At 39.3% G+C, this 288,358-nt stretch overlaps 5 protein-coding genes and 2 long non-coding RNA genes across 11 annotated transcripts; 5 read left to right on the top strand and 2 right to left on the bottom strand.

Annotated features, from left to right (window-relative positions):
* Positions 1 to 15,492: 15,492 nt before the first annotated feature.
* LOC147829224 (uncharacterized) lies at positions 15,493 to 147,975 on the bottom strand. 2 transcript variants are annotated; one of them, XR_015449338.1, is made up of 3 exons: positions 147,876 to 147,975; positions 23,935 to 24,091; positions 15,493 to 16,767 (listed from the first exon to the last, which is right to left on the bottom strand). It is a non-coding gene; the product is annotated as an uncharacterized LOC147829224 (long non-coding RNA). The 2 variants fall into 2 exon arrangements; XR_015449339.1 differs by lacking the exon at positions 147,876 to 147,975 and adding an exon at positions 78,550 to 86,589.
* On the top strand, positions 135,162 to 137,386 carry Npvf (neuropeptide VF precursor). Its single transcript, XM_021254043.2, has 2 exons — positions 135,162 to 135,667; positions 136,974 to 137,386. The coding sequence occupies exons 1-2, from the start codon at positions 135,473 to 135,475 to the stop codon at positions 137,352 to 137,354; spliced, it is 576 nt and encodes a 191-aa protein (XP_021109702.2). The 5' UTR covers positions 135,162 to 135,472; the 3' UTR covers positions 137,355 to 137,386.
* Positions 147,976 to 148,065: 90 nt separating the features above from the next.
* On the top strand, positions 148,066 to 182,296 carry LOC101718167 (sperm microtubule inner protein 4). Of its 3 annotated transcripts, none has more exons than XM_087206639.1 (8): positions 148,066 to 148,418; positions 148,971 to 149,129; positions 154,845 to 154,952; positions 156,943 to 157,119; positions 160,004 to 160,075; positions 162,203 to 162,232; positions 165,681 to 165,862; positions 166,317 to 182,296. In XM_087206639.1, the coding sequence occupies exons 4-8, from the start codon at positions 157,070 to 157,072 to the stop codon at positions 166,400 to 166,402; spliced, it is 420 nt and encodes a 139-aa protein (XP_087062765.1). In that variant the 5' UTR covers positions 148,066 to 148,418; positions 148,971 to 149,129; positions 154,845 to 154,952; positions 156,943 to 157,069; the 3' UTR covers positions 166,403 to 182,296. The 3 variants fall into 3 exon arrangements, with proteins under 3 accessions (XP_087062765.1, XP_087062766.1, XP_087062764.1); XM_087206640.1 differs by having other exon boundaries at positions 148,971 to 149,000; XM_087206638.1 differs by lacking the exons at positions 148,066 to 148,418; positions 148,971 to 149,129; positions 154,845 to 154,952; positions 156,943 to 157,119; positions 165,681 to 165,862 and having other exon boundaries at positions 174,954 to 182,296.
* On the bottom strand, positions 149,254 to 205,740 carry LOC147829225 (uncharacterized). 2 transcript variants are annotated; one of them, XR_015449337.1, is made up of 3 exons: positions 205,490 to 205,740; positions 158,770 to 158,835; positions 149,254 to 150,985 (listed from the first exon to the last, which is right to left on the bottom strand). It is a non-coding gene; the product is annotated as an uncharacterized LOC147829225 (long non-coding RNA). The 2 variants fall into 2 exon arrangements; XR_015449336.1 differs by having other exon boundaries at positions 205,269 to 205,740.
* LOC147829226 (uncharacterized) lies at positions 165,869 to 182,296 on the top strand. Its single transcript, XM_087206637.1, has 2 exons — positions 165,869 to 166,450; positions 168,344 to 182,296. Exon 2 carries the CDS (start codon positions 174,546 to 174,548, stop codon positions 176,211 to 176,213), a length of 1,668 nt encoding a protein of 555 aa, XP_087062763.1. The 5' UTR covers positions 165,869 to 166,450; positions 168,344 to 174,545; the 3' UTR covers positions 176,214 to 182,296.
* On the top strand, positions 178,180 to 198,397 carry Spmip4 (sperm microtubule inner protein 4). The gene is given in 6 exon segments (XM_087206552.1): positions 178,180 to 178,189; positions 179,469 to 179,605; positions 184,628 to 184,802; positions 185,074 to 185,165; positions 189,664 to 190,415; positions 190,417 to 198,397. Coding segments are annotated over 6 exon segments (1,233 nt in total). The 3' UTR covers positions 190,484 to 198,397.
* A 134-nt stretch (positions 205,741 to 205,874) lies between the features above and the next one.
* Positions 205,875 to 208,675, top strand: Cycs (cytochrome c, somatic). Its single transcript, XM_004839538.4, has 3 exons — positions 205,875 to 206,061; positions 207,107 to 207,283; positions 207,550 to 208,675. Exons 2-3 carry the CDS (start codon positions 207,115 to 207,117, stop codon positions 207,696 to 207,698), a joined length of 318 nt encoding a protein of 105 aa, XP_004839595.1. The 5' UTR covers positions 205,875 to 206,061; positions 207,107 to 207,114; the 3' UTR covers positions 207,699 to 208,675.
* The last annotated feature ends 79,683 nt before the right edge of the window (positions 208,676 to 288,358 follow it).

A 288,358-nucleotide genomic window follows, 5' to 3' on the forward strand; every position in this document is an offset into this window, starting at 1 on the left:
TTTCCACAGTGCTTGCACCAGTCTACACTCTCACCAGCAGTGGAGCAGGGTTCCTCTTTCCCCACAGCCCCACCAGCATTTGCTATTGGTTGATTTCATGATAGCAGCCATTCTTTCTGGAGCGAAGTGGAATCTCAGTGTTGTTTTCATTTGCATCTCTCGAATGACCAGTGATGTTGAACATTTTTTCATGTATTTATTTGCTATTTCTACTTCTTTGTCAGAGAAATGTCTGTTCATTTCAGATGCCCATTTTTGGATTGGGTCTTTAAATTTGGGAGGTCTGATCTTTTGAAGTTCTTTATAGATTCGAGATAGTAGACCTTTGTCTGAGGAAGAGCAGATGAAGATTTTTTCCCACATTGTGGGTTGTCTCTTCACACTGCTGGTGGTTTCTCTTGCTGTGCAGAAGCCTTTTAATAAGAAGAGATCCCACTTGTTGATTGTTTGTGTTAGTTCACGGGCAACTGATGTTTTGTTCATAAAATCTTTTCCTACACCAATGTCTTCAAGGGTTCTACCTAACTTCTGTTCCAAATGGTTCAGAGTTTCTATTTTAATATTTAGATCTTTAATCCATTTTGATTTTAGTTTAGTGCATGGTGAGAGATACAGGTCTAGTTTTAATCTTTGGCAAGTTGAAGCCCAAGTTTTCCAGCACCATTTATGAAAGAGGCTATCTTTCCTCCAGTGAGGGTGTTTGGCTCCTTTATTGAAGATGAGATGGCTGAGTGTGTCTGGCATTGTTTCTGCATCTTCTAATCTGTTCCACTGGTCCTCAGGTCTGTTTCTTTGCCAGTACCATGCTGTTTTTATCACAGTATATTTGTAGTATAGTTGCAGGTTGGGGATTGTGATACCCCCTGCCATGTCTCTGTTACCTAGAATTGCTTTTGCCATTCTGGGTCTCTTCTTGTTCCAAATGAATTTTTGGATTGTTTTCTCGAGGTCTATGAAGTATGCTGCTGGGATCTCAATTGGAATTGCATTAAATCTATATAGCAGTATTGGAAGTATGGCTATTTTCACTATATTAATCCTTCCTACCCAGGAGCAGGGGATGTCTGTCCATTTTCTGATATCATCTTCAATCTCTCTTTTCAGAGTGCCATAGTTTTCAGAGAAGAGCTCTTTGATTTCTTTCATTAGGATGATTCCTAGGTATTTCAGTTTTTTGGATGCTATTATGAAAGGAATTATTTGCCCTATTTCTCTCTCACTGAGTCTGTCATTGGTGTAGAGGAAAGCTATTGATTTTTGTGTGTTGACCTTGTAACCAGCTACTTGACTGAATTTGGTTATTAAGTCTAGAAGACTTTTGGTGGAGTTCTTGGGGTCTTCTACATAGAGTATCATGTCATCTGCAAATAATGACAATTTGACTTCTTCATTTCCTATCTTTATTCCTTTTATTTCGTTCTCTTGTCTAATTGCCGTGGCTAATGTTTCCAGAACTATATTGAACAAGAGTGGTGACGGTGGACATCCTTGTCTTGTTCCTGATTTTAGTGTGAAGGATTTCAGTTTTTGACCATTTAGTATGATATTGGCTGTTGGTTTTTCATAGATGGCTTCTATCAGTTTGAGGTAGAGACCATCTATTCCAATTTTTTGTAGGGTCTTTATCACAAATGCATGTTGGATTTTGTCAAATGCTTTTTCTGTGTCTCTGGAGATAATCATATGGTTTTTGTCCTTGGCTCTATTGATATAGTGTATTACATTGATTGATTTGTGTATATTGAACTATCTCTGCATCCCTGGGATGAATCCCACTTGATCAGGGTGTATGATCTTCTTGGTGATCTTCTGCATTCTGTTTGCCAGTATCTTATTAAGGATTTTTGCATCTATGTTCATTAGTGAGATTGGCCTACAGTTCTCTTTTTCAGTTGGGTCTTTCTCTGCTTTGGGGATCAAGGTGATGTTTGCTTCCAGGAATGAATTTGGGAGTATTGCTTCCCTTTCAATTTCATTGAAGAGTTTAAACAGTAGTGGCAGCAGTTCCTCTCTAAATGTCTTATAGAATTCAGCAGTGAAGCCATCAGGGCCCGGGCTTTTCTTAGCTGATAAGTTTTTAATTACATTTTCAATTTCATTGGTTGACATTGGGTTGTTCAGAATTTTTAGGTCTTCTTCGTTCAACTTTGGTAATTCGTATGTATCTAGAAATCTGTCCATTTCTTCTGTGTTTTCCATCTTATTGGCGTATAGGTTCTGGAAGTAGGTATTGATGATCCTCTGGATTTCTGCTGGGTCTGTTGTCATTTCACCCTTTTCATTCCTAATTGCATGGATTTGGGCCTTTTCTTTCCTTTTTCTGACAAGGTTGGCCAAAGGTTTGTCAATTTTGTTGATTCTTTTGAAGAACCAACTCTTGGCTTCATTGATTTTTTGTATCATTCTCTTAGTCTCCATTGCATTGATTTCTCCTCTGATCTTGATAATTTCCTCCCTTGTATGAGTTTTGGGGTTGTCCTACTCTTCTTTTTCTAGAAGCTTGAGATTCAGCATCAGGTTTTTTAATTGGGCTCATTCTGTTTTCCTAATATGCATATTCACTGCTATGAATTTCCCTCATAAGACTGCTTTCATTGTGTCCCACAGATTCCGATATGTTGTACTGTCATTGTCATTTAATTGAAGGAACTGTCTGATTTCTTCTTTAATTTCCTCTGTGACCCATTGGTTATTCAGAAGTGTGTTGTTCAATTTCCATGTGTTTATGAAATTTTTTGAGTTTCTTTTGCTATGGATCTCCAATTTCATTGCACTATGGTCTGATAATATACAGGGGATAATTTCAATTCCTTTGCACTTCCTTAAACATGTTCTATGTGTGAGTATGTGGTCTATGTTGGAGAATGACCCATGTGCAGCTGAGAAGAATGTGTATTCTGATTTTGTGGGGTGGAAGACTCTGTAAACATCTGTTAAGTTCATTTGTTCAAGAGTTCGATTGAGTTCTAGTATTTCATTACTTATTTTGTGTCTAGTTGATCTATCTATTTGTGACAGTGGGGTGTTGAGGTCCCCCACTACAATTGTATTAGTGCATAGATGACTTTTCATGTCTGTTAGTATTTGTTTTATATAGTTGGGTGCACTAGTGTTTGTTGCATAGATATTTATGATTGTCATCTCTTCCTCTTGGATGCTTCCGTTTACAAGGATGTAGTGTCCTTCTTCATCTCTCTTAATCAGTGTTGGTTTGAAATCTACTTGATCTGCAAAGAGGATAGCTACTCCTGCTTTTTTCCGAGTTCCTGTCACATGGAGTATTGTTTTCCACCCTTTAACTTTCAATCTATGAGTTTCCTTTTGAATGAAGTGTGTTTCTTGTATGCAGCATATTGTTGGATTTTGCTTCTTGACCCATTCTGCCAGTCTATTTCTTTGGATTGGTGAATTGAGACTATTAACATTGATGGTTATAGCTGAAACATATTGACTTGTCATTGCCATGACTTTTTCTTTTTGTGGGGTTCTCCCCCTTTACATTTAATTTCTTGTCATGCCAGATGGGTTCATTCTGCTTTGGTTCCTGGGGCTGTGATCCTCAATGTCTGTTCCTAGGATATTGTGTAAAATTCTTTGGAGTGCTGGTTTGGTATTTACGAAGTTCCTAAGGTGCTCTTTGTCATGAAAGTATCTTATGTCTCCATCCATTTTGAAAGATAGTTTTGCAGGGTACATCAATCTGGGTTGGAGGCAGTTTTCTTTTAGGGCTTGGAATATGTCACTCCAAGCTCTTCTTGCCTTGATGGTTTGTGTTGAGAAGTCTGCTGTGATTCTGATGGGCTTTCCTTTGTATGGGATTTGTTTCTTGTCTCTGACTGCTTGGAGAACTTTGTTCTTCTGTTGAGTTTCTGGAATCTTAACAATTATATGTCTATGTGTAGATTTTTTTTTGATCAAGGCTATTTGGAGTCCTATATGCCTCACTTATCTGTATGTCAAGCTCTTTTCCCCTGCTTGGGAAGTTTTCTGCCATTATTTCTGTGAAGAGATTTTTTTATGTCATCTCTACTCTCTCCTGTTTCTTCATTGAGCCCAATCAGTCCTATGTTATTCTTCTTTGCATCATCTAGCAGCTGCTGGATTGACTTCTCATGTTCCCTTAGAATTTTGAAGCAATTTTTCTTTTCCTGGTCACTAATTGCAATCTTATCTTCTATATCTGAAATTCTGTCCTCACATTGGCTCATTCTGTTCTGTAGACTTTCAATGGAGTTTTTAATCTCCTGGAAATCTATTTGCATCTGTTTTATGGATTCCATTTGTTTCTTATGTTGGGATTCCATCATGTTCCTGAGCTCCTCTCTAGATTTATTAATCATGTCTTGCACTAGGGGCACAATTTCTGCTGTTATCTGAGAAATTATTTCTGATTTCATTTTTTCCAGATCCCCTTTTGTTGCCAGTTCAGTGGGTCCAGGTGGTTGAGTATCAGAGTGTTCCATCTCATTTCCCTTTGGGGTTGCTGTAGGTGATCTGGAAGTCTGGTTTTGAGACTTATTTACGTGTTTTCTCATTTGGACTGGGGCGGGGGGCTGTTAGCGCCTGCATGGATTACCTCCTGTGAGCTGGGAGAAGTGGGACAGGGGCCAGGAGCAGCAGTAGGGATGGTGAGCCCCAAAGCCCTTTCCTGTGGGCTGGAGCAGCGGGAGGGATGGTGGCCTGGCAGCCCCTTCCTCTGGGCCAGGAACAGCGGGACTCAGTACCTTGGTCTGGTGGTCTAGTGTCCTCTGCGTCTTTGTGGTGTGGAACCAGGTGGCTGCCTGTCTGCAGCAGGGTGATTCGGCGTGTTCCGGGAGACTGGGAACCTGGGTAGGGCATGGGCAGACCTGCCTGTCTGCAGCAGCGTGATTCGGCATCTTCCGTGTGACTCGGGACCTCGGTAGGGCGCACACAGACCTGCCTGTCTGCAGCAGGCTGATTTGGCATGTTCTGTGCAACTCAGGACCTCGGTAGGGCACGGGAAGACCTCTATATTGGTATATTGATACTGTATAATACAATGTGTCAACATTTGGAAGAGCTGTATAACTCAATGGGGCAATATTTTTTAAATGACCAATAAATGATCTTACAAAATTCATGCATGGTAAAAGATTTAGCATAAATCAACAGATTTTAACATAATAGAGCATAAAATATTCATTGATATGATTTCAGAGTCAACATTGCAAGTAATATTTAAGAAATTATCATTTGTTGATAATGTGAAGTAGGAAGAAAAGGGGGAAGAGGAAGTGGGAGGGGTAACGGAAAGGAAAGAAGGGAATGGAATTAATATGAGCAAATTAAAAAATGAAAACAAAGTCTTTGTAAATAGGGAGGGGTAAAGGGGTTGAAGGGAGGACAGAGGAATGGGAAAAAAAAAAATAAGAACCAAGATAGATTATGTAAAGGCACAAATTTCCAATGATGAATGTCATTATATTGTACACCTAAAATGTACCAATAAAATTAATTTTTAACATTTTTTAAATTAAAAAAGAAATTATCATTTGTTTTGTGTCTTATCAAAGAATAATATCCATAATTACCTGAAAAGTCTATTATATATTACTTTTTCCAACTATTTCTCTATGTAAAATTGGATTTTCAAATATTTCTAGGAAAATATATCACAACAAATTAAATACAGAAGTAGATATATGAGAATTCTGTTGTCTTCAATTATAACAGGAATTACAGAAATTGCCAAAAAATGTAAAAGTAACACTACTCATCAAATTATCTTTTGTTTTAGACAATGTAGTTATTTTTAATAAAAATTTTATTTTAACTTGTAACAGAATTTTTAAATACATAATAAATATTCTTAAAATTTTGAGTTTTAATTTTTACTATGGTACATATCAATATAACCAGTATTATTGGTACTAGTACTATGTACGATTGGTACATATCAATATAAACCAAATACACAAATGCTTTTCAAGGTCCTCAATACCTTTTATTAAGAGTGTAAAAGGGTGGGCTAGGGATTTAGCTCAGTGGTTTTGCCACCTGCTGCGCAAGCACAAGGACCCGAGTTTGATCCCCGGTACCAAAAAGAGTGTAAAAGGGTACTGAAATTAAAATGTTGGGGAAATTTTTCCTGATACAGGAACTTAAAACCTAACTATATTTTATATAAATACAAAAAATATTTTTATATGTCCTAGTGTACACCACCTTCCAGGAATTCAACTTCATGTAAGGCAATGGTAGATATAATGTTCCTTGGTTTAAAATTTGATTAAGAACTGTTGATTTCATCATTAAATCACACCACCAATGGCAAACACTAGTTACAACATTAAAGTTGCTGCTATAGTCCTACTTTTGTAGCTGTCCCAGTCTTGTGATTTTTTTGATAAGGTGCAAACATCTGACACTTTTGTTGTCATTGTTCCCAAGGATTTGCATACTGAAATACACACTGTATTATTTTATTTCTTTTTATACTATAATTAAGGCATTTTATTTTAATTATGTGTATCCATAATTTGTATTATTTATGAATTTTATGATAAAAAGACATAAAATACAAGGTCTGCTCAAAAAAATGTATATATACTTCAGCAGTTTGTCATACTAATAAATGTCTGGAAGCTAATGGCCACCACTTTGAGCACCTCTTGTAATTGTAGAGGCCAAAGGTAACTTGTATAAATCTTATTATGTCTCAATAAATTTAGTATTAAAATATTTATGCAAGTTTTTGTTTTCCTGACATATACATTTTTTTGGTGGACTCTGTATTTGTTACAAAGGAGGCATCCATCCAGTCTGCTCTAGGAGGAGGTGGAGGCTGAGACAAAAGATACCTGCCTAGAGGTAATATCTGTAGCTAGAGTGAGGAATCAGCTTGTGAGGTGGCTGGCATGCCAAGTCCTGAAAAATGATGGAAAAATGTGTATTTATAAGGCAGAAGCACAGCCCCAAGTAAAATCTGCTCATGAAAATTTATCCAAAGCTCTCCCCACTTAATCTACAGTCACAAAATGCTCTTTCCTTGTCATCTTTGGGCTCCTGTTTGCCCACCAACTCTGGATCATCTGCTTTTTCTCCCTAGACTTGTCTTACCTGCTTTCTTGAACCAATAGATACCTCATTCCATCTCCAAAACCCATTTTAGTAGCTATACTTTCTTAGATAACTGACCAAAGTCCACTCTTAGTTTAAGGTTCTGATACTTCTTTTTGACTGGGACTTTGACGACTCCAGAAAAACCATTTGAGATCTGAGCACAGGAAGGATAGAGATCAAAACGAGCAAGGACAAAAAGAGGAATGTAAAAATAGATCTTGCTTCCCTTGGATTCTCTCAGTCTCAGCTAGTCTTTGTTCCCTCCCTCCCACAAATTCTTAAATTCATTTAACTTCACATTTTTAAATAAAATATAGCTAAATGTCGCACTCTCTTCACCCATGATTAAAATCCAGTTGTTTATTTATAGGGCCATTTGTTGCTGAAACCTCTTCTTAAAAAAAAATAATTGCTTCTTCAGATGGTTCTCTTCTATCTGCCAAAAGATGTCATTTTGGGATGAGGCCATTCAAACTTGCTCAAATCTGAGCGATAACTCAACTAAAATGAGGTCAATGTAAATGACTACCCACAACGGGGGAAAACCTGTTAAATTAAATCTAGAGTAAGTAGCAACATATCATGTAGTGAGAGTTACATGTGTCAAATGAAGGAGTGTTATGAGGATTAATGAGTCTGTTATTAAAAAACGCTTTGGGATTCTTGGATGAATGGCATTGTTGAAAGTGGGGGAAGGGTTGGCACTTACAGATTGCAGTTCTATCAAGGCCTTCTAACAGACTCTGGGGAAATATAGAGAAAGAAATGGAAGAACTTAAAACATATCTTCTTTATTGATTGTTGTATCTTATACTACATTTAGCAATTTGAATACTCAATTCAGCAAAATGGTGTGGCACATACCAATGTCTATGCAAAAGTTCTACAGAGAATAGTGTAAGCTCATATGAGAATTTCTATATGGTGTTGTATCCTGTGACAGAAACACTAAGGAATAGCAAGAAGCAATTCAGAACAAATGCATTCTTATTCCCATCAATGGTTTGTGTAATAGCCAGATGTCAACTTCAAAGAATGTCAGGACATTTTCTGTTGGATGAAGTAGAAATCTAGCCAAAGGCATAACATGATTCCAGGCTGTTTCCCTACCCAAGCATGATGCTGTCATGGATAGTAGAAAATGCAGTTGATTGCCTGGATATTTCTAAATGCCCATGGGTTTTGAACAAGCTTCTGGATGATTGAATTTTCCTTTTCTTTTTCACCTGGAAGTTTGCACATTGTAAGATTATCTTGCCTTTTGAGGTTTATATAAAATTGTGGTGCAGCTCCCATCATCTCTCTTCCAACACTCTCCACAGCCATCTCTGACTTTCCAGGAGTTGGGTCTTCATGGCCCCTTCTGGCGATGGTTCCCTGTTGCCGCCAGACCCTCTTCCATAATTCCCTCTTGCCTGCTTAGCCATCCCATCCTCACCAATCTGGCTGTGGCACCCAGTGCCTTTCTTAGCTTGCCCCAAAGCTTGCTGACACAAGGCATTTACTGTGGAGTAATACATTTTACTAAATATTTGAGGCAGTAATTGGCATTTATCTCCCAGAAATAAAAACAATCTAAAATATAGTAACAGATATTGCTGTTCTCAAGAGTGTTCCCATCACCCCAACACCAAGAACTTTTCATTGGCTGCTTCTCTCTTTATGCTGCAGCCTCCTGCCTTGCCACTTAGCTCCAGGATTCCTCAGTTCCTCCTCTACCTTCCTTCTCTATTTTTTCCTACTTCTAAATTTCCATTCAATCTCTATGCAGAACTACAGTATGTAGCCATTTGTGATTTCTCTTCAATCCATGTTCTCAGAGCATTCTCTTCCACCTTTGATGCAATTTACCAAGGTGTTTTCCTGACTAAAAACTCTTTGCTTTCAAAAGGTGTAACAACAGTTCTTTCTCCAAAGACTAGTTCTATTGCCTCCCATGCAGAAGCCTAGGTCACAATGAAAAAAGAGAGTCCCAGGCACCAATTGTGCTAAGCAATCCTATTAGCTGCCCTCTCTGCTATTTCTTAGGGTCATGGAACAAAATTTCAACAGATTGAGTTTTAAGGCCTAATTGGATTTTTTTTTTTGTTGCTTAAATTCTTTTATTGGTATACAGTACGTTTACATTTATCATTGGATGCTTGTACCTGTACACGATGTATCTTGGTTCTTATTTTTTTCCCCATTACCTGTGTGCCCTTCACCCCCTCCACCCCTCCCTATTTACACAGACTTTGTTACCATTTTTTCTTTTCTCATAATTTTTCCTTTCCCTTCTTTCCTTTCCCCTTCCCCTCCCACTTCCCCTACCCCTTTGAACCTTTTCTTCCTATTTCAAATTATCAATTATTCATTTTAATCCTTATTTACACTTTCAGTTTCTCACACCAAAGAAACTATTTGGTACCTATGTATCCTATTTGTTTCACTTAAGAGTATGGCCTCAATATGCATCCATTTAGCTATAAGTGTCTCTAGTTTCTCGTTCTTTATGGCTGAGTAGTACTCCATTCTATAAAAAACCCACACCTTCTTTATCCAGTTTCCAGTTGATGGGTACTTGGGCTGCTTCCAAGCTTTAGCTATTACTGTACCTCTATAAACATGGGTGCACATATATCGCTGTGGTATGATTCTTTTAATTCTTTTGGGAAGATACCCAGCAGGGGAATAGCTGGGACAATCTACAACCATGCACTAAACTAAGATCAAAGTGGATTAAAGATCTAAATATTAAAACAGAAACACTAAACTTGCTGGAAGATAAGTTAGGTAGAACTCTTGAAGACACTGGCATAGGAAAAGAGTTTATGAGCAAAACCTCAGTAGCATGGGAACTAGCACAAAGAATCAATGACTGGGATCTCATCTTATTAAAAAGCTTCTGCACTGCAAGAGAAATCACCAACAGAGCTAAGTGACAACCTACAATGTGGGAAAAATTTTTAGGAGCTATACCTCAGACAAAAGACTACTATCTAGAATATATAGAGAGCTGAAAAAAATCAGACCCCCAAAATTTAAAGACCCAATCCAAAAATGGGCATCTGAAATGAACAGACATTTCTCAGAAAAAGAAGTAGAGATAGCAAATAAATACATGAAAAAATGCTCAACATCACTGGTCATTTGAGAGATGCAAATGAAAACAATGCTGAGATTCCACTTCACTCCAGAAAGAATGGCTGCTATCATGAAATCAACCAATAACAAATGATGGCAGGGCTGTGGGGAAAGAGGAACACTGCTCCACTGCTGGTGGGAGTGTAGACTGCTGCAAGCACTGTGGAAATCAGTATGGAGATACCTCAAAGAACTAAGGGTAGAGGTCCCATTTGACCCTGCTATTCCCCTGCTGGGGATCTTCCCCAAAGAATTAAAAGAATCATACCACAGTGAAATATGTGCACCCATGTGTATAGCAGCACAGTTTGTGATAGCTAAAACTTGGAAACAACCCAAATGCCCATCAACTGGAGACTGGATAAAGAAAATGTGGGTTTTTAATAAAATGGAGTACTACTCAGCCATAAAAAATGAGTAATTAGAGACATTTATAGCTAAATGGATGCACATTGAGCCAATACTCTTAAGTGAAATAAATAGGACACACATGTGTAAATACCGAATAGTTTCTCTGGTGTGAGAAACTGAAAGTGTAAATAAGGACTAAAATGTATAATAGGTAATGTGAAATAGGAAGAAAAGGGGCAAAGGGGAAGGAAGTGGGAGGGGTAGGGGAAAGAAAAGAAGGGAATGGAATTAAAATGAGAAAATAGAAAAATGGAAACAAAGTCTTTGTAAATAGGGAGGAATGGAGGGGTTGAAGGGAGGGCTGGGCAAGGGTGAAAAATAAGAACCAAGAGAGAATATGTAAAGGTGCAAATTTCCAATGATGAATGTCATTATATTGTATGCCTAAAAGGTACCAATAATTAGAATGAATAATCAATAATGCAAAAGAGGAAGAAAAGGTCCAAAGGGGTAGAGGTAGTGGGAGGGGCAGGGGAAAGGAAAGAAGGGAAATGAAAAATGCTGAGAAATGGAAAAAATGGAAATAAAGTCTTTGTAAATAGGGAAGGGTGGAGGGGGTGAAGGGAGGGCTAGGAATGGGGAAAAAATAAGAACCAAGATGCATCATGTAAAGGTACAAGTTCCCAATGAGAAATGTAAATGTGTTGCATACCTAAAATGTACCAATAAAAGAATTTAAGAAAACAAAACAAAAAATAAATAAATAAACATATGAAAAAATGTTCAGCATCACTGGTCATTCAAGAGATGCAAATGAAAACAACACTGATATTCCACCTCACCCCAGAAAGAATGGCTGCTATCAAGAAATCAACCAATCACAAATGCTGGTGGGTGTGTGAGGAGAAAGGAACCCTTCTCCATTGTTGGCGGGAGTGCAGACTGATGCAACCACTGTGGAAATCAGTATGGAGATACCTCAAAGAACTAATTGAGTTTTATTAATGATTTATGAACCAGGCAGTCTCTGGGATGAACAGGAGCTCTTCTGAGTTTGGCCAACTGTTTTTACATTTGATCTTAGCCAAAAGGCCGAGAAGCAATGGCCAACTGTTTTTATATAGCTTAAGCAGGACCAAAGAAATAGCATAGTGCACACGGCGGACTGGTTAATATCAGATGACTTCAGCTTACTTTACTTGTGTGGGTGAAAGCAGAGGAAAATTACTTATCCAGCTTGGAAAAGGTTGCTCAAACCTTTAGTTCTTCAGAAAACTGGCCTCTTTGGGGATTTGGCTGTCATCTCCCTCCTGATTTCTCAGAAGTCAGATCTTACAAGTAAATAGCTTGGGTTTTGTTTTGGTGATATGGAACTTCAAGATGAATAATTCCATTTCAGGTTGGTCTGCTGCACCTGAAGCCTAGTACCAAAATTCAATCCAAATCAGTGGCCTCCCGTAAATTTAATTTCACACTAAAAAGGACCTTTACCATGTTATCCATGGATGTTCCAGCAGAAAAGACATTGTGTGAACCTTTGCTTAATATGAGCATATTTAGGATTTTTAATGTTTCCAGTATGAGATAGCTCATGACAGGACATGATTGTAATACAAATAACCACTATGCCTGCTATGAATGGAAGGAAGAGATTCCTAGAGTAAAGATATCAAAAGGGTCATTTGTACTTTTTGAATCAGAACCTTTTACAATTAAACTGAATTTATTGTTTTGAATAGATAACATATGAACAAGATGTAAAATTGAAAAGGCTACAATGATTTAGAGTGAAGTCACTTTTCTTCCGTCTCTTGTCCCTTAATTGCCCAAACTGTCTTCCCAGAGGCAACCACCATTAGCAGCCTTTTCTAGATCCTCCCCAAGATTTTCTTGCTTTTGCAAACATAGATATTTTATTTTCCTTGAAGAGCTTGGCCTCATTCTATATATCCTATTGTAGTTTTGGTTTCTTCTCATTTAACAATATATCTTGAGATCATCCCTTATCAATAAATATAGACACTCCTCATTATTTAGATTGGCCCCATAATTTTTTGTGGTATATATAGTCCATAATTAATTCAACCATTGATAGATATTTAGATTATTTTTAATACCTTATTAGGAAAATCTTATCATGAATGTTCTTATGAATATATTTTACAATATGCCATATATTCATAAGACAAATACTTTAAAATAAAACCTTTATGTTAAATGGTATGTATATTTGATTTTATTAGATACTGTTTCATTGTGTTCCATATTTACCCCCCTATTCATATGGGATATGAATAAGAATTCATGCATACTTTAAGAGATAGAAAAGGCATAAAAGAGGGTAGCAGAATTCTGTTAAGGGGAAATGGCTCACCCTTAAAATGTAAGCACCTCCAAGACAGTGACTCAACCCCTGGAACAATGCCTGGAACGTATAAATATATAGATATTTGTTGATAGTAAACAGCAGCGTAACAGTTCTGAACTAAGAACTAAACCTACACTGACTATGGGAGAGAGAGTAGTGCCAGTAGCCTAGAGCAGGGGTGGCAAACCTATGGCACCTGTGCCACAGCGTGCTGTTTGTTACCATTGAAGTCTCTAAAAGGTTCACCACCACTGGCCGAGGGTATTATGTATGACAGAGGGTAAGTGGTGAAAGAAAAGTTGAAAATGCAAATTCCTTTTCTTCTGTCATCACCTAAAAAAACATTTGTGCCCTAGCTGTTGGTATTGTCATAATAAATAGAGAAAATGTGTTGAAATGTAGTTTAGATATCACAGTCTTCCACAGGAAAATGTTGATCATATCATCCAAGAAAGAACATTAACTTCTGCTCTTTTTCCAAGCACTGGCCATTAGTTTTGCAAATACATAACCACTGAATGGAAATGTTCTAAATACAAATTAATGGTCTTGGCTGTCCTTAAAGTCAGGCTAATTGCTGGAGCTGCCTCACTGTCCAGCAGTCATTCCTGATCACTATGTTGGGAGAAATGATCACATGGGCCTTTCAGCATCCAGTCCATTTTGAATGTGTGAAGCCAACCCAGGACAGTCAAAAAAAATGGAATACATGAGTTCAATTACTAGTTTAGTAATCCATGGAAATTGAGTAATTATTAGGAGGTAGGTAAATTGATGATCTAAAGATTATATAATAATTATACATGCAAAATGTGTGTAAGCATACACACATATATATATGTATACACACACTTTCATACACATACATACACACATAGACATACTTCATTAAATGCTACTTCTCACTAGACATGGTCCCTGTATTATTACTAGACTTCAGTTCTTGTCATAGGCATTATTGTCCCCACTTTACAGACAAAGAAACTAAAGTCTAAGGTGTCTCTGACATGATTACTCAGCTAATAAAGTGATGAAGTAAGCATTCCAAGCCAGGTATATAAGACTCTAAATCCATTTTTCAACTATGTTGTGAGCTCAGATTGCAAGTAGGAACTGATGCCATGGTTCATTCACCATTCGTGCCATTATCACATATTTCTTTCTTCAAGCTGTCTCACTAAGTCAGTGAGATGGCAGTGTTTATGACATGCAATTAAATCTCAGTCTCACATGCAGGCCAACTCCTCTAAATAACGTGTGATTCCCTTTCCACAAAGAATGGATTAGGCTTCAGATGTAGTAATGGCACATTTGTAGTGTATGACTTTCCAGAACACATCTAATAACCCTGGACATCGGGGATATTTCAACATTTAGGCTCTACATTTATCACTGTTTTTGTTGCCTGTAACACTTTTTTTTTGTACCTGGCTCATTAGAGAGACTGCTAGACATTTTAAACTCAAATTAAGTTTAAATACATTTCCTTGACGCATCTGTTTTGTTAAATGTAGCCCATGAAGCTGACATTAAAAGCAATGCCATTAAGAGGGCATAAGGTAAGCTCATTTAGTTGACCAAATTGTATAACACAATGAATTAATATGGTAATATGTCTTTGGAGACCAGCAGCAGATAATAGAGGTGAACAGAGGAGCTTGAGCCTAGTTTTAGAAAAGCAAAGCAATTCATCATTATGCTGTAACAATATAGGAGAACATTTCTCATTTCCCACTCGCCTGCCCCCAATTCTGAAAACCTTTGGTTATATTTTTTGAATACCAACTTTGACCAGTAAGACTTTGTTCTCACATATTGCTGCATTCTTGTTACCCTGAGAGCTCTCTTGTTTTTGTGGTTTGAAGCAATGGTGGAGTAAATGGAATTTCAGTAGTAAGTCAATGGGGCATAAACCTCCTCCTCTCACCCTACAGAAAAACTGGCAAAACTCTCTTCACATAAACAGCAAGGGAGGGAATAGACAAGAGCAGGTAAAATAGATATACCATAAAAGATTCTAGATGTCTTTCCTTGGAGTCAAGCATTAGAAATTCTGTGCTATGCAAATTGTCTGTCATTTCTTGAGCTCAGTCCTTCTCTCGGTGGCTTGGGTTCTGCTTTTATCCTGCTAGAAAAAAAAAAACTAATGAAAGCCTATTGCCTGGACATCAAGAATGGACTACCCCAAGGTATTTAGCTCAGTGGTTCCTCTGTCTTCCCCGAAAGCACAAGGATCCAAGTTTGATCTCCAGTACCAAAAAGAATGGACTCCCTAGCCTTTTTAAGAAAAAAAGAAAATGTTATCTAAATAATGCCCCAACTATAGAAGTAGATATGCTCATTATAGAAAATTTTAGAAAATACAAGCAAGCATACAGAAGAAAATGCAAAATTATTTAAAATTTCAACTCTCAGAAATACTATTAATATTTTAGTGTATTTATTTCTATTCTAAAATACTTTTCAAAAGCAGGATTTTAGTTGCTATGCTGAAAAGATTTTTAAAAGCTTCTGAAGTTTGAATATTTGGCTTTCAATTAATAATATTATTATTAATGCTGTTTACAGTGAAGAAGCAAAGCAAAAACAAACACTTTGACATAAACTTTTCACACCAGTTTTTTTGTTTGTTTGTTTGGTTGGTTGGTTGGTTGGTTGGCTGGTTGGTTGGTTGGTTGTTTGGTTGGCTGGTTGGTTGGTTGGTTGGTTGGTTGGTTGGTTATGGACATTCCTGGACCAGTAAGCATGGATAGTGCTGGAGATCTGATGTTAAATCCACTAGACACTTTCCAATCCTCATCTTTCTTCAGTTCTCAGTGATTTCTGACACTCTTGGGTGCTACACTTTCCTGGAAGCCCTTTTCCTTTGCTCTGTGATAACAAGTGTTCCTGCTTCCTGCCTACCTCTCTGCCTGTTTTCAAAGTCCCTTGATGATTTCCTCCTCTAATTATAGATGTTGACATTAGGCTTCCATTCTATGCTCTCTTCTCATCTATGCTCAGGGTTTCCTTTACATTTCTGTGTCTACAGTTCCCAGCTCTCATCTCTTCCCAGATCTCTTTTACAGGCTCCAGCATGTAAATCCTAGACTGATGGACTTCTCCCATATCAGTGTCTTACAGACATTTCAAATCCATGATCTTACCACAACACTTCTACACTTCTTATTTCCTCATTTAGAAGAAGAATAAATATTATGATGGTAATGTGCATCACTCTTTTGCTCCTAATTTTAATAGGAATGACTCCTTGTTGTGTATTAAGCAAGATACTGCCTGCTGGCCTGAGAATAATTTTAATTGTGTAAAACTGTACAAAGGAAGACTTTTCCCTCCATATATTTAGACCAGACCATTTGTTTGTGATGTGTTAATCCTACCATGTGGCCTAAACCTGTACCTTTGTCTACCAATGATCTTTGCTTTGGGTGCTAAAATTATCCAACTTATAATAAATATTTAAAGCTAACAAAGGCCAAAGCTACATAGTTAAATAGACAAAAATATTCAATAAAGGACCACAGCTTGTTAAAGACACCAAAATTTGATAAATTAAAGGTAAAAAGACTTTTTAGAAACAAAACCAAGCTCTCAAATAAAGAGCATACCAAATGTTTCAGCAATTCCACTAGTAGGTATATATCCAAAAGAACTGAAGTCAGGATCTTAAAGAGATATCTGTACTCCCATGTTTATTGCAGCATTATTCACAATAGCCAAGATATGGAAACAACCCAAGTATCCATCAACAGATGAATGGATAAAGAATATGTGAAGGGCCAGGGATTTAGCTCAGTGGTTCTGCAGCCTGCCTCTCAAGTGCAAGGTCCCAAGTTTCATCCCTGGTACCAAAAAAAAAAAAAAAAGAATATGTGATACATGCATACAATCAATTATTATTCAACCTCCAAAAATGAAGGAAACTCTATCATTTGGGACAACACAGATGAATTTGACTCTATGCTAAGTGAAATAGATTTGTCACAAATGGACAAATATTGATGAACTCCACTTATTTTAGGTGTCTATAATGTCAAACTAATAGAAGCAGATAATATAATAGTGGCTTCCAGGAGCTAGGTGCTGGGAGAATTCAGAAGTTGTTACTTAAAGGGCATAAAATTTGAGTTATGCTAGATGAATACACTGTACAGATCTGCTGTACAACATACTACCTGTAGATAATATGTTATTGTGCAGTTCAAAATTTGTTAAGAGGGTGAGGAGAGCTCATATTTAGTGTTATTATCAAACACACAACAACAACAAAAATACACGGTAACTTTGGGAAGTGTTGTCTAGTATCTTGATTGGGTGATGGTATTACATGTTTTATATATGTCCAGACTCATTAAATGATACACATTAAGGGTATTCAGTTCTCTTCATACAAATTATGTCTCAGGAAAGCTGTTATCAATTTAAAAAGCAAGAACTTAAAGTTTACATGTATGAACTGGGTGGATTTAAACTGGTGAAAGAAATAATTTTCCTCCTCAAAATTAGGATCTACAAAATTTGAGCCACAAAATTAGACTTGGCAAAAATAATAGCCATAATAGCCAACTCACAAAGGCAGAAGCTGTTATCTGTATAAGATCTGATGTGGGCCACAGAGAGGACAAAATAAGCAAAAGCAATGAATCAGCTTTCTTCAGCTCAAGGAAAATAATTTCAGAATAATATAAACAGGAGGAAATGGGATCAATTTAACTGTGCTATGAACATTTGATTGAGGAATTATTTTAGGGGATTCCCCTCAACACAGGATATGTCCCCTGATGAGGTTTTATATATCAAGTTTGATGGCTTCTCCTCCTCTTGCTCTTCCTCCCCACACTCTGCATAGAATGAGGCAACAGATTCTGGATCCAAAGGCTCATAGCAAGGCTGGAGAACAAAGCCACTCCTATGTGTGACTTTTGTAGGGGCAGAGCCAACCTGAACATTATTCAGGCCTTTGCATGGCTTTCCTACACTCTTTCCTGTGTATCTCACCTAAGATTTCTATGAGGAGGCTATCAAAACACTTTTACATCATCAAAGCCTCTTAGAAAACATCTGCTGCAGTTGTTCCCAACCTTGGGCCATAAGTCTTGGGCTACCTAACATTATCTGCAGAGTGAATAAATAATAGATGTTCTACTGCTTATTTAAAAGTGCTACTAAATTAATTTTTGTGCTTTCTCATTCTGTGTCTTTCAAATCAACAGATTCTAAAAGCCCAATTATTATCATAGGGAAGTTCTTCCTAAGGTTAAATGAGGTCTTTAAAGCCAAAGTTGATCAATGTAATGCCTTCATTTTGTATGTGAGGAACAGGTAAGCAAAGAGAGTCACCTAGGGTCACTTACTAAATTAATAACCGTGCTGGATCTTTAGTCTTTTTCTTAGTTGCAACAAAAGACTCTTTTTACCAGATTCCTTTTTAAGGAAGATCAAACTTGACCATGGCTTTATGATTTCAAATTTGTTCTTTTAAGGTTTGTTTTGTGTTGTTATAATCAGTGGTAGCTAAATCTAATTATCCTAGAGACAGTGAAAAAACAGATCACCCTGACCCTCAGAGAATAATTATAAAATAATTACACCTGAGTTAATTGCAATTTTATTATTAACACAGAAAAATATCATTTTTTTTCCTAAGCCATCTACCATTGAGGACAATGACTACAAAGTTTCAAAACTTGTAACACTTCCTGAGACCACAATCCCCCTGCGGAGGCTACATTTACCAACCTTCTCTGCACCAGATGTACCTGCCCGACTAAAGAGACTAAATACTCACCAACAAAACATGACCCATACAATGAGTATCTCATTGCTTAGAAGAAATTTTCATGCCTGGGATTTTCATTTTTTGTCTTTGCTTTTTTTCATTAGCTGGAATATGAACACATCCATGACCTAACTTTGATTTAGTGGACACAGTTAATGCCCCCATGGTGGTGTATCAACTAGAACAGCAGGCACTGAAGTCTCTAAGTGAACACAAGGAGCAATACTACCCAGTGTGGACACTTTGGCTCAAGTCACTCATTCTTTTTTAAGACACTGTCCCTTGGGGCTCTGTCATGGTCTTTCTGTCTTTCCCATCATTTGCACCGTGAGCAAACATTTTCTTGGCCTTTGGGAGCATTGAGAGACAAAACTAAAGTTGTTAGTTTGCCACACTGTCCAAAATATATTTAATTCTAGAATGGTCTATACAATGTGTGAGTGGGAGGTGTTGGGGAGGGAATAGCAAATCTGTTTTAGGATCAAAAGGGTGTTGTTCATGTTATAAAAGAAAGCCATAGATGTTTGCTGCATATTTTACCTCAAAGAAAACTTTTTAAACCCCTCCTGTTCTCATAATTCCTACTGAAAAAAATTATAGGAGTAGACAGAGAAAAACACTGAAAAAAATACTCATACCTCTGAACTCTGAGGGTGGACATTAATTCAAATTGTATTTGACATTATTAAAATATTTTTATGTTGATCTTTAAACTAATCCTTCCATTTTCCCCTTTGTACTAAGGTGACATTATAGTGGACTTTTTGACATGTAAGGGGAGAAAGGGAATTCAAAGTTGCTTTCTCTTTTTGCCGCATTTTTGTTGGGCTCCCAGCCTAACATTACATTTGGAACCAAATCCAGCAGCAACTGAGCTGGAAGAGGAGAGCCTAAGTCTGGGTGTGTGGTTCCTCCTGAGAAACAGATGTGCCCTAGGGACTCCTCCTGTCTAGGTACCCAGAGCCTGAGGACAGCCCTGCTAAAGCTCCTGCCAGCCCCCAAAATCAAGGAGCTGCCACAGAACTGATGTGGACATGGGAGGCTCTGTGGTGGCCACACACAGGCTGAGAAGGGATATTCCCTTCTCCCTTTGTCTTCTTTCCCATCCAGTTTCCTCTTGTCTTGGAAAATACTGCCCCTTCCCCTCCAGGGCATCTGCAGGGAGCAACGGATTAAGTGATGTCTTCTATTCTCTTCTGGTTTAAAATATCCTAATTCCGTTATTTAGATAGGCATAGGTGGTGCGCTTCTATAATCCCAGCACCAGGGAGGCTGAGACAGGAGGATTGCTGCAAGTCTAAAGCCAGCCTGGGCTTCAGAGGGAGTTCAGGGCCAGCCTGAACTACATAGTGAGAAAAACACAAAAAACCAAATGAAACAAAAAAACCCCATAATTCTGTTACTTATAATTGGACTATCTCTGCTTTCCAATGCAAAAATAAAGCCCTTTTCCATCTGTTCTGCCTCCTTAAAACTTTCTCTGTTGATTTGTAACTTTCAGAGTCTCCAACACAATCAAAGGTGTCTGGCTCCTCACTTCAATATGAGGTAATTTATTTTTCTTATCTACAATACAAGTCAAGTAATATCCTTTTTTAAAGTTAGTTATTGATTGATCTGAACTCATCATCTTTGTTGTTTTCAAAATATTTGTTATAATAAATATATAACCTCATCACTTGAACATGTGAAAAAGACTGAATTGGGTTCATGGTATCTCCCCAACTCCAGAAAAATGGAACAGGAAAGGACTTCTCTCAGTTTGTGTACTTTGATCCAATAATGGTCAGAGACTTTTCAATCACTATCTTAGGAATTTAAATTCCTTTACAAAGTAACATTTTCCAACCACTACTTCTGGCTCAGTGTTCACAGATAATCTCTATTTCTGTGTTTTCAAGATGAGATAATATTTAATTTTTCTAAAGGCTATGTTGTAATGGGTAATAAATGCTTAATAATTTAAATTATACTGCTTATTAAAAATTTGTTCATATTAACTTAAAGGTTGAACTGATCTAGCATATCTTTTTTTAAAAACTCAGCAATTCAAAATACAATTATTTTATCACTTTGTAAAAAAGGCTGCGAAAAACTTTTCTCTACCACCTCTGTCTGTCATAAAACCTTTCCTTATCTAGAGACATTATCTTTGGCAGGCTTTAATTATGATAATTATCTTCTAAAAATTTAATTATTGACCCTAAATACTATAAGAAACTAACAATCTAGGGCTAGGGGTGTAGCTCAGGGGCACTTCGCCTGTCTGGCAAGTGCAAAGTCCTGAGTTCGATCCCTGGTACTAAAAAAATAAATAAATAACAATATAAATATCACATTATCAACTAACATCATAACATTGGGCAAATAAACAACATTTGAATTTTTGATAGCACATTGGGTTGATGGTATCAAAACTCATGTAAATACAGAGTTTCAGTTCATTTACTTTTAAGATCATCTTCTCCATCTGCTAAAGTTTGGATCTTAATAGTCCCTCAAAGGCCCATGCGTGGAACAAAGGCTTTCTCTCCAGCTTGGTGCTATTGGAGGTGGTACAAACTTGAAGACATGAGGCTTAGCAGGAGGTTTTAGGCCATTGGTCACAAGCCCTTGAAAGGAATAGTCAAACCCCAGCCCATTCCTCTCTTTGTTTGATAGCCACCCATGAAGTGAACAGCTTTGCTCTATGATATGCTCCATGCCATGATGTGCTGCCTTGCAACAGTCCCCAAAACAATGGGGCAAACTAACCTCCAAGTGAAAACTCCAAAACTGTAAGCCAAAATGTACCTTCTTTCTTTATAAGTTAATTATCTCAGGTATTTGTTAAAATAATGGAAAGGTGACTAACACACAACCTAATCTAAACACACTTTAGATCAGAGAAATCTCTTCTTTTTTCTGTCAGAGGCAAAAGTTAACACAGCTGTAAAATACTCAGAGAAACCAATGTATTTTTAGAGACCATATTCAATGATAGTCAAACACTGATTATAAATAGCTCAGTAATTCATTTGCCATCCATGTCTGACCCCAAAATGCTATGTATGAATATGTGATGCTCCTTCTGGATAAATGAGATTTCAGAAAGCAAAATTGTTTTATGATCAAGCTAAAATCTATTTAATAAAAAGTCTTTAACAAAGCCGTGGTTTCAAACCAATCCACAGCAGTGACATATGATAAATGTCCTGCTGCTAACATGAACATTATAATTAAATCATAAGGATAACTCAACCCAATGCTAACCATTGTTTTTATGTTCACCATTTACATGCTGAAAGTCTGTGTCAAGACTAAGAGCTGAAAAAGAATCAATACATAAAAACAAAAGCATCCATTTTGCTTTCCTGGCTTCAGATGGAAGGAAGGTTGGCTGATTCCACTTATATTGTACATATATGTACAGAGAGAGAGAGAGAGAGAGAGAGAGAAATTTTAAATGACTCTAGGAACTTATTTTTAAATGAGAACTTAGAAAAGATATATTAAGTATTTTATCAACTCTTCAGGTAAAATCCCTCAACCTCAATTTTTAATGCCTAAAAGACTCATTTCTGAGGTCAACTGTATTTTTGCAAGCTTTAAGTTAGTTTAAAAGGGCAACATTTGCTAATTTATGGTCACAGCACAAAACAAGTTGAGACCCATCTTGATTATTTGAAATCACTTAAATGAATTTTGCTTAAAGGCCACAGGTTGGGCCAGGTATTGTTCCCAAATTTCTGATAATAGTCAGAATTCTAACTGAGAAATATGAATTTCTAGAAATTCTAGAGAATTCCCCAGATCATAAACTATTCTTAAAATATTTTCAATATTCCTCATATCTTTTACTCATTATCATAGCTATCTAAAAAACTTGTTCACTTAATAAAAAATATTAACTTGAACGACATTTACAAAGAACTGTAGCTATAAAAAATATTTGAAATTGGAAAACACTGGCAAATATTATTGGGTAATATTACAATAACACTCAGCTCTCCCAGCAGAGTTAACAACACCACACAGAATCAAAATTTAAATTGCCAATGTAAGATCTTACGTTGCCTCCCAAACACATTATTTTTTGGAGTACTAGTCATAGACTTGTCAAAAGGACACTGCATACAAATTATTAATATTTGTTTTATTTGTAAGAATGAGTTACCATTAGCAGCAGAAGGGACCATAATCACATCCTTATAATGGCCTTGGCTACAAGTTGAGTTATTAGATTATGATATTTCCCTCCTCCGGGCTTCTAACCAGGTTCCTAGAAATGCTGACCTTGACCTCAGGATCCACCCATTAATGTTTCCTACTCTCACTTGCCATCTGATGTCAGTGGATTCCTTCTAATCACTTGTGTCTCTGTATTGCTTATTAAAGCTTTTATTCTCACAGGAGAAATACATTTTTCTTTGATCCTAATTTCCTGACAGTTTTCTGAGAATCCAGAATAGTAGATGTGTTCTGGGAGATCTCAAGGAAGAATTCCCACACGGAAACAGTAAGTTTGACTGAAGACATAGGTCAGTGAAATAACAGTTTCATGATAGCATTTTGCTGTATTTTCAAAGGGTACCCAGGAAAAATACTAAGAGCATAGAAAATGGCTCCTCAGTCTTTTCTTTTATTTAGCTCACCTCAACCCTGGTGGCAACACTGCTTCTGGCAAGGCTGGTCCTAGAGCAAGGTATTCAATCTATATTCTGAGGAACACTCCAGGCTCAGAGAACCCTGAAAGACTCCTGGGGATAGGGCTAATGAATCCCATCTCTACTTTCAACCACAGTAGCCCTATACCTATCAGTTTAATATATCTTGCCTTTTCCAAAAATAAATTTTTAGTTTTTTAAAGGGTCAATTCTACTGCTGACTTAGCTTACTGACCTCCAGTGGAGCTGATCTCTGGAAGACTGAGTCAATTTTAGGTCAGGGTCTTAAAATCCAGTGCAGATAGGGTCATAGGAAAGGAGTTCCCAGGACTCTGGAACCTGGTCAGGGTGACTTCACCTCTGCTCAGACCTGGGAGATCAACACCGGATGACTCAGCCTTTAGAAGTCCAACTACAGCCTGAGCCAGACCTTCCTAGTCTCTCTGACTGTACATAACCTGTCAGAAACTCTCCAGGAGACTGGGAGCAAAGTCAGAACTGGAAAGGCCTGCAAACTCTCAACTGCTTTATAAGCACTTCTCTGTATTTCCTCCCAACCGAGTTTGCTGTGACACTGAAAATACCTCCATGGAGATTGCAAACTGGGCCAAACTTTTCTATTTTTTCTTCTTTTTTTCTTTTCTCTTCTTCTCCCTCCTCTTCGTTCTCTTTCCCTTCCTTTTCATCTTTTCTTTCTTCAACTCTTCCTCCCTTCTTCCTTCTTCTGTTTTTCTTCTTTTCCTGAAGAAGAGAATCATTTCATTTCTGTTCACAACTTTTTGTTTCTCCCCATTTTTTTCCAGAACAAAGTCCCTGCACAGTCATGCAGAATGTAGTGTACTTGGCCAGCTGATCAGTTTATACTCTCTCCCTTCTCCTCAGGCCCCTGTCCCCAGAGGTCCGAGTCTGCCACACTCTTCCCTGGGCCCATTGTACTTGCCCTTCCCTATGCCTTTGCTCACATCAGGCTCTCAGAAAGTGTGTCCATCCATACAATGTCTTTGTCCATCAAAGTCAAGGCTCTGCTCATACATGCCTGAGCCACCAGTGTTGGCTGAAGTCATCGTCAATCTCCTTGAACATGGGATGATCCACCACAGCACATAACACTCTGCCTTACATTAAAATATTCTTAATAAAAAAAAGAATTAAACTGAACCCCTCACTATCAAAACACACGTTTTATATAGCAAGCTTTAAGATAGGTTATCAACTAGCTAACTAAGTAAGAGAAGACTAAAGAAATATCTCTAAATATTTGTGTTGCCTTATGATTTTAATTCTAAGGGATGAATGTTCTCATAAGAATTTTTTTAAATCCAGGATCTTATTTAATTGGAAAATGTTTCCAGATTTTTAATATAATTTCACATAAGCTCATTTTATAAATTTTTTGTATTTTATATTTAGCAATATCAGAACAAATCTCAACAAAAAACATTATAGCCCTGCAAAGTAGCAAGTTCATAGAGAATGTTAGCAACAAACAAATACAAATGTATCATCCGGCCCATATTCCCTTGTTTATGTATCTTACCAAACTGTCTCAGTAACTTAGAATGTTGGATAGCCATGGTAATGCAAGATTCACAGAAAATAAATTAGAATTCAGAGTCGTATGCACTGAATAACTCAAAACAAAAACCATCTTGTTGAACAACCTGCAACTTTGGTGATAAAGATGGAGAGAATGGGTCAATGTCTCAGATCAAGGGCTTTGAAATCAGATAAACTTATGTGAATATTGGCTCCACCACCAGCTATCTGTGTCATCACTTGCTGACTCAATTTTCTCCTCAGTGAAATGGAATGTGTGGGGCTGTCATATGATGATTAGATATCTTATAAGTTCTGTGAGAACAGAGATCATCTCTTGTTTACAATCTTTGCCTCAGTGCCTAGCAACATGTCCGACATAATAGTAGCACTCAAATAAATTTCTGTGGATTCAAAAAAATAAGTAAGTATTCCAAACAATGTCAGGAAGGAATTTCCACATAGAAATATTAGATTTGAGAGATCAATTAACTAATGCAGTTTCCTAACAGCATTTTGCTATATTTTTCAAATGAAACCTTGAGAATGTACTAAGGTAGAAAATACATGAATAAAAAAAATGAATGATTCCTCAGAGTAATGTTTGTTATATATTAGGAACTTTATGAATATATCAAAAACTGTACTTTGATTTAGTATACTATAATTGTCTTCTGTGTTTTACATGATTTTTGGCCTATTAGTCTGTATACATGATAATTGACTTTATAATGACTTACAAGATAAATAAATGAATTTGATGCTGGCAAAATAAAAGGGGGATGGAAGATAAGGGGAAAAAAGAATTGAAATGTGGATTATATATGTACCAATTTCTTACAATGAATTTAATCATTATGTACTGCAAACATGTACTAATAAAAATTTAGATTTTTTTAATTAAAAAAAGAACTCTGAGTGGAAGCCCCAAAGTATCTTTATAAAGAAAACTGTCCCAGCAATCGGCAGAGAATGTGCTGTATAGCTCACACTGCATTTTAACATGATGTTAGGCTGACACTTGTACTTATGGTCTTGTGTCAGGTGAAAGGATCTGACCTTTAAATCTATGTGATCATATCTGCAGGATGCTTCATGAACATTCACCAAATTTAACCACTGCATTTGAAGAGCTTCAAGGACTTTTCTTTTAATCAGTAGAGATCTGGGACATTCTGAAGAATCTTGGAGCCATTTACACTTAAATTTAAAATTTTACACTTTAAAATTGCAGAGGCCTGTGTTTCGATTTATTGCTGTCCTACTACCACTTTCTCTAGTTCTGCTCACTCCTCTTCTTAGCACCTGCATCTTCCCAAGGGGTCACAAACAGAAAATGGGCAAAAGAGAATCAGAGAACTGCCTTTTCTTCAATCTTGGGTGATTTACTTTGTCCTCTCTCCAAGTATTAACTGAGCATCAAAGTGCTGAAGACTAGAAGTAAATAGTAAACAAGATCCAGTTGCTGCTTCCCACAGAAAGGTGACAATCCTGTTGAAGTAGAATTTGGGGACAGGTGAGGCAGGAGCCCATAGTGGGAACTAAAAAGGCAGCTCTTTATGTTGCTCCCTAACTGGTCCTGTTGGGGAGGGATTTGGGTTTAGTCATTGGTGTTAGGACAGGAACATGGGTGTGCATTTGCCCCTCACAAACCTCCCTTGTGTGCCAGACATCTGAAATAGCATCATTTCATTACAAAAGAGCTGCTGAGGTCACCAAGCTTGACCCTCCCTCTTTTAACAGATGTGGCACTAAAGTCCACAGGGATTCAATGACCTACTCACCATTGTGAAGCTAATTCTGGGCAACACTAGACATCAGGGCAAACACAAAACCAGACACAAGGCCTTTGGCTTCTTGACAGCCTTAACCATCAGCATTCTCCTCTTTGGATGGGAATAGCCTCCAGAAGAGAAGGGGTTGGGAAGAAACACACCCCTTTATTACGGAACCGTCACTGTACAAATCCTGGCAATTCCACACAAGAAGTCAGTTCTCAGGAATATCTATCCATTGTGTTAGGCTTCAGGCCCTACCAGAAAACCCCAACTTCCCTCTGCTAGGGCTGGGTAGCTGAGCTGATCTCATTGGGAATCTGAGTTGAGAAGCTGGGCCACTAACATCTAGTGCATGCGATATGCTAGGGGCAGTTCTAAGAGCATTTACATGTAATCTCCTCCTCCGGTGTTCACAACCACTATTTTCCCTTAGCAGTCACTGAAACTGAGGTGTAGAGAGTTAAATAACTTATTCAAGGCCACAGGGCAAGTTAGAGAGGTAGGGTGAGAGCAGATAGTGAGGCTCCACGCTCTAAACCACATCGTTTATATCAACTCCTGCCTATCATCCACTGATATATAAAAATCAATCCATACAATAGGAATCATATCTTTTCACAGTTCTTTGAGTGAGAAATTGGAGCAGGAAATTATAGAGACACCTCATCAGTGTTCCACAACATCATTTTAAATGAGCTGATTAATGATTCTCTGAGATACTTGATAAAGAGTTGAGAAAAATGACCCAAGGATCCCTTCTGGCTCAGATAACAACAAATCATCAAGAAATGTTGGTCTTGTGAGTTCTGATCCTACTTCCATTCCTATATGACACTGATAAATCACTTATTTTTCTACTGCTTTGCTTCTTCAGTTTTAAGTAATCACTGATTGTGAAGAAAAAAAAATACAAGTTTTAATTCCAAAGCAGTTTTTGGCCCAATTGCTCACCTAAACCCATGATTAGACATATTGTTGCAGATAATTTAATTATTATCATAATTATAGGTATATTTTTATCATTGCTAGAAGTACTATTTTACCATATGAAGTAATATGTATGAATCTTTCTTTATTGTGTACTTAAGAGTATGGACTTGCATGTATTCTATTCTGAAGTGCAACTAAAGTTGCATGAAGTAATGTGAAGCAAAGATATAAACCAGGACGCAGAATGAACTCTGTGTGTTTATAACTCACTTGTTCCAATACCACAATCATACAGAGATAAAAGTACACTCCCTTCAAAATATGGAACAGTTAAGTTTAATTATGTTTACTCCCAGCCAGTTAATTAGACAAAGTTCACTTTTGATATCATTATGTCACACTTGGGACTAAATACATCAGAGGGATCAGACAAAACATGGCAGCCAAAAGTTCTGGGGCTGAAGGCAGATGCAATGGTATTTTCAGAAAGCATTTCCAGCTCAATGTGGAGAAACTCTCCAAGCCACTTTCAACCACTAATTCTTCTAATGTGAAAGCTGATCATTAACAAGTTCACAGAAAGTCATTCTCCACCAAGAGTTCCCTTCAGAAGCTGAGTGATCTGTTACAATTTAAGACTCAAAATACAAAAGAAATGTGTCATTTGTGTAAAACCGCCAGACTCTGTATTTCTAGAAGTGGAGATGCATCTAAGTTTACCATGCCAATTTCTACAGTTCATAAGAGGTGCCGAAAGTATGCACAGGATGAGGGAATACTTAAGGATTCTAATGCTTCTATATGTTCCTAGACACAGAATTTTGTCAAGGTCTAACTCCACTGGAGAGAGAACTTTAAGTCATTTTCTTAGACAATGTGAAGAGCCTTGCTCTATTGGAGCAACATGTTTTACAAACGGCTTCAATGAAGACACCTCATCTGATTCTCAGGCCCAGGCTTGAAAGAAGACATTAGAATCCCTCATTCTGAAGTGAAGAACACAGGATTGAAGGGTTTTATGTGATTATCTAAGGTCATATAGTAGTGATAACAGTGCTACAACTCCATCCTGAGCACCCTTGGCAGATGATGGCCTTCCCATCAGAAACAGCACCTCCCGCACCATCTTTTCTGTCTCCTATTGACCCTTAAAAGTGTTCTCAAAACAGCATCCTCATTTTTGAAAACTTTTCAATCTCATATCAACTCTTCATATCCATGGAGTTAGGATAAGCATATTTGGAAAACTGGTATCAGCTGAAATAAGAAGTTAGCACAGTATGTTCTACAGAATCATTTAAGCATGTTGAGTTAGAGTGACTACTCAAATCTTTTAAAGCTTTAAGATCCAGAATTCCGGGCCTCTTTAGATCAAGGTTTTCCCATTAATACTAAAGGTGTCAACTAGAAGATCTCTTAGGCCCATTCTGAGCCTAGTAGTCTAGAATTTTAGATGATTAAAATCCCTAAATCTTTTTTGTATTATGTTGGCTAAGAGTTGTCACCTCTACTCTAGCCAAAAATAATTACTCTCAAGGTGTTTTCCCTCTTAAGAAAGGGTACCTAAAAGAGGGGTTCACAAAAAGAAAGGAAAAGGAACTGAGGTTGCATTCATAGCCTATGAACAGACAAGCTCAAGATAAGGAATACAAACAAAATAAAACACTAGCTCCTAAATAGTAGAAAAAGTAGCACAGAAAGGTGAAATCCTCAGTAGAGTATAGGATTACCCCCATTTTACAGATAAGAAAACCAAAGCACATAAAAGTGATTGGCTTCCCAAAGGCCACTTGGCATGTGGCACAGCTGGGATGCAAACCCTAGGAGTGTGATTCCATTGTCCAAACATTTAGCTATCATGCTTAGGATATAAATACACATCTATGTTGCTGGACAAATATTTTAAAATGCAAGGTGATATATATGCTAATTATTCTGACTTGATCATTGTACATTGTGTACATTGTATACATGTATCAATATACCACAGTATACCCCATAAATATCCACAATGATGTTATGTCTATTAAATTTTTGATTAAAAAAAGAGGAAAAAGTGCGAACCCAAAATGCTGATGAGGAGAAAGATTCTCCTAATGAAACACCAAATTCCCTCACCCTGGAGAAACTCCTGTATACTATCATTATAGTCCCATTCAACTTTCATCAAGAACTGGTTCCTCTGGGCATGGTACTTGGGTATCTGATGTGGCTCAGTATGAAAGCCCTGGGTTCAATTTCTAATAACCCCCACCCCCCCGCCGTGCAAAGAAATAGAGTATTGCTTTCATTCTCTTGCCTGAAAGGATACTGCACTTTCCTACTCTGTCCAATATAGAGTCACTAGACACATGTAGATACCTAATTATTTAAGTGAAATTGAGTCCAAAATGCAGCTCCTCTGTTACATTCACCACATCTTACATGCTCACTAGCCACATAGAACTAGTGCCCATTCTCTTGGCCAGAGCCAACACAGCACATGTCCATCATCCCAGAAAGCTTTATCAAATGGTGCTGCTATAGACATCACATCCACAAGCCTGGCAGGAAGATAAGGAAGGAGAGAAAAAAACATATTTTCAACTGAGACTGTTTCTTTTTAAGAAGAAAACAATAAATATTATGATACACTCATCCAGTAGAATTTTGCTTCAATCTCATTGGTCAGAATTATACCACTGATCACATCTACATACAAGACAGTTTGGTTTATTGGGTCTTCTGCCACCTGAACCAAAGTGAGGTCTTTGGGCAAGGCAGAGAGAATATCTAATCAGCTAGTAACCAGCTGTCTTTGCCAGCATGAACGTTACACGACCTATGTTTTAAATTATGGTTGAGTTTACCAGAGAGGAAAAGTCAGGCAGTAAACACCTATTGTGTGCAGATGCAGGGCCCAGGACATACACAGGCACTAAGTAAATGATCCTACCAACTGCCTGCTCCTTTCAGAGTGAGAGGACAATGAAGCAGGAGGAAAAAAATGGAAAAAAGAAGACTTTAGTGTCTAGGCTTGTCCAAAAAAAGCCTTGCTCTTGAGCCCCTGGGACCTTGACCATTTGGCTTTCCAAGGCTACAGACTGCAGTAGGCATAGGGAGGGGTCGTCATGTGAGGAAGGGCAGCCTGTAGTCTTCCCCACTGAACAAGCACAGTGGACAGGGCTGCCCCGGGCAGACTCAGCTAACAGCCAAATGGGAAACAGCCAGCTTCTCTGATGGTATCATGCTTATGGGCTTTAAGGAGATGGGAACTTTAAGTGAGCTTTGGCTGCATGAGACATGGGAGGATCTGCCTAATGAATCCAATAACAGGGAGACGGCTGAAGCTCACTTTCAGACTCCCAACTGGCAAAGTCTTAAACCCTTATGGTAGTGAATATGAGTTTGAATGGTATAAAAAGGAGGTAAGAAGAGCTAGCTGCCTGTATAAGCACAAAGAAAGAGTCCTCTGATGATGGTGACCAAGAGCTGAGGACTGTGGTTGGGAAACTACAAAAAAACTTTGCTCCACATTTTGTCTTTGGCAAGTCCTACAGAAAAATAGAAAATAATTGCACATAAATACATACTGACAAAGGCTGATGAGCTTACATCTTTCCCATTATTGCCACTACCCCTTCATCTGACTCCAATTTTTGACAAAATGCTTGTTTTTGTTGTTGAAAGAACAAAAGGATGTCGGAGTGTGATTTGCATCAGAAGACAAAGAAAACAATTTGTTTATCCCTACATAATTTTCTATGAGGAAAAATAATAATGATACTTTATACTTCATGTCTCCCAGATATAAACCCATCCCCAAAACATCTGGAAGTTAGAACACCAAAATGACACCTAGTATCAATGGTCACGATGGTGGCTATTTTCAGATAAGGAGATGGCAAAGAGAAGTTTGAGGGAAAAAAATCACTTGGAAAATAAAGTCTAGTGCTACCTAGCACTTCCAGGAAATAAATATCCAATTCCAAAAGTATGGTTCAGCGTGGGATGTCATGGGGTAGGATGAGGGTCTATCTGAAATGTGTTGCAAACTTCTGAAACTTGGAGAATGTGAAACATGTAACTATCCTTGAATAGAGAAGAGCCCCATTACTAAAGCTTAAGACTCATTGCCAGGGTTATATTTGCTGAAGGAAGCAGAGATTGATTTAGTTACCCAGATGGATTTGTTTCCTGGGACTGCCATAATAAATGTCACATATTATTGGCTTTATTGTCTCACAGTTCTGGAGCCTGGAAGTTCATATTGTTAACCAAGGTGTCAGCAAAATTGGGTCCTCCTGAGGGATGTAAGAATCTGTTCCATGCCTTTCTCTCTGGCTTTTGGTAGTTTACTGGCAGTCTTCGGCTTTCCTTGACTGTAGCAGAATCACCTCAATCTTCACATGGCAATTTCCCTGTTTCTCTCTGGGTCTAAATTGCCCTTTCTATAACTGCTGCCCTAATAACCCTATCTGCACTTGTTCCAAATAAAGCCACCTTCATAGGTATTGGCAGTTAGGGCTTCAACATATTTTGGACACTATTCAACCTATAACAACAGATGGCCCTACGTAAAGAATCATTCCACTTCTCTACCTTGTCAATGTAGGGCTATGTAAACTTGATAGCATCACTTTTGTTCCTTAGGAACTACAGTACACAGAAAAACAACTCCCCTGGCTTTCTGGGTATTTGCAGGCAACAATTCTTTATAAAGCTGAAACAAATTGTTTCAATGTAAGACTCTGTATTAGAAATTTTCCACAGTTTTCTCTACCTCCACAACTTTCTACTTATGCCAGAAAGTCAAGGGTTTGCATTTAAGATCTACTCTTAGAAGTGTACTTCCTCAAAAGTTTAGTATCTTCCTTAATCCCATTCAAAAATTGGAAAGAGTGGATACTCAGTCAAATTCCACCAACCTTTCTGCAGAAATCCCTCTAGGTCAGGTGCTGTGCTGGGGTTTGGATACTCACGCCATGGTCTTGCCATGTGCATCACGCCAAATAGAAAGCCCAGAATGGCTGCTCATTCCTGGCCCGATCACTCCCAGGTCTCACCATTGGAATGAAAGGGGGACAAGAGGAGGAGCTCTGTTTTTTAAAAAGCTCCTGGATTTTAGGGGAAGCAATAAAAGAAATTAGGTGATTCTGAGGGTTCAGAAATTCCATATACTCAGCCCCAACTCCACATTAATAACATGTTTTTCCTTTCCTACTCAAGGTTTGCTCCCCAGGGTTCTAGAATACAAAATGGAATTATTTTCCCTTACCTCATTCTCTTCATTTGCCACACTCCTCATCTCCAAGGTAAATGAATAAATATCAGAAAAATATCAGAATCCTTTCTTGTAAAAAAAAAAAAAGAAAGAAAGAAAGAAAGAAAGAAAGAAAGAAAGAAAGAAAGAAAGAAAGAAAGAAAGAAAGAAAGAAAGAAAGAAAAAAAGCCAGGGGCTGCAAGTCAAATGTGTGTTTTAGGAGCTGATGATTTTGCTTTTTTTTTTTAGAATAACCACTCAGAAAACAGCTCTTAGAAATTCCATTGAGTACTATTAAGACACCTGTTATTATTCTCTTTTTAAAAGTAAATAATCTAGGGCCGGGGATTTAGCTCAGTGGTGCCGCCACCTGCTTCGCAAAGGAAATAATCTCAATTTCTTCAACCTGTTCTCCTTGGCCTTATTTTTACAACTTCCCGATTATTTGTTTCTTCTAGGCCCTACGTTCTTTAAGTTTTAGAGTCAAAAGCTGTATGCTATAATAGAATATGCATTAATACGTGTGAAAGATGCCACAGAGTAATCCTGGCCCTCTAAGGAGTTCCTGGGAGCAGGGCCAGGGAGATGGTGAAGCGGATGTGGAATCAAAACTGTATAGGACCATAAAATACTTAAAAAATAAAATGTATGCCACGGATGACAACTAGCACTGCCACTAATTGGACAGTCGTCCTCCCTGAAACAGCGGCTTGTGATGTGAAGTGCAGGAAGCGCCAGGACTGGTAGGAACAGTCTCCTGTCTGCCGGGTTTGGCCAGCTTACCAGAAGGACGTGGGCCACATGTCAGGTTCGCTCTTAGGCCTCTACTTACAACATAATCACGTCTGCTGTGTGACAGCCACTCGGCTATGTGGTTCATGGGGAGATTTGTCAGCCTTGTTGAAGGCTCTCCACAAGCCACTTGGAAATGAGGGGTGGGGAGGAGGTTCGGCTCTGATGATGGCTTGCCACAAGCTCCCTCAGCTCTGGGACTATCATTGTCTTGGATTATGCCCCATTTGACAAGAGTTCTGCAACCTTCTGCCTGCTACTTGCTATGGTAGGAAACTCACTGCACCCCAGCTCGCCGCACCTGCACCCTCCAAGCCCAGTGGTGGCCTTTTTTCCTTCCTCACCGAACCAAAGAGCCTAACTCCCTCTCCACTCCCCGGCCCTCGACTGTCGGCTCAACCTGTCCTGACAATCTGCTGAAGACTCTGCTTGTTTTCATTGACAATTCCTTCCTTAACTATTTCCCAACAAATCTTTTCCTCCAGCAAGTCTTATCCTAATTTCCTCCTGTCCTCCGTATGAAAGAAGTCATGATAAAAATATTCTGTTACCACTAATTTATTACCAAAATTTCTTCCTCTCTCCCATCAGCATCTCACTCCCACACCCCCATCTCCCATCTTTGAGCATAAGCATGTACACACACACACACACACAGCCTCTCTTCAGAGGAGATAAACAAAATCTATCTTTTTAATCTCCTGTTGTGGCTAAACCATTCAAATTTCATCCCTGGGCATCCAGGATTTATTTTGTCATTGTGATCAGACTTGAAGAATAGATTATCCAAACACATGCACACTCCTCTTTTCAGGCATTCTAATTCACAGGCTTCAGTAAATAGGGTGGACAGGGGAGATGGAATCTTGAGTAATAAGAGAAAATTTTATGGACATCCCCAGACATTGAGGGAGCATATACTAAAAATAATCAACTAAAGCAACAAATACAGAATTTGCTATGAGAACAAAGGTTATGAAAGAGGCTGCACTTATTTTTCATGATACAAACAATTCTATTGACTCTAAGTTTTCATTCCAAGACCTTACAATATCATTCAGTATTTGATGAAGATGAAATGGAACAGGGTCACGTGTCATGTCACTTATGATAACTTAGCATTATGGTCGGTTGGGAAATAAGACCAGGCATATGTGACTTACAAATTTGCTTGCTATAAATTCCCAGCACCTGTTTATAATGCACCTTTACTGAGAAAACAGCTCCGATAACATTACACAGCCTGGCTCAAGAATGCTATTAACCATCTCTGTGGCATGTTACAAATTTAAAAGGTTTTTAACTTTACAGACAATCCATAGGTTTATGAATTGAAAGCCACTAAAATAAATCATCCTTGGTAATGAAGAGGAAAAGAAGGGCCTGATATAATTTCTATTTGTCAAGGTATAATGATGTCATCGTCCATTTATCCTCTGCACTTAAAGGTTGGAGCTACTCAACAAATCTCTCCTCCTCAGCCAAATACATCTGGTGCCTTAATGGAGGCCACAGCACAGGTTCCTGATTAGTTCACACACCACTCACCAATTAGAACAGAAGATAAAACTTGTTTTTTTCTTATCCTAAGCAACCCATTAGAACAATAACTTTTAATATAATGACTAGCAGTAGGATCTTAAATTTTTTTTAAATGTATGACTCTAAGATGATCTCTTAGTAGTTTGTAAACCTAACGTCTTTACTTCTAGAGGTGCTACTTTTATCCCAATTATTGTTTTGACTCATTGTTCCTGTAACCAATAATTCCTTTCAGCACTAAAGATACCAAGTGTGGGAAAAGGAGCTCCTTGTCAAATTTTATCCCTAAGACAACACAGACTTATAGGGCTGCCATGAACAGCTGAGGAGATTGTTTGCTGTTCAAGGAGCCCAGTCGAGGAGCCAACATTGAATTACAGCCTTCGGTCCAGTTGACAATCCTTTTGCCATGGGATGGGCTGCATTTTCCAGGATCCATATTATTATACAGACTAGTGGCAGCCTTTGTACTTACGGGGTACTAGTAATAGGGTGGTCTTAGGAAAAGCTATCTAACTTCTGCCTTCATGGCTGATGACTATCACAGCAGGATGAGTGTCCATGTGCTGGGGAACTGTACAGTCCCCACACATTGTTACCAGATATCACCTAGGGTTCAGTGCTGGTTACATTTGAATCATACATACCAATGGGCTCAGTGAAGCATCTCCCTCCTCTGAAATCTGAGCCTCCCTAACAGAACATCTCCCTAGGAGAGCCACTCATTCTTGGTGAGGAAAATGTTTTGAAAAGCGGTAGGGGTAGAAGTGGAATCCTAAAACATGATGCTCAGAGAAAGGGGGCATACTCTGGAAATGAGGAGGGGTGGGAGGGGGACAGGAGAGTACAAGAAGAAGAAGGAGAAGCTTTATAGGAAAAGACTAGAAAGAGAAAAGAAGCCAACATCACCAGTGCTTCATACTGTGCAGTGTCACCCTCTCCTGAAAACACCCCCAATCATCAGTAAAGCCCAGGACAATCATGTGGCACTTGATACAATTAGGTTTCTGGCAACAACAACAACAACAAAAAGCAGTAAAATTACTGATCTCTGTTTCCATGTCAAACTAGATCCAGCAATGTGGATGCAAGGGCAAATATAAAAACAAAAAAACCCAGAGGGGAGTCTTTGATTTCTTTCAGCCATGAAAAGACAGTGTCTCTTAGAAGAGAGGCCCCCACCTCAACATGTACACTACATTCTTTCACTGGCTATAAAGAATAATGTTTGTAGCATGAAAATAATCACTAAACACTGTAGCCCATACACCAACTCATATAATCTTCACAGTAATTTCACCAAGGAGATGAAAGTATGTGTCTTAGCTTGCAGCTGAAGAAACTGAGGCTTTGACATTTTGACATTGCCCAAAGTGACATAGCTCATAAGGAATAGAGTTGGAAATGGCACCCAGCACCTTCTAGATGCAGAAACCCTATTCTTTGTTCTTAATTGTCGTAAAATCCACATAACATAAAATTCATGATTTTAACCATTTAGAGTATATAACTCAGTGTCATTTAGTACATTCACAAAGTTGTGTGCCCATAACTACTGCCTGGATCCAGAACATTTTCATCATCCCAACAGGAAACCTTGTGCCTTTTAAGTAGCTACTCCCCTGTTCTGGACTCAGGCCTGGTGGCTTGTGGGGCTCTGGATGCGCCCACCCCAGGCTCGGCTCTTCCCAGGCTGACCCACACAGGGCCATAAAAAAAAAACGTAGCTACTCCCCGCCACCACTTACCCCCTAGTGACCACCAATATGCTTTCTATCCCTAAGAACTGCAGAAACCCACTCGCTGCCTACTCTTCCCCACTGGTGAAACGTGGAGGAGGCCTCTGAGTCTGTCACAGCCCCAAACGAAATCAGAGGGACTAAGAGCCAGAGCTGAGCAGAAGAAAAAGAAACATGATATTGTTTGGAGAAAGGCTCTTTTGGAAGTTTTTCTTATAAAACTACATTTTCCATTCCTGCGTCTCCTCACAGTGTGCAGGTAATTTAAGGATGTGAGAGAAGTAGAATCCTGAAAGAGTAAGGCAGGGAAAAGGATAAGATCCAGTGGATCCAGTTTGGCAAAAAAGCCATGAGGAAAAAAAAAAAAAATAGAAGCAATCATTAAGTGAATGTAAATACATTTACACAGGCTTCTGAGGGAAGAGAGTTGCTCCAGGTCCTGAGAAATTATGCATGAAAATAAGAGCTTTCAAGGAACAAAGATGATTTTCTTTAAACTTTTCAAACGTTATTTCAGTTTTCATACTGTTTGGCTGTCTTAACAATGGGAATCCAGTGGCCTTTTAGCTGTGGGAAGAGGTACAGACTGCATGCTTGGTGGATGAGCAATGATGAGTGGCTCGCATCCAATGGTCCACCAGCTAAACAGAACAAGATGAGAAGGAGGAGCAGCCAGGGGTTCATAATTTGCAATACTGAAATTTAGAAAGTGAACATAAATGCATAGAACTCTCTCTGCATAAATTGGTCTCAGTCTTCCTCAGTTCCTAGAAGGCTTTTGGAGTGGCCATCCTCACTAGGACCACTATTCAGGGTATTCTGAAACAGGAATTACTGAATAAAAGTTTGTGTGAAGGTGAAACGTAATGGGCCCAAGTGAAAAAGCTCTTCTAAGGTTTATTTGATTCCCAAAGAATCTTGTCCCCTCATTTCCCTAGGAGCTACACTCAACTCAAGTGAAACTACATTTTTTTAAAATTTAATTTTATTGGTACAATTTAGGTATACAAAATGATCACATTCATCATAAGGAATTTGTACTTGTACATGATGTATCCTGATTCCTCTTTTTTCCCATTACCCTCCCCTCCCTTCAATCCCTCTTCCCCTCCTTATTTACAAAAGCTTTTCCTTCTTTCCTCATTCTTTCTTTTTCCTTCTTTCCTTTTCTGCTTCCATCTCTCTACTTCCCCCTTCCTTTTGAACAATTTTTTTTTTGATACTAGGAACCGAACTCAGGACTTTGCACTTGCCAGGCAAGTGTGGTGCCACTGAGCTGCATCCACGGCCCCAACAATTTTTTCTTATTTCACATTGTCTATTATACATTTTGGCCCCCATTTACACTTTCAGTGTCTTACACCAGAGAGACAATGTGATATTTACATATGTGTGCCCGATTTATTTCACTTAAGAGTATAGCTTCAAGGTGCATCCATTTAGCTATAAATGTTTCATTTATCCTTCTTTTTGGCTGAGTAATATCCCCATTGTATAGAAAGACCACATCTTTTTTATCCATTCATCAGTTGATGGGGATTTGGGCTGTTTCCAAGATTTACCTATTACAAACTGTGTCTCTATAAACATGGATGCACATATATCGCTGTGCCATGATGCTTTTCTTTCTTTTTTTTTTTTTTTGCTTAAATTCTTTTATTGGTACATTTTAGGTAAACAGTATGCTTACATTTATCATTGGGTGCTTGTACCTGTACATGATGTATCTTGGTTCTTATTTTTTCCCCATTCCCTGTGCTCCCTTCACCCCCTCCACCCTTCCCTATTTACAAAGACTTTGTTTCCATTTTTTGCTTTTCTTATAATTTTTCCTTTACATTCTTTCCTTTCCCTTTCCCCTCCCACTTCCCCTACCCCTTTGGACCTCTTCTTCCTATTTCAAATTATCAACATCTCTAGTATGAGAAACTGAAAGTGTAAATAAGGATTAAAATGATTAAAACGAATAACTGATAATTTGAAACTACATTTTAAGACAGACTTTCAACCTTTCTGAGAGAATACAACTCTCTAGTTCCAACCTTCATGTCTTCATTATCTTCTGCCCATCACAGGTAAGTCTCTGAGTTCCACTTTTCTTTGGTCCCTGCTGCTGGGTAGCCTGTACCCACTCACTGCCAATCAGCCCAAACATCCAGTTTTATATGAGAATCAAAGAAAGGGGTACTAGGTTCCCAGTGGGGTGTAAGGTTGGGAAGGAAAAGAAGAGGTGGCTCTCCTAAATTATTTAGGATTCAATTCCTGAACAGGAAGGAGAGAGGACTTGGAGGTGACATGGCCAAGATGTGTCACTTAAAAGAGTTCCTGGCAGGGAGGATCTGAATGCCCAGTCACAAAGCCAGACCTCTAGCCCTGCTGAACTGTGAAGAGTACTTTGTGACTGCACCGTTCTCATGCTGAGACTGACTGAGCTTTCTTCCCTTGCTCTACTGGCTCTCCCATCATTTGTTTCAAGATGCAGTTCTCATCCCTCTCCTCCATAGGCCCACCGGTAGATTAATCTAGATGCCAGAAATCTTTCCCTATCCTCTATTTCTATAGTACATTTATAGTCTGTGCTATAAATGTAGTATTTAAACATAATTTAAAGCTGTGATTCCCAACTTTTAATTTTACTCAACATAGGTAACAGTAACCCATCACAGAATTGCTTTTTAAGGTCAGAAGACTGAGGTTTAAGTCTTGCCCTTACCTTTTACTGTATGACCTTGAGAAAGTCTCATAACCTCTCTTTGAAACATGGGGACAGGAACACCTGCATGACCCATTTACAGAATTATAAGCATCCAAAAAGATACAACATGCAAAAGTATATTGTGAAACAGATATGCATATATTGTGTATAGTCTATTTATGTCATGAACCAAGGTCTTGCGTCTTCCAATTTAGCTGTGATTCTCTTACCAATAATCATTAATTAATTAAATTTTTAAAATAAAACAGTGATATCTCCTTCTAAACTACTTTTTAAGCTGAATTATTTTAATTCTCTCATTTTATAGATAAACATTTAAATGCTTACAGTGACAAATAATTAAATGAGGCAATTCTTTTCAGGCATCTGTGTCTTAGGCATCTGACTTTATTCTGTCTTTCCCGTGATAGGTAGGAAAAAAAAACACACCCAGTATTGAATTGGGGAATTTAGACATGAATAATGTTGAATGTATCCACTATGGGGTTAAATCAGGCTACAAGACAACTAATAATGAAAAGAATATTGAAAAAAAAAGGTGTTTATACTGCTACAGAGAACTAACTTTTTGAGCTTTCTGGAAGTACTTTTGAAATACAATTTATATGCTAATTATAAATTATTTGGATATATGAGATAAAGAAGGCTACTTGAGACCTAGTGTTTGGTACTTGTCCTTGATGAAAAACAAAGCAAGTAAAATAGTATAAAAGCCCAAGTCTTTGCAATGATCTCCAGAGGCTACCCAGTGTGCCCCTAAATGCCCTGCAATTTTTGTCCTGTTCCATCAGCTCCAGCCACACTGGCTTCCTTGTTGTTTCTTAATCAGACTCACCTTGGGCTTTGGCTCTGGCTGTTCCCTCTGATCAGAGGCGTCTATCCATGGCTGACTGCTTTCCTTCTTTCAAGTCTTTGCCCAGACGTCCCATTCCCCAGGAGTTCTACCCTGACCGTACTAATTGAATCTGCACCTCTACATCCTATCCTCCATTAACCCTGCTCTGTTTTTTTCCATAGCACTTATCACTAGCTATCATACTAGATAATATGCTTCCGAGATGAATTAATTGCTTTTTCTCCCTGGTAGAACATAAGCTACATGAGGCAAGGAATTTTGTCTGTACCATTTACTACCACACCCTAGCACCCAGAACAGTGCCTGTTATGTAGACAGTCAATAAATTGTTTTGAACAAAAAATGCTACGGATATGTAGTGTGTGTAATATAGGACTTAACTTGAGAGACCCAACCAGAAAGAGAAGATTCTGGGGACACTACAGAGCTCTTCTAGTAAAAAAAACAAAAAAAAACAAAAAGCAGAGGGATAGAAAACATCAGAACAGAGAAAATGAAAAACAGAATGGAAAGAGGAAATGGAAGTAGGACGAGGGGAAGGAGTATTGAGTCCCTTTGCCATCATGGAACCAAAGAAGGCTTTTCTACACAGTGTACCAAGACCAAGGCTGGTTCTTCTTGGTTTTGCTCTTTGAGGCTGGTCAGCAAGGAAGTAAGATTAGATCTAAGAAGCTCCAAAGGCTTCTGAATAGCCTGTGGGTTCCTGAAGGTTAAGGAGAAGAGCAAATGACCAAGAACCCAAAAGGGTCCCAAAGCAGTAAAAGAGCCAAGTAGAGGAAAATTCTTCATCTTCAATGTATTGGTCCATTTTCTTTTGCTATAGAAAAATATCTAAAGCTGGTTACTTTATAAAGAAAAGAGGTTTAGGGCTGGGGATTTAGCTCAGTGGTTTTGCCACCTGCTGTGCAAGCACAAGGACCCAAGTTCAATCCCCGGTACCAAAAAAAACAAAAGAAAAGAGGTCTATATAGCTCACAGTTTAGAGGAGGCTGAAGTCTAAGTCTAGTTGGCCTCTCCTGAGGGCCCCTTTTGGTTGCATCACAACATACTGGAGGAACAGGAAGAGAAATAACTGCATGTAGAAGAGGCCAAGCATGTGATGTGGCCTCATTTTATAACAACTCATTCTTGCAAGAAATAACTCTATGGAACCAGAACTAACTTCTGAGGGTAGCATCCCCAATGACCTAATTACCTCCCACCTGGCCCTAGCACCTCTCATTGTCACCATATTGAAGACCAAACTCCAGCATATGAACCTTTGGGGAACACACTCAAACCATTTCCAAGTTACAGCAGACACCATGCCAGAGGAGGTCATCCTCACTCCAAAACAGAAAAGGAGGGAAGAGAGAAGGAACTGGCCAGCTCTGTAGATCAGGCACAGTGTTCCTATTAAATGTCTTATGGGTGAGAAGTTCATTAATATTAACCTGATCCCATCAGACTTGGAAAGGGGCCGTGTGTGTGTGTGTGTGTGTGTGTGTGTGTGTGTGTGTGTGTGATATTTAGCTGAAGGAGGAAATATAGAAAGCATGGATCATGGGTTTAACCTAACTGATATTGTCTTTTATAATTCATTCTGAACAGACCTGGATATTCATCAAAGACTTTATGTGGACCCTTGTAGCCTTCATGACTGCGCACATCTACAATTCAGACTGTGTGCAGGCCACCCCAAGTCAGTAAACTTTGAGCATACATTGACCTATAATGTAAGCATGACCTTGTAGAATAATGAAGGAATTAGGTCCTCTCATCCCGAGTTGTATAAGGCTCCTTCTTGGTATATGTTAACTTCTTATTTTTCCCTCAGACTCTAATCTATTCCCCATGGCACCCTAATAAATTTCCCAGAAAAAGGAAGGGAGGAAGGAAAGGGGAGAAAGAGGAAAGAAAGGAGGGAGGGAAAGAGGAAAGGGAAGGGACACTGATGGGAGGAAGGCAGGAGAAATATCACTTGATTCCCTGAAACACTCTCCTCCCTTTGACAGCTCTCCTCATGGTAGGAAGCCACCTCTGTTGCAGCCTGGCCTCGGCCACATCCCAGAGCAGAAGCTTTGGAAAGGACTAACATGCCTAATGGAATCTGATAGGAAGAACATATATCATTAGAATTTAGCAGGATTCATAGACTGACTCCACTAGTTACTTAGCTGCTGTCCTCAGGTCATAAATGATCCCAAGTAGTTGGAATGTGAGGCTGATATTTGCCTCTATAAAAAAACAGCAAGTGACATGCTGATCCCTTATTTTTTGCTATTCCCCAGTCTCATCCACTCCCAATAAGGTAAGCTTAATCCTGTTACACTTTACAGAAACAGCTTTTCAAAAAGGAATTGGGTTACTATTGATCTCTAGCCGATGAAATTCTCACTGCACACTATAGAACTGCAAGATGCTTCTTATGCCACTGTTCTGGGTGACATGGTGCACACCTATGTTCTTTCAGGAGACAGCTACACATCGTAATACAACAGTTGAGGCTTTTATCTGCTGCTATTAGCAGGAGTTATTTCAACAAGCTCTCCTTTGAAAGAGAACATGACACACTAAATGACAGTCTGTCCTATACTGTTGGGAGCCCTGTCACAATGGCTAGAGTCTCTTGAAACACAGGCCTCTCTATAGATTAAAACATACATCTTAAGCACCGATGTTAAAGTTAAAGCAAAAGTTCAGAGGAGCAAAATGTGCCCAAGTGGTAGTAGTAACATCTCTGAAATTTCAACAGTGAGTTATGGATATGTGGAATATTAAAAATGCAAAAATAACTCGATTTGCATTTGCAATGCCCCCTAGCTGTTACTGGGGAGGAGGAAATTGCTTTCTGCTGAATTCAAGGACACAACTATTTAGTGCTGTATTTAAGTCAAGGAGGAAAATCACTCATTTTTATTCCACCACTTAACTTGTGCTTATGTAATCTGTCTGGCACCAGAGTCAGTTGTCTGATATTATTTTCAATCACAGAAAGAGAATACATAATTCAATCATTACACCTTTATTTTCACTTGCTTGGCAATATCACAGAGCCTTATTACCACCAGTAAATCCCAGCCTGTCATCAATCAGCACTTGGCTCCAAGACTGTCTCCTTCAGACAGCACCAGCCAAAGTATTATTCTTATTTGGGGGAAGGTATAGGAGGAGAAGCAAAGCTACATTTGGCATATCAGAAGGGGCAGAAAATGCATTCCTTCACCACAACCACCCTATGTGCAATCCACAGGCCATTTGATCCCAGCAAGTAAATTCTAAGATTAGCAGATTAGCAGCTAATATATGGCAAAGCAGCAGCCTACATTCAATTTTGTATCTTCTCTTACTTGGTTCTTCCTCCTTTACAACTAGTTCTTCTTCCACCTACTCTTCTATGTCTTCTTTGCATACTCACCTTAGTACAATGGAGTTTCTGTTACCTGTGCTGTGCACTGGGCCCTGAGACTGGCATTACCTGGGGCCGCCTTTCAGCAGAGATCCGCAAAGGGCAGCTGTTTACATAGAAGAGGAAGCTATTGAGGTCTCTTATTACAGAAGCCCAAGAAGAAAGACAGTAGGAAGGATTTAAGTTCAAATGAAGGCAAAAACAATGTGGGGTCCCAGGTCACAGTGATAAGGAGAAGCAACACACTCAGTGCACCAGGTCAGCCAGACCCCCATTTAGAAAACACTACTTGATTTTGATCCATTTGTCATTGATTTCTGTGATTATGTTTGATGGTCACGTTGGTCAAATGTTGCTTGGTTTCCCTTCTGTCTGTTTCGTTGTGCTGATCACCTCAGAAGGAGTCACTGCTTTCTTTTTTGCTTATCCTGGATGGATGTGATAGGATCTACTGCAGTGGATCTTAAACTCCAGAGTTATAAAACTGTAGAAGTCACTCAGAAATACTGACTCATTAGGTCTGGGGTCTAAGAATCTGCATTTTTAATACCTACTCCCACCAAGTAGTGCTCTGAGTAGTTCAGGATTACTCTTTGTGAAAAGGCTTTTTGAAAGCCACAGAACAAAAAGGATGTTGTATGAATACTCTCCCACATCCTTTTCCTTCTCTTTCTCTCTCTCTCTCTCTCTCTCTCTCTCTCTCTCTCTCTCTCTCTCTCTCTCTCTCTCTCTCTGTCTCAGTGTCTCTCTCCCCCTCTTTCTCTCTCTTTCAGTCTATGTGGCTGAAAGATCAATGTTATTTTTTGGTTGCTGCCTTTTAAATCAAAAATCTTTTTGTTCAACTGTCACTATAAGCTAAGAACATTACCTTTACTTCCACAAAGATGCAGAAATTACTCCAAAGCATCATAGATGAAGCATGGGAGATCCCTAGAGAGTAGCATATAAAAAACTAAATCATAGATCAAGACCAGTTTCATAAAACCAATTCCCCTGTTTTTCTAACAAATGAAGCATCTTTGGATTTGGTAGGATGGGATTTGGCAGTTCTACACAAAGCACTCAGGAAAATGAATAATTGTAATTTAGAGGGTCATTCAAAAGCCACAGAATATCCTTATATGTTTATAACATGCAAATAAAAAACCAGGTGAGACATACTAATTAGGAATATCACAGACAACAGAAAGCCCATCTGGTCCTTGGAATTTCAAGTTCAGTCTCTGGCCAAGTAATATTTTAAAAATCAGAATTCTGACCATCGTTTTGAAAAAGACATCACATAGAAATAAGAGCAGACAAATGAGAGATCTATAATCCTCAAATTACACAGTTCATAAATTGGCTGCTCTTTTACCTCTGCAGAAAGAGAAATGGGTAAATTCCAAAAATCCCAAAGAAACAGACCACATGTCTAAATTAAGAACACAAGGGAGAAAGGACTCCCTATTAAAACAAAATATCACCCTCTTTGCCCTGCACCTATCATAACTTACCTGCTTTATTCCACTCTAGCTGGTTGCACTGGGTGATTTATTAATTCATCTGAATGTGGCAGGAGAAGGAAGGGCAAGTGGGAAGTGGCTCCCAACAGAGCACTTCATGACTTTCACTTTCCTTTGGAAATTCACACAGGCTGATTCCCACTATTATCGCCAGTTTGTCCCCTTATAAGCAATTCCATGACAATTACATAAACAAAGTGTGGACAAAAAGTCTTTATCATTTTATTTGAGCACAATGGAAACCAAATAAAATGTTCCCTCCCCCTTGCAATGTGTAAAACAAGAGGCTGGCTGTCTTGGTGCAACACCGCAGACCCTCTGACCATTCCTGCTCGATTCCTTCTTCCAGGTCCAATATGCTTGTCACCAAAACTACTGGCCATGTTCAGTGAACAATTCAAGTCTGCATGTGAGAAGTCATCCCCTGCTTACAGGATAGTCTGTACCCATGGGTCTAATAATATACCTATACTATAAAATATGATATATCATACAGCAGGAATTACACCCACACAGTAAAGAGATGCTCATTCCATCTCAAAGGAAAAGAACACTTCGATGCATGGTACGTGTTAGGACAACAAATCAGAGAACATCGCTACAGATAGGTCAGTGAAACACGGAAGCTGGCCCAAGGGGGAAATTATTACAATATAGATAACACTGGGTTAAAGCTACAGAAAAATGAAAAGGGGAAAATCAAGCTGTTTAAACATTAAACATTTGTTTAAATATTAAAGTAAAGTTAGCCTGACAGCAAAATCGATACTAAATCAGGCCTGGAAACTGTTTTACGACTTCAAACACTGGGCTTTTTAACCACCAGTGTCATAAATGATGTCACTTTTCAGCATGATTGTGACTGCCAGCAGGCAGGTCAGAAATGCCAGCTTTAATTTTAAAATGTTAATTTATGATATAATTTAGAGTTTACTCCCAGGGACAAATGTCCCTCACTGGACATGAGCCCCTCAAAGTGCTGCTGTGAGCAAAATGTATCCTTCCTGATCCCCTTCTCTGTAACAGCATGGTTTCCAGAGAGGCCTGCACATTCTCTTGAGTTTGAAAACAGTAATAAATGGGTTGAGGCTCTTTTCCAGTCAATGAAGACAGATTTTTGAGGAAATCCTTCTAGAGTGAAAGGAAGGAAGCTATAAAAACTGATACTTGCTGCAGAACCCTCTATGAGCAGGTTGAGATATGGTGCCTACGATGACCACAGAGTCAGGTTTCAGTAGAAGGAACAATCTCCACCTGCCAACTGCACAATGTGACTTGCTGGATGTGTGGGAAGAGATTTTCTTTATCCCCAAACCCAGCCCCCTTTTCCTCAGCCCCACCTGAAACTGTCCTCCTCCTCCCCTAATCCATCCCCTCATTAGCCTGTCCCCAAACTAGAAATGTCTACATGATTGACACTGAAGGACCTGCCAAAATGCACATGTACTTGGGGAAGAAACACGGGGCTTGAGCATGTGCTTTGCTGAGGTTGCTGCATCCTCAGAGACAGGACTGTCTACAATGGGGGTATCTGCCTTCAGTAAGTGGGGGTGTACACAGCATAGGTTTCTCAGACATGGACTTCAGCAGAATATAGCACAGGGTCCTTTACACATGGAAATCCCACCATAGCCTAGAGATATGCAGTTCAACTAAGCTCATGTCACTTAAGGTCCATAGGAAAGCTGACTAAGGAATACAGAAAAGTTAAAGATCAGAATGTGTGTGTGTGTGTGTGTGTGCGCGCGCGCGCGCGTGTGTGTCTGGAGTAGTGTTGATGAAAGATATGTTCGTTTTCTTGGGCTGTCATAACAAAGCACAGAAATTTATTGTCTTACAGTTATGAAGGCAAAGTCCCAAACAACCTGTCAGCCAGGACATATTCCCTCTGAAGGCTCTAGCACAGTGATGGTGAACCTTTTAGAGCTTTCAATGATACAAATAGTCTGATGCTACAGCCTGCTGCATGCCATAAGTTTGCCACCACTGCTCTAGGAAGAATCTGCTTCAGTCTCAGTTTTCATAGTTCTTCAGATGTGGCAGCATAAGTCACTTTCACATACCATCCTCCTTGTATCTCTGCTTCAATCTCCAAACTTTCCCCTCTTATAAGGACACCAGTAGGCCCACTTTACTCCAATATGATCTATCTTAAATTAATTAATTATGCCTGCAACAGCCTTATTTCCAAATAAGGTTACATTTTGAGAAAGTGAGGGTTAAGACTTGAACATATGGATTGGGGGCACTATAAATCAATTTGTAACAGTGACAAGCAGGGTCACAGGGACCCAGAAAGGGCCTAGATAATGAAAAGCACAGATGGACCCTGAGCAAGAAGGAAGCAATAGGTGTCCAACAAACAAAGACAAGACCTCGTTCAGAAAATCACTGCTTGGAACTGAAATCAACCTGTCCCTTTTCCTGTGGCTGGGAGAACACTCATTCTTCTCAAATAATGCAGTCATTTTTCTTTTGTAGCTGCATTTCTACTAAGAATTGATTGGTGTTCATCTTTACTTCTTAAAAATCAAAGGAGTATGAAAAGAAACACTGAAATATTCAGAAAAGAATTAGTGGCCAATGGATATTCCCCTCCAGAGGTAAAGGAAAGCTCAGACAATGCATATGTGAAACCAAGAACCAACACAATGCACTACTGTGGTGCTGCAGGTCAACAGCCCCTCCTCCAGAGTACATGGTTTTGACCTAAAGACAGGCCTGGGCTGGGAATTAAGCTAGTGGAGAGCCAAGGACTTCCCCAGGACCACAAGGAATAATGCAGATAAAAGGAGTCATTATCTACAATGGTCACAATTATGGAAGTTCAAAGTTGATGCACTCATGGAGATGGTCCAGATTTCCCCAAATGGCATGGGGTTGCTACATTATAATTATTAAAAATCACAAAAGTCTATTTAGTCTAAAAATTCTATAATTACATTTTCATTATAATATTTATTTATTTGGTTTTCTACACAGCTTAGAACAGGATCCTCCTTCTGTACCCTTCAGTAGAGTTTCCTACACCTTTGATCTATAAATTTATAGACTTGCTTCTTCCTATAAAAGAGATATATGGGTTTCTATAAATGTTGGTTGTAATAAACTCTTCTGTTTTCTATCTGCCCCAGTTCTGTCAAATTTGTGTTCACAAAAAGAGATAGACAAGGAAATTATCCAAGAAAGACACAATTTCTAATTAGAACAGCATTTCTAAAAAACCCACAGCCTTGATTTTGCAGGTGGAAAGCCATATCTTCATTTCATGCTCTATCTAACCAATCATCTGGAGAGATTGTGCTACTTTGATTTTCTCATCTATAACATAAAGGCTACTTTTGCTTTGGAGGTGGAAACAAGAGGAGTATGCAGAGAGGTTATAAAAAGTGGTAGCCTCCAAAAATTTCTGTAAAGATTAAGTATACAGCCCCTAATAGCTTCTAATACAACAAAGAAAGGCTGCCATGCAAATAAAAGATGATTTTGTGTCCAGGCTCAGAAAAGCAGGACCACTTTATAGTTTTAAGAACAGATAATATGGTAATCTCATATGTCACTTTGCAAGCAAGCTCTTCCAGGTTACTCCCATTGAAAGATTTAGGGTCTATGAAAATACTTCATTTGCGAGGGTATGTGACTTAACCACTTTTAACACTTACTAGATCCGATTTTTATTTACATGGAGGTTGAGGCAAATAACATTTATTTATCTAAAATTCTAATATATTAGTCTTCACCTTTGAGGAGATCCAATGCTTTACAAAATAAAACTTATAACACAAATCAGTATACCGTAAATGCTTCTTGGCAATGCTAACTGAATCTATCTGTTCAGTTCATATGAGATACAGGGTAATGCTTGGCCCTAGGAGGAGGTATAGGTACATAAAAGGAAGCAGCTCACTTCTCGGATAGACATTGAAATAACACGTATTATATACAGAATAGTATCAACAGGTTCAGGACTAAGGTACAGTATTCCAATGGATTATGATAACTTCTATTCCAGATTAACATAAAACAGGAATTGCTTGCTAATCACAGGGAACATTGTCCTTCTGGTCTCCCAATCCAAGTGTAAAGTTTATCTTATTTACTAAAACGTATAACAGATATTGGGAAATGGGAAGAAAATGTTCAAATGGGAATGGGAACATGGGAGAGGGGAGGGAGAGAGGAAGGAAGGGATAAGAAAAAAGTGAAAAAAGAATGAAAAAATGGAAACAAAATTCTTGTACATAGGGAGGAGAGAGAGGCTTGAGGGGAGAGGGAAATGGGAAAAAACGAAGTGGGAGGTATCAGGTACAGGTGCAAATTCCCTATGATGAGTGTTATCATTATGTATGTCTAAAATGTACCAATAAATGTTATGCTCCAAAAAATAATAAAGTTTACCTTATTATCTTACCTGGGTGTTAGTGTAAAAGTACCAAGTGTCCATTAATAAGTTGAGTTACTTTTAGTTGTAAGTAACTGAAAATGTATCAAATCTGTTCAAAGAACAAAGAAGTTGCACTGGCCTAGGTGGATGGGAGGACCAGAGCAGTTGAGTCACTGCAGGTATGGGTACCTACTTATTGGAAGCACTGCTGGTGAGCCCAAGCACCCTTAAGACAGAAGCATCACCCCAGAGTGGGTGATCATAGGCACAATTTGGAGATGGCAGCTGTTGCTCAGACACCTGCCAAATGTCCTCCTCTGCTGTCTTAGCTGGAGCAGCAGAGGAGCTCCTTAGAGGAGCAGCTGGAGCTAATGAGTCAACACAGAGCAACCGCGGCAAACTTCTGTCGTCTTACCAAAACCCCAAGTCACTGAATCAATCATTCAAGAAAATTATTTATTTTCTGCAGTGTGAGTTCACAGTCTTCCAAAAATTGCAGAGACAGTATTTGACATAAAGAAGTAGCACACATTATGATAATAATGAAATTACTTAAATCTTGTTGGAGTTAAGGTCACCCTTGAAACTTCAGAAGGATTCCACCGAATCTCTATTCATCCAGAAAGAATCTAGGACCCTCAAGAAAGTTCCAGATCCCTGCTGTGACCAATTTTAACTGCCCACCAGATTGAACCCGGCTTGTTGGCAACAATGAGTAACAAGATTCCTCTCAGATGTGACAGAGATGACTCGACGCCCTCTGAGAAGCCACAATTGCCTTTCACGTTCAGCCCATCCAAGAGCACACTGGTTTCCAATTACAGACATCAAAGGTCTCCCATGGTTGGTGCTAAAGGCTGGCTGGGAAAGGCTTCTGAGAAAGAAAATAGACCTGCAGTAGGTTACTCTCCTTCAGAAGGATAAAGAGAAGAGCCAATGTCCCGACAAGTTGGTCTCTAAATCTCCTCAGCCCCCTGCTTGAGAAGACAAAGAACAGTCATTTATGGCTGAGGGATGGGGACTGGAGCTTTTGCAGGATAGAAGATATTTCTGCCCACAGGCCACCCACAACCCAGTTCACCCCAGCTGCATCCAAATATTGAGTGGCTATAAATGCCCACAAGCACAGGTTTGCTGTGTAACCTCATTAAAGTGTGCTCCCGCGGCCAGACTGTCAGTTTCAAAAGAAAACTCCTTTTAATTTTAACTAGAGGGGTGGGCATCAGAAACAGTAGAGAAAAGGGATTCATTTATGAGTTTCTATGGCAGATTATAGGTTTTATTTGCTCCTTTACACCACTTTTCAGTCTGTCATTTTGGTAAGGTTAACCCCAGTGTAAAGTGTTCCCGTAATTATGCTCGGAAACACTCCCAGCCTGCCGCGTGCCAATAAATGCCTGGAATAACTGTCAGGCTAAATGAATCCCATTTGGACAAAATGATTATTGAAAGTTATTTTAGTTCCCTATTAGGCAGTTGTGAAACAGAGCTGTAATCAAAATGTTTATTTCAATTAGAATTATTATGGTCAATAAAAACCTCAAGTAGAAAGTAAACTACACTTTTAAAAAAAGAAAGTAAACTACACTTTATCAAATAAAGTAAAGGCCACAGCTAGTTAAACTTCTTTTTTCACACAGCCTCTATCTGAGAGTCTGACAAGAAGCACAATTATCAGCCTTTTCCACAGTATATTAATGGTTTTTATAGCCCAACTACTAACTGATCCTGAGTCTCTTGCCCTGGGTGGACAAAACACTCGATTCTTCCCTGATGGTTACCATGGCAAGCAAGCAGGCATGAGTCCCTATGTTTCAAGTTACAAAGTAGTAGGGCACTGAGGAGAGGCCACGAGGGTTGTAATGCCAAGAGAAGCACTTATTCATTCCACTGCCTCCCACGACTGCACATGAGCATTCTTGTTACTATAGCAGCAATTTCTTTTCCTGTGGCTCCCAAAGGTGGCTAGGGAAAAAATACTCTTGCTTATTAGGTCAATACAATCATCCTCACCAGAAAATAATTTGAGGGTTTTATTTTTGGGCAGTGAGGACAGGGAGCAACTAATGAGCTTATTTTTTTCTCCCTTCTGTTGTTATCTGCCCTTAAGATAAAATCATGGATACACACAAGCAAATTACTTTACCCTCTAAATCATATCAGGCTTGGTCACAACTCTCTATCCTTAAAAGCACTGTGTTTTTAATAAAAGTTTCAATACCCACACCACCTCCAAAAATCAAGTCAGGACTCTTGGGCTGGGACCCAAGCACCGGGGTTTTGTTTCATTTTTCTTTTAAGTTTCTCGGATAATTTCATATGCACTTAATAAAGCAGCTATCATAGAAGGGGTGGTTCTCAAAATGTGGTTGGTCCCTAAACCACCAGCATCAGTACCACCCTGGAACTTGTTGAAAGCGCACATATTCAGCCCCTCTCCCATAATTGCTTAATCAGAAACTGGTGTGAGGCTGGAAAACCTGTCTTAAGCCTCCAGATAAGTCCAATCCATGGTAAACTTTGAGAATTCACTACTATGAGGGATTGTCCTTAAAGAGAAAAACAGAGCAAGATGTTTAAAACTAACTCACTAGGTAAGAAAAACCAGTGTTAACCTCAAGTAGCACAATAAACCAACGATGCTCAGTATCTATCTGAATACAACGAAGTTTATGAGAAAAGGTGCTGAAAATACCTCTTGATTTTTGCCCCAACAAGGCAGAAAGGTCTCTATGAACTGTCATCATGAAAGACAGCACTAGCCAAATTATAAGAATAATGAATTAATAAGAAGAGAGTTAATATTCTTATAATAAGAAATTATAAGAATAATGAGTGAAGAATTTGCCAACAGAAACTTTAAGAAATACAGTATCAGCTAGAGGTGTCTCCAAAGCAAAATCCTGAGATTGCACACATTTGCTTCACCTTTTCTCCCTCATTTGTATCCATTCCTCAGACTCCTCTTATTTCTAGGTTCCCAAGGTCTTCATAATTTCCAGAGCTTTTTGGAACAGAGATGAGAATTAATCCATGCTAAGATTTAAGTGACTAACAATAATTATTTGTTCTTTCTTTTCCTCTGGTTAGTTGGGTTTTAAACAAAACTCCAAGTTCAGACATTTGAGCTGAACTTCAAGATTGACCCAGCACTTCCAGGAACCAGGTGGTGTTTTAAGCTCTCTCTCTCTCTCTCTCTCTCTCTCTCTCTCTCTCTATATATATATATATATATATATATATATATATATATATTTGGTACTGGGGATCGAACTCAGGTCTTTGCGCTTGCGCAGCAGGTGGGGAAACCACTGAGCTAAATCCCCAGCCCAACTCTCTACATATATTAATGCATTCAACATTCACAAGAATGCTATTTCACAGGTGAGAAGACAGGGGCATAAAGATAAAAAGTAGTTCTATGGTCCTGCCACTAATACATAGCTTAGAGCCCAGTGTGTGTCTCTGGTGTGAGCACTTAACTATTATGCCTAAGCATCCTCTCAAATAAATGGATTTTCAGACATGGAGTTCCTATGCTAGAAAGATTTGGGGAGAAGAAGATAATGTTGGAGAGCTATTCACTCCACACCTGATAGATAACTGTCTATATGGGGGATCAGTTTTGATCATGTGTTTTCCAACTGGGCTTATAATCCTCTGGGAAATTTGTATTGTTGAACTTTATAAACTTTTTCTATACTATTGCCATGAGTATTTGACTTTATAAACTTTTTCCTACTATTGCCATGAGTATTTGACTAATACAAACAAAAATCCTAAACCAATTATTTTTGGAGGATTTGTTTTTCTTATCCAAGATGTCATCCAAATCAATGCAGACCTTCCAAGACACATTTCTCAAACTTAGAAACATCCTAGAAATAACAAGTTGCATAAGTTTCCCTGAGAGATTCAACATCAGGACCACACTCCAACCTATGAACAGAGCCATGTTGGCCCAAGTGGAAAAAGGATCAGATCATGGCTGGAATTTTTTTTTTTTGTACTATATTATCCTTGTAAGGCTTTGTCAAAATCTTTTCTATATGAAGTCTTGAATTTGATGAAGGCAGCGTTTGATGAAGGGTTCTGGCAAGTCTGTCAAAAACAGACTGTCATCCGGTTTCAATTTCATCCTGCAGCTAAAGACCATGGAATACAGTGGCTCACTCTTAACCCAAAAGGACTTACTAAACATTGCACATCTGAATCTTCTTGGCAGACACCTCTTCCAGCTGGCTGGGGAAAGGTTGGGGGTCCAGCTCTGAGTAATCTTCAATTCTCATCTCTTGACACTTTAATTAAGGTAATTTAACAGCCTGTTAAGCACAATATGAAGAATTTTCTACTAGGAGCCAATGAGGAAAGAGTTTTGAGAACAGGAAGATATGTGTAAGAAGGGAAATCCAGGCAACCTCCGGTTGTAAGAAGTGCTGGTTATTATTCAGCCCAATGACTGTGACTTTCCCAAGGTCACACAGTTAATTAGTGGTCTCCCTGGGCTCCATACTGGATGAGAAGTCATGCTTTGTTAAATCAGACTATCCAGGCATAACAGATTGGGAATGCTTCTAGAGAAGCTCAGCCTCTGGGCTTATCAGAAATTCTCCATTAGTTTAAGAGTGCCTCTGAGATCTGAGGAAGGCTGGAGATAATCCCAATACTCAAGATCCTGTGGTTTTTCAGATTGGGAAGGCCTACCATATGCAATCTGAGAGCTTCCTCCTCATCCTGCCTTATCCTCATCTTGCCTTATCCTCATCTTGCCTTATCAACTTATATTGTGTGGTCCATGCAGTGGCTGCTGTATCACGGACTCTGATGTCTTGCTGGAGGCTCCCTTACCTCTACACTTTTAGGAAAAGTGCCTCCTGCTCAGGCTTGTGCAACCAGAAATAGCATCTGTGTAATTAACTGTTTTAAGCAAGGGGTGGTGTCTCGTTCTGACAGTCAAGATTGCTATTGGCTAGACTATTTTTCCCAAAAGTTCTTGAAGAACTTTAATTCTACTTTTTGGAAAAGAAGAATTTTTCACTTTAACAGATAATAAGCATTTCTCCCTAAAAAATGAGTGACATCTACCCTATCCTTAAAAAATTATACCCATCAGTATTTCCATGTACAGTATGCTGAGCACATGTCAGGATTCATTGTGATTATTTATTTCTACATTGATTGGTTAGATACATACATATATAAAAATTATGAAACATTTTAGCTTCAAATCCACATGTATTATACTGAGAATTTCATAGTGCAAAAGCTCAGGTTCTAGGTACTACCACTTCTCTAGTATTTAAGAGTCAAGTTAAAGGATAGGGGCACTTGCACAGTGATAATCTAAGTTAGGTAAAGGCCAAGAGTGAGGTTAGTGGGAAAGCAAATGAAGGTATCCTAAGGAAGTGAGAAGGTCATGGGTTCTAGCTTATTTTAGGGGCAAATGATCCAGTGTTCAAAAAAATCCTGATTCTATTATAGCTGGAGAAAAATAGAGTGAAGGAAGGAAGGTACACATGTACTCAGAATTATATACAAAGACACAGATATACAAAGACAAATATATACAAAGACACAGAATTGCAAAAGGGCTTTTAGTTTACTGAGAAGTTCAATTAGATGAGCTTAACGGGGATGAATATTGGGGAAAGGTAATCAAAATGTGATAGGGAAAGATGTAAGGTATGCTAGGATTAGATCAACTGAAGCCTCCTTTTTCTTCTCCCTGAAGCTTTCCCTGGCTACATAGACACAGAGTCTCATCTTCCTGTGAAAGTTCAAATTGTATTATTAGAATCCTAAAGTTGAAAAGGACATAAGAAGTCACTAATGCTTAGTTACATGTGATAGACTCCATACTATTACTTGGTATTTATGTATGCATGTGTGTATGTGTATGTTTCTCTGTGTCTGTGTTTTGAGCATTTTACTCCATAATCAATAATTTCAGGGAGGGATCTTTCCTTAGATTGTTACATGTATAGCAGAAGCAGACATAGCACCTTGAATTAATAAGGACAATGGTGGTTAAGGCATTGCTACATGCCAAGAGCTTCCTGTGTATTATTCCCCAAAACAATCTAGTGACATATAATTCTTTCCATTTAACAAATTGATAAGTTAAGGCAGCAAAGATTAAGTATTTACCCAAGATCACAGCTCACAAATGGAAGAATCAGGACTTGAAATTAGGCTGATTACGGAGTTTCTGTTTTCAAACACTGTTCCACTTGTTTCCCTAATTGGTGCTTAAGAAGCCCTTATTAAATGAATAGGATGAGTGAGTATCACATAAATTGTGAAAAAGTCTATTAATACATCATTTAATTCTTCAACAACTAAGAGGCTTCCTTTACTAAGTCACTAATGAGATCTATATTCAAGCAACCACTACTTGTCATGAGAGATGTGGGAAGAAGAAACTGTCTCATAAGCCACTAGATTCTGTCCTCGAATACAGATAAACACTGAGTATTTAACTTTTTCTCTCTCCAAATCTTAGGCAATCTGGTCTCACACTACATCTCAGAAGCATCTTGATAATAAAAACAAGAAATTAATCCTTGCAAGATCAAGATGGGAAGTGCTAGGAATGCTATATCACTGGCAGTCAAAAAATCAATCAACTCTCAACTTTAAAGAACAGCTTGGGTGGGACCTTGGTCTATGGCCATCACCCAGAAACTACTAGGAGTCAGGAAACTAAGACAAGGACCCAGTTAATATCCTATTTGAACCCTAGAATTGGGTTGCAGGATGGCTAAGCAATTGCCCACTGCTATTTCATAGCCAAACACAGGCACTTGAGACTTTAAACCTCTTATTGCTTTTCCTTGGCTGAAGAACAAGATGAGCAGACAATGAAGGCGCTGACAGCTCTGCTTTTAGACAAGTGCCCGAGAAAAAAATGAAGTCAGGAAAAGAATCAAAAGAATGTGAGTAATGTGGCATTCCCACATCCTTCAAGCCTGTGATAGAGGGCAAGGCTTCTCTCTGGAGGAAGGAAGACCCCTTGCTCCTACCAGCATTCTGCCAAGACAAGAAGCCTCCCTTGTGATCCTGTCTGCAGAACAGCTACGCGGGAAAAGTGCCACTTTTCCCAGGATTCTCATGTGTTTTGACTGATGCTTATGGAATAGTTAAGGCTTTCAAGAGCTGGCCAAACAAATCTTGGACAGAAACGTCAGACTTCAATAAACTCCCGTGTTCAATGTCTCATTTGTAGCTCAATGTTTAGACTCGAAAGAAAGCAAATGAACAAAGCAAATCCTTAATTTTGTATTTACATTTACCCATGTTTGATTATATGAAAATGACTCACTGCCTCATCAATATAGGTTTTGACAGAAGGTACAACTATGAAACAATGACTCTTGAAAAGAACAGTAATAGGTCTACCGTAGTTTACCATATGAATGAGAAATGTTTTTCTTCAAGATCACCGTGAAAACTGATCACTTATTCTAATAATACTGCCCTGGATAAAAACAGAGGGATCGTTTTTGAAAAATACACACACACAAAATGTATTGCATTACAATGATGAAAAGTTAAATTTTGTCACTAGATGTATGACTCTGGAAATTTTAACTTGGGTGTCTTCCATGTCTTCATTGATATTTATTAATTCCTTTGATACTTGTTTGAAATATGCCTGTATGTAAAAATTTTTTAATCTTTGACATGTAAAAGTACTCAATAAATGATGGCTACTATAAATATCATTATTAATAATGACAACAATGCACCAGGAATTAGCCTTTTAAAGTTATGTAACTTGGAGCAAGTGCCTTAATATCTCTGATTCTCAGTTTTTTCATTTCAAAAGTACGTATAATAACACTTCATAGGGTTATTAGAGATATAAATATGTATAGGCTATACAATATGAAAAGTCACTTACTTTATAAATGAAAAAAAGCCAAAATAAACAACCGAAACCAGTTTCACCCAAATAGATCACTAATTAAAGCCCTATTATAATCTATTTAAAACATAAAGTGAAAATTAATTCTAGTATATATTAAATTTGTAGTTAGAAACAACAGATAATAAAATACATTCTTGTGTGTTACACTTACAATGCAAGTTAAATATAATACCTGCAAGTAGAAAAATATTAGAATAAATAAAATATTAAAATTATAATCATGATGGTATATAAACTATATATTCAGGTTATTATATACATTTCTTCCTCTTTATTTCTCTAATGAAGCTATAAAAAGTAAGACAAAAACATTAAAGCTTTCACATAGCACAATGATCAGGAATGCTAGAAATAAGTCTGTCTTCATTAATTAAAAGTCTAAATAAAATAAAGTCCAATTGTGGCTATGACAAAGATTTTTGGAAATCATCTTCAAAAGCTGGTGTGAAGTTCCAAAGACTTAGTATCTTCCACACTCTGAAATGTTATTCTAGGTTCAATCTATTGAAGGGTGAGTGTGTGTGTGTGTGTGCACATGCGTGCACATGCACGTGCGTTCAGCAGTTATGAGTATGGATCAAGACTGAGAATGAAACACCTAATTGGACTTATTAAATTTGTGATAATTCGGGCTGGGGATTTAGCTCAGTGGTTTCGTCACCTGCTGCGCAAGCGCAAGGACCTGAGTTTGATCTCCGGTACCAAAAAAAAAAAAAAAAATTGTGATAATTTAAGTAATATATCTTAAAATTTTTTCTACTTGTGTATCTAGGTATATACAAATACCATAAAATATTTGAATATATAATAAATTTTAATTCTAGTATATTATGAAATCCTTGAAAATAATAGTTTCTCAGTCAACTCTTTTTTTTCTGGTACTAGGGATCAAACTCAGGACCTTGCGTTTGCAAGGCAGGTGCACTGCCACTGAGCTAAACCCCCAGCCCCTCTCAGTTAATTCTTTATTACTAAACCTACCTATTTGGGTACTTGGCTGCAAATCTGAATTAGTGAAAGTGCACGGGAGGAAACAACTTTTTAAACATACGTGTTAAAGGCCAAGTATCAGCATTACAGGTAGGGCTTTTCTACACACATCTCACCCTAGCCTACCCACCCGCCCATCAGGACATCAGGATTGTGGCTGCGTATCTGGATATTATGTGATTTTTGTCTGGAAGGAAACGAGTGTAGGTTAGGAGGGAAAAGCCAACCCAGATGATTCTGTTATATTCTTCTGCCTAGCAGAAACTTTCTGCTAAATACTGATGGCACATGTCACCATTATTTTTCACACATTTCTGAAGAATCAACATATTTATCATTATTGTAACAGACTCTTATTCCAGGAAAGACACAATTGAAATGATGATAATTGACTTATTCAACTGAACAGTCTGTCATTCACTTAGTGGGAAAAAAACACAGAACAAGTATTTTATGTTCTTAGGGAGAAGCATCTGCAAAGCACGTGTCTGACCCAAAATTGGTCAGTTGTGGAAATATATGACCAAGTCAAAAGTGTAATTTATACCATGCTTTTCACTACCCACAATATTCTCTATAGTCTTTCATCACTTTCTCTATGTTTATAGTCTTTAGGAAATCAGAGCCAGTTTTTTGTTTGTTTGTTTGTTGTTTTGGTACCAGGGATCGAACTCGGAACCTTGCTCTTGCACAGCAGGCTCTGGAACCACTGAGCTAAACACCCCGCCCAACCACAGCCAGTTTTAAGAGGATATTATCAGGCCAAAAACAGTAGAAAGTTTTTAATTACTTCTATATCAACTATTTTGAAACATTTTTTAAGTATAAGGGCCTACTATCAATTTTCATACATTAACATTTTCTTCTAGTTTCGATGTGCAATCTCTCAGAAAAGTAATTGATTTGCTTTATGATGCCTCTTTCTTGCTATCATGTCATTGTCTCACAGCTGTCTGCTCACTTCTACATTGATTAATTTCTTTAAGGTAGCTATGTGCCTAGTTTAGGAAATGATACCACTCACTTTGAATTGTTGGTTTTTTGTAATTATAAATTTAAATGGAATGTAGTAGAAAACTACACACCTTGAGAAGAAAACAGTGCTCAAAACTAGAAAGGCTATTTTAAAAGCAAAACAATAAAAAAGGAGAGATTTATTTGCCTGAAGAATAGCTACACTCCATTCAGATGGGTTCATGGCTGAGGTCAAGGCAAAGTCAGTCCATTTGGTCTCTCAATATTCTAAGATGAATTCTTTTTTGGGGGGTGGGGGAGTACCAGGGATCGAACTCAGGACCTTCTGCTTGCAAGGCAGGTGACGGATCCACTGAGTTAAATCCCGGCCCTCTAAGATACATTCTTGCACACTTTCTTTTGAGTCCCTGCTTTCATTCTAGTTTATTAATTACAGTAAAGACTTTCCAGAGAGAAAAATGGATCTACTTTGGAAGATTATATTGCATTGAAGACTATTCTGCCTTTGTTAACCTGGTGCCCAGGTGATAAGCTATTGCTCAAAAGTTTGATAACAGCTTTTACTACTGGTTTTAGAAGAGTTAAATTGGCAGTATCTGTAAACTATCAAAACCATTGATTTAAAAGGTATACTTCCAGCCATGGTTAACTCTAAGCCAGTCTCCACTTGGAACTCTTAATTTACATTAAGAATTTTTACTATGTTGTTCTATCTATTGTTATAACTATATATATATATATATATATTATTTTAACATCATTTATAGAAATACTTTTAGTATTGGTAAGTCCCAATTTCCTGATGGCTGAAAACTGTCAACCGAATTTTTAACCTTACAGAAGGAAAAAGTTACAGTTTCATACTCTGAAGGTGAGAGTCATATAGGTAACAAAGACAAATATTAAGAACAGAATGTTATACTTCAAAGGCATTTTATGCATTCAGAGCAAGTTTATGCCTATGAATTTTTAAAACATTAAGGCCTTCTCAAAAACTCAACAGCAGTCTACATGTAGAATAAAATGTGCTTCACACATGTACTTTCAATTTTTAAATGAACCATTTGCTATTTATAGCAAAAATGCCCAAATTCTTGCTGGAACTTAACACACAAAAAAATTGATTAGGCCAGAGTTATAAATATTCTCAGAGCTCATATAATCCTATCACCAAGAGGTTTCCATTGGAATAGGACTACATTGAACAAGCCCGGGACAAATCATGAGTTGATTTTAAGACTTTTTTCTATAATGCTTTATATTTGCAAGCCTTTTACAAGGTTTTAATATTTAGAACACTAACATGTCTAGCCTGTACAGTAAACCTTTTACAGTGGCCTGACATACAGAGCATTACACTCAGTACTGCTCCTCTCCAACACACAAGACAATGGCAAACTCCTGAGAATTCTTGATGGTTGAAAACCTCCCCTTCAACTCTTTTCTGATTATCCAGTGTAATTGTACTTGTAATGGCAGCCCTTCCTGGGGATGTAGTGGTAAGGGAAAAGAGTCAATAGCTTCCCAAGTGAAAATACTCACTCATAAAAGATAGAAAAATATGCCATGCACAATGTTTACTTTCTAATGTTTTAATTATGTTTATTGGGCATCTCCTGATTATAAAATGAGGTTCTTTAGTGGAAACTACAGGGTAATTTTTTTTTTTTTTACTCTCACACACTTTTAAAAAAATATCTTTAGATATGTTTTTACCTCATCCATTACACAGTTTAGGAACTGGCCAAAAATAAAGTCTTCCAGAATGCATGTCTAGCTTACCCCAGGGGACTCTGATGCAAAATGTTGATTGATAAGGAGTCTCATTTCATCCTCACTCGTACACTTTCTCTGAACTGAAAATGCTAGCCAAAATAGGAACCATAAATACTTCAAGTAGGAGATCCAATGCATACTATATAAGAAAAAAGGGGAGGGGTGATTCTAAGTCCCCAGCAACAGCACTCATGACCGTGGTCCACAGAAAGCTCCAGTGGCCTGCGGCTGTCAGATGTGACTGGAAACTGGCATCACTGGCTCTTACAGGAAGACGGACTCACACAAGAGGCTGCCATTAGCTCTCTTCTTCTGCCCAGCTCTTGCTTTAGCAAATGCCAGATCAAGGGAAACTGGGAGCAGAACAGATGAAAAGATAATGAAAAATTATACAATCTGATATTCTATCAAAGGATAGATCATTTTCCTCTTAAAATAAAATTTAAATTCTTTCTGACAATTTAAGTATAAAATGAAGACTCTTCTCATAAACCAAACTCCCTTCTTTGACATTTCTATTATTACTAATTTTCAGTAATCTACAGTAGATCTTGCTAAGCAATAATAAAACCACGCATGTTACAAGTTTAGTATTATGCAACACTCCATATGGTGGGTTCATAATAAATTTCTACTGGGAATACAATCATAAACCACTATTTTCTGCTATAAAAAACCATTAAAGCACAGACATGCACAAACAAAGTAATCTGCAATAAATTTGGAAATGTTAAAATACTACAAATGTAAATGTATTCAGTTCTATTGCATGCATGTAATTTCCATAGCTTTATTAGAAATTTTGCCTTAGCAGGAGTTTGGCAATAGGTTATAAATATAGTAGGAATGAGTCAGCATGCAAATCCCTTCTGTGAAAAAACAATTTGAAAGGTTTTATAGCCCAAAGCTGTTTATTATTTTGTAAGAATAGTAATGCAAGTTTATGTTTGGAACCTGCTGAGAGAATTCTCAAAACATCTAGTTTCTAAAAGAGCAACAGAAATACAACTCTGCAAAAAAAAAAAAAAAAAAAAGAACAATGCATGATTTACGTAAGGTCACAGAAATTGTGTTTCCCAAATAAAGCATTTAACTGAAGGACTTCCTTCTACACTCACTGGGCTGCACGTGAGATTACTGGGATATCCACAGTGACAAAAAGAGCAGCATAAACCTGGCAAGTTTGAAACCTGGAGGCAGAGAAGTAAATATCTCTGGAGAGGGGAAGAAGGCTAAGGATAGAACTACCAGAAACAACTGTGGTGGGTGAAGGCAAGGGTCATGGCATGAGGAAGAAGTGTCACAAACCAGGAGGCCCTTGAGGTACAAAGAGCCTGGGGTCAACACAAGAGGAGGAGAGTCCTAAATGTGGAGGAAAACTCAGGGAGGATGGAGGAGCACAAATGGCTAAATGTGCAAGTCAAAAGCCCACTGTACTCTTTGGAAGATGAGCTCCCAGACCTAGTAGGAAACAGCCTGCAAGAAACTGTGGAGTGAACTGGTGATTGGATAAAGAAGGTGTGGTTTGTTGTTTTTTTTAATAAAATGGAGTACAACTCAGCCATAAAGAAAGACAAACTAGAGACATTTATAGCTAAATGTCTCTCTGGTGTAAGAAACTGAAAGTGTAAATGAGGACCAAAATGTATAATAGATATTATGAAATAGGAAGAAAACGTTCAAAGGGAAAGGGGATCTAGGGAGTTGGGGCAGGGGAAAGGAAAGAGGGGAAAGAAAAAAATGAAAAAAGAAGGAAAAAACAGAAACAAAGCTTATGTAAATAGGGAGGTGTGGAGGGGTTGAAGGGAGGAAAGGGGAATTGGAAAAAATAAGAACCAAGATATATCATGTACAAATTACCAATAATGAATATAATCATAATATATACCTAAAACGTACCAATAAATTTAATGAATAAAAAAAAGAAATTGTGGAGTAGATAGTAACAGTGTCAACATTACAGACCTAGACAACGTAAAATGCAGGCTTGATGTTAGTTTGAGTACACGTGGATCAAGGAGGGGTCTCAAGAGATAAAAGAGCACATAGGATGTAATTTAGTTGGGATGTGCAGGAGGGGGGCTCAAAGATGTCGGTGAAGACATTAGGGACATGGAGATGAAAGACAGACTGGAGATGAAAGGTTTACTTAGGAAGAAGGAAAGAACAAGAACAAAAAGAAAAAATCTTCAGAGGGAAAAACGAAGGTGGCAAAATTGAGGCTTGATGAGTTTCTGTGATTTCAGAAAGCCAAGAGGCAAACTCAGTTTCTAAGTTTTTTTTTAAAATACATGAGCTCATTTTTAAAATGGATTCTCATTTCTTTGTGAGCACACTGAGTGTATACAGGCATGTTGTGAGGCAGTCAAAGACTGTAAAATATCCCAAATTACCTAAACACATCTGTGCATCCACTCTGGCGTGCATGGGCACACAGAGAGCAGAAATGCAAGCCCAGTCCTAATGTGGGTACCATTGCTTCTTACAACTCACAGTACCAACTATAACTTTCCCTCATTCTCCTTTCCCCTTTAGAGGCTCCTTCTTTAAAATGCTCACCTATCTCAAGCAGCACAGAGCTGGGCATAGGTCACACTGTTGAGAACCTGTGTAGGTACAAAAGTGTGGGTGCTTGCTTGCATAACCAGGGTAAGGGAAGGACTTGTTGGGCTAAAATTAACCATGAAAGGCCAGAAATTTTTTAAAATTTTATAAAGGGATTTCCCAAATGAAATAATTGGTGCACCTTCTTTTCTGATTACAAGAAATCAAGAGTCTATGTGATCACAGAAGGAGATATGGCAATAGAATTTCAAGATCTGACCAAAAAAATGTGTGTGTGTGTGAGTGTGTGTGTGTATAGACGTATGAAATCATTTTTCTTTTATATGAAGAGGAAATTGGAGAGAATTTTAAAGAGAATACCAAAAGAAAAAAATTAATCAGAAGGAAGTAAAGTGAACATAAAAAATTATTTAGGAAAAAGAAAACTCAAAAATGTAAGCCAAAAGGTAATCAGAACTCACGGAGATATTCTGAGAGTAAAAACCAAGTGAAAAATGTCAAGTGTAAGATTATTCTTATTTGACATTTTTATACAGCAGCAACTTATAAAAACATCAAACACTGACATAATCCTTCCTCTAGAGTTTTAACACACCATTATATTGTTAACAACGTCAAATGACTGTAGCCATTCATGTGACTTTTTAATAGATTACTTTTATCATAAAAGTATCATTTTTAGGATAATCTGCATTCTCACATTTTTATGTTCAGCTGTAGTCTTAAAATGTCACAAGAGTGGGAGCTAGTTATGTCTACAATTCTGGAAGTCTTACTAGAAATCTTGAGAAAATCAATACAAAATAAACCTTAATCTGATGTGGCTGCTGTACTCAATTCACTTTTTCTACAATTTTTCTCCTTTGAAAAATAATTACAAAGTACCAGGATAAGTAAAAATGAGATTGTAGCTTAAAGGCAGAATAGGCTGGAAATTAAGCCAGACTTGGCCCAACCAAAAGGCATAACATCCCCACAGGTTTGAGTATAGAGTCTTCTGTCCATGACCCTCTTTCTCAGTTAGTAGTGATGGTAACCATGTATCATTTCACTTTGAAGAACTAGCATGTGCCAAATGTCCAACCATGTTTCTTTGACTATTCCTTTTAAATGTGAGGAAGACAAAACAATTAAGTAATATATCAAAGATCAGGCAGCCAGTTGGCCACAGAAGGGAAATTAGAACTCACTGAGTCAATAGTTACCTCAGGAATTGGCAGACTTTTTCAGGAAAGGACCAAATAGTCAATATTCTAGGTTTTATAGACCACATATTCTCTGTCCCCATACTCAACTCTGATGCTGTAGCACAACAAACAGCGTGGACTGTACATAAATAAATGGTTGTGGCTGTGTTCCAATAAAACTATTTACAAAAAACCAAGCAGTAGGCTGAATTTGGTCCTTAGACTATAGTTTGCCAATCTCTGATCTAGTGGATCAGCCCATACAATCTGTCAAAAGTAGCAAGTCAAATCTAAGCAAATTCTAATTTCATTCAGATTAAATATCTATTATTAGTGAGATTTTACCAGATGCCAAGCACTATGCCAAGGTATTTTAAACAAATTATGTCATTTTATCCTCTTTAATAGCTTCAATTACATGCTCATTTAACAGATGAGGAAACTCAAGTTCAGAGAGGTTATGTTGATTGCAGAAGGTCACTGAGCTTAAATAATGGAATTTGAAACAAAGCAGCTGGATCAAAGCTTGAGCCCTTAACCACTCACTGCTTGCTGTTCAACACATGCAACTTATAGATTTGGATAAAACCCCAAACCATAGGAATCAGGAGCATTTTCCTAAAAAAAAAATTGCCCGACCTGTGCCACATAAACTTAAAAAGCTGGAGAGAGAACACTCCTGGTGACTAGACATCCCGAGTTGCTCCCATTCTGATCAATTTAACTGTGACTGCTAGTTCAAACCTACCAGCAGCACACTGGAGAGTACCACTTTTCACAAACTGAATTCTCCAACCAGCTAATGCCCAGGCAAACAGATGTTCTTGGCAATCGCTAGAAAAAGGCCCTTGAGTAGGCAACAAGAAGATACATGGTAGTGAGTTTAAATAACAGATAAAATGAGGAAGGAACCTTTGGTAGAGGCTGCCTACAGAAGGGCTTGCACCCTAGACCTCTCATCACTCTACAGCCCCATGGAGAACAAATGAAAAACCAACTCTTAACATATAACTAGGAAGTGCGTGTTTGCATAACAACTTAGCAACTCTTAAAATCCTCTGAAGTAGGCAAGTATTATTTTAGCCTCATTTTACAGATGAAGTAAGGAGGGTCATTAAGACCCAGTAAATTGCTTAAAGCCACATAATAAGGAAAACTTCAATCCTAAGCAGCCTTAGGCCTCTTGCCATTCAATCAGGCTTCCTTCCAACTTTCCAAAGTGACCTACAGAGTAACAGTTTAAGAAAGCAAACCGTATCAAAAATTACATAGCAGGGCCTGGGGATTTAGCTCAGTGGTTTTGCCACCTGCCTCGCAAGTGCAAGGTCCCAAGTTCGATCCCCAGTACCCCCCCCAAAAATTGCATAGCATTATACAAACATGGACTCTGTTGTTTTTCTTCTTCTTGAACTGAAAATACTAGAAATGCCAATTAGAACCACCTAAATCTTAAGCGATTCTTTTCATTATTGTGAGATTTAGACAGACTGTTGACAATAATGGATAAAGAGGAAAATCATTGGAAGAATTGCGCCCCAGAGGTCCAGAACTTACAAGACCTGCTCTCAATCCCTTCTTCCCAGAAGTATCTCCTTGAGGGGACTTGGCTGCCCATGCGCAAGTCATTCATTTCTAAGCTGATGCTTGATTGGGGATCACAAAAGGAGCAGGGTGCTGTTAGGCTCGATCTCTTCAACATCCTTTCTTATCAGTGCCCAACTTTTATTCACTGCCAACCCTTCCCAGAATGCACCTCACCACAAACCTGAGGAAAAGAATGCAAAACACCAAACCAAGATCTAAGTTTTGTCAGCTCGATTTGAATATACTTCAAATAACGAGTAAGTCTTTACCCTGAACAAAGTTGTTGAGAGCTGGGTATAAATGAGGACAAAGCCTGTCCTTATTTTAAAAAGATAAATTTAAAACATTTTGTCATTTTCCCTTAAAGCACACGTGGGTCCTGTTTACACACAAGCAAAGCACACTTCTCTTAGTTTTCTTGTTGAAAAAGAAAATGTCTAATTTGCATGTAGACCCCACAAATTATAGCTGTGCCAGACAAGAAAGCAGATGAACACTATGATTGATATTCCAAAATTTCCGTCCTGATTTCCCCATTCTCAGAATTAGCCACTCTATAAATCAAACCGACACACGAACATCTGATGTCAAAACCAATAGGTCACATCTGCAAAGAGCATCAGAAACAAAGAACTGCTGTTCTGTTTGCTCTAAGTCTAAAAAATCAGCCCTCTACTATCCTTATCACCATTTGCAATATTATCTTAAAATATCTCTTTGCAGAAAATATTTTCCATATGTATATGAGTATAAATAATGGCCACATTTTCCTTATATTCAGGCATACAGAAACTAGGAATCAGCACTGTATTCTAATGTAATCCTGAATGAAATATTGCCTGTTCCTAAATAAATACCTACTGCTGAAACATGTACATCCATTGTCAACTAGTATCCTAACAGAGAAAAAAGTCCTATTTGTTTATGGCTAACATTGCCAATTTCCTAATAGAATATGCATTCGATCTCTTGGGTCTATGAAGTTTGACCTGTACTAACTATGGAAATCTCTGATTTTTAAAGAGCATTTTTACTGATTAGGGTAGCAAAATATCTCAGAAGCCACACTCCAGATTTAGGAGCACTGCCTTAGTAGACTGATTCTAGGTCATGTGCCTTCCCTCCAAGACAGCTCTCGTACAGGTATATATGCTGCTTCTCCTGTGTAAACTCAACACTGTTGACCTGCCATTCTAAGAATATGTGTTTTAAGCACTTCTCCAGAAGATGAATAGAATTACAATTTTTGGAGCTTAAGAAACCTCAGAAACCATCTCAGCCAAATCTGTCACTTACAGATAAGGAATTAGAGTGAGAAAGATGAGTTTAATGTCATACACCTTGTGGACAAGCCACCTAGGACTCCTGATGTCCAATTCCATTCTACCCCTCCTCCTTCTCCATCTTCAGCTAAGTAATCTTTATTCTCACAAGGCATTCTTTTTTTTTTTTTTTTTTTTGGTACCGGGGATCAAACTTGGGTCCTTGCGCTTGCGAGGCAGGCGGCGGAACCACTGAGCTAAATCCTCGTCCCTGCAAGGCATTCTTAGTGACCTGGCACACACATACCACATGGCCACTGAGGATAGAAACAAACTTTAGTCTTCCTGAAGCACCTGAAGCATTAAGGCAATCCACCACTTATCTCATCCTGCTAAAGCCAATGACCACGGCATGTGACACATGGTATGAACTCAACTGAATAAAGTGAGCTAATCAGCTCAGATGACAGAGTCATAGTTTATTTTGTGGTTATAAAGAGGCCAATATATTGTATTTTAGCACACTGTAGAAAACAAATCAGGCATGGTGGTGCACACATGGGATTCCAGCAATGGGAAACTGACATAGGAGGATTACAAGTTTGAGGCCTGCCTGGGAAACATCGTGAGACCCTTTCTCAAGAAACTAAAACAAACAACAACAAAAAACAACCTTTCCCTACATTAGAGACTGTGAGTTATTACCAACTTTAGGGCAACAGTGGCTCTTTCATTCCACAGTCAAAAAGTTTTACCTGTTATAGGAAAATGTAATAAGGTGACTGTTGAATGGATTCAGGACTGGAAATCAAGGAACTACTAAAGACAATAGAGAATCTTTAAAATCATGCTTTTATTTTATATATTTGGGAACTACCAATTCAGAACTGATGGAACTTGCACAATTTGCCCCTGAACTCAGGTCCGCTCTCCTACACACCAAAGGACTTTTAGCCATGAAACTCAGTCACTTCTACATGGAAGCAATGTCTAGAGTTCAATGTTCTACAATGGCCTTTCAAACATTAACTGATTCATTAAAGTTGGAAAGTCAGTCACTTTAGTTGGCTCTGTTCCATTGGTAGGTTATTAAACATGAGATTTCCCTGTGTGGGTGGGTCATCTAAGTTAAACTGAAGACCACCTCCATCTAACTGGGAGAGGGGAGCTGCTTCAACATCACCTCAGAGGTGTTTTGGTCTCTATCTTTAGGTGGGCTGAATGCAGCTGCTTCCTTTTCTCCTTACTTACACATTCCTAAACTTCTGCAAATGGTCCCCACTCTGCGGACAGGGAGAACCCATTATTGGTTACCATTTGCATCATCCTGTATAGGTTGGTCCAACTAGCTGTTATGTCTACAACCTCCATACTCCACCCTTCATAAATATCTGTAGGATAGACAGAGCTGACTGCTCAATACCCAGGGGAATGAGAATTCTTTTCCTCTTGGTTAACAGCTGAGGAAACAAAAACTCTGTGTGTGGGAATGCCCAGAAGACGTGGAAGTGAATACACCCTCTATGACAGCTTCCCTCTTAACCTGGGGGAAGTTCAGAGTCTGGTCAAGCTGTAGATCTCACTCTCTCCTCCCCAACATCCATCCTCTCCAACATAGCCACCCAAATAGAATAAGTATGTGTAAATTTTGCCTCTTCTGATGGGATAAAAGGATACTGGTTTGTCCATGGCAGGTCAAAAAAATCCTTGCTCTATAAGCTTTTCAAATGCTCTACCTTCTGTAGTCTCACTGACTTACCAGAGTCTTCACCTGTTGACACCATTTGACCTTAGTCCTCTACCTGAAAGAATCTCCCTTTTTATATTTATACTGACCAATACAGGTATAGATGTTGTCCCTCCAGATCACTCCAAACAAGCTGGTGGTCAATGGGGTGACATAGACATGTTGCATCCAGGTTGTTTTCATAAGCCATGTGGATTAACTTTAAAAAAGAAAAGAAAAAATAATCCCAAAGAAAAAAGAAGAAGTAGGTGATGCATCCCTAGCTTGAAAAGGAGTTGTGTTGGAAGCACGGAGTCAGCAATCTGGGCTGCAATGCCAATTCCATCAGATGGTAATGCACAACAACAATAAGCAGGAGGAGGGTGACGACAGGTGGCTTCATTTATTGAGTCTTTATTACATGCCAAGCTACATTCTTATGGCTTTACAAGTACAATCTCATTAAATTATATTTCCAGTGAAGCATATTAGTCAGATGAGTTTCTCTTACTAAGTAAGGCTTTGATTTTCAAATGTTACACTAAAATAATTCATCACAGGGTTATTGTGAAAATTATTGGAGACAAATTCAATTATTAAACTCTGAAGTGGTTTATAAATATTCCCTACTATTGTGGAGGCTCCATTCCTTGCAAGAATGTTTAAAAATAAAGTCCCCAAGCTACAGATGAGTTCCAACAAAGTATAGAGATCTTTAGGTCAAATGTCCCCCAGCAATTGGCCTTGTAGCCTTAAACATAAACCAAGGAGGTCAAGTACCACCTTTGAAAAATTAGCTTTCACAAAATTCAACAGAAAATTCTAAACAAATTATCAAATCATAAGGCTAAGAAAGTCAATGTCTCATTCTACCCTAACAACAAGGCAGTGATATATTTAAAATGATCAGCCTGGAGTTGGCCCCAAGTAGACATTTCCATGACGGCAGAGGGGATGCCAGCCTCCCAGGGGGCTCTGCTGTCTGGAGATCACCTGTTGGACAAGACCCTGAACCATGCAGCTTGGCCCAAACACCCGCTCCTGGATGGCATTGTGTTCTCAAAGGGATGGATGCTTTCCACCTCCCTTAACCTCTGCAGCTGGGAGAGTAAGCTTTCTAGTTTGAGTTGGTTTTAAAATGATTCACTTTAAGATAGCGAGTTTTCCCTACTACCCTGTCAGTTTCAAGAGGCCCTGTCACCAAAGCCTGAAGACATTGGGCACCCATAGCTATGATAGAAAAAGGTACTGGTCCCATGAGCCAGTGAAGAAGATAAGACCCACTCAGCAGGCTCCATTGCCACCATGTAACTGACAGGGAAGTCAGAACTGAGAGGGGGAAAAACGAGTGGACTCTGGGTCTAAATTCCAATTTCAGTGCTTATGAGCTGTGTGACCTTGGATCAGCTATTTAACCTACCTGAGCCTGGGTTTCCTAACCTGTAAAACAGGAATAATGATAGTACTTACTTTATAACATGATCATGAGGGATAAAATAATGAATATACAACTTATTTAAAACATGCAGGGCCAGGGATTTAGCTCAGTGGTTCCACCACCTGCCTTGCAAGCACAAGGTCCCGAGTTCAATCCCTGGTACCAAAAAAAATAAAAATGAATACATAAAACACGCAATAAATTTCAGTGCTGCTGCTAATACCCTCATTATTAGCTTCCCATGGCTCCCCTTTATGCCTTCTTCCCTTTTCTTCTTTTAGGACATGTATCATTGGATTTAGAGCCCACTTTAATCCAATATCCTCTCATCTCCAGATCTTTAATTATATTTGCAAAGATCATTTTTCCACATTCACAGGCTCCAGACACAACTTTTAAGCAGGCCACGATTCAACCCACAATCCTCTCTCCTATTGTGTCAACCTCACACTAAGCCCTCCGTATGAGGTCACCCCAGCTCTCTAAAAGCTCATAAGAGGAAACATGTCTTCCATCTCACTCTATGCCCCTGGTTAATTCTACAGGTCACACCAATTTGATCATGATAGGGTTCAGGACATTTTACTTCCAAAATATAGCACCATAACATCTGAGAAAACCATAGAAGCAAGAAGGCACTCTGACTTTCTCCTGCCTTTCTTATCATCTTTTATAGGTCATAAAGCCCAGAAAAGAATTTTCTGGCCCTCTCCTGAAGTAAGCCAAGGTAGGTGAGAGGTGCCCACCCTATACCCAAAGGAAAGGAATGTCCTTGTCTCTGAAGGCACAAGGACGCGAAACAATCTAAGAAACTGCTCACTAAGTTCCTCTCCTCATACACAGTTTATCCCATTACATCACTCCCCATTTGTCCAATTTTCTCTCCACACTGTCCTTCGATCTTAATATAAAATACACAAGTTCCTTTCTTTCTTTGGGTCTTAATTTCTAAAGGATCCTGTGTCACATACAACCTACATTAAATAAATTGGTATGCTTTTCTTTTATTTTAGGTGAGAGAAATAAATTTTTAATCCCCTCCAGTGTCTGGCACCCACAAGAAACAGCTGAGACACTCCACTCCAGGTCGTGCAGATGAGATTCTGGGACAACAACAAAAAGCTGGCAGGAAAAAGAAGCACTCTGGCCAAAGTCTGCTCTATCTGATGTCTGCATAAAGTATCCTGTCAGAAAATGAAGATGAAAACTTCTCCCTGGCTCCTCCTTTCCAAATTAAGATTAGCAGAAGAAAATCATTGATTTGGATTGTTGTTTAGAGTACCCATTAGCACTAATTTTTTCCCTCTTTGGAATAACAATTGCCTTTCTTTGTCTAGTTTTGTGTCAGGAGAGTATGGCTTGGCTGTTTATCTTTTGGGATTATGAAAGTTTGTGACATTTTAGTGCAAGAAATTAAGATATAACTAGCCAAAGTTAGATCAGCCAACACTTGATTTGCTTTTGTACATTTTGGGGTACTTAAGGGCAATAAAACCATATAATTCCAGTTGAATCTTTGGTCTCACAATCTTTTGCATACTGAAGATTCATCTGATATACCAATTCTTTGGAATTCAAATACTCTATTCTCTAGGATCAATATTAACCAGAATGAATAAGTCTCCAGGTTGAAAGACCTTTAAAAATAATAACAAGATAGGGCCAGAGATGTAGCTCAGTGGTGCCATGCCTGCCTTAAAAGTGCAAAGTCCTGAGTTTGATCTCCGGGTACTGGAAAAAAGAAAAGAAAAGAAAAAAATAATAATAACAAGATAGAACTCAGTATTAATATTAATAAATAATTAAATAAGGAAAAGTTAAACGGAATTAGAAAGTTAATACATTTATTGATTTGCCCAGAATTTCAGCTTGAGGAAAAATGGTCTTAAAAAAGGAAAAATGAGGTAAAAGGGACTTTTTGTTAAAGTTGATGGGGATTTATGGATTTTTTAAAAAAGTACAATTATATTTAACTCCATTTTGAAATCATGAATTTTTTTCAAATGAAGAAATATTTTATAGCTCTTTATAGTGAAAGCACTTTGAAAAAACGTAAGATTTCATTTGTAAAAACAACCAAATGTGAGGAGAATTCATCAGCAACCACACCAGATGAATCCCAGCAATTGAAAAGAGGTGATTGCTGGGTTCACTCAGACCCTCACCACGCAGAGCGAGGGCATGAGCATCAGCCTTACCCTTAGTTGTGCCAAATGTAACTACCCTGGAGTGTGTTCAAATTGCAGAACTGCAGCTCTTGGTCCTACAGGAAACAGAATTTGAACAAGATCCTCGAGGGGTTCACACACACAGAGAAGTTGTGCAGCCAACAACTAAGGGTGACTTTATGAAATAAAATGATTAAACAAGGAAAAACAGTTACAAACAATATACACTTGATTTTTAGTTCCAGCAACAACGCGAACTGAGCTAAAATCTCCTTAACAAGGAGATATTAGATAAACTACAGTAATTTTTTTAAATAGTCAAACTCAAGTGATGTTAAAGGAAATTTTCAAATACTAAAACTCCACAAAGGATATGAATTAATGCAACAGAATCCCAAGGGGACATCAGACAGTTGTAGGTCCTCACAGCAAGGGAGTAGAATCATGAAATCCCCATGAAAAATCAGAGATTGGACCTATTTAAATGATAGAATTTATACTCCTACACAAACCCTGCCCTCCTTGTTTAAAGAGAACAGAATAATCTCTCAAGAGGGTCCAGGAAGAAAAAGTCTCAGGTTTAGTGGGTTCTGAAGCCCTAGTTGTGCCAAATGTAACTATGAACGGCAAATGAATACTGTCTACATGGTGCTGGAATCCTAACTGACAAAGTACCATGAAAATTCATCCTGGACGAGTGAAACCTTTGGGACACCCAGCCACAGCAAATATAAAACCTCCCACAAACCAGGGTACACATGACTCTCACAGATCAAAAAAATAATGCCACCAAAAATGAACCCTCAAGCAAAAATTAAAACCACATGACAAAGGAATTCATTATGATAAGGACATTATCAGGTACTGCTAGCAGTAAATTAGCAGAAGGTGAGATAATAGAACAATTTGAAAGAGACTGCTGTTTTATTTTAGCCTCAAAGCAATTTATTAGCAAGGCATTTTTCTCAGCCTAAAAAAACTGCAGCTATGATATTACTACAGATGAGGAAAGTGACTTGCAGAGAGCTCCTAACTACTAGTAAAGACTGAAGATGTAAATCTACCCCCAATACTTTTCCTACATCCCATTCTGCTTCTAATAAATGTATAACTAACTCTTACCTGACTGATGAACAATTATTTGACTCATATAAAAATGAGAAATTATTTGCTTACATTTGAAAGTGAGAACTTTCATCCGTATACTTGGTCTCAATCCACCCTATATTATATACCTCGGTTCACGAATTTAATTCTTTCCATGATTCTGGTCGCGAATTGGTCCCAAACCAAATCAGATATCCCCATAAGCTTCAGCGTCCCCAGATACAGTTTGCAGACCAAAGCAAAAGTTTTCAAATGCTTCTGTTTGCAAGCCAAATTGTTCGCGAACAAAAGAGTTAATGAACCAAGGTACCATACAACTTACACAAAAAAAGAAATGAAACAACACTGAGATTCCACCTCACCCCACAAAGAATGACTGCTATCAAGAAATCAACCAATAACAAATGTTGGCAGGGTTGTGGGGAGAAAGGAACCCTTCTCCATTGTTGGTGGGAGTGCAGACTGGTGCAAGCACTGTGGAAATCAGTATGGAGATACCTCAAAGAACTAGGGCTGGAGATCGCATTTGACCCAGCTATTCCCCTGCTGGGGATCTTTCCCAAAGAATTAAAAGAATCATACCGCACCAATATATGTGCACCCATGTTTATAGTGGCACAGTTTGTAATAGCTAAAGCTTGGAAACAGCCCAAGTGCCCATCAACTGGAAACTGAATGAAGAAGATGTGGGTTTTTTCTATAAAATGGAGTACTACTCAGTCATAAAGAAAGAAAAACTAGAGACATTTATAGCTAAATGGATGCATATTGAGGTGATACTCTTAAGTGAAACAAATAGGACACACATGTACCGAATAGTTTCTCTGGTGTGAGAAACTGAAAGTGTAAATAAGGATTAAAATGAATAATTGATAATTTGAAATAGGAAGAAAAGGTCAAAAAGGGTAGGAGAAGTAGGAAGGGAAGGAGAAAGGAAAGAAGAGAAAGGAAAAATTATGAGAAAAGGAAAAAATGGAAACAAAGTCTTTGTAAATAGGGAAGGGTGGAGGGGGTGAAGGAGGACAGGGAATGGGGAAAAATAACTAAGATACATCATGTAAAGGTACAAGTACCCAATGATAAATGTAAATGTATTACACACCTAAAATGTACCAATGAAAGAATTTAAGAAAAAAAATGAAGTGGGTAGGAATCTTTGTGTATTTAAAAATTCTTGTTGAGAAAAAGGAAGGGCAAAGTAAGAATTTGAGACACTTGGACAAAATGGGAGGGAATAAGTAAACAGCCATTTGCATTTTCAGGATGATCAAGACAGGGACTTATCTTTTTATTCCAAGACAGGATATCAGGTAACCACGAGAATGTCCAGCCAAGATGAGCTTCTGCTTTTATTTCCAGAGCACCATCATGGTGTCTCTGTCTTTTTTTTTTTTTCCAATGAGTTTATTTGTACATTTTAGGTATACAATACAGTTACATTCATCATTGGGATCTTGTACATTTACATGATATACCTTGGCTCTTATTTTTCCCCATTCCCTGCCCTCCCTTCACCCCCTCCACCCTTCCCTATTTACAAAGACTTTGTTTCCATTTTTTCCTTTTCTCATAGTTTTTCTTTTCCCTTCTTTCCTTTCCCCTACCCTTCCCACTTCCCCTACTCCTTTAGACCTTTTCTTCCTAATTCACATTATCAATTATACCATTTGACCCTTATTTATATTTTTAATTTTTCACACATCATGGTGTCTCTTAAAAGGCACTTTATGTAGCAGCAGCAACCCACAAACTCACACAAAGGCACTAAGGAATTGGTGTACAGCTCAGGCAAGCTGTAATTTCTCATTTCTTACTCTTTCACTAAATTACAATTTAAATTCCATCACTCAAAACTGCCTGATCTTGAGCCAGATGCATATATTACAAAAAGGCATTAAAATCTGACCTTTTCTATCCCCAATAAGAAATGTCATGAGTCCATCACAGAATCATAACTCCCTCATGAGTTAGAGCTAAGAAAGATTTGAACTTCAAAGGGGAATGCTCCAATTACAAGCAAATCTGAAAATTTTGAATTCTAAGGGGGTTTTTGTGTTTCAGAACAAAAGCAATAATGAATGAGTAGATATGAGTGTGCAAAGAATACTATGTGCAAAAAGTAAACGTGAAAATTGTGATGCCTCTCTGAAGTCAGTACTAAGATTGCTGGAAATTTGCAAAATTGGTAACATTTCAGCAGAGGCCCTAAAACCCAAAATGATTATCCACTGGCTCTTTTGCCGGCTAAGATTTGTATCTAGTGGCTTCCTCAATTTATATGCCACAGAAGCTCTGCCAAGAGTACTGTGAGGCTTGGTGATATCAGAGCTTACTCTTAGAATATTTATCATTTTAGCTCAGCGGGAAGACATCCAGGGAGCCTTATCAGTCCTAGTACTTTCAACAGGCTTTCAATCCACAACACACTGAGGATTATCCATCTTCCCTATGATGGCCATCCATGGCTGAGAAAGTAGAAAGAAGGTATGTTAGAGCTTTGTAAAGATGATTAGTTTAAATAAAAAGGAATAAAACAGGGGTCAGGACAGAGAGTATTCAGAGAAAGGTTCAAGGGCAATAGCAAATCAGTTGTGTCACAGTGAAAGGAAGACAGCTGTGGAACATTTCTGGGAAATAGAGACTGAAGTTCTTCCACATCCACCCACACAAAAGCAGACACAGTGTCTCAGCGAAACCCATGATAGACCAGGGTGTTCTCAACATCCATTTATGTCTTCATTCACTTTATTAATTTTTACTGTGCTCCAACTAAGTACATACATACATATATATATATATATATATATCATATATCATATACAGATATTTGAGCTGAGCCTTTAAAAACAAGTAAGATTTGGAATACATATGTACTCTTGGGATGTATAGTACTCTTCTCAGTACCACAAACAAGAGACCAATTAAACCATCAAGATAGGCATGCTCCTCAACCTTCCCTTCATGAATCTATGAATCACCTGGAGAGAATTTTGAAATACTAATGCTGAGTCTCCAACCACAGATTTTTTTTTTTTTTTTTTTTTTTGTGGTACTGGGGATTGAACTCGGGACTTTGTGCTTTCGAGGCAGGCGGCAGAACCACTGAGCTAAATCCCCAGCCCAACCACAGATATTTTTGATTTATTTAATCTATGATGAGACCAAAACATAAGGAGTTTTACTTTTTTGAAGAGTCCCTGGGTGACTCCAATGTATGGCCAGGGCTGAGAATCTGGAGCTAGAACCAGGCAGACATGGAGACCGTATTTACTTTTGGACTTTCATCCCAATACTTTACAAGAATCCCAGCTGCCAATCTCATGAATTGACAAATTTTCCCTAAAGGTAAGATGTAAGAAGAAACACAATATTAAAATATTAACTTCAGCACAGACATTGTCCTTTGGGAATTCCATTTATCAGAGGAGACAATAACATTGAAACTCGATGGACATCATTTGGTGGTCTTCTCAACTCCCTGCCAAAATAACTCCTCCCTAGAGAGGGAACTGAACACATGTAGTCACCAGTGAATGAGCTCAGAGTGTGCACATGCCCCTTAGGGCTTTAGACTGACCTCCTCCTCTAAACAAGGTACTTATGTTCCATTTATCTATTGGTACAAAAGAATCCACCACAAAATGCAGATAGTTTAGTGTTTCAGACCTAACATCTAAGATGGCAACTCATGTGGCTGGCTAGTATTGAATGTTAGCTGGGAGCTCAGCCAAGACAGTTTACCAGAGGACCCACAGGAAGTCACCCTATGGGGATGAGTTCTGAGACACAGGAAGTAGAAGCTGCTAAATCTGAATGCTTGGGACTCCAAAATGGCAAGTGTATTCCATTGATCAAAAAGTTGCAGAGCCTACCCAGATACAAGGAGAGAGGTCATAGACTCCATGTCCTGAGGGGCAAATGTCAAAAAACTTATAGCCATTTCTAATTCTCCACAGCTTTTGAATACATTAGCCCTTCTTATTCTCCCATCATTTATTTGAGCTTAAATAGATACTTTTCCAGTTCTTTGATACCACAGAAAATATAAAATAACTATACTATTTTTCACTGCAGATGCCTTACCTACATTTGAGTTGTTTTTTCCAGCAGTTAGGATGAGTTTGCACTAAACATCTCTCCTCTCTAGCGAGTTTCTTTGGTGACCAAAAGTATATGTCTGCAAAGACAAGTGACCAAGGTGAGATGCACAGTCAGTGAACCAAAGAACATGTCAGGGCCACATACAAGGGTCAAACCCATAGCCTGGGCCATAGACCCACTTTAGAATTTTTCCCCAAATTGTGAATGTTGGAATTTTGCCAGTGTCAGTCCTATAGTTCATAACGATCCAGGGCCCGGCAGTTTCTGCATCACTAAATGTTTGTGGGACTCTGAAATCAATATCTAATCACACTTAGCCAGAGCCCAATATTCTGTGCACTCAGCAGTGTACGGTTTTGGTTGCTAGGTATATAAAAGTTAACATGAGAAACAGGACATTTGTTGGAATGAGCTGCATTAAAATTATTGCCACTTGTTGTACAAATCACTGCTAATGACATTTATTGAGTGCTCACTTAGTGAGGGACACAGTCTACCAGGAATTTTAAGGTGACGTAAAGGAAAGAGAAGGCATTCTTTTTTGACCTCAGAAGCCAAACATTACTTTTTCTTTCCTTGGCTCTTCATTAGTAACGTAGCAGCTATACTACTTTCCAAAATGTCTTTGTCAGCTTTAAAATTCTGGTTTGCTGATGGGCAATTACTAATCTCTTTTCAGTGAGGAACACATTGAGAGACAAAGGAGACCTTTGTAAAACTGACAAGTGTGGCCAGCTCCTTACTGTCACTTTTCTATCTCTAAGCTGCTTAACTCACATTGACTTCCCAACCATATCCCTAAAGGAAGTTCTAATGGCAGCAATGGCATTCCTTCCATTTTTCATAGCTGGCACTCATATAACTAAGAAAAAAATTGCCTACCACTTCCTAAAAGAGAGCTTCTCAAACATTAGTTGCACAAAAATCACCTGGGAATTGTGCTGAAATGCAAGCTCCAGTTCCATAGGTCTTGGGTGGGTAATGCTGATGTTGCTGGTCCTCAGATCACACTTTGAGTAGCAAAGATAGTGGCTACTATAGAGAATTTTACCTGCTCCAGGAGTTCAAAGGAAGACACAGCCCCCAAGTGTCTCTGTATACCTCTCTTTCCTTCTCCTAGGCACTAGAGAATAATATATGTCAATCATGCCTCAAGGAAAGTCTTAGGAACCTCAAATTCTCCACATGATTTCAGCTTTAAAACATCAGCCCAGTTTATAGGCATTAACAAAAGAGAAAACACTGAAAACTGAATTTGAAAACTTTGAATCTATACTGATAGTCATGAATATCAAAGAATTGCTTCAAAGTAGTTGTATTTTTTGACACCAAGAAAAGGAGGTGCATATTTGCTTTCTTTATAGGTCCTACAAAAATTGTTCATTAGCCAGAAATATTAAGACACAACGTTAGGGCCACTAAATTTTTTCTAAATCAGCTACGATTAGAAGCAAAGGGTTTTGAGTTCTTACATTTATTTAGGTTTGAATTATCTAGACATTTACCCTAACTGTCCAAGTTACGGTAAAAACTTACATTGCTATTGCTTTGCATTTTTTCCCTGGTCTTTCACAGTCTTCACCCACATATTGTCTGTTCATCCTATCCCTTAGGGTCTGTGCAATTGGCTCAACCTCTCACTCCTTACTGTGGAATGCTGGCCCACAATCCCTTTGTGTTCCTAAAGGGACTTTAGTTCTTCTGGTCATTTCTATTTTGAGTTTCCTGCCTCTGAGTTTTTGTTCTATTCTTCCCTTTCTAGCAGTTTTCTTTTTTCCTTTCCTAGACTCTCCTCAACTCAGCCCCATTCCTATCTTCATTTCAAGAGGACACTCTTGAAAGCTCTTATGTTTTGAAAACTTTTCAGTGTAGGTCCTGAGTAGAGCTTTGTATTGCTATTACAAATAAATTTAAGTTACACATTGCACACCCCTGTTCTTGATAATTCATCCAGGCATCCCCCTCTAGTGCACTTTGGACCCCTTGCCTTCTTGCTGATTATTCCTTTCCCCCTCCCCCCTCTTCCTCCCTATACTACCCCCAACCATCACCATTGCCTCCAAACAGCTTATGCAGAGCTACTAGCCTCCTTACATTTTCTATTCCTAATCTATGCCGGACTCACTTTCACATTTCACTAAACTATCCATATCCTCTCCTGTACAAGAGTCATTAGCAGATTGCCAGCTTTTTGTAAGGGGATCCACCTCTTTAGAGGCCCATGATATTTGAAACTGCATTTTTTAGTTTCATTAGTTGACCTAGTAACTGTGAGATAAGAAGCACAGGTATTAGTACGCCCATCTTACAGATGAGGATACAAAACCCCAGGAAAATCATGTGACTTACTCATAGTCACTTAGAGGCAGAGCAAAGACTAAAATCCCAGGCTTCACAATGTCTAACCTATTCTTTCTATTGAGTCATTTTTCTGCCGTGCAAGATCATATATAAAACTTTACATAGTCAATAAATCATTAATTTTCTAGGGCCCAAGTTGCATAAATATGTTATGTCACTTAATATAATTTCTTGATGATTTCTTTAAAAGCTTTTTGTTTTCAATGCTAATTAGCAACACTATGTACAACTGCTTTTGAACAGAGGCCACAAATCAACATTTTTCTCTCCCAGTTTCTTAAGTGTGAATTCAGGACTTTGGAAGATAGTCCATGAAGGAGAGCAAAAGAAAACTTATTTTGTAACCTGCAGCTTTTCATAATTTTAAGAAAGTTACTACTAGCAAATGTCTTGAACAGGACTGCAAATTAACAAATAGAAGTCATGGGCCAGGATTTAGCTCAGTGGTTTCAGAGCCTGCCTTGCAAGCGCAAGGTCCTTAGTTCGATCCCCGGTACCAAAAAAAAAAAAAAAATAGAAGTCATAGTTACCACCAAGCAATATGAAACCATTGCACTCTAGAATTATTATTTCACTTTCTCAACACTCAAACCTTCTGAACTACTAGAGGACCTCAAAGATCTGAGAATCCTAACGTTACACTCTACAGTCTGCAGTCCTGGTCACTAGACCGAAGTTGTTTTTTAGGCAACGTGCGAATGTGGTAAGTTTACTATTCAGGTGTTAATTTGTTTATTCTTGCTCTAAAATTGCTTTACCCCAAAATTCACAGAGCAGGTTCTATAGTTAAGACAAAAAGGAGGGGAGCCTGCATAAGAAAGTGAGAATAGTTAGTACAGGGTCTGCACCACTCTTGGCTTATGCACCCAAAGTGGATCTTTCCACTTACTGCACTGATTTGTATGCCAGTCTCCCCTGGAAACACCCTCACAGACACACCTGGGCAGCCCAAGCATTCCATACCAAGATAGAACCATCTGTGCTTCCCTTTAAGCAGAAGAGGGACAGATTCAGTGCCTACTGAACCATTGAAAGTAATTAATGTAGTGATTGAGCATAAATTATGCTTTACCAGCTATCTGAGAATTATTAATCCAGTCAAATTGATACCCAAAATCAACCCACAGAGCTGAAAAAGTGGTCATGTGATCATTTTCTTCCAGATTGCCACTTTGCAAATGTGGGAAAATTTCTCTTCTACACAGGTACAAATCTATACAAATCAGTGTAAATATTGACTGTGCCATATGATCTACAAGCACTCCTTAAAAGTGGCCATTCTTTGTAGTCTAGATTGAATTATTTTCATATAATCACCACACCTTACATGTTATGCTGTAGCTTTATACTCAAAGACATCTATATTTTTTAGTACAAATTAACACCGAGTCTCTCATTTGAGAGTTCCTGGCACCAATGTTTTTGGCTTTGTTCTTTCTCTAATCAATTAAGTATTTCAATTGTTTCTTGTCTAACTTAGATTTGCCTTTATTATTTTTTCTTATTCTTTTTCTTCACACAACCAACAGTCATTTCTCAATAAGTAACTGTTTAATTTGCTAAGGAAATCAAAGTGTGGTTGTAGGGAAGGGGACAAGATGCAGCCATGGAGGAGTATTGTAACCTGATCCTAGACCTGGAGCTCACCTAAGTAAGGAGACCTTGAGTAGGAAACTTCAGCTCTCTGGACTTTGGTTTCCACTTCTGTAAAATGAGGTTACAGTGACTTCCTTCCATTTTCACAAGGTAAAATTGTCACCACATCATCCTTGCCAACCTTCTCTCCCTCACAGCCCAGAAATAGAAGAGCTCTTTGCTATAGTTCCGATAAAGAATGTCCCCCAAAGCCTCATGTGCTTAGGGAGGCACTTTTGAAAGGTGACTGGTCATGGGGGCACTGTACTTATCAGTGCACCCACTGTTGAATTCAGCAGCTAAGTGTGCTGTTGGAGGGTGGTTCTGATCAGAAGAGGTGGGTCACTGGGGGTGTGACTCTCCCAAGCTCCTCCCTTTGCTCCGTGCTTCTTGGCCACAATCACATGAGCAGCTTTCCTCCGTCAGACCCTTCCATCATCTCCTTCCTGCTTTGAAGCTAGCCAACCATGGAATGAAACTATGAGCTAAAATAAACCTTTCCTTTTTTAATTTGTTTTAGGTATTGTGCCTTAGCAACAAGAAAGTGACTAAGACACCCTTTTTCATTCTAAGACTGTCTCTTCCATTTGAGATTTGAATTCATTATCCCTAGTTTCCATTAGTATGTTGCTCTTTCTCGTAAGTCTTTAATCCCTTTTTCCTCATTAACATTTCTCCTTTTCCTATGGAAGCTTAGCCCCACATGCAACCTCAAGAACCAGACAATCGACTTCTGTGGCTTTCTCCACAATTCAATTAGTAGATTCCCCTCTAATTCGAACTCCTTCCTCTGCAGTGGATCCATTTGAAACCACCTCAATTTTCAAGTGATTGGGAAAAGTTTCTATATCATTTCATTTGTTGTTGCTGATAACACAATACTACAGACTTGGTAAGTTATAAAGAAAAGAGGTCTATTTCACTCAACTTTCTGAAGATGCAATGTCCAGTGGCTGCATCTGGTGATGGCCTTCTTGTTGACAGAGTGCTGAGATGGTGCAGGTATCACATGGCAAAAGACAAGGGGCACACACGTAAATATATGTCTCCTCTGGTATCCTTCTGTCTTCTTATAAAGCCACCAAGATTCAGTCATGGGGATTACACCCTGATGACCTTACCTAACACTAATCAGCTCCCAAACACCCCACCTCTAAACACCATAGTCAGATTTAAGTTTCTGCCTCTTAATAATACACACTGGGGGGCCGAGGATTTAGCTCAGTGGTTCTGCTGCCTGCCTCGGAAGCACGAGGATCCAGGTTCAATTCTCGGTACAAAAAATAATAATAATAATACACACTGGGGGTTACACTCTTCTATGAATTTTAGGAGGACAAACCCTATTCAAACCTTAGCAACAGGCATCAGATTCTAATGGAGCAAAACAGACTCAAGGAAACATTTTGTTTCCAGAGGGGCACATGTTGGAAATGAACCATTAACACAGAATAATTACAAGGAATAGTAATCTACTCATTTTTATATTTAATAATTTGCTTGAAACAGAGTATATTTTTTTCCATGAAATTAAGGAGAAGCTTTAATGAAAAGTTTTTTTAGAATATATAATTTGCATGAATGCATTTTTAAATTGCAGTGCCATTTAAGAAATTGGGTAAATTTTTAATTACTATTTTATTTTCCTTGGCTTATAGTTTTATTAACTTGTGATTGATTTTGTTAGACTAGAAAAATATGTAAGAAGATAACATGTCCCTTAAAGGGCCTACACTAAACTGTGCCAGTGGAAGATAATGAAAAACCAGATTTTTCAGCTCTCTCTGACATGGGAAGTACAGATATTCGATTATCTTTTTCCCAAAATTGCAGGTAGCAAAACTTCAGGTTTATTTCCTCTGCTCCTGTACTTACCAAGCCCTGAACTCACTCTCCCAACAAGCCTTGGAAATAAGGAATGAACATTGACAGGACCAGTCAAAGCTGTGGCAGTTTTCAAAATGCTTTCAGTAAATACAGTACTAATATTAAGTTCATCATGCTGGAGAACCAGAAGGGGTAGGTAAGCATCTTTGGTCTTTCCATGATTTCCTGGTGTCATATAACAGATAATCTTCCTCATATTTATTCATGCATCCCTAATATGTATATTATATACTTGCTGTGTGCCAGAAACTAGTCTAGGTCAACAGCTTTCACAGTGTAGTCCCCAGACTGGCAGCATAAGCAACACCTGAGAACTCGAACATGTTAGAAATGAGTGGTGTTAACTTAATTCACACCTACCTGACTGAAATCCCAGGGCAGGCCCATCAGCCTGTAGTCGAACAAGCCCTCCAGATGATCTGGATGATGCTAAAATATGAGAGTCATTGTTCCCAGACTTCGAGATATAAAAGCAAGTACACACACCTTGGTCTCAAAAAGTTCTCTGGGTCAGTGGAATAAAACACAAGTAAATAAATAATTATACTGTCATGAGCTACATCCAGGCTAATAAGAATATAAAGGAAAAGCATTCAGACAGGGCCTTCTGACTTTAAGCTCAGCATTTTGAAGAACTATGAAGGAAGAAGTGGAGCAAACATGAGCTGTCTACCTAATGTGGCAGCAATTGTGCCTTTCTGGGCCCCAGTGTGTTCAACTGGTGAAGAACGACATCAAAAATGTTCATAGAGAACAGATGATAGGAAACAGGGAGATAGACTTTTAGAGATTGGAAAGGGGGTCAGGGGAAGGAGCAAAGGGGAAGGTAGGGATGAAAGGAAAGGAGATCAGAAAGATCAAGATATGATAAATAAATTTATATGACCCCTCTTAATCCTAATATATAGATATAGATATTCCCCAAAATGAATGTAATTATTCTGTATTGGAAACATATACCAACTTTTTAAAAGTGCTGAACCAGGATCTACTCCAAATAGAGTATCCTAAAGTTTCTCCCATGATTCTGTGATTCTCTGTTCCCATGCCCCAAGGACATTACAATCAAACCTGTAGTCGAGTATAAGAAGACCTGAAGGGGGCCAGGGATTTAGTTCAATGGTGCCTCTGCCTGCCTTGCAAGCTCAAGGTCCCGAGTTCCATCCCCAGTACCAAAAAAAAGACCTGAAGGATGAATGAAAGGACTGTTGTGGTTCATTCTTTGGGAAAAGGCAGAATGGACCCTCTGCATGCAAGGAAGATGAGAGTTGGGGTGCCTTTTACTTTGTTCAACACCAGCCTCCTTATAACATCAACCACTTCCTAGGAAGGAAAATGCAGTGACTGTCCCCATCTTTCTAACTGAGACTACAGGAAAAGGAGCCTCGAGACCTCCTGGTGGGACATTCCACACACATATGAACATTTTGCTCCTTAATGATAGCTACCATATACATGAATTGTGCTTTTTCCAAACTTGGCTTATTTTACATTCGTCAACTATCTATGACCAAAATATTTCCATTCCTTACAAAGAAGAAAACTCTAAATCCCTGAAGGAGTGATGCCATAGGTTGAATTGTGCCCCCTACACACACACTCTCTCTCTCTCTCACACACACACACACACACACACACACAAACTCATATGGCAAAGTCCAAACCCCCAGTAGTGCAGAATATGCCTTTATTTGGAAATAGGGTGGTTGCAGGTTGCAGATATAATTAGTTATGATAAATAATCATAATGGGCTATGACTGGGATCCTTATAAAAAGAGATAATCTGGCCACACACATGCACATAATGGGAATGCTATGTGAAGATGAAGGCAGGCATCAGGGAGGTTCTTCTACAAGCCAAGAAGGCCAAAGATTGTCAGCAAACCACCAGAAGTGAAGCAAGAGCATGAAACAGATTCTCCCTCCAAGCCCAGAGAGGCCAACCCTGCCAGCACCTTATTTCAGCCTCCAGAATTGAGCCAGTAAATTTCTGTTATTTAGGCCAGTCAGTGTGTGGGCCTCTGTTATGGCAACCACAGCAAATTCTGAAAAGGATTGGACATGGGTGGCTTCATGATATTCTAACAGAAAAGACACAAAGAAGAGTGTCTCCCAACCCTGCTACAGAGCACACACAAAGCTTTGGCATCTCACAGGCAGTGGGGCCTTGGGCATACCTAGGGAAACAACAGAAGCAGCCAGAATGCAGGGGTTCTTGGGGAACCCTGCAGGACCCAAGCAGGAGCTCAGAAAAATGCGAAGAAAGAGTGAAAGCTGAGGCTACCACCCTTCTGGGAAGGCATGTGACTATTCCTTCCTTAAGGGCCTTTCATAAAGGCACTGGGGTTTGTTACTTAGCAGGAGGCACACTTCCCCCATCAACAAGAAGAGCAAAAGTCACTGAAACAACCAGCTTAATCTGATCAACATTTTAATTAAGAAAATGACCCATAAGTTTGAGTTCTCTGCTGGCACTGCTGTGCTCATCTTGGGGAAAGTGGTACTTCTGATACCATTAAGGTGGAGCTGTTAACCGGAATTATCTTGTGTCTGGAGAACGCAGCAGTTTGGGAGGACTGCAGAGAGGATAGGAGGAAATGTGTTCTGAAAACATTAACAACTTCAGTCAGCTATTTTGCCCACCAGTCAAGAATAACTTATACAGCAATTTCAAAATGAAATATGGGAAATAAGGAAAGGAAGAAAGAAAAAAATAAAACAAAATTGTGATATAAAAATGTTGAATCGGTCATTTTCAATTTTCAGTGTGCCTTAAATTAAACATAGGTGTTTTGGGTTTTCTTTTTGCAAGACAGGGTCCTTTTTTAATAATAAAACATCTTGTTCTTTTTAATGAGCCCATAAGAAGAGGAGCATATAGAGATATTAGGAACATATAAAGGGAGGCAACATGTTGGATAATATAAATATATATATAATTTGTTATATATATGTGTGTATATTTATATATTAATTATAATATCATGAACTACATACATTTAGGCTAATAAAAGTATAGGAGCACAGACCATTTTATATATACTATATGTAAAATTCAGAGTCCCCAAAATCAGTTTGTGATCAGAGAGTCTCCTGGAGAATTTAAGAAAATTACAACAGACACAAAGAGAATGAAAACCTTGGTGGTTTAAAAGAAGATGATGTTTATAAATATTACTGAAAGTAAAACAATCCAGGATTTACAGTAATTATATAGCTTTTAAGAGACATTTATAATTACATAATTAATATAACAAACTTACAAATAAGTATCATAGATATTTTTAAACCCACACTTGACAACTGTTAATAATTGTAAATTCTGGATGGTAGAAATATCTATGTTAGTTAAATTATTCTTTGCCAGTATGCCAAAAATATTTTTTAAATCTCTTATTATCTTATCCAATAAGCGTCTTTTACTATAGATCTGACATTTACTAGTATTAGGAGTTGGGGCAATTTTTACTCTTTCTGAACTACTTCCTCATCCATAAAGTGAAGTTCATAATAATATAAGGTTATTATGAGGATTAGAGATGGTGTGCTTAAAAGAGTTAATGGAAAGTAGTAAGCTTCCCCAAAATAGTAACTATTTTATTCCTGAATCTCTTCTCTAATGCCCCCAATGTGTAATCATCCCAGAAACATCACCCTCTGGAGCTTCCTATTACATTTTTAAATTCTTAATTTCTAGAAAGTCCTTTAAATGGTCACCTTGTAACTGTCACTGATGGTCCTAGTTGGGACTACAAAGTCCTTCTACTCAGCATTCTTTCAGCATTTAAATTCAGCTGAGAATCCCCCATGCCCACCTTCTCCCATTTCCAAAGTTTCTCTTAACTATCTCGGAACAGCTCAATGTCTTTATCATCCTAGATAATAATACTTAATTTTTAGTTCCTGAGCCATGATCATGAGTTTCCTCTAATCACACTTCCACTGACCTTTATTTCTCTTTAAATTGCAGTGCTGGAGCTAGAAGGGAGCTGGACTCTCCTCCTGTCTCAATCTTAGCTCTAGATCATGGTTGAACAAACATTTTCTATAAATATCGAAAGCTTTACGAGCTATACGATCTCTGTGCAATGATTCAATTCTGCCATTGCAGTTAAAAGCAGCCATAAGTGATGCATTGATAAATGGGCACTGCTGTGCTCCACTAAAACATTTTTTTTACAAAAACAAAGAAACAGCCATAACGATCAATAGATCATAATTTGCCAAACTATGTTTTAGATGATACCTTCCTACTAAAGAAGGCCTTTTACAAACTGACATCACAGTTTTTTAACAGATTTGTCACTGAGCTATGTTTGGCTTAAACTATCTAGCATTAATGTGAGTTCCTTTCTAGGTGCAAAGAAGGACATATATACAAGCATAGGGGTTAGACAACTTCACTCTTGGTATCTGCAGCAGAAAGAAGCATGTTGGAGATTGAAGAATTGGTTCTTCTTGCTGGTTTCTATACAGAAACAGCAGCAAGCACCCTACACATATCCACCCAGAGGCCACAATAACTGAGCTTAGCACAGAGAGAAGTTGTTGGAGGTTTTCTACAGATTTCCTGCAGATTTGAACCTCCCAAAGAGAGACCTTTATCTTCATCCGTGTTGCAAATCATCATAGTCAATTCAGCTCAACTCAACAAACTGATGGGTAAATTTTGTTGTTTTTTTTTGTTTGTTTGTTTTTTGTATTAAATTCTTTTATTGGTACACTGTAGGTATACAACACAATTACATTTCTCATTGGGAATTGTACCTTTACATAATGCATCTTGGTTCTTATTTTTTCCCCATTCCTAGCCCTCCCTTCATGCCCTCCAAACTTCCCTATTTACAAAGACTTTATTTCCATTTTTTCCATTTCTCAGCATTTTTTCCTTTCCCTTCTTTCCATTCCCCTGCCCCTCCCACTACCCCTACCCCTTTGGACCTTTTCTTCCTATTTTACATTATCCATTATTCATTCTAATCATTGGTACATTTTAGGTATACAATATAATGACATTCATCATTGGAAATTTGCACCTTTACATAGTCTCTCTTGGTTCTTATTTTTCACCCTTGCCCAGTCCGCCCTTCAACCCCTCCAGTCCTCCCTGTTTACAAAGATTTTGTTCCCATTTTTCCATTTTTGCATATTAATCCCATTCCCTTCTGTCCTTTCCCCTAGCCCTCGCACTTCCTTCCCCTTTGCCCCTTTTCTTCCTATTTCACATTACCTATTATACATTTAGTCCTTATTTACACTTTCAGGTTCTCACACCAGAGAAACTATTCAGTATTTACACATTTGTGTCCTATTTATTTCACTTAAGAGTACTGCCTCAATGTGCATCCACTTAGCTATAAATGTCTCTAATTTCTCATTTTTTATGGCTGAGTAGTACTCCATTTTATTTTAAAACCCACATTTTCTTTATCCAGTCCCCAGTTGATGGGCATTTGGGCTGTTTCCAAGTTTTAGCTATTACAAACTGAGCTGCTATGAACATGGGTGCACATATATCACTGTGGTATGATTCTTTTAATTCTTTGGGGAAGATCCCCAGCAGTGGAATAGCAGGGTCAAATGGGACTTCCAGCCCTAGTTCTTTGAGGTATCTCCATACTGATTTCCACAGTGGTTGCACCAGTCTACACTCCAACCAGCAGTGGAGCAGGGTTCCTCTTTCCCCACAGCCCTGCCAGCATTTGTTATTGGTTGATTTCATGATAGCAGCCATTCTTTCTGGAGTGAAGTGGAATCTCAGCGTTGTTTTCATTTGCATCTCTCGAATGACCAGTGATGTTGAACATTTTTTCATGTATTTATTTGCTATTTCTACTTCTTTGAGTGAGAAATGTCTGTTCATTTCAGATGCCCATTTTTGGATTGGGTGTTTAAATTTGGGAGGTCTGATCTTTTGAAGTTCTTTATAGATTCGAGATAGTACACCTTTGTCTGAGGAAGAGCAGGTGAAGATTTTTTCCCACATTGTGGGTTGTCTCTTCACACTGCTGGTGGTTTCTCTTGCTGTGCAGAAGCCTTTTAATAAGAAGAGATCCCATTTGTTGATTGTTTGTGCTAGTTCACGGGCAACTGAGGTTTTGTTCATACAATCTTTTCCTACACCGATGTCTTCAAGGGTTCTACCTAACCTCTGTTCCAACTGGTTCAGAGTTTCTATTTTAATATTTAGATCTTTAATCCATTTTGATTTTAGTTTAGTGCATGGTGAGAGATATAGGTCTAGTTTGAATCTCTGGCAAGTTGAAGCCCAATTTTTCCAGCACCATTTATGAAAGAGGCTATCTTTCCTCCAGTGAGGGTGTTTGGCTCCTTTATCGAAGATGAGATGACTGAGTGTGTCTGGCGTTGTTTCTGCATCTTCTAATCTGTTCCACTGGTCCTCAGGTCTGTTTCTTTGCCAGTACCATGCTGTTTTTATCACAGTAGCTTTGTAGTAGAGTTGCAGGTTGGGGATTGGGATACCCCCTGCCATGTCTCTGTTACCTAGAATTGCTTTTGCCATTCTGGGTCTCTTCTTGTTCCAAATGAATTTTTGGATTGTTTTCTCTAGGTCTATGAAGTATGCTGCTGGGATCTCAATCGGAATTGCATTAAGTCTATATAGCAGTTTTGGAAGTATGGCCATTTTCACTCTATTAATCCTTCCTACCCAGGAGCAGGGGATGTCTGTCCATTTTCTGATATCATCTTCAATCTCTCTTTTCAGAGTGCCATAGTTTTCAGAGAAGAGGTCTTTGATTTCTTTCGTTAGGATGATTCCTAGGTATTTCAGTTTTTTGGATGCTATTGTGAAAGGAATTATTTGCCCTATTTCTCTCTCAGTGAGTCTGTCATTGGTGTAGAGGAAAGCTATTGATTTTTGTGTGTTGACCTTGTAACCAGCTACTTGACTGAATTTGGTTATTAAGTCTAGAAGACTTTAGGTGGAGTTCTTGGGGTCTTCTATACAGAGTATCATGTCATCTGCAAATAATGACAATTTGACTTCTTCATTTCCTATCTTTATTCCTTTTATTTCTTTCTCTTCTCTAATTGCTGTGGCTAATGTTTCCAAAACTATATTGAACAAGAGTGGTGATAGTGGACATCCTTGTCTTGTTCCTGATTTTACTGTGAAGGATTTCAGTTTTTGACCATTTAGTATGGTACTAGCTGTTGGTGTTTCATAGATGGCTTTTATCAGATTGAGGTAGAGACCATCTATTCCAATTTTTTGTAGGGTTTTTATCATAAATGCACGTTGGATTTTGTCAAATGCTTTATCTGCATCTATGGAGATAATCATATGGTTTTTGTCCTTGACTCTATTGATACAGTGTATTACATTGATTGATTTTTGTATGTTGAACCATCCCTGCATCCCTGGGATGAATCCCACTTGATCAGGGTGTATGATCTTCTTGATGATCTTCTGCATTCTGTTTGCCAGTATCTTATTAAGGATTTTTGCATCTATGTTCATTAGTGAGATTGGCCTATAATTCTCTTTTTCAGTTGGGTCTTTCTCTGCTTTGGGGATCAAGGTGATGCTTGCTTCTAAGAATGAATTTGGGAGTATTGCTTCCCTTTCAATTTCACTGAAGAGTTTAAACAGTAGTGGCAGCAGTTCCTCTCTAAATGTCTTGTAGAATTCAGCAGTGAAGCCATCAGGGCCCGGGCTTTTCTTAGTTGATAAGTTTTTAATTACATTTTCAATTTCATTGGTTGATATTGGGTTGTTCAGAATTTTTAGGTCTTCTTCGTTCAACTTTGGTAATTCATATGTATCTAGGAATCTGTCCATTTCTCCTTTGTTGTCCATCTTATTGGTGTATCATTTCTTGAAGTAGGTATTGATGATCCTCTGGATTTCTGTTAGGTCTGTTGTAATTTCACCCTTTTCATTCCTAATTGCATTTGGGACTTTTCTTTCCTTTTTCTGACAAGGTTGGCTAAAGGTTTGTCAATTTTGTTGATTCTTTCGAAGAACTAACTCTTGGCTTCATTGATTTTTTATATCATTCTCTTAGTCTCCATTGCATTGATTTCTCCTCTGATCTTGATAATTTCCTCCCTTGTATGAGCTTTGGGGTTGTCCTGCTCTTCTTTTTCTAGAAGCTTGAGGTTCAGCATCAGGTTATTTAATTGGGATCATTCTGTTTTCCTAATATGTGTATTCACTGCTATGAATTTCCCTCATAAGACTGCTTTCATTGTGTCCCATAGATTCCGATATGTTGTATTGTCATTGTCATTTAATTGAAGGAACTGTCTGATTTCTTCTTTAATTTCCTCTGTGACCCATTGGTTATTCAGAAGTGTGTTGTTCAATTTCCATGTGTTTATGAAATTTTTTGAGTTTCTTTTGCTATGGATCTCCAATTTCATCGCACTATGGTCTGATAATATACAGGGGATAACTTCAATTCCTTTCCACTTACTTAAACATGTTCTATATGTGAGTATGTGGTCTATTTTTGAGAATGACCCATGTGCAGCTGAGAAGAATGTGTATTCTGATTTTATGGGGTGGAAGATTCTGTAAACATCTGTTAAGTTCATTTGTTCAAGAGTTCGATTGAGTTCTAGTATTTCATTACTTATTTTTAGTCTAGTTGATCTATCTATTTGTGACAGTGGGGTGTTGAGGTCCCCCACTACAATTGTATTAATGCATATATGACTTTTCATGTCCTTTAGTATTTGTTTTATATAGTTGGGCGCACTAGTGTTTGTTGCATAGATATTTATGATTGTCATCTCTTCCTCTTGGATTGTTCCCTTTACAAGGATGTGGTGTCCTTCTTCATCTCTCTTAATCAGTGTGGGTTTGAAATCTACTTGATCTGCCAAGAGGATAGCTATTCCTGCTTTTTTTCGGCTTCCTGTCACATGGAGTATTGTTTTCCACCCTTTAACTTTCAGTCTATGAGTTTCCTTTTGAATGAAGTGTGTGTCTTGTATGCAGCATATTGTTGGATTTTGCTTCTTGACCCATTCTGCCAGTCTATTTCTTTTGATTGGTGAATTGAGACCATTAACATTGATGGTTATAACTGAAACATATTGACTTGTCATTGCCATGACTTTTTCTTTTTGTTGGGTTCTCCCCCTTTACATTTAATTTCTTGTCATGCCAGATGGGTTCATTCTGCTTTGGTTCCTGGGGTTGTGATCCTCAATGTCTGTTCCTAGGATATTGTGTAAAATTCTTTGGAGTGCTGTTTTGGTATTCATGAAGGTCCTAAGGTGCTCTTTGTCATGAAAGTATCTTATTTCCCCTTCCTCTGGACCAGGAGCAGTGGGGTGGTGGCTCAGAAGCCCCTCCCTCTGGGCCGGGAGTGGTGGGAGGGATGGTGGCCAGGAAGCCCCTTCCTCTGGGCCAGGAGCAGAGGGACAGTAGGTGCCCCAAAAGCCCTTTCCTCTGGGCTGGGAGCAGCGGGAGGGTTGGTGACTGGGAAGCCCCTTCCTCTGGACCAGGAGCAGTGGGATGACGGCTCAGAAGCCCCTACCTCTGGGCCGGGAACAGTGGAACTCAGTACCTTGGTCTGGTGGTCTGTTGTCCTCTGTGCCTTGGTAATGTGGAATCAGGTGGCTGCCTGTCTGCAGCGGGGTGATTTGGTGTCTTCCGAGCGACTCAGGACCTCAGTAAGGCGTGCACAGACCTGCCTGTCTGCAGCGGGCTGATTCGGCGTGTTCTGTGTGACTCAGGACCTCGGTAGGGCATGGGCAGACCTGCCTGTCTACAGCAGGATGATTAGGCATCTTCCACATGACTCAGGACCTTGGTAGGGCGTGCACAGACCTGCCTGTCTGCAGCGGGCTGATTTGGCATGTGTTCCGCGTGACTGGGGACCTCGGTCACTGATGGGTAAATTTGAATAATCATTTTATTACCTAATGTGTAGAGTCACAGCTGTTCTTTCCTAAGGTTGAACTTTTGAAGATCAGCTCTTACCTTCTCCACTGGAATTCCTCTGTGTATAAATTATTTTCTTCTGTATTCATAAGACATTCATACCATTGGGGTAGTTACATGGTATCAATTAATTAGCTGCTAATGAGGCACAAAAAGCTATGCAATTCCTTTCAATAGTAGTTTATAATTCAATCCTATTTTTTGTTTACTCAGATTCAAGAATGCCCTTAATTAAGATTTGCTGTAACTTCCTGCCTTGGTGATGCTGCTTCTCTACCTTTACCACCCTATTATCAGCATACGAATGAAAAGAACACTGGATTCTGAGTCAAACTTCAAATATTAGTCCCATTTCCATTACTTTTTAATTTGAGAGTTTAAATAAGCTAATTAAGTTCTCTTCACTTCTATCTCTTCATGCATAAAATAGAGAAAATAATACTTTCCCTGCTTACCTCACAAGATTAATTTAATTGTCAAAAATGGTCATGGATTTGAAGGCTATTGTTTCTATAGATGTAATATGCTATTATATAAAAAAATATTCACAACATATTATTAACAGAAAAAACAGGCAAGAGAAGTTATTACCATATAATCTTAGCTTTTCTGGAAGCAACCACAACAAAATTATAATAGCTGTCATCTTTGTGTGAATGATTTACAAGATTTACAAAATGAAATTTATTTTGTTCTTTTCCATTTATTTGTAATTTTTAGGTTTTCCATAATGAGCAAGTGCTGTTTCTATAAAAATAAACAGCCAAATTTTTTAAAAATCCTTTTATTGGTACATTTTAGGTATACAATACATTTACATTTATCATTAGGTGCTTATACCTGTACATGATGTATCTTGGTTCTTGGTTTTTTTCCCATTCCCTGCCCTCCCTTCACCCCCTCCACCTTTCCCTATTTATATAGATTTCATTTCCATTTTTTTTCTTTTCTCATAATTTTTCCTTTCCCTTCTTTCCTTTCCCCTTCCCCTCCCATGACCTCTACACATTTGGACCTTTTAATATTTCAAATTATCAATTATTTGTTTTAATCATCTTAATCCTTATTTACACTTTCAGTTTCTCACACTAGAGAAACTATTCGGTATTTACACATGTGTGTCCTATTTATTTCACTTAAGAGTATGGCCTCACTATGCATCCATTTAGCGATAAATCTCTCTAGTTTCTTGTTCTTTATGTAAACAGCCAAATTTTAAAATAATGGCTTATTGAATTATAAAAACACATTAATTCTACAAGACTTGGAAAATACAGAATAGATTAAAAATCACTTATATTAACATGCTCTTACTAGAATGTTGCTATATGCTATAAGAAGATTTGCAATAAACCGACTGAAAAATTGAGTTCTTACATTTCATGATTCTCGGTACTCAGTGAGTTATTCTAAAAGCAGCTGAACAAGCTTACGCATCAGGCAACATTTTTCATACATAAATCTCCATGGAAAATTAAATAGAGAATTAAAATTGCCATGGCCCATGTAATTAGATATGAATCATGGAGAGCTATTTTGGTTGACACTGCTAAAACTTCTGTTGTGATGTTCTTAAAATGAATAATAAATTAAAAGATTACTTGAGGGGTGGAGACTTATATTTTATATAATTTGAATCAAATAAATTTTAACATATAAAGAATATATAGAAAACCAGAGTAAACAAGACTTTTAATTCCTTTAAAGAGAACTAAACTTAAGATAAACTTTGGAAGGTCAGATCTTACATTCTGCACTGGAATTTCTTCAAATGTTTTTCAAAGTCTAACTCTTTCATCAGTATCATTCTAAATCAGCTCCTAAACATTAAATATGAGGACAGCACTAAGGCTAATAGAGAATACTAGGAGCTTATACAGTACCGACAAATTCCCTTGCCATCTTATATTACCACCAAATGAGAATCAGAATGAAATTTGTGATTGACTTTTCTCCAGAATTGTGCACTTTTCATTCTCCTTAGACCTACAGCCACATACTTTAAAAAAAAAAAAAAAAAAAAAAAAACCCAGATGGAAGAATTGCACAGAGATCATAAATACAGATATCATCCCAGAACTTTTTTCAACTTACTTTCAGATGGCTTTCTGTAGTGGCTGAAGTTATTAACTAAAATAAATCCAGAAGAAGAAAATATTTTCAAATTACATATCTGATAACATATGTGTCCAAGATGTAAAAAGAATCCTTACAACTCAGTAACAAAAAGATAAATAACTCAATATTGAAAGGGCCAAAAGGATTTGAATAGATACTTCTCTAAAGAATATATACAAATGGCTTAAGGACATAAAGAGATATTCAGTATCACTGACCATTAGGGAAATACAGTTCAAAACCACAATAGGTACCACTTTATACCCACTAGGATGGCTAAACAAAAAATTTGGAAAATAATGTGTTGGAAAGGATGTGGAGAAATTAAAACCCATATACCCTGCTAGAATGTAAAATGGTGCGGCCACTTTGGAAAACAGAAAGTGCCTCAAATGTTAAACATAGGATTAAGATAGTGCTTGCTTTGGAAGCACATATACTAAAAACATAGGATTAAGATATGAGCCAGTAATTCTATTCCTAGGTATATAGCCAGGATAAATGAAAACATAGGTCCACACAAACATACACACATAATTGTCATAACAACATTACTCATAGTAGCCATAAAGTGTAAATAAGCCAAATGCCCTCGAAGTGATGAGCAGATAAATAAAATAAGTAGCCATATAATGGAATGTTATTTATCCATAAAAAAAGAAATGACAAACTGATATGTGCCGCAATATGAGTGAATCTTGAAAACATGCTAAGGGTAATAAGCCAGTTACAAAAGAGCACATATTGTATGATTCCATTTATATAGAGTGAACAGGATAAGCAAATCTGCAAAGAGAGAGAGGAGATAAATGGTTGCAGAGGGCTGAAGAAGGGAGTGGCTGGGAGAAACTGAAGGTGAGTGATGAGGGTACAGGTTTCTTTTTGGAGAAATGACAATGCTCTAAAATTGATTGTGAGATAGTTGCACAAATCAGAATACACCATTATCTTGTATACTTTAGGTAGTATATGAATTGTATGGTGTGTGACTTATATCTCAATACAGCTAGTACAAAGTGATAGGTAAATTGTAGATGACAGAGAGAGAGAGAGAGAGAGAAACACCAGTATCCAGAGCCAGTTGAACTGGACTAATGAGAATGGCTGAACCACCTCTAGTTAATGGTGTGTTTATCTTCCTCTTCCTTCACTAAAGGTGATTCTCTTAACAAAAAAAAGAAAGAAAGAAAGAAATAGTTAAACCCAACATCTACTGACTAAGTATTAAGAGGCAGATACCACACAGAAATGATCTAACTTTCTATCTACCTTTATTCAAATTCATTCAAATTGACTTTACCATGAATTCCTTCTATTCAAAGTTTCACCCCACTCATCAAATACAATGTCCTCAGGATCCATCCATTGAGATGCTAGTGCCCTCTCAATCCCATTCCGGTCTAGGGGATTTAAGATGACCTCATTCCTGGCCTATGGGAATACAAACCCATTTTTGAGAAATCTAAAATCAAGTACATTTTCCTTAGATCCACCATCTATGTTTATAAGGAAACTATATTTATTATTTCAGAATCTCAATAAAGACTAGGGTCAAAATCCAGGTAAGTAAACACCATCAATCATATGTGGCAGAGTTTCTCTTACATGTAAAGAGATTTGGATTACCTCACAGCAAATTATTTTATTGTAGAACTTGGCTTTATCATTTGAAATGTAACTCATTATGGCTATATGAATATGCATATCAAGATTTATGTCCACTAATATAAAACTTAGAGCTCAGGAATTTCCTTTTAATACCATCTAAGGTGTTACTAAACTTACTGGCTTATTAAATTATTAGTAGTAGTATTAATATCTATCCTAGCCCTAATCCCCTTTGCTTTTCATTTCTATAAAAACCCAAACACATCTTTTCATTTTTGAGATTGCTCTTTTAAAACTGTTAGCTCCCTGCTGAAGCATTTTACTACAAGCTTTAATCAAATGTGCTTCTGACATTTCTAAATCTAACACAAGATGTGGAGATTTATCTTTTCTCCCTCTTTCATAGCTGTCAGCCCCTCTTCACTGAAGTCTCATGCCATGAACTCTTTCTTCTCTTCGCTAAGTGGTGGAAGTAATTATCTATGTTGTAAAGAAGACAACTGCCAGTACTTTCTGATCTTAGTGCCTTTGCCCAAAGAAGGGTAGTTCTCTACCCTGTGAAGGGTATATAGTGGGGTGAGCTGGAGCACAGGGCTCACCTTTTCCCATGGTCCTGGAAGCCTCAGACTGCAGCAGTGTCTGAGCCCCAAAATGCATCTCCAATCTCTGCACCATCCAGGCAGCCACTAACTAGAAGACAAGATTTCCTCTCTACACTGCAAGGACAAGAAAGGAAGATGAAAAAGAGATGAGTGGAGATCCTTTAGATATTCCTTGTTCTTCTTACCACATTGGCCACTCGAAGAAAAGAGAGAAAGGAAGGCAAAACACATCCAGAAACTGACATCTTTAATCAAATTGACTTTGCCTTCAGTAAATGTGACCTCATCAACACCTGGAACCTGAGTGAACAAATCAGCATTTCTTCTACTTTGAGAAAAGGAAGAATGGGGCATAAGGGAACCTCCTCTCTCCCAGAAGTATTCAACTCCTGACATCCAATAGATTAAATAAATCACCAACCTCCTTTGACCCCTCCATTTTTACTTCAAGCATTTTATGTCTGCCCCTTTGTGTCTTTGTTTCTCTAGCTAATCTACCCCCACTTTTGTCCTCTTTACTCCCCAAACAGGCAGCTGAACCATGTCAAGGCTATAAGAGACCACACTGTACATATCGGCAACTTGGAGACATCTTGCACCCAATTCTTTTACATTTTCTAGATAACATCCTCTGCCATTCCACACAGATGCTTTTCCAAAGCCCCAGTACTAATCGGAGGCTCCATTCTTTCTTTCCACCTTGCCCCCCCCTTTTCCCCACAGGTGTGCATGACACCCTCTCTACAAAGAAAATAGGTTTGTAAAGCAGAAAGCTGATGAAATTCTTGTATCTGAATAAATTGAATTTTCCTCTTTTCTGACTCATAGGAAAAGATGTTCCTTCTCTTCAAACTACTAAGTTACCTTAGCAGAATGTACTTGATTCTTAGGAATATTGGCAGAAATAAATCATTAAAGTGTATGCTGATGTGCATTTCTTTTACTATAAGAGAGTTTGAGCATCTTTTAAATATTTTTAATACATTGGATCTTCTTTTCCTGTTTCTTCCTTCTATTATTTTCTCTCATTCTTTTAAATATTTACTTTATTTCTATCTTACCTATATCATTCAGGCAAAGAACTCCAGAGAAATTTTCATTGATAAACCCAATAGACAATCTTCAGTCTTCATTATACCTTTCAGTCTTCATTATACCTTTCTTCTGCATGGTATAGTTCATCATTCCTTTCTTAATGAAATGTACCTCAAATTTATGTGGCCCCTTATGTTTCTTTGCCATTGGCATCTGCCCTTGGCTTCTATGTCTACTGTTTCGCATTATGTTCCTCCTGTGTATCATTAAGAGTTGGTATTCTTCAGAGCTTTGTCTTTCACCTTATTCTGTTTTCATTTTGTCTGTCATCCCTTAATGATTTCATGTCCTATCATGGATTAGCCCTCTTCTTTTTTACCAAAAAACTCCAAAATCTATGTCTTTTACACAGGCTTCTCTACTGTGTAAATTCCGCTTTCCCAAATCCTCCATGATGGCTCAACCCTATCCCATCCAACATGCTCCTTCCTGGAACATACTTTCTGGAATATTCTTTCTTTTGAAATATACTTCTGTGTTTCCACCTAATGAATTATTGCTCACTTTACAAGAGTCTGCCTGCTCTTCCCTCTTGTCCACATAGTACTGACTCCTCTGAGCTCTTAATTAATGTCCTAGATATACCTAAGAGGATCTGTCCCACTGTGACTGAATTCAGCATTTATTTACCAGGTCTTTGGCTAGGCCAAGAGCCACTTAAGGATATGAGCATGGTTTTATTCATGGTTATACTCCTAATGCCTTCCAAAAAGCCTAGCTCTCAAATGCTTGTGAATAAATGAGCTACAGTAACATCACAATGTGTAAAATAATGCACACTAGTTGGTAGGGAGAGATATTTGTAGTCTTGGTGGTGATGACAGATGGGAAATATAGTCCTCTCTGGCTATTAAGTGTTTTACATCAGATCTTTGCTGAAGTGTTAAAAATTAAATCAATTTCCAGGAAAGCATGACTGCTGATATAAAATATGCCATGAGAGGGGATATTTTCCCTCCTATTATGTTCCATACACATGAAAGGGAAAAGTCTGCCCACCATGCACATGTGCAATGGTGTCCTCTGGACACTCATACCCTTATGGTTCTCTAGGCCCTTATTTGCAGAATAGAAAAGGAGTTTGTTGGCCAGGGATCAGTCCAGACACAAATTTGATATGCTCTTTGCAGGGTAACAAGTCATCTCCCTATTGGGACCTGGTCAAGCCTATTTCTGAGACTTAGTAGTTGAGGAGGAGCCAGGAGGAACCAGGCCTATCTGGCCAGGCTAGCCAAAGGTCACCACTACAGCAAGGACATAGAGCCATGTTGACTGTAAAAGACAGATAGAGGATTCTGGGAGTGACTGTGAGAAGCCATAGGTGATGAGAAATAGTGATAAGATGGCATTGTATCATATAATAGAAGCCCAACAAGAGGGAAAAGAGCATGGACAGAAGCAAGGTATAGATTTAAAATGGACATGGTAGAGCAGGCAAAGCAGCAGCAGTTTCTTTAACTCATTTCCCATTCAGGAAATGTACATCAGGAATGTACATTCAGGAAAGAGTACATCTCCCTGCCAGTGTTCATTCAATTTTATACAAACACACTCTTTGAGACGGAAGCAAATATGGCTTGTTTTCAATGTGAAAATAAAATATAAAAACTGTTCTTGGAGTTATTTCTAAAAAGAACTTATCTCTCATCTTCTTGTAATGAAAATGTATGCTAGGGTGTGTCAGGAGCATTCTCTGAGAGAACAGAAAATGAGTTAAAAAGACAAAACCCACACAACAAAACAATTGCAGCATTGTACTGGTCCTAAAATGGCAGCATTCTTGATGTGTTTATATAAGGACTGTGTGCTGGACATTTTGGGGTTTGGGTGCCTAGAAACACTTCCCCATATAGTCCTTATAATAAAATCTATCTTTCCTATGGAAGGCCCATTCCTTGTGGCTTGGGTGAACCTCAACCACCCCTGACTTCAAGGGGTGCAGGACTTGGAACTGACCCACATCCCCTCCAGGCGGCTGGTCCCTAAGAAGGTTGACTCATATTTCTTACATGTCTGAAGAATGAAAAGAAAAAACTCCAAATGAGAAGTGCAGAGATCATCAGAGATCCAGGAATAACATTTGTTTCCTGAAGAAAAAGACACCCCTACAATTCCTTTTAAAAGAGGTCTGAATGGACCGTCTGTCACTTGCAGGTTAAGAAGTCCTCCCTCATAAAGGCCAATGTGCATGCCACTGAGAGAGAGCAGGCAGGACTTACTGGATGCTTGGGGCTAGACTTATGACAGCAGGACAACAGATCTTCTGAGAAATTCTCCCAGTTCTCTGTCTAACCACCAAATTACATTGAGATTTTTTTCTTCCTGAAAAAGAAGATAAGTCAAGAATTTCAGCAACTGTTGTTATCATCATCCCTACTCCATTTTGTTCCACGATTTTTTTGTGCCCACACTCAACCTTCTAGACAACAGGAGAGGTGAGGCTAGAAGCTACCTATCCACAAGATGCTAGGAGTCATTTTCTGAGTATCCAAGGTCCCCTGTTTAGTGAGGGGAAAAGATTTGGAGACCAAAACTACCTGCAATCTGAGAAGTCAGCATGGGCCTAACTGTCCCTTGGGGTTCCCTTTCCCCCTGAAACCAAGGCTGGAAATAGAGCACTACTTAGCCCCACTCCCTGCCAGATAATATAACAGTCCTGCATAATTAGCCTGAAGACATCCCCTGCTGTTTGTTTGTCATGAAAACAAGTGAAAAACACTTAAAAAAAAGAGTTCTTATTTAGAGGTAAATAGCAAGGGAAGGTTGGAAATGTTTTATCTCATATATAGATATGGCCTTTGTGTTCCCCAAGTAATTACTTTTGGTTTACTTTTTTCTAAAAGTGCACTGAGATTTGAAGGTTAGTAAGAATGAACAATAAAATTAGGTACTAAACACAAAGGAGTCTCTCAAGGGACAGAGTCAAATAAGAGAAAGCTGAAGTCTTGATGCTACACTAGTTCCAAAAAAAAAGACTTCATGAGTTTTGTCAACCTTTCTGTATCCATCAGAACTTCTCTACCAACACCAATTAACTAAGAGTAGGAATCTCAACTTTTGAGTCAGAGACTTTGATTTTCAGATTAGAGATCCCATCAAATGCCTCTATATTTCTTCATTATAACCTTCTTCTGTGTCCATATTCCAGATAATTTTGAATCATGTTTCTGCAAGGTACAAAGTAATAGCCCTGATGTAAGACTGTCAAAGTTTCATTTAAAAACACTTTCAAACCACAAGGTGGTGGCCAAATTGGAGAGGACATTTGATCTTCTCCCAAGTTTCCATGGCTGCAAAGCAGAGACCAAGAGTAAATCATTCTTTATAGTCAATTCTCTTGTTTCTTAAGAATAAGAAATCATTTTAGAAGACATTTCTTTTTTTTTTCTTTTCCTTGCAAGGGCTTCACAACGTTGGCATGCAGTTTTCGAAATAAACCACATCCGGAAATAATCATCTCCAAGTCACTGAAATGGATCATAAGCGTTAAAGAGGCCAAGGACTAAATTAGTGTGATGGTGTTTCATAAAAAACTATGTAAATCTTAAATGGAGTTAATGCTCTTCTCATTCTGCTGAGGGATAAAGAGATGGCGGGCCTCACAACTTTGTTACAGAACAGTAGCTTTGCTTCATTTCTTCTCATGCCACCAAATTCAACAGACAATGTGAATAAACCCTCGCCCCATACTACTCACATAAACTGAGTTTTATTGTTCACTGGAGCACAATGAAAACCATGAGACTAATGAAGTAAAACCTCCCACAGCCATTCACTCAATTTGCTCTTCATTCATTCATTCATTCATCACTTATTTTTGGAAGAGCAAGTTCACATTTTCCTCAGTCTTTCCTCAACCAGTAGCTAATGGAAAGTTTTTATTATTTCCCTTAGACTTGGAAATTGGATTCTTTATCTCAGAGGCCCAATCACCATTTCAAAGAGAATATTTTTGTTTTTAAGAGATTCTGTTTTTAATTGGCTAGACTATTTTAGAAAACGCACATACTCTCTGGAGCTAACTTGTTCTATATGATTCAGAAAAGGGCAAATTCCACCGGAAGAAAAGTAGCATGGACACTGGAATGCTGTTTAGGGGTGTGGAGGAATAGTTTCCCCTTAAAGTAACAAATCAAACTTTCTTTTGTTATTACTATCACATTAAGCCCAGAAGCAATCAGATGCTTGCAATGATTGTTTAAGCACCACAGAACTAGCTGCAGTAATTTGGTTATTTTCAACCATTCTCCAAATAATATTCCTCTAACACAAGGTTCAGAGATTTGTTTTGAAACTAACATACACATTCCCATGCAGTCTTGCCTTATGCTGAAAACATAACCAAAGCAAAAATTGAAACAATTTGGGAAGAAGTTAAGGAAAATGATTTCCAATTTTTGGAAGTTCCTAGAACAGTAATGCACATATAATTAACACACAACAATTCACCAGTAAAGGGAAAGACACAAAACAGAGAGCCCTGCATAAAACCTTGGGTGATTCTGCATTTTAAATAGTAAGCTGTTTTGTTAAATGAGGTATCTGCTGAACTGCAATTCTATCATCTAAATTATGTTAAAATCTAAGTTTGAGCAAAATCAGATTTATTTTTTCCTTTAATTTACCCAGGTATTATGCCACAGATAGGACTCTAGTTATTGAGGGATCAAAAGGGCCTCAGGGAATGAGTGATCAGGCCATACCTAACCCTCTACACACCAAGAGGATCCTTTAGCCCTGTAGCCTCTGCAAGCTCTTGCTTTTTTGGTAAGTAGATTCTGCCCCCGTGTGGTAGAAGTGAGAGGCTGCTCTTACATCCCAGGGCATCTTCGGTCAAGATCCATGGTTTCTGTAGCAACTGGCACCCTTTCACCCCCATTCTATCTTTAGTCAAATTGTCACTGCTTCTCTCCCCTCTGTCCCACTTCCTTCTTTTCATCTTCTTATTCCTCTTTCTGTCTTTTTTATTCTTGCCCTGTACTTCTGTCCTCCTCATCTTCCAGGGCTTTCCACAGTATTATTTGATGGCCATGAAGGCTGACACTGATGCAGACTTTATATTTAGAGAAAAGATCTATACTTTGATTTAAGGGATTCAGACAATATAGTTTCAATAAACAGAGAATAGCTACCTTAAGGGATAATACCATGACACTGACAGAGCCCGGTAGATACAAAACCAGAAATCCACCGACCTTGGTTTCACTGGCTTTGACTCAGTCCCTGGAATATGATATGGATATATTTGTATGAAGACCAAGAAATCCGAACATAAGCACAGCTCTGGAGAGAATCAAGAGACAGAAAGAGAAAGTGGGTTCCTCTACCTTTTTCAAAGAATGACAGTAAGGACTCTACCGATAAATTACCACTAGCTCCTGGCCAAGCCACTCCAAGAATATGCACTCTAAATAATCAAAAAACAATATTTATTATGCAAATACAATCTTAAGATAAAACTCTTTATTATTCTCATGGCCAGATTCCAGCCAGCATGTTGTCCTTAGGGCCATCCTGAGTGACAATTTTACCCTAGACATCATTTTCAGTATCCTTCTCCTACACAGAAATCTTCAATGGTCTATTCCTTCAAAGGTATAGTACCCTCAAAATGAAAAATTTCACACACTCAGGATCACACACATACCCACCGTAGTGTCAACCTGCTCAAGTTCTGTATTCTAAGCTTCATTTCCCTTCTGCATAACCCCCAATGTCTACCTTTGTCTTGCTTCTGCTTTTGTATCTGCTGTTTCCAAGCCAAGAAGAGTCTGACTCAATGTCTACAGGCAGTTGTGGAACTTATATCTGTCTGGAAACCCCTTTTAGTTTGCAAAACTAAAACTGCATTAGTGTACACAGTAATAAGACATGTCACCCAGGGAGTTATAAGTTGAGGGCACTTCATACCCATATGGAAGGCTCATATTGAGATATAATACATATATTTTAATACAACTGTAATTTATAGAGCTATTAATCTTCTAAGGCAGGAGGGTAAGGAGGGTAAAGTGTTCATAAACTACCAAGGAAGAATTCAAGTAGCTTATGCTATTGCCAGAATCCTGAGATGGAATTATGACCCCATAACTCAAAGTTTGTCATCTCTTTCCATTCTCTAATGGATGCATTGGAGCCTTGGGTTCCGGTTCAATTTTCCTGTATACTTTGCAGCTTCCAGTCCCTTTCAATCATGCCAAGAAACCCCTAATATATGATCTGCCTTGTCTTACAAGTCATTTGAACTGTGTCTTTGTTGGGAAGATGCAGAAGGAGTTTTCCTGTGGCCTTCCCAATCCAAGGACTTTGCAAGAAACTATGGTGAGAAAATCTCTTTCACAGCAGTAGACAGAAATATCACAAAGTACATGCTCATTGCCTCCAGATCTGGCAGCACCACTCATTCCCAGGGGCAATAATGCATGATGCACAAAATAGTCAGAGGTAAGATAAATACCATTTAAATGTTTAACCAAATATCCACTGTTTGTCTTTGGGATGAAAATCTAGACCAGCATTATTCTGATTATAATCCATGAGTCCTCTGATCAGAATCACTCGACATGATTTGAAAATGCAGTTCTAGGCTGCATCCCAGACTTATACAATTGGAATTCAGATAGGTAGGTAGATAGATAGATAGATAGATAGATAGATAGATAGATAGATAGATAGATAGGGCAAGCCTTGGAATGTAGATATGTAATAAGTCACGGAAGTCATTCTTAACTATGCTACACTTGAGAACCTCTCTTCAGTATTCACTGTTTTCCTTCATTGAGATAAATTCAGTATTCCAGAGACACCCTATCTTAGACAAAGTCATAGAAGAGCTAAATGTGTCCAAACTCGTGCTTTGTGGACCCGCCTCTGCCTTGTACCTACTGCACCAAATCTCCAACCCATGATCTTATGGATGTGTCCCTGGCCCCTTGGAAGGTCCAACCTGGATTTATCCAACCCATGTGAGCACTGTGTGAGCATCTAGACCATTCCCTCCTTCCTCCTATCCAACAAAACATATCTGATCTAGACCTGATTTCCCCAGGATTTTGCTATTTGTTAGGTGACAGTTAACCGTTTAAACTGATCAATCCATGCTGAAGGGTTAAAGTAGGTACTTTTTACAATTTGGCCAAATTAATTGACATGTTCTGGAGCAGATGAGTTTTGGCATTCTCAGTTATACCAGTTAGCTCTAGCTCGTCTTTACTGTTTACTAGCTGGTCTTAAATTCTATACAGTTTTATTTTTAAATGATTTAATAATCCCCCAGTTATCTCCATAGAGTAGAGCATAAAAGCACTGTAGGAACTGAAAAGTACTGTATGTAGAAAACAAAAGAATTTATTATTATTTTTCATCTCAAAGCCAGCCCTGATTTATTGAGACCATGGCACTTGTTTTCTTAGTTTTGCCATCCTGGAAGCAACCAAAGATTTCTCATTAAGGTCCTTCCAGCAAAGGGTATGTGGAAGCCATCCTTTGATGAGTGAAGGTGGCCAGGGCTCTCAGAGCTGGCCATGCCTGTCACTCATCCACTGTGTCCTCCTCCATCCTCTTGACACTTTTGTTTAGAGTGGCGATACCATGTGGATAATGTCTATTGAAGATCACCTAGAGAGTCCTACGCCAGCATTCTACAGAAAGGCATGAGCTCCACAGAGGAGACAGGAAGATAGCTCTCCAGTGCAGCAGATATGGGACTGAAGCTGGACCTTCTGACTCAGTACAAGACACCACGCTGCCTTGAGGGCACTATTTCTAAATATATGTTAAAATGACTTTAGGATATTTTTATGGCCTGGCCCTATCCTTGATGTCTTTCATCCTCTTTATCTCCATACCTTCCATCAAACTGCCCACTGGCTAGTTCTTCCCAGAAGGCTATTTCTTTTCATGCTAAAAATGTCCTGTCAGGGGTACACAACACATCCAGATGCTGTGAGTCAAAATCCACACCCTGTGCTTTGCTAACCCTTATCTGCATCAAGAAGTGTTTTCTCTGGCTCTTGATATCATGTTGCCATTTGGTTGCCTACTCACTGCTGACAGCCTTCCCCAATGGATGGGGGTTAGACTATCACAGTGTCCTCTGCACGAAAACTAGGTTCCCAGATGGATGATGGGAGAAAATGGAAAGATGAGATCTTAAAAGTCACATCCAATTCCATCAGTCATGGACAAGGCATGTGTTAACACATTCAAGGAGTTTTTCTAAAATCTGTATTTCAAAAAGACTGAGTTCAAGTCTCTGCCCCTGTAGGTTACATCAGAACACTGAAACAGACCGCACAGATGGCCTTTGTACATGAACTCCTGACATACTGCTTTTTTAGCCTTAGAATTCCCTTGAATCTTAGAAATTGCTAATTGAAATACACACATACATATGTTCTTTAGCCTGAGCCAGTGAGAGATATCTAAGGGTTGGACACTGCTGTCAAATAAATATGATACACAATAACAATAGTAGCCATGCGTAACTAGCTTAGTGAATTTGAAAACCAAATCTGAGGACATTTGGTGGTTTGATTAATTGCTTTGCCTATTGGCCATCTGTTGTTGTCTCCAGGAGCCCAGGACGGGGAGTGGAATCTGTTCCCTTCTGCTGACTTAGGGCAGCTGGAAACTCTCCTTCTATAAAGAAAGGTGGAGTCGACAAAAGAACAAAGGTCCTGGGCCCCTGCCCCTCAGATCCTGCTATGTGGCTGGAAAGTCAGATTTTGTTTAGCAGCTCCTCCCACATGCTTCAAAACTTTTACATCTTCTACCTCTGTTTCACACTTGTGCACATTCATAGGTTCACCCACTTTCTATTTTTTCATGCTGATGAGTGTGGAGAAAGTGAAGTTACCTAGTGACAATCAGGCAATTTTTCTTCAGAACTGAACTGTAGAGTGTCATTTATGAATTTGATCGTTTTTCCCTGAATTAGTTCATTCTTTTCATAGCAAAGCTTTTCATCCAATGCCTCATACAAAGCTGGTGTGTAGAGCTCTAGGTAAGTTTGCTTTCTGAACTAGGTAATGAAGTATCACTCTTCTTTGCCCTTGTCCTGTTCCCCCAATCCACACACTTAACTTGCCTCATTCATTCTTTAGCAGAAGCATAATGACAAAATGACAGTCCCTCATATGTGAGGGATCCTGAGCTAGACACCAGTGACTCCGAAGTGAAAGCATAGTCCTTGGTCCTTGTGGAGCTCGCAGACTGGTGGAGAAAGGTAAATAAATAAAACTATGCTACAAATAGGGTATATGTGGCAAAGACATAGCTGTCCACAAAACTGTTTCCACTCTTCTGTGGCAGTAGTTTCAGCTGTGCACATGGCCAGCTGTACCTCGCATCATTTCCACCACAAACTCCTTCCTCAGTAGTAGTGAAGTATGGTCCGGTAATTCGTTTTCCCCATCAGGAATACTTAGAAGTGGTATGTGTCATTTCTGGGCCTGGGCCTTAAAACATCACACATGCACTCTACCCTTTCTTACCCCTTCTCAGGAGCCAGAGCATGACATGCCTGCAGACTAGCTTCCATCATGAAGAAGAGGGCAATGCCCTGAAAAAGGTGGGGGCAAAGCAAGACAGAAGGGGCTCTACATGGCTGCAAGAGCAAATGGGCCTACAGACCTATTCAGGATCGCTTTGAAGATGAGAATAAAGTCCTTTGTTCCTCAAAGCACTGTGTTTTCAAACTTCTTCATGGCAGGAGCTTAGCTTTCACTCTAAGACAACACTGTGTGCTCCAATTGTGGGGCTGAAGAACTATCTGAAATAGGAGGAAAGATCTTCATCTGAGATTACACATATATAATCCCCAGATACTCTTTACTCAGAATCACCAAATACTAATGTTTTCCCACATTTCCTTATCATTCTGTGTGTGTGTGTGTGTGTGTGTGTGTGTGTATGTGTGTGTTTCGCCTAAACAATTTATGAGAAAGTTACAGACATAAGTACTTGGTGCGCTTCTATCACCAAAAAAGGATACACTCTTACAAAGCCATGGCACAATTGTCAAAATCTAAAAGGAGTAATTTTGATGCCCAGCTATTATATAATCCCAATCTGCAGACTTTATTTAATTTTTATCATTTGTCCTAATACTATCTTTTATAGCAAAAAGAGATTTTCTTATATTATTCAAGAATCCAATCCAAGGCATGTATCTCCTTTTATTCTTTAATCTAGAAAACTTCTCCAGTATATTTTTCTCTTTCACCATCATTTCTCAGCCTTTTGGCTAAGATCAAGTGTAGTATTTTTGTCTTTCATAACCTTAACATCTGGAAGAATACAGGCCAGTTATTTTATAGTTTACCTCTCAATTTAAGTTTATCTTATGTTTCCTCAAGATCAGATTCAGGTTATATGTTTTCACAGGGTCCCACAGAAGTAATAGGTTCTCCTCATTGCTTCTCATTAGGTACTAAGGCAGACAGTGGTAAGGAAAAGGCTGCAGCAAGAAGAAAGGGCCTTCCTTGGAACCCACTTTCTAGGACTAGATCCACCTTCCGCGTTAAACATTAGCACAGGATGCCCAGGTCTAAATACAATGGGAAAAGGTAACCAAGCAACTTGGTTTATATTCAGTAAGTCCCAGGGCATGTACCCAGTGGTCTTCTGCAAACCTTGGGTTACCCTAATCCTAACTCCCTATGGGTTTTGGACACCATAACAGTTCCTTCTAGGGCCATAAAAGGTAAAAAAAACTCCACTGCCTGATGGAGGAGCTGAATAAAGCCACTCTTTGGCAGGAGTCATACCTCAGACCAAACCCTCAATCCCATCCCAGACTCTATGGCTTAAAACCCTCAACACCAAGCCCCCTCAGGGCCACTCATGGAGTGCTTCCATCCTACAGAGTGTATCCTGTCTTTTCACTTTCAAATAAATCACTAATTCTGCTGCTCCTCTTGTACTTTCGTGTCCTACTTAATTCCCTGTTTAGGACATCAAGAATCTGAACAAGACCCCCAATCCAGTAACAGTACCAAACAATTTCTATTTACCCTGTTAACTTTGATTACTTAATGGAGGTACAAGATTTTTCCACTGTAGGTTTCGGAGGGGGAGGGGGGGTGGATATTGTTGTTGTTCCTGCATGATAAAAGTATTTTGTAGAGCAGAAATGAAAGGAGAAGGGAGTTACTATTCCTAAGCAAGTTTTAAATCCAGCAGGAAAAATTCCATTAAACTTTGAGGTTTGGAAATAATCCTCTGTCTGAATCTGAAGCTTTGCCCTTGGAGTCATTCTTTCTTCTTCTTGAAGAGGAGTGCATGTTTGCAGGTAAGTGGTCTTATTAGAAGGCTCCTGCCTGTTCAATTTTGAGACATCTTTAGCTTTCCTTTATTTTAGTCCTATTCAGTCCCATCTGGCAGGATTTCTGCTTATATGATATTCTCAAAAAACCTGTGGGTCTCCTGTATATGTCACAGGGATTTCTGTCATCAGATAAGGGTCCTTAGATATTTCCTGGACAGCCCTAGATTCCTGTCTTCTGCTTAGATGGCTTAAAGGATCCATGAGTCATGTCTAATCTCTTCAAAGTGTACTTTGTGTGATGAAATAATCTGGTCTTTTGATCTTTTTGAAGTACTAACAAAAAAATGTCCAGCCATACCATTGGCTTTGACTTCAGGGCACATTTTCATCACCTAAATCTCATAATTTTAGTGCCCTTTGCAATATGCATTGACAGAATTTCCCAAATCATCAAATACTGATTTATTTTTCTTAACAGTTATTCATTCAATCCATCTGTTTCCTTGCACATTTTATTATAAGCAGCAGGGGGCAGCTGCATTTTTAACTCTTTGCTTTCATTACTGTTTTCTGCTACTACAACTTTCTTTCAATTTCCAAAAAATACATATTCTTGATTTCCTTCAGTGCCCTCATCAAGGGTGCTTCTAGCATCCACATTTTTACTAACAATCTGTTCATGGTAATCTTGATATTTCCAAGATAATATAGATTTTACTTATCATGCTTCTCAATTCCTGACACATGATACACAGAGTCTTTGATATAAATATTTCAACTTAGAGTCTATTCAAGGCAGTCAAGGCTTATTGCGTAAAGTTCTTCTAGCCTGTACTTATCACCTATTCCGAAACCACTTGCTCATTTTGGGGTATTTGTTACACCACTCTTCAGTGGTATTTGTTACTCCATTCTCAGAACCACAGTCTATTAGTTTGCTATTACTGTTGTAATAAATGGGCACAATCTGAGCTTTAAAGCAACACGAGTTTTCATCTCACATCTCTGATAACCAGAAGTCTAAAATGGTTCAATAGGAGTGCATTCGTTTTAGAGGTTCTGGTGGAAAATCTGTTTTCTTAGCTTTTCCAACTTTCAAGTCTCTGTTATTCCCTGATTTGTACCCCTTTCCTCCACCCTCAAAACATCTTCTGTCCTCTCTGATTTCTGCTTCCATCCTCACACCTAAGCTCTCATTTCTGACCGTCCTCCCTTCTTCTTATAGGGGAGGGGCCCTGTGGTTACACTTGGCCTACCCAGCTAATCCAGGATAATCTCTCTAGATCAATAACTTTAATTTAATCACATCTTCAAATTTCCTTTTACAATATAAAGTAACATAGTCACAGGTTCTAGGGATTAGGAGATGGAAATTTTTGGGTGGCCATTACCCCATTTACCTCAGCCAGGATGTGGTCTAAAGTCAGTCTATTATCTATAATCACTCATCTTGAGTTCGATCCTCAGTACTGAAAAAAAATTCATCAGTCCTTGGTGTCTTAGCCAATAATTACAAGAAGCAGGATGTGGGTCCAAAAGCAGCCCCCACATTTTATGGTGAAACATTTCATGCCCAAACTCCTCTACATGCAAACATAGAACCATAGTAGCTCCAGTTTGAGATTTTTAAAACTTGATTTGGATCACAATTACATTGTTTAAGTCATAAAAACATGTCACAGAATAGTTGCAGCCTCTATCTCCATATACTGCATAAGATAGCACTGCTCAGGCATCAGGAAAAGCATATAAATTTATACTGTTCCAACTGAAATAATTTGTGCTGGACTTTGTAGCCATTGATGGCATCAAGAACTGCAGAATAGCTCAGGACCAATCATGTCCCAAGTCCCTTTTGCCCAAGCTGCCACCTAGGAGGTATACCAATCAGGATGACCTGGGTTTGCTGTTAGGGGAAAGAAGGATATAGCATGCTCATGAAAGGTCCAGTGGAATCCTAACTGTTCAAACAGAAGATCTATATAATCTGTACTTTATTTGTCTTGATCACTACTTAAGAGTGACAGAGAATTGTAAATCCTTTCTTAAGAGAGCCACATTAGGTGACAAAACTGTCCTCCTAAATTGTGTGGACCAGGAAAAGATTAAGGGACAAAGGGTCAGACTGGTTTTGGGGAATGCCATTCCATCACTCAGCAATACTACAGATGGCAAGGAGCACTGAATGTCCATTAAACTGTCTACGAGTCCATGGCTGGGTGGTCTTCTCAAATGATCCAGAAAGTGTAACGCATGATTCAGTTTCATTTTAAGGACCACAGTGGTAGGGCTGTAGTGCCCTGATTGGACTGGAACTGCAATACCATGAGCTGAAAAAAGTACCAAAACAGCAAAGGCAAAAGTCATAGTTTCAAAAGGAGGTCAAAGCTTCTTCGACATAGTCAATTTGCCAGGAACAGACAGAGGTAATGTCCCATGTAATGTGGCCTGCTTCACCACAGAACAAACAGGCCAAATCTTGGCAGTCACAAGTGTGGTCTGCACTGGAAGTTTCTGCATTAGAAACACATAGTCCTTATTTACAGTGCCCAGTCGGAGATGGTGGATATGCTGCCATGTCCAATGAGGTGCTGAAACTAAATAGCAATGACGTCAATCCCAGCCCCTGCAGTCTTCACCAACTGCCTTATTCTAGTTTGGCTGATCAGAGAACAAGCCCTCACAGTGAGCACAGACATGAGTGACCTCAGCTGTGTGAAAACACACACAATTTGTCTACATGGTGTGTGGATCCAGAGAGAGATATCTTTAATCTGCCAGCCTTAGGCTTCCAAGTGGCAGACCAAGTATCTAGGCTGGAGTGTTTGGTACTGTCACTGGCAGGGACTATGGTTTGATTCAGCCCACTGCCCTGTTTGGCCTTTCAGAACTGTCATTGCAGTTGGACGGTTGCTGCCACCTAGAGGACACCATATCTGAACTCAGCCCAAGGTTACAGATAAGCTTTGGTGAATCAAGGGCCCCTGGAGCCAGAAGCTTTGCCTCAGGCAATGAAGCAGGGAATAAAGTTTCTCCCAAAGAGACGACTATCACTTTCTCATGTAAAACTCAGTGGCATCTCAGATGCCACGTGAGCTGCACTCTTAAATATGCCATTTCCATGACAAGAGAGGTTTTTTGGAGCTCTTCTACCTTGTTTTTTTGAGTTCAGGTTAACCCAAATAAGAATATCCACCTGGAGAGTCAGAGGCCTCCACTGGTATAACTTTTAACATCAGCTTAATAGCATGTTAATAGCTGCCTTTAAAGAATAAAAGTGTGGGGGGACTTGTTGACTTAGTCAGAGAAGTGGAGGTACCACACTGAAAAATGACTTCTCATAATAACTCTGGTAGTCACCATGCCCTTAACTCAAGCTGAGGTTCCCCTTCTTCTCTCTGGGTTATATACTTTCTGGTGGCCCTGCCAGGCAGCACATACCATAGTCTCTGGCCAGGAATATCTCTCTCTGACATGTAATGGCATTCACAACACAGGCATAGAAAACATCATTGTAAATTATGCATTCAGAAGTGGAAACCACACCAGCATGTCGGACTGGCCCGGAAGATTCACCCAACACTAGAATAGGCCATGTTAGCATCCCTTCCCCATTCACAATTGTGTCCAAACCCCTTGAATTCAGACGTCAATTCAAGTGCACACCGGGGTCTGCACCAACAGTCTCCAGACCCTGCTACTTTCCAGCTGTGAGAGTAGAGGTTAAATACTAGCTAGGGAGACTAACCTATAATGAGAAAGGAGGGAAGAAATGTAACCCTTAGCCTTTTTGTTTCACCATTTTCAACATCTAACCCCAGAATCAGTGCCTAAACTCCAGCACTACTTCTCCCCCTTAAACGTCTCGTGGTGTCTAGCAAGGACCAGAACCTAGGGTCACTTTTTTTTCTGCCTTTGTACACACCATTGTTATGGTTCCATTATGCTGTTCAAGGGAGCCTTGGAGACTCTTGTGCATAGCACCCATCCTTTCAAAGGCCGAGGTAAGCTATGGCAAGGACCAGGTGTTTGAATGCAGAGCCTCAGCACTGTTGGGCAAGGCCTCTTCATTCACTTTCCCTTTTTTTTTTCACTTTCCCTTTTGAGATACCTCTGCTTGTGGCTTCACCAATGTTTTTGGTCCATGTATATCAATGTTTTTTAGTTCAAGGTCTTCATTGCTGGCACCAGTTGTTTGGTTTTGTATACTCCTGGATCACACAGAAATACTGCCTTTGAGCTGAAGCCTTGATAACATTCCTTCCTCTCCCCGTTAAAAGAAGACAAGGAGCAACAATCAGGTCCTATCCTGGTAGTTTGTTTATTCTCCCTTTTGTAACTCAACTTCTAAGCATTAACTGATCTCTTTCTTTCAACAGATAGGATCATAGGAAAACTTCCTCCACTCTTACCATCCACACACATATCCTTCCCCACTACTGGTTGGGCAAGACCATGGGCTATCAGATCCCAGGGAGTTTTCTCACCCGTCTGAACCTGATTTATGAAAATTTTGCCCTTCCTCTGCCAGAAAGCCATGTCTCTTATCATCAGAAAGCCATGTCTGCATCTTGCCACCAAAATAGTCATGGTTGCAATTTTATTTTAGACTACTTTTATGACCTTACATAAGTCTGTTACTAGAAAACACAAGACTGTTGGGTCAGGGATGACCGATTTGATTACTCACAGCCCAGTAGGCATACCTGCATATGCAGTGTGTCATGCTGTAGGAGAACAACAGTGAAATTCAGGAATCCACCACCTTTACAGTGAGGAGTAAACAGGCCTGTTCATTCTCTCAGAGGGAGACATCATCTCAAATTTGCTCACTGCAGATAGAGCCCTGAGAAATCGCCTGGGTAAAGAGAAGCCAGGGCAAGACATGTAGAAGGAAAAGAAATGTAGGAAAACTACATAGATTTAATGCACTGCTGATTGAAATTCCAACTATATATATATATATATTAAAAAAAAAGAAATTCCAAGAATATACTTCACAGAACTAGCAAAAACAATTCAAAAATTCATTTGGAATCAGAAGAAACCTAGAATAGCAAAAGCAATTCTAGGCAACAGAGACATGGCTGGGGGTATCACAATCCCCAACTTGAAACTATACTACAAAGCTACTGTGATTAAAAACAGCATGGTACTGGCAAAGAAACAGACCCAAGGATCAGTGGAATAGATTAGAAGATGCAGAAACAACTCCAGACATACTTAGCCACCTCATCTTTGACAAAGGAGCCAACCACTCTCATTGGAAGAAAGATAGCCTATTTAATAAATGATGTTGGAAAAACTGGATTTCAACTTGCCAAAGATTAAAACTAGACCCATACCTATCACCGTGCACTAAACTAAGACTGAAGTGGATTAAAGATCTAAATATTAAGACAGAAACACTAAACTTGCTGGAAGATAAGTTAGGTAGAACTCTTGAAGACATTGGCATAGGAAAAGACTTTATGAACAAATCCTCAGTAGCATGGGAACTAGCACAAAGAATCAACAACTGGGATCTCATCATATTAAAAAGCTTCTGCACTGCAAGAGAAACCACCAACAGAGCTAAGAGACAACCTACAATGTGGGAAGAAATTTTTAGCAGCTGTACTTCAGACAAAGGTCTACTATCGAGAATATATAAAGAATTGAAATAAATCAGACCCCCCAAATTCAAAGACCCAATTCAAAAATGGGCATCCAAAATGAACAGACATTTCTCAGACAAAGAAGTAAAAGCAGCAAATAAATATATGAAAAAATGTTCAACATCACTGGTCATTCAAGAAATGGAGATGAAAACAACACTGAGATTCCACCTCACCCAACAAAGAATGACTGCTATCAAGAAATCAACCAATAACAAATGCCAGCGGGGGTGTGGAGAGAAAGGAACCCTTCTCCATTGTTGGTGGGAGTGCAGACTGGTGCAACCACTGTGGAAATCAGTATGGAGATACCTCAAAGAAGTAGGACTACAGGTCCCATTTGACCCAGCTATTCCACTTCTGGGGATCTTCCCCAAAGAATTAAAAGAATCATACCACAGTGATATATGTGCATCTATGTTTATAGTGGCACAGTTTGTAATAGCTAAAGCTTGGAAGCAGCCCAAGTGCCCATCAACTGGAAACTGGATAAAGAAGATGTGATTTTTTTATAAAATGGAGTACTGAAACTGGATAAAGAAGATGTGGTTTTTTAATAAAATGCAGTACTACTCAGCCATAAAGAATGAGAAACTAGAGACATTTATAGCTAAATGGATGCATACTGAGGCGATACTCTTAAGTGAAATAAAAAGGACACACATGTGTAAATACCGAATAGTTTCTTTAGTGTGAGAAACTGAAAGTGTAAATAAGGATGAAAATGATTAAAATGAATAATTGATAATTTGAAATAGGAAAAGGTTCAAAGATGTAGGGGTGGTGAGAGGGGAAGGGGAAAGGGAAGAAGGGAAAGGAAAAATTATGAGAAAGAAAAAAATGTAAACAAAGTCTATGTAAATAGGGAAGGGTGGAGGGAGTGAAGGGTGCATAGGTAATGGGGGAAAAATAAGAACTAAGATACATCATTTTCAGGTACAAGCACCCAATGATAAATGTAAACATATTGTATACCTAAAATGTACATATATATATATATAAAGAAATGTAGGAAAGAGAGTTTCTCCCAACAATGACCAACTCCCTGGGGAAAAATAATAATAACTTTAAAAGTCTCGCATTATAGCATTTCCCTGTTTCCTGGTTTAAATACTCCCAACACAGCTAACTTTAGGCTGTTACTTGTATATCACTAAACTCAGAGTTGGGATGAGCTTGACACACACTAGCTTGATCAACCATAGCTTTCTTGAATCAATTATTACTATGATTGTTGTCCTTCACCTTAAAATGCATTACTGCATCTTTTGTTAAATGTATATACAGTCTCATGTACTATTACCTCCTGTTTTCAAAATGTAGCTCTGCATAACTTTCAAAATGTATATCATCACCTCTTCATAGGTCCTTATATGTGCTTACATGTGAATATGAGAGTATTCCTTCTCCAAGGATCCCAAAATATTTCCAGAGAAGTTTGGAGAGTAACTTGGGCTATAGTTCTGGACAAAAGAGAACCCAGAAAATGAAAATGTTAAGAACTGAGATATGAGAGCCTCAAGCTCTGCCTAATAACTCCCTCATTTCTCTCTTTCTGCATCTTTAGTAAACCACTGAATCAGTGTTTATACGTTTCTGAATCCATAGTAATTTTCAAGATTATCTGGTTTTAATTTTCTTCACAGTATTTACCACTGTTTTTTGCTTTTTGTTTTTTGTTTGCTTTTTTGCTTTTTGTTTTTTGTTCTGTTTTTTGCTTTTGTGGGTTTTTAATTTATTCAGTAATGGTCTCATTGTCTATAGAATCAAAAATAAGAATTTCATCCACCTTTTTTACCACTTTATCCTCAACACCTAGAACACTGCTTAAAATATGAAAGATAATCAATAGAAGCCAAGTAAATAGCTGGGCATGGTGGTATACATGACTGTAATCCTGGCACTCTGGGAGGCTGAGAAAGATAAATCACAAGTTCAAACCTAGCCTAGGTAACTTAGCAACTTAACAAGACCCTGTCTCAAAATGAAAAATAATAAAAGGGCTTGGAATATAGCTCCGTGTGAAGGCCCTGGGTTCAATCACCAATTTAACAACAAATAAATAAATAAATAAATAAATAGTCCCAATTCCTGATTTAGTACCTATTCCAACCCCACTGCGTTTATTTGCATTCAGTTGCATTTTGGATGGTGAGTATGGCAGATGACTAGGTGGCAAAATAAGCTCTAAATTTTTCTTCTTATAATTAGAACTTGATGGTGTTTCATCTGATATTCCAATGCTACCACTCCTATATTACTATGTAAAAGCAAACAAGGCATTAAACTATCCATGCCTAAATTTCTTCCATTTAAAGTGCTGAAGGATCTCTGAAAGAATGGCTTCTGTTTTCATTGTCTTCTCTGGGCCCATGCAGTGCTAGGCATATACCAAGAACTGTTTCAGTGTCATTCTGGGGGGAAGAGATAGTGGGAGAATAGACATAAATAGCTATAGTTTTGCATTTATGTCACCTATTGGAGAGCTTCAAAAATTCTGAAGATTCTTTGAAAGTAATTTTTCATTTTCTCTCTAACCAGGATTTAAACCATTACTCTGACAAACTCACCATGCATCCATCCTCTCACTTAGAAAATGAGACTTTAAAATACCTACATTGCAGAGTCTTGGTTGTAAGTAGATAACTCAGTGATTCTCAAAATGTGATCCTTTAAACCCACAGTCCTGGCATCAGCTGTCAGTTAGTTAACAGTCGAAATTCTACTGAAGCAGAAACTCTGAGGTTGTACCCTCATCCAAATGTGACTTGCCAAGTCTTCCAGATGATTCTTATGCCAATTAAAGTTTGAGAATCACTAACATATTCAATCATCTGACAGCTGTTGGCACCCAAATATTTCCTTTTCACTTTTAGCTACCCAAACCAATCCCAGGTAAGCTGCAGAATTATGTATCCTCACCCTACTTGGATGTGAACATGGGTGGAAGGCAGGAGCAGACTGTACTCTAAAACCCAACCATAAATACATACTTCAACTGTGATTTTTCTTTACCATTTTCACAACTTGATTCCATATTTAGATGTTATCTCCATATTTATATTTTTATTTATCTTGTATCTTTTTCTTTGTAAAAGAGTTGCTTCAGATAGATCACTTTATGCATACATGAGTAGCTAGCTGGTTACCTGCATGATCAAATGCTAAGAAAGCCAACAAAGCTTGGGGTTACTGGTTTCAGAATCATTCCATCCTGAGTTCACATGCTGCAGGCAGTACTGGACAAGTTAATCTGGATGGAGCCTGAGTTTTTCATATGAAAAATGAAGTTAGTAAGAATAAAACTTCCCCTTATTGAGTATCTCTTATGTGCCAGGTACTATGTAAGGTATTTTACATTTTGCATATGTATTAGCCCATTTTCAATTACTATAAAAAATATTTGAGAGTGGGTAATATGTAAGAAAAGAGATATTTTTATTTCATAGCTTTGGATGCTGAAAAGTCTAAAACTACCCCTTCATGAGAACCCACAAGGGTCCCTCAAGAACTTCATTAATTCTTCCCAAAGACAGAGCCCCCAGTAACCTAATTACCTGGAACTAAGTCCCGCCTCTTAAAGGTTCCACCACCTACAACATTGTTACATTGAATTCCAAGTTTCCAACACATATACCGTTGGGAGATACATTCAAATCATATCCAAACCATAGCACCCTACATTGTCCCACTTGAATCAAAACAATCAATCATTTTTTTCTTTAAACATTTAAATATCTCCAGTATTTTCAGCATGATTTTGCAAAGTCCAAGACATATCTTATCTTTTTCATTGATGGCATAAATATTTGGGGAAAGCAAGACTTAATGAGTAACCAGGTTTTCAGCCAACTTTGTTAGAGTGCCTCAGTTCCATTAAGGGTGCAATATCAAGTTGAAAAAATAAAGTTAGTTTTGCTTCAGATTTAAAGAAAGCAGGAATAACTTCTAAATAGTGGTCTGTCTGTGACTTGGTGGTAGAAAGTTCTTAGTTCATACTTAATTGAAAAGGAAAGTCACTGTTGAATTTTGAAAATCCTGGAAGAATTTGTAAAGTAATTTAATGTAACATTTTATGGTTGCTTTTGTAGTTTCAAATTTGCGATGGATATCGAGGGATGTATATGCTTTCTGATCCTGTAGATTTAATCAGACTTCTCATTGCCTGCATAATGGTTTATGGTACCTTTGATGATTTGCAGCCAACCTAGCACTTTTAATAATTTACTGTAAAGGCATTTAATTTTTAATGGACAAGAATGGGTTAGAGGTAACTTTTGCATTGGTAAATGCTCTCCTGAAGAGTGGGAAAAAGAAACAGTATATTTAAATTCCAAACATTATTGAACAGCATGAGTCTTTTATTACCAAAATCAAATGCATAATTGAACAACATACCTAACGAAAAAGTATTGTTCATGCTTTATTTAACCATAAGATAGCTTCGCTTTCACAATGCTATCATGAGAACATTTTTTCAAATTCTCATCTTCCATACTGTTTTCAATATTCTGTCCCACTAGAAAATGCATAACTGCCACATTTTGTTATATCTCACTAATCAAGAAAAACCCAACAAAAGAATGGTTTGTAATGTCTGGTACCTAAAAGAACTATCATTTTATATTCATTTCCTTCAAAGTTGTTCTAAGAGCTCCATATAATGTGCATACCTAGGAAAGATTTCACAACTAGTCTTAAAATATCTGTTTCCATGTAGAAAGAAAAATGAGAAGATGCCAGGATAAATATTTTTTAAGACTTGATGGAGGACAAAACATGTCTTGCCTTCAGAGACACATAAAACAAAAAATGTTGCAATTGCCAAATAATCCCTTTCTCAGATAGGCCATATGTAAAAATAAGACTGGCTTCACAGAACTGCTTTCTGGGGAATCATCCACGGCCCTGGAAACTCTTCTACTCAGCTAACATTCCACAGATGACTGTCCCCAAGCTTACCCTGAAATGGGCTACAGGGAAAACTCTGATGGTCAAGGGTCCAAGTCTGTGTGAGCTCTGTTTCTGGAACACCTTTGGAATTCAGACGTCAGAGCAGTTGTGTGAGCATGTGAAACTCATTCTCTTTGTTTTGGCTTTCAAATAGTCTCCAGACTCAACCCAGCTCCCAGGAACTGTTGGTGCTTAGCCAAGGAGCTTGTGCCCTGTCAAAATGACCCCATCTAAAGATGAAAGTTTGAGCTCCAAACACCACTTCCATGCTTAGTTTCCTGAGGGGAACCTGAAGGTGCAAGACTAGACTGGTTTACAAAGACTCTGTCTACTGCCCACAATCTTCTGGCATCCTGGCAGGAGTTATTTATAACAATTCTTTTTTCCATTAACCAGATTTTCATCTCTACTCCAGCTAATGAACCAAAATTTTTAGGTATAGTCAGTTACCCCTTAGATTTGAGAAAGCAGGAATTGCTCAGGGGCACTTGAGTTGGGGGACCTTCACCAATCACAGCCACACCTGTCTCTTTTTTTTCTCAGCTCTCTCAAATTCTCTATCGCACATCACCAACATAGGCTTTTGGAAGCAGAGAGCCCATTGAAATCAACCAGTAATCCATAAACTTTTTTGCATGAAGAAACTATAGGCTATATAAACTTCCCAAGAAAACAAAAGGCAAGAACTAGAAAGAAAACTTTTTGATTTGTAAATTCATTGTTTTCCCCATTATATTATAGGGTCTCACCCTCCTCTTCTGCTGTCTTTCTCTTCTCCTCCCTCTGCTCCCCAACTCCTGTCATTCTTTTTTATCTTAACCCTTCCCATGGTGCCAGGTGTACTCATTACTGTCACTCACCTACAGTGACAGCCTTCATTACTAAAAAAAGCAAAGAGGAGGTGGTGGCTATGGTGGGAAGATACATGTTCCTACCCCTAAGCTTACAGCCTTTCTGGCACAACTCTTCCTCCTTTTCCAACCAGGTGCCCTGCCTTTTTTTCCAATCTGGTAACACCACAGAAAGAGCTGGCTTAGCCCTGATTTGCCAACCTAGTATCCAAGACAGAAATATAATTAAGTTTTTTTGGGATATTAATTCTTCTCAATGTCCTTTGCTAGGTTGTGGGTTTGTGAACCACCTTCAAAAGGGAACAGGGAAATACAGACAAGGATGCTATAAATGTAGCTTTCTAGCCAAGCCTCCATCCTCATCTGGGTCCATACATTACCACAAATTTATGCCAACCAAATGCATATCATGACACATTGGTGTCAACACTGGCAACTCATATGCACAAAACTAGAATGGACTGGTGCCAGGCAGGGAGTGTAATCTTTATTTAGTACATCTTTTAAGACTTAAAAAGTCATCTATGGCCATACCACCCTGAACATGCCCAATCTCATCTAAAAGACTTAAAAAGTGAAAAAAGGAAAAGAGGGCGGGAAGGAGAGAGAGAGGAAGACAAGGAGCAAGGAAGGAAAAGAGTAAAACATGCCCAAAATATAATAAAAGTTATAAGCTTAAAACCTAGAGTATATCAGTATTTTTTAAACTTATACATAAGAAGGCTTAAAAACATAATAGCATAAAACATATAAATCTATAAACCCATAATATTCATTCAATAGAAGGTTTTAAAAAAGGTCTATAAATTCTAGTTTTACCCTTGGCAGTTAAAAAAAAAGGTAAACTCTGAGTTCTGAACTGATAGTACAGATAGGAAAAATATGTCTTTTATAAATGGGTGCTGGAATTTTACACATATACCACTTATGTCTATATGAGGAGAAACAAGACTAGTAACAGTCAAACTTGTATTATTGGCAGAATAAATGATTAACCATTTCACATCAGTCAATACCAATTCAATCAAGTGCATAGAAATTAGTCACTATAATGGAAAAAGTACTTAACTCAATCATTAATCACATTCAACACACCAGAAAGATAATCTTTCTCTACTTATGCTCCCAAGCTTCATTTATTCATTCATTCATTCATTCAGCAGGTCTTTGTTACAATAAGCCAGGCACTTTGTAGGGCACTGATAATAAAACATATTAACAGAAATTAAACATTAGAAGTGGAAAAAGAAAAAGAAATGATTTAATTCATGATCTGAACATTAACAAACAGTTGCCAAAGGGAAAAATAACTGCTGAAGGAAGAGAAGACAAAAGAAGAAAACTGCATATCCATTCCAGGGCAATTGGAAAAATGTTTACAGAAGGAGTAACATCTGAGCCAGGACCTTAAGGATGTATAGGAATTCACCACAAAATTTTCAATGAAAATAAAAAAATAAGGGCTGGGGATTTAGCTCAGTGGTTCCACTGCCTGCCTTGCAAGCTCAAGGTCTTGAGTTTGATCCCTGGTACCAAAAATAAATAAATAAATAAAAATTTAAAAATAAGAGGCCAAGTTTGTGAATACCTCCACTGGGCCAGCATTTCCCAATTGTTTATAGGTCTTACTTAAAAAAATTATAATCAAAAAAAATTTTTAAAGTGCTAAATTCTACATTAAGCAGTTTCTTTACAGCAGATCTTCTCACCACCTTTACGTCTCACAAAATGTATCCCAATCAAATACAGGAAAGATATAACCAAGGTTATATTAGATTTTCCATGGACATAGAACCAGAGCAGAGTGGAGCCAATGCATGGTATAAATCAACAAAAAAGGAACACATTGGGCCGAGGATTTAGCTCAGCAGTTCTGCCGCCTGCCTGGCAAGTGCAAGGGCCTGAGTTCAATCCCTGGTACCAAAAAAAAAAAAAAAGGAACACATTATGCAGCAACTCCTGGGCTCAAGGAGAACCTCTTTATCTTGATTGAAGCAGAGGTATTACTTTTCTGAGTATATACTTTATGTCTATATTTGTGGTCTGTATTCATAGCCTTATTTTCGTGCATGTTTTAGACTAAGAGAAGAAAAGGTGATGGTGTGCTCCACTAGTGAATATTGGATTCTCTCTTGAAAAAAGTGGTGGGCAAGTCTTAATATGTGTTATTACTAATATCAGTATTGCTAGCATTCTCTTTCCAAAACGTTTGCCATTGTCCTTTAAGATTCTAGAGGACATGCCACCATTCTATCTGGGTTCAGTGTTACAGGAAGACAAGAAAACCCAGAGGAAGATGACTGAACAATGCACATGCATGTAATTGGTGATTATGGACCAGATACCTACACCAAATAGAAACCCCAAAATTACTTTTCTTCATTGCATAATAATCAACAAATAGATTGATAACAAAATTTTTTCATACCCACTTCATGTATGTGAAATACTATGTGTTGAATTAAGCTTTTACTCTCTGTTAAAAAGAAGTATAATTTAAGTATATTTTAAGAATCACTAAATATTAATAGAAAGTAAGGGGGGAAATGCAGATGGCCTAGATAACATACTAAAAGATGAATGACTCAGCCAATCACTGTTCCTATGAACAGAACTCCAGAAATTACAGGTAAAGGAAGATTTTAGGCCAATTATATCATACCATTTAAAACATGTACTACCTATATAATAGGCTGGAAAAGAATTATTCATTTGGTGAAGGAAGATTTAGAACTATGACTTACATTACCATGATGAATCCTCTATTAATATTAAAGTTCTATCCATCATATTGGAAATTTCCTTAGAGAGTTTTTAACCTGTCCCCTAGTGGCTATCTTAATATGTAAATCATTGCCATCCTGAGAGGCCAGCACAGAATCTCTGCTTATAACTTTTTCTATATTACATCTTTTTCCCATTTTTTTTTTAATTTTATAAAACAGAAAGTCAATCTCTTTTTAGATTCTCCTTTTCACATTGCACTCCCAACATTCTCATTCAGCTATTTGGTATTATTTTTCCCTTTTCCCTTTTGTTTGCTGATAGTAAAATTAGCAGCACTAAGAAGTCTGCTCTGCAGGCTTAGGAAACTTGGCTCAAGCTGTTAGTACAAGCAATAAATGCTGGCCAGCTTCTATTTTGTAGCCTGTAAAATGTTGGATACCATAGCTCAGATTCTTTGGTCGGAGGCCAGTCTGCAAATGTCACATTTCATCAAAATCACTTTGGCAACTGTTGTTTCCAGTCATGTCCAGAGAGAGAGGGTGATGTGATGGGATCATATGAGACAGGAGGTCAAGTCTCTGGTTACCAATTTACCATGCAGGAAGGACAGTTTTGCCCCAGGTTCACAAGTACGACAATAGTCTGGAGCTCTCCAAGTTCAACTCTTGAGATTTGGGGATGGGAAAAGAATAACTGGCCAAGGATCATCCAATAGTTTTCTTTCTTGCACAGAATCTACCAGCCTTCCAAATGTGCTCTCCTCCTTCCAGCTTCCTCCCACACATATAACATTCATTAACTCCAGAAGATTGTAGAAATTATTGCAGCAGCAGAAGTAGCAACCAATAACTGACATTCACCGGGAGCTTATTGGGCTGAGGACTCAGCCAGCCATGCTGAACATTTGCTCATATTTTCTCCAGATGGATTGTTGAAACCTTTGGGCCACTGAACACATAGCCCATGACACAGTTTCATTTTGTTCCAGAAAGTGGCCAATCCACATCAACTTCCTCCACTCCAATTCCTCACAATTTACCCTTCAGAAGACTTCCCAGAGAAGACAAGAGTGTCCTCTGCTCAGGCTCACTCCTGAGGGAGATGGTCATCATAACTCAGAGTATCTAGAACTTTCTTTGCTAGTCTATAGTCCCAGAAGTGGAACAACACAACCCTGGCCTCTCAGATGAAAAGCAACTACTGCTAGCAATGCAACGGAGAAATTACCTGACAGATTTTTCATTCAAAAAACTTTATAAATTTTTAAATCTCAGTCTCTCAAAATGAACCATAAATAGGTCAAATGATTCAGAATAGTAAAATGGATGTGATATGAATTCTTTATAATTATGGAAATGGTAGCTTCCTTATTGGTCACATGAGTCACGAAACATGTAATTCCCTGTCTTGGGTTATTAATAATGGATACACAGTTATCAAATTATTTTAATGAACACTTCTAAAATACTTTCTGTCACTAGAAGCAAATATTTTATTGTAGACAGATATGCTTATAGGGCTGAACTACAATGTCTCATTATTACTACTTCTAATTTAGTGTAAATATTGTCAAAAAATCGACAGAGAGCAATGAAGCTAATTACCAAAAGAATATAAACTTGTATTTGGAATTATACACAAGGGTCTTATTTTTACTATTTCTAAAATAAATATTCCTTAGTGATTTCTACACAGTTCATTACATAAAGAAAGGAATTCTTGAATTGTGTTTCAAAAGAAGAGGACCAAAGTATCAAGGAGAGAATGGTAACTCTGTCAACTTAATAGAAAAATTAACTCTCTTGCTCAAAAAACAATGAAGCACTCTACTCTGTTTCATAGAACTTACTTGACCTTAGTAAACGCAGTGTGAAGAAATGAGGCAAGCCAGTATCATTGTTGCAAAATAAAGGGTGTGAAAATTGAGGAAAAGAGGTCCAAGCTGAAAAGAGTTTAGCACCATTTAGGGACCAAGCCATCTGGTCTTGAAATTCTCAGTGTTTCATATCTGGTGTGAACATAATGCTGGAAACAGGAGCACCTCCAAATGCCAGAGAGAAACACCTGAGCCAGAGCTTTCACCTGCCAGGGGAGAAAGGGACTCTTACAGGCTCTCACAGTTGGCACTGCTTTTGATGGATACATGGAGAAATAGCTGGGAATTATGCCCTCACCTCTGGGGAAGAAAGATCTAGAATTTGTTTTGTTTGGGGTTTTTTATGCCATCAAAGCCCCATGTGAACTACAAAAATATCACACAAGAACACCTGCTTGCAAAAACAAAGACCCAGATGGCACAGCTGAAAGCACTGACTACTGGTATCACCCAGCTGGGAGAGACCTCCTTAGCATCTTTGCAGAGAAACGAATATCTGCCCTAACACAGACAAGTTAAGTGGCCCCTAACTGCAACTCAGAACTTAAGATTTTCACCAGATAGATTGCAATTCCTGCCAAAGGAACTGAACTCAAGAAGAGAAGAATCTGGATTCTCCAGCACACTTAAATTATCTAGCTGAATTGGATGCCTCTTGGATTGTCTTTGCAGTAGAGCCACCCATCCCAACTCCTCTTAGAGCTTCACAATAGAATCTTCTGTTAGTGTACTCTGGCACAGGTGATTGTTTCAGGAGGGGGTTTTTGGTCTACACTAGGCCAATCAGAGTCTTTCCCTCATTTTTGACTCTGGAACTAAGACAGATAAGGAATTTTTTTGTGGAGTTGCTAAAATTGAGGCCATGGAAACTCAACATTGCCAAATAAGTAGAGAAGGAAAAAAACTAGATAGTAGGAGGAAGAGATAATAAAACAGGTGAAGGGAGGAAAATGAGAATCCAAGAGAAAATGTGAATGGTGATTTGAGTTTTGGGGCCTAGCTGGTCTATGGGCCTCAATCCCATGCTTAAGATCCTAGGCCCCATATAATAAATTCCCCATTTTGCTAAAATATATTGGAAATTTCAGTAATGAGTAACCAAGGAGTCCTGAGTAACATATCAGATAAATGAGAGTCTTATTTTGCAGTTGTACCAATAGAAAAGCTTCAACTGCAAAGCATTTACAAGAATAGAAAACCACTTAAGAGGCAGGGAGGTCCAATGTGAGCCCACACTAACTTCTTTCCTTCTCTGTCTCTCTCCTTGCCTTTTTAGTTTATATCTCAGAGTTCACCAGGACTCCAAAGCTCCTTTTCCATGGATATTTTTATATAGGCAAGATTAGACTAAGATATATATTAAGGAATTTTGAAGTGGTAAATATAAATAAACAAATGACCCCAAAATATATGAAAACATAGGAAATCTGATTCTACTGCCCTTGACCTAGAAATCAGAGGATGAGGCATAGACAAATGGGTGATTCACTAAATATTCACATCACTCTCCCAGTTGGATGCTTCTAGATCATGGACTGTTGTCTGCCCCTATCAATAAATCAGAGAGGCAACCTCAAGTAAGGTCCACCATTCCAAAACTGCTCTGGATCAATCATGTCTGTGTTTATAACAGGCTTTTGTCCCTAAAGCTGGCATGCCTGCTTATGCATGTAAATATCCTTTAAACCTTCACCTTCTTCCTCCATTTTATTTTTATTTTAGGCTCTCAAAGGAGAAATATCTGATCTCTTCAACTCACCAATTTAAAATCTGGTAAGTTTAAAACCCAGTATGGAATTAAATCCATTAGGTATTTAATGATGATTACATTAACATTTGTTTAGCTCATTTAACCTCAATTAGTATAGGAATTTTCATTCTAAATTTCACCTTTTCCATCAGATCACCAGGAAATTTCTTTTAATTAAATGTATACCCAAAGTCGCTACAGGTTTAAAACTATTTTTAAGTGAACCTTCAAAGACAATAGTGACAATGTGACTTTTTTTCTGTTTTCTTGCTTGGAATTGGTTGAATTTTATTTGTCATGGATTTGATCGAGTTTAATCAACAGAACTGCTATGCTGCAACTCCTGGGTATATCATGGACACAGCCCTTTGAAGGTCTATCAAAACCAGTGTTGCCAAAAGAATTAAAAGAATCATACCACAGTGATATATGTGCACCCACCCATGTTTAGAGCGGCACAGTTTGTAATAGCTAAAGCTTGGAAGCAGCCCAAGTGCCCATCAACTGGAAACTGGATAAAGAAGATGTGGTTTTTTTATAAAATGGAGTACTACTCAGCCATAAAGACCAATTAGAGGTCCAAAGATGTAGGGGTGAAGGGAGGGGAAGGGGAAGGGAAGAAGGGAAAGGAAAAATTATGAGAAAAGAAAAAAATGAAAATGATGCCTATGTAAATAGGGAAGGGTGGAGGGGGTGAAGGGCGCACAGGTAATGGGGGAAAAATAAGAACCAAGATACATCATGTTCAGGTACAAACACCCAATGATAAATGTAAACGTATTGTATACCTAAAATGCACCAATAAAAGAACTTAAGAAAAAAAAAATAAACAGTGTTGCAAGAAGGTAAACCCTCCTTGATGTTACCCAAGTGATAGAGCTCCCAGGAAAACAGAGAGGCAGGCAAAGAGGAGGTAACAGAAAGGAGAGAGCCAAAGTGCAAGTATGTTGACACTACAGTGGTCAGAGCTCAGCCAGTTTCTGCTCAGAGCCTGGGCAACGATATGGCTCCTGGAACCCTTACAGAAGTTCTTACAACCACATTCAAGAGCAAAAAATAACATGGCCCCCTATTAAAATGAAAAACAAACAAACAACAACCTATTCATATGCTAATTCCAGTTAGTCTCCTTTCATGGAGACAAGAAAGCATCAGGAAGGTCCACATCAGTCATATGCTCACTCTCATTGGGTACACATTTGTCCTTGCACCTGTGCAACAGGAAACCAGTTGTCCTTGCAGATATCCTCCACAATCCGTATCAGTGGAGGTTTAAGCAATAAATTTCCTCCTCAGAGAAAGCGTGGCCAAGCTAATGGAAAGAGTGGCCTAAGGATTAGGCTAGGTCCTTCCAGAACTATTCAAAGTCTTAAATTTTCTTTTATATTAAAGCAAAATATTACTTGAAAAGCACATTCTACACTTTAGGGCAGAATCCTTCAAAAAAAAACAGCAAAATAAAAGCAAAAATTAAGATACTGAAAAAGCACACGTTTTATCCTGCTCAAGTTGGAATGACAAGATGATCGCTTGCTTATTTTAAAAATATCAAAAGTCTGCTGGGGATTTAGCTCAGTGGTTCCATCACCTGCCTCTCAAGCGCAAGGTCCCAAGTTCCATCCCTGGTATCAAAAAAAAAAAAAAGAACCAGAAAAATATCAAAAGTAAGATGAGTGGAAAGAAACAGAGAGAGAGAGAGAGAGAGAGAGAGAGAGAGAGAGAGAGAGAAGGGAGGGATGGAAGGACAGAGGGAGGGAGGAAGAGGAACAAAAAGGAAAAAAAGGAAAGAAATCCCAGTAAAGGTCTTGGTTTCCACTTCTACATTTGTGTAAAAGTTATATGTTGTTTCAACTAAACATCTGGTCTTCATCCCTCATATACAAAGTTCTGAGTTTTCTTGATCATTTGGCAAGAGGTACCACAACCCCCTGCCAGGCCAGTAAAAATCAGATTTTCTTTTTGCAAGGAAAAAAATGTCAATAAAATTAAACATTAAAAACATATAAAAGCTTGAATTGGAAAGGTGTGTGGTAGAGGCTGTTCTTAATCAGCCTGCACAATTGCTTTAATTTTTTTTTTAAATGCCACCAGTTCATATAATTTGAAAGCTCTAATTCTGATACTGAAGGTTGGCTCAATGTATTGTTCTAAAATATGTCCTTTAGATACAGGGACCTTGCCATTTAGTCAACCTTGTAGAATAAATCATGTGAATTAATTTTTATCAATATTTAATGTTATTCTTATATTGTACAAATTGATTCTTTAAATTACTTCAGCCAGAATTGAATTTTAACTGCTTTTACTACATAGAGGACTAATCTTTTCTCTCACATTCCCATCAGTGCCTTCCCAGGCCCTGGCACTGTAATCTGTCATAGTAAAAAGCAGAGAAGTAAATACAATCCTGTCATTAAAATATGACAAGTTCATTATAAAAAGCCACTCATAAATCTAGAAGCAAGGTACTACCATGCTTTTTTAAAATAATAATTTTATACAATTTCATATGATGTTTATATTTGGAACAAAGGCAGGTATTTCTTTCTCTCTGCCGCACATAACACTGAAATGAGTTATAGCAATACTATCACCCACCTCTAAAGAGAGCCTGAAATTAGTTAACAAATGGTTACAAAATACTTTGAAACATAAAATGCAAAATAAGATTCTAATAACCATAAATTCTTCTGTATAACACAATAATTGGATTATGCTTAGATAAAAGGGAAAAATAAACATTTAAAAAATACAAGCAGCCTAGAAGTAAATGGTTGGATTGAGGATGAAAAGAAGGGTTCTATAATCAGATCCTTGGATATTAAAATTAACCACCTCTTTGGTATCCTTCACCGTGGCTTCAGGAAGCATGGATCCATGTGGGATGTGAACTGCCTCTTCCACATAAAGATTTAAATAGAAATCTGCAGCCCATGGCACAAAACCCAAAAACAGAAACCTCTTATTCTACTAGAAGTGCAGATAGTCCAGAGCATTACAAAGTCTTAAATCCAAATTCAAGCCTCCTCTTGGATGGAAAGAATTTGTCCCTCATGCTTACTGCCTGGCTAGGTGCAGCTAACAGGCACAGAAAGATAATAAGCAATCAAAGAACACTTTTCTGTCCCCGAGTCTGCCTGGTGGGAGAGCCTGAAACACTGTCAAAAGCCCTCCTTGAGGCTGTGCAGTCTCTTTTCATACCCTTCCTGGTGTTTGCACATAAGTTATGCCTACGGACATGGCAAGATCTACCAGAACACACTGAACTTATCAAGCTGTGTGATTGATTAATTATAACAAAATAAACCTAAACTCACACTCATCCTCCTTATACCTGACTGCTCAGGTATGAGCGTCAATCTGGGAAAGTCTTTTTGTTTGTTTGTTTGTTTGTGGTACCAGGGATCAAACTTAGGAACTTGTGCTTGTGAAGTCTGGGAAAGTCTTAAAGGTGAACCCCAATAGGAGAATGTTAAGGTATTCCAATTTCAGGACAAGCCACCAACTTAAGCTCTAATCATGCATAGATCACAGTAAAAAGAAAATTCTTGATAATGCCAAAACTAGAAGGAATAATTAAAAGATTTCCATTTAACTCTTTTTCTCGATACTACTGAAAAATTTAGACATTCATTTAGACATAAAATTTCCTGAACATCCATATAATAGATAATGGAAATACCACTATGATCTACACAAGCTAGGTCCTGGCCTCATAGAGTTTCCAGCACAGTGGAGGACACAAGACAAGGCAAAGTGACAAGAGCCAGGGTCAGGAAGGAAATAGAGCTATCTTTATTAAATAGAGCTGGGAGTCAGGAGAGACTTTTCACATGTGATGCTTCATCTGAGGCATAAACAGTGAATATGTAAGGAGAGAGTCAAGTGGACAAATACTCAATGCACAGGAAAGACATGAGCGGAGGGCTGGAGACACGAGAAAGCACAACCATTTGGAAGAACAGAAAAGTTTGTCATAAAGCAGAGAGTTGGTGGACAATTAATGCTGGAGAAATAAGCAGAAGTTAGATCATAAAGAGTGGGCTTTATCCTGCAGCCTGGAAGGTGTCTCCTGCTTGTGACTGTGGCTAAGTTCTGGCCTAGGGCACCTAGCAAGCCTCCCAGCCATCCACACTTTTCCCATATGGTCTGAATTCCAGTCAATTTGCTCTCTCCTTGAATATTCCGCCTCATTTCTAATGTATTCTTTTTTTTCTTTTAAGGCAAAGTCTCACTACGTAGCAATCCTCCTGCCTCAGCCTCCTGTGTGCTATGTCTAGTGTATTCTTTACCCTTTTAAAGCTAAACTATTGCTATAATTAATTAGTTACATTAATCATTCCTTGATCAAATCACTATATGTTTTCTGTCTCCTGATTGGGCTCTGACTGACGTAATACTATTCACTGAAATAAGAAACATAAGAGGAAAAACGGGTATTGAAAACATAAATTTCATTTGAAGATAATGAACTTATTGCTTATAGGACTCCAAATAGCATTTTCTGATAAGAAGCTGAGTATTTGGGGGCCTAAAGCTCAAACATGTCCAAGCTGAAGCAAGGGACTTAGATGTAAGATCTTAGGCTTCTAAACTTTTAGCAAATACAGCATGCATCTAAGCGCCACAAGTCAGGAAGATTGTTTGTATGCTTCTGTGTCATCAAGAAGCCCAAAACCAATTAGCCTATATGTGTGCCTGTAGAAGCACACTTCACCAAAAGATTGATGGTTATTTCATACTGTGTATGTTAGGTAATTTTGTTCTATATCTGTTAATGTTTTCAAAGCTAAATGAAGATACGGTTGGAAAGAGCCAAGCCCTATATTAATGAGGTCATTATGATCGCACTCTAAACTTGGAAGCCTAACCAGGTGGAGGCAGGAGGGCAATTAGTCATAAGGACTACACTGGACTTTGACTAGAATCAGAAAAACTCTAATAGACGTGCCAAGGGTTTCAGTACTAAGTGGCACGTTGACACTGGTGAATTATATAAGTTCCACGTTATTTCAAAAGGACAACTAGATACAAACAAAATTTTGAAAGAGACCTAAACTGATGCCTTCTGCTTTTTCCAGGGTGTGAACTTGGTCAACAAAATTTGCCCCTTGCTTCACCCATTTCTCAAAAGTTTGGATCTACAGACCACACAAAAAAAGGAAGTTCCATCAGCAGTTTGCATAAGAATAACTTGGAAGAGAAGTATATTAAATCCTTGGGGAAATTAAACCCAAATAATCCAATAACAGCATTACAAAATTAACACTAGACTATGAATTGAATTAATTGCCTCCTACTGTGGGGACTCTTGGCTACACAAACCAAAACAAATGAAGCCAATGAAGTCAGCTGCCTTAAGAGAGGTCACAGGCAAGTGTGATTTTAAGGCATTCCAAGAGTTCACCCACTGTTTTTCAGGTTTCTGGCTGATCCTAGAGCTCTTCAACCCAGAGAATGGTCTTCACTGCTGCCATTTCACACCTTGAATTATGTACAGAAGGTTGGTGAGATGGACTAGAGATGCACAGTTCTTAATACCACAGAGCAATGGTGTGACTTTTTGTCAATTCACCTCCAAGTGTTTGCATACACAAGTAGCTGGAGTGTTGGAAATCCATGCAAAGGTCTTTTACTCCTGAGAGGGTTAAGGAGACCAGTGGGACCATGAGACCATTTTTCTGGACCTCAGGCAGTCTAGTGACAAGGCAGGGCTTTAAGAATACCAGTGAACTGCTCCAAAAGAGCCTTGCTATGGCATTTCAGTAAATACACATTTAGTTCTATAAATTCTTTTAATGCCATGATGTCAGTATGCTTGTGGCAAAGGAAGATTACCTAAATAATATGGACTATGGGAGTAACAAAATTAGCATGTGTGTCACTTACCCAGCCTTCATTAGAGTTCTTAGGGACTTTGGGCAGGAAGGAAGGATATGGTAAATTGATAGAAATAAAACCCAGGTGATTCATGCAGATTTGCCAAATAAGACCCATGGGGCAAAATCCAAAGGGTTTGACTGCTTCCAGCTTCTCCTGAGTTAGCCAGTTTGTCAAAATGCCTATTGCATATTTGCTCTTCTGCTCATTCTTCACATAACAGCTGACATTTACTCCTGAAGCTTTTTAATAACCAAACAGGATTTCACCAAAAATTAATCTGTGCCATTTTATTGGGGTATTGTATGACTTATAATTCTTTTCACATTCTTAATTTTGTTTGACATTTTGAAAATAGTATGCCTAACTCTTTTGTGTGAATTTTAAAAACTGTAGCTAGCTTGTATGAAATCCTTTCTTCTTCCTTCCCTCAAAAACCAATGGAAATACTAAAACAAAGTACTTTTTGTTTACGCTCAAAGAAATAAAGCGTCCTGTTTGGAATCTTAATTACTATTTCCTCAACCTTATCTAATTAGAAGACCTTTCATAATGAGGAAAATTATTTTTAAAGTTAATGAATTTGCAAGCACAAACACATATTCCTTACATGCATATTTTAGTTACACATGCTAATTAATATTAGTACTTAAAATGTGTGATATTAATTTCATTGTAACAGGAAACATTTTGTTTTGGTACTGTATAAAAACACCATGATTTCCCTTCATGAAGACACTGGGCTGCACATAGTAATTTTAGATTTGCACAAAATGGAAATTATTTCATCAAAATGGTTCATTTTATTGACTTTAGCCACTTCAATCTTGTTAACATCAAATATCTTTTGTGCAGATGAATTAACAATGGGACATCTTCACAGGAAAGAAAATTATGAGAAATGTTCCAAGGTAAGTTTTTAAATCTAATATGACCAGCATTATATATGTAATACTTGTTCTGAATCTGATGCTTTTTAAAAAGTAAGGAATAAATTCATTTCTGTTTACTTTTCTATTTTTGGTTCTTGTTTTGTTTTGTTTTCAAACTTCAGCCTTCCTGTCATAATATATTGATGTAACTTATATTACTTAGCACAATAGCAAATAGCCGGGCCAATCTAATAACAGAGTCTGCTACTTACACTGTGATACTTACCAAGCATAGAGCACATTAATACATTTTCAATTGACTCAGAACTGCATATTTGTAATAAATATTTGTCAAAATAAGATGTGGATACATTTTAGCTGGACATCTGAATTGTCTTAAAGTATGAATAATCACAACATTTATATTTTCTACCTAGCAGTTACAAGCTGGTAAGTTTATGGTAAATCTTTATCTAAGTTAAACATTTATCTATCCCTAGATGTTAGAATTGCAAATTATTTTTGTTTATTATGTTTTGATATCTTTTCCAAGTTTGCTAGAATGAGTATGTATTACTCATTTTACTTAGTTATAATCATTTAAAAATCTTTATATGGACAAACTTTTATAGTAAAACTAAAACTAATTAAATATTTAAGGTATTTTAAGTAGTTCCTGTAAGGTTGGTGTGTTTATGTTGCAGTAATCCACAAACCAATCAGTTCTTTACTGAAAATGTAATTTATATTCTAATTAAAATAAAATTGGTTTCTTGAGACATTTTTAGGGTAGAATGCTGAATATGAAGGGGTAAAAAGGAAATTCACTGGGGCCTTCTACAACTGTATCCCAAAACCTGGCTAGGATCTCTATTTCTATTTTATCATATTTCCATGTATCAACATGGCCTTTAAGGGGAGGAGGAGGATACAAAACATGGAAAGGAAATGGGAGATTTCTCTAAAGTCAACATATAAAATATATACAATATTTCATAAACAACATGAATCAAGAAACTGAAAGAGAATAACTTCAGTAAAATAAACTTTTCCCTCATTTCAATACCTCATTATATTTCTGCTGCTCAAACACATTGCTATATCTGCTATATATATTTTATTAATATTTTATAGTTATCTTACAATAGTCTAGGGACAGAGAAACTAGATTGCTTTAAGAAGCTTAATACAAATTATTTATTAAAAAGTCTTGCACATAAGAACACAAATTTGTTTATAGCTTTAACAATTCTGCAGAATAAAGCCTGGGTTTAAGTTAATGTGGGGTTTAAATCTATGTTTTATAACAATGATAAATTATTTTACTGGTCATTTCTAATTATAGCCTAGAGGAACCCCAAAAGGAGAAAAGAAAAGTTTCAGTTTTCAAGAATTAAAAGACTGGGCACCAAAAAACGTCATTAAGATGAATACACCTGCAGTCAACAAAATGTCACACTCTGCAGCCAACTTGCCACTGAGATTCGGGAGGACCGTAAAAGAAGAAAGAAGCTCGGGAGGTCCAGTCAACCTGCTTCTGAGATCTGGAAGAAATATGGAGCCGAGCATCTCCAGACATATTCCTAACCTTCCCCAAAGGTTTGGGAGAATGACAACAGCCAAAAGTGTCACTAAGACACTGAGTGATTTGTTTAGACGATCCATGCATTCACTCTCTGCCAATGAGTTACTTCACTGCATGACCTGCCAGAGTCAAGAAATCTAGAATCTTGATTAAAAAAAAAAAAAAAAGGTAAATATTTGAGAACTAGTCAAAGCGCATGGGCTGTGGTATAGAACTGGTCCAGAAACTTAGAAAAAGGACTACATTTTTTCAAAATAACTTTTCAGATAGTAAGTTTCTTCAGAGGAGAAAGGTGAAGACAGGGACACAAATACCTGTAAACTAAGAACTGTGAAGGCCAGGTACTATAATCCTGGCTATAGGTGCATAGTAATGACATGGCCACCCATGGGCACCAGTACCCTAAGCCACCCATGGGCATCAGCCTCATTACTCCATAAGCCACACAGTACACCCATGCAGTGCTTAGACTGAGGATTTAAGCCGGTGACATGTTGTCTGACACTTGACCCTCTAACGTTAAAAAGATCCACAAGACAGAATTGTCCTCAAATCCAAAGGACACCATCTCCATAGCCCAGATACCAAATGCAGATTGATTCTTTTTCCCTTTTAATCAAAGACTTTTTCTTTTTTCTGGATCTCATTTTATAAATAAATCTTGTAATAATCATTATATTAAGTATTTATTATCCACTATGTATAAATCAGACTGTAAGTTACTACAAAAGATATTTAATTAATGTCATCTTTCAGTACAGAATATATGTTTTTTAAAAACATTTTTATATAAAGTAAAATACAGTGCTTTCATTAAGGACAGAAGAAAGCAAGGTAGCAGCAAGCTGTCACCTTACCAGACAGGCCACCTCAGAACACTTCTGGTTGATTTTTTTCCAGTGGTATTTATCCTCATCTGACTTATTATATGGTTAGGGTCAGTCATTTTCATTAGATTTCAGTATTATAAATCCTATAATTTTTGTCTACTGCCACATCTCCAGTGCCTAGGCCTGTGTCTGCCACAAAGTAAGCCCTTAGTGTTTGATAGAATGAAATGATATGAGAGACACAAAAGGTGCCACACAGGAAGCCAGGGACATTCCCTGAGTCGTACATGGAAGGGCAGCTGGAGTTTGCACACTCAGAAACTGGTGGGAGGAGGGAGGTCATTTCTAGGAAAAAGAGGTGTGTGAGCAGTGGCAGGTAAGCAAGGTAAGCAAGGTAAGCCAGAGAGCCAAGGTTCAGTTTGGCAAAAGCCAAAAAAAAAAAAAAAAAGCATGTGAAGAGCAGAGGATTGAAGAGAAGATGGGCAGAGGAAGAGCAGAACATAGAAACGCACGACCTAGACAAGAACATGGGGTGTTATTCATCAGGACATGGAAAATCCCTGTCATTTCTGCAAAGGTCCTGGGATATTACATAGGGGTAGAACTGGGGAACTAACCAGTTGGGAGTGGGGTGGGAGTGAGGAAGAGGTAAGTCAGTGGTAAGTTTTTGAAATTGACGCCCATCATCAATTCAGCATCACATCAGTGTCTCACTCATCTCAAGGGCAACACAATTCAACTGAAGTACAGTTAGGTGATTAGACTTATGGGTCATATTTTTATACGCTTTTGCACTCTGGTGTTCTGATGGATGAGAACATTTTGTTCTACTTACATTTTAGGAAACTGGTGTTCAAGAAAATAGATGATGCAGAAGTGAAACAAGAAAAATAAGATATCTGGAGCCTGTGCCCAAAGAGGATACAAAACTGTGACCTGTAATCTATAGGCAGCTCTATGGCAAAGACAAGAAATAATGGCAAGACTCTTGATGGATTATGTATCGTTGATTGCAATTTTTCCTGTCAGTACAAGTTATGTAAAACAATTTAAAGAATATTTGTAATGTAAAGTTAAAATAATTTTTGTCTGAATAAAAAGAGCATTGTAAATACTTAAGAAGTCTCTGGTAACAGGGAGATTGAGGGAGAGAGGGAGGGAGAGAGAGGAGAGAAAGACAGAGAGAGGGGCTGAGGCCACATCACGATCCTATGTAAAAGTCACAGACATGGTTATACTTAATTAAAAAATTAAATAAAAGAGTAACAAATGTAATGAAAATTAAATAACTTAACAGAATACCATAGTTGACAAGTAAACGTATAAACATGTTTTAAACACCAACTTTTTTCAATCTCATTGTTAGATTTTCAGTGTGTGAATCTATGATAGCTTGAAATTTATTTTTTTGCTACTTACTTACTCACATTTACTTAAAATATGTCCACCTCCTTCCAAAAGGTGGAAGACACAGGAGCCCATCTCTTATATTATGAGGTATATGGTAACAACAACAATAATCCTAAATGCAAAAGGACCATCAGGTGCCTAAATATAAAACATTATATGCTCAGTAAAAAATGTAATCACTGCACTTGGAGTCAGACACAATTAAGGAAAATATTACCTGGTAAGAATTTGTCCCTCTTTATTATCTCCAATGCTTATTTGAGCTTGCTATTTATTAAGTGGACCTGAGTTATTGAAATGTTTATTAGATGTTACATATTTTATTCACTGTTGTTACAAGTATTAAAAAATCAGGAGTTTTACTTGCCCTTTTTAAAAAAATTATTGTAGTAAAATACATGTAGCATAAAATGTACCATTTCAACCATCTTTAAGTTTACAATTCAGTGGCATTAAGTTCATTTCACTTGGCCTTTTTACATATCCTGGCACTATTCACTAATTATATTCCCACTAATACCTATGTAAGCACATTCAAAGCTTTAGCTTTATTTTGGCTGCTAAAAAACTTCTTATGAGAACAATAAGGTTGATGGTTTTCACAGATGCCCCGACTGTTACAGCGTCTTCTATTATTTTAGAGTGTCAACTTTTTCACTAGAACATTAAATTTTTCCTACAACACCCTTTAACCCTGTCTCAAAAGGGGGTAATTGTTGCTAATAATTTTTTTTCTTCCAAACTCTTTTCATCTCATCAACTCATAACACACTGCATTCACTTAGGGCTGGAGCTTATTCACAAATACCTGGGGCCCCAAAGGTTTCTGTTGGCAGACAGGTATGGGGAGACATTTATTTCAGAACACTATGAAAATAAAGCTTCAGTACTTTAATTTTTCTGAGTAATGAAAAAAGTCAACAATTATTCATATGCTATTTTATAACTTTTCTGTGAATTGTAGGGCTCCTTTACATTCTTCCTAGGAGCCTGTTTTTACTTGGTTTCTTATGTTTTCCTGGTATTTTTATATTACAGTCAATAAATTTTAGAGACTTTGCACTTAATGTCTTAGAATACATAATAATAATTAGTCAAAAAGATGCCCAAAGATAATAATAAAAATAGTTGCTCATAGAATGTATTGTGCCATTTCCTCTCATAATTTAAAACTAATGTAATACATATAATCCCATGTGTAGCATAAGGAATAGGAAGAGTTATTACCTACGTTTTCATCCTAAATTTAGAAACTAAAGTAAGAAAGGAGTTAATAGAAAAATCACTATTAGAACAGGGAATGGAGTTAAATTATAACCAGATTAACGTCAAATTAACATTCTTTGTAGAAATAGAGAAATAATACTGTAATTCCGAAGGAAAAATATCACAAAATGTATTTTACTTCTGGATTTCTAGGCATTTATATAGTTTGGTTAATAAGACATAAAGCTATTGTTTATCTTTCTTTAAATATGCGATAAAAGTAATTAGCTACAGCAATGCACCGACATATTTCCACTCTGCTTTTAAAATATATTATGTAGGGCCGGGGATTTAGCTCAGTGGTTCTGCCGCCTGCCTTGCAAGTGGAAGGACCCAAGTTCAATCCCCGATACCAAAATATATATATATATATATATATATATATATATATATATATATATATATATATATAAAATGTAGCTTTTCCCTTGTAATTTAAAGCACTGAAATGTAACCGATGTTGCAAAATTATTTTTCACCACTAGAGGGCAGAAAATGCTCCATACGTATTTGTACATAAAAAATTTTAAATTCTTAGACCAAAATGGCAATATTCTGCACCTACCACAAGAACAAAAAGTCTTTAAGATATTCTTGTTTTAGTCTGTACAAGTAAGGCTCAGTAGGCAACCCTAAATTTTTTAATTTTTAATATACTATACAGGGCCAGGGATTTAGCTCAGCAGCGATGCACCTGCCTCACAAGCGCAAGGTTCTGAGGTCGATCTCTGCAACCAAAAAAAAAAAAAAAAAAAATACTATACAGTCACCTCAATTCAATAGTTTATAGAAAAAAAAGTAAATATCCTTTTTGTATATGGATTCTATCTATGAATTAAGAGCCATTTATTAGCACCAGGGAACTAACACCTGCTTAAAACAAAACAGAGACCACTGAAAATAAGCAAAATTCTTTTTATGCTAAAATATTTGCAATGTAATATAAAGGTGGCATTTATTATAAAACTGAAATATTCACAGAATCCACAAAGCTATCAAATGCAAAATTACTGACATTCTAATCTTTAATTTCTATATATGTTTTCTTTTACCATAAGCCAACAGTAGATCTAATTTTGGCAAAGATGTGTTTGGTTTCCTCTTAATTTATCTTTGTGACCTAATTAACTTGTGTGTCCCTCCCAGTGAAGACATTTCCATTTCAGTAACTAAAGCATTACTTTCTTTGATTAGAATCCACAACCTCTTCACTTTCTCACTCCTGTTAATTAAAACACATCATGGTAAATTAAGTCATTTGGAGTTCAGTCTGTGTAGGTGACATTTTAACTACTACTCCTCAACCTCCTCTCTCTGTCAATCTTGTCTATGTCCTATATCATGGGACAAAGGGAACAATGGTGGCAGGCTGATGGAGGGATGGAGCCAGCAGGGAGCCAGGGTTATACATCATGAAGTCGCCGATTTCCTCGACGCATGAGGCCATCACTGCCAGTCAAACCTGATATGACTTCTACCTTGCGTGACTTTACCCATGGCACTAAATCATTTCTGAAGTCTTGTTTCTTCATCCAAGCAAAATGCTCTCCCTATTTCTCAGGTCTGCATGCACTGCTCACTCTAACATTAATAATGTCTAATAGCAGAACTTTTAGACCAACATCAGCCACAAAAAGGTGTTCAAGGATAACAAATCATCCTCGGTCTCCAGGCACAATTCCAATCTGTATTAATCTGCTGAGGCTGGCATATCAAAACAACAGAAATGTGTTTTCTCACAGTTCTGGAAACTAGAAGTCTGAGATTAAGATGCCAGCATGGCAGAGTTCTGGAAAGGGATGTCCTTGTGCAGTATGGACAGCCACCTTCTCACTACAGGTTCACACATTCTTTCCCTGAAGTGTCTACATGGAGAGACAGACCTCTTTCTCTCTCTCCCTCCTTCCCTCCCTCCCTCTTCTATAGGATTAGGGATGCATCCATTTAATCTACTTACTCCTACTTCCCACAGACTCATCTCCAGATACAATCCCATCACATTGAGGGGTTAGGGCTTCCACATATGAAGTAGGGAGGAGCTGTTATGATTTATATCCAGGTGTCCCCCTAAAGCCTCCTGTGCTAATAGGTGGGAGCTTTGGAAGGTGCCTGGATTACAGGGGCATTATAGCTGACTTGCTGTTAGGAAGTAGGGCCTGGTCAGAAGGGGTGTATCATTCTGGACATGACCTAGAGGGTTAAATCTCCCTTCCCAGCTCCTCCCTTAGCTCTCTTTGCTTTTTGTCTGTCATGCTACAAGCAGCCCTCCTCTGCTGTGCCTCTCTGCCATGCTGTCCTGCCTTGGAGTCAGTGGATTATGAAGTGAGACAAATTAAACAGCTCTGCATTTAAATTGTGGGTGTTAGGTATCATGTCTCAGTAATGAGGAAAGTAGCTAAGACGGAGGGGAACACACAATTCAGTTCACAGCACAATTTCTACATATTATCTCAATGTAATTCTTAACACTGCTCCTTTTCACATTAAAAAGTATCCTAGTTGGATGAAAATTTACATCACACACCCCAACTTCATCCTTTTCCAATTTCTATTCCCCAGGAGCAACTACTTTCAACTTGTTTAAAGTTTCTTCTATTTGGCTCCAAATGTCTTTTTTTAAAAAACATGAATATACTACTTCCATCCATTAAAAATTGCCTTTGGATTCTAATTTAGAGACAAGAAGGAAGAAATCATTGACTTAAACAAATAGGAAAGTAAGCTGTCTAAAGACTTCCATAGCCTTCTCCATCTACACAACCTTGCTTCCTTTTTCCCTCCCCAGGTGTTGGTCATGAATAAACATCTTGTATCCCAAACTCCGTCTCAGCATCTGCCCCCAGAAAAACCAACCTGCATCAAGTAGGTTATACAATTTAAATTTTAAAGGTGCAAAACTGAATATGGTGAAACATCTCCCTCTTCCACTCAACTCCACTTACCAGGTCCTAGCATATTTCCAGGAATATGCTATGGTTATATAAGAAATTGTGCATAGGGGCCAGGGATTTAGCTCAGTGGTTCCGCTGCCTGCCTCACAAATGCAAGGTCCTGAGTTCAATCCCCGGTACTAAAAAAAAATTGTGTGTGTATAATTTATAAGAAAATATATAATTTTCTTTCATGTGTTACCCAAATGGTAGCATACTCTTTAACCATTCTGTACCTAGAGGTTTTTTGCCCTTAAAATACATAATAGAAGTTTCAATTCAGTACATAAGAAGTATCTTCAATACCAAAACATATGAAATGCAGCAAAAGCAGTTCTGTAAGGGAACTTTGCAGCAGTAAATGGCTAAATTAAAAAAGAAGAAAGAGCCAGGCTGGTCCAGAAGTGCATGCATGCACACTTGTAATCCCAACTACTAAGGAGACTGAGGCACAAGCATCACAAATTCAAGCCCAACCTGAGCAACTCTGCAAAACCCTGTCTCAAAATTTTAAGTTAAAATGGGTGGGGATGTAGCTCAGTGCACGGCTCTGAGTTCAATCCCAAGCGTTGTAAAAAGAAGATAAAATAAATTATCTAATATCATCTGGTAAGGAACTAGAAAATGAAAAACAAACTAAACCCAAAATTAGCAGAACAAAGAAAATAATAAAAATCAGATAGAAATAAGTCAAATAGAGAAGAGAAAAACCATACAAAGAAGTGATAAAGAGTTGGATTGTTAAAAGATAAATAAAATCAACAAAGACTTAGTCTAACATTTTTTTAAAAAGAGAAAGATAAGACCTAATAAATAAAATCAAAAAGGAAAGTGATGAAATTACAACAGATGCCTCAGAAATAAAAAGAATCATAAAGGATTATTAGGAACAATTGTATAATGACATAACCTAAGGGAAATGGTTAAATTCCTGGAAAAATACAACCTACAAAGGTTGAGTTAGAAAAAGACAAGCTGAACAAACCCAACAACAAATACAGAAACTTACTTAAGAAATAATAAAAATCTATCAAAACAGAAGAGCCCAGGGCTGGGGATGTAGCTCAGTGGCATCACCGCCTGCCTCGCAAGCGCAAGGTCCTGAGTTCGATCCCTGGTACCAAAAACAAAACAAAAAACAAGAGCAGCCCAGGACCATATGACATCACAGCTAAACTCCACAAAGCATTGAAAGAAGTCATATCAATACTTCTTCAACTCTTCCGAAAAAAAGACCTATAGGGAATACTTACTTCTCCATGCAATTTATGAGGCCAATACAACCTTGGTACCTGAGTCAAAGACACCACAAGAAAAGGAAAACTTAAAGCCAATTTCTCTGATAAATATTGACCAAAAAATCCTCAATAAAATATTAGTAAAACAAATCAACAATACATCAAAAAGGTTAAATATCATGACCAAGTAGGATTTAACCCTGGCCTGAAAGGGTTAAATCCTACTTGGATTTAACTAAGTTTGTCATATCCAAATTAATGTGATATACCACATTAACAAAACCAAAGGAATCCAGGTGTGATGGCACACTCCTGTAATCCCAGCACTCAGGAGGCTGAGGCAGGAGGATCACTACAAGTTTGAGGCCAGCCTGGGCTATGCAGTGAGTTCAAGGGCAGCCTGAACTACATAATGAGACCCTATCTCAAAAAACAAACAAAACAAACAAAAAGCAATAGCAACAACAAAACCAAAGGCAAAATCACATGATCATCTCAATTTTGATGCAGAAAAAACATTTGAAAAACAATCTCTTTTCCTAATAAAAACCCTCAACAGCTTATTTACAGAAGAGAAGTTTCTTAATGTCTTAGCCTCCCATCACTGGGACAAAAGACCCAACAGCCCAAATTTAAATGAAGAGCAGTTTATTTTGGCTACTGGTTTCTGCATGCACAAAGTTGGCTCCAAAGCAGAAACAAGATGGCACGGGGGCATGGCAGAAGAAAAGGTGCAATCCATGCCATCTAGAAAACATAAAGAGAGAAGATAGGAGCTGGGGACAAGAATATACCCTTCAGGCCAGGTGTGGTGGTGCATGAGTTTGAAGCCAGCCTGAACTACATAGTGAGACCCTGTCTCAAAAACAAAAAATAACAAACAAAAAAATATTACAGCCTTCAGGTCATGCCCCCAGTGAAAGTGCTGGGGGTGGCCTGCTTTAACTCTTCCCCTGCTGCCTACACTCCACACAGATCTGAGGTCTGATTGTTATCCCCATCTGCCAAGGTGAAAACATGCCTCAGCTTGGATGTTTGCCAGCCTGGAGTGAACAGACAGGGGTCTCTGGAGCAGAGGGTGACCTCACAAAACCACAGGCTGTAAAGCATAAAGTGTAAGGTGAAGAAAACTGTGCTTTATGAGATTCCAAAAAGACTTCTTCATACATCTAGGCAAAAAAAAAAAAAAATCAGACGCAAATTTTTTTCATTTAAAAAATATCTTTATCTGCCAAGAAATACTGAGTTCCTCAAAAACTTATTTAATTCATTTTTCAAATACCACTTTGTTGAAAGTCTCTATAACAGATTTTAAAGAAAGGTTGTAGACTATAATTCAAGTTTCACATTATTATATACTCCCTGCATATTCTTTAAGTTGAAAGTTTTAATCACAATTTGGCATTTTTGTAAACCCAGACACAGTATTCTAGGAATATTATTTTTCATTCCTCAAATCTCATCTTCCCTGCTTGAAAGATTGCTAGGGAAATGAGGAAAAGATAAAGAAATTAAAATGCCAAAAGTAGACAAAAGATGATCTGAGGTTACTGACACAACTGGTTGTGATCTACCTAAGAAATCAGTCACTTTGAATATCCGTGAGTAGAAGGCCCCCTTGATCTTGCTAGGAGTCACCTACACATCTGCTGGCTGAGGTGAATGACTTCAATCACAAATGCCAACAATAAAGCATGCTGGTCAAACACATAGATCCAATCCTGACATCCCTCAGGATCTTTCAGAGGGAGAAGTATTTCTAAGGAAAATAATTATTTAGCAAAGATTTGACAGTATATTTTTTGCCTGTAAATTTTATTTAAAAAATTTAGTGGTGAAAATACACACTTTTCTACACTTTACACGCTTGTGAACTAAAATAAAATTTCAAACCTATACAACCTGGAGGTTATCACCATAAATACTGGTTATTCAACTTGGGGCTGGCACAACTTCTCCAGTGTCACCACCATCCACACACCAAGACGGCCAAGATGTATCTTCATCAAATGCCTCTGATTCAGCCACGGTGTGTTCTTTCCTCCAAGGCTGAGTCAAGCCAGGAGGAAATGGGACTAAGGTGCAGTACAGAGAAAAGGTGGAGAATGGAAAGTACGGGAAGACTGGGATGAGAAATGGCCTGAGCTTACAGAAGAGACAATGGGAGATTCAGAACATAGGAGCCTCAAAACAAAACAAAAGATTAGAATGGACTTTTATCAGAAATTGGGAGGAAAAAGGATGAGTAAATGTGTCAGATAACAGCCACTCTGTCTCCGGCAGAGTGCTTACAAGCTCAGAGGGAGTGACGGCTGGCGAGTGGGGAGGTGCAGGACTGCACAGTTCACCACTGTACCTGTGCCCTGCACCTTTCTCCCCCGCACCCCAGTTAGCACTCACTTGGAAGGCAGGGCGCAACTGAATAGGCACTGGTTGATTAAAAGCTGTACAACGGGCAAAGCGGCCAAGGCATCCGACACCTTCCTTCTCAGACGTGGTCCCTCTCTCCCACCTTCTCCCTTCTTGCAGGCTGGGTTCTAGCCTTCCGCTACCAAAAGTTATCCTTCCCACACCTATTCCTTCCCGGGGTGGGAGGCTATTCTCAGCCCTCAAACTCAGGCTCCTATAGGTGCAGAAATGTGGTTCGCATTAGTTTCTTTGGGGGTTGGAGGGCCTACTGAGGTTATGGGGGTCAGGCTAGGCCTGGGATGGCGAACCTTTTAAAGCTTTCAATGATAATAAACAGCCCGCTGTGACCATAGGTTCGCCACTACTGGGCTAGGCCCTTGTGGACAGGTAAAGACTGCGTCTCGGGCCGACCTGCTGGGGTTGCTATGTCTGTACCCACCAGGGAAGGAAGAGCCGAGGCTCTGAGAGGACGCTATTCCAGGGGTGTACTTGCAAATCCCCCACCTTGGGTCTCCCCAGGGTCTCCCTCCCCTGGACCTGAACTCTTTCTCCGCCCAGACTTCCAGAAGGAATGCTCACCGCCGAACCTGCTAACGATTCCGCCGCTGCCGCCGCGAGAGGGCGCAGTGGGGATGGCGCCGGGGACCAGAGGGCAGGACGCGGCAGAAGGCGGGGTCAAGGTCCGGAACAGGGCGTGGCCATAGTGGAGGGGCGGGGCCCGGGCGGGAAAACTTTTCTTCTCCCTCCTGGGGGTCCGCCCCCTCTTCCCTCACTTCCGGCTCCGCTTCCTGTTCATGCCTCTCTTGAAGTTTTGAGCTGGCTTCCTCCTCCGGGACTCCTGAAAGGTGTCCGCCGCTCCCCTCACGCCACGGGGACGCCCCTCCACCCGTCCGGGATGCACTACTTAGTGCCTCGGTCACGGTCACCGTCACAGGCACCCTCGACCCCACCCCGGCCTGCCCCCCGTCCCTCTCTCTCCCTCACCTGCACCTGCCCGCGAGCTGCCAGGGGCCGCAGGTGCGGGCTAGGCCGAGATTCCACTCCCGCAGAGACTCGCCGGCCGGCCGGGGGAGAGGGACAGGCGAGGCGAGGTGGCGTGGCGCCCCCAGGCTGATGTCGCAGGTCCGTGCGAGGCCCCAGGCACCGCTCTCCTTGGCTTTGCCCCAAGTCCTGGGGAGGGAAGTGGGATTCCCGCGGAAGTAGTCGGGAGCCCGGAATCTTTTGGGGTCCCGCTTATGTTGCACCACTGAGTCTGCACCTCTCCCTGCGTAGAGTTCCTGTCCAGAATCCGCGGAGCCTTTATAGCTTTTGGGTCTGTTGCATGACCAGTCTCCTTGACTCTTAGAAAGATCACCAACAGTGAACCTACGAGCAGACTGTGTACTGTTTAGACTCAGAAACATCTTCCACTTTGTGGATTTGTTTCCGTTGAAATTCGTTTCCACAGAACTTAATTAAGTTGCTATTTGTTTTTTGAGTTGCTATTTATTAATGATTTGACATTAGAGGGACCTCGGGCTTCCAGTGAGAAAGGAAGCCTCTGATTTATATGCATCGGTAGGTTTGAACAATTTAGTGGTACAAAACTCAATTCCTGCCTGCCCTGAGGCCAGGGCAGTGTGATACTGACAAGACAGTTCCCTAAACAAAATTTGCCCTCTGCTTCCTTTCCAGATTGTGCCATTTTAGCCCAGAAGCATGGAGGTAAAAAACGGCAGGCCGTACTGTTGCAGGGAGCTTGAAGAAGCTGACTTACTGTCAAGACACTTTTTACTCTAACGAACTGCACACTCCACTACTAACAGCTACTCACCCAGCTGCCTCAGGGGACAGGTAAAACAAAAGTTAGAAAAGGCAAATTTAAAAAGTTTTTAATATGCTTTTTGTATGTGAGAAAAAATACTTCTTGTTCTGGGGCTCTTTTATTTATCACATCATAGAGAAGGCAAACGTGATGGTTAAATCTTACAGTGCCCACATAAGTTGGGAAGTTGCTGTGTACTCTAAAAAGACAGCATGTAGCCAGGCATGGTCTCCCACATCTATAATTATAGCACTTGGGAGGCTGAGGCAGGATAGACATGATGCTGATAGTTGTGGTGCATACCTGTAATCGCAGCTATTTGGGAGGCTGAACCAAGAGGATCACAAGTTGAAGACCAGGATGAGCAACTAAGACCTTGCCTCAAAATAAAATTTTAAAAGAGCTGAAAATATGGCTTAGTGCTTCCTCAGTCCCCAGTAGCACATACAGAAAAAGCAGACAACATAGTCTTCCATTGCATCTTAAACTCTAGGATGGTTACTTCTTCATTTAGAAATTAAGCTGTATTAACCAACTGTTTATTTTATAGACTATTTCAGTGGTTCCTTATCCCCTAATGCTCAAAACTTTTCCCAAAAATCTGTTGTTCATAGTTGGTGTCTAACTTTTTGCCTAAGTCTCCTATAACACATTAATTACATATTATGATTAAATAGTAACCTAAAGTACCAAGTTTTTACTGTGTGTCAGCACTGTATGAAAGGCTTTATATGCAGTAACTCTCTTAAATCCAAAAACCTTATAAGTCCTGTTATCCTCATTTTACAAATGGAGTAATACGTATAGATAAATATTTGCCGAGATCTTAATGTCATTTTCTTCTGTATATTATTTACTTTTGAGGGAAAACAAAATTTGAAAGTATTTAATGGCTCTCCCAGGGCTGAGGATTTAGCTCAGTGGTTTTGACGCCTGCTACGCAAGCTCAAGGACTCAAGTTCAATCCCCGGTACCAAAAAAAAAAAATCACATTTAATGGCTCTCCCAGACTTTGCTCTTCTTCCTTCTTACATGTATGCTTTATCCTGGATCTATGCCAGTTTATGAACATGTTCTTTATATTGATAAAAGTGTTTTTCCTTAACTATAAAACTGTTTCATATAAATAATTTAGAATCTCTGGAAGGCTGAGGCAGGAGGATCGCAATTTCAACACTAGCCTGACAATTTAAACACTTAACAAGACCCTGTCTCAAGGTAAAAAATAAGAAGGCCTTGGGATGTGGCTTAGTGCAGAGACCCTGGGTGCAGTCTCTAGTAGTGCAAATAAAACAAATTGTTCATCATTCCAACAGAAAAAAAAATATATACAATTAAAGCACAAGAAAGAAAACCTCCTTATTTATTTTATCCAGAAATAATAATCACTGTGTTAACATCTCAGCTTGTGTCCTATTTTTTAAAATGTAAACATCATATGCCAGGGATTTAGCTCAGTGGTTCTGGCACCTGCCTCGCAAGCGCAAGGTCCCAAGTTTGATCTCTGGTACCAAAAAAAAAAAAATGTAAACATCATACTCAGCAAAAGTTTTTACAAACTGTCCTTTTTTTCTTAATGGAAAGGAATATTTTCACATGTGGGGAGGAAAGCACTCAAGTCACTTCTTAGTCCTTGCTGCCCCTACTCCTCCACTGTAACCTGATCAGAGCAACAGTCAGGCCAGAACTCAAGCTTTTTCAACTCCAGGACATCAGATAGGCAGTTTCCCTTGAGTCAGAGGAGACAGTGGTGGTGAACCTATGGCCTGTTGGTGGCTGTTGGTATCGTTGAAAGTGCTAAAAGGTTTGCCATCACTGCGCAGATCATGTGTGACTGTCTTGTCACCAGTTCATTCCTGGGAGGTTCACTTGCGATCCAGGCAGCCTGAGAAAGAGACACAGAGTCATGGAAATGTCTGAATATGCCTTTATTCTCAGCTGCACGCACTTGCATGGCAGTCCTCAGGCCTCTAGCCTGCCTGTTCTCACCAGCCCTTATGGCAGTCCACATTTATATCAAAATACACAATACTGGCCATGTGCCAGTGACGATCTTGGTCATAAGTACAAGTTATTTACACTGGCCAGCAAGGACCTTGGTTATATCAGTTATTTACACCTAGACTGACGAAGTCCACCTATGCTGAAATCGTGCTGACTTGGATTTAACGTCCACTGGAAATCACCCTCCCACAGCCTGAACCAAAGTATAGCCATCTTAGGCTTCATTTTCCCTTACAGTGATCTGGGAATGATCAGTTGTCCCTGGCTCAGAAGCAGCAATGTGAGGTTTTATAGTTGGGCAAAAAAGAATTTTGAGTAAGATTTAAGGGTTGCCATATCTCATTGAATTCGCTGTGCTTTCCAAACGCAGTCAGACTTTTCACTGAAATATTGATCCCCTCTACCTGAATGGTCCTGTGGTTGGTTAGTGATTAACTCCAAAACACATTAACTGGTATAGAATTTAAGACGTACCTTCAAGAAAATACTGGTTTTCATTAACTGACTATAAAATTAAATACACAAATGGCCAACTAGCTATACAATATGAGACGATATTATTTGAAGAAATATATAGGCGCAACAATGTTCCTGGCTCCCAATAACTAAAACTTGCCTTCCCTTTTTTTATCTTACGTGAATTCTTCCCTTTCACAGCTCTCAGATTGAGAAGCCAGGACAATCATGAGTTCTTAGATCCCCTCTTTAACTCCCTCTTAAAAAGCATCCAGACAGCTACCAAAGATTCTCTTTTCCATAAAAGTTATCCTTCTGAAGGTTCTGGAGAGTGTCAACAGGGCAACAGCGGTCCCTCCACTCCACCAATCCTGACGCTTACTTGTTCAGATCAAGTTTTGGGTCTGTAGCTGCCAACTCAAACCACAGGATGTCTCAAAAGCAAAACCAAATAATGCAAAACAAAAAACTCCTGGTTTTTAGGGTTATCCTTCCTAATGTTAAGGACAAGTCCCAGCTTACATTAGCTGTTAGCTTAGTTTTCTAAACATACTTAAAGGGACACTCTTTTACAAGATAAGGTATTTTAAACTAACCTGGCAACGTTAACAGTGATGTAAAATGGTTTCCTCACGTCAGCCTATAGTACTTTTTCTTTTCATAATAGGCAACACAGTCTAGCTGCAGAGTTACCCAGACAGTGAACATCAAAATCACCCAAGGAACTTTCTAAAAATACAGATTCCACAGCTTTATACATATTTGTGTGTGTGTGCACATACTCAGGTTTCCTAGGTCTTCGATAGGGCAAAGGAATCTTCATTTTTTTAGCTTTTCAGCTTCTTAAATGATTGGGCTAGCAGAAAGTACTGAAAACATTAAGAAAACCAAGATTATGGTCTGGCTTACCCAATGTCCAAGGGCATGCTAATTTTTATACTTGTACTTAAAATACCCTATTCATTTATATCTTTTGGGACAATGATAATATCCACTACTTTCCATAATCACTTGATCTCTAATAATATCAAGTGAATAAACAGGCAGTGTATTATTTTATGTTTCTTCCATTAAAAATTTAATGTGGTGGGGACAGCTCAAAATCATAAATTCTTTTCTCCTTTTTCTACTCAGCCGACTTCTCTTTACCTCTAGCAAGTTCTCTTAACTCATCAGGCAAACATGTCAGTTAAAGAAGTACTTGTGAATTACTTAGGATTTCATTATAAATTCCCATTTTGCTTCTGGATTCACTTCATAACTCTGATTCTTGACATTTTTCTATTAGTCTTCTGCCAACTAAAAAATAAGTATATTTTTCTGTGAGCTTTCCTTTAATCATGCCTTCCAAAAACTACTAGCTAAATGTAGCCCTCTGAATTTGGGATTTGACACTCAGAATTCTGTACAGTGACTTCAAAATGAGATATAAATTCATCCACAGGAAATGTATCTTTCCTGGGCTGGGGATTTAGCTCAGTGGTTCTGTTCCCTGCCTCGCAAACGTAGGGTCCCGAGTTCAATCCCTGGTACCAAAAAAACATTTCCTAGGAAATGTATCTTTCCCAAAAAACAACTAAGCACTAAATTACTTAATTTTCTGTGGCTACAGATTGCAGCACCAGTAAGTTGAGTATTATTCTCTCTATGGAAATGTGTTTTATTTAAGCTGTAAAATTATTTCATCCCAAGGGGGAGGACAAGGGGAAGTAAAAAGAATTAAGATGTGTTATGTACATGTACCAGCTCTCCATGATGAATGTAATCATGTACTAATAAGCATTAAAAATTCTATTTCATCCTAAGACCTCCACTTTTATTTTAACTGATTCCTTCTATACAACGCTGTAAGTATAATAAAGCTAAGGTGTAGGTGGGGGGGACACTAAGAAGTGAAACATGACATTTATGGATTGCATTTTATTTTAAATGAATTTTTTTGCAACTTACCAACTTTAAGTAGATGCCAGTGCACATGATTAATTAACATTTTCCACTGGCTCATCTTCTGGCACAAAGTAATATACAGGGGTCAGATGTTGAGAAATTGACTCATGATTTAAATGTAACTTTTACAGACTTAATTATTAAGGCTTAGATTTCATTAATCATTTGAGTTTAAATATTTTTCCCTTGTCATGTCTCCCAAACCTGTCTTTTGATCATAGTCAGAGAACTGGTGGGGGTCTTTGAGGTCTGAGACCTGAATGCCAGCATCTCTTCTATAGCACCCCAAATCAGTGGCCCCCAAAATTCTCCTTGACTAGTTAGTGCACAGGTTAGCAAACTTTTTCTGTAAAGAGCCAGACAAATATTTTATGCTTTACAGTCTGTCACAGTTACTCAACTTTGCAGTTAGACGACACAAGCAGCCATAGACTATAAGCAATACATAAATGAATGGCCATGGCTGTATTCCAATAAGAGTATTTACAAAAACAATGGTAGGTTGGATTTGGCCTATAGAGCATAGTTTACCAACCCTCTTATTTAGTGATTTCATAAGATAATCCTGAGTGTTATTTCTGCATTCAACACTTGTCATAGGGGAATTATATTAAGCCAAACACTACTGGTATAAAGAAAAAAGTCGACCACAGTTCATGCCCTATCTCTGAGCACTCCTTCCAGATTTTGACCAGCACCTATGAGTCCACAAGATACTATCCTTGTTCTCTTCATGCCTCACTTCTTGCCATGATCCATCTCTACCATGTCCTACATTTCTGAACTCAACATCAGCTCTATTAACATAGTCTGAAGGTCAGTCCTCTTCAAAGCCTTTAAGATCTGAGAAAATTTTCTCAAATCTTTACAAATCCGAGCTTTCTGGAATTACCCTGAGTGTATCCAAATGAGGATGGGGTGGCCCTTTAAAGTCTCGATCATTTGACTTTGGGTTCCTGGTTCCATTTACAACAGTCTTCTCCCCACCCCACCCCACCCCCGTTACCCCGTACCCTCTTTGGTACAGGGGATTGAACTCAACCTTGTGCTTGCAAGGCAGGTGTGGCCCCACTGAGCTAAATCCCCAGCCCCTCCTGGTTCCATTTACATTGTTTCTATCCAGCAACACATTGACCCAGATGCAAAACAATTCCTCATTTTCATGAGCCTGGTAAAACTTCACTGAATTGCTCAAGGAGCAATAGCTCCTTTAAGATATTAGTACTATTCTTTTTTTTTTTTTTTTTGGTACTGGCGATCGAACTCGGGTTCTTGCGCCTGCGAGGCAGGCGGCAGAACCACTGAACTAAATCCCCGGCCCTACTATTCTTTTACAGTACTCTCCACCAAAATAAAAATGATAATCTGTAGCCAAGTCCACTGAATGAAGAAATCTTTCAACAAGATTATCTTGCTGAGACAATTGGATATCCACATGCAAAAGAGTAAGTTGAACTTTCATCTCATACCATGTATAAAAATTAACTCATCATGTATCAAAGACCTAAGTGTAAGAGCTAAATCTATAAAGCTCTGAGAAGAAACGGAGTAAAACTTCATGATGTTTTCTGTGGCAGTGTATTCTTAGATATGACACCTAAAGCCAAGCAATGAAAGAAAAAATTGAACTTCATCAAAATTAAAAACTTTTGAGAGCTGGGGATTTAGCTCAGTGGTGCCATGCCTGCCTTACAAGAGCAAGGTCCTGAGTTCAATCCCCAGCCCTGAAAAAAAAAAAAAAAAATTTAAAACTTTTGTGTTTCCAAGGATGCGGTCAAGTTAGTGAAAATAAAATGCACCCGATAGGAGAAAATACTTTCATACTATGTCTGATAAGCTTGTATGTAGCATAGATTAACTCTTAAAACTCAAAAATAAAACCCATTAAAATATGCAAAGGAGGGCCGGGGATTTAGTTCAGTGGTTCAGCTGCCTGTCTCGAAAGCACAAGGACCTGAGTTCAATCCCCAGTACCAAAAAAAAAAAAAAAGTAAAATATGCAAAGGATCTGAATAATATTTTCCAAAGAAGATACACAAATAGTTTGTATCATATACACAAAAGGCTTGTATCTAGCATAGACTCTTATAACTCAAAAATAAAACAAACCAATTAAAATATTCAAAGGATCTGAACAATATTTTTCCAAAGAAGATATACAAACTAGTAACATGAAAAATGCCCTATTTTTAGTCAATAGAAAAATGTAGGCTGGGGATTTAGCTCAGTGGTTTCGCTGCCTGCTGCATGTAAATCTGAGTTCAATCCCCAGTACTGGAAAAAAAAAAAAAAGACTACAATGAGAGACCACACCCACTGAAATAACTATAATAAATTTCTTTCATTTCTGACAATATAACAGGTATTAACAAGAATGTAGAGAAATTAGAACCCTTACACAACATTAGTGGGAATATAAAATAGAGTAGCTGCTATAGAAGAGTTTGACATTTTCTTAACAAATTAAACACAGAATTACTCTATGACCCAGCTATGCATTTCATCCATTTAAGATGCTCCCTTATATATTCTCAAGAAAATTAGGAACAAGTATTCAAACAAAAACTTGAACATAAGTATTCATAGCAGTATTATTCATAAGAGCCAAATATCCATCAACTGAAAAACAGCTAAATAAAATGTGGTGCATCCATATGATAGAATAACACATAGCCATTAAAAGGAGTAAGTACTGGGCTGGATATTTAGCTCAGTGGTGCCACCGTCTGCTTCACAAAAGCAAGGTCCAGAGTTCAATCCCCAGTACCAAAAAAAGAAAAACTGAGTACTGACGTGCTACAACATGGAGGAACCTTGAAACTGTTATGTTAAATGAAGCTCATTGCATAAGGCCACATATGTGAAATGTCCAGAATAGGTAAATCTGTAGAGAAAGTATACTAGTGGTTGCTTAAGGCTAAGGTAGGGGTGGGAGGAATAGGTGGGTAAAGGCTTGCTTTCTTTTTCTTTTTTTTTTTTTTTGGTTTTTTGAAACAGGGTCTCATTATATGGTTCAGGCTGGCCTTGAATTCATGGCAATCCTCCTGCCTCAGCCTCCTGAGTGCTGGGATTACAGGCGTGCACCACCACGCCCAGCTAAGGATTTCTTTTTGAGATCATGAAAATGTTCTAAAATTGTGATGGTTGCATGTATCTGTGAGTAAAGGTCATTGAATTGTGTACCTTAAATTGATGAGTTCTGTGGCATGTAAATTATATGTCAATAAAGCTGTTTTTAAAAAATAAATATAACTGTTGGAGGAAAAAAGATCTGTAGGAATTCAGCAATTTGCCCTCATTCCTTCAGCAGTCCCATGATGCCTTAATAACCAGAATCTATCATAATCAACCCTGAGAATTCTGTGTTCTGGAAATGTGATCTAAAAATACGTAGTTGTTGCTGAACAATTTCACAAGTCTCTTCTTTTCGCACAGGTATCAGGAATTAAGGAAGTCACTCCAGCAATGTCGGCTCCCATGGGGTGCTGAGAAGGAATATGGAGGGATAATTCCAGTTGCGCTCCCTGAGGAACACAGGCCCAAATGTGAACCTCCTTGTGTCATGACCAGAGGACATCAGCATTATGGATTTGGTGGAGAAATATGGCCAAGGTAACCAAGCTTTCTGCCACTCCTATAAAGGTCCTTTTTTTAATATTTATTTCTGTTCAGTCCTTTGCCAACTCAAATCTGCTTCCAAATATTTCTTTTATGATTTATGAAGACACCGATGGAAAAAGCTAATTACATGATTTCTAATTGTGAAATCAGCAAAAAGTCTGTTTATGAATTGTTTTGCTATCCTTAGAAATATTAAAGTATTCTGATCAGAAATTCTGATTAATTGAATTCTCTCCCTTATATCTTACTAAAAGTAAATGGGAGGGCCAGGGATTTAGCTCAGTGGTTCCGGCGCCTGCCTCGCAAGCACAAGGTCCCGAGTTCGATCCCCGGTACCCAAAAAAAAAAAAAAAAATGGGAGTGAGAAAAAGGGAGAGAGGAGAAAGCCATTAAAGTTAAAATGATTTTAAGCAAAGAGCTGGCCTAATTTGTACAGATGCTCTTGGTTTTTGGAGCTTTTGACTTGTAAGTTGTTCATCAATCTTTACTATAGTTATGAGAATCTGCTAGGCACTGTTTTCAAGCATTAAAATATTTCAATAATAATTTACAACTCTTAAATTCACTTCCAGAAATGCGTTTCAAAACACAAGTTAAGCCAGGGATTTAGCTTAGTGGTTCCGCCACCTGCCTTGTAAGCGCAAGGTCCCAAGTTTGATCCCTGGTACAAAAAAAACCCAAAAAACAAAAAACACACAAGTTAAAGTTAAGCAAAGGGGACTTAGCCCAGTGGTGCTGGTGCCTGCCTGGCAAGCACAAAGTCCTGAGTTCGATCCCCGGTACCAAAAATAAAAATAAAAAATAAAATAAAATAAAATTAAGCAAAGCAAAAAAGTCTGAGAGCAGTAAATTAAATGTCACATTATTTACAAAAGATTATGAAATTTAAGCACAAGGACCTGAGTTCGATCCCCAGTACAAAAAAAAAAGATTATGAAATTTACTGAGAGCAAAATCAAACCATAGCATAGAGCCCACTTGCTTCTGCTTTACCTAACAATCCTGGTCACCTGGTTTACTAACAATCTAGTTAACTAACTTTTTGTTATTTTATATTAGTACCTTTTTGCAGTACATGATGACTATTACGTTGTAGGTATTTGGTACATGTACATGACACATCTTAATTCTTTTTTTATCCCCTTCCCCTCCCTTACTTTCTCCTCCCTCCATCTGTTGGTCCCCTTCCCATTTGCAAACAATCTATCTCCCTGTTTCCTTGGATCTTTCTTTTATTTTGCTCTTTAATTAATACAGCAGTACAGCACCTGGGTTCACAAACCAAATTGTTCACAAACAGAAATGTTTGGCAAAATTTTGGTTTAATTTGCAAAGTCTGCTTCAGGTGACGAATGTGACTGCAGCCATCTTTCCCACACATACATGAATGTGGCCATGTTTCCCAGAATGGTGGAACAAATTAAGTTCATGAACTGAAGTACCACTGTACTTTGGGTTTCTCATATAAGAGAAACCATACACTATTTAATGTGTATCTCATGTATTTCACTTAACATTATGGTTTCAAAATGCATCCATTTTCTTACAAATTACTCAAATTTTTCCTTCTTTATAGCAGTTTTTGACATAAATATATCTAAGGAAAACTCTTTTGAAGAAACATTAGCAATGTTTACTTACGCATGATGTGCATGTTTCAGAAATTCCCAAATGAGGCCAGTCATTATCTAATTCAGCATCCAGTCCCTGAAAGAATTAAATCACAAAGTGATGAAAATTTATAACTTTATTTTCACTTCCATAAACATTAGTGAAGTAGTAAAATTGTTAATTTGTCTATGAAAAAAGGAAATGGATTCTTCCTCTAAGCTACTGTCAAATAGGAAAAGCTATTAAACAGATCTGTAGTGCTCTGCGAACTGAAGGATATTTTTAATTTCTTGAGGAACTTCTATTTTCCTAGTACCCTTTAATAATCATAGTACTTAAAAGGTAATATGACTATAATATGAAGCAAAATCTCTTACAATGTCTAAAAGATGAAATAAATACTATCAGCAACCAGCCACCAGACAATAAAAGGTGGAACAGCCTTGTGCCGTTAATTTTAGTAAATAGCAGCCAAGGAAAGAAAATTCTTATGCATTTTATTCCACACTCTTACTTGTTTCCTAAGAAGGCATTTGGAACAGGACAGCTCTTTTGTACCATGTACTCCCAAGATGTTTAGCATCCCTAGCTCTTTGCCTGTGGATACTAGTAGCGTCCTTCATTCATTGTAACAACCAAAATAAAATCACCCCCACATATTTCCATAATCTTCCTACAAGTGTTGGGGCCCAAGAGGAAATCACACTATCGATTGAGAGTCATTATTTTTAATCTCATCCCCACATTGCAAATGCATATTGAGGCAAGGTGAGTCTACAAAATACTGCCGTTCTCCAATTCAGAGAAAATATCGAAAGTCATACTATTAATAAGGGAAAAAAGAGAGAGACAAAAGGACTGATGATGATTAGGAAAATTATTATTATTATTCTACAACAATAATTTTCTCAATCATCTGAATGAGTTTGACACTCACCATCAACCCTTTTCTTTTTTCCTCTTGAAAGATAGATAGTATAAGAACTGAGAGAGATCCATGGAAAGCACAATACATTCTTTATAATATTAAATTATCCTTTTGAATAGTGTCAAATAGAGATACATTATTTTCCAAATGGATAGTGCTTCCTGTACCATTCGTTGAAAAACATATACTTTTCAACTAATTTAAAATGCTACCTTCTCATATACTGAATTCCTATATATATTCATGGTTGTATTAGCAAATCTATTTGTCTTTTACTGTCTCCCTGCTTATACTGTGTTAAAAAGATATTCAATTTAATCTTTTCTTTCATTTCAGAAAGCTTCCTACTGAACAATTCTATTACTTGACACAGAACAAAAAAAGTGACATCTATGGAAATGATTCTTTGTAAGTTTGAAGACTCCTCCCTACCTTCTATTAAATCAAACAACATTTTAATTGGAAGTAAATAATGTGAGAAATTAAACAGCCCCCACACGAGGACTTTTTGAGACACAAATTCTTCCTTTTTATTAAAAAAGAGATCATTAATACTATGAACAAAAAAGTAAATAAACCAGAACTAATAATTTGAGCATTTAAACAAGTGAACAAAAAATTTAAAATAATGAATAGTAATGCTCAAAGGGATTCCTACAGGTAATCTTGATTATTTCCTTAGCTTTGATCTATTTACTTACTTTAATAAGAATCTATTTTGGGGGCCGGGAATTTAGCTCAGTGGTTCCACCACCTACCTCGAAAGCACAAAGTCCCGAGTTCAATCCCTGGTACCAAAAAAAAAAAAAAAAAGAATCTATTTTTTACAGTTATAGAAAATGTCTCAGTGGCACTCAACAATTTTTAATTGGAATTTCACGAGGAGAGAGATATGTTGTGATTATGTACAAATAACTCTTTAAAATTATTCCCTAAGTAATTTTCAGCTCTTTAAGTAAGGAGTACTGGTTAATGGACTCTGTACTTACAAGATATTATTTTCCAGTATATTAAATTACTTATATTATTTTAAATAATTTATTGTGTATACTACAAAATCATAAATTTTTATTTTAAATTTTTTTTAAAAAAGGACAGAACTGAAGTAATGATGAAAATACCACTTCTTTACCTTATCTGTGATGTTATCTGTTTATAGCTTGAGAAGTTAGTGCAGTATAAAATTTAGCCACTAGAGGGAACCAAAAAGTCAGAATTTATGTTCGCCTGGGCTTTAACTTTTTGGATGTAGTGAACTTTCCAAAGCAGATGTAGAGCATGGCAGTAGGATGAACTAGTTTGAGTCAAGGAAGTGGTGTCTCTGAACATTTGTTCATTTTATTTCTTCCAATTTTGAATTTTTAAAAAAGATTTCCTTTTAAAAATATTTGTACCTTTTTCATTTTCAATTTTAGTCATATACTTATCAATATCATAGTAAAATTCATCACATGAGAACAATTAGAGATAATAGTTAATGTTTTATATGCAGTGGCTAATCTAGTAACCCTAAATCCCTTGCATTGGTATCATTCATCACAAACCACCTTCTCCCCATCTCAAAACAGAAAATTATTTTTTTAGTTCTCCCACAAACTCGAGTCCAGTTGTATAACTTTTATGATTAATGTGAATTGTGTGTTTATAATGCATTCATTATAGAATAATAAAATTATATGGCCAACATACCACTTTCTAGTGACTACCCTCTAGCATGGAGCGAGCAATATCTGAAAAATTAAACAGTGTATTTAGTTTTACCGGTTTTTACTATCTGATAGCACTGTGTTCGTTTTTCATGTCTGAAATCTTTCAGTCCTAGTTGCATAGTCTGAAACCAAGTGCCAAAGTCAAATGTAAGTGCATATCAATCCCTCTCTAGTAGACTCCTTCGTAGGACTATGGCATTACTTCTTGGGATGCACAGTTCAAAGTAGCTAGTAAAAGCACAAGCTTGGAATGAGCCAGTTCAGAAGGGGCATGCCTCTAGGAGCTCTGTCAGTTCTATTGTATCCTCTCTTTGCTGACTGACCAGCATTTACTCAGAAGAGAGGTCAACAACCCTGGCCAAAGGAACAAAGCACACCTGGTACTTGCATGTCGCCTCCAAGTAGGCCAGACTCTGGTCGCTTTAGGTCATGCACTTGTACCACTTGGCTGATGTCGAGCTCCCTCAGGGCTCTCTGGCTACTGCCTGGTCATGAGAGTGAAGGTCACTAAGGACCAAAGCTCTCTTGCCAGTACATGTCAGGCTCTGTACCTTCACTGCAAATAAGAAATGCACAAGGGGTGGTGACAAGGACTGAAGTTAGAATAAATGCAATGGAAAAACTGACCAACAGACAACTGAGATATGAAAAGGACCATATCCCTCTGTCTTATCAATATGCACACTTCCAAAAGGTTAATAAAAAATATTCTGACAATTTAATTTGAAAATGGGATGTCTTTATTCTTAAGCAAGTTTGCAGTAGAAATACAAGGCTTAAACAGTCCTTAATTTAATTTAGTATTTGTTTCCTGTTTTTATTCTAGGTTGCCCAAACCACCAAATTCAGCAGTAGAGTAAGTGTACAACCTGCATTTTCCTCCCTTGTTATAATCAAGAAAAAAACACTGGAATTCCATATGACTAAATTGAGTGTAGGACAAGTTAGACTTTTCATGAAATTGTTTTTCACTTATTAGTGAATTTTAGTTATACAGAAGAATGAGTTTCATTTTGGCATATTGGTACATGCAGATAACATACTTTGTATTCACCTCCCTCATTGCCCTCTCCTTTTTCTCTCCTTTCTCCTCTCCTGATTCCCTTCCTCATATCTAAGAATCTTCCTTCTACTATAAAAGCTTTTTTTTTGGTACCAGGGATCGAACTCGGGTCCTTACGCTTGCGCAGCAGGCAGCAAAACCACCGAGCTAAATCCCTGGCCCTAAAGGCTATTTTTTAACAATTGCAAGGATAAGCTGGTGCAAATCCAAGTTAACATTATTTTGATTTCTCCCCCAATTATATCCTCTGCCAATCTTTTTTAAAATAAACTTTTTAGTGGGCTGGGGATTTAGTTCAGTGGTTCTGCCACCTGCCTCGCAAGCTCAAGGTCCTGAGTTCGATCTCTGATACCAAAAAAATAAAAATAAAATAAAATAAATTTTTTGGACTGGGGATATAGCTCAGCAGCACAGCGCCTGCCTGGCAAGCATGAGGTCCTGAGTTCACTTCCTGGTACTAAATAAATAAATAAGCTTTTTTATTTTAGTATAGTTTTAGATTTATAGAATTACTGGGAAGTTAGTACAGGGAATTGCCACATGCCCCACACCCAATTTTCTCTACTGTTAACATCTTACATTAATATGGCAGTTAATTAACCAATTTTGATGAATTACTATTTCACTGATGTCCATACTTTATTCACATTTCCTCAGTTTTTATCTACTGTCCTTTTCCTGTTTCAAATCCACCCAGGATACCACACTACATTTAGTCATCATGTCTTCTTAGGCTTCTTTTGGCTGTAACATTTTCTCAGGCTTTCCTTATTCTAATGACCTTGGAAATTTGAGGATGACAGGTCAAGTATTTTGTAGGGTGCCCCCAAGTGGGGTTCTGATCAATGTTTTTCTTATGGTTAGACTGGGGTAATGTGTTTTGGGTGGAAGATCACAGAGATATAGTGCCATTCATTATATCACATCACTGTTCCTGCTCTCGGCATGATTAATCACTGTCAGGGACAGCGAGTGCTCATCAGGTTTCTCCACTGTACAATTAATATTTTTCTCTTTCCACACTGTACTCTTAAAGTCACTGTGCACACCAGGCATCTGAAATTATGCTCCACCTTCGGAGAACAAAGTAGTTATTTCCTTGGCATTCTTCTGCATGGGATATTTGTTTAATTATTTGCAATATGGACTTGTGGATACTGTTTTGTTTTTTGTACATAGGTAGTTACTCTATACTACTTTGTTACTCATATTAGCCATAAGAAGCAATTTCCATTTGTTTCTGTATTGTTTTGACATTTACTCCACTATTTGGCATTTTGGAAGGGTTTTTTTTTCTTTTAGCTCTTCCTTATTTTCTGGCACTTCTGTATCATCTTGTATATGTCCTGTCCCTCTGCTAGAATCAGTCATAATGCCAAAAAATCCCCTGGTTCCTTTTATTGGAAACCGATGTAGGAAACCAGGTCTGAGCAGTAGATGTTCTTCTGGACACTGAAGTCACTTATCAACTTATCAGTCTTAACTGAAAATACTAAGCCGACATTTAAAATTGTGTTTCAATTAGATCCATTAATTTAGGTTTGGGAGGAGTTTTTTGCTTTTGAGGGTGGTTTGGTTTTGTTTTTACAAAGAATTATGTGAAGAACTGTTGTTTTTGACTTTTAAAATTCTCTTCATAAAGAGTATAAAAAGAAAAGCTCATTTTGTTGGATTAAATTTGTTCCGTTTACCTTCCTGCTTGCAGCAGATGTCCAAGGTGCTGGCAAGGTTGGTTCCTTCTGAGGGCTGTGAGAATCTGTCCATGGCTTACTCTGGCTTCTGGTGGTTCACTGGTACAATAATATTCAGCATTCCCTGGCTTGTAGATGTGTCCCCTCTGATCTCTTGTCTTCATCTGTGTGTCACTTTCTTTGTGTACTTATTGGTGTCCAAGTTTCTTTTTTTTATAAGGATACCACTCATGTTAGAATAGGAGCCCACTCTACACTGATATGACCCCCTTTTAACGATTATGTATAGAATGACACCATTTCCAAATTAAATCACAGCATAAGGCCTTTGAGGTTGGATTTCAACCTAGGAATTTTGGAGAGAGAAACAATTCAACCCATAACATTGGTCTTGTTTTTTCCTACTTAATTTTCTAATTAACATAACATGAACTTCCTAATCTCTGGTTTTTTCTAGTTTAGACAACCCTTTTGTTTTCCTAACGTTTGCTAGTTTTGCAAATGATAGAAAATGTGGCCTCTTTAACTTTTTTTTCCTTAGTTACTTTTTCTCCTTGCTGAAACAAAATGCCCAACACCTAAAATTACAGGAGGAAAGTTTTATTTTGGCTCACAGTTTGTAGAGGTTTCCTCTTCCTCCAGGGCTGGGTGGCACATGGCAGAGGGGCATCACAGAGGAGAAAAAACAGTTTGTGGTGTGGAAAGTGGAAGGCAGGAGGCAGCAGAAGCAGCAAACAACAAACAACAGCATCCCTTTCTGTCCCCTATATCTTATCCAGGCTACCCACGGGGTGGGGGGGGGCAGCCTTAACCCTAGCATGCATCTTGAATCAATCCCAGCATCACACACCCTAGATCCAGCCACCTCCGAAAAGCTCCACCTATGATCACATGAGGCTTTGGGGGGACATGTAGATATAAGCCATAACAGTGGCCTAGCTATTTTTGGCTTTTTTGTTTCAAAACAGTCTGTGTACGGAAATGAGCAGTATAATTTTGTTAGTTGATTGCTTCAAGAAGTAGATAATCTGGAATAAAAGTTTAATCCAAGGTGGTTTTATTACTGAGTTTAAACACCCAAAACATTCCATAAAATAAAGTCCCTTGGTCCTTTAAAAACAAGAATTAAAAGCAAGTAGAAATTCTTCCTGTATATTCTAAAAACTACAAAATTCATATATCATCTGCTTTTACCAGTTATGGAAGTTATTCACTGATTATTAGGTATGACTTCTTTTAAAAATAAATTTAGTTTTGATTTGTCCAGCAAAATTCAGAACATTTCTTATGCTTTATGCTACATATTCCATAGAATTTCTTTTTTCTGATACCAAGGCTCAAACTCAGGACCTTGCACTTGCTAGACAGGTGCAGCCCTGGCCCCAGTAGAATGTTAACTTCATGAATATAGGAAATTTGGGTCACTGTCATATCCCCAGGGATTAGAACAGTATGTGCCATAATGAAGGGTCCCAATAAATATTTGACAATAATTTTTTATTGTATTTCTTTTTCTTCTGTTTCTATTTTATTTGTTCAATAAATCTTAGAGAAATCTGCTCCCCATATCCAATCGAACATCCATACCATACACACACCTCTCGTGGTGCCATGTTCCCGACCTTCACATTACCAAAGGAGCTCTACACAGGCGTTAAAGCCTGCACGCAATGGCCATTTCCTCCCACAATGCCAACCAAGGCTTATGATACAACAGTTTTGAAGACAAGAGGTAAGATGTGACTCGAAATCAAAATTGTATTAATTCTTATTATTGGAGTTCATTCAATGTTAAAATTAAAACAGGGAACACAAAGGTCTCAAGACACAAGTGTTTAACCAGTCATAGCTTAGAAAGTTGTTCTCACCTCGGGTGCACTGAGAGATCAGTGGAGGCCCCATCCCAGGGCAGTTAATGCAGACGGCAGACATTCCTGACCTCTCTACACTCACCCTGTACAGTAGAATCAGAAACCAAAACTTTGTTGAATTGGTTGTCTTCACTGTACTTGTGTTTTCTTTTATTCCTTCCTGCTCTCCTTTAAAGGTAAGCTTTTTAAAATTAGGGATTGCCACTGAAATAAGACAGAAGGTAATGGAAGCAGTTGCTTAGTTCCTCTGACTAATCTGGAACACCTTCTCTCTTTCACCACAACCCTTGGTGTCTCCTGGATGTGTTTTATTAGAGAGGGTGGAAATCCCCACACCAATCATTGAGACCCTCCCACCCCAAACACCTCAGTCCTTGCCAACCAGACCTGCATATGCATGAAAACAGAGAAGAGACCTCTGGGAAAAGACTGAAGATGCTACAGGGAGGGTAAGTGAAGGTGCAGAAAAGGCACAGGGTAGGCAAAGGCATTTTGTTGAATGGATTTATTCTGTGAAGTACCATAGGTACAATTCAAGAAGTGGTCCTAAAATACAGTTCCTCTGCATGAATACTGAGACAAAAAGGCAAGGACAGAATACTCCCACCATCAGGATCAGTCAACCTTAAGGCCTTAAAGCAGACAGTAACATTTGGAGTGAGGGTGTTTAAGGGCAGGGACTCAAGTCAGATTGCATGGGTGGGATTCTGGGTCTGCCACTTAGTCACTGTGGATCATCAGCAACTTTCTTCTCTGCCCCTGCATCTCGAACTGTGAAATGGGAATACTAGTAACTAGACCAGAGAAGACAGATAAGTTCTAGCAGTTATTATCTTTATTACTCTGATGTCAGACGACTCCAGTGTGTGTACACCATGCTGAACTTTTTTGTTACCTCCCAGGCCAGTCAGCACTGATGCAAGGCATGTGAGCTGTGTCGAGTATATTGGCTGTTGAGTGTCACTGTCATAGTTATAGGACAGCAGTGAGACAAGTGCAAAAGTTCTCAAGACATGATATCTACAAAACTGAAATTTTTATGATCTTGTTAGGGAAATTGTCAAAGTAAATCCCTCTTTTTCCATCCTGAATGAGATCATTTCAGAAATAATATGAAGCATATGATTAGCAAGCAGTCACAGGAATATGAGTCAAATTCATAAAAATCCCTTTCATTGTGGTCATAGATAAGATAAGGGACTAAAGAAACCCTTTCCCAGGGTAAGGGTAACTCTTAGGAGATTTTTGAAAGACGAGTACACTTTAATAACACTAAGAAAAAGATCTTTCCAGAAACAAGTACTCGGAGTTTTTTACTTACTTATACTCTTTTATTAGAAATACATAGCATATAGGTTAATAACACAGGCTCTGGAACCAGAATGCCTGAATTTAATTTCCACCTACTAGCTGTTTGCCTCAGTTTCTTTATTTTCTGTATGCCTAAGTTTCTTTGTTCACTGAAGTGGGAATCACGTGACCTTTCTCATAATAATGTTATGAAAATGCTTGTGTTGATAAAAATAAAACATTTTTACATACCTGGCACATAGTAATTGTTCAATAAATGCCAGCCTTTGTTCTTGTTATATATGAGAGTGGGTATTCAGAGCATTCTTTAACTTAAAAGTTAGGATGAGTCCAAGCCATGCTGAGTTTGGTATAGCTTATCAAATTATAAACCAAAACCTAAGAATTTATATTATTGAAAATATTCTCTCTCAATACCTTTTTTTTGTTTGGTTGGGTTTTTTTTGGTACCGGGGATCGAACTCGGGTCCTTGCGCTTGCGCAGCAGGCGGTGAAACCACTGAGCTAAATCTCCGGCCCCCAATACCTTTTTGGTAAGCAGGCACTAACTCCATTTTTGAAAGCACTTTATATATAGGAAGAGATAAGCCAAAACAGATAGTAAAAATGTATTTGCTGAGCCTCCTGGAGAGGACTAAAGGGCTCTCTAACTAAGCACTAGTACCTTCTATTACTGCTGAGGACAGTAGGACTCATTTTCACTCTTTGTGGCCCACATGCTGCTCATAAAAGGGCTCGGAGTTCAAGAGCAGACTCCTGTCTCAAAGCTGTAACGAGGGCCTGGGAGCGTAGCTCAGCAGTAGAGCATGTGCTTAGCTGTAACTATATAGCTAGACTATTCACCAATGTTTATCTCTAACTTATATTGCATCCATAAATCTTATTAGTTAAAATACTTATTTAGGGCTGGAGATTTAGCTCAGTGGTTCCAGCACCTACCTCATAAGCTCAAGGTCCTGAGTTCAATCCCCCATACCAAAAAAAAAAGATTTATTTATCTAGGATAACTGTGCTTTTCTTGAAATTTTCAGATAATCCTTACAGATATGAACTACTTGATTTTCCTGTGGATTCAAAGAAGAAAGCATTGAGTTGGCCAGGTCAGGGTGTGTATTATGACGTAAGTATGTGTGTGTAAGAGAAAGTAAACTGTATATTTACCTAGTCAGTTTGTAAAGATTCAAAAGATGGATTTTGTTTTGGGCTATGTAGGTGAAAAATGAGATTTTGACTATGATTTACATTTTTTAATTTTCTTACCTGGCTTCAAATACTGTACTTTTGGTAGTTATGGAACATTTCCAGAATTAACATTTCCCAAAAAAAACATGATGGGGAAGGACTGTATTTCACACACTCTCTTTCCCTAACCATATTAAGACTCATGGTATCAAGTAATTACAGATATGCATAGAGTAAAAGGGAGATTTTCAGAAAGATTTATAAGCTCCTATTCTAAATTGTTAATACAGTGCATGAAGTATAAAATAAAACAGCAGCCACCATTTATTGAGAAATTACTAACCACTTTAGATATGTCATATGAACCTTACAATAACCTCATAAGATTAGTATCAATCCCATTTTAGACATGAGAAAATTGAGGCTTAGAGAGTTTATGACTGGTCACGATCACAGAACACAGGTTTATGAGACTCTGATCTCTTAACCATAACACCACGTGAATAAAAAATTTTAAATCATGAGGGAAAACACCTAGATATTTGAAAATAAAAATAGCTACCATTTACTGACCAGACAGTAGCTTTGTGAGTGTTTTCAACATGTGATCTCTTTGCACCAGCCGTCTGTGAGACAGGCAAAAAATAATTATGGAAGGTTGGGAACACTGGAGCTTTGGGAAAACGTTATGGCAGGCCAACTTGTGGTCACGGGAGCGTCCTATGTGTTTTTTAAAATTATATCTCAGAACAGCCCTTGAAGAATCACCTGATATATTAGATCTCTTTTATATTAAGCAACCCAGAAATATGACAAGTTATTTTGAGACAAGTCTGTCATTACATGTTCTTATAGCCAGAATCTCCACTCTGTAGGATAATTTCTTCTTACTCTTTGAAGTGCCGCTTTCTTCATGACACACCCTTCTGCAGCCACCTTGAATAGCTTCCCTTTGCCAGAGTATAAATTCCAAACCACTGAGTTCCGAGACCCTGAAGGATCTGGCCTTATTTCCTTCCCTGCAGCCTGGCTCCTCTGGCTGCTCCCTGAATAGGTTCATACCAGTTCCCTTTCCTGGAATGCCTATCTCAAACTTGCTCATTCTCCAAGCTTGGCTGAACTCTTGTTTCTATTCTTTATAGAGAACCGAGTCAGAAGACCTTCATTCTAGGTAGTCCTAGGTTACCATTTACTGACTCAGTGAAACAGTTATAAGCGTATTGTTTCTCTTCTCTGAATTTTAGTTAATAAAATATATCTGCATAACTTCAGTAAATCTATCCTACAAATTTCATAAGCTCTGAGGAGCACGTGAAAGTGCTGAAAATTAGAGAATACAGTACTGTAATTTATAAGACATCATCATTACTTCAGCAGAAGTGGTGTCTCACACTTTTGCCACACTTTTACAACCAGTAACTTTTCACATCTGTCTTATATATCAACTAAATTACATGCTCTTTGAGGCCAGACTGTTTTATATGCATGTCCCACACCATGCTTTGTATATATATATATATATATATATATTTTTTTTTTTTTTTTGGTACCAGGGATCGAACTCAGGACCTTGCGCCTGTGAGGCAGGCGGCGGGAACCACTGAGCTAAATCCCCAACCCTAGAAATATTTTTGACTGATTTGTTTGAGTCTTTGTCTCCTCTCTAATGTTTAATCTCACTTTCTTAATCTGTTCTAACTGGACTTAATTTTCAAATTTTCCATTTTTTTTTTCTTTTGCTCATCCTTAACCCTAATCAAGCTTGCACTTCACTAGACAAATAAAAATAAAATTGATACTGACCTTTATTGGAACTACCTTGTGGCTCATCTTTTTTTTTTATGATCTTAAGGACAATGCCTTGTGCTTATCCTCCATTTTCCCACCTTTTACCCCTTAATTGGCAGAGATGGTCAAAAAAGTCTAACTTTCTCTGTACTAGTTAAAAGAGAATTTTTTTTCTAAGACTGAGAATCTAAGCCAGGAGTGCCTTACTACTAAACTACCTCCTCAGCCCTTTTTATTTTTTATTTTGAGACAGGGTCTCTTTGAGTTACCCAGCCTGGGCTCAAACTCTCAGACGTAGTATTAACCTTTCCTCTTGCTAGAGTAGTGGCTCTCAACCTTGGCTGCACATTAGAACCACCTGGGGAACCTTTAGAAATCCCAGGTCCCCGATGCCATCCATGTTCACTAACTCATTCTCTGAGGGTGGGACTCACAGTGAGAATGCCTGTAGGGACTGGAAACTCAAGTTTGTGGGCTAATAGACAGCTTTCACCTCCTACAGCCAGGGGAGGAGGAAGGACACCAATACTGTAACCTGATAAGTATTTCCTAACCAGTGTCACGTAGCCATAACAAACTCTAGAAACCATATTTTAGTATTTTTCATCCAAGCCAATAAGAAAGTGTATGAACATAATAATAATGAGTGAATTTTCAAGTGGCTCAGCTCCTGGCTCTAAAACTTATTGCTCTAGGGCCAGGGATTTAGCTCAGTGGTTCTGGCACCTGCCTTGCAAGCGCAAGGTCCCAAGTTTGATCCCCGGTTCCAAAAAAAAAAAAAACCAACTTACTGCCCTATGACCTGGGTAATATACTTAATCATTTAATATCAATTTCCTAATAGATAAAACAGGTGTAATAATAAAGTCAACCTGTTAGGAATGTCCTGCGAATGAAATGTATATAAAAGCTCCTAGCACCCTACCAGTACATAATGAGTACATACTAAATGTCAGGTGCTGTCAGTATTGTTTATTCATTTATTCCAATGATTATAATACTTAGTTTACCTAGCAACAATAAGGAATAGGATAATCTTAGAAAGGAGAATATTCCAAATAAGAGGGTTTAACATTTTAAAATTGAAGTGGTGGGGCTTAATTTTAAGAGATATTTTACATGCTATCTTGCCATGATCCCTTTCCTATTACCAGTGTATGAAGCGTGTGCCTCAGTATTCATTGACCTCTAGGTATCTCTTTTCTATCCTGACCCCAGAGCTGCCCTATGTTCTGTCTTTTGGCCTGGCCCAGTTTTCCCTACCAGAGTCATTACTGCTCATTGTACTTCTCCCTCTAACCAGGACCTCTCCTGCTACCTCTCTGTGCCTGCTGAGATCTCAGTCACTAACCATTTCCAGCCACTACCAACTCAACCATCCATGCCTTTTCTTGCTTTTACAACTGGCAAACATAAACAGATGTTAATATTCAATTCTTCTGGGATGTTTACATCATTACTTCTTCAAGTAACTGACAACTTTAGTCCTTTCTATTTCTCAAGAACAGAGGCATTGGGCTGGGGATTTAGCTCAATGGTTTTGCCGCCTGCTGCAAAAGCGCAAGGACCAGAGTTTGATCCCCAGTACCAAAAAAAAAAAAAGAACAGGGGCATCTAGTCTTAGTTTTTTATATATATAGTTATTAGAATGAAATTTACCTTGTAATCATCTTTTGAGTATGGTGAAATATACTCACAGAGGTGTCATAAACTTTCCTCAAGAGACTATTTGAAATGTTTTATAAAAACCTATCTGAACCTATTTATTAACATAGTCATTATAACCATTTTCCTTAAACCTCAATATTCAGATAGACCTCTGGCTTCCCCCTAAAAGAGAGCTCATTTGTATTACCCAGCAAAAAGAGCTGAGCTCCTTGCCTCATTTCAGTCTAAAAGGCCCGTCACTCTCCCAGAGTCCTCACCCCTGGGACACAGTTGTTTCTTCTCCACAGCACTCATAATCCAAACTCATCCTCAAATGGCAGTAATGTATTTGAAGAGCATGTAGGTGCCTCTCTTGGAAAAACATCATCAAATAACTGGATACCCATAAATGGGCCTCTCCATTGCTGTCAACACCCTGTGCCCCACCTCCTACCTGCTTGGCCTAGTAACATTCAGAGAATCCAGAATGGGAAACAAAATGCCACACTCGTTGTCCCCACCACCCATGCATCCTGACTCGAGACTCACAGCCTCCATGTTTCCCTGTTTCGTCTTAGCAGTGTAGCGCACTTCTCCATCCCTGCACCCTCTTCCCACACACACATGCATCCTAAGTAGACACCAAAAAAATCTCTGTGCCAGTCTCTTCTTTGGTCTCTCTCTGTCACTGCCTCTCTCTTTATCCCATATATAAATGAGCAAAGTTCCTAATCATAACTTTTTAGTGTAAAAATGGTGTTAATATATTAGATGAAATACTAATGTTAATACAATTAAATGAAATACTGCTGAATAAGGAACCAGATGCTAAAGTCTGTCCAAAGGGCAACATGGTCTCCATAATAAACCTATTCATACTCCTTATTAAGCCTAGGTAAGTCCCATCATTCAAAATTAGAAACAAAAAAAACTGTACTTTAAATTTTTATTTAGTATATTACAACCCATATGTTTTTCTGATATATATATATATATATTTTTTGGTACCGGGGATGGAACTCCGGTCCTTGAGCTTGCCCAGCAGGCAGCAAAACCACTGAGCTAAATCCCCGGCCCTTTCTGATATTTTATTGGCAATTCATGGTGTTTTGGTGCCAAACACAGAGCCCTTGAAATCTTGCACAGTTTTGCATGTAACAGGTATTCATTAAATGTTCATTAAATGTTATGAACAGTATTTCATGGGCTGCATTGGAAATGTAACAATTTATGTAGTATTATTCCTCTAAAAATGTATTCCAAACTCAAAAAAAAAAAAAAACCTAACATCCTTAATAAACCAGATTGTCTGCCTAGAAACTAAAGAGTCAGGAGCTGGAATTCCTTTCTGCCTGGACTCATCTTCCATATCAGATATAAACATTGCCCTGGGCACAGTAAGCTTTACCAGTAAAAATGTATTGCATGCATGATTGCCACCAGCTCCTTCCTCACCATCCTCACAGAATAACATCACCTTAATGAACTAAAAACTAACCAGCTCTCCACCTTCATATGTATGCTGGCTCATTTAAACCCCTTCCCAAAGACACTGTATGCTACACTAAATTTCAAATTTTCCTTCCTCTTTCTCAAACCCTAGACTGCATTTCAGTGGGTCACTGCTCTCAAGTTCAACCAGTATTTGAAAAAAATTCCTTATTTATTTCCAAGTAAGCTGGTTCTGTAAATAATTGAAAAGATAAGGGGAACAGAGAAGGCTTTCTTTGCCCCTGAATAAACAAGTCATATACTGTAGTTGTTATGTGGGACCAGAATGACTCCATTTTGGAGCAGTCTCCTTTGTTCTCTCAAATTTGTGCTCGAACTGGGGCAAAGGACATAATCCACAACTCAAGATTCCTAAGTTTATTACTCAGCCATCTGTTTGCCCTAGAAACAAATGTCCTGGGCCCACTATCTATAGGACAATCTGTTAACGTGCTGACTGTCCACACAGGGTGGTCGTGACCATTAGTCAGGATGTCTGCTGACCATCAGTACATGACAATAGACCACTAACCCTTGTCCCCATTCTTCTTGTAAAAACCTATACGTAATCCCCTTCAACTCCCAATGAGCCTAGCCAATCAAAATTCTACACTTCATACTTGCTAAATGTTAACCAATCATATGGCTGCTAATGACCAAAGCTTGTTGTATTCTCAATAAAAACCCTGCTAATTTGGAACTCGGGGCTCTCAATCTAAATCCGCTGTGTCGGTGACAATTGAGAGTCCCTGCTTGAGCTTGAATAAACGACCCTCGTGTGCTTACATTGGAAACGGCCTCCTGGTGGTCTTTGGGACTTCACAATCTGGGCACAACATTTGGGGGCTCGTCCGGGATCCCAAGACCCTCAGGATCTCCGTACCGGAGGGTCAGCGCCGGCTGGTGAGTGTGTCTTTGTATTTGTAAAGTCTGGGCCCATTTTCTGGGAAGGTCGGCAGACGGTCTAGGCGGACGCGCTGTGAGGACCGCCGACCCGGGATCCTGGAAGATGTTCCGGATTCCGTTAGTGGGGACGGAGTGCCCCAAGGGGACGAAGTGCCCCGAGAGTACGAGTCCGTGAGACTCCTGGAGGGACGGTGCGGGTCGCTCCCGCGACATGGCGCGATGCCGTCGTCCCATTTTCATTGCCTCCGATCGGGCGGAGGACGGTTTTGTCTTGCCTTGTGCTTTTCTGTTGTGTTTGTTTGTCTGTTTATTGTGTTGACTTGGACTGAGACGATGGGACAGACTGTGACTACCCCTCTTTCCCTCATGAAGGACCATTTCAAAGAAGTCAGAGAGTGCACTCATAACCTAAGTTTAAAAATTAAAAAGACTAAGTTCATTACCCTCTGTAGCTCGGAGTGGCCCAACCTTGGAGTAGGATGGCCCCCCGAGGGAACTTTTGATTTGCAGATTGTACGCAGAGTTTGTACAGCCATCCTCCATCCTGACCAGGTTCCCTACATTACCATTTGGGAATTTCTAATCTATAACCCACCCCCATGGGTTAAGCTTTTTTTGCCTTCACAGCAACAACAGCCGGAGGTAATCCTGACAGCCCGAGAGAAGGCTCCCAGAGGGCGCGACAACAAGGAGCAAACCGAAACCAAGCCGACCGCGCCACTTTACCCGGTCCTCCAGGGAGGGACCGAAGAAGATCTTATTTTCCCTCCCCCTTACTCTCTCGCTCTTCCCCCACAACAGCAGGCTGAAAGAAATGACCCGGTCCCGGCTGGGGCTCGGGAAGAAGGGCCGGCCCTGGGTGCCGACAATCGTGATGGCCCTGCCCAGAATACTCGCCACCGACGCGCCGCCTCGCCAGCGGGCCCGGCGGACTCTACTGTTTGTCCGCTGCGAGCGATAGGGCCCCCTGATGAACATGGAAACCAGCCTCACCATTACTGGCCTTTTGCTACCAGTGATCTTTATAACTGGCGCCGTCAACATGCCAATTTCTCTGATAACCCTAGAGATTTGATTAACGTGTTAGAAACTGTCTTGTTTACCCATCAGCCCACTTGGGATGACTGTCAACAGCTTCTGCAGGTCCTGTTCACCACTGAGGAACGAGAGAGGATTCAAAATGAGGCCAGGAAATTGGTTCCTGGTGACAATGGTCAACCCACCACCAATGCTGACAATATCAACACTTTTCCTCTGTCCCGACCCAACTGGGATTTCAACACGGCAGAAGGTAAGGAGAGGCTTCGGGTCTATCGCCAGGCTCTGCTGGGAGGTCTCAAGGCAGCGGCAAGAAAGCCCACCAATTTGGCTAAGGTAGGGGATGTACAGCAAAAGTTAGATGAAAGCCCTGCTGCTTTCTTAGAAAGAATTCAGGAAGCCTTCTGTAGGTATACTCCTATGGACCCAGAAGCAATTGAAACAAAGGCAGCTGTGATAATACATTTTGTCAACCAGGCGGCACCAGACATTAAGAGAAAGTTACAGAAAGTAGATAGGTTAGGAGAAAAGAGTATTCAGGACTTAGTGGCAGTGGCAGAGAAAGTGTATAAGAATAGAGAAACCACAGAGGAGAAACGAGAAAAAGCGGATGACCGCCAGACCCGAAACTTAGCTCAGATCCTTCTGACTGCCACTGCAGGAGAACAAAAGGAACGTGAATGTAGACTAAAAAAGATTGCGGTGGAAGGAGAAGGCAGAGAGAGATGCAGAGAGCGTCCCCAGCTAGGAAAAAATGTGCCTATTGCAAAGAATACGGCCACTGGGCCAAGGACTGTCCCAAAAAGAAACAACAGGAAGGTCGCCCCAAGGCCCCTATCCTGGCTGTAGATGAACTAAATGATTAGGGGGGACGGAGTTCGGCACCCCTCCCTGAGCCCAGGGTAACCCTAAAAGTGGAGGGGAGACCTGTCGAGTTCCTAGTGGATACAGGGGCTCAACATTCAGTCCTACTTGAACCATGTGGCCATGTTTCTGATAAAACCTCCTGGGTTCAAGGAGCTACAGGCATGAAAATGTATTCATGGACTACCCAAAGGACAGTGGACTTGGGAGTGGGCCGAGTAACCCACTCCTTTATGATTATACCAGACTGCCCCTACCCCTTATTGGGAAGAGACTTGCTTACTAAATTAGGGGCCCAAATTCATTTCCAACCAGAAGGCACAAAGGTCCTTAATCAGGAGGGAAGGCCCATTCAAGTGCTAACCATAAACTTAGAAGATGAATATCTGCTACATCAGAAAGGGGCCCCTCCTGACCCTGACATGGAACAATGGCTCACCATGTTCCCACAAGCGTGGGCAGACTGGAGGCATGGGACTAGCTGCGCACAGAGCACCAGTATTTGTGGAGATAAAACCTGGAGCAGACCCTGTGCGAGTCCGCCAGTATCCTATGCCCCTAGAGGCCCAAAAGGGAATAACTCCACACATCAGGAGGTTGCTTGCTCAGGGGATTCTTAGGCCTTGTCAATCAGCCTGGAACACCCCCTTGTTGCCGGTACGAAAACCTCATTCAAATGACTATCGGCCAGTACAGGATCTCCGGGAAGTGAACAAGAGGGTTATGGACATTCACCCTACAGTGCCTAATCCATACACCCTTTTGAGTTCACTTCCCCCAAGCCATCAATGGTACACAGTCTTGGATCTCAAAGATGCTTTTTTCAGCCTTCCGCTGGCACCCAAAAGCCAACACATCTTTGCATTTAAATGGAGTGACCCGGAACAAGGCCTCAACGGACAGCTGACATGGACCCGATTACCCCAAGGGTTCAAAAATTCTCCCACCATCTTCGATGAAGCCCTACATGAAGACCTGGGTGAGTTTCGCCTTCAAAACCCCCAATTGATTCTGTTACAATATGTAGATGATCTCCTCATAGCAGCTAAAACACGGGAAGACTGCCTAAATGGAACCAAGAAACTCTTGACGGTCATAGGAGAGCTGGGGTACCGGGCGTCTGCAAAAAAGGCCCAGATCTGCAAACCCGAGGTAAGCTACTTCGGGTACATGCTTAGAGAGGGGCAAAGATGGCTGTCGGACGCTAGAAAAGAGACAGTTCTTAAGATACCCACCCCAGATTCCCCTCGAAAAGTCAGAGAGTTCTTGGGATCGGCTGGCTTCTGCCGCCTATGGATACCAGGGTTCGCAGAGCTCGCGAGGCCCCTTTATGAGGCAACTAAAGACAATCAGGTCTTTCAATGGACAGAAAAGCTACAGAAGTCTTTCGACCAAGTCAAAGCAGCCTTGTTGTCGGCACCGGCCTTAGGCTTGCCCGATATTACTAAGCCATTCCACCTATACATTGATGAGAACAAAGGGGTCGCCAAGGGCATCCTAGTCCAGTATCTAGGGCCATGGCATCGCCCAGTGGCGTACCTGTCAAAAAGACTCGATCCAGTTGTGTCAGGATGGCCCCCATGTTTAAGAATGATTGCGGCAGTGGCCCTGATGGTCAAAGATGCTGACAAGTTAACGTTGGGCCAAGAACTGTATGTAACCACCCCTCACGCTGTTGAGGGAGTTCTAAAACAGCCTCCGGATCGATGGCTCAGTAACGCCCGCCTGACTCACTATCAGAGCTTACTCCTAAATCCAGCCTGAGTTGTTTTTCAGACCCCGGCTGCCCTAAACCCGGCCACATTGTTGCCAGACCCGGACTTAGAGGCCCCACTTCACAACTGCACAGACATCCTAGCTCAGGTGCATGGAATTCGAGTGGATCTGAGAGACCAACCGTGGCCAGATGCAGATAATACCTGGTACACTGATGGGAGCAGTTTCGTTCGCAATGGCCACAGGTATGCTGGGGCAGCTGTGGTAACAGAGGCCGAGGTCATTTGGGCAGAACCATTGCCCACCGGGACCTCAGCACAACGGGCGGAACTCATAGCTCTGACCAAAACATTGACTCTAGGACAGGGCCAAAAGTTAAATGTATACACAGATAGCCGGTATGCCTTTGCCACCGCGCACATCCATGGGGCCATCTACAAAGAAAGGGGACGACTGACAGCTGAAGGAAAGACTATTAAAAACAAAGAAGAAATCCTTGCCCTCTTAACAGCCCTCTGGCTACCAAAAAAATTGGCTATTATCCATTGCCCAGGACACCAAAAAGATGACACTCCGATTGCCAGAGGAAATAACCTAGCTGACCAGACGGCCCAAAAAATAGCCCTAAAAATTAATCTGGCACTAGCCACTCAGCTGCCTGATCCAGGAAGTGCTGCCTTGCCAGAAAAACCCCAGTACACTAAAAAAGATTTAAATTGGATAAAACAATTACCTATGCCTCAGTGCCTCGACGGGTGGTGGAGATCTTCTGGCTGTAAAGTCATCCTGCCTGAAACACTGGGAGAACAAGTTCTCTCCAAAATACACCGGACCACCCATATGGGCACTTGAAAAATGCAAGACCTCCTGAGACATGCTGAAATAAAGATTCGTGATGCTAATTCTAAAATTGAACATATTGTTGCCACCTGCAAAGCCTGTCGATAATAAAGCCAACCCAGGCAATAGGCTGAGAGGAAATCGACCTGGAGCATATTGGAAATTGGACTTCACCGAGGTAAAACCTGGAAGGTATGGTTATAAGTACCTGTTAGTTTTTGTAGACACTTTTTCAGGATGGACAGAAGCTTTTCCTACCAAACATGAAACCGCACGGAGTGTGACCAAAAAACTGTTAGAAGACATCCTGCCAAGGTATGGTTTTCCAATAATGATAGGATCAGACAATGGACCCGCCTTCATTTCCAAGGTGAGTCAAACCTTAGCACAGATATTGGGGACAGATTGGAAATTACATTGTGCGTATAGACCCCAAAGTTCAGGACAGGTAGAGAGAATGAATAGAACACTAAAAGAGACCTTAACTAAATTAACCTTAGAGACTGGCGGTGACTGGGTGACTCTCCTTCCCTTTGCCCTCTATAGGGTACGCAATTCACCCTATAAAATGGGACTAACTCCCTTTGAGATTATGTTTGAAATTTCCCCTCCCATTATTCCCAACCTTCAGTCAAATGTGCTTGTTGAATTTGATGACCAAAAGTTACTACTTTCTTTAAAAAGCCTCCAATGTGTACATGAAGACATCTGGCCTAAACTGGAAGCCCTGTACCAGACCGGACCACCTCCTGAGCCACATCACTATTGACCAGGAGACTGGGTCTTCGTCCGGAGACATCGACAAAAAGACCTTGAGCCCCGTTGGAAAGGACCCTACGTCACAGTCCTGACCACGCCCACCTCCCTCAAGGTCGACGGGATTGCCTCATGGGTGCACTACACCCATGTCCACCCCGCAGATCCACACGCTGTCCTAGAAGACTTTTTTCCAACATGGCAGGTGTCCAAAGACCAAGACAATCCTCTCAAACTCAAGCTGCGTCGTCGACGGTCATGATCGCGGTAACTGTACTTTTAACACCAATATTAGGAGGACAAAACCCACATGCTCCCCTAAATTTAACTTGGATGATCATTAGTACCTCCACGGGTGACATTATTAACAGCTCATCCAAAGTGGGCCCGCCACTGACCTGGTGGCCTGCCCTAGAATTTGATCTTTGTCGGCTGGCCACTGGCAGTTGGGATATCGGACACTGGAGCCTAGAGTCACAGGGAAGGCCAGAATGTGGAGAAACAAAAAAGGGGTGTACCCTCCCCCCGGTCGATTCACAAAAACCGGGTTGCAACCATGTGATTCGCAGGGCAGTATTACAGGATACCCCCTTCTACGTCTGTCCGGGGGGGGGGGCGTACTAGGAGTCAAATTGTAACTTGTGGGGGTGCAGAACAGTTCTTTTGTAAAAATTGGGGTTGTGAGTCAACGGGGGCCATAACTTGGAAACCCCCCATTACAACTGATTTCATTTCAGTAAACAGGATTCCACAACAGAAGTTGGCACACAACCCTCTCTATGGCCGCTGTACCCAATTTCTGTGTAACCCCATCCGTATTTTTACGGACCCGGGCAAACAGTTCACAAATTGGGAGGCAGGCCGCAGTTGGGGGTTACGATTATATGAAAATGGATATGATAATGGGTTACTTTTTACTATAAAACTAAAAATGGAACCGCTTGCCATAGGGCCTCCCCAGCTGATAGGGCCAAATCTGGTGCTAGCCCCTCTCAGACCTACTAAGTCCCCTCCCCCAAAAAGCTCGCCTGTGCCACCCGAAATAAATACCTCTATACAGACACCAAACCTAACCTCCACTTCTACAATGACCACCCAGACAGAAAAAGTTGACCGTAGCCAAGACCCAGACCCCTTTTGGGGACTGATGGTCCACACCTTTAAGGCCCTAAATGCATCTAGGCCAGACCTAACTCAGTCTTGCTAGTTATGCTATGATATCAAACCCCCTTATTATGAGGCAATAGCTTACCTAGACAATTTCACTAAATCAGACAGTCCGACCCAATGCAGATGGCAACAAAAAGGGACGGCTAGGCTGACCCTGCAGTCAGTAACTGGACAAAGAACTTGCATTGGCAGTGTCCCGGCCTCTCACCAACACCTTTGTAACAAAACTGTTCTTCGGCCTAGACCAAAATATCTCATTCCCCCTTTTGATGGATGGTGGGCCTGCTCCACTGGACTCACCCCCTGTGTACATGGACAGGTGCTAAAACAGACTGAAGATTTCTGTGTACTAGTACAATTGGTCCCCCGGCTATTATATCACTCAGAAGAAGACATCCTCAGTTGCTTGACTGAGACCCAAGTCAGAGTTAGACGAGAGCCTGTAACGGCCATTACTCTGACCGTTCTCCTAGGTTTGGGACTAGCCGGGGCAGGAACGGGGATTTCATCACTAGTGCTACACAATAAACATTACAATGATTTAAGAACAGCCATAGATATAGATATTGAAAGACTAGAGAGTTCCATCTCCCACCTCCAAGAGTCTCTAACTTCCCTGGCAGAGGTAGTCCTCCAAAACCGAAGAGGGCTAGATTTAATTTTTCTTCAACAGGGAGGACTCTGTGTCGCCTTAGGTGAGGAATGTTGTTTCTATGTAGATCATTCAGGGGTAGTCAAAGAATCTATGGCCAAAGTTAGAGAGGGCATCGCCAAACGCAAACGAGAAAGAAAACAATCCCAAAACTGGTTTAAATCCTGGTTTAATTCATCCCCTTGGCTAACTACCCTAATCTCTACCCTGCTAGGCCCCTTGCTTATCCTGTTACTACTGTTAACCTTTGGACCTTGTATACTTAATAGATTGGTTTCATTCATCAAAGAACGACTTAACGCTGTTCAATTGATGGTACTCAGGTCTCGATACCAGCCAATTCCTACCGACCTGATAGAATTAACCCCCAGAGGCCCATGATTGGTCCTCTATAGCATCATGAGAAGGGGGGAATGTGGGACCAGAATGACTCCATTTTGGAGCAGTCTCCTTTGTTCTCTCAAATTTGTGCTCGAACTGGGGCAAAGGACATAATCCACAACTCAAGATTCCTAAGTTTATTACTCAGCCATCTGTTTGCCCTAGAAACAAATGTCCTGGGCCCACTATCTATAGGACAATCTGTTAACGTGCTGACTGTCCACACAGGGTGGTCGTGACCATTAGTCAGGATGTCTGCTGACCATCAGTACGTGACAATAGACCACTAACCCTTGTCCCCATTCTTCTTGTAAAAACCTATACGTAATCCCCTTCAACTCCCAATGAGCCTAGCCAATCAAAATTCTACACTTCATACTTGCTAAATGTTAACCAATCATATGGCTGCTAATGACCAAAGCTTGTTGTATTCTCAATAAAAACCCTGCTAATTTGGAACTCGGGGCTCTCAATCTAAATCCGCTGTGTCGGTGACAATTGAGAGTCCCTGCTTGAGCTTGAATAAACGACCCTCGTGTGCTTACATCGGAAACGACCTCCTGGTGGTCTTTGGGACTTCACAATCTGGGCACAACAGTTAAAGGTTTGTAAAGGGAGTTACTTTATATTTACTGACACAGACTTCCAAATGTCTTGTACCAGGACACTTGATAGAAAATTGGGATCACTTTAACCTTCCGGGGTGTTAGTGGCAGCATCTTCCTTAGGCCTAGAAACTTTGTAAGCACTCCACACTTTAGAGGGCCCCTGCTGTGGTCTCTCTCTTGCTGTCCCCTTCCTTATGGGATAGGGAGTTTATGGGGTCAAGAGGGCATGTCCTCTGGAGCTCGTGCCCCTGTCTTCCACTCCAGATCACCAGGATCTTGGGCTACAAACTTTCCTGACCCAGTCCATCCTCCCAAGAGTTAACAGGGCTGCCAGTATACATCTCTATGCCAAAGTTTTGGCCAGAAATGGCTGTTGGCTGGAAATGGGGTTGATAGAAAGATGGAGCCACCGGCCAGTAGAAGAGAGCAGGAAGGGGAGCTGAGGACAAGGGCAACATTTGGTTCTTCTCATACCATCATGTCCCAGTGCAGAACTCAAAGTGGTTCAAGGAGTTTAAATGACCCTAGTTTTCCAGATTACAAAGGTGTGTTGACAAAGGAGAGTGGAACATATCAGTTTATTTGCTTGAATTAAATTACTTAGATTAATGGAATATAGACTTACATTTATAGTTTATCCCTAGGCCCTACAAATATTAAGGGGAGGCTTGGCCATGAGGGCAACAAGTAGCATAATGTTAAAAAAAAAAAAAAAAAAAAAAACAAACGCTGGGGCCGGGGATTTAGCTCAATGGTGCCTGCCTGCAAGGTCCCAAGTTCGATCCCCAGTCCCAAAAAAAACAACAACAACAACAACAAAAAATGTTAGTTCCATACTTGTAGGGAACAGGGGAAGGGGATGTTACCAGAACCCCTCCAGTAAGTCCTAGTCTCCTGCGAGCCACGGCAGCACACGGTGAATTACAGGAAAGGCAGAAAAATGAGACTGAGAAGAAGCTGAACTTTGGGTCTGATCAGTGCTGCTCTGGGCAGCAAAGACAAAGACCCCTAATTTGCAGCAACGTTTATTCAGTACATCGGGAGAAACAAATGTAACAAATGAATATGTAGATTTCAGTACTTCACATTGAGATAAACAAGGTGTAACAAAAGACAGGGCGGAGGAAATCTAAGAACAATGAGGAACTATGCAAAAGAAGATTTGGTCCCTCCCAGGAACTATGCAGATGAAGATTTGGTTCCTCCCAGGGTGTCTCCTGTAGGTGTGGTCTTGCCCTGGAGCATCACAGGATCACTAAGGTCTCAGTTGTGACCAGAGGCCAAAATGGAATTATGTCTCGGAATGCCTGTAGGCAGAAAGAACTAGGCCTAATCAAATGATTTTTCCCTAGAATTAGGTAGCATTGCTCCCAGTATGTACTGTCTGTCACCATCCACACCTCTGCCCCTGCTGTTCCTTTAGTCTCCACATCTCTGCATTGTCATTCAAGGACTAGTTCCTGTGTTATTAACTCCTCCCTCCCTCCCCATTTCCCAATTCAGCTGAAATCAATCTCTCCCTCTTATGAACTTCCAAGTAACTTCTTCTTAACCTTTTTTACAGCAGAGTTATTTATAGTCATTTGGATTCACTTCATTTCTCCTCTAGTTACTAGCCAATATGTTCCTGAACGACAGGATTCATTTCTGACCTACCCTTGTTTTCTGCCCTGCCCTCCATATACAGGTGCTCAGTAAATATATACTGAGTATCACTAATCAAAGAAAAGGTGGATTTCTAAGTAACTAGACAATGCAATGAAACTCATTCATTCATTGTTTACACACATACCTCTTTTGAAAATCACAAAATAAAACTCCATAATTATGTCTGAAGAATGAAAATTGAATTTGAGTGACTTAATAACCTGCACCTGAAAGTTGTAAAAGACATCATATGGTTTCATTTCAGGCAGGGAAGGAAAAACAGAAGGCACATAGTTTTGGATAAAGGACGCTAAGAGCACCTCAGCACCAACTGTATCTCTAATAAAATTTTTACCTAAAGCAGAGCATCCAGGGACATTTATCCAATATAAATTATCAGAGCCTTTTAGAAAAGACCTTACCATTTCTTTGATAAAATATTGTAAGTAATTCTAAATATGGCTCCAGTTAACAGCCACTGTGCTCAGCTTTAATATTAGTAATTAATGAAGGGAGAAAGTCTGACTTCAGCCTGTACTTTCCTTTGCACCCTTCCTGCTGAGACAGTGAATTGCCCCCTACTCTATTAGATGACATTAATAGAAATAATATTTATGTTTATATTCTAGTTTCCTAAATGTGCTGAGAAAAATAAGCCAGTGTTCTACCCAAAGCCACCTAAAACCTTTGCTCCTAACACTTCTTTAAACTCATGGGATGCTCTTAACTCTGCAAAAGAAGCCAACATACAAAGAAATCTTGAAAGGACATATTGGATCACTTCATACAATCATGATTTTACAGGTATGTGTTCACATTAATACAAGTAACAGTGGAAACAAAATCGATGTAACAAAGGACAAATGGTGTCACAAGCTTTCATCATCTAATATTTTCCCTGTGTCTCAGTCTAAGTACTAATTCAAATAAGGGGGATGGTAAATTTGCCTTAAATGGGTAGCTAGGAGGTAGAGTTCATTTTCATTTTATTAGTCCTATTACAAAGCTTTCCTATAAAAGATAATTTAATTAATCTTCATTTACCCTACCAAAATAATAAGACTTTTCCATTAAGGTCTGGGACCCATGAACCCCCTTGAACTGGATGATTACCATGAAAAGGAAGTAGCAGACTTAACACAACAGAGAGAATTTGACCCACTGCCTGTGAGTAATTCCAGTCAACTCTCAATTATCTATGGGGAGAGTACTCAAGTGTTGAGCTCCTTCTTGCTTTGCCCACTTTTTATTTATATCATGGGTATTGAAGGCCAATCTAGCAAAGAGGAAATCTAATTCATTTTAGAGTCTAATTCTGAACTAAATACTCATCTTCACTGTTTAAAACAACAGTTTCAGCCAGGGATTTAGCTCAGTGGTTCACCGCCTGCCTTGCAAGCGCAAGGTCCCGAGTTTGATCCCCGGTACCAAAAAAACCCAAACATTCTCTAAAAAAACAGTTTCTTCACAGTGCAGTTTTTTAAACAGACTTTCTATTGTGCTACTGTTGCTAAAAATAACTTACAAAGAAATTGGTTTACAAAAGAATAGAGCTTAACTAATAATTTAATGAGATTCTTAATAAATTCTGGATCTTTGCATATTTGTATATCATGTACATTACTATTGCTTTTGAAAAGACAAAGACTTCTTCCCAATATTCACCATATGAGTTGGCTGAATTACAATCAAAAGCCAATAAATTCTATGCCTATATCAATAGAGACTTCTTAATTATGTGAAATGGCCTGAAAAAAATGATCAGTCCCTTTCATAACAGAAGGTATAAGCTGTTAGCTTAATTATGAAAATTAAATGAAATGACCTAATAGTATGCGTATATGTTGTTTTATGTGAGACCTAAATTTTATCCTCTACAACTATAAATTTTGAAAGCAAGTTAATATTTTCAAAAGATATAAATTATGAAAAAACACATAAAAGACAACTATAAATTTATTTTAATTTGAACTTTTTGAATGGAAACAGAGCTTTTGTATATAAGGGGAGAAGGAGTTGAGGTGAGGAGGGGATGGGAAAAAGGGAAGGGACGGGATATATCATGTATAGGTGCAAATTCCCTGTGATGAGTGTTAGCACTGTGTATATCTAAAATGTACTGATAAATGTTTTGCTTCAGAAAAAATATGAACTCTTTTGAGACTGAGCTGAATACATTGATTTTACATTAGCTTCAGCATCTCCTGTGGTGTCATATAAAATCGTAATGCCAGAAATGAGCCCATGAACTGTGCAGTATCATTCATTGAAGTGGTGTTTTGAATTTTCATTTCCAATGGGCATTCTCTGTTGGTAGGGGTTATACACTCTAACACTGTCAGGTGTGCTCAACAGCTGTCCAGATTTCCACCTGACCCTGTAGAGTCTAGCCCCTCAGCAAGCAGCTGTATCATTTTTACAAAGAGATGCTTATACAGTTATACAAAGGATGTTTGTCAAGTGTGATAAACACAAAATCATTATGCAAGCAAATTGACACATTTATTAATAACAAGATAAAATATACCTAAAAGTAGTTGAAAGTTTAAAAGTTTCAGTGAATCTTGCTGGTTTATGACTAAAACAAACCACAGACTCTGGGAGAAACTATTTTAATGGTGACAAAAATAGGTATAAAATTTTTTGTATATAATAAAATAAAGGTAGTAAAAATTACTCCTTGCTACTATTAAATGATACGATATTCTGACTGAAAACTGTTAAATGATATGATCTATTTTTTTAAGGGCAAATTTAACAAAGTATGTCAGAGAGCTTGAGTTTTTCTCTTTTTTTACAGTATATTTACTCAAACTTGATTAACTGGGAGTTATAACATTGTATTAGTGACTCAGTATAGAAATCCCCCCCCCCACTATAAACAGGTTAGATTCCAAAAGGATGATCCTAAATTTATTCTTTTTAAAGTCCAAGTTAGTTATTGTTTTCTCACCACATTCATTTGTATTATCTCTCCTATTAACTCCATCAGCAACATACATTTTGTTTTACTTTTTGTTTGTTTGTTGTTGTTTTGTTGTTTTGGTACTGGGGATCAAACTCAGGTCCTTGCGCTTGCACAGCAGGCGGCGAAACCACTGAGCTAAATCCCCGGCCCTGTTTTACTTTTTTCTTCAACATATTATTATAAGTTTTCAAACAGAAGAGTTTAATAAATTTAGAGTTAACACATATATGCTCACCACCTAGACTCTACCATTAATACATTATCATACTTGTTCTAGCATATAATTTATACATCTCTCCATCCCTCTAACCATCCATCAATATCTTATTTTTATGCATTTTACAGTAAATTGCAAACAGTAGCATAACTCACTAAATATATGGATTTGACATCCATATCATTAACCACAGTTCAATATTTTTTGCAGTTCTTTTTCTTTTAAGGTGAAATACACATTCATTGAAATTGCACAAATCTTAAATGTACATTCACTGAATTTTGACAAATACATATACCTTTGTAACCCAAATATCATAGTATACAATGTTGTCATCGTTCCAGAAAGTCCCTTCATGCCGTTCCCAGTCAGCCCCACCCTCTTCTTCCTGGCCCAGATATATATTAGTAACACTTTGAATGTAATTTTGCAGTTTCCAGAAATGATTGAGTTCATAATAGTTAGAAAACATTTCAAGTTAGGCATGGTGGTGCATGCCTATAATCCCAGCACTCAGAAGGCTGAAGCAGGAGGATTGCCATCAGTTTGAGGCCAGCCTGGGCTACATAGTGAGTTCGAAACCAGCCTGAACTGCATAGCAAGACCCTATCTCAATCAGTTTATCAACCAATCAATAAATAAAACAGTAAATTCAAAAAGAAGCACAGGCATAGTATTTGTAACTCATCTCAAAATAAACATGGATAAGGGCTGGAAGAGTATCTCAGTGGTAGAGTATATGCCTAGCATGCACGAAACTCTGAGTTCAATTCCCAGCACAAAAAGTAAATAAAAAGCATGGGCATAAAACCTCAGACTAGGGCTTCTCAAAGCATATCATGTCATTGGTCTTAGCAGCACCTGAGATGCTTGCCACTGCATGGTGGTGCACACCTGTGATCCCAGCACTTGGGAGGCTGAGGCACAAGGATCACCATGCATTTAAGGCCAGCCTGGGCAACATAGTGAGTTCAAAGCCAGCCTGAACTACATAGCAAAACCTTGTCTCAAAAACAAAAAAAAAGGAAAAAACTTAAAATGCAGATTCTTGAACTGAAGGAATAGCTCAATGGTACAGTGCATGCTTCACATACACAAGGCTTTGGATTCAATCCCCAGCACCAAAAAGAAAAAGAAAATGTGAGGCCTGAGTGACTCCATTTTAAAATTTGGCCCCATCTTAGAGTAAGGTGGCCTGGACATAAATTCTAGTTCCAAGAAAAACCACAAGATGTACTTTGGCCACCGGCCTGTGATAATGTTCAGCAGTTCCCTAGCAACAGCTAATCAGTAGCTGCCCCAATGTCCCAGATGCTCTTCTCGATGGCTTGCAACAGCTAATCAGTAGTTACCCCAATACCCCAGTATCCCAGATGTTCTTTTCGATGACTTGAGCAGCCGTTTGCAGTTCAGTGCACAAGGCACAGCCAATCAGGTTTAAACTTTCAAAACTTGCTAAATGCTAGCCAATCATGTGATTTGCGTGTGATTTGAAACCCCGCGCTTTTTGAGAACCCCCACACCTTGCTGTAACCTCTATAAAAACCCCTGGTGTTTTAGAGTCGGGACTCTCAATCTTGACCCGCTGCGTCCGTGTCGGATGAGAGTCCCTGCTCGAGCTTGAATAAATGACCCTCGTGTGTTTGCATCGGAATCGGCTCCTTGGTGGTCTTTGGGGACTTCGCGATTTGGGCACAACAAAAACACTGATTTCTGAGCCTCACAGCAGACCTTAATCAGTCTTAGAAAGTCAAGCTGAGGAATTTAACTCTCTCCCAGCTCTGAAGGTGATTCTGATACAGCCAGTGTTTAAGAACCTACAGCCAAGCATAGTGGTGCATGCTTGTAGCCCCAGCACTTGGGAGGCTGAGGCAGGAGGATTGCCCTGAGTTCGAGGCAAGCTAGCACTACCTAGTAAATTCAAGGCCAGCCTGAACTAATAGCAACCCTGCCTCAAAAAAAAAAAAAAAAAAAAAGAACCACCTTTGCTGTGGCCTAATAAAGAAGTTTTGGCTGAGATTTAAATAACTGCTCACCACTTCTAATTCCCTCTATTGGTGATGGTTAGATATTTCCTTCCACTAATTCTTTTTATACATTTGTAAGTTTGAAAGCAAAGAGCTCTCTTGGGCCGGGGATTTAGCTCAGTGGTTTTGCAGCCTGCTGCGCAAGTGCAAGGACTTGAGTTCGATCCGGGGTACCAAAACAAAGAAAGCAAAGAGCTCTCATATAGATCTTATCACCAAAAAAACACATGACTTTTCCATATTATCTAAAGCCAATAAAAGATAAAAATATGTTTATTTGGGCACAAATTTCAGTGTCTTTAAATAAGTATCAAACAACCTTGCAATAAGCATTCCCATACCCATCTTATTTTTACTCAGTGAAAATAAGTATGGCTTTTGGCCTGCCATTTGTAGTAATATCCTTATAATGTCCTATTAATTGATTTTATCCTTTTTATCCCACTACTACAGCAAGAAAAATTTCATCCTGTCTTTAAGCCTTCCAGACCCTTGGAAGGGAGAATTGCCCGACTTAATCAGAACTGATGTCCTCTGGAGGCTACTGTCCAGCAAAGACCAGCTTCCTGTCCAGACTGTACTCCTAGAGTCTTGTGTACTTTTCATAGCTTTGTACCCAGGTCTACAGAAATGCTGGCACTAAGCAATAACATACCATCTGGTGTGACCCATAGAAACCAAGATATTGAAGAGAAGATTAAGGAACAAAGCATGCTGTCTACCTATACACTCCCATCTGGTAACTCAACAAAAGATCTGAGGAACATTTATGACATAAAACCATTTCCAAAAATCACAGATACTCAAAAGACAGAAGATTTGTATTGGAGACAGCTGTCATTAAAACCCCCACCCATACATTACTGTAAATCAAATGATTACATTAACTATGAACACTTTAAGTCTACTCTACGTGATCCATATACTATATATCAAAACTCTAGTAACCTTAGTGAGCCTAGTCTTTTACAAAATATGCCAGACATAGAAGCTTGCACTTTAGAACATTTTTTAAGTACACCAAAAGAACAGCTGAGCATGAACATAGAAAGTGATGAAGAAACAAGTCCTATTTGGGGTTGGATTCCCAGAGCTGGAGTGACCAAGCCTCACACCAACCTGCTGGATCTTAATAAGAACTCTTTCTCAAAATCTGGTGCACAAAAACGTTTTCATAATTCAATTCTAGAAGACCATAAAGACCTCAGACAAATTGCATTCAGGGAGGAAACACCAATTCTATGGCCATAATTCCTATTATTTCTATAATTGAGATATTCCTCCTTCTCTACAAAACCCAGCCTCTTATAAGAGAAGAAAAAAATATAACAATTTTCTTCATTTTGCTGGGTACTATCTCTAGATTAAGCCATGATGACCTTGTTAATTAGGATTATGTTTAGAATTTAAATTAGGATCTGGTCAGAAGAACCCAAAAAAGTGATGTTCTGCCTTCTTGAACAGTTTAACAATTTGTCAATAAATATTATAAACAGAAAATTCTAGTCTTTACTCTCATTTTCAAATAATACTCTAAAGAAATTTTCAAAAACTATGGAAAAAATCTGTACAACAAATAATAGGGAAAAGTTTTAGATAACTTAATAGATTGAATATTAAGGTAGTTGTAGAAGCAAAATAAGTAATGTGCTCTTTTAAGATTTGCTTTTCCCTTAACTCCTTATCTGACTCTAACCAATAACCTAACAAAGTTACAATGCCAGGGTGAATTTACAATGTATATGTGCCTATCTTGTGTCTGTGACTTGTAAATAGGAACTGGAATTGTATTTACACATCAAAGACCACTAGGAATAAGATAATGGCTAAAAAAGATATAAAAAGGGAAATGCTGAGCAAAGAGAGTGAGGATACTAACTTGACCCATTTCTGGTTTTCCCCGCTCGCAAGAAATTTTATTATTTTATCCGAATTCTGTATCTCCCTGTATTTTGTTCCGAGATTTTTGGAACACAAACTTTACATCATTTTATAAAAAATGAAAATTCAGAGGCTGGGGATTTAGCTCTGGTTCCGCCGCCTGCCTCGCAAGCGGAAGGTCCAGAGTTCAATCCCCAGTACCAAAAAAAAAAGAAAAATGAAAATTTGCAAAAACTTAAATGCTCAAGAATTGACAAATGACTCTACAACCTATAATATCTTAATAAAACACACAAGTGAATACTGTCCCTTAATGTAAATGTTTTTGAAAAGTGTTCACCATGAATTTAGCATGAGGGCCAGGGATTTAGCTCGGTGGTGCCACCGCCTGCCTTGCAAGCACAAGGTCCTGAGTTCAATCCCTGGTACCAAAAAAAAAAAAAGAATTTACCATGAAATAACATAATTAGAAAGTATGAAACTCAAAACCTCAATTAACAGGACGGACATCTCTTCAAACTATTACCTTGATAAAGTAAATATGTGGACCTTGATCATTTATGTAAGCAGGTGGACAAAGCAGGTAGAAGAGATGAAATTCAAAATGGTCTGCAGGTACAAATTATAAGTTAGAAATGTTTCCCTCCCTTTAACCTTCTGATGGAGAAAACATAACTATTTCTTTTAAGCAGTTAAAATTATTTTATTGTGAAGAGCTAATAATGGCTTTAGTTAGTTACTGGTAATTTCTAATTGTGGCAAGAAAGAAAGGCTTGATAGTAGTTATTTCTAGACCCCGGAATCGTCATTTTTAAAAGTGTTCAAGAGTTTAGCTAACCCTCATATGCAAGACAGTGGGTTTAATGTACGAAAAGGTACATTTTAAACATAGTCATCTTGTATAAATCTCATTTTAGTTTCTTTTTTTCATGACCAACATATCATTTGGCTACACCTTCCTTAAAACTATACTGGGCTAAATTTTTTGTTGTTGTTGTACTGGGGATCAAACTCGGGTCCTTGAGCTTGCACAGCAGGTGGCAAAACCACTGAGCTAAATCCCCAGAAGGGGCTAAAATTTTAAAAACTTTTTTCAAGCTGCATCTATATTACAACTAGTTAGGTATTATGGGAGGCAGAAATGTACATAGTGAGGGCTGGGGATTTAGCTCAGTGTTTCTGCTGCCTGCCTCGCAAGTGGAAGGACCTGAGTTTGATCCCCCGTACCAAAAAAAAAAAAAGTACATAGTGAAATAATATTGAAGAAAACTGGAGGTAACAAAGTCACATGACTTAACCCCTGCATTCTCCATAGCTTTTAATTTGTAGTACAGGGCTGCGGGTGTAGCTCAGTAGTAGGGACCTTACCTAGCATGCATGAAGCCCTGGCCTCCATCCCCATCACCACACAAAAAAAGTAGAGTGTAATGTAATTGGGAATGTCTAGGTGGGGGGAATCATTATACACATTTCTTAAACTAATTTGATCCTTTTTTCATAGAATGTATCACTGAACTGGGATACCAGAGAACAAACTGGAAGATGCAACTCTACAGTATAGGAACTTGGAATTTAATTGCATATTTCCCTTGGGTTGCAGGGGTGTAGAATTGCGTTGACTAGAGGTGTTCACTTGGCCCACGGCCAAGGGAGGATGGCCCACCCTTCTCTTCGGCCATTGTGTGAGCCGTGCCCCTCAACTCTCCTCAGAGGAAGTCAGTCCTACTCTTAACTTCTGATTGTTAAGGCTAGTGGACCTGGCTTTATTTGGTGACAGAGAATATAGTTCTACACTCCAAGTATGCTCCTCAAAAACCAAGGTTGAAAAAATCTTAATAGAGACTTCCAGGTCAAGGTATATTATATTAAATCCATGCATCTAATCATTCTTTAAAAAAACAAACACACACACAAAAGTACAGTGAAGTTAACTGTTACTTTTTTTTTTTTTTTTTTTTTTTTTGGTACCTGGGATCGAACTCGGCACCTTGTGCTTGCCTTGGCAGGCAGCAGAACCACTGAGCTAAATCCCGAGCCATGTTACTATTTTTAATTGTTGTATTTTGTTTTATCCTATATACAAGGGCATAAAACCAACCCTGGCAAGTGGGGTCAGATATGTGCTGAAACATCAGGAATGTTTTAGAAGACAGCTGAAAGATTCTAACTGGCTGAACACACTGAAACCCTAGAATGGCAGTGAGGGAAAGAGCCTGCATTATACAGCAGAGTCCTCCAACGGCTCAGGAACTCAGTGCCAGGAGCCTTTAGTCTGACAGCAAGGCATGGTTGGAGCTTGGGGTGGGTGCTAAATAAGGAAATTGGATGAAAGCACAGACAAACTTGGCTGCCTAGGTCCTCTCTCCCCACTGTACTCCTCACCCTCCACCCCAAGATGCTGGGCAACTGCCCTTCCTGGCCCTGATAGAAGTCCAGAGGGTTATATTCTGAAGAAAGATAAAACAGGATTTCTGACATGAAGAACACCAGGCATAGTTGATAACTGGGTACTGTTGTGAAAATGAGAAATAAGCAATCATGCCATTAAGGAGTTTTAATTGCATATTTAACAGACCCACAAAGGATTTCACTGTGGGCGAAATTGGGACACTAGATAAAATCTGTAACAGACCTAAAGTCCCAAAGTAAACTACTCAACTCCTTGTTTGCCCGGAACTGATGTTCCGGACACCACAGTCTATAGAACAATCTGCAAATGTCTGCTGACCATCAGTACGTGACAGTTGACCACTAACCTTTGTCCCTTTTCTCGTAAATCTATATGTTAACTTCCCCCTCAACCCCCTATAAGAACAGCCTCGGACTCTGAGCCAATTGCCTCTCTAAGCTACTTTGCTTTGGGAGTGCCATCTGGCCAGACTAATAAAGGTCTGTTTTACTTTCCAACTTGTCTGGTGTGTTCCTTCCTGGGTGTTCTTCACTGCAGTCAGCTCCTCAGAGCGTTTGGCAAGGCCCTCAGTCTTACACCTTTAGGAAAAACTTACAGAGCCCCATCCCCACACACATTGGTCTAATCCAACCAGAAGACCAGAAGCAAGGAGGCCACATGATGCAGTTCTTAGAGGTCAGTGGGGTAAGCCAAAGAAGGGTAGGAAGTGGATGTAGTTGGGAAAAAAGAAAACCAACTCTGTGATCCATACTGACTTCCGGGCACAAGAGCTGCAGCCCCCTTAACCACTCTGCTGTCAGAAAACAGATCTTTACTCTCTTGGAAAAAGCATTCCTAGCTGAGGTTAAACAGGCAAAACTCAGCCTTCTTGTTTCAACTTTCAGACTGTGGAATCCTTTTTCTGTTTTTTTACCACATCTTTTGCATTTTTGTGTCTTTTTTTTTTTTTTCAATTTTTACTGTTTAAAATGGTCCCCATGTGCAGTGCTGAAGTGCTATCTAGTGTTCAAAAGCACAAAAAGGCTGTGGTATGCCTTACAGAGAAAATACATGTATTTGATATTCTTTGTTCAGGCAAGAGTTATAGAATACTTTCCCATAAGTTCAATATTAGTGAAGCAAAAATACATCCACTCCAGAAAGTGCTAAAGTAACATCTATAGGTTGTAAGTATAGCAAAACATGAGCAGAACTTGTATGCTTATGACTATGTAACACTGATGAAAGAAATCAAAGAAGATATAAATTGAGCCATTCTACATAACTTTGGGGGAAAATCATTTCATAATTGAATTATTAGAACTATCTAAGGTCCAATGTCATCTTGTCCACACAAATCATAACTGTCACAGCTGAGGCCTCAATGGTCCTGTAACACACTCAAGGGCAAGAGGACATCAGCTAAAGATATCCTGGTTCTATAAGAACCAAGTAGTGATTTTAAAAAAAGAGAGAAAGGTTTCACCTGGGGGAAGGAGCCTGCTATCTCTTCCTACCTACTATTGTAAGAATGCTCTCCTTACCGCCCTCATCAACATAAGATCCTAAGATCCTCATCAACCTGAGATTCTCAGCAACATAGGATTACCACTGCCCTCTAAGTAACCTGATGCTCCCTCCCATTATTGTGTGCACCCAATAAATAATGGCTAGTTGTTGTGCCCAGATCGCGAGGTCCCCAAAGACCACCAATGAGCCGATTCCGATGCAAACACAGGAGGGTCGTTTATTCAAGCTCGAGCAGGGACTCTCAACTGTCACTGTGCAGCGGGTCAAGATTGAGAGCCCCAACTCTAAAACACCAGGGGTTTTTATAGAGGTTACAGCAAGGCACAGGGTTTTCAAAAAGGTGCGGGGTTTCAAATCACACGCAAATCACACGATTGGCTAGGATTTAGCAAGTTTTGAAAGTTTAAATCTGATTGGCTGTGCCTTGTGCACTGAACTGCAAACGGCTGCTCAAGTCATCGAAAAGAACATCTGGGATACTGGGGTATTGGGGTAACTACTGATTAGCTGTTGCAGGCCATCGAGAAGAGCATCTGGGACATTGAGGCAGCTACTGATTAGCTGTTGCTAGGCTAGTTGCTAGGGGACTGCTGAACATTATCACAGGCAGGTGGCCAAAGTACATCTTGTGGTTTTTCTTGGAACTAGAATTTATGTCCAGGCCACCTTACTCTAAGATGGGGCCAAATTTTAAAATGGAGTTACTCAGGTCTCACATTCCCCCCTTACCACATTTGGGGGCTCATCCAGGATCCCCAAGACCCCAGGATCCCCGTACCAGAGGGTCAACACCGGCCGGTGAGTGTCTGGTGTCTCTTTGTCTGCAATTTGGGGGGCCCAATTCTGAGTAGGTCGGCAGATGGTCTAGGCAGATGCGCTGCAAGGGCCACCGACCCGGGATTTCTGGAAGACATTTTGGATCCTTCTGGAGGGGACAGAAGTGCCCCATGAGTCTGGAGAGGACGGAAGTGCCCCATGAGTCTGGAGGGGACAGAAGTACCCCATGAGTCTGGAGGGGACAGAAGTGCCCCATGAGTACCAGTCTGTGAGACTCCTAGGGGGACAGTGCGGGTCATTCCCACGGTACGGCGTGAGGCCATCATCCCATTTTCGGTATTGCCTCCAATTGGGTGGAGGACGGTTTTGTCTTGCTTTTTGTTTTTCTGTTGTTTGTCTGTCTGTTTATTGTGGAGACTTGGACTGAGACAATGGGACAGACTGCGACCACCCCTGTCCCTCATGACGGACCATTTTAGAGAGGTTAGAGAGCGCACTCATAGTCTAAAATTAGAAATTAAAAAGTCCAGACGTGTCATTCTGTGTAGTTCAGAGTGGCCTTCCTTTGAGAAGGGATGGCCCCCCTGAGGGAACTTTTGGTTTACAGATCATACGCAGGGTCCATGGAGCTGTTTTCCGTCCCTACACTGGACATCCTGATCAGGTTCCCTACATTGTCACTTGGGAGAGTCTAATCTGTGACCCACCCCCATGGGTCAAGCCCTTTTTGCCTCCACAGAAAGAGCAGCTGGAGGTAATCCTGACACCTTGTGAAAAGACTCCCAGAGAGCGTGATGGAAAAAGGCGGACCGAAACCAAGCTGACCACACCGCTTTACCCAGCCCTCCAAGGAGAGACCGAAGATCTCATCCCCCCCCCTTACTCTCTCCCTTCTCCCTCACGACAACAGGCAGAAAGAGAAGACCCGGCCCCAGCCGGAATTGGGGAGGGAAGCCCAGCTCTGGGTGCCGGCAGCGGGGATGGCCCCGCCCAGAACACTCGCCACCAGCGTGCCATCTTGCTGGCAGGGCCGGCAGACTCTACTGTTTTCCCGCTGAGAGTGATAGGGCCCCCTGATGAGCATAGTAACCAGCCTCATCATTACTGGCCCTTTGCCACCAGTGACCTTTACAACTGGCTTACTCAACATGCCAAATTCTCTGATAACCCTAGGGATTTGATTAACCTATTAGAAACTGTTTTGTTTACTCATCAGCCCACTTGGGATGACTGTCAGCAGCTCCTCCAGATCCTGTTTACCACAGAGGAGGGAGAGAGAATCCAAAATGAAGCCAGGAAATTGGTTCCTGGTGACAATGGTCAACCCACCACTAATGTTGACACTATCAACACTTCTTTTCCTTTGTCCCGGCCCAATTGGGACTTCAACACAGCAGAAGGTAAGGAGAGGCTCTGGGTCTATCGCCAGGCTCTGTTGGGAGGTCTCAAAGTGGCTGCTCGAAAGCCCACCAATTTGGCTAAGATAGGGGATGTACAACAGGGACCAAACGAGAGCCCTGCAGCCTTCCTAGAAAGAATTCAGGAAGCATTCCATAGGTATACTCCTATGGACCCAGAAGCAAATGAGACAAAGGCAGCTGTCATAATACATTTTGTCAACCAGGCGGCACTAGATATCAAGAGAAAGTTACAGAAAGTAGACAGATTAGGAGAAAAGAGTATTCAGAACTTGGTGGCAGTGGCAGAGAGAGTGTATAACAACAGGGAAACCACAGAGGAAAGACAGGTGAGAACTGACAGCCGCCAGACCCAAAACTGGGCTCGGATCCTTCTGGCCACCACACCGGGAGAGACGAGGGAACGTGAACGTCGCCTGAGAAAAACTGCAGTGGAAGGAGGAGGTAAGGGGGAAATGTGAGACCTGAGTAACTCCATTTTAAAATTTGGCCCCATCTTAGAGTAAGGTGGCCTGGACATAAATTCTAGTTCCAAGAAAAACCACAAGATGTACTTTGGCCACCTGCCTGTGATAATGTTCAGCAGTCCCCTAGCAACTAGCCTAGCAACAGCTAATCAGTAGCTGCCTCAATGTCCCAGATGCTCTTCTCGATGGCCTGCAACAGCTAATCAGTAGTTACCCCAATACCCCAGTATCCCAGATGTTCTTTTCGATGACTTGAGCAGCCGTTTGCAGTTCAGTGCACAAGACACAGCCAATCAGATTTAAACTTTCAAAACTTGCTAAATCCTAGCCAATCGTGTGATTTGCGTGTGATTTGAAACCCCGCACCTTTTTGAAAACCCTGTGCCTTGCTGTAATCTCTATAAAAACCCCTGGTGTTTTAGAGTTGGGGCTCTCAATCTTGACCCGCTGCACAGTGACAGTTGAGAGTCCCTGCTCGAGCTTGAATAAACGACCCTCCTGTGTTTGCATCAGAATCGGCTCACTGGTGGTCTTTGGGTGTGGGGGGCCTTGTCCCCCCCCCCCCGCTAGTACTCTTGAGTGCCTTTTACGGGCATGTCTAAGCCTGCTGCAAGTCTACCCGGCAACAAGGAAGTAGCCCCAGTACCCTCCCCTTGCTCCCTCCCTCTAGCCCTACGGTATATATGCTGTAGCAGCTTCCGCAATAAACGAGACTTGATCAGAAACCTGTCTTGTCTCCATCTCTCGTGTCCCCTGTCCTTTGTCATTCTCACTCCCCCTCTAGGGTCTCCGTTGAGTTACCCTCGGGCCGGGACATTTGGGGACCTCGCGATCTGTGCACAACATAGTCTAGCTCTGAGTGTCTTTGTCTTTGCCCACTCTGAGGCACTGATCTCCCAGCTCCCACCCCTGATATACTATGAAATTATGCAAGTCTCTATTGTCTTGCTTTCTTTAGCCCTCCAGGTCCCCATTCTAGGCAGCTGAAGGATTGATCATCCTCCAACAGAGACACATTGTCACTAGACAAAGTTTGATGAGATCCTCTCCTCAGCCTGCACAGGTCTTTCTCCCACCTCCTACCTGGTACTGGGGATTGAACACAGGGATTAACATATGCGTGGCAAGTGCTCTACCACTGAGCCACATCCTCAGCCCCCAGGCAACTCCTTGACAGCTCATGATAAAAAAGAATCTCAGGATCCATTAATAAGAGGCATAGGCTGATTTATTAGGCAGTCTTAGAAAGTAAGAGAAAATGGGCCAGCTAGTTGGGAGGCTGAGACAGGAAGATTGCAAGTTCAAGGCCAAGCTGGGCAACTTGAAGAGCTCCTGTCTCAAAATGATATAAAAGCTGTGAAGTGTATCTCAGTGGCAACCACAAAGCCCTGGGTTCAATCCCCACTACCACAAAAAGGGAGAGAGAGTGACAATGAAAGAAAGGAAAGGAAAGAAGGAAGGAAGGAAAAGAGAGAGAAGGAAGGAAGGAAGGAAAGAAAGAAAGAAAAAAAGAAAAAGAAAGAAAAGGAAGAAAGAAAGAAGAAAGAGTAGTGAAAAGAGAACAGAAAAGAAGGAAGTGTCCATAGAATTCCCAGGGTTGGCTAGGGTCTGGTTGGTCATTATCTCAGTTTTGATTTTGCAAGGTGGCTGTGGAGAAGTCTTTATCACTTGAAGGGGGCAATTCCATTTCTATGAGATGATTGCTTCTGTTTGGGGCAGTCTCAGTTTTGTGGAGACTCTGCTGGAATTTTGGGTGACTGTAGTGATAGGTCTCCCACCACCTCAGCATCTATTATGTATAGTAGCCTTGCCCCTTCCCCTGTGTGACATCATGCCAAGATGGTTGGTCCCACCAAAGAATAAACCCTTCTTCCCAGTATGCCCCTGTTCCCACCTAGAAAGTAACCTAATACTTGCTCACCTCCTACGACCTAGTGACATCACGGGCTCCTCCATTCCCTAGTCACCACCTCACTCAACCCCACCTCTGCCCCTACAAACCTCACCCCAGTCTCTATAAAAGACTCTCCCTGCCCCAGCCATATTGCTTTTGTCTCTCCTTTGTTCAGAGACAGCCCAGCAGATCTATTCCCCTAATAAAGGCTTGTTGTGTCCTGGTCTGGTCTTGGTCTTCGGCCCTCTTACCTGACATGTAGATTCAGGGCAACGACTGGGGACTTTATACATACCCACTGGTAGTTGAAGGGCCCTGTTAATCTCTTAATGACCCAGTCTCAAAAGGGAATGAAGTGGGTTATATAAGTTTAAGGCTAATCACTTTTTAGACCAACAACCTTTAAAAGATTAACATGCTTATATGCAGAACTAAGCACCGAAATTTTTAAGGTAGTACACAGATAAAAAATGGAGTAAAAATGTCAAACTTTATCTTGCTTTAGTTACCCACTGGGCATCTTTAGACCCAGGTGAAGTCACTGTTTTTAGCCAAAACAGCTTTAAAATTCGTGGCTGCCTCAGAAGAAAACACAAATCAAGCTTTCAATGAGTAACAGGTTAAAGGCCTGTAAGTTTTGTCCTCTGACCCTCTGTGCTGAATCTCAAACATTTTATTTTGCTCATCTAGTTTATTTTCAGCAATGTTATGGCAATGACATTCTGTCTTTAATGATGCACCTGGTTTCTGAGGTCAATGAGATCTGGGAAGAGTGACAAGGTAGGGAAGAACACATCCCATGCTTTTAATGGGTAACAGGTGCTGAGTTTAGGGTCAGAAATGCACCTGCCCTTTATTCTCATGGTGATTTCTGGATGTCTCAATACCATGCTAAAGGATTAGAAGATTCAACAACTTTCAAAAAAGTCATAAATTCTTCTAGACTAATGTACAGGTTTAATACAATTCCTGCCAAATCCCAGTGAGATTTTTTGTACATATAGGCAAAATTCTTCTAAAATGTATATGAAACAGGAACAGAACTTAAAAAGGTAAAGATTTTGTGAAAAAGAATAAAGTGGGAGAAATCAATACTTGATTTCAAAATGCATGGTAGGGCCATAGTAACAAGAATATGTGATGTTGGTGGGAGAGAAACATACAGATCAATGGAACAGAACCAAGAAGCAGACCTACACAAACATACGCAAAGAACATTCACCTAGTTCTCAATTTTACAAATGGGTCACAAAATGTAAAACTATGAAACCAATAGGAAAACAGAAAATCTTTGCAATCTATGGATAAATTAGTTACTAAGTCTGACACCAAAAGAAAACAAATTGGTCAACTTGTCTTCCTGATTTTAATGGGGAATAAGAGAATCCCTGGCTGTCAAAGGCCAACCTCACCCCTGACTCAGAGACAAAGGGAAATTGTTACTGTAATAGGCAGCCACATAGGACAAGAATCAGAGCCATTAGATCTGAGGGATATTTGACAGCAGCTAATTGACTTGCAATAGCCAAGCAGCACACCAAAAGCTATGTGGTCTGTATACTCCGAAAATCATTAGAGCTAAAAATGATCCAAGCTGAGTTATCCCCTTGCCAAAACTCAGACAAGAGTCAGATCAAAATCCTAGAGCATGATTAATAAGAGAGAAACTGAGTGCATCAAGAAAATACCCTGCAACAACACCACAAATATCCATTCTAAATCTTTCACTTAGCCTTTTACAAAGAGATCCAAGGGTTAACTATGAAGCATGGGTTCTTAGCTAACACTAATCCCTTGAGACCCAGAGGACCACTGTGATCCCGCAGTCGTGGAGGCTTTGGGAGTCTCACCCAAATGTGCCAACAGGGCCACAGACGGGTTGTGGTTATTTCCCCAATTCCTGAGTGTATGGTTAAAATAGATATACTCAGCAACTGGAAGAACCTTTATTTTGGCTTCCTAACCCACGAAGTAACAAAGGGTTTAGAGGAAGTATCTTGAGCAACTTCTCTCAAATAAAAGAAATTCAAGAAAGTATGGAAGGGGGTGAGGAACGGATAGAGTTGTTAATACCATCGTTGAAGACAAGAAATCCAGGGGTGATTATTCCTATCACATCCCTTTTAAATCACCAGTATAGTCTATGCAAAAAAAGAAAAAACAGATTGATAGGTCTCCCACCACCTCAGCATCTATTATGTATAGTAGCTGCCCTCTTCCTATCATGCCTTGCCCCTTCCCCTGTGTGACATCATGCCAAGATGGTTGGTCCCACCAAAGAATAAACCCTTCTTCCCAGTATGCCCCTGTTCCCACCTAGAAAGTAACCTAATACTCGCTCACCTCCTACCACCTAGTGACATCACGGGCTCCTCTATTCCCTAGTCACCACCTCACTCAACCCTGCCTCAGCCCCTACAAACCCCACCCCAGTCTATAAAAGACTCTCCCTGCCCCAGCCATATTGCTTTTGTCTATCCTTTGTTCAGAGACAGCCTGGCACATCTGTTCCCCTAATAAAGGCTTGTTGTGGCCTGGTCTGGTCTTGGTTTTCAGCCCTTTTACCTGACACAGATGGATTTGAGAGAACGAGTATGTACTATTTTAAATATAATAAGGTGCTGATGTTACCTGAACCTGATATTCCCTCTGCAGTAACAGTACACTTTTTCTGTCTAGAAGAATTTACTGAAGTTACTGGGCTTACATTCTTCTTAAATGTTTCATAAAATTATCCATTGGAGTCACCTGGGCCTAGCATTTTCTTCGTGGAAAAGCTTAAGTTATGAATCTAGTATCTTTAACATTTATAGTATTATTCAAGTTTTCTCTTTATTCCAATGCCAGTTTCAGTAAGTTGTATTTTTTATGAAATTTTTCATTTAATCTGAATCTTCTATACAATAAGGCTTCTTTTTTAAAAGTTAACAAATAAAAGTGTATGTATTTACCATGTACAACATATTCAGAAATATATAAATTGTAAAATGGCTAACTTGAAGTAATATGCACTACTTCATACAGATACTTTTATGATATGAACACTTAAACTCCATCTTACCATTTTTCAAGAACACAATAGATTGTTGTGCTATAGTCAACATGTAAAATAAATCTCTTGAATGTATTCCTTCTATCTAAGATTTTGTATCCTTTGACCAACATTTCCCCAGCCCCTGTTAACCACCATTTCATTCTCTACTTCTATGAATTCTACCAGGCCTGCCCTAAAACCAAAAGGAAAAACCAAACAGGCTGCTTTCAGCAAACAGCAGCAGCTTTTCAGTAACTAGGGCAAATGGACTCAAAAGGAAGTATACAACCAACCTGGCACCCAGAAGTCCAGTAATTGTCTACACACCTGAGCAGAACGTCCTTGGGCATCCAAGTCATAAATATTTCACCCCAGATTCCTTAACCCCTTCAATACCTATTTAAGCCTAATTCCTCCCCCTGGTTAGTTGCCCTCTCTCCTGGTGTTAGCACATCTACTCACTCTGAAATCTCTCCCAGCTAGCTGCCACTATCTCTCCCTTCCAATGTCAGCCCATCCACACATGGATGTGATAAATTCGGCCTTTCCTAGCTAGCTGCTAGAATCTCCTGACTTTAGTCTGTTAACTGGAATAAACTTTCCTTTCAAAAGCCTGTTTTTTGTTATGTTTTTTTGAAACAAGGTCTTGCTATGTAATTCAGGCTGACCTTGAACACGTGGCAATCCTCCTGCCTCAGCCTCCCAAGTGCTAGGATTACAGATGTGCACCACCACACCTAGCTTCAAAAGCTTGTTTTGAGGGCCGGGGATTTAGCTCAGTGGTTCCATTGCCTGCCTTGAAAGCACAAGGACCCGAGTTCAATCCCCAGTACCAAAAAAAAAAAACAAACCATAACATAAGCTTCTTTTGACAAGTGGATTCTTTATGACAAATTCAATTTTTTTAGATTCTACATGTGAGGATTTGTTTTTCTGTGTCTGATTTATTTTATTTAATATAATATCCTTCAGGTTTTTCCATATTGTTACAAATAACAGGATTTCACCCTTTTACGCCTGGATAGTATTCTATTGTGTGTATATACCACATTCCTTTTATCTGTTCATCTGATGGACACTGAACTTGATTCCATATCTTGGCTATTGTGAATAATGCTCCAATGAACATAGGAGTGCAGATATCTCTTAGACATACTGGTTTCAATTCCTTTGGATATATACCCAGTAGTGGAACTGTTAAATCACATGACAGCTCTATTTTTAATTTGAGGAACCTCTGTATTGCTTCCCATACTGACTGTGCTAATTTACATTTCCACCACATTCTTCCCATGCTTGTTGTCTTTCATCTTTTTCATAAGAGCCATTCTAAGAGGTGCTCATTGAGTTGTTTTTTTTTTTTTTGGTACCGGGATCAAACTCGGGACCTTGTGCTTGTGAGGCAGGTCCTGGAACCACTGGGCTAAATCCCTGGCCCTCATTTAGTTTTTAATTTGCATTTTCCTGATGATTAATGATGTTGAGTATTTTTCATATATCTGTTGGCCATTTGTATTGTATGTCTTCTTTTGATAAATGTTATTAGTTCTTTTGCCCATTTTAAAAATCAAGTTACTTTTTTTTTTTTTTACTATTGAGCTGTGTTCCTTATTTATTTTGGGAAAAACTACAGTCAACTAATATTACAAGTACCATGCCTTAGGTAATATTGATCCAATGGGGAATCAAGAGGTGGGACAAAACTATGATCAACCAATGAGATTTTAACAAGTATAGTCACTTATGTAATACTGATTAAGTGGGGATCAAATGGAGAAGCTTGGCAGGTAGCAAGAGTAAGTGCAAAGAACAGAGATTTCCTGGAAGGAATGGGCTAGGGAGGTCCCCATCCAAGGTGAATGATACCTGTGTTTAGACTATCCCTAGGGGAAGTATGTGGGTGTAGTTGTTCTTTTTCTTAAAGCCTGGCCTTTAGTGAATGAGCCTCAGGCCACAATTGTCTGTGCTGAGGGAACCCACCCCCCACCCCCACCCCACCCCCGCCTTGCCTAACTGCCTTCTATTTTCTAACTAGCTTAGCTACCACTATAAGAGGCTTGATCATCCATGGATTTCATTATGGAGGATGGGGGAGATGCTCTGGAGCCAATCCCCTCCGGATAACCAAGAGCAACTGTACTCGTCTGGTAGGGTGATGGATGGTCTGGAGAATAAACCTAGGATCAGTCCTTCCGAAGGGATCTAAGGCAAATTAGGTCAACCTAACATCTATCGCTTAAATTGGGAGTGGGAGAAAGGACGACAGAATGTGAGCTCCACCAAGGAGAATCCTAACTTCCTCTAAATACCTAAAACAGTTCCTGGCACATAACATGCATTCAATAAACACTTGACTAAACGAATAGAGCAAGGCTAGACAGAATACTAGAAAGGAAATCAGGAATTGGAGGCTGAATTCGAGGGCCAAAGGAGTCAAGAAGAAAACTCAGTGACAGAATTGAGCATGTCCGAAAGAGCTAGTTTTGAAGTATAACTGGTAGCTATGGTAATGAAACCCGCATTTCTAATATGACCAGAAGGGATGAAAACCCTCTAGATTTCCAAGAATTATCTAATCATCTAAAGCTGTTTCTTCCTAAATGCTTGCCTGCACACCCTCCCTGTTCTTTCTGCGCTCACAAAGCACGAGGGGGACAAGGGATCCTACCAGAAGAGGCAGGCGAGTAAAGGGCCAGAGCAACAATCCTGCGTCCGCAGTAACTGCAGCACCTTTCCCAGTTTGAGAGTTCATTAACGGGCGAGCTGAAAGCAGCTGAATTGAAGAAATAGCGTGAAATCCAAACAAGGATAAGGTTACAAGCCCGTGCCCAACCCTGTGGACGACTGGTTTCAGGCTCTCCCATCAGGGTACAGTTGCCGCCAGCTCACCGGATGTAGGCGAGACCTCTAGGTAAGTCAAAGTTGGGGCGACTCCCTTGGGCGGGCGGAACAATGCCCTCAAAGCTCATTACAACACTTGGTCCAAAGCACTCATTTTAGCAGGAGGAAGCCCTCGCTCCCTCAGAAGTCTCCGTCCCGCCCCCACTCCCACACACGCTAGCGCACAGGAGCCGAAGGGTGACGTCATCCCTCCACCCTCACTCCCTGCAACGCCTAGACGTAGTAAATCCAACGCCTATGGTAAGCGCCAGGAAAGAGCGGCCTTCGGAGAAAGGGCACCCTGGGGCGCAACGTACCCTGCTAGCTGGTATGCGCGCGCAGCTCGCTAGCACAGGCCCTGGATACCACAGCCAATGAGGCGCGAAAATGTCATCACGCAGTAGCCGGCTCGGCCGAACGTCTGCCGCGGGAGGGCCGAGCGAGTGTGGTTGCACCAACACCGGTACTTAGCCGTGGATCCGCGTGTCCTTGGGGTAGAGAGCGGGGCGTCTGCCTTCTGAGCTGGGACTTTGTGGTAACGGCGAAAGAGCGCTGAGCCTCGGACGTGGAAGCCGCAGCAGGTGAGAGTGAGGCTTGAGAGGGAGAGCCGTGGGGGGCGCGCGGGCTGTGTGAGGCCCCAGCCCAGGATCTTCGAGCGAAGCCTGCCGCGGCGGGTACGGCCGGGAGCGGAAGCCGGTTACCGGCCGCTTGAACCTGGTGGATTAGGACTTTAGGTGGAGCAGATCCCTAACTGGACAGAGGTGTGGACTCGGTCAAGGACTGTAGAAGGCTTGGTTGCTGAGCCGACGAAGACGCGGCTTCTGGCCATGCTGTGGCGGTTCACGGCCTCCTTCTGAGAGCAAAAACTGCTGCTTCTCTAATAAGGGGTCAACTTTTTATTCCCTATCTTTTTTTCTGTTAACCGCTCAAGCATCCCGGAAGGGTGGGGTTCATTAATCTTGAAACCTACCTGGAAGGGTGACCTCGTGGTAGCTCCCAATCTCAGATGTGGAATGTGTAAAACTCCAGTCCCGGCTCCACCTCTCAGTGACAGCATTGCGAGTTACAATGACTTACTTAAATTGCACTTATGACCTAAGAAGGCTGAAACAGCTAAGCCCTTAGGGGGAATAAAAAGAAATGTTTTTTCAGAAGGGGCTTTAAATTGTAGCACAATTAAGTAATTAGGCCATTTTAAAAGTTGGAATCTTAGTGGTTTTGGTTTAATGTAATTCCACTTCACTTCCATATTTGTGACTCTTTGACCTTGAGCTCCTCGTTTGAAATTGAAGTTTGAGCTGGGTTCCCACTTAGCTTACTTAGGCTTTTAACCTCTGGCCATGTACATAGGTAACGTTTAAAGGAGGTTCTCCTAAGCAGTGTTTTTGATATTGAACAGTGTTCTAAGTCTTTTAAGCAAAACAAGATTTATCCATCTTCCTGGTACTTAAAATCATTGATAAGCAGTTAAGTGACTTAAATATCTTTGGTTTTTTGGTACCGGGGGGATCAAACTCGGGAGCTTGCGCTTGCAAGGTAGGCAGTGGAACAACTGAGCTAAATCCGCGGCCCTCCACTGTATTTGTTACTTGAGGAAAAAATTACTGTTTGGTCTTTCCTTTTTAGATTTAAAAATGGGTGATGTTGAAAAAGGCAAGAAGATTTTTGTGCAGAAGTGTGCCCAGTGCCACACTGTGGAGAAGGGAGGCAAGCACAAGACTGGCCCAAATCTCCATGGTCTGTTTGGGCGGAAGACAGGTCAAGCTCCTGGATTCTCTTACACAGATGCCAACAAGAACAAAGGTAAGAGGACTGTTAAATAACAGCACAAATTGCATGAATGAACTGGGCGTGGCAGCCCACCCCTGTAATCCCAGCACACAGGGAGGCTGAGGAAGGAGGGTCACTGAGTTTGAGGCCAGCCTGGGCTACAGAGTGAGTTTGAGGCCAGCCTGAACTGCATCACGAGACCCTGTCTCAAAAGACCAAGAAAAAAAAATTGGATGAACCTATGGCAAACTTTTAACAGGAATGTAAAATACTTAACCAATGCATTCGTTTTTGTTTAGGCATCACCTGGGGAGAGGATACATTGATGGAGTACTTGGAGAATCCCAAGAAGTACATCCCTGGAACAAAAATGATCTTCACTGGCATTAAGAAGAAGGGAGAAAGGGCAGACTTAATAGCTTACCTCAAAAAAGCTACTAATGAGTAATAGTCACTGCCTTATTTATTACAGAACAGAAACGTCTCATGGCTTTTTAATGTGTACCATAATTTAATAGATCTCATACACTAGAATTCAGATCATGAGTGGCTGACAGAATATTTTTGTTGGACAGTCCTGATTTAAGTAAAACTGGCTTATAGTTAAATGGATATCTTTTTTTCAAGTTTTGATAGTAATTCCAGTTCAGTAAATACTATCACTGTTTTCCCTTTCTAAAAATATGGTTGGACTTGATTAGTAATGTTAGAATTTTCACAAAGATGGAGAATGTTATCTCAAAACCTACTGGAGGTTGATTTTATATTTAGATTTATACATATAACTGGTTGTGTGAATATGTTTAAATACCAGGGAAATCCTTTACTGTCTCACAACCAAGCAAGACTCCTGTTTCAATTTGTTTATTAGCTTGTTAAAGACAGTGGTTGAAGACCAGGAAGGAACATCTATATTTTTTATCTTGACTATGCCAATTTAATTAGAATTCCCTGTATCTAAAGACTGCTGCCTTTTACTTACTGAAAGGCATTTTAGTGTGATGTATGTATAATACTAAATAAAGACTATTTAACACTTCTCACCTTTTATACCAAGTCTTGAAGACTTTTTTTTTTTGGTACTGAGGATCGAACTCGGGTCCTTGCACTTGCGCAGCAAGCAGCAAAACCACTGAGCTAAATCCCTGGCCTACTTCTCACCTTTTATAGTTGATCTCTAAGTTCAGATCCTTTTAAAAGCATGATACAGTAGTAAATTAGATTTTATTTTTGAATTCTTTGGACTAAGTTATTCAGGATAGTATTTAAATAGCTATTTAAAAACACAAGATTGAAATTACTGTTTTTTGTGTGGTTGGCAGTGGTGCTTTTTGTCAGCTCTTTAGAAGGATTAAAGTGGGGAAGGTACAACATCACAAATTTGTATGTGACCATAATACTTAATTAAAAACAAAATCAGATTGACTTTTCAGTTCTTGATTTTTTTTTTTTTTTTTTGGTACCGGGGATCGAACTCAGGTCCTTGCACTTTCGCAGCAGGCGGCGAAACCACTGAGCTAAATCCCTGGCCCAGTTGTTCTTGATTTGATGACTTAATGGTAAAACTAATGATTAAAAAGGACAATAGCCCCAAATTGATAGAGCAGTAGTGCTGGTCAAAGTACTAGAGTGTTGTAACTTGTTCCTTTAGAACAACCTGAAGTAGAATAACCCTGCACTAGTTCAGCCCTAAAATTTTTCACCAGAACATTGAACCTACAGCATTTATGCCAAAAGTGAATAGAGGAATGCTAATAACAGCTTTGCAATGTACAACAGTGAATAATTGCATATTAAATTATTTTGTACACAATCTACCATACACATTTAGAGTAGTCCTTGGAAATTTTATGGAGGTGGTGAGCAAAATAAATTATACTGATAGAGGTAAAAGCCATGTCTTGGGACAGTGAGGAAGCTGGAAGAGGACCTCATCAATGGTTTTATTTTTTTCTTGTACCAGGGATTGAACTCATGACCTTATACTTTCGAGGCAGACACAGTGCCACTGAGCTAAATACCCAGCCCTCATCAGTGGTTTTAAAGGGGTTAGGGATGATTAAAATAGGCCCCTTAAGGTCTGACTTTTTAACGTGTATCTTCATTCATAGAAGAAAGCACAGAAGTCATTCTGGAAAATTATGGAAAGTTTTCTGTAGTTCAGATTTGAAGTCCTGGTCTGAGGTTTTTTTTTGGAATTTAAAGATGTGTCATGTAAATCCTTCAGAGGTAGGACTGTTACTTTCTAGGAATAATACAGAAAAGCATTATTTAAGAAAAACATGGAAATTTGGTTTAATCTGTATGAACCTTTCATCTTAGTTTACAGATTCAGAAATTTATCATTTAACCCAGAAGTGATTAGCCCTTGCTAACCTTTGGCCACCACCAAACTGACAAATGTTGGTTAATTCACATCCAGGTGTACCTTTCCTGAGAATTTAGATAGATTATATATAGAAAGCATCCTTTTATGGGATATTTTTAGGTGACACATGCCTGTAATCCCAGTACTCCGGGAGGCTGAGGCAGGATTGTTAGAGGCCAGCCTGGGCTACATACCAAGACACTGTGTGAAAAAGAAAAGAGAAAACATCCCTGTTTTACAAGTGTAAGAAATTTTGTGTGCCTCCTGTATCAGCTAAGGCTTATGTTGGTACACATGGGTACCTGCCATATTTTAGGCCAGTTAGATTCAAGTAAAACACCTCTAATGATTTAGAATGTAAATGATCCTATAGTTAATGCAAAAAAGGGACATTCTTAGCCATAAGAAATAAGGACACAGACAAAAAGCTAACACTACAACTTAACCTGTTTCCATAATTCCTTATTGTAGGGTGGTTGCATTAGTGGTACCAAAGGTAGAAGCCAGATGTATTTAAGGAGGACTTCCAAGTGCCACCTCTGCTCTGAATTTTGTTTAGAAGAACACTGCTGAATAGAACCCCCTGTAATGATGAATATCTTCTAGATCTATGTGACCACTAACCATATGTAGTTTATAAGTCCTTGAAACATGGCTGGTGTGTCTACAGAACTGAATTTTATTTAACATGAATTAATGTTAAATCTCCATAGCCACTAGTGACTTATTGTGTAGATAGGATGGGTATAGAACTAGACCCAGGGACCAGTGCTTCCATAACTCCATTTTCTTAATGTAGGATTAATGCAAGTACATTATAAATACGCTCTTCTAAACACAATTCCAGTTCCTTTTTTGAGCCTGATAAATTCACCTCTAATTTTACCATGTTTTGCCTAATCCATTTGTTGACTATTTTAGGTACATGACATTCTGGAGGTTATATTAGGTCGGGGATCTATTTTTATGTCATCCTTTTTCTGCACTTGAATTTTCTGAAAAGACATTGTATATAAATACTGAAGATTGTTGTAAATTATAAAGAAATCCACTTAGCTGTCTAGGAAGAGGCTTTAACTAGCACTGGCTTTAACTAGCACTTTAACTAGCACTGGCTCTCCACAACTGACTGGTCTCGGGCTGTTTCATGTTGGTCAAACTCAGACAAAAGTAAACTAAAACAAGTTCTCTTAAAATGGAGTATATTCATTTGAGATGGACTTTTAAGCCAAGAAACATGTTGCTGAGTATGGAATGAGAGTTAACGTAGTTCATAGAGTCAAACCTTATGCATCATAGCATACAAATACACCTTCCCAGTGATGAGAAAGTTTGTCTCTGATTAATTTCTAGGCATTGGAGGGGTACTTTGGATGCATATATGTGCCTAAGACTGACAATCCCTGATATTCACATTCTTAGGGTATAATACAAAATAGTAGGTTTATACTTAAAAATAATTAGATTCCAAATTATCTTAATTGGAGTTTGGGGTTTATTAAAGACTTAGTCATACCCTAAGGTTATCCCTTATTTTATTCAGAAAGCTAAATAGATTTACTATATTATTTCTGAGCAAATGAAATGTTCTGGCTCTTAAGAGAAACTTAATCGTCAGTCTCCCTACTTATTACTAACAAATAAAATAGAGCTCACCATACATAGAAATATACAACACAGGTCCCATATATAATAATTGATTTATCATTTGCAGTTTTTAGAAATGACTTGGCAAAAATAGCAAGATAACCTAATTGCTAGAACTTTGCTAAAATATCCGTATTTTAACCACATTAACAAAGGATGTTGGAGCTGGAAAAGGTTTTAGAAATTTCTTAGAATTCACCTGTGCTATTTTACAGATGAGAGGTGATGTAACCTGAAGTAGGTATATGGAGCTGAAGAGCAACATAGTGGAAACCAGAACCAAGTTACTCTGACTCCAATTTAGTCTTAGTCCAAATCCCCTATTCCCACACAGTAATGAATTTCTCTCTTTCATTCATTAGAAATGCAACTACTCATCCCTAGTACCAAAAAAAAAAAAAAAAAAAGGCAGCTACATTCTATATTGGGGCCATATTTTATATATATATATTTAAATATGTTGAATTCAACATTTTTATTTTTATGTTTTTTGGTACCAGGGATCAAACTCCAGACCTTGCGCTTGTGAGGCAGGTGGAAGCACCACTGAGCTAAATCCCTGGCCCCAACATTTTTATTTTTAAAAAATTTAATTATTTAAATGCTTAATTCAGAGAATGATGGGCCTGGCATTAGAAAAAGTTTACTGTGTGTCAGTACACAATAGCCTGTAGGCCCAATCTGACCACACACCTGTTACTGTAAGTAAAATTTTATTGAAACAGTCTCTGCATTCATTTATGTGTTATCTAGGGCTGCTTTTGTGTTACCTTACAAAGTAGTAGTTGCAATAGGAACCATATGGCCCACAAAGGCTAGAATTTTTTTCTTTTTAATTTTAATTTTTTTTTTTTTTTTTAGAATCTTTAAGAAAGTTTCTTGGCCCCTAGCTCAGAGCTTTGGTTTATCAATGTGTGCAAAACACAGCCTCATTTTTTTACCATTCAGAGAAGAGGAATAATCCTGACTTCAGTGGAGTCACTGAGTAACAGTTGTGAAAATCCGTGAACTGGTAAGCCCTGAAGATTTGCTAATTTTATATTTACATGGAATTCCTTGAAAGTCATATAGTGAAAAATTACTTTTTTTTTATTTTTTATTTTTTTGGTACTGGGGATTGAACTTGGGTCCTTCTGCTTGCAAGGCAGGAAGCAGAACCACTACTTTTCCTTGGTTAGCAATAAGCTAATTTAAATATATTGACTGATAGTCACATCCTTGACTCATTTTCTTAGTTTTGTATTAATCTTTATGGCCATATAGCTGTAATAACCTGTAATCCAAATACATACTTAACAATGTGATGTCTAGATTTTAGTCCCATAACTCAAATTGCTTTGTAATGAGTCATGTGCATTCACATGTTACTTCATCCTTACCACTTCATAAAGTATATGTGATAGATATTGTCCCTATCAGATGAGTACACAGGCTTAGACTTACTGCTAAAGGTCACTCCCATGCATTACCTTATTAGTCATATCATAGGTACTGACACCTGCCTGTCCAAGGTGCCTTTAAAATTCCATATAAACTAGGTCATCTCTACTAATCTCTGAACCGAACAAACTCACCTTCTTTTCTTAGTAGAAACGGCTTTCTTTAGGCCTGTGCCCCTCTGCACCCACCACAAGTAGAGCCTGCTCATTTTTCCACATTGTCCGCCGCAAAGGCTTTGGGATTATGGCATCTTCCAGTTCATCACTCTTCCTCTCACGAGCAGAAATATATACAAGCAATGTTGTCGGGAGCAATTTTACGTAATTTTGGGGGAAAATCATTTCATAATTATGATTAGGCCTAGTTTCCCTGCCTACAGGCCAGCTATGGCACGTCAAGACATAACTCCATTTTTGCCTCTGGTCATAGCTAAGACCTCAAAGGTCCTGTGATGCTGTGATGCTCCAGGGCAGGATTACATCAGCTGGAGACATCCTGGGGAGGAACAAATTCCTAATCAACATAAGTTCCTTATTGAACTAGGATCTTCATCTGCGTAAATTCCTCATTGTTCTAGGATTATCATCTCCACTGCCCTGTGAGTCATCTGTTTCTCCCAATGTACTGAATAAAGGTGTGGCAAGTTTGGGGTCTTTATTTGCTGGCCAAAGCATCATCAGTCAGGCCCAAAACTCAGCTTCTTTAAGTCTTGTTTCCTTTCTTTATTATTTCTCCTCATGCTGTTGTGGCTCACAGGAGACCAGTACTCACTGTAGGAGTTCTGGTAACGTCCCTTTCTCCCTGTCCCTTACACAATATGAGGTACCTGATATCTACATGAACCTTGCCATCTCTGTACTTCTGGACCTTCAACACATTTAGTGAAAACTTCATCCAATTTACCATCTTTGCTCCCACTCCCTCCCTTTCATTTAATTATCCTGGTAGTAATCACATGCAATCACATGAATGAATGACCCATCTTTAATGCCACCATGGCCTCAATTTTTTTCTGCTTGATTTTAACTCCTCAGTGCTAGTCCATCAGTATTTAGGTGTATCATTAAAACTACTCCACCTCTGGAAATAGAAATCCCATTATACTAGTATTTGACCACAACATCCAATTGTTCCATGTTCACATTCTTTTCTCTTGTATCCTTGAACTCATCCAAAACCCTAGGTGTGTCCTTAGCCAGGATCTCAGTGTTTCTTTTCAATCCCTGCATTGTCTGCATTCTGTACCTTTGTCACCTGTGCTTTCTTTTGTAGCACCTGCTCTGTAGACCCCAGGCTGGAAGCAGCCCAGCCATCTGCTTTCTCCACTTCCATACAAGATCTGAGCACTGTTGGGGAAAATAACACACTTCTGCTAGTCAACACCATGGTAGATTCTTCAACTAAAGCAACAGAAACCTGTGCAATTGCTCTTTCATACACCCATTCTTTTCCTGTGGTTATAGATATCCACCGTGCTCCACAAGCTTCTTATCTTTCCCCTACCTCCTTCTCATGGTAGAAGGCCTTGCCTCTGGTTTTTAAGATATGAATCCTCTACTTCCTGACTACAAGGAAGGTTTTTGTCATCCCGCACCCTGCACTCTGAGTAATGTTAATTCAGAAATGATTTAGAATGTTCAGTCACATCACAATAGTAGCCCCAGATGTCAGATGTTCCAGCATGGCCAATCTAACACACATTCCTAAACCCTTTGTTCTCAGCTTCCCTCTCCCATAGAAAGTGGAAGGGTATGTGCCTGCTTTCTTTCAGTGCAGAAACTGCATGGAGAATAACACTTCAACAATATAAATATGCTGTCTCAGAATAAAAAAATAAAAAGGGGTGGGGATGTAGCTCACTGCATCCCCAGTACCACAAATAAAATATTATAAAATAAAAATAAACAAAAATGTTTAGGAAGTTGGTTGCAGCCTCTGTTCTCTCAGAAGAACTTATCAGGAGGTTCAAGTTCATAGCAGCATACCACCTGGAGAACCCTTGCCTGTGCAAGCCTATCCTGTCATAGTGCATTGCTAACTTCCTTTAAGCAATATATATATATATTTTTGATACCAGGAATCAAACTCAGGACCTTGCACTTGCGAGGCGGGCAGCGGAAACACTGAGCTAAATCCCTGGCCCTGCTTTAAGCAATATTAAGTAGTAATATTGCTAAAGGCTGTTGGTTCTGGAATATCAGCACTTCAAGTATTTTTTTTTTTTTTGTCCTGGGGATTGAACTTGGGACCTTGCACTTGCGAGGCAGGCACCGGAACCACTGAGCTAAATCCCTGGCCCCTCAAGTAATTCCTAAATGGAGCATATGTGATGCAAGAGAATCACTGTACTGGCTGAGCAAATAAACAGCTGAGTCCCCAGGTTAGGTGGTATGGGAAGAGATGTGAGAGGGAGATTTTAATTTAGGAGTCTTCTGAATGAGATTGGATTAAGGACATTTTTTTTGTTGGTACCAAAACTCGGATCCTTGTGCTTTCGTCGCAGGCGCTGGAACCACTGAGCTAAGTCCCTGGCCCCAAGATTAAGGACATTTTTAAAAACCAGTGCTAGGGGACATTTTTTAAAACCAGTGCTAGGGGCCGGGAATTTAGCTCAGTGGCTCCATGCCCACCTCGCAAGTGCAAGGTCCTGAGTTCAATCCCCAGTACCCCCCCCCAAAAAAAACAGTGCTAAGAGGGAAATGACAAAGTCTCCCTATTTCACCTCCTCTTAACCTCGTATCTCTCAAGATAAGGTAATGAAGAAGGGCTTTTTGTACTATAACTCAAGGTCTGGTAAAGAATCGGATACTCTTTCAATGAAACAAAATTGTACTAGTCACTTTCCCATTGCTAGGGCAAAATACCCGACAGCCACAACTTAAAAGAAGACAGGTTTGTTTGTTATTGGCTCACAGTTTCAGTGGATTCACTCCATTGTTGGCTGGCTCCAAATCAGAAACCACATAGCAGAACAGTATGATGGAGAAAAGCCCTTCACCACATGGCAGTCAGGAAGCAGAGAGAGAAGGGAAGAGCTGGGATGAGAATACACCCAAGTCATGTCCCGAGCAACCTGCCCCTTCTGAACAGGTCCCACCTCCAAACATGAGACTTGGAGGAAATTTTAAATCTAAACCATAACATTCTGCCTCTGGCCCTCAAAAGTTTTATTTCCATCTCATTATGCAAAATGCACTTAGCCCATCTCTTAAGAGTCACCAAAGTCCTAACAGTTCCAGCATTGATGAAAAGTCCAAAGTCTTTCCTAAGGCTCAAGGAAAACTCAGCTGTAAAAATTAAAAAGAAAGTTAAATACTTCCAACATTCAGTGGGATAGGGTAAACATTGCCATTCCTAAAGGAAGGAATTGGGGAATAGAAATGAGACCAAAGCAAGACCAAAACCCAGAAGGGCAAACATTAAATCCTATAGCTGCATCTCAAGCACCCACGGCAGTTTGTGGTGAGATATGAGTTCCCAAGGGGTAGGGAAGCTGTACTCCAATAGCTTTGCTAGTCCCAGCCTACATGGTCTCCTCTTGGGCTGGCTTCATTCACTGCCTGAGGCTTTCCTCAGCAGACACTCTGCATTACTGGAATCTCCAACTTTCTGGCGTCTCCACTACATCTTCAACTTTACTCTCATAGCTTCAAAGACTGTCTTCTCATGGGCTTCTGGCAGGGACCATGACCTTGCCACACATTTTCCCTTGGCCTCCCAGGCCTTCTGAAATATGGGTAGAAGATTCCATGACTCCATAACTCTTGGTTTTTGGTCTGCTGCCATCTTGTACAGTAGCCAGGCCCCCTTGGATCATGGCTTCATTGGCCTCTGAGTGCCTGGATGGCTGAACTTGGGGATACACTTCCTTAGATGGCCCTGAATGAGCAGGTATCCTAGGAACTCTATTCTCAAATGAAAAATTTACACTTTTGGACCTCTGAGCCCATGATGGTTGGGGGTCTTGCTGTTTCCTGAGGTACCTTCAAGTCATCTTTCCTATTTTCCTGATGCAAAGTCCTTGACTTCTTTTTAATGCTAACCTTTCCAGCAACCACATGTTCCTTTGCCCCAGCTTAACAGGAGCTTCCTTTCTGGCCAAGCCTCATATCATTCAGCTTTGCTTTTGGTCATGATTCTCACTGTAAATCTGGCCAAAAAAACCAGTCAGTGGTACCCATGTCTCAGCCTGAACATTGGGCCACATTGAAATTTCTTCCACCAGATTAATTGGTCCACCATCCTTAAACTAAGGCTTCCACAAAGTCTCAGAACATGTGCAAAATATAGGCAAATTTTCTGCCAGAGAATAACACATGACCTCTTGTCCAACTGCCAGTGGATTTTTGGTTCTCACCTGAAACCTCCTGAGTATGGCCTCTACTGTCAGCATTCCTATCAGTATTCTGCTCTTCCAAGCTCTGACCAGTATTTCACATCAAGAACTGCTCACAACATTCTATGGCTTCTCTAGCCCACATCCCCAAACTTTTCCAAACTCCTTCTGCAAACCATTTCTAAAGGTTTTCAAACCACATGATCAGGTATGGTCACAGAACCAGGTCTGCTTTGGGTACCAATTTTCTGTACTAGTCACTTTTACAACAGTGGGATAAAGTAATCAACAACCACAATTTAAGGGAGGGCAGATTTATTTTGGTTCACAGTTTCAGTGAGTTCACTCCATGGTTGGCTGGCTGCAAGGCAAAAACCATGTGGCAGAAGAATGTGGCAGAGCAAAGCTCTTCACAGCATGGTGCCCAGGAAGCAGAGAGAGAAAACAGAAGCTGAAGTAAGAATATATACTTCCAAGTTATGTCCCCAGTGATTTGCCCCTTCCTTCCAACCAAGCTCCACCTGTAAACATGAAACTTTTGGGGGATATTTTGGATCTAAACCATAACAAAAATGTAGGCTGTATCTATCAGGTTCTTTTTGTAGCTATCTTGTCTGAGGATTCTGATATTTTTCCTCCTATTCTTGGGTCTATTTGTACTTGTATACAAGAAAATACAGACAGGGTGTATGATTTTCTAATGGATTCTATTAGCGGATGCATTTGCCCCACCTTACCCTACCCCCAAGCTGGTTCTCCAGCAGAATACAGTACCTTCAAAGTGGACTCCTAATGTCTTTACCATTGGCCTTCTATGTAGCAGGTACCATAACCAAATCCAACTTTTGAATCCATAGGAAAACAGCATGTACCCTTCAGGAACACCCACAACCCCTCTATCATTGAATCGTGTCCTGAAATGAAAGATGTATCATTCTTTCTTAATCTCATGTAATCTCAAAAAGGCTTCTCTTTGTCTACTGAAGATTTCTATTTGCCTACTCAATACCCATTATTTCCTTCATTTTTAATAATGGAACCTCAGCTTCTGTAGGTGTGGTCAATGAGTCAAGTGGAAGTCAGTTGATGGGACGTCTGTGAAATCTTTTTGAAGAGATCTGACTGAGCCAGATGGACTGACTTTTGCCCCTTTCTTTCCCCCTTCTCTCTGTGTGGATCCTGGATGGATGATTGAGCTGCTCAGGCAGCCGTCTCGGGTTGGTGGCACCACTGAGAATGGCAGAGAAGAAAGATGGGAGTGCTTGGCACATTGAAGATGTGGTGAAGCTGCTATACCAGTCAAGACTTCTTTAGCAGTTTACAAAACTCCCTTCTTATTTAACCGATTGCTATTTCTGCCTGTTCTATGCAGGTGATTCTAATCCACACTTTGTGCAACATATCCACACTTTATATAATAGTATTCCCTAAAATTATGCCTTCAGTGTTTTTCTATATATTTTCCCCATGGTAGTAGCCACATCTATGACTTAACCACATCATCCCAGTGGTTTCATATCTATATCTACAGTCTAAATTGCTCTTGAGCTTGAAGCCATATACTTTTAGACATCTTGATTCAAGTGCCTCCATATACACTGATAGGTTGAATAAGGGCCTCCCAAATAATTCCATGCCTGAATCCCTGGAACCTTTGAAAGGTAACTTGTATGACAAAAGAGACTTTATGATTGTGATCAAGTTAAGGATCATAAGCTGGGGAGTTTACCTTGGTTTATTCAGGTCAGCTTGCTGTAATTTCAAAGGTCCTTATAGGTAAGGTGAACAGGAAAGACAATGTGACAAAGGAGAGTGATGTGGCCACAAGCCACAGAATGTTGCCAGCCTCTACAAGCTGCAAGAGACAAGGAATGGATGCCCCCTTTCAATCACCAGAAGTAACTAGCTCTGTTGACACCTTGATATTAACCCATAGGGATTTCAGTCTCATAGAACTGGAAGAGAATAATGTTTGTAGTAATTTTTTACAATGGCAATGGTAAATTAATATTGGCACCTCAAACCTAACATCTCCAAAACAAATTGATTAACTTTCCTCCAAAATTTGATCCTCATATATTGCCCATCTTTATTATTAATAATTATCCCATCCAGAAACTAGTCATGTGTCTTAGATTGTTCCACTCCATCTTCCTTCACTCATCACTGGGCATTTTCAGTTTATTTATTAGATATTTTAAATCAGTTCTTAATTCAAGCCTATGCTATCTTCCAACTATACTATTACTGTAGCCCAGTGGTTCTCAATGAGGGGCAAATTTACCATGCAGAAGATATTTGGCAATATCTAGAGACACTTTTGACTGTCATCATTGTTGACAGGGGTACTACTGCCTGGCATCTAGTGATGCTACTGAATGTTGCACAGTGCACAGGACAGCCATATAACTACCTGGTCCAAAACATCAAGTGCCACAGTTGAAAAACCAGTAGTCTCAGGCTGGGGATTTAGCTCAGTGTCAGCACACCTGCCTCGCAAGTGCAAGATCCTGACTTCAATCCCCAGTACTGCAAAAAATAAAAGTAAGAAAAACCTGTAGTCATAACTATGAGGTATGATTAAAAACTACAGTGAATGTTAAATTTTTTTTTTTTTTTGGTACTGGGGATCGAACTTGGATTCTTGCGCTTGCGAGACAGGCAGCGGAACCACTGAGCTAAATCCCTGGCCCAATGTTTAAAATTTTTAAAAAATTAATTATAGTACAAGACACATTACCATTAATCCCCCTCAAAATACTCCCTCTCACTTCAAACACACTTATCCAATCACTCTTGCCACTTGGAGTTCTGGAAGTCTTTTGTGAGTGTCTTTATGAGGTGTGATAAAAAATATGGTGAATGGTGCTGAGTGCCATCCAATGGAAAAGCAGACTTGTAAAAACATTAGGGTATATCCTCATCCACCTTGCTACTAGATCTGATACTGTGATCTGCTGCAAGACACTTCATCTTTAGTACTACACAAGAGAGAGGTGAGCATCAGGCCTCTTGAACCCCCTACCCATCTCTCATTCCTTATCCTGGACCTGCAGTAATTAGTGAACCTCCTCAGTCAAGTCAGTGCCTGGTATCAAGCACTGCCTTAATGACAGAAGAACATTCCCAGAAATGAAACCACATCTCAGTCGTGTTTGTTTCTGTATCTCCAAACTAGCCTCACTCTACTCTTAGATCAGAGTAAATAACACGTGGGCTTTCTCAGTTTTTCTGCAAAGGAAGGTTGCCTGCTTTTTCAATCCTGGCTTTATTTTATAGTGCTTTAACACCTCTCTCCTTAAACTTTTTTTTTTTTTTTTGGTACCGGGGATCGAACTTGGATCCTTGAGCTTGTGCAGCAGGCGGTGAAACCACTGAGCTAAATCCCCGGCCCCTCTCCTTAAACTTTTGGGGTAAATGCTTTACCAGATCCTAATCAATCACAAAAGAAAATTCATGTGGATACTCATAGATACACTGCATTCTGTTTTCCTCCCCAAAACCTTGGAAGCCCTCTTGTGGGTTGAATTCTCTTCTACAGTGTTACGGTTTCAATGAAGAATGTCCCCTCAAAGCCTCCTGTACTCAGAGGTGGGGCTTTTGGAAGCTAACTGGATCATGAGGTACTGTATTGTGGTGAGTTCAGCTGCTAAGTCTGCTGTTGGAAGGTGAAGTCTGATCAGAAGAGGTAAGTTGTGAGAGAATGACCTGGAAAGGTAAATCTCCCTCTCCAACTCCTCTGTTCTCTCTTTGCTACCTAGACACCATTGCGTGAGCAGGTTTCTTCTACCAGATCCTTCCGCTATGGACTTCCTGCCTTAGTCAGCTAACCATGGACTGAAAGCATGAGCCATAATAAACCTGTCCTCATTTAGATTATGGATGTTGGGTATTATGTCCCAGCAGTGAAAAAGTGACTAAGTCATGTAGATTATAAATTGATCTATTTGTGGCTATTTCTCCAAGAAAAGTCAAAGATCCTTATGAAAAAAAAAACTGGAAAAATTAAAGAGTAGCTATGATTATTTGCATATAATTATAGTATAAATTAAATAGTAGCTATGATAATTTGCATACAATTACATGGGTACCAGATGTTTTACATGCCTGGTTTGTGTCTAGATGTGCACCCAAAGCCTCATGTGATCATAGGCTTTTTCAGAGGTGGCTGGATCTAGAACGTGTGACACTGGAATTGATTCATGGTGCAATGCTTAGGTTCAAGGGCACTAGGATTAAGAGTGTGAGTGCTACCTACCCTAAGTAGTCTGAATAAGATAAAAGGGGCAGAAAGACACTGTTAAGTTCCCTTATTCCTTTTGCTATTGTGTGGACACCATGAACTGTTTCTCCTCTGTAATGCCCCTCTGCCACGTTCTACTCCGCCTTGGAGCCAGCTGATTATGGGCTGAAACCTCTGCAAACTGTGAGCTAAATAAATCTTTCCCCTTTGACTTTGGGTGTCAGGTATTTTGTTTCAGCAATGAGAGAAAAGTAACTAAGATACCTGGTCTCATTTAACATTCAACAATCCTATGCATATGGTGGTGGTGGTAATTATTAAGTGATTCAATTCCACACTTCAAGTGTAATCTTTGGAGATCCAACAAGAGCCTGGGGAATTGACAGCATTCATCCAACGTGAGTCTCGAATTCTGATCTTGCCTTCACTACAAGACTGACAAAAAAAAGAAACTGAAGCTGAGGGATGCAAAACTGTTCAAAGATTGAAAGTCAGAACTTTCTAGCCCTTGATCTTTCTAATATAATAGTTCTGCCTCCTGACCCTTAATTCTCAGCATTTGATACCATAGATGGTTTCAAACACTGGTTAGTTATTGTAACCATGGTCTCTCTATGAGAATTGGATGTCCAGACTGGTCCATCACCTTGACTTGCCGCAGACGAGCTGCAGTCGATGTCAATGTAGGGTAGGAAGGGGAGATGCCCTGGGCCGGCGATGAGAAAGAATCTTCACAAGCAATGTCCAGGTTCCCTCTGAGAAGTCTCAGGGTCTGATTTATTTTTATATCTTTAAGCAATAGCTGGGAGGCATTGGGCGGAACATGTTTACATTTTAAATTGCCTTAGCAATTTCTATTGAAGTAAAGGTTATTTTTTGTTAAACAAAGTACAATTCCTCTAAGCTGTTTCATTTCATTGAACATCACGAATACATATTTAAAAATTACAATTGTCCCCTTATTTACCCACACCTAAACAGAACAGAAAGTAACTTAATCAAAATCTTTATATCAGTGGGGGTACAAGCAAGATTTAATCAACTAAGTGTCAAACTGGTGGTCACCAGCTGGCCCTTGAGAAACTGGACAATGGTTAATATAGTTTGCCATTAGCTCTCTATTTTTCTTTACCTCTATTCATCTTAACTAAATGTCATTTGGGTTCATTGTCCATGAGCAGGATATATTTACAGCACTTTGAGAAATATTGAGTAACTTGCCTCCTTAATGCATTTACCTGTCTTAACTTTCTTTCTATTTCCCATTTTCCACGATTTCTTACATCTAAAGTCTGTCCTTCCAATCCTTTTGTAAGACCCTTTTAGTAAATAGAATGTCAGCAATAAGAGGGGGAGTTATAGTAGTGGGGAAACAGAGGGGGTTTTAGGAGAGGTTTCTTTAGCAGTGGATGTGGCAATAGAACTAAGAGAAACTGGAATTTGGGGCTTGTGAGCCAGATCAGATTTCAATATATCATTGCCAATTTGCCTCATGGAGAGTTTGTTGTTAGTCACAAACACAATGACTCCTGTGATCAGAGTAACAATTATAAACATTATGGCCAGAAAAAATAAAACATGAGGATACAATGCGTTCCACCCTTTCTTTCCCCCAGCTGGAACTTTGTCAAGCAGCAATGGAGGTCGGTTGGGCTTCGCCATTGACTAAACAGTTAACTCAATGAAAATGCAAAACATTTTTAGAAGCTGATGAAAAGTTTAAGAATATTATGCCTCCCATCAACAGATGGATGAATAAAGAAAATGTGGTATACATACACAATGGAATACTATACATTAGTACATTATGTCATTTATGACAAATCTGGAGGATATTATGCTAGTTAAAATTAGGTAGGCACAGAAAGACAAGAATAGTATGATTTCATGTATGCATGGAAATTAAAAAGTTGAACTTACCAAAAAAGAAAGTAGAATAGTGGTTACTAGAGGCGGGCAGGGGGCTGGAGGTGACACGGGGAAAGGGAGGTGATCAAAGAAGACAAAACTTCCGAGATCTATTGCACATCAGGGTGACTATAGTTTATAATGTATTATGTATCTCAAAATTGCTGAAAGAGATGATTTAAAATGTTTTATCACAAAAATATGGCAAGCAAGTGAGATGATGGATGTGTTTTTAGCTTGATTTCCTCTTTCTACAATTTGTCCATGTATCAAAACATCACACGGTGCCCTAGAGATAAATATGACTGTTATGCCCGAGTACTAGTTAGTGACCAAGAACAAACAAAGAAGATTGGGGGCCTTCAGTAACCTGTTATTGCTAAGAGGGAAGATAGATTCTTGGTGCAGGGATTGGTGATCTGCTTGTGAGGTGTAAGGGAACTGCTGGGCTGTGCAAAGCGGAGGTGCAAAGGACGTGGATGAAGAAGCAGAATCATGGCCCACACCAACACCAAGGTGGTGGATCATTAGGATGACTCCCTGTATTCAGTTCCAGGCAGGTTACACGACTGTTAGTTCCCATCCCTACTTTACTTTTTATTTTATTTTATTTTATTTAGGTACCGGGGATCGAACTCAGGCCCTTGAGCCTTTCCTAGAATTAGAATTGCTCTTTTTTCACTGAATGATTTTTTTAAAAATGTGTTCATGTCAGGGATCCTAGGAAGGAAAATAGACTCTATTAAGATATCTCAGATAAAAGAAAGGTTTTTTTGTTTTGTTTTGTTTTTTTAAATGAGATGTACTATCAGTAGTAAAGAGTGACATTTTACCCTACTTGCAAGGTAACAGGTTAACCTGCCACACTTTCATGGATGCTGATGAAAAGATGTAAGACTTCTAGCCAGAGATAAAGGATGCTTCCTTCATTGCTACAGTTACAGAAGCCGCAGTATCAGCATTTTTGTGTCATTTCCTTAACTCCCAGAGGGCAACAAATTGGGCCAGATAATATCTTCGTGTGCACAGTCGGTTGCACTAGATGAGAAGCCCAGCACATAGAGAACCCCAAATCTTTTATACTAGGCCAAAGACAGATTGTCTTCTACCTCCTTAGGAGATGTTATCTTAATTCTACTGGGGAGTAAACAGATTTGTCCTTTGCTCCAGATAGACACAAGGTAAGACACAAGATAAAGGAATTCAAAGATTATATATGGATATATAGGTATAGATACAGAGCTAGATAGAGCATAGATAGATAATCTCCCAACATATCTATACCATATCATGAAAATCCAAGAATTCAGCTGGCCCTTACTGAGCCTGGCAAGAGTTTGGGGCTCAATCATTATTTTGATTTCAGCCACAATGCCCACTTCTTTCTGCCCTGCTGCAAACTGGGAAATTCTCTTTTGGCTTCAGTGGAAAATAAAATTGTCCCAGTTTATTTTTAACCTTAAGTTATATACTGCTGACTAGTCTGTATTTTAGCTTTGGTCCAGTTCCACCAATGGTGTAGACAATGGTGGCTGGAGGACATATAGTCTTAAAACTTCCCTGTGTTTCAAGGTTTAGGTCTAAAAAGTGCACCTAGGGCCAGAGATGCAGCTCAGTGGTGCAGTGCCTGCCTGAGTTCCATCCCCAGTACCAAAATAAATAAATAAATAAACAAATAAATAAATAAATAAAGCCCCTAAAGCATCTTGTGTTCAGAGGTGGGTGCTTTTGGAAGGTGATTGAATCATGAGGGTTTTAACTCCATTGAGTGGATTAATTCATCGATAAGATCAGAATTGAGCAGGGTGTGGTAGCACATACCTGTAACTCTAGCACTCCAGAGGCTGATGCAGGAGGATTGCCATGAATTCAAACCAGTCTGAGCTACATAGTGAGTTCAGGGCCAGCCTGAACTGCATGAAAATCATTAAATTGAGGGCATTATTTGGATGTGATGGAACCAGAGGTGGGGCCTGGTCAGAGAGAGTGGATCATGGGGGTGTGACCTGGGGATTAGAGCTGGCTCTCTTTGACTCTATCCCTTCTTTCTCTGCTTCCTGGCTGCCCAGGGTTGAACATGTTTGCTACATCATGTCCTTCATGATGTTCTGGCTCCTCTCAGGCCCACAACAATGGAGTTGACCAACAATGGACTGAAACCTCTAAATCTGTGAGCCAAAACAAATTCTTGTTTCTTTGTTTTTCTGTTATTTTGTCAGAGTGATTGAAAACTAACACAATGTACAATACCATGATGGTGTTTCCATTGTTATGGATGCAAGAGTTTGAACAATAGAGATGCGCCACACTCTGTGCCAGATCGAGCCCATTTATTATAGCCTGCGGCCAAGGCAGGGGCTAATGCCCAGAAAGTTTCCTCGGCAATGGGAAGCGGTTTGATTTCTCCTTTTAAATCATGCTTTCAGTTGGAGAGGGCTCAGGGGGGAGCAAGCAGAATCTTATAGAAGCAGAACCATGCCAGGTTGGGGGATGGGGCACAAGGAAGTTTCACACACTGGGTGAGCTACAAAACATCCTGCATCTGTAGCAAATGTACTGTCAAGAACAATGTGGGGGCTTGGGGTGCTTTGTTGAAGCACAAGCACTTTGTTCAAGCACAGGTACACAATGGAATTGAGGCACAAGATGGAGTCAGGCTGGCTATCAAACCACAGGTGTTCAAATAAGATCTCTATTCCTTACACAGGCTTTGAACAAAATGAAAAATAAAGAACAATGTAGATGGGAAAAATAAAGAACAAGGTAGATGGGAAATTAAATGTTATCTAACTTAATGATAGAGGTGAAGTTCGAAAGCTTAGCCAAAAGCCAGGTAGGCTGACCAAAAAGCAGACAGACCTCACAAGCACCAGGTCTCGAGTTCAATCCCTACTACCAAAAAAAAAAAAAAAGCAGACAGATGTCCTCACCCATGAGCAGGCAACGCTGCACACAGTTAGAAAGTCTATTATCCTGGGCTTCTAGTTCTCCAAAAGAAGGAGACAAGATATAATCCACAGACTCCCATTTTAAATTGGCACCAAAAGCAGTAAGGGTGTGGAATAGGCCATGAGTTACATTAAATGAGCTGCTTCTACATGGATGGGAACACTAGGCAATATTCTTTTCCAATAGTAGGAAGCAATAACTATGGATGTAAGAAACATCTTCAGTCCCTAATCACCCCCTGCTCACATTGTATGCTGGGCATCCACCCCACACTGTCCATTTCCTACTGGAGTCTCTGGACCCTAGGATGATTCATTATATGTTCTCTTTACCTTAGTATCTCAAATACTAACTGTACTACTTGGCAGTAGTAAACTAATTGCATTCCATGAATTAATATTCGTGATCTTCTCAACTACAATTTAAGCTGTGAGACACAGATACTTCAATTTTTATATCTCATGCTACTATTAAATTATCTTATTTGATTATATTGACCAGAGATCTTATACTTCTTCAAGAAATGGGAGCTTATGGAAAAAAAAATTTATTGTAAAGAAAGAAGCTGGTACCACACGGGCCTCTAAGAGAAACTCCATTTGCAGTTTCAGGTAGCAATAGGGAACATATTGATAGGTTTGCCCCTTCAGCAGGAGTTGTTGGGTCTTCAATGTGCTGCCACTAACCTGACTCCTCTTCTGATCTTTGCTTCTTTTTGATGTCTTCTCTGCATGTGATAACAACTTGCTGACCTTTCCCCTGCTAGCCTACCTGAGGGAGGAAATTCAATTGACCTTGTTAACCCTCCCTGTTAGCTCCAGCTTTTGAGCTAGCCACATCACAGGTTGCTATGTCCCCATTTCTGTCCTCATTGGTGGCTGTCTCTTACTCCAAAAATAGCCTAAGGCCCACTTTACTTAGTTGGGCTCTCTCAGGGTGGTACTGTCCCCAGGAAGAAATTGGCAGGCCTGCCTGGCCTGTGAGTGACATGTGTGATAATGGCCTTACACAGAGTCCAAAGTAGGTATTTATGCTATCCAAAGGGACAGTCAGAAGAATTTCATGACTATGTATAATTTATTGAATCCTTTTTAGTAAATCCTGGGTATTTGTTTGGGTCTTAACATTCAGCCAGGGAATAAGTGTCCTATTGTTTGATTAGTGGCTGTCATTGCCATTTTGAGATTCAGGAAAAGTCTATGAATCTGTCCATCTCTTCTCAGTAAGTTCCCTGACTTTGACAAAAAAATTCAACTTGTTTTGGAGATAAAATATTTCTTTCCCAGTGGAGTCTAGTGCTCTGACATTTCATTTTCAAATGATCATTCACCAGAACAGTATGCTCTTTCCTCACAGAATCATTCCAGATAACACTTTTGCTTGCATAAATAAGCACTTTCACTTTATCCTCAGTTGGCATTTTATATCTGCCTTATATCTTTCTAAAAATTTTAACTTGAATTCTCAACATTTTGTATGGTATTGATATTTTATGTACATTATTTCATTTAGGCCTTATACTCCCATGAAGTAGATATTAACATTGTTTTGCAGATTAGAAAATTAAAGCTCGGGAAGGTTAAATAACTTGTCCAAGTTTGCACAGTACAGGAATGGAGACTGTGATGGTTAATCTTGATTGCCAACTTGACTGTCTTGAGAGGCACCTAGGAGATCAGTGAAGCACACTTGTGGGTGTGTCTGGGTGGCTCACAGGGGCACGACCTTGGGGACTGTATCCCTTCTGCCAGGATGTTCCTGCCTTAGAGCCATGGACTGAAACCATGAAACCGAAACTGGAACCATAGCCTTTTCTCCTTTAATTTCTGTGTATCAGAGATTTTGTCTCAGCAATGGCACAGCTGACTAATACAGAGGCTTAAGCCCACAACTGTTAATGTCATGGATTCTGAGTCATCTTCCAGGCTCCTTGAGAACATATGGTGCCCTTTGTGGGATCACAGAAAAGTAAAACCAACTCCAGCTGTTCACTGCATGGTGTTCTGCTATGGCAGAGATTGCAACTGACTGGGTCCTCTTTTGTCCTTTCCAGTGCCAATATTTTAATGCCTAATATATGACAGTACTTCCTGGAAACCTAAAAAACTATTCAAATTTAAATTTGGATGATGTCAAAGCACATTATAGGACTAAATACAATCTAGGAGCTCCAGAGGGAATAAATGGTGAAAGTGTTGGAGTTGGATGAAAGACAAAATAAGGGATCCAGTGAACTTTATGTTCCTCTAAGTTTGGCACAGAACTCTGTGTACATGTGATTCTGAAGGTGACAGCAGCTTTTAAAAACTGGTAACCGGGCCGGGGTTTTAGCTCAGTGGTTCTGCGGCCTGCCTCGCAAGCACAAGGACCCGAGTTCAACCCCTCGTACCAAAAAAAAAAAAAAAAAGAAAGAAAGAAAAAAAACAAAAACAAACTGGTAACCAAAGTCTGACACTTCCCGTAAAATAAGAAACGCATTTTAAAATACCCCCTTGGCAAATCCTAGCAACCCAGCAGAACTTGGCCTTCTGGTGGGCACTAGAGGGCGCTAAACTCCACAGTGACGCACAGGCCACAGCGGCCCACACCTAACATTGCCTCTGTACCGTTATTTCCAATTGATACATCTTAAAAGTTATGGCATGTAGTAAATTTACAGCTTCTCCCCTAGCTAGATCTATCTGTAGGTGCCCATCTCGGTTGATTTTCTGATTTTATGTGCCTGTAAAATTTGTCAGTCATGATATTAAAGGTATTCATATTTCTAAAGAAATCAAAAGAGAGATAGGTTAGGTGTGGGAGTACAGAAAGAAAGGTTGCAGAGACATCAATACGGACCACCCTAGCTTCTTCGTTGAAGGAAGAGCCTTGGTGAATATACAAGTATTGCAATCCCGTAGGAGGACCCACAGTCTTAGCTGGAAGCCATTTACTTTTCCAACTCCCAAGCTCTGGTTCTCAGCTCTCAAAGAAACCTCTGAGAGGTCTCCCGGAAGCCTGTGTCAACAGTTGGTGCACTCAAGAACCAAAACAAGGGCTGGGAATTTAGCTCAGTGGTGCTGCTGCCGGCCTCGCAAACGCAAGGTTCCAAGTTCAATCCCCGGTACGGGGGGGGGGGGGAGGGAGAGAGAACTTAAAATAGAATCACTGGTTATATTCAAGAGAACATATTTCAGCAAAGAAATTGGGGCAGAAGTGTGAAATGTTAAGAATTTACCAGGGCTGGGGATGTAGCTCAGTAGCACCATGCCTCCCTGGCAAGCACAAGGTCTTGAGTTCGATATCCAGTATCTGGTCACATCAGAAGAAAGCTCAAGCCTTGAAGCCAAGTTGGAAAGGACAACACTGGCCAGAGACAGATCAATATGAGCATCAATAAGGACAGCAATTGTACTACTTCTCTATTGCTGGTGTAACAAATTACTACAATTAACTGGCTTTAAAAACCACACAGAATTGTAATTCTGTGGAAATTCAACACAAGTCTCATGCAGCTCAAATCAGCTTCTCAGCAGCAATTATTAATAGCAGTTAACATCGCAAATACAAGACATCTGAACATTCTTTATCTCTGATAGAGTACAGAGTGCCACTGAGACTTCTTGCCAGCATAACTGATCTAGTGAAGCTTTCAGCTCCAACCCCTAGTTTACAAAAAATATATGAAATGATCCTATGGGCTTCAGTGAGCAAATCCAGACTGGAAAATTCCACTGGACAAAGGACACACTTCAAAATACTATAGGAACAACTACAAAAAGATGGAGCAGAAACTTACTGTTGGAAGACTTGGAAACATACCAGCTAATTGCAATGTACACAGTTCTTGATTCAAACAAACTAGCTTAAAAGTTTATAAGGAAATTAGGGAAATTAGAAGAGTCAGTGAATACTGGATTATATAAAAACATTGTTTGATTTTCTTAGGTGTCATAAGGAAATATTTACAGAGTAAATGACATGAAGGTTGGAATTTGTAGCAAAGTAACCTAGGGGTAGAGCTGGGAGTAGGTGGGGCAGCAGATGAGACAGGATTGGCCATAAACTGGTAACTTTGGAAGCCAGCAATGGGTACATCGACCTTTATTACACTGTTTATTTATTTATTTTTGGTACCAGGGATTGAACTCAGATCCTTGCAGTTGCGAGGCAGGCGGGAGAACCACTGAGCTAAATCCCCAGCCCTATACTATTTATTTCTCTCTCCCACTCTCTCACTCTAAATATATTTGCGATTTTATATAATTTTTAAAAAACAGCTGGGCATAGTGGTACAAGCCTGTAGTCCTAGTACAGTGGACCCTCAAGTTTTAACCAGCCTGACATAGGAAGAACTTGGGTTAATTAGGTTAATGGAAAATTAATCTGCCTCTTGTTATCTATACCATGCACTCAGGTAAACATCTAGATCTCAGCTGTGTTGACTTACAACTAACTTGATTTTTTTTGGTACCGGGGATCGAACTCATGTCGTTCTGCTTGCAAGGCAGACTTACCACTAACTTGAGTTACAACCAGCCCTTGGGAAGTGATTTAGTTCACAAGTCAAGGGTCCACTGTATTCTGAAAGACTGAGATGAGAGGATTACAAATTCAAGCTCATCCTGGGCAATTTAGCAACAACTGACTGAGACCCTGTCTCAGAATCAATAAAGAGAAGGAGGGCAGGGCTTAAGATGTACTTCATTTGAAGATTCCAGTTTCAATCCTCATTTCACAATCAATCAATCAATCAATCAATAGAAAAAAAAACTGTTTCAGGCCCCATGTATACTCTTTTTACAAAGAGTGTGTTAAAAATGGAAAGAAAGAAAAGTTAGTAACTAAAATGTGTGTGGTTCAAATAATTTTGAATTATCAAACCACATTAACAAGAAATAAAAATAATAGAGAAAAGGAAGGGAAGGAACCACAATTTCCCTCCCCTAATACACATACAGTTATAATTTTTTTTTACAGTTATGACTTTGATGTATAGTTTTTAGCATTTTTCTCATAGAAAAAGTGATAATTAGTAGGTGTCATTTATAAGCTCATATTACATGACAGGTATTTCTCTACATGCTTTAAAAATATTGTCTCAACAGATGAATGAATGAATAAAACATGGTCTACACATACAATGGAATATTATTATGTCTTGAAATGGAAGGAAATTCTGATACATGGTACAACAGGATGAAAACATGCTGAGTGAAAACATAAACCAGACACAAAAAGACAAATATTGTATATTTCTACTTATGTGAATAACTAGAGTAGTGAAATTCATATAGTCAGAAAGTAGAATAGACAAGGAAGCTCCCCGCCTCCATCCTAGGGTCCTAGGGCAGAGAAGCTCAGCTGGTCCCAGCACCCAGAAGGAAGCTCCTTGCCTCCATCCCAGGCTCCTAGGGCAGAGAAGGTGAGCTGCACGGGCCCCAGAAGCACCCCGCCCCCAACCGTGGAAATGAGAAGACACATAAACAAGCCTCAAAAACAGACTTCTGATCACCTACAGCAACCCCAAAGGGAAATGAGATGGAACAATCTGATACTCAACCACCTGGACTCTCTGAAGTGGCAACAAAAGAGGATCTGGGAAAAATGAAATCAGAAATAATTACACAGATAACAGCAAAGAGTTTGCTCATGGTGCAAGACATGATTAATAAATCTAGAGACACAGATAAAAAAAATAGAGGATCTGAGGAACATGATGGAATACCAACATAGGAAACAAATGGAATCCATCAAACAGATACAAACAGATTTCCAAAAGATTAAAAACTCCATCGAAAGTCTGCACAGCAGAATGAACCAATGTGAGGAGAGAATTTCACATATAGAAGAAAAGATTGCAATTAGTGACCAGGAAAAGAAAAGTTGCTTTAAAATTGTAAAGGAACATGAGAAATCAATCCAGCAGCTGATAGACGATGCAAAGAAGAATAACATAAGACGGATTGGAGTCAATGAAGAAAGAGGAGAGAGTGCACATGACATAAAAAAACTGTTCACAGAAGTGATGGCAGAAAACTTCCCAAGGAGGGGAAAAGAACTTGACATACAGATAAATGAGGCATATAGAACTCCAGCTAGCCTTGATCAAAAAAAATCTACACATAGGCATATAATAGTAAGGATTCCAGAAATCCAACAGAAGAACAAAATTCTACAATCAGTGAGAGAAAAGAAACAAATCACATACAAAGGAAAGCCCATCAGAATCACAGCAGACTTCTCAATGGAAACCCTCAAGGCAAGAAGAGCTTGGAGTGATGTATTTCAAGCCCTAAAGGAAAACAGCCTCCAACCCAGATTGATGTACCCTGCAAAACTATCTTTCAAAATTGATGGAGAAATAAGATATTTTCATGACAAAGAGCACCTCAGGAACTTCATGAATACCAAACTGGCACTCCAAAAAATTTTAGACAGTATCCTAGGAAAAGACAATGAGGTTCACAACCCCAGGAAACCCAGAAGAATGAATCCATTGGGCATGACAAATTAAACGCAAAGGGGGAGAATCCAACAAAAAGAAAAAGTCATGACAAGGCTTTTAAAACTTTTAACTTCATCTCCCTAATGAGTGCATAACTCAATGTTGTTATGGCACTGATTAGTATTTTTGTGATTCTAGTGTTGCATTGCACACCATTCCTTGTGATATGCTAGCTATTTACCATCTTATGTCTACTTTTTAATTGGGTTGTCTATTAAGGAGCTCTAAGAATTCTTTATATATTCTGCTCATAGGTTATATGCATTGTAAATATGGTCTGTTTAAGGACTACTTTTCATTTTAATGATGTCATTTAAAGTTTTAAATTTTGATGGAATCTCATTTATCAATTTTTTTTCTTTTATACATCATGTCTTTTGTATCCTAGGTAGTTCTTGCCTACCCTAAATTCATAAACATTTTCCCTTATAATTTCTTCTTAAAGTTTTATACTTTTAGGCTTTCTTATTTAGGTTCATAGATCCCTTCAAGTTATTTTCATGTATGGAAAAATAGGGTTCAGGTTAATTTTTTATATACGGATACCAGGTGTTCTAGTGCCATTTGCTGAAAACACTATCTCTTCCTTGGCTCTTGAATTGAGTTTATATTCTATAAAATGCTAACGTTAAATAATCTTTCAAAACTCAGTGGACCATATATGTGTGGTTCTCTTTCTAGATTCTCTGTTTTATTCAAATAATCTATATGTCTTTCCTTACACCAACACTGCCTTGATTACTGTAGCTTTAGAAGAAGTCTTAAAATTGGGTGCTAAACATCTTCCAACACTGTTTTTGTTTTTGTTTTTTTTAACTTTTCTGGGTCCTTTGTACTCCTACATAACTTTGAAATTTCAATATCCAATTCTTCATTTATAGCAAGTATACACAGACTTGAATTTTTATATATACCTTGTGTTTTCTAATCCTGCTAAATTCAAGTACAAGTTCTCAGGGCTCCTAGAGATTTCTTAGTATTTTCTCTGTAGATGATCATTTCATCTACATATAAAGATTTTGCTTCTGCTGTGCCAATCCTATCCTAATTGTGTCATTTTATTGTCAGACTATTTTGGTGGGGACTAGGTTTCAAAGTTTAATGGCCAGATAAAGAATAAGCATATCTGCCCTTATTCCCCACCTTAAGGAGAAAGCACTGTATCTTCTTCATTTATGTAAGGCATTCTCGCTGGAAGTATGGAGTACATGTCTTTAATCTGTTGAGAAGGTTCTGTTCTACTTCTAGGCTCCTGATAGCTTTTACCATGAACAGCTGTAGAATTTAGTCCAATACTTTTTCTCCAACTAGTGACAGGATCATATGGTTTTTTCCTTTCCTCTGTTAAAATGATGACTTGTGGGGGTGGATCTTCCAATGCTGAACCAACACTGCCATCCCTATAATAAAACCACTTTCTACATCCTGCCAGATCTCACTTCCAATACTTTTTTTTGTTAAACAAATTTCTATCTATGTTCATACTTTTTTCTTCTATTATCTTTATCCAGTTTTAGGATTAGCACATTGCTGAGTTCCTAAAATGAGGGGAGAAGTGTTCCTTCTTTTTTCTGCTTTAATTGTTTGATATAATTTATCAGTTAAAATGTTTATGAGCCTGCTGTTGTCATATAGGTAGGTTTTCAAGCTAGCAATATACTTTCTTTAATAGGTGCTATTCAAATTTTATATTCCCTCCAGAGTTAGTTTCATTAATTTGTCTTCCAAGGTACTTCTTAGAAGTTGTCAAATTTATTTCAAAACAGATTTTTGAAATATGCTTTCTATATCCTTTTGAATTCTGTAAAATCTGTGATAATGTCTCCTAGATCTTCATATTGTAATTTAAAAAATGTATAACTGATATTGTGTAACAGGAAGAAAAGGTCTAAAAGAGCAGGGGAATTGGGAGGGGTAGGGGAAGGGAAAAAAGGGAAAGGAAAAAATATGAGAAGAGGGAAAAAAATGGAAACAAGGTCTTTGCAAATAGGGAATGGTGGAGGGGGTGAAGGGAGGGCAAGGGAAGGGGAAAAAAATAAGAACCAAGGTACTCATGTAAAGGTACAAGATCCCAATGATGAATGTAACTGTATTTTATACTGAAAATGTACCAATAAATTTCATGGGGAAAAAAAAATAATGAAGTTCACTCTAGCACAAGGAGGCTCCTAATATGTACAGTAGCAGGTAGTAAAGTTGTGTTGTGGGATGGACTTGGAAAGAGCCAAAGGCAGTTTACCTATATACTTTGCTTCTCTCTTCCCTTCTACTTTTCTCTCTCATTTCTCCTTTTCTCTTCCACTCTCACCAACATAACCTCCTATTCTTCCTCTTTTGTCTACCCACTACATTGCCTCCTGAAGATGAAGTGCTTTAAAATCATCCCCAACCTCTATCTATTATTCGTAAAAATGCCCTGTGATTTGCAATGGATTGAATTACCATGGAGGTGATCATATTTGTGCAATTATAACTTTTTGTGCTATTCAGTATTTTAGTTAATCTTTTTATTCATTTGATTGTTTCATTTTTATACAATAAATTTGTAAGTGATGATTTTGTTATCTTTTGTATAGTTTGCCATACTATTTAAAAGGTTAATAAAGTTTTTATTAAATGCAAAAAAAGAAAAGAAAAAGAAAGTAGAATAGAGATTGCAAAGGGTGAGAAGAAGGAAAAGATGGGGAAGTATTATTTAATGGGCACAAAGTTTCTGTTTTGGTGATTAAAAACTTTTAGAAATGGATAGGGGCAATGGTCACACAATTTTGTGGATGTGCATTGTATTGGTCAGCTTTCCCATTGCTGGGACAAGTTAGCTGATACCTGCAATTTAGTTTATTCTGGATCACATATTCAGTCCATGGTTGGTTAGCTCCAAGGCAGAAACAGCATGGCAGAGGGCCATAGCAGAGGAGAGCCACTTAGCCCACGGCAGCCAGGAAGCAGAGAGCCAGTGAAAAGCCAGAGTGAGAGATACGGCCTCCAAAAGCATACCTCCAGTGATCCCCCTCCACGAAGACCACCTCCGTAAAGCACATTCACCTCTGAAATCATCAATGGGTTCATCCACCAATAGAACTGGCACCTCCACAATCTAATCACTTTCTGAAAGCTCAACCTCTGAATGCGTGAGACTCTGAGGGTACATTTTAGATCTAAATCATAGCATATGCAACACCCCTGAATTGTGCACCTAAAAATGGATAAAATGGTAAGATTTAACAGGAATATTTTACCACACACAAAAAATTCCACTCCAATCTAATTCGCCTATAACATAGGTTAAATAACTAGCAGATGGATTTCAACCCAGGCAATCAGACTAGAGTTCATTGCCTTTGCCTATGCTGCCTACAGCACACATATCTATACAGATGCAATGCATAAAATAGTAAACTGTTCTTCCCAATAATTTTAATAATTATTTTCCTTTGAATACATGATCATCATTTTAATGGTTGCATGATATGTCTATAAATTAATCTATCATCAGTTGAAGGTTTCCCCTTGGATGTTTTGGCTAGTCTAAGGTTTCCTGTGTTATAAAAACATTACTGTGAACTTCTTTTTCAATATATCATAGATCCTTTTCTTTTAAATTTCGAATTATCTCCTACAGTAAAATTTTATAGAATACAGGGATCTGGAGCAGAGAGGGGTGGCTAAAGATACAAAATCAAGAAAAGATGGAATAAGACATTGGAGGACGTGGGAGGGGGGTTGTTAAGAACATATGTCCAGGTATTTCCCTGGAAAAGACATCTCCTCTTCTAGAAAAGGGAAGAGGAAAAAGAATGAGAAGAAGGGAGTGAAGGAGTAAGGGAGGAAGGAGAGAGGGAAGGAAGGAAGGGCAACAGAGAGGGAGAAGGAGAGAGCAATTCTGAAAGAGAGAGGGGGAGGGGAGGCTGCTTGAGTTTTGAGGTGGAAAGGAGGGGAATTGGGGGAACAGAACTCAAATGGTTTCCATAATGGTAGAAAAGCAGTTGATTAGGAACATGGGGGAAGTCAAAAGGTACAGAACTCTGGGAATCAAATAACAGAGATAAGTAAGAGGTCCTGTGAACAGCTCTTAAGTCATACTTGAAGTGAGAGTGTGAACTGGTAGATGACCAGTGAGCGAGGTTTCATGACCTCAACAGCCCTCTGTGTCCTGGAGGAGGTTTGGAGAACGGAGATCAAAGAATGAGACAGTGTGGGGATGAGCGTGGAAGGCTTGGAGGGAAGCAAGGTCCTATCTTCTGTGTCCTTTCTGCACCCAGTCCCTACTCCATCAGTGTTCCAGCCACTCTGGCGGCTCATCATTGGCACCAATGTCCGGGTCATCACCACTACCATTGCTGTCCTTGTCACTGTTGTCACCTTAAGGAACATTCACTGCCAGCTCCCTATGTGCCAGGTCACATGTTAAATGTTTCCCATGGGCTTCTCCTTCAATCTTTTCTTTTCCCCATTAAGTTTATAGGTACATTTTCTGTATAAAATACAGTTACATTCATCATTGGGATCTTGTACCATTACATGAGTATCTGGGTTCTTTTTTTCCCCCTTCCCTTGCCCTCCCTTCACCCCCTCCACCCTTCCCTATTTGCAAAGACTTTGTTTCCACTTTTTTCCTTTACTCACAGTTTTTCTTTTCCCTTTTTTCCTTTCTCCTACCCCTCCCACTTCCCCTGCACCTTTAGACCTTTTCTTCCTGTTACACAATATCAGTTAGACATTTTTAAAATTATAATATGAAGATCTAGGAGACATTACCACAGATTTTACAGAATTTAAAAGAGTAGAGAAAGCATATTTCAAAAATCTGTTTTGAAATAAATTTGACTTCTAAGAAGTACCTTGGAAGACAAATTAATGAAACTAACTCTGGAGGGAATATAAAATTTGAATAGCACCTATTAAAGAAAGTATATTGCTAGCTTGAAAACCCACCTATATGACAACAGCAGGCTCATAAACATTTTAACTGATAAATTATATCAAACAATTAAAGCAGAAAAAAGAAGGAACACTTCTCCCCTCATTTTAGGAACTCAGCATTGTGCTAATCCTAAAACTGGATAAAGATAATAGAAGAAAAAAGTATGAACACAGATAGAAATTTGTTTAACACAAAAAAGTATTGGAAGTCAGATCTGACAGTATGTACAAAGTGGTTTTGTTATAGGGATGGCAGTGTTGGTTCAGCATTGGAAGATCCACCCCTACAAGTCATCATTTTAACAGAGGAAAGGAAAAAAGCCATATGATCCTGTCACTAGTTGGAGAAAAAGTATTGGACTAAATTCCACAGCTGTTCATGGTAAAAGCTATCAGGAGCCTAGAAGTAGAACAGAACCTTCTCAACAGATTAAAGACATGTACTCCATACTTCCAGCGAGAACGCCTTATATGAATGGAGAAGATACAATGCTCTCTCCTTAAGGTGGGAAACAAGGGCAGATATACTTACTCTTTATCTGTCCATTAAACTTTGAAACCTAGTCCCCACCAAAATAGTCTGACAATAAAATGACACAATTAGGATAGGATTGGCACAGCAGAAGCAAAATCTTTATATGTAGATGAAATGATCATCTACAGAGAAAATACTAAGAAATCTCTAGGAGCCCTGAGAACTTGTACTTGAATTTAGCAGGATTAGAAAACACAAGGTATGTATAAAAATTCAAGTCTGTGTATACTTGCTATAAATGAAGAATTGGATATTGAAATTTTAAAGTTATGTAGGAGTACAAAGGACCCAGAAAAGTTAAAAAAAACAAAAACAAAAACAGTGTTGGAAGATGTTTAGCACCTAATTTTAAGACTTCTTCTAAAGCTACAGTAATCAAGGCAGTGTTGGTGTAAGGAAAGACATATAGATCATTGGAATAAAACAGAGAATCTAGAAATAGAACCACACATATATGGTCCACTGAGTTTTGAAAGATTATTTAACGTTAGCATTTTATAGAATATAAACTCAATTCAAGAGCCGAGGAAAAGATAGTGTTTTCAGCAAATGGCACTAGAACACCTGGTATCCGTATATAAAAAATTAACCTCAACCCTTTATTTCCATGCCTGAAAATAACTTGAAGGGATCTATGAACCTAAATAAGAAAGCCTAAAAGTATAAAACTTTAAGAAGAATTTATAAGGGAAAATGTTTATGAATTTAGGGTAGGCAAGAACTACCTAGGATACAAAAGACACGATGTATAAAAGAAAAAAATTGATAAATGAGATTCCATCAAAATTTAAAACTTTAAATGACATCATTAAAATGAAAAGTAGTCCTTAAACAGACCATATTTACAATGCATATAACCTATGAGCAGAATATATAAAGAATTCTTAGAGCTCATTAATAGACAACCCAATTAAAAAGTAGACATAAGGAGATGATAAATAGCCAGTACAGCACAAGGAAAGGTGTGCAACTCTAGAATCAGAAAAATACTAATCAGTACAATAACAAGATTGAATTATACACTCATTAAGGAGATGAAGTTAAAAGTTATAAAAGCCTTGTCATGACCTTTTCTTTTTGTTGGATTCTCCCCCTTTGCGTTTAATTTGTCATGCCCAATGGATTCATTCTTCTGGGTTTCCTGGGGTTGTGAACCTCATTGTCTTTTCCTAGGATACTGTCTAAAATTTTTTGGAGTGCCAGTTTGATATTCATGAAGTTCCTGAGGTGCTCTTTATCATGAAAGTATCTTATATCTCCATCAAGTTTGAAAGATAGTTTTGGAGGGTACATCAATCTGGGTTGGAGGCTGTTTTCCTTGAGGGCTTGAAATACATCACTCCAAGCTCTTCTTGCCTTGAGGGTTTCCATTGAGAAGTCTGCTGTGATTCTGATGGGCTTTCCTTTGTATGTGATTTGTTTCTTTTTTCTCACTGCTTGCAGAATTTTGTTCTTCTGTTGGATTTCTGGAATCCTAACTATTATATGCCTATGTGTAGATTTTTTTTGATCAAGGCTATTTGGAGTCCTATGTGCCTCACTTATCTGTATGTCAAGTTCTTTTCTCCTCCTTGGGAAGTTTTCTGCCATCACTTCTGTGAACAGTTATTTTATGTCATGTGCATTCTCTCCTCTTTCTTCATTGACTCCAATCAGTCTTATGTTATTCTTCTTTACATCGTCTAGCAGCTGCTGGATTGATTTCTCATGGTCCCTTACAATTTTAAAGCAATTTTTCTTTTCCTGGTCACTAATTGCAATCTTTTCTTCTATATGTGAAATTCTCTCCTCACATTGGTTCATTCTGCTGTGCAGACTTTCGATGGAGTTTTTAATCTCTTGGAAATCTGTTTGTATCTGTTTGATGGATTCCATTTGTTTCCTATGTTGGTATTCCATCATGTTCCTCAGATCCTCTATTTTTTTTATCTGTGTCCTCTCTAGACTTATTAATCATGTCTTGCACTATGAGCACAATCTTTGCTATTATCTGTGTAATTATTTCTGATTTCATTTTCCCCAGATCCTCTTTTGTTGCCACTTCAGAGAGTCCAGGTGGTTGAGTATCAGATTGTTCCATCTCATTTCCCTTTGGGGTTGCTGTAGGTGATCAGAAGTCTGTTTTTGAGGCTTGTTTATGTGTCTCCTGATTTCCACAGGGTTGGGGGTGCTTCTGGGGCCTGTGTGGCTCACCTTCTCTGCCCTAGGAGCTTGGGATGGCGGAGGGGGAGCTTCTTTCTAGGTCTTCTCCTTCAATCTTCACAGTAACACTAAAGAGTTAGAAGTCAGCTGGGTGTGGTGGTGCACATCTGTCTTTCCAGCACTGTGCGAGGTGAGGTGGAGGCAGGAACATTGCACATAAGCCCAGCCTGGTCTACTTTGGGAGACTCTATTTCAAAATTTAAAAAAAAAAATTAAAAAGTTCTGGGGATGTAGCTCAATACAAAAGCCCCAACCTTAACCCCAGTATTTAAAAAAAGTCATTTAGTTATCCCCTGTTGACAAGTGAGGAAATGGAGGTCTCAAGAAACCCTGTGATCACCCTGAGTTCACACAGCAAGGTCATGCCTCTCTGCCCTGGATTATTTCATTCTTTCAGTCTAGAAATCTGTACCCCCAGGAAGCACCCAACTCTTGTCTCCCAGCCCCACCGTGGGAGACTCATTTCTACCTGAGCCACGTATTCTAGCTCTTTGGGGAACTTGCTCCTCCATGGACGCATGAGACAGCTACTCTGCTCACCCTGCAATTCCTTCCCAGATTTAGCATTCTATGAGGAAAAGGATCTGAAAGTGAGAAACTAGACTAGACACATGCAGGAATAAGAAGTCTGAGACCTGGACTGGAAGGAGACAAGCAGGTATGAGGGAGAATTCTCAACTAAGGAAGGAAACCCAAAGAGGGCGCCGAAATTCATAGGTAGTCTAGTTTCCTTACCAGTAGGCGGAACTGAAAAAGCCCACGGATCCGTGCGCTGCACTACATTCTGTGTCCATTGGGTGGCGATATCGCCCTTGATTCTGCTGGCCAGCTAGGTCCTCACAGCCATCTGATTTATTAAATAGTACTAGGAAGGCAGTAGCTCCCCACTTTTCACAGATAACATTGTATATACTATCACAGTCAGAGACACCAGGGCCAGATCACATCTGTGTCAGTGAAGTTCTAATCAGTTGCCTCTGGTGTTTCCTACACTGTCTACCCATCCACAGTGGAGATGCCAGGAGCAGGGAAAGGGCAGAGGTGCAAGCAGAGAGGACCAGGAAGAGCATCTTCCCTCGCTTCCTCAAGTTAGAGTAGAAGAAAAGTTTCAATTTAAATAAAGATTAGCACTTTGACTCATACCGAAGATTGAATTTTAATTAGTGACCAGTCCTAGAGGATTTCTCAGTACCTAAGAGCAAAGCTGATACTGAGCCAGTCCACAACGTATGGCTGGCCCAGTCATCAAAATCATTAAATCTTCATGTGTCAGCCAGTAAACAGCCCAGCCTGAGCTCCTGGTGCCTGTCACCACCCCAGGTGCCATGGCCCTTTTGGAAGCCTCCAAAGGCCTCCGCAATGCAGCTGCAACTAAAGAGGTGGCCCCTGGTCTAGCTCTTGGACCAGTGTGAGTGTGGATTGTTTAGGGCATAGCCAGACCACGTGTCAAGGACTTTTAACATTGCTCACCTAAGACTGACCAGAGATATTGTAGGGACTGCACAGATTTCATCCAGAAACTTCATCACACAGAACATGTTTTCACAGCCAGTGGGAAGGAGGAATTAAGTTGTTTTCAGACTGTACTTCCCTTTTGGTTAAAGTCCCTGTTCCACTATTATTGCAACCTTTAGGGAAATTCACAACCACAACAAAATGAAGGAAATGAAAAACTTGGTCAAAGTTGCAGGATGTCAGAGAAATCCACACAATTGCATTTCTATGCAGTTAGAATTCATAACAATTAAAAATTCCACTCATAACCAAAAAAAGGTATTAATAATTTGTGAAAGGAAATTTTGTCAAGGAAATAATTATTAAATCCTGGGAGAAGATATAGCAATAAAAGCAACACACACCAAAACAAATGGAAAGTTTCCATCCTGTAGTGAGACGATCATAGTCTCCCAATCAATGATTGTCCCTGTGTGCTCTAAGGGCTGAGGACGAAACACCCCCACTCCCACCACAACCCCATTGGCTGCCTCTCATCACCCACACTTATCAAAGGCAAATGGAGCTGAGAGGATAAAGTGTGCAGCACCCGAGGTCTCAGGGGTCCTGCTGGTGGCATCACAGTTAAAATGACTCCAAAACTATGCTTTTCCACCAAACAAGGCTGGCTTCCAATTAATAGGATGGTGATTAAAACAATTGTGTAAATGGCAAAGAACTATATAGCAACATCCTAATTATTCAGCATGGTATGATCTAGTCCTCTGCTCCTATATGTCAGGAAGCCCCAGGAGCTTCCATAAGTGTGTGTAAGTCTCACTTTCTTAATGTTTCTGTTAGTGCAATCTTACATCACAATGCTTTTACACCAGGTATGCGGATTGATTTGCTGCACCTGAGCAGTAAATGGAGCATGAGTACCTTGCAGTCACCCTGGTCTCACTGAAAAAGGGAAAAGTAACTTTCGTCACTGATTGTTCTGGAGCCAGAGGAGGGAGACAGCTCTAATAGAGAACTCAACAACTGCCCACGTGAGGTCCTGTGCGGCTCCACTCAGACAAGCCTGACCCACATTTGGCTCTAGACATTGGCCCACGAGTGCTCTCATCAGCCCTGCCCTGGCTCGGCAAAGCAGAGGCAGTAGGAGGAATTTCACTTTGGTAAGGGGTGTAATCCTCTGGGGAAAATGCTGGAGAATGATGAGGCTGGTTGGATGGCAATGGTAAATTACCTTAGATTTACTCCTAGATTTCTCTCACAGGTTAGGTGTTAACCGTGACATAGGCCAGTGATATGTTATGGTTCTAGTAATTTCCGGAAAATAAATGCATTCTCACCATAGAAATAATTTATTTTTAAAAGGAATTTATCAGTCAAGTGTGGTGGTGCACAACTGTAATCTCAGCACTCTGGGAGGCTGAGGCAGAGGATGGCAATTGAACCTCAGCCTGGCAATGTAGGGACTTAGCAAGACCCTGTCTCAGAACAAAAAAATAAAAAAGGTCTGGGAATGTAGGCCTTGTGCAAAGACCCTGGGTTCAATCCCCAGTACTACAAAATAATTTTTAAAAAGGAATTTATTGTTACATTATTTGTTTTTAACTTATGCTAAGTAGAACCATATGAGCCTAATAACTAATACGATATTTTGTATTTTAACTTTTTAAAATCTTGTGTCTTGCTGGGAATTTAGCTCAGTGGTGATGCCACCTTCCTTGCAAGTGCAAGATCCCAAGTTCAATCCCCAGTACCAAATAAAAAAATCTTATGTCTTGATTTTTGCAAAATTTATCAGGATTTTGTACTCTTGTACATTTAGGACCCAAAGCTCTGGGTTTCAATAACACTAATTATAGTTGGAGTTTTGATGATTCAGCTGTTTCCTGTGGGATGAAGACAGAAAAGTCTTCCAGGGAGAAAGCAAATTTTTCTCAGATTTTTTGGTTTTTTTCCCTTTTTCTTCTCTCACAAATGCTTTTGTCTGGCATTTCAAGAATTAGAAGTTTATAATGGTAGAAAATATAATACCCACTGTTAGGGCTAGTGTTTAGATGTCCCCCGCAAAGCCTCATGCTTTCTCAGAGTAGCTGAGTTTAGCATGTGTGATTGATTCATGGTGGGGCTCAGCCAGAGCAGTAGGATTACTGGCATGAGTGCTGCCTGCCCTAAGTAGTCTGAATAAGATAAAGGGGGCAGAAAGACACTGGAATCTTGGGAGCCTGACATCTCTGGACCCGGCTGTGCCCTGCACTCAGCTCCAGGGCTGAGCTGAATGCATAATTTTAAGGATGGATTTATTGATTTGGATTGATCAGACCACCCAAAATTTGTGCCCACCCATCTGAGGTGCCTCTTCCCACTCCCTTTACAAGTCTTGCTCCTAAGCGAGATGGTTTTGTGGGCAAGAGCTTCCATCTTCTTTGGTTTGCCAGCTTTACAAATACACCTTTCCCTTGCCCTAACAACTTGTCCTCAAGTCACTGGCCTTCTCGAGGGGTGAATGAAGAAGCTGGGTCTGATGACAGGCTCTGCTGCTGGACTTCCTTCAGGCAATGAGCTGAAGCCTGCCATGAAGTCCCACTCAGTACTCTGTGTGCTGCTAGGATCCCAGGAGTCATTCAGGGCACAGTTCTGCATTGTTAATCTGGTGGTAGTTGCCTTGATTATTTTTTCTCCTTGCTGAGACAAAATGCCCAGCACCCAAGGCTAAAGGGGGAAAGGTTTATTTGGCTTACAGTTCGTAGAGGTTTCAGACCATAGTCAGCTGGCTCCAAGGCAGGGTGGCAGAGGGGCAGCAGTTCATGGCAAGACAGCAAAAGCAACAATAGGGCTTAACGGCGTCTCACAGACTCTTCTGAAGCTGGGTATGTACATCCTGTGGACGGCTCCACAGCAGTGGGAAGTAGTGCGACGTCGTCTCTGCAGCCTCTGCGGTCCACGCACCCAACGAGAGAGGCCGGGGCCGTGCTCACCGAGAAGCAGCTGAGACCCGAACCTGCTGTTCAGCAGGAACCCTACCCAGACCCCAGCCTGAGGAAGGAGATGGCCTCCAAGATGAACGTGCACCCGACAGTGCTGCAGGTGTGGTTCAAGACCCACTGCCTGCGCCCCATCTTGGCAGTGCAGGGCGACTCTGGCTCAGGCTCTTCCCCGCCCCAGGCCAGCTATCTCGGAGGCCCACACAAGGCCCACTCCTGTGATGCAGGGCACGCTGGACGTGGTGCAGGTAGACTGCAGAGGTCAAGAGAAAGAGAGAAGGAACGGCCGCTCCTGAAGGCTAAGAACTTTTGGGATAAGTTCTCGCTGTGTAGCCCGGGCTGGCCTCCGACTTGCAGGCTGACCTTCCTGCCTAGTATCGCCCGGCTATTATTATTTTTTTTCTGATTGAACCCAGGGCCTGAGCCTACGGACTGTAGTTCTCCAACCCGGCCGAGTACCCTCTAAACCACTTGCTGTCTCCCAAAATCTGGTATAAAAATCTGGCATAAATGCAAGTTTGTGAGGTGATCGTGCAAGTTAATAAATCTGCATACCTTCCTCAAAAATTATGCATTTAAAACGATTAATATTTAAAGAGAAAAATATATAATTCTTTATCTCATAATTCTAAAATATTCAGCCTTTGTTTTTCTCTCTGCCTCTCTCTCTCTCTCTGTGTCTCTTTCTGTCTGAGACAGGATCTCACTATGTAGCCTAAGGTGGCTTTGAACTCACTATGTAGCCCAAGCTGGTCTCAAACTTGCCTTGGGGTGATCCTCCAGCCTCAGCTTCCCAAATGCTGGGATTACAGGCATTCATCACCATGCCTGGGTCTATTTTTCTCTTGAATCTGGAAAACACCACATAGTTATTCAGAGCAGCCTGGGAGATAGAGCAGTTTCTTGCAGCCCATTTCGGGGACATTAAACATCAGCCCACAGTCAGGTCAGTCAGCAGTAATTGCACCTTGATCTTGAGTTAGATGGTCATCCTCTAAATCAGGACTTCTCTATGGCACATGAGAAACAAAGCGGGTGAATAGTCCATTTTCCCTGGCCTCTTTCTCATCATAGGACAATGTTTTAAACAGAGACCAGCTCTGATGCTGTTAGATTTAAGGCTCCTGCGCCATCTCTGGTCTCAAGGGGACCCTTAAAAAGAAGCCATTATGTGGAGAGCATTTGGAAGGCTCAGGGGAAAAGGCACTCAGAGCAGAAAGGACTGCACAATATTTAACAGGCACATTTTGCATATTCTAAGAGGTTGGGGGCAAGGGGGAAGCATTACTAAGCATATTGATTGCATACATTATGGGATAGGAAACCTGCCATTGCGCTCAATTTTCATCTGCAAAGGATGAATTAGACACACGTACATTTCCCTTTGGAAATGTTTGGGATCCCTTGATAGTGAGAAAATAAAGCACTCCTGTGTTTATGGATATTAGTAACAGTGACAGGTGAAATCTGTCAAAGCCTGGGGCGGGGTAGATGGGGAAGTTCCCTTAAACACTGTTTGCAGGCGACACACATGGGAAGATGAGTTATCCCATCGCAGGGAAGACAAGGGCCTATCGCTCTACCTGGAGCACTCGGGAGCTTCAGGCTCTCTACTCTTCCCAGCACTGCAATTGTCTATATAAGGTCTCTGGCATTAGGCTGTCTGTGTTTGAATTAAGGCTTCACTATTACACCTTCTTGATATCTAATAATAGAACAATCTAGTCTCTTCATGTTTGCATTGATGTGTTATTTATACTTGATCTGGTGAATGAAGCTTCTAGCTGTCCTCTAGCAAGCATATCAGATGCAGCATTCACCTTAACACCTTTGCTGAAGATGTGGTCAAAAGACACAAAGCTCTGTGACCTTGGTGAGTCTTTGAGCCTAGGTTTCCTTAATAAGGATGATATTTATAATATCTACTTCCTGTGGTTGTTGTGAGAACATGGTAGGACTGTGTTGTTTTTATAGTTTTTTAAGCTATAAAAAATGCCCCCCTAAAAGTATCTGATAGTCTTCTGTTTGTTTTTGGTACCAGGGATCGAAGTTGGGTCCTTCTGCTTGTGAGGCAGGCAGCGGAACCACTGAGCTAAATCCCCAGCCCTCTGACAGCCTTCTGTCTCTAGATATGGAGGAGCTCTCAATTCACTTTTCAAGATGTCTTTCTTTATTTCGGAAAAACTATCAAAACGTATGACTTTAGTTTTAAAAAGGTAAATCTCTAGTATAAGTGCATATAAACATTGCATATAGTAATACATTTAATCTTTCTAACATTTAGAGCTTCAGTTCTGTTTATTTCATTTAACAAACACTTGCATAACATTAGTATGTACCAGGTAATGGTCAAAGTGCTTTGCAAATATTCACCCATTCAATCTTCATAACATTACAGATATGAAATGAAATTATTGTTCAAGGTCATATTAGAGCGGGATTCCTACTCTAGTGGAGTTGCGTCAGAGTCAGTGCACTCTATCACCTCACCATACCCATCTGAATGCAGCCTCTGTCCTTTTTCCTGCCATATCCCATGCCTAGGAAAGTGACTGCAGCAACCACCCAAGTATCAACCATTAAGCCTGGCTGCACAGCACTATTCTAAAACACTGTTTATATAACAAAGTGAAACCTCTCAACACACCTGTAAAATATAAGTTCTGTGTTAGAATGAGCTGCTTTTATCACCAAAACCAAAACACTACAGAATTAATAATTATAGTGGAGAAACAAGCATGAACCATGACTGTCCCAGGCAAACTAGGACTTGCATTCTTTTGACTGTCATTACTATGCAGACAATGAAACTAAGGTTAATTAACTTGCCCAAGATCACAAATAAGTTAAGTGATGGCAACAGGATTGGGAAGCAATCAGACTCCAGAGGTGGCAGTGGTGATGTTCCTGTTAGTTGATTTCTAGTTAAATTCTCTTATGACTAGAGAGCATACTTTGTATGATTTCAATTTTTTTTTTTTTGAGATAGCCTTCTATAGCCTTCCGAGTGCTGGGATAATAGGTTTGTGCTACCACTCCTGCCTTGATTTCAATTCTTTTAGATATGCTAAGGTTGTTTTCTAACTCTACCTTGGTGTTTAGTGGCTTATCTTGGTAAATGTTTTCTGTGCACTTGAAGTGAGTGTACTCTGCTAGGGTCAGGTGGAGAGTTCTACAAATGGCACTTAGATACAGTCTGTTCATAGTGTTGCGAAGGTCTTTTGTTTCTTTGGTCAGTTCCTGACTACTCATTTTAACAATTACTAAGATGAGTAATTACTGAGAGGATGTCAAGTATAATTTGCATTAGTCTCTCCTGCAATTATGTCTGTTTTGCTGCAAGCAATTTAAAACTCTACTTGCCAGGGATTTAGCTCAGTGGTTCCACCACCTGCCTTGCAAGCACAAGGTCCTGAGTTCAATCCCCAGTACCAAAACAAAAACAAAAACAAAACTCTGCTATTAGATCCATGCATAATTATGAATATTCTATTTTAGTGAATTAACCCTTTTTGTCATTATGTAAATCCTTGTTATCCCTATTACTGTCCCTTATTTTGAACTACTTTGTCTGATATTATTATAGGTACTATACTTTTCTTGTAAGTAGTGCCTGTAAACTCCTGTTCCTTCTGCCTCAGCCTCCTACATTTAACTTTTGTACTATTGAAATTTAAAAGTTTTTTCATATATAGGATATGAGCGTATCTTATTTTTTTATTCAGTCTGACAATATTTGACAAATAACTGAGCATACCAATTAAAATAATTTATTGATATCAGATATCATCTTAATATATATTATAGAATATATAATTTAATTAGATATAATGTAATATAATTAGTGATAAAGTTGGATTTGGGTCTACAATTTTATTACTTTGTTATCTGCCTGTGATTTCTGTTTTTTTTCTTTTTCCCCTTTGTTCTGCCTCCTTTTGGAGTTTTGGGATATTTTCAAATATTCTATTTTATGTATTGAATTTTGGGCTATATCTCTTTGTAGTTTTTTAGGATTACTCTAGGGATTATATATGCATTTCCTTAAAAAAAATTTTTTTGGTACTGGGGATCAAACTCGGGGCCTTGCACTTGCAAGGCAGGTGATGGATATATATGCATTTCTAAACATTAACAGTTTATTTAGAGTTAGTACTATATCAGGCCAAGTAAAATATAGAAACTTTGCTACTACATATATTCCCTATAACCTCTTCCCACTGACCTTATGTTGTAATTGTCTGTCATATTTATCCTATGTACATACATTGAAAACTGGATCAGTGTTATAATTTTTGCTTTCAATAGATTCATATAATTGAAGACAAAAACACTAGCCAGGTGTGGTGGTGCACACCTGTAATCCCAGGACTTTGGTGGCTGGTGGCTGAGGCAGGAGGATCACAAGTTTTGGCCCAACCTGACCCTGTCTCAAAATAAAAAATAAAAAAAGAGCTGGAGATGTAGCTCAGTGTAAAGGCCCTGGGCTCAATCCTCAGGATCCCCCACCAAACCTTGTATATGTATATTTAATATTTATATTAACAGATAGTTAGCATTTCTGTAGCTTTTTCTTCACTCTTTGTTTTTTTTTTTGGTACCGGGGATTGAACTTGGGTCCTTGCGCTTGCGCAGCAGGCAGCAAAACCACTGAGCTAAATCCCCGGCCCCATTTTCTTCACTCTTGACGATACAAATTTCCATCTGGTATTATTTCCCTTCAGCCTGAAGGACTTTGTTTAGCAGTTTTTTTAGAGTAGATCTGTTGGAAGCAAAATGTTTTAGTTTTCCTGCTCTGAGAATGTATTTCATCTTCATTCTTAGAGTTTTTTCAATGTAAACTGAATATAAAATTATAGGTTAGGAATTCTTTCATCACTTTTTCGGTATGTAATTGTTCCATTGCCTTCTAGACTTTGTGGTTTCAGATGAATTTCCATGATGACTCCCCTGTATGTAATATGAAATTGTTTTCTAGCTGCATTTAGGATTTTTCTTTGTTTTTTGAGTTATTCACTTTTTTTTTTTTGGTACCGGGGATTGAACTCGGGACCTTGCACTTGAGCAGCAGGCGGTATATCCACTGAGCTAAATCCCCAGCCCAAATGGATAGCACTGTTTTTTTTGTTGTTTTTTTTTGCACCGGGGATCGAACTCAGGTCCTTGCACTTGCATAGCAGGCAGCAAAACCACTGAGCTAAATCCCCGGCCCTTGTTTTTTAACAATTTAGTTATGATGTGTCAAGATATGGTTTTTATTCTTTTCCTATTTGGGGTGACTGAGCTTGAATCTGTACACTTATTTTTCAGCAAATTTAAGTTTTCAGCCATTATTCCTTCAATTTTTTTTCTGCTCAATTTTTCAATTCTTCATCTGAGATTCCAATGATATGTATATTTGATCTTTTGATGGCACATGTATTAGAGCTCTCTAGAGAAACAGAAGCAATAAGATCGATCGATATATCTATCTATCTATCTATCTATCTATCTATCTATCTATCTATCTATCTGAGATTCATTCTAGGAATTGGCTTATGTGATTATGGAGGCCAAGAAGCACCATGATCTGCTGTTTGCAAGCTGGATAACCAGGCAAGCAGGTGGTATAATTCAATCCAAGTTTCAAACCTTGAGAATCAGAGACACCATTGGTGTAAGTCCCACCTTGAGTACGAAGGCCCAAGAATCAGGAGCAGAGACAACATATGGATGACCCAGCCCAAATAGGAAGGAAAATTTCCCTTCCTCTGCATTTGTTTTATATTGGCTGATGCCCACCCTCATTGGTGAGAATGATTTTCTTTACTCAATCTACCAGTTCAAATGCTAATCACATTTCCAGAATCACATTTTCCAGAATCACATTTTCACAGGTACACCCAAAAATAATGTTTTAGCAACTGTCTGAGCAACCTTTATATCAGTCATGTTGACACATTAAATAATCACATTGCCCACATGTCCATAAGTCTCTGTTTCTCTTTTTTGCTTTTTACATTCTTCTCTTTAGATTAATTTCTATTAATCTATCTTCAAGTTCACAGATTCTTTCCTCCATCCTAATATTGGGCTTATTTAGTGAACTCTTTATTTCAGAAACTGTATTTTTTTAGTTTTAAAATAGCCATTTCTTCTATATAGATTTTTTTCTCTGCTGAGGACTTTTATCTTTAATTCACTGAGTTTATGTTTACCTCAAGTGGATCCTGACAGCACATAGTCAAAATAGCTGCTTTAAAGTCATCTTGGGTAGTCTTGGTGTTGCTATCTGTTGTTTGCATTTTCCCTTGAGAACTGGGCACATTTATCTAGATCTGTGTTTGTCAAGCAATTTTGTGTTCTATGTAATTTTTTTTTGGTACCAGGGATCGAACTCAGGTCCTTGCACTTGCAAGGCAAGTGACAGAACCACTGAGCTAAATCCCCGGCCCTGTTCTATGTATTTTTAATGTTGGAAGGGGTGAACTCTGGGTCCTGATATAGACCTCTAGAAAGTATTGTCTTTTTCCTTTTGTTGGTTTAGCATATAATCTTAATTGGTTATGTTCAGACTACAACTTCCTTAGACATTTATTTAAATGTCGCTTTAGTCCTTGAAGCTGTTGGTGTATTTCTAGGGTACATCTGGCTCTTATACAACTCAGGCACAAGCCTGAGACTCATCCAGGTACATATAGAGATTTTCAAAGTCCCTACCACCAATTTTTTCCTTACCAGTTCATTCCCACCCTCCATAGGCCACAGAGACATCTACTCACCCTTAGTTTGGCTAGAAACATATTTCAGTCATCCATGCTGCTGCTCTGCCATGCAGCTTCATGACTGAAACTTGTCATCTATGTAAAGAAGACTCATTTCTTTCTAGATTGTTTGGCAGATTTTGGTTCCCTTTCACAATCTCCTGCTGTCATTTACTTTTTCCAAATATTAAGATAGTAGCTCTTTATGTTTTGGTTATTCTTTAGCTCTAATAACATGAAAGATACACAGTACTGGGCTTATGTAGTGGGCCATAAAACTTTGAAATACATTTATTCCTTTACCTGATTATTCCTATTTTGTAGACTTAATCCTCAAGAGATAAAATCACCTATGTATAAGATATATGAATAAGACATATATTTATGCATAAATATTGCAGCATTGTTTGCAGTGGAAAAATAAAATGGGAAATAAGTTGAATGACCATGAAGAAAAATGGGTGAATAGATTCACAATTTGGACTATTTCATAGCTATTGAAATGATTGAGCTAAATCATTTCATGTGGCAGGTGAGTATTAATTATATTTAGAATATATCTCTCACACTGGCTCTATTAAGAATTGGACTAGAGGCCATTCATGTTACATTATAGCAAAGAATTTGTCCACATTTGTCCATGCTCTTACACTTTGTGTGAGACTGAGTTTAAGGTTGACAGACTAATTGATCTGGTGAAGGCAGTGTTTAGGCAATGGCATGTGTATATCTGGCTGCTTTTAGTAGATTTACAGTGAAAAGTAGGAACAAAAAACAGAGCTGAAAGATTTGAAAAATTTGTGATTTGGCCAGAAAACACAAAAACAAATGTAAATTTGGGGCCAAGGACAGTATGGTTGGTGAAGAGACTAGCACCTTTAAAAAGAAGTAAGCTGACATCATGGTGCATGCCTATTATCCTAGCAGTCTGGGAGGCAGAGGCAAAAGGATTGTGTTTTCAAACCCACTCATAGCAACCAAGTGAGACCCTGTCAAAATTAAAAATAAGAAAAGCTTTTTTAAAAAAAATCTATTATGTAAGAAGAGAATTGAAACTGTGAAATACTCAGCAATAATTTGCTACATGTAGTACAAAGGACATCTCAGAAACTACAGGTTCAAGGGTGTAAAAGTGTAAAATCTTTGAAAGACTTTGCTTTGAGAAGAGAACTCCAGGGTACCTTGCTTATTCAGGCCACTGCAGCCATAGTCCAAGGGGGCCCAGCTACTGCTTGAGCTGGGAGCAGACATTGGCCTCCTCCTTGTGATGCTGGTTTGACAGACTTGCAGATACAAAAGTTAAGGGTTCCTGGAAGCTTCCACCCAGATTTCAACAGAAGGCATTGAAGGCCAGGAAAAAAAAAAATAAGTGACAGGGTCAGACTCCTTGCCTGGAGCCCCTGAGGAGACATCTAATGAAGTTGTGGGAGTGGCACTGAAGCTGCAGTAGAAACCCCACAAAGTTGATAATGTCAGAAACATGGAACGTCTCCTGAGAAAAGCTGTAGGCAGTGAAGAGAGCCAGCAGAAGAGTGAGACCAGGTGGACTGCAACCAGCAAAGTTAAAGGTAAGGCTGCCTAAGCCCTTTGGAGCTCAAATCTCACCATCATGTGCTCCAAATGCTATACATGGTGCTACAGGGTTTAATGTTTTCCCTGCTGGATTTGGGGCTTGCTTTGGTCTGATTCCTTTCTATAACTATATTCCTCCCTTTTCAAATGGGAATGTTTACCCTGGGTCATTATATCTTGGGAGTACATAACTGGCTTTTTTATTTTTACAGGCGCTCACAACTAAAATTTGCCTTTAGTCCTAGAAGAGATTTTGGTATTGGATGTTTGAATAATTTTCAAACTGGTGAGACTCCAGCAACTTTTAGAGGTGGACTGAATACTTTTTGTATAATGCAATGGATATAAACTTTTGGAGGCCAAGAGCAAAATGTATTAGTTTTGGATCAAAAATTTTCCTCAAAGGGTTCATGTGTTCAGAGGTGAGGCTTTTAGCAGGTGATTAGATCATGGGACACTAACCTCTTCAATGGATTTGATGAGTTCATAGCTGAATGGCTATTAGGTTGTAGGGCCCAAATGGATTAGTGTACCTTTGGGTGTATCTCTCACTCTGGCTCTTTCTCTGCTCTCTGCTTCCTGGATGTTATGAGTTGAGCAGCTTTCCTCAGCCATGCTTTTCTGCCATATTTCTGCCTTGGAGCAGCCAACTGTGGACTGAAACCTCTGAAACCATGAGCCAAAATAAATCTTTCCTAAGCTATGGGTGTCAGATATTTTGCTCCAGCAATGGAAAGGTGTCCAGTACAGGTGGGGTCATGGATGCCCAGTTAAAGATTACATTTCCCAGCCTTCCTTGTAGTTAAATGTTATGTGACTAAGTTCTAGCTAATGGGTATGAATGGGAAGAATGTATGGAAACTTTTGTCTGCCTTTAAAGAGAAGGAACATGTCTTCATCAGCTTTTCATCCTTTTCAACATCTCCCTAACCTACCTTCACTCCTCAGCCCCTGGTAACCACCATCTTTTTTTTTTTTGGTACCAGGGATCAAACTTGGGACCTTGCACTTGCGAGGCAGGAACCACTGAGCTAAATCTCTGGCCCAGGTAACCACTATCTTACTCTCTGCTTCTGTGATTAATAGTTTCACTTATGAGCAAATACTCTTTTATAACTAAATTAATCCTTTAAGTTTTATACATAATTATAGATTAATAAGTATATAATTATTTACTATTTAGTAATTAATTTTTGTAATTAAAACACTTAAAATTTTTAAGTCTTGGTGTACAATCACAAGTGAGGCCTCGGTGCAGAAGGTCCTGGAAAATAAAGTTAGTGAGTAGATCCTCTAGAGCCTGGTAGCATGAGAGAACCTATAGTAGTTTTTGGAGTCACTGTTTTAGGTCCCCAGGAAGTGCTGTTTCAGTTACAGTAGGTGCTCAGCTTACCATTGTGATATGGGAGTCATCCTGCAGAGAGAGTAGCAGGCTTTGATAATGGATAGCCACATGCTAGTATTTTTTTTCTGGACGAAGAGAAGCTGTGGGGCTTAAAGAGCAGGTGTGAGGGAGGTAACAGATTAATCTTTGATTTTGGAGTCAGAAGACCTAGCCTTAAATCCCAACTACTACTTATTAGTTGTATAACCTTGGGCAATTGCCTAACCCATCTGAACTTCAGCTTTCTGATCTACCACATGGGAAGAATTGAAAAATTAAGTGAGATAAGCCATATGAGAACACAAAAACTTTGAATCATTTGTTAAGGGTTTGCTGTCTTGGGCTGAGGATATAGCTCAGTGGTACAGCAATGAGGCCTGGGTTCTATCCCTAGCACTGCCTCCCTCAAAAAGAGGTTATTCTCTGTTCATAGCCTTATGACTGAAATTAATGGTTATTAATAAAATTGTTCCATTACCTGTTTGATGGTAATCGAAATGACTTCACAGACATAGGTTTAATCACAATGTTGTATGGATAGAAATGTTTTTATGGACATTCAAAAACATTACTTTTAGTATATTAGTTATGCAAGAACACTTCACGTTACCTTGGAAAAGTAAATGAACCTCAGTTTCTTCTGTATTTTATGACCAGTATTTCCTGCCCTACTTATCACACAGGATTACTGCATTTCTAAATATGATATACAGTTTGTGAAAGACCTTTTCAAATTAACAAATACTAAACAAAATAAGATGCTATTTTTATTATTAATACTTTATTTTTATGACAAAGGAAACAGGAAAATAAAATAGAAAGAAGAAAATAAATTACATTGCCGGTGATTTAGCTCAGTGGTTTCGCTGCCTGCTGCACAAGCGCAAAGACCCAAGTTCAATCCTTGGTACCAAAAGAAAAAAAAAAAAAAGAAAATAAATTACGTACACTTCTAGCAACAGTCCCATTAGTACTTAATTAAATCCTCATTTTATTTTTAGTGTATAAAATAATTTAAATAATAATACAGGTATAATTTTCTAGTTTTCATTTATTTTATAATACATACTTTATATGACATTAATAAAATTGTAAAAACTCGTAATGACTATATGATTTCCCTTGAATAGGCATATACTACTTTTTACTTAGGCTGCATGAATTTTGCTTTTGCCAATATGGATGATGATGCATAGAACATCTGATTACATAAACTTTTCCATTTTTTAAGTTATTATTATTATTACTACTATTATTTTTTGGTACTGGAGATTGAACTCGGGTCTTTGCGCTTGCGTAGCTGGCGGCGAAACCACTGAGCTAAATACCCAGCCCCTTTATTATTATTTTGTAATAGAAGTCCCATCCTACAATGATAAAACAGAATGACTAAAAATATATTGGGGATGATCAAATGGACTCTAAAATTTTGGAGAGGGCAGGAAAATTTATAAGGTTTTTGGATCAGATTGCTTTAAGGTATCTGTAAATCCTGGCTCATACTCTAAGTAAAGCAACTGGAAATCACAAAAGATGCATCATGAAAGTGTTTTATACAAGAAAGGTGCTAGTACACAAATCAACAGATGAGAGATAGGGGAAAAGTTTGGTTCTGCATAAAACCATGAATAAAACAAGTGTCCATTTATATGTTACATATTAAAATACTGAAGACATGCCTGTAGCTATTTTAACATATCTCCCCTTAAACTAAATTTTATAAGTTCACTAAATATAGGTCCTGATTATTATATTAGTCATTAATATGTTAAATTGATATAATTATTTATATAATTTAAATAGCAGAAAATGATATTTATGTTGAATATAAATAACAGATATAATAAGTATACATACAATTATTATATTAATATAATAATATGCAGTTTTATATAATTCATATATGGTATATATTATAGTACAGGGCTTTGGTAGGATCTTTCTCTAGTGTTGCTATTATCTGTGTGTGCCTTCCTGCAATACAGATGAAGAAGAGTACTTATGATATTTACAATTGTTCTATAAAGTTTTCTGCTAATATTGAGCTACTTATTTTTTTATATTTCTACTCAAAAATCTTGCCATGATTGTCTCTAAAAGTTATGGCTGCATATCTCTTTTATTTTCCATTTTCTGCAACAAGAAAAGCAGCAAAAAGGGTAAACCCTTTTCTTTTTTTGAAACAGTCACTTTCTCACATTGGCAAAGGCTTGGTGCCCTGGAGTGGGGACAGACTCACCCACTTGTCCCCCACCGCTATGCTTAGGTTCTGGTGCTCGGGCTGATTTGAATAATTACAACTCATACCTTCAGGCAGAGGGGCAGAAGTGCAGGTGCCTGCAGATGACATTGGAGCAACACTCGGCCCTGCGATTTGTCAAGAACAAGACAGTGGCATCCTTTTGGCCAATGTCTGCCTCAGGGTGTCCTGAAGCTCCAGTCTCATTTCGTAAATAATAATGACAATGATGAAAGATTTGTCCTGGAAAGAGGAAACTTCTCCACTTCTGACAAATCACAAAATAGAGTCTCTGGGTCATATAGCAGTTTCAGCTTTCCACATAGTTAATTTTATTTGCCACAGCCATGATTGCCTTTAAGGAAAGATGATTTTTTAAAAAAATTAACAAAAATGCTACAGCTGGCATTTGACAGTAAGAATTTTTTCCATTACAGGATTTGAACTCAGGACCTTTCGCTTGCCAGGCAGGCATGGCACCACTGAGCTACATCCCTTACCCTTATCAGTAATTTTTGAGTTGAAATGTTTGTTGGTACTTTAATTTTATAAGATTTCCCTCTCTTAAGATAACTAGATTTCTTCTTCATCTGAAATCTTTGATCCATTGACATATATGACAGTGTATTACAGCATCTTGTAAAATGTTTTGTTCTCACAAAGCACCACATTTTACCGAAAATATCATGAAAGATTTAGCAGAGGGAGTTCAAGTCTGCCTTCAAAATGGCAACTCCTAAAATGGATCCCTCAAATCACACTTCTTCCCATGTTGAAGTCTCTGTGGGCTTAGCATTACAGATATTTTTCTTTCTTTTTTTTTAAAGGTATTTTTCTTTAAACACCTCCTTTGGCTTCTTTTTTGTTTCCTGCTCCACTTATCACCCTCAAGCTTTTCTCCATTGGCCCCTCTTTCTCATCTCAATCCATAGCATAGGACACTCACTAAGATTCCTTCTCTGGTTGTCCCAAATCTTCCTCATCTGCCAACTTCACTCTCCTATACAACTGATGCTCCACACATAGTCATTGCTCATAAAGCTTTGAATGAATGAATGTTATGATTTGAATACAATTTGTCCCCTCTGAAGCTCACTGAAATTTAACCCCCACGGTGAGGTATTAAGGTAGCAACTTAATCCAGTTACGATGTGCAGAGTTGGGATCTTCGTAAAGTGATTAGGATTAGATGAGGTCATCAGAGAAGAGTTCCCATGACTGAGTCTTGGTGGCTTTATAAGAAGAGGGAGAATACACACGGGCCTCCCTGTCTGTCACCTTGTGATGCCCTGTGCAGCCTCAGGACTCTGTCAACAAGAAGGCATCATCAGATGTGGCCCTTTGACCTGGGACCAGAACTGTGAGCCAAAATAAACTTCTTCTCTTTATAATTCACCCAGTTTAGAAAGAGAAAACAGACCAAAACAATGAATAACCTCTAAATCTATTAATTGATTATTTCCAGTGCTCCAATCCTGAGCTTCAGTCCCCCTGCTACTTCATATTCAGTTGCTTTTTTCTTCCTAGATCTCATATTCCATGAATGACAATAATGTTCTCTGTTTTCCTTATGTTTGTCCAAAATCCAAAGTTTCTCAGTGACTGGCTCAGGGAGAGGGCCAGGATCTTCTCACTAGCCTGGTGGGGCTACTTGCTTCTAACAACAATCTTTCAATTATCCAAACTCAGAACTTTAAAGCCACTGTGGATTTATCTCCATCCTTTCTTCATATAACCATCCAGCCACCAACATATTTTGTTCTTAAAATGTCCCTTATATCTCTTTTTCCCCTCCATTTTCCTGGCCATCAACCAGTGGAGGACCCACATCCATGCCCTGGTGCCTGATTTCCTGTGACCGTCTTCATCTGGTCCCAAGTCCTGGCTGTTGGGCTAATCCATGCTGCACACTGCTGCCCTTCTTTAGCCACCCACTTCCTCTTCAACAAATAGAGTTTTAGGCCCAGAAGAATCTTTATAGATGAGTCAGTACAGCCCACTTACTTTAGAAATTAGAAGATGAAGGTCTGGGGAGATAAAATGACTTATTCAAGAGGGTCACATAACTACACACTCATTCTTTCCCTATGTAAAATCTCTCCACATGATCTAAGCCAAAAGGCTGAGAAGCAATTATATAAAGGCTCTCAATGGCTCCCCAATCTCTGTTTCATAGATGTTTAACTCTATATCACATTCATTTTCCCTCATTCATTCCCCCAGGGACCACTTTTCAACCCCCAGGACCACACACACACACACACACACACACACACACACACACACACAGGATATTCTCAAGAGATCTTTCTTTTTTTGGTAATTTTAATTTTTGTAAATTTGATTAGAAAAGAACATTTTGAAGAAAAAGCACCCATAATTTTATCCTATTTCATAAGCATTTTTCTGTTATCTGAAATCTCTGCCAAATATTCTGTGGAATATAGTTCATAAGCAAGGCCACAACCCGAACACACCTTGGACACTAACTCTGGCACTGTGCAGAAGACAGGGTAGAGAGCTGAGCTGTTGGCCAGGCCCATCTGGTGAGGCCAGAGGATGGAAGAACTTGAGTTATTGAGTCAGTGCCTGGAGAGGAGCACAACCACCCTGGAATGCACGGCTGGACTAATGTGGGCATCAGAAAGAAACGTATTTTATTTGGGCTGTCACATCTTGATTCTGTTTATTACAGTAGTTGAACCTATTCCAACCATGCAAAAACTGATACCACGAAGGATACGGCCATAAGAAAGACCCAAAAATGTGCACTGTCTTAGCAGTTGAGCAGCAGGAAGGATGACTATAGTGTGCCGCAAATCTGGACACCCTAAGGGCTGCACTCTCATCAGGCACACTACATTGTCAAGACAGGGCTCCTTGGTTTGGCTGCTGTGACAGTTACAGATGTGCTGCCAACTGGGTGCCCTCTGCCCTCCCTGGGTGGTCAGGCCCCAGGTAGCCAAGCTCCCGAGCCGGTTTTCCTCCAACCAAGCACAGCCTTGTGTTTACCACCAGCGGGCCATTTAAATACTGAACATAGGAAAAGGAGGCATTTTTTTTTCCTTAAATTCCTTTATTGGTACATTTTAGGTAAACAATACATTTACATATATCACTGGGTGCTTGCACCTGTACATGATGTATCTTAGTTCTTGTTTTTTCCCCATTACCTGTGCACCCTTCACCCCCTCCTCCCTTCCCTATTTACATAGACTTTGTTTCCACTTTTTTTCTTTTCTCATAATTTGTCCTTTCCCTCCTTTCTTTTCCCCTTCCCCTTACACCACCCCTACCTCTTTGAACCTTTTCTCCCTATTTCAAATTATCAATTATTCATTTTAATCATTTTAATTCTTATTTGCAGTTTCAGTTTCTCATACTAGAGAAACTATTCGGTATTTACACGTGTGTGTCCTATTTATTTCACTTATGAGTATGGCCTCAATATGCATCCATTTAGCTATAAATGTCTCTAGTTTCTCATTCTTTATGGCTGAGTAGTACTCCATTTTATTAAAAAAAAAAACACATCTTCTTTATCCAGTTTCCAGTTAATGGGCACTTGGGCGGTTTCCAAGCTTTAGCTATTACAAACTGTGCCACTATAAACATGGGTACACATATATCGCTATGGTATGATTCTTTTGGGAAGATCCCCAGCAGGGGAATAGCTGGGTCAAATGCAATCTCCAGCCCTAGTTCTTTGAGGTATCTCCATACTGATTTCCACAGTGCTTGCACCAGCCTGCACTCCCACCAACAATGGAGAAGGGTTCCTTTCTCTCCACACCCCTGCCAGCATTTGTTATTGGTTGATTTCTTGATAGCAGCCATTCTTTGTGGGGTGAGGTGGAATCTCAGTGTTGTTTTCATCTCCATTTCTTGAATGACCAGTGATGTTGAACATTTTTTCATATATATATTTTCTGCTTTTAATTCTTTGTCTGAGAAATGTCTGTTCATTTCAGATGCCCATTTTTGAATTGGGTTTTTAAATTTGGGGGGTCTGATTTTTTTTCAGTTCTTTATATATTCTAGATAGTAAGTAGTTCTTTGTCTAAGGTACAGCTGCTAAACATTTTTCTCCCACATTGTAGGTTGTCTGTTAGCTCTGTTGGTGGTTTCTCTTGCAGTGCAGAAGCTTTTTAATAAGATGAGATTCCAGATATTGATTCTTTGTGCTAGTTCCCGTGCTACTGAGGTTATGTTCATAAAGTGTTTTCCTATGCCAATGTCTTCAAAAGTTCTACCTAACATATCTTCCAGTAAGTTTAGTGTTTCTGTCTTAATATTTAGATCTTCAATCCACTTTGATCTTAGTTTAGTGCATGGTGGTAGTTTTAATCTTTGGCAGGTTGAAATCCAGTTTTTCCAACACTATTTATTAAATAGGCTATCTTTCCTAGGAGGCATTCTTTTGATTCCTTTTGGTTGAAATAACCTCACTGAGCTCTCTTATAAAACCACCTACACTTTTTTTCTGTCTTGAGTTACACAGATGACTAAAAACTGGCCAGTTTTAAGCTGGGGCCTCTTGTCCTCTCTCCCAGCTGGCTAAAGCAAAGGTTCTCAAAGGGAGCATGTACTACAGGCCTTCTCCTGTTCATTTCTTTGTTTTTGCTCTCTGCTTATCTATAGTCACAGGTATCATGGAAATTACAAGGAATTTCATTACTGATTTTGCTTTTCAAATCAAGGCTTTGTAGTTTCCAACAGTGATGGAAGGATGTAGGGTAAACCCTGTTCTGTAATCAAGTGGAGCAGGTTATTAATGTTCTTTGTTATAAATTGTGAAAATGGGCTGGCTAAGGGGAAAATCAAGGGCAAATTAATAACCAGGCTAGTCAAATTCTGATTGGGACATGGCTAAGACATCACTCTTTCCTGGGTCAATTGTAATTTCTCACAGAGTTCTTATTTTTTTTGTCTTAAAGAGGATTAATATGGTGTATTTCCTGTTATATATATTTTACTACAATATTTTAAGTGTATGAGACAAGAAGCTTTACTTCTGTCTTTCCTGTTCCTAGATGCATAGAACATTATAGAGTATCAACACCACAAGAACCTTAGCAATTACCTAAACACTTCCTATTTATTCATTTATATCCCAACTTATTTCAGAAAATTTAAGGCAAAAAAATGTACTGTCACTAATCTATAATTTTTAGAGTTACAAAATGGCTTCCATATCATTGGAATCAGGTACCTTGGAGGGGGATCTTGTAAAGTCTAGACAAGGCCCAGTTTCCAATAAAGTATATATTTTCCTATACATTAAACTAAGATGAGAATGAAATTAATACAAAAATATATACCAGGTCAGCGTAGGTTGGAAAGAGTTCTCTTTTCACAAAGAATTGAAAAGTCAAATTCTGACACATGGCTTCATGTTTTATTTGTCTCAGAATCCAAGTGGGAAGTTGATTTGCAAGTCCAGCCCATAAATTTTATTTATCTTCTAATCCTTGTAATATTCCCATATGTCTGATGACCTTTTATGATATTTTGGCTAATACTTCAGAACAGAAACATTTTTTTTCAGCTGTGTGAATTTCCCCCTTCATTATTTTGAATGTTTTTTATTTGTTTGTACAGTTTATTCTTTCTACATTTTAAAATAAAGACCAAGAATATGATGTGTCACTGGCAGTAATGGGATCAGATAAGTTATTGCATCTAGGGAATTGTAGATTTTTAAGAACCTTTTGTAGCATCGTTACTGGCAGAAAAGATGAAATTTAAAGATGCCTTTAAAATTGACTGTGACACTTTTTTATGGGTCTTTGGGGAAGCTATAACTTAAGAGGCAGCCAAACATGGAACTGAACATCCTCTACTGCCCTTTTCCTGTTGTTTCAGTCATGAGGTGAAACTCTGTTGGCCAGACTCCGTTCTGACCCTTGTCTGAGTTTACACAGCAGAAGAATCGTATACAACAGCAAATTCAGGTCAGGGCAGAACCCAACCCTTAAATTACCAGAACAGCAATTAAACTATGAAGATGAATAATTTATCCTTATGATTCAAATTCAATTGCAACCTGGGTCCCTCCGTTCTCTACACCAAGAAAATGGCTTTCTTATCTTTCTGTATACCTTCATCCTCAGATGACTCTAAGAGCCTCTAGGGATGTTTATTCATTACAAGGGGTCAGTCCTGGGTGCCATCACCTGAGAGGAAAAAAAAGAAAAGAGAAAAATTGATTCAGTCAGGAACTTGTTTTTTCAGGTACTGTACTGCTGTTCTATGTCACTAGGTGTCACCATTGAAATCTGAGTGAGCTACTGTCTTTTTCCTTTTTTTTTTTAAGACTTGAAGAACATAAATAAAAACTAAGTCTACCTATTTCACATTACCTATTATACATTTTAGTCCTTATTTAATAGGAAGAAAAGGGGCAAAGGGAAGGAAGTGGGAGGGCTAGGGGAAAGGATAGAAGGGATGGGATTAATATGAGAAAATGGAAAAATAGGAACAAAATCTTTGTAAATAGGGAGGAATGAAGGGGTTGAAGGGAGGGCTGGGCAAGAGTGAAAAATAAGAACCAAGAGAGATTATGTAAAGGTGCAAATTTTCAATGATGAATGTCATTATATTGTATACCTAAAATGTACCAATGGTTAGAATGAATAATCGATAATGCAAAATACGAAGAAAAGGTCCAAAGGGGTAGGGGTAGTGGGAGGGGCAGGGGAAAGGAAAGAAGGGAAAGGAAAAATGATGAGAAATGGAAATAAAGTCTTTTTAAATAGGGAAGGGTGGAGGGGGTGAAGGGAGGGCTAGAAATGGGGAAAAAATAAGAACCAAGATGCATTATGTAAAGGTACAATTCCCAATGAGAAATGTAATTGTGCTGTACACTTAAAATGGACCAATAAAAGAATTTAACATAAAAAAAACTAAGTCTAAAATCCTGTTGCTAAATGTCATGATATAATAAAGCAATAATTAACAAGAGAAACATGGACATGTGAGTACATGGATTGCCTGTCTCTGCCACCTGCCTGCTCTAAATCTCAGATGGTTACCAGTGATTTTTTTTTTTTTAACCAGTGATTTTTTTTTTTAAAACTCCAGGGGAGCACATGGAGAAGAATGTGAAGCATGTGTCCTGGAATCCTAGAGCTTTGACACGAGGCTATTTGTTTTGGGATTTGTTCTGACCCTCTTGCATCGTCACTGTTCTACTGAATCAGTCTCATCAACAAACATGCTACAGTATCACTCATTTGCAAAGAATAAATTAATGAATAAATAAACTCTTCACTTGACCCTTCATTACCTTCGAATTTCTGCCTGATTTCTCTACTTCCATTCACAGAAAAGTACGTGTTGATTATACAGGTTGTCTCCATCTCTCGTCCCATTTTCTTTCCAGTCAGGCATTTATAAGTATGTCCACAGGCCCCTTGAAAAATATACCTTGTCAGATCCACTGTCCAGTCATCTCCAGTCCTCATCCACCTTGATGGTCATCACGTCTTCCAAACTGCTGAAGCACTCTCGTCTCCTGGTTGCTCTCTCCTGATTTACCTCTGACCAACTTGGCCTCTTCCTTTTAGTCTTGGCTGAATGCTCCTCACCTCTACCACATCTCACTGTGCACTGCTCCAGGGCTGGGACCTGAGCACCATCTCTAGATTCCATACCTCTTCACAGAACCTCCACTCTAAGGACCACACTCCCAATACATGAACCTTGGGGGCACAACATATGCAAACCACAGCATACCTTCACAGTACTAGTCAGCACAGTATCATCACTGGGACTGGCCCCTCTGCTTTGACAGTCTATTCTTTGAAGGGTAAACAGAATGGACTTGAACAAAGAAAATCATATCAAATCACTCCCTCTTCTCAAAACTCTCCAGTGGATTTTATTCCTATGTCATGAAAATTACACCCAAATGTATCATCATGGTCCACCTAATTCTACTGACCCAACTCCTGCTGGTCTCTCCTACTTTATCTTTTTACTCTTTAGCCCACTCACTACACTGTGACTACAGTGGTTTCCTTACTGGACCATTATGGGATTTTAGTGGCCACTTTCTGTGATTAGAATCCTTTCCTTCTTTAGTGTCTGGCTCATGGATGCTTTATCATAAACCCTGCCTCTAACCACACTATTCACCTCTCTCCTTCCCTGCTTTATTTTTATAGCACCTATCACCACCTGACATTGTTACGTGTTAACGCCTTTTCTTCTGCTACAAATAAGTTTCATGAGTACTATACTACTAGCACTTAGACCAATAGCAGGATATAAAGGACAGTCAGTAAATATTTACTGCATGAACAAGTGGAAGGATAGGGCATCTCTTTTGGAGACAATTGGCTGAAGCATGGTTCAGACCACTGGAACTGGGATGGAAGAGTTTGGCAGAACATTTTGATATCCTTTTGGTGTTTTGAGGAATTAAACAAAGCATTAGTTGGTAGTGACCAATGTTGACCCTGGGCCTCTAAAGGTGGCCACTCACTTTGATGTGGTTCCCATGTATTATCTTAGCATCAACACACAAATGCTTCAGTTATGATTTAGGCCTTAAATTCCCTAAAGGCCCATGTGTTAAAGACTTGGCTACCAGGGCCAGGAATTTAGCTCAGTGGTTCTGCTGCCGGCCTCACAAGCGCAAGGTCCCAAGTTCGATTCCTGGTACCAAAATAATAATAATAATAATATAAGAAAAAAAAAGACTTGGCTACCAGCTTGTAGCACTATTGGGAGGGGGTAGAACCTTTAGGATGTGGGGCCTAGTGGAAGAAAGTTAGGTTATGGACAGGGGTGTATCTTGGAAGGTGATATTGGGACCTTGGCTCCTATGTCTCTCTTTTTGCTCTTTGGCCACCATGAGCTGAACAGTTTTTCTCATAAGGTACTGTGCTGCCACAGGCCCCAAGGCAATGGGATGAGTAACCGTGAAATGAAACCTCAGAAACTAGGCATCATAAACAGCCATTCTTCCTTCTAAGCTGATTTTCTCAGGAATTTTTTCACAGCAATGGAAAACTGACTAACCCAGTGTCCAATACTTCAATCTTCTCGCAGACTGACACTTTGAACAGCAAAGCAAAACCAATGGTTATGGCACCATCTTACAAAAGCATTCTCGAAAAATCAATTAAATTCATTACATTTCAGTATTTAGGTCTTATTAATAGTTCATTGCAAACAATTCAAAGTTATTTTCTTAGAAATCCATGACAGTTTTCTTATGCTTTCCAAGCTCACTAGTAGTTTCTCTGAACTACCACTCCAGCCATTTTCAATGTTGGCTTTCAGGGACAAATTGAACCTTATGAGAGGCTTTTCACCATTCCCCTAAGACCCTCACAGAACCATGTTAAAATATGGACTCCTTGGTGTCCTCTTTCCATCAGTGTCATAACACCTGTCGTGATTCCATGGCTTTGATGACTTAGAACCACTGCTGAGATCACAATCTCTGGTTCCCCTTTGTTCCTGTGGGTCTTGGGTCACTCAGAAAAGGAAATCTCTTGTTGTTGGCTCAGATATGGGTGCTCCACGCCAACACTGTAGCCCTTTAATGATATAACTCTTTTGGCGTAAATCCATGTAAAGATAGTCATTTCCCCCAAGCCCATCAGGGTCAGGGCACTTGTCCACAAGAACTTTTTAGAGTCTTGAGGAACCAGTCCTCTTCCTTGACCTATGCATCTTTGGGTCAACAGTAGGGAGGTCTTTCACAGCTCCCTTCACAGCCACAAGACTGACACTATCCTAGCTAAGGATGTGATATTCTTTGTGGGAGGAAGGATTTGCCCCTTGTTATAGAATCACCAGTTGTTTTTAAGTAGTGTGAAATAAGCTAAAAGAACAAGGTAACAAAAAGTATGAACTGCCTCTACTCATTGAAAGAGAAGAAGTCAACCCCAAACTTGCAGATTTGTAACTAAATAGGCAAAGAACAAAATTTAACTACGGAGTCTGACTTGTTCTTTGGGAAAATGAGTAAATCAAAATGTAGATGGTTTTCCACTTTTTAGATTATGTGCTAAACATCATAGTTGTTAAGAAGAGGCCAGTTTCCTGCTGAGAGGTGAGATAAGATGAGATGATACTTTTTCCGCGGGGGAAGTTTGAGTCTGCTAAAAGGCCAAGGAAAAATCAGTATCATAAAATGATTTTAAGAAGTTCCTGTGCAATTAAATGTTGGTATTGCCCTTTATCCCTGACTTCAGAGCTTGTTATAAGCCCCTTCCAATCCACTTGCTGTGAAATCTTTATTCTGCTCCTTTCATTTTAGCATAGTCAACGTTTTTGAGACAGGACAACAATTTAGGGGTGGAGGAGACTAATGTTAACAGATTTTATGGTGGCTCATTTATGGTGCAAGCTCTTAAAACCACTAAGGCTGTTTCCTTAGCAACTCTACCCAGATGAACATCTGGTATTTAATTATTTACAAAGTACTTGGCCATCACTTCTTATTTGTTTTTCTTCACAGTACCCTAATATTGATAGCTTCAGATGGGATAATGTGTGAGAGAGATTTTAAAGTACACAATGTCAGATGATATTATTATACTATTGTATTATACCTTATTCTTTTCTCTGTACCTTTAGAGCTATTAGTCTTCCCAGAGAGCAGTGGTTGGAAGGCAAACCGTAACTGAGACTTGCTCTGTCTTGGAGAAAAAGTCAAGAAATGAAGAACAAAGGAGAGGCATCTTCCTAAAACTGCTCTCTGACAATAATATGCATGACATAAGATTAAGGAATATCATAGGATCCCCACTTTCACTGAGCCTTGTGTGTGTTTGCACACATATGCATGCACACATATACCCACCTCCATCAGTTTGTAGTCTGGGAGGAAGGAGGAAGAGGGTCTGGATGTTTTCACGGCTATAGGAATCTCTGCTGAAGTTTACCGAGTTGCCACTCATGGCCTAGTGGAAACTTCATCGTTAATTTCTTTGACAGCCACTAATCAGCTCATTCCCTACAGACTGAGTTTTTCAGAAATCATCTCTCTGCTGTCACCTGTTGTGTTGATCCACACAGTCACCAATTAATGTAATTGGTGACTACCAGCTTGTTCTCCCTGTGCTGATGCTCTTGCCATACACCTGTAAGCCTGAGTCCTGTGGTCTGTGACTTCCTGGAACTCCATGCAGCACAGGCCTTATTTCCCCAGGCAGTGACTGCCAGTTAAACTGCCAGAGTGCTTGGCTGTGCTGTTTAATATTTCACAGCCTCTGCTCCATGTGACCTATTCTGTAATAGGCAGCCTGAGCTTTCTCATGCCTCTTGTTTCTCTGTGGATATTCAAGATCATCCAAGGACATTTGCAAGGTGTTACTCCAGGTCTGTGCATGCACCCTGTTGTATGCAATGCCCTATGGAGCCAGAAGAGGAGAAACTGCTGCTACCTGAAAATGCAACCCACCTCTGACCTGGGTTCCTCAGTGGGTTCATCCTCCAATGATGCAGCAGTGCTGAAGGGGAGTCTGGAGGACTTCATCCCTCAAGCATCCCAGCAAGAGACCTTCACCTCCAAAGAAGGTGGAAGGGACAAGAAAGAGGTATCGTGATTTATGGGAGGGGGTCAGCACAGAAGGAGCACTTCCCTTTTAGCCTGAGTGAGAGCAGACACTGGTCCTCTGCTCATCAGTGAGGACTTTCTCTCTGGATCCTTTGCATTTGATATCAAGAAAAAGATCTTAGAATCAGCAGGGCTGAATCTGCTTCATGCACACCAAAGAGAGATAACAAGTCCTCAAGGCCCCTGCTTGGTTGGGACACTGCTGCTAGCCACTGCGGGTTCTTTCAGTGAGTTGGAAAAAGCAATTCTTCCTCAAGGCTCTTGACTGCCACTGCCACCTGTTGGGATGCTGTTGTAGTAAAACATGCACACACAGTGACCAGGATGTGAATGGTGCCTGTGAGAATCATGCAGTGTGGTTGGTGCTGGTGGAAGAGTGCAAGAGTGTGAGGCATGGCTTTGGTGAGTTCAGGAGAGACCAGGCCTGCAAGAGCCACGCAATGTTGCAGAGCTGGCACGTGGGCAGTGACAGCAAAGGTGTCAACTGGGGCCCAGAGTAGGCAAGAGAGGTGATGACCTGGAGAAATTAAGTGTGCATGGGCCCAGTCAGGACTTAGCCCCAGCATCACAGGCTTCTCAAAGGCTGCCAGTGTATTGGCAGAGGAAGGAATGAATGTACCCTGTGATGGAGAGCACAGGTGGGGTCCCCTTCTGGGGAGAAGCACTTAGAAATGTGGGGTGCACAGCTTGTAAGTTTCCCCAGGGCTCCAGTGGAACCAGGAGGCTCTTGAAGAGGTGAAGGTGAGGGTGAGAGGTTAGGTGATTCTGTGGGTTGGGGCTTCAACCAGAGAAATGCTGTTTGGTTCCTATTACTGTGGTCAACTTTACTCCTAAGATCCTGATCTGTGAAGTCATAAATACCCTTAAATCCTCCTTATCATCTCCAAACCAAAATAGTTTGATCGCTTTTCTTCCCCTCTTCCAGAACACTACTGAACTCTCCATCTGGACCTCTTCTTTCCTCTGGCCAAGGCTCTTTAGTGCTATAAACACAAAAGACTGGCAAAAGAACAAGATTCAAGAGACTGCTGTTCTCTTCTGAGGAGGGAGGGAAGGAAACAATTGTTGAGCTCTACAATGCTTTATGCCTTGTGCTTTGCTCATTCAACTTTCATCTCTTGCACAGTCTCCATGAGCCAGGTACTTTATATATCTTTACTTGCAATCCTCACAACAACCTTATAAAGTGCATGTGGTTCACAGAATTATTTAAGGATTGTCTCCCAAAGGTATTCAGATCTAAATCCTCAGAATCTGTGAGTATATTACCTTACATGGCAAAGGGGATTTTGCAGATGTGGTTAAGTTAGGGAACTCAAGATGGGAAGATTTCCTGGATCATCTGAGTAGCCCCAATATAATTACAAGGACACTTATCAATGAAAATAGGAGGCAGGACAGTCACAGTGGCAGAAAGAACTCAACAGATGCCAAGTCAATATGATGTGATTTAAGAAAGAACTGACCTGCCATTGCTGCCTTTGAAGATGGAAGGAAGCCACAGAATCTGCATGACCTCCACAAGCTGGATCAGGGAAGGAAAAACAGAAGGAACGCATCCCAGATGCCATCTTAAATTAGCCACATGGGACCCTTTTTGGACTTCTGGCCTTTAGACTGCTAAAATAATAAATTTGTTTATTCGAATCCACCATGGCAGTTGTAATTTCTTAGAATATCAATAAAGGCTTAATACAGTAGATATCTTTGTCTCCATTTTACAGACAAGAAATTGAAACTTGCTACTTTTTTGTAAGCCAGGATTCAAGTGTAATTTTCTGTGACTTCAAAGCCCATACTTTCCCCTGCACTCCATTTCTGCCCCTTTTAAATTTTTATAACTAACACCCTTACTGAAATCATTAAATATTTAATTGCCACAACAGCTACTTTAGAAAGAATCACTAATGGTATACTTCTGAGTATCTCTTCTTGCCACAAGTAGTTTGTTGCAAGAAAAGAAAGTATCAGTTGAACCTTACCTGGAGAGTTATAAAAAAGAAAGCCAGAATATCCAAATTTCCCTACAAAAACATTTTAATCTAAAGAGGCTAACAAAATCATTACTGCTCAGTTTGTTTATTATTCATTTGGTTGAAAATTATCTTGTATGCATTTAACAAAACATCAATCATGAAAAGACACACAACTTCATCAATCACTAGGGAAGTACAAATTAAAGCCACAACAAAATAGTACTCTATCTCAACTACAATAGTTAAAATTAAAAAGACCAAGTATAAACTACTGGTAAGGATGTAGAGAGACTGGAACTCTCATAAATTTCTGGTGGGATATAAAAGAATACAGCTGCTTTGAAAAACTAGTTTTCAGTTTCTTGTAAGAATTAAAAACACACCTATCATATTTTCCGAAAATCTCATTCACAAATATTTACCCGAGAGAAATGAAGTATATTTCCATCAAACAATCTATACAATGATATTAATAACCAAACCAGAAAAATCTGAATGTTTATCAACAGGTAAATGTGATATAATCCATGCAATGGAATACTAATCAGCAACAAAAAGGAATAAATTTACAGAAAACAGAGATAAACTACTGATGGATGCAATAATACAGATAAGTTTCAAAGTCATTTTGTTGAGCAAAAAAGAAAGCAAAACTTGACAGCTTGTGTATTGCATGATTCCACTTCTTTTTTTGTTTTTGTTTTTGAGACAAGGTCTTGTTTTGTGTTTAGGCTGGCCCTGAACTCACTTTGTAGCCCAGGCTGATCTAGAACTCATGGTGATCCTCCTGCCTCTGCCTCCCGAGTGCTGGGATTACAGGCATGTGCCACCATGCCTGGCGATATGATTCCATTTCTATGAAGTTCTACATTGGGAAAAATGTTTAGTGGTAGAAAGAGGGTCAATTGTTGTCCTGGGTCAGGTGGGGAAATGGGAACGAACGGAAAGGAGTCATAGGGAATTTTCTGGGGTGCTGTTTATATCTTGATTAAGGTGGTGGTCACTTAGGTGTATACATTTGTGAAAACTCACCAAAATTTTCACTTAAATGTCTGTATGAAATTTATTCCTCAGGTTTGAATAAAGAACCAGGAGTTGAAGATAGGAGAAGAATAATCTATTAGGGTCTCTCACATAATCAGTGCAGATCAAATTAGGACTTTTTCAGCACTGAGGAGCAAACCCAGGGCCTCAACATGCTAAGCAAGCACTCTGCCACCGAGCTACACTCTCAGCCCCAAATTAGGATTTTTATTAAGCAGGTGATGAGAGTGCTATAAAGAACCAGGTGGTCACCCAGAGGCTCTCTCCTTGCTTCAGTTCCTTCACAGACTTCCCAATATACATGACCTTGCTGGATTTGCTTCAACTGCCTAGTCTTGGCATCCTCAACAACAAAATAAATGAGCTGCATTAGATGACCTCAAAATTTCCTTCTTGCTCTAAAAATCCTATTATCTGCCATGTAAGTGGTAAATCAAATAACTTCAGAAGTTTCTAGATGATACAGCATGGTTTTTCCAGTACACATTGATTCTGATCTATAATTCAATTGATGCTGGTCCCTGGTGAGCAATATAATTCTCATAGATTATATCTTCCTATAGGAAACTTGGATCTTTTTTATCAGATAGTTTCTAGAGAAATGCAGGTGCGTGCTGCATAAATTCAGATCATAGGCATTTTCCATATTCAGATAGAGCAATGTGTGTATTCATAGAGATATGAGGTTACTGAGAACACGATCTTTATAAAGCTTTGAGCAGAAGGACAATGTAACATGGTACAAATACCACTGAGCATACAGACTGTGTCTTCAGACAAGCCACTCACATGATCACATGATCAGACAGCACATCTGTCTGTCTGGACTGTCTGCTTTCCCAGGCTATTTAAAGGCAAAATGAGGTCTTGTCAAATAGTCAAAACTATGTTTTAACTTGTAGAATGTTGTACAGACATAAAGTGGTTTGTTCTTACTGAGAAGGAGGAAAGGGAGAGACAGGTGCCTGGGAGGGAACCAGCCTACAAACAAGAGTTGAGAATTGGTCAGTACCAGTATCTGGGGAGAAAAGCCCCTTTGTGAGTGACCTTGGTGGCTGAGAGACCCAAGATATGATGAGACAGAGTTTGACTTTTTGAACACAGCATCATATAATAATATTTTAGAAGAATTTTCTGGGTTGCAATGAACTCATCCAAATTTCTGCTACTTCCTATAGTCTCTCAGCTCAGCCCCTATGGGCAAAGTGACTGACCTTTGGTTTTACCAGGACAGATTGGAAATGACTCACAATAGCTATGATGCCAGTAGGGGAAGAAGCACAGAGAGTGCCTGGGGAAATTGATTACAAAAGACGAAGGGGCTGTAGGGGGTGGATTTGGAGAGAGATGACCTAAAGGAAGCTTTAGACAAATGGGAAGGAAGGTGAGGGGAACGTGGGAAGACCAGAGAAGAAAGGGCTTGGGCCAGGATGTCTTCCACAGAGCACAAACCCTCCCAAGAGCTGTGGCTATCTGAAGGTGCCATTTCTACACTGTTGTCTACATTCCCAGGACTAAAACAGTGTGAGCCATGCAGGAGACGCTTAATAAATGCTAGTTAAATGAATTGAACAGACGCATAGAGAAAGTCACAAAGGGAGCTTTAACAATACCCTTCAGCCCTAATGTGCCCAGAGAAGTATCCTGGCCCATCTCTCTAGAGCAGGAGTTGGGAACAGAGAAGGATTCAGCCACCACCCAGATAACTAAATTGTTCAAACTATGTAACACTAATATTTTTTTTTCTGATTACCCCAAACTAGAAAACAAACCTGGTCCTTTCCTTTCCTCTACATCCAATTAAGGAGCCCCATCAGCAGTACCTTAAAAATCTTTTGAATCAATCTAACTTCACCATGGTTCTTCATCCAACCCCCACCATCTCCCACTGGACCATAGCAGTGGCTTCCCAACAGGTCTGACTTTCCACAGTCTTCTCTATCTCTCTCTCGCTCTTTTCCTCTGAAATATAGACAGATGGAAATAGAATATTTATATATTATATAATCTTACTCTAATTAATATTTATATAATCTCTATATGAAATATCACTTATATAAAATAATTTCTATATTCATATACAGAGTCACTAATCTGCTTGAAACCACCCAGTTGCTTTTGCTGACATATAAAATAGGGTGCTGCCTCCTTAACAGCTCAATTTATCTTATAATGAAATGCACAGATGCTTGAATTTGTGTACTGCACTGTCTGTGAATTTGATTGTGAGTCTGTCTCCAAAAGATAGATTTTTCTCTTTGAGCACCAACATATCAGGTATCTGAGCCTGCAGACCTCAGTGCTCCACATTTGAGGGGCACTAATGAGAAATGGCACCAAACAAAACCTTACCTGGGTGAGCATGTGACCTTCATGGCCCTACTATGAGTTTTCTGACTTCTCTTAGGAACTTTTCTAGGAATAAGCAGAGGAGAGTGTCTAATGGAAAAATCTCCATAAGGGAAGGGAAGGCTGCCTAAGTATTCAACACTACTCTTTCATCTTCAGTTTTTACACTTGTGAAATCTTTTACTTCTATCCCACATGCTATTACCACATGGCAGTCACCTTTGTCCTGCTCCCTTCTCAGACTAACTGAGAGCAGTTTACACATCAGAAGAGCAAGAAAGGTAAGCTAATAGCTGCTGAGTGCTGTGTTCTGAATCAGGCATTTAAATGCCATTAGATTCCTTTACAGGTTTGTATGAATATGTTGACAAGGAGATTTGACCCCCCCACCCCCAACCCCATCAGTGGATTCCTAGGAAAGAAAGACAATGGCCAGTTGCTAACATTTTCCTTCCTCCAGGAATATATTTTGGATCCTAAGAATTTCACTGAAACCAGCTCAGTGGTTATTTTCCTAAGCCTCGAAAGCCTTTCACCTCAGTACACTCTGCCTCTACCTAGGGAGAGCGAGCACAGACCAACATAACTGTGCCTTAACACTCTTGGCTTTCAGATCTATTCTCCTACCACAAGTTTCCACACTAACTTAACACTGGGTTATCACTCCATATAGGTCTGAGCTTTTTGAAAAAGAATTTTCTTTCAAACTGTTTTTAATGTTTTGTTTCTTTTGTGCCATTTGACATCTACCACCACCAACCAGTGGGATTTGAGTGACATTAATAATATTAGTACAGTGAGTCTGGGCTCTATTCAAAAGGTATTAAAAACCCACCCCATGACTGCTAGGTACTGAGGAGGAAAGAGACATAGTCCCTGCTCCCAGGGTACTCAGAGTTCATTGGGAAATAAAAATGTTATTCTATCTCCAAATCTTCTAATGTTATAGACTTACCCTACCTTCAGTAGCTGAATAAAAATGGCTCTTGAAAAAGGACATATAAACAGTTCTCCTCCTAATGGTATTTTGGAACCAATTTAAAACATTTTGTTCTTCTCAATATACCAATAAATAATAGAATAGACTACGTGTTTGGCGCAGCAATATACGAATAAATATAGAGAGGATGTAAACAGTACATTCTAGTTGGGAGTGTGGGAGAAGGCTCACAGAGGAGATTTGGCTAAACTGAGTCTGATGAATGACTAAAAATTTACCTTGGGGCTACAGGGATTCCAAGCAGCAGACTTGTAACTTCATGAGACAGAAGTACAAAAGAGCAAACTCTAAGCACCTCTGATGTAAGAATGTAAGCTTGCATGCTAATGATAAAGTTCATGTATTTTTAAAATTCTAATGAATAAGTGACTCTTGTGAAGGAAAAGTTTTGCGTGAAAGACACAGAGTGTTACCATGGCATGAAGGCACAGATAAGAATGAATAAAATTCACAGCACTTGGTTGCTGATGAAATCCAAAGAACAAGAGAAAGAGAGGATTCAAGAATTTCATTGTGACACCTTTGAGAAGTTGGGAGAGCGGTCAACCCACTTTCTGGCCCTCCTTCTGTCTCTCTTAGACAGAAGCTTTCTTTCAATAAACGTTTCCTACTCTAAAAAAAAAAAAGAATTTCATTGTGGAAAAAAGTGTGGAATTTCCTCAAAAAATCAAAAATAGAATTACCACTGATCTGCAATCCTGCTTGTGGGTATACATCCAAAAGAAATGAAAGCAGAGTTCTCAAAAAGATACCTGCACTCTCACATTCATTGCAACACTATTTACAACAGCCAAGTGGTAGAAGCAACCTAAATGTCTATGCATGAATAAATAAGAGGTGTGGTAGATCCATATAATGGGATATTATTCACTCGTTGAAAAGGAAGGAAATTCAGACATATACTACAACATGGATGAACCCGGAGACATTAGACTAAGTGTATGTCTAGTCACAAAAGGACAAATACTGTATGATCACATTTATTTGAGGAATTTAAAGTAGTCAAATCCATAGAGACAGAAAGTGAAACAGGGTTACTAGGGGCTGAGAGGTGGAGGAAATGGGGAGTTATTGATTAATGTGTACAGAGTTTCAGCTTTGGAAGATGAGAAAGATATAGAAGTCTATTTCACAGTGTGAATGTCCTTAACACTATTGAAATTTACATTTTGAAATGGTTAAGATGGTAAATTTTATGTTGCATTTTATCAGTTGAAAAAAATTCTGTCTTCTGTGTTGTGGTCACACTGAATATACCAGGGGGTCTCTGGTGTATCTGGAGGGAAGACCCTGGTACTGATGACCAAACCCATGGCCTCACCCATACTAGGCAAGCTGTCTACCACGGAGCTACACTCCAACTCCTTACATAGCTCCACGGTTCTTGACATCATCATGGTGCTATGCCAATAACTGACGTAAGAAATAGTGACCCTGGATCATCAGGAAAAGGTCAAACTTTAATCTACCGTTCAGTCCCTCTTTATTGTTAAAGGGCATGCAAAAGACTTGCGTCAAAACTTAGCATCCAGATCTTGCTGTCTTAACTATTTTCTAATGTAAACCACAAGAATTTCTTGGAGAACTGACTAATTCCAGGAGAGAAGAAAGTAGGGAAAAACACCACTGGGTAAGTACTACAGTAACAATTGTTGGAGGCAAGATGCACCAATGAATGGTAAAATCAGTTGGGGGAAAAAAACTTAAAGAGAAAAATAGTGTAGCCTCAAAATATCACAACTCAGATATTGGATTAATGATGGAGAAATCCAGCAGACAGCACCATAATGATCAAAGCTAATATCATCTCTCAGAAGAAACGCAGAAATCACCTGCACGCTGATCTCGTGCACTGTGTGGAGTACAACATCACATCCATGGTTTTCCTCCGCAAAACACAGAACCTCAATCTAATTAATTAAGCATCAGATACCCCCAAAGAGGGACACTACAGAATCATTGACCACTCCTGTTCAAAAATGTAAGGTCATGAAAGACAAGGAAACAAATGAGGAACTGTCATAGACTGAAAAAGACTACTTAACTAAACACATTTAGTTGTCAGTTAGTGACAACTAAACACAATGTGGGATTCTGGACTGGATCCTGGGGTACAAAAAGGATATGAGGAGGTTAAACAGGTGGAATTCAAATAGTTTTTTTGTTTTTGTTTTTGTTTTTTTGGTACCGGGGATTGAACTCGGGTCCTTGTGCTTGTGCAGCAGGCAGCGAAACCACTGAGCTAAATCCCCGGCCCTAGAATTCAAATACTATAAATACTTGGTTAATAGTATTATACCTATGTAAGTTTCTTTTGTAAAAAACAAAAATAGTACTATGGTTATGTGGAAACATGTTGAATATACATGGGAACCTGCTGTATTGTTTTTGCAACTTTTCTATATGTCTAAAATTATTTCAAAATAAAAAGTTAAATTCTTAATGAACACACCTTAATTGGGGAAATCCCCTCACAAAACATATTTCTTTTTTTATTACTTAACTCTAAATACTCTGCTGACATTTTGCCAAAATTCACATTTTTCAATACCCAAGTATAGCCAGTGTGTATATACTGGTGTTCTCCTTTTGCCTTAACATAATTTCATTTAGTTCAATTTGAATAAATTGATTAACTACTAGTAACAAGTACTACATATGAGTGGTCCTGTGATAAGCACAGAAGACATGAAAATGAAAAACATTTGGTTTCTGCTCCTGAAAAATGTTCAGAATCATAGGAATAATTGATATGAATAAGAAAATCAGTATAATATGATAAGTTTCCTAGCAGGCTTCCTAATCAGGCTGTGGGATATTAAAAAGTTACTGTTTTCCCCTATTTAAAGAGAATTCAGCATCTAATATCTTGACATAACCTGGGTAATTACAGACTGTGCTTTTGCTGTTCGGAGTCATCCAAAATTGCTATTTAAATCAATTCTCCTAAAGGAAGACTAAGGGCTGACCAAAGCTCAGCATAGAATTATGGGAGAGGTCAGTCAGGTTCTCATCATAGAGTTCAGCTAATTTGGCTCATTTCTAGGACCCAGCTCTCAACTAATTACTAGCTACCATGCCTTTTTTTCATAATTCCAGGTAATTGAATAATATTGGTGCAACTCACTTTCCCAGAAATAATTCCCTGCCATTCCTTCCCTGGGAGACTATAGGGAGCAAAGGCCCTGCGGAGGGTTGCTGCTCTGTCTCCCATCTCACATATTCCCCAGCATCCCTTCAGTCCCTTGTCTTCCACTGGCTTCTGGCTCTTTTCTTAATACTATAAACATACCTGGTCTCCCTTACTCCCTGAACTCATTTGAAGTTAACTCTGTCCTCCTGGAACAAAGGGCATTCTTGGGGCCGGGGATTTAGCTCAGTGGTTTCCCGCCTGCTGTGCAAGCTCAAGGACCCAAGTTCAATCCCCGATACCAAAAAAAAAAAAAGGTATTCTTGTTCTTACCTGGTTTGCTTTTCTGTCTTATCTTTGCTTTGGACATATTGATAGTCTTGTCTTATTTCCCAGAAATTGGAAGAAGGTCAAATAAAATGTATATTTAAAATATTTTAACTGAAAGTATAAATTTCTATGCAGGTTTTAGTACCTTTATTTTTTATGTTTTTTCCAAGAGGTAATTTGACAGTAATATATATCTGAAATTTTAAAATCAATTAAACACAAAGGTCGAAAGGTATAAACAATCCTAATATTCATCAACATATGACTAGATGGATAAAATGTGGTATATACAATCAATAGAATATAATCCATCCTTAGAAAGAAATGAAATTCTGATACGTGCTACAACATATAATACACTCTGAGGAGAGCTGTGTTCCACTTCACATTCAACCCCTGCCAGCTGTTTCTGGAGTACTACTCTGCCATAAAGAAGGATAAACTTGATCCATTTGTAGAAAAATAATACATGAAATAATGTTACATGAAATAAATCAGACATACAACCTTAAATATCACATGATTTCCCTTATATGAAAAACCCCAAATATAAATAAAGAGTAATAGGAAATAGAGAGATAGATAGGTCTTTTGCAAATGAAAAGGGGACCAAAATATGGAGGGAGGAGGTGAGGAGAAGAGAATGAAAAAAGAATCAAGGGCCGGGGATTTAGCTCAGTGCTTTCGCCACCTGCTGCACAAGCGCAAGGACCCAAGTTCTATCCCCAGTACCAAAAAAAAAAAAGAATTAAGACACATTATGTACATGTCCCAGCTCCCCTGGAGGAATGTAATCATTACTGCAGACTTGTACTGTATTAATAAAATAAATATAAATATACATATACATATACATTATATTAAGTGAAATAAGCCAGACATAAAAGGACAAATATTGTATGTTTTCATTTATGTAAAGTACCTGGTAGAGTCAAATTCGTAGAGACAAATTGCAATAGTTGTCACCAGGGCCTAAGGAGTAGGTAATTTGGAGTTATTTTTAAATGGGTGCAGAGCCTCACTTTGAGGTGATGGAAAAGTTCTAAAGATGGACAGAGGCGATAGTCAATGTGAATGTACTTAATGCCCTCGAACTGCACACTTAAAATGGTTAAAAAGGCAATTTTTATGTTGTGCACATTTTAATATAATAAAACAACTAAAGACAAAAAATATAGCTGTCAAGGTCATCAAAATGGGGAAAACTGCCACAACCAAAGGGAGCTAAGGAGACATGAGGACTAAACGCAGTGTGGTTTCCTATGGAATTCTGGAACACAGAAAGGACAATAGGTTAAAAATGAAGGAAATATGAGTAAAGTATAGATTTTTGTTAATAATTAGCAATACTAATTAATTACTTGTAACATACTAATATTACTACTTAGTATAATGTTACTAATTAAGAAATGTGAATAGTAAAGAAAGCTAGACATGGAAGATACAGAAACTCTGTACTATCTTCACTCTGTAAATCTAAAACTGTTGTATTGGTCAGATTTCTGTTACTTTAACAAAATACCTGAGATAAACAATTTAAAGAAAGGAACGGTTTACTTTGGTTCACAGTTTTGGAAGTTTCAGGGCCTCATTGCTTTTGGGCCTGCAGAGAGGCAGCACATCATGGTGGGGACAATGTGGAGAGGAAACTAGTTAGCTTAGAGAGAGAGAGAGAGAGAGAGAGAGAGAGACAGGACAGGAACCAGGGGTTCCAGTATCCCTCCAAGTGCGTGTACCCATGAACTATCTTCCTTCCACTAGGCCCCACCTCCTGAAGGTTCTACTGACTCCCAGTAGCATCACAGACTAGGGACAAAGTCTGTAACACATAGATCTTTTGTGGACATTTCAGATATGAACTATAGTGACTGTTTGTAAATTAAAAGTCTATTAAAATAAAAAAAACCAATTGGATTGTCCCTTTATAAAAGATATCTAGATTCAACTAATCAAGACTATATATTTTAAAAACTTAAATCCCAAATTAAATTTATACATTGTGATACAGATGAAAATTTAAAATATATCTAGTCTGTAACCTTTAGCTACAGAGTAAAGAGTATTAATTTAAGTGAAAAATGTGGGACAGTGTTTTCAAATACAGTGAGTGCTAAAAATTTTACCTAATTTTGGTTAAAACAACCACACTAAGATCCAAATGCCTGAAACATAATACATTTGAGGATTTCATCATACCATAAATCTACCAGCTTTTAGGAGTTTCTTGTTTCAAATAATGAGAAGAAAGAGGTAACTGGTTAGTCAAAACAGGACTTGGAATAATCTCAAATACTGCTGAGGTGTGCATGTGCTGACACCCACTTCCACCTATCTGGCTACCTCCTTACTCAGCCTGGTGACTCTGTTCTATGAAGGTGAGTAATGGGATTAGAGTAAAAAGAAAGCATAAGTAGGAGAGGAAAAAATCAACAAAAGGAAGTGTTGTTTCCTTTGGAAATTACCATTAAGGGATCACAAATGAGCTCTTACGGACTTTTCCACTCAGAAAGGACCTGGGACCCCACAGGAGATCACAGATCTGCTGTTGCCATCAGGAACTGGAGCCAGAGGTGACCCAAGCATGGCTGTGTGCAGCTTGCCAACCAGTCTTCCAAGAATGGAGTCCCCTCGGCTTTCCAAGGTTTAATTTAGAACACAGGACTGGGTCAGAACTGAGTAAACTCCTAGCTGACTGGATGCACCTCGAGCAAACTTTCCAGAGTTTTGTCCCTGAGTCTTTTCTGTATGTAGTCACACCATGACAGGCAAAAAGTGATGCTCTGATCATCAGCACTGAGGGCTGTCACAGACTGGTGGAAGCTTAAGCATGTTCACTTGAACCACTCCTTTCCAATCTGGTATAAAATAAATTTATACCTGCTTTCTTTTGGTTACCTCCAAATGTTTCATGGCTTCACAGCAGCCTGGGATGGGGATCCTTTGGTCGGGAGCTGATCTATTTAATAGATGCTTAAGGGCACTGTCCAGAGCTCTGGACAGGCACCTAGTATTTTTTTTTGGTACCAGGGATCAAACTCGGGTCCTTGTGCTTGCGAGGCAGGCGGCAGAACCACTGAGCTAAATCCCCGGCCCATAGGCACCTAGTATGTTAAGGACATGGCCCTTACCATTAAGCAGCTGCCAGTCTGTGGGGCATCAAGACACACAAATAATCATATATATTTTAATGAGATTGCAGAAGTAGAGAGAGGAGTGCTTCAGTCTGCCAGGCAGAGCTGGGACAGATTCCCCAGAAGAGGTGAATTTTATGCTCTGTGGTGAAAAAGGATCAGGCTTATCCTGATAAGGAGAGAGGCCACTTAGTAGAAGTACACACAAAGAAAATTTTTTGAGTGAAAACAATAGGCTGTATCTTGGCAGTGGTGATGACTACTCACTGAGCTGGTCATGTAAATAAGGGTATTTTATTGTGTTTGAATTATACCTCAGTAAATTTGATTTTTACACCTTTGCTTATCTTTGGATGAAGTCCAGTACCTTTGACATGGTCCTCAGCTTCCCTCATCCCCTCTAGATAGCATTTATCAAGAGAATGGCAACCATGCCCAAGCTATTCACCACTGCTTCCTATTGCCCAGCTCAGTGCCTGACACAGTAAGTGATCATTAAATAGTCCAAAGAATAAGCCCATCCTGAGGTTTTAAGCAGGTTTAAGAGATATATCATGTGTGCCTATGTGTTTCTCATAGAGATTTCTCAAATAAGATGCCTGAAAGTGTCTCAGGCATTTCTGTTTTTCACAATGACTGAAAGGTGCTATCGCCCTTAGTATCCTGGGGCCAGGTGTTAGCACCTTCTCAGTGCTCTGGACAGCACCTTTAGAAAGCTGCTCTAGAAAGACCACTCTACTTTGTCAGGGTTTAGTTGTAACACATGGAGGCAGAGGATGGGAAGGTTAACATCAGAGGACTAGCTAGAAAACATTCAATCCCCCCAAACTGGGTGGCTGGTGGCTGGAAAGGAAACCTGCACTGAATAAAGTAGACTCAGAATGAAAAGCAAAGAGGGGACATTGTGCCAACAACCTGAGTAATTGATGAAATGAGTCTCCCTTGGAGAAAGAGAGGGAAGTGAAGACAAAGGTAGGTAGACATGGAAATAAGATGTATGACCTTGGGAAAGCTACTTAACCTCTGTTGTAATTCTCTCATCTATAAAATGCAGATTAAAATAACACCTAGATCACAGGGTTGTGAGGACCACATTAAATGAATCAATATATGTAGAGCACTTGGATCACTGCCTGACACATAATAGGCACTAGATAAACATTTGAAGGGCCAGGGATGTGGCTCAGTGGCACTGCGCCTGCCTGGCAAGTGCAAGGTCCTGAGCTTGATCCCGGGTACAGGAAAAAAAATTATAGATAAACGTTTGATGTTATAGCTGCAGATACAGTAATAAGTAGATACAGAGAAATAGCAACAGATGAATGGGGGAAGGGAGGAAGAAAGATGGATGGTGAACAGATGACTATGTGGATATTGGTTATGGGAGATGAAAGACTGAACATGATTTCTGAATTTTTTTCTAAATCAGTCACAAATTTGAGCAAATCTACCCACATTCTCTCTTCTTCTTCTTCCTTAATGGCCAGTGGTCAAAGCATCCGTTGTTCCTGTTTTATAGGACGGGGCCATGATGACTAAACTATACTGGCCCATGGCCAGCACTGGAAGCATGAAGTAGACAAAAGGCTGATGTGACGGGAATGTGAAATATTCATACTACATTAATCTATTTTCTGTTGTTATAACAAAACATTGGATGATAGGTACTTATAATGAAAAGAAGCTAATTTAGCTCACAGATTTGAAAGAGGAAAATCCTAGATCAGTTCAGACCCATTTGTCCTGCCTCTGGTGAAGACTCCCTTAGCTAGGTCACAACGTGGCAGAGAAGTAGGACAGGAAATGGATACAGGTACCCCCAAAACATGACGTTATAACAACCTTCTCTCATGAGAACTAATGAACTAACCAGGGTCCTGTAGGGACAGCATTAATCCCTTCCAAGGGTCATGGCCTCAGTGACCTAGTCATCATTCACTAGCCATACCTCTTAAAGATTCCACACTTCCCACCACACACTGTGGACCAAGATTCCAGCACAAGAACATTTAGGGGACACTCTCAAACCATGTCCAAACCATAGCACCTACCTTGTGAAGCACATGGGACAGAGCAGGAAGAAAGAGCTCTTCCGACCTCAATTTTGGAATTCCAAACAGCTTCACCTTCCTCAACTCTCTCCTTTCTTGCTCTATAAACCTTTTGTCAGTTGCCCACTTTCTCCATTCTGTTGTAACATTCATTCATTCATCATGATGTAATAAAGCTAGGAGTTCATGGGTAACACTAGATTATTCCTGAAGCTTTTTACCGCTCTAATAAATTGATCACCTGCAATATAACCAGTGTATCCTCTCATTGTTCTGACCCCTCAACCTCTCTCAACTTCTGCCTCTTTTTTCTTTTTTCTGGTCCCAGGGATTGAACTCAGGACCTTGGACTTGCAAGGCAGGCACGGTGCCACTGAGCTAAATCCCTGGCCCCTCTCTCATTCTATGTATCTTTGCCATTTTCTTGGCCTTAAATTACTTCCTCTCCTCAATTTTCTACTAATCTCCTATAGAGTTTGCAAGTTTTAGTGTGACTCATTGCTTGGTCCCACCAGTATAAGGGGCTCCTTCCTCTATGTATCCAGTTCACTCTGTGTCAACCCAAATGATAACACTTTCCTCACGGATTCCTTTACATGCCTATCTCTCCAAAGGGCAATAATGCCTTTAATGAAAGAATTACATTTGTATCAGGCAGGGGTCTGTCTCAGAGAACAGAATCCACTTTAGCCAGTTTAAGAAGAAAAAGATTTCCTGTGGATATTAAATGGCTTACAGAGTCATTGAGAGGGGAAAAGATAAATTCAAGATTAAGTTTTTGGGAACCATTGCCGATGCCACATGGCAGAATGGGACCTCCAAGGGAGCTGCTAGCTTTTTTTGGTATCAAGAAGTCTCCAGCCTGAAGTGGCACCACCATTAGTGTAACAAGGAACTAAATTCTCTCTACCTATATCTCACTTTATCAAAAAGAGCAAGCTGTTCAGCTGTTATCATCCTGTTGGACCATGTTCTTGTACCAAACCCCCCAATCCCTTACGTTTCTTACCAACTTAGACTGATTACTCTTGGGTCACATGCTAAGTGTGGTCCAGAGAGCTTCAGCCAGTAGAGCTCATCTGGAACAAACATGGTAAAGGAGGCTGTGAGGGACAAGGATGTGGCCAAGAGGCTTCTGGTTTCTCTTTGCAAAGGAGATTAATTTTCCTGCTATCAGTAAGGTTCACTGGTGGTGACAGATGGAAACCAGTTGCCTGGTTGGGTTTCAATTAAATTTAAGTCTGCTCTTAACCCTAACAATCTTTTCAGCCTATGCCTGACATAGAACAAAAACTACTTTAACAAAACAAACAAGGATCATAGACTCTTGGGAACAGAAAGAAATCCAGTACTTACCAAATACCACTTTGAAGCAAAAAGATCAAAATTGGAGAAAGTAATGCCCTTTATTTTGTCTAAATGAATTCAACTAAAAAACTTGGTTTTATTCTGAGATTATTTTTTTGTCCTCCTATTTCTTTAACAATGTATGATATTTATAATTCATAGCTTTTGTATGTTTAGGCCTCTCTCTCTCTCTCTCTCTCTCTCTCTATTTTGAGACAGGGACTCGCTTTGTAGTTCGGGCTGGCCCTGAACTCACCATGTAGCCCAGGTTAGCCTCGAATTCATGGCAATCCTCCTGCCTCTGCCTCCCGAGGCATGTCCCACCACTCCCGGCAGATAGTTGTTTGTTAATCTTGTCTTTGAGTTATCTGTTGATTTTTAATCTTATGCTGATCCTACCCCCAGAGTGGAGGTCTCCACCATAGCTTCACTAGGACCTCATGTGTTATTGTTTCTTTGTCAAATTCATCTTTTTTTTCCAGGCATCTATCAGGGTTTGGACTCCAAGGTCTAAGATTTGAACTTGTGCCTAGATGTGTGGTCAGACCTCATGATAAAGGATATATTTTCTATGATTCTTTGTCATCACTCCCATTCCATATCATTTATCAAGGAATTAAATATTTTCTCTCTCTCTCCCTCCATCCCTCCCTCCTTCTACTGGCCTTGAACACCCAATATAGCCTAGGCTGGCCTCAAATCTCAAGCTTAAGGCAATCCTCCTGCTTTAGTCTTCTGAGTGCTGGAATTACAGGCATGAGGACACTCTCTCTTATAAGTGAGGCCCGGCTCATCTGTGAGAATGTGAACTGTGATTTGTAGTTTATCTTGGTATGTTTTATATAACTTCAACTAGAATTGTTTTTCTTTCTCTTACCATTTACAAGTATGCAATCTATTTTTACTGATCCTTATTCTAGCTTTCATTCCAACTGTCCTTCTCCTGTTATATTTTCCAGGACTTCTTTTTCTGGAATGGCTTTGGATGATTTCAATCCCTTTAAATCCAAGCTTAAACTTTATGTACAAGAATACATGACTTAATCTACCCATCCGCAATCATTTATGTATTGAAATATATTTCACTTTAGATTGCTCCCCTGGGCCAGTGAGAAACCTGATCCATTTGTTGCCGTCCTCCAGTTCTACTCTGCATCCCAGGACTATGTGAGCCCTGCAGGCCAGGCACCTCAGGCCCTTGTGTCCCCTAATGTCCAGCTGGGTTTGTCCAATGGGAGGTACCGGTATGAAACCAGACAAGGGAGGCGGGGAGACAGGTGTCAGCAGCCAAGTCCCTTCTCCGTAGTCCTGCTGCCAAACAGACCCAACAAGGTCTTGGTTTCTGTTAGGCGACTTTGTCCCTGGTCTAATACCACCTGTCACCCAGGTCCCTTCAGCCCAGTGACTGGAGGACTTCTTGATGGTGTTCAGTTCTCTAGATTACATCTCCTTAAGGTAGCAACCACTTCCTTCCACAAATCTCAGCTCTAAATACTCAGAGGGAATTCTCTTTTCCACTTTAGGGCCTAAGAGACCTAAAGACAAATTCTCAGAAGTGGAATTGCTGCAACAAACTTTTCAGGACATATAAACTGAAGGGGTCAAGAGATGGCTTCTTGATGCCTTCTCTCCCTCAAGGACTTTCTCTGCTCTGTTGTTCTGTGTACAGTCTGGGCCCTTCCTTTCTGCCATCCTATCTGTTTATATATCTTGGGCATTGGATCATCCCTTGGGCATTGGATCATCCTTCTGGTCACATTACAGTGTAAAAATGACAACTCTTGGACCATGTGGCCAGCAAGTGGGAAGAACAAGCCATTATTAGGGTGGTTAAACCCCCCCCCCATTTGTCCGGAGGGGTGAGAAAGAGGAAGAATTGGAATTAATTATTGATGTCTTCAAAGTCTGGGGATTAGCAAATAGCTGAACACTCCACTCTATTTTGTATCAAGAACAGCATCTGATTAGCCAGTGTGACCATTTCATCTGGTGTTGGATTTTAGCAGGATTGGGTCAAAGAACAAAGTGACTTGGTTGTTTATGAAGCTGACAGACTTAGTGACTTTGACTCCACATACTGGAAAGAAAGGCTCCAGGCACGTCTCCCCCCCCCCCCCCACACACTAAGGCCTGAAAATGATGGCTATAAATCTTTCTGCACCTTTCTCTTCCATCAGACTGGACCCTGGTAGAAATAAGGCTATCATTGACCTTGAGCAAATGTCTGGCTTTGTGTCATTTATCAAATAAAAACTATCAACTGTCTTCTTCAGTCTGCTGATTTACTTTTAGCTTTCTTTGAATGGTAGCCCTCAAATGACTTTGCTTATTTAGCAATGTAATGTAGTCATGAAAAATAATTTGTACCCAAGTCCATTTTTCTACTATAGAGATAGGGAGGCAGTTGTAGTGGGAGGACCATGATCTTGTAGTCAAGAGATCTGAGTTTTAGTTCTGGCCCTGCCAAACACTGGCTGAATAACCAGACTGAGCCATTTAATCATAGGGAATTTCTTTTCTGTTAAAATTAAGTGCTATGAGTTATACCTTTCCTAGGCATATTCCCTACAGAATTAAAGATATCATACTGTAGTGACACAAGCATATCCATGTTTACAATGGTATAATTTACAAAAGCTAAGCTCTGGAAATAGTCTAGATGCCCATCAAGAGATAGATGGATAAAGAAAAAAATATATATGTATTTCAGCCATAAAGGATGAAATCACGTCATTTGCAGAAAAATGGATGGAACTCAAGGCTGCCAAACTAACCAAAATAAGCTAGACTCAGAAAGTTAAATATTTCTTATATGTGAAACCTAAAATATAAATAAATGAATAAATGAAACAAAGGAAAGATGATAGGAAATTAAAAGGTAGACTTTTGGAGATGGGGAAAGGTATTCAGGGAGAGGGAAAAGAAGAAGGACGTCGAAAATGAAGAAGTAGTAAAGGGATTGAAAATGATCAATATATGCTACATACATGTACCAATTTCTCAAATGAACATCACTGTTCTGTATTATGAATATGCACCAATAAAATTCAAGTGCTGTGAAAGTGAAGTTAACACAAAAGAGTTAAATACAAGTGAAAGTCAATATTATTAAAACTTTTTCCACTATACTTTTCCAATTTTGGTTGTGGGTTTGTGCTGACTCTTGGGCCACTTGTATCTTTTTCTTAGTTCATTGTTGAAAGCAATCGACAATACATGTGTTAGGGTAACTTGTCAGGAGTCACCATCCATATAGTTATCACAGGGGCAGGATATGAAAGCCACAACTAAAGTGACTTTTGATCTCAACATGATATATGGAAAGAACTCAGACTAGCTTGGAGGGGTAGATATCCCACTTCCTCTGCTTCCTCTTTCAACGTATCCCTCCTGACCTTCTGTAAGGTCCCTTATTTAGACACGGCCAATCCCCATCATCTTTCTTCATGTTGGGGGCATATGGTAGCTTCAGCGAACCAGAACCTTCTTCAGGCCAAGAGGAGACTGTGAGTATGATAAAAGTAAAAAGAACCTTAAAAAGAACATCAAGCCCAGAACACAGTAAATGTCATTTGTAAGATTTATCCTGTGGTGTTATGGGAACAAAAGCACTTTAACTGTCATTGAAGTTTGTGTTCTCAGGCCATAAAAACTAGCTATGGGAGAGCAACTAGAAATGAATTTACATGTTATTGGTTCTGTTCTTATAAACATGGAATCAAAGCATGTTACTTCAACTTCCTACATCCCTCAGTCCGTAGGA

This window comes from Heterocephalus glaber, unplaced genomic scaffold, assembly GCF_053883595.1.
Source record: "Heterocephalus glaber isolate CG9 unplaced genomic scaffold, H.glaber_assembly_v1.0 deba00000676, whole genome shotgun sequence".
Lineage (NCBI taxonomy): Eukaryota > Metazoa > Chordata > Mammalia > Rodentia > Bathyergidae > Heterocephalus > Heterocephalus glaber.

Bases quoted from the DNA above. Each gene is read 5' to 3' on its own strand.
- Npvf (XM_021254043.2), top strand. From the start codon at position 135,473: ATGATTTCCCTTCATGAAGACACTGGGCTGCACATAGTAATTTTAGAT. The intron at 135,668-136,973 runs GTAAGTTTTTAA...TTCTAATTATAG, and splicing joins ATTATGAGAAATGTTCCAAG to CCTAGAGGAACCCCAAAAGG.
- LOC147829226 (XM_087206637.1), top strand. From the start codon at position 174,546: ATGCCGTCGTCCCATTTTCATTGCCTCCGATCGGGCGGAGGACGGTTT.
- LOC101718167 (XM_087206638.1), top strand. From the start codon at position 176,607: ATGAATATCTGCTACATCAGAAAGGGGCCCCTCCTGACCCTGACATGG.
- Cycs (XM_004839538.4), top strand. From the start codon at position 207,115: ATGGGTGATGTTGAAAAAGGCAAGAAGATTTTTGTGCAGAAGTGTGCC. The intron at 207,284-207,549 runs GTAAGAGGACTG...GTTTTTGTTTAG, and splicing joins AGATGCCAACAAGAACAAAG to GCATCACCTGGGGAGAGGAT.